General features: G+C 41.8%; 9 protein-coding genes across 9 annotated transcripts; 2 read left to right on the top strand and 7 right to left on the bottom strand.

Moving 5' to 3' along the window:
• The first annotated feature begins 12,934 nt into the window (after positions 1-12,934).
• On the top strand, positions 12,935-178,878 carry FOCAD (focadhesin). Its single transcript, XM_074994977.1, has 44 exons — positions 12,935-13,058; positions 23,619-23,704; positions 26,845-26,919; positions 28,965-29,119; positions 33,817-33,921; positions 48,691-48,792; positions 50,976-51,180; positions 52,882-53,088; positions 54,388-54,475; positions 55,161-55,360; positions 62,156-62,413; positions 75,380-75,484; positions 75,918-76,019; positions 77,415-77,545; positions 80,232-80,358; positions 93,268-93,402; positions 97,436-97,486; positions 98,080-98,163; positions 102,052-102,181; positions 106,781-106,969; positions 111,482-111,603; positions 124,725-124,817; positions 128,715-128,803; positions 130,811-130,852; positions 134,334-134,439; positions 139,820-139,936; positions 141,287-141,525; positions 142,989-143,078; positions 151,508-151,655; positions 154,225-154,344; positions 155,743-155,865; positions 159,722-159,799; positions 160,604-160,675; positions 160,880-160,982; positions 163,973-164,053; positions 165,000-165,128; positions 166,120-166,235; positions 167,682-167,942; positions 168,939-169,028; positions 169,872-170,049; positions 171,194-171,291; positions 175,243-175,494; positions 176,433-176,508; positions 178,412-178,878. The coding sequence occupies exons 2-44, from the start codon at positions 23,648-23,650 to the stop codon at positions 178,483-178,485; spliced, it is 5,403 nt and encodes a 1,800-aa protein (XP_074851078.1). The 5' UTR covers positions 12,935-13,058; positions 23,619-23,647; the 3' UTR covers positions 178,486-178,878.
• Positions 178,879-178,985: 107 nt separating this feature from the next.
• On the bottom strand, positions 178,986-202,575 carry HACD4 (3-hydroxyacyl-CoA dehydratase 4). Its single transcript, XM_074994978.1, has 7 exons — positions 202,488-202,575; positions 197,469-197,572; positions 196,581-196,708; positions 190,827-190,939; positions 187,239-187,345; positions 185,886-186,017; positions 178,986-184,322 (listed from the first exon to the last, which is right to left on the bottom strand). The coding sequence occupies exons 2-7, from the start codon at positions 197,563-197,565 to the stop codon at positions 184,240-184,242; spliced, it is 660 nt and encodes a 219-aa protein (XP_074851079.1). The 5' UTR covers positions 197,566-197,572; positions 202,488-202,575; the 3' UTR covers positions 178,986-184,239.
• A 15,392-nt stretch (positions 202,576-217,967) lies between these two features.
• Positions 217,968-218,531, bottom strand: LOC142013058 (interferon kappa-like). Its single transcript, XM_074994106.1, has one exon. It carries the CDS (start codon positions 218,529-218,531, stop codon positions 217,968-217,970), a length of 564 nt encoding a protein of 187 aa, XP_074850207.1.
• Positions 218,532-231,192: 12,661 nt separating this feature from the next.
• On the bottom strand, positions 231,193-231,762 carry LOC142013059 (interferon epsilon-like). Its single transcript, XM_074994107.1, has one exon. It carries the CDS (start codon positions 231,760-231,762, stop codon positions 231,193-231,195), a length of 570 nt encoding a protein of 189 aa, XP_074850208.1.
• Positions 231,763-248,159: 16,397 nt separating this feature from the next.
• On the top strand, positions 248,160-248,717 carry LOC142013060 (interferon beta-like). The gene has a single exon (XM_074994108.1). It carries the CDS (start codon positions 248,160-248,162, stop codon positions 248,715-248,717), a length of 558 nt encoding a protein of 185 aa, XP_074850209.1.
• Positions 248,718-260,608: 11,891 nt separating this feature from the next.
• Positions 260,609-261,184, bottom strand: LOC142013062 (interferon beta-like). Its single transcript, XM_074994109.1, has one exon. The coding sequence runs from the start codon at positions 261,182-261,184 to the stop codon at positions 260,609-260,611; it is 576 nt and encodes a 191-aa protein (XP_074850210.1).
• Positions 261,185-270,569: 9,385 nt separating this feature from the next.
• On the bottom strand, positions 270,570-271,175 carry LOC142013454 (interferon beta-like). The gene has a single exon (XM_074994835.1). The coding sequence runs from the start codon at positions 271,173-271,175 to the stop codon at positions 270,570-270,572; it is 606 nt and encodes a 201-aa protein (XP_074850936.1).
• A 5,283-nt stretch (positions 271,176-276,458) lies between these two features.
• LOC142013063 (interferon beta-like) lies at positions 276,459-277,034 on the bottom strand. Its single transcript, XM_074994110.1, has one exon. It carries the CDS (start codon positions 277,032-277,034, stop codon positions 276,459-276,461), a length of 576 nt encoding a protein of 191 aa, XP_074850211.1.
• Positions 277,035-286,486: 9,452 nt separating this feature from the next.
• On the bottom strand, positions 286,487-287,092 carry LOC142013455 (interferon beta-like). The gene has a single exon (XM_074994836.1). It carries the CDS (start codon positions 287,090-287,092, stop codon positions 286,487-286,489), a length of 606 nt encoding a protein of 201 aa, XP_074850937.1.
• Positions 287,093-288,358: the final 1,266 nt, after the last annotated feature.

The following is a 288,358-nucleotide window of genomic DNA, read 5'->3' on the forward strand; positions in this document are numbered from 1 at the left end:
GAGTTAAGGCCAGCACGTACCTGAGGAGTCAATAAAATGGACTGCTCTGTACTACCTTAGAACTGAGTTCTTAAGGAGCCCTGAAATGTCATGAGCTAGGGAAGCCCTGCCCCGCACTTCAAAGCTCAGGGCCTATGCCCTTAAAGAAACAGTAGCATTTGTTTTTCCAAGAACTATTTTCCCAGGACATCTTTCTCTCCTCCAGCACCTGTCTCTGCCCTTTCTTTTTGCTTTTGTCTACTGGAGAAGCCCCAGGAAGTTTAAAGGGGCACACCGTGACACAGGGCTGACAGACTCATTAATGGCTATCAGCCCACAAGGTCATGGATGCAATCTCATGCTCTGCATGTTCCTAGCTTTTGAGTCCCTTAAGCTGAGAGTGGACAACAGGAATGGATGTATCACTCATGACTGCCTGTTCTGTTCATCCCCTCCAAAGCACCTGTCATTGGCCATTGTTGGAAGACAGGATACAGGGCTAGATAGACCATTCTGACCCAGTGTGCCTGTTCTTTTGAACTCCAGTGTTTCCTAACTTGCAAGAAATCAGTCAGCCTGTTACAATACTATAGTTAATTCTGGCACTTAGAGAAACATGAAATGCCTTTTAAATATAAAATAACTCTAATTTTTCCCTTAATGTTCGATCTTTAACTCCTTTATACAGACTATATGTAAATTCATATACTAGTCCTATGGCTAGCCAGATTACAGGACTAAGACACTGGTCTGATTTACAAGCCAAAAGAAACTGAGCCTAAAGATCTAAGCATACATACAAAGAATTTGTGTATAATGCTAGGGAATGTCACTCTGCCTGCCAGGAACTAATGGCAAAATATTCTAAGAGTTTTGGTTCTTCCTTGAATTAGCTACATTTACACACACTTAGGTAAAACCAGGTAGCCTGGGCCAGGCTTTGGGCCTCTCTAGAAGTTTTATTGGCTTGTCCACTTATAATCACAAGTAAAATAGAAAATGAGCATGTTAGTCAGTAACATTTAAACCACTTGTCAATGGCAAAGACCTTTACAAGGGCTATCTGGATAATTTAGAAAACAATATAAAATAGTTTATGACTCACCACCAACCACTTCAGAGAAAGGACAACAGTTAAATGCAAAAGGAAGGCATAGCTATGCACAATAACACAGTACAGTTGGTAAAAAATTAAAACCTTTAGAGGACTCAAGGGAGATATAAGGAAACCTGTTCAGAGTAAAAAAGTCTTACTGAGAGACCTACAAGGAAGTATTTTGTTTTTGGTTTCCTCATGATGCTATAGTCTCTAGAGGAAGTATTCTTGTTAAACAAATAAAGAATGTGGGTCAAATTCTGCTCTCCGTTAAGCCAGTGAAATATCTGAATTTAAAGGAGTGAACCTGTGTTCGTAATAGAGTAGGTGGACCTGGTTCTGATCGCAGTTGCACTGAAGTTAATAAAGGCTATCGCCATTGAAGAATCCCTCATTCTTTTTCACATGGGCTATGTCTAGATTACAGTGATTTGTCGACAGAAGTTTTTGTCGGAAGATAACTTCCAACAAAACTTCGGTTGACAGATAGCGGCCAGACAGCAAAGCGGATCACTTTGTTGATCCACTCTGTCAACAGAGTGGCCAGAGTGCTCGATTGCTCTCTCAACAGAACAACCACCCGGAACACTATCAGACAAAGTTGCATGGCTGGCAATCCCTTCCGGGAGCTTCGTCAAGATGCACCCTTCAAGGGCCCCCCTCAGACTCCCGTTCCCTGCCCCTGATGAGGCATGCCTACCTCCACAAGGGACTGCAAAGCTGCCAGAGCAGGGCTTTGAGGCTTTCTGGGAGACACAGCTCTATCCAGCGAGCCATGGTAGCAGAGCAGGCCTCAGGCTTGTCCTGGCAGCATGCAGAGGTGCTTCAGCACTCTGTGCAGCTCCTCAAGGCTCTCCTCCTCTTCCTCAGGGAAGGGCAGCCTGACGCCACTTTTGAGGACCTTGCTATGGCTGCTCAATGTCACAACTGCACCTGCCCCACTGGTTGCACAGGTAGATAGGAGGCACCGCACCATTTCTGACTGGTCAGTTCTGACTCGTCATGGGGCAGTAGGATGACCAACAGTGGCTCCAGAACTTCCAAATGTGGAAGGACACCTTCCTGGAGCTCTGTGCCCCTGGCTTGTCCCTGCCCTCCATAGACAAGATACCTGGGTGTGGCCTGCCATCCCCGTGGAGAAGTGGTTTGCAATCACCCTCTGGAAGCTTGCCACCCCAATAGCTATTGCTCGGAGGGAAACCAGTTTGCTATGGGGAAGTCCACCGTCAGGGCCCTCCTCGTGGAAGTAAGGCACTCTCAGGCTGCAGTCCCTGTATGAGGGGCGGTGCGTGTCCTGCCAAAGGGGGACCCTTGGGAAGCAGGGCTGGGGGTGTTAGAGGTTGAAGGGGAAGGGGTTAGGAGGGGTTGCTGTGGCGTATGAGGCTTTACACCAGGCAGCTGTGTTCAAGCCAGGAACTCTTTCATGCCCACCTCTACTGGGCCTGGATGCAGGTGGAGTGTGCCTTTGGCAGCCTCAAGGCACGATTTCAGTGCCTGCTCACTAGCCTGGATGTGGGAGAGCACAATGGCCTCCCAAACTGTGGTCACGTGTTTTGCCCTCCACAACATAGTGGAGGGGAAAGGGGAGGCCTTCCTCCCATGGTGGGGGGGCAGATGCCAGCCATGGGTACAAGCAGCTGGGTGCAGCTCTGATCCCCCAGGCACACTGGGATGGGGTGCAGATCCAGGAGGCTCTGAGGGAGATCTTCTCCCACGGACTCCAATAACCCTCCCCAGGACCCCCCCAGCAGTGGGCCTCAGGCCCACAGCCCTATCCCAGCCCGACCACTACCCCTCCCTTTGCCCCCTGCCCCCTTTCTGACCCCTGCCCAAAAACCATGGATGTGGGGTTTGTTCTCAAATAACTGATTTACTTAAGCAAAGAAAAACGTGGAAAAGAAAGGGTGTATTAACAAGCTACGTACAATAAAGCAAAGTGCAAAACCAATTAATTATGTACAGTGGGGGTGCTCAAAATGGGGGTAGGGGGAATCAGAACACGGATAGTGTGGCTTGGGACAGGTGGTGTGGGGGCCTCAGTCCACAGAGGGGGCTGGGGGATGCAAACCTGAGGGGGATTTGGGACCCTGACTGGCATCAATCTCTGGATCACCTCTCACCATGGGTGCAGGGTCCCCATTGTGGCTGAGTTGGGGCTAGGAGCAGGGGGAGGTACAGAGGCAGCGGGGCTGGGGCAGGGTCCAGGTTGGCAGGGGAAGTTGGAGTGGGGGCAGTGCTGAGAAGCAGGGAGAGGGGCATGGCCCTCAGCCATTGCAGGACATCTATGATGCCCTGCGGAATGGCTGGCAGGAGCAGGGTGGTGGTGGGAAGGAGCAGAGGCATGTGGGGGTGGCAGCCACAGGGGTCTGGGCCACCACGTCCCACTACATACTAGTGGTAACGTCGAAGCAGGATATTAGTCAGTCCAAGGCCCATGACCATCACTCTTGGTTGTCCCACAGCCACCGCTCCATGAGTACAGTCATCCTCCAGAGAACCCCATAGTGGTTCCTCTGGAGGTCCTTTTGCACCTGGTGACAGCCCCTTTGACTGTGGGCTCACTCCGGTGCTGGGGTGGGGCTGGCCTGGTCCTCGGACGGTGCAGGTACAGCTGTAAGGAACACAAGAAGAAGAGACATCGAGCCATTCGTGCAACACAGCCCTTAAGGCCCCGCCCCGCACTGTGAGCAGCTACCAACACTGCCCTGAACCAAGGGAAGGGAATGACTGGGGAGCAGAGTCATGTGTGGCCTGCGCAATGGGCCTTGTTGCATGGGGGCTCCACAGTGCCTCCAGGACCAGGCTGACTGCAGCAGTGCCCCCAGTCCCATGGGTTAGTGGCCAAGGGGGCTGTCTGGCCACAGGGGGTCCCCACATGGGTGGCAGGTGAGCTAGGAGCAGCCCAGCCCTCCGTGGGGCCACCTTCACAGTTGCAGCTCAAGGCGCTGTCCGAAGGAGCTGCCTTTCACCTGTGTGCATGCCTGTGTGCTGGGAGCCACACTCCTCAGTCTGTCTGGGATCAGACTGGTTCCCTTGTGGCTAGCCTGCTTCCAGCTGTGGCAGGTGCTGGAACCGCCCCCTCCCCCTCCCCCACTCACAGGGCCTGCTGCACATCCAGCCTCCCGTGAGGCTGCCTGGGGGCTGCCTGTTGGGTCTGGGTGGCACACATGACCTTTCATGTGGTTCCACGTGCCAGAACCTCAGTGCAAGGTCCCAGCCGAGCTGCCTGGGTGACACTTGTATTATCTGTGCCCCACACCCTGGGGTGTCTGACCTGTGGGATACTTACCAAAGGGACCTGTGCCAGCACCAACGACACTCAGGAGGTGACCTGGCTGGTGGGGATCAACTCCACGATGATCTCCAAGCTGCTGCTCTCCTCCAAGGCCACATCTGGCTCCATTGGAGGTTGGGTCTCGGAGGCCTGCTTCTCCCTTAAGGGCTCCAGCTTCCAGGGAGGGTGGGCCTTCAGCACAGTGTTGATGGGGCATGTGAGTGGTGATGTTTCCCCTTCTCCAGCATGTCATCAAGCTTCTTGCAGTAGGGGCAGGTGGTGGGTCCTGTCTCGGAATATCAGGCTGCATCCCAGGCTTCAGCGTAGCCCTGGCGAAGTTCTTTAACCTTCATCCAGACCTGTTGCATGTTGGGGGTGGGGTGGCCCTGTTCTGCAAGGATGGTGGCCATGCAGGCATAGGTGGGGACATTGTGGCACTTGGCCTTGGGGTCCAGGAGCATGTGTCCAATAGGGCCTGCAGCTTGGGCCCAGTAGAGGAGACTGGTGCACTAAGGGGTGGTTCCTGGGGCCACTCCAGATGGCCCCTGAAAGGCCCTGGGGGGTCTTGGTGTGCCTGGCTGTTTGCCATCTGAAAAGGCTTGTTGCAAAGGAGTGGCTGTGAGGGTATGGGTGAGCGCTGGTGGTGTCTCTGCCACTTCCATGCTCTCAGCTTCCTGCCAGACGTTTTTCCAGGCTCCCTGCAGCTTTTAGAGGGGCCAGTGGCAGGAACCACTGAGCTGGGATTGATGTGGACAGGGTGTCCCCTGGGGCACCATGCAGCATCTTGGAGGCCTTTCCTCTCAACAGAAGGCTCCGCGCAACATCCAGACTGGCTTTCTGTCAACAGATCTCTGTTGAGAGAGGCGTTATACCTCGTGGGGAGTGGGATAACGCTGTAAACAAATGTGCTGATTTTTGTCAATTTATGTCGACAGAACGCCTTGGGAATCTGGACGCCCCTCTATCATAGACATAACCATGGAAATGTCCTCAATTCTGGAGCAGAGAGCCTGTGAAGAAGCTAGGTACAGCTTGCGGATCGTCATCATCAATCTATGCCAGTTCATGTCCTGGCCTGCCTTAGGTTAGAGCTGTCTTGGAGCTTCTCTAAATTTGTGCCAGCTAACACCATTCCTTTTGGAACTGTATACCAGCTGAAGATAATTGGAGTGAAGTGTGTTCTGGCCACAAGCCTTTACATTCTTCCCTGTGCCAGAGCTTTGCTGGGAGATGTCACAGGGGCTGGGACACTTTCACTGCTCCAGGAAAGAACTCCCCTGTACTGCAGGAATTCTCAGCTGGCCAGTCCCAGGTGCTTTCCAGCACCAATGGAGCAGCACTAAGGGGCTAAAACACAGAAGAATGTGGCTTTATGGAATTATATTGGCCTAAAGCCAATGTGGGAAACCAAAATTAGGCCCACTGAAAGTAGGATTTTGCCCTAAGGAAGAAAAGTCAAAGAAACAGGCAGAAAAATGTAACAAAAAATAAAATGAGAAGGAAACGGAGATTGGAAAATGGACAATTAATAAAAAGATCTGTCAAATATTGGGTTAAAAACCATTGCAAGGATTGGTGACTATGAATAGGTTATGTGTTTGCAGGATCAGGGTCTCAGAGTTTAGAAAGGCACAAATGAGAACTTTAAACATAAATAATCAGAATGGAAAATAGCTGCATTTACATACAAGAAAGCTGTAAAAAAGGTTATTCACTGTATGGATGTTTGGGAGCCAGTTTGGAATCACAGCAGTACAAAAGAACCAGAGGTAATTTAATAAAGGTACAGAGGAGGACAAAGCAGAAAGATATGGGGTGAAAGAGGAATGGTAGCTCTGCAACATACAGATTCTGCCCTGTCCCAGAGATTTCAGCTCTGTGTGGTCCAGGGATTCCAGTACACTTTGGGAGCAGAGCTGCAGAGCAGCTGCACTGAGTTTACACTACTGCTAATGGTATGCACCCTTCAATGCATGCTAAATTTCCTGTCAGCAGACTTCCTGTCACCACATGACTTTAATTCCAAGTACTTTTCCAAATATTAATGTATGGAGTTAACAAGAGACAAATGTAACAAGCATGATCTCATTGCTTTTCCCTATTATAACTCACTCTCCAATACCCCAGTCTCCTTTCCTTTGTCATCCATCACCATCTCACATCAGATTCAGATTTAACATTGCTCAAAGCAGGATCCTATCGATTGTATTTGTCTATTGAGTGCCATAAATGCCCACCTTACAACATAAATAACAATGGTAATGATTAACCATTCATTCCTGCGCAGAACCTGCATCTTTTTTGGGGTATATCTACACTTACCAGGAGAGTGACCCAACCAGGGTCAATTTTCCAGAGTTCAGTTTCATGCACCTAGTGGGGATGTGTGAAATTGAGCTATCAGGGGCTCTGCAGTCGAGCCTGGTATTCCTCCGTATTGTGAAGAGTAAGACTTGCAGCCCTGTTCCTGGCTCCTCATGGCATGGTGGAGTGGGGAGCCACGCCTGAGGGGCTTCAACCCCATTCCTGGTGCCTTGTGGCATGGGGTAGCCAGGGAGCTCCCCTGCAAAGATAGCAGCCCCAGTTGCTGGGAGCAAGTCCCAGTTGCTGGGAGCAAGACAGGGAGCTTCCCCGCAGGAGGGAGGCAGCCGGTTCCAGCACCCTGCAGTATGAAACAGCTGGGGTTCCCTTCAGTGTGGAGCAGCTATGGAGGAACCCTCCCCCACTCCTCCTGTAGGCAGCAACCCCATTGTGTCCCACTGCTTGGGGCAGCCCCTCTGCAGCCAGTCCCCTTCTCTGCCGGGCTGCATTCCTGGTACTCCATGGCTGGGCAGCCAACCCCACAGCCATGGAGGACCCCACCCCCATCCCCACAGGCCTGCAGACTACAGCCTTCATCCCCAGGCTCCCTGCCCTCACTAGAAAACTGCAACCCCTTATGCCCAGGGCCACCACTGCAAGGCAGGAAATCCGCCATCTACTGCCCCACTATAGGGCATCAGCTGGGAGCAGCAGGGCTTAATCCTGCAATCCCCACGTGTTTCCTGCGGAGAAGCCTCTGGAGCCCATGGGGCAGAGACAGGGCCAAATTAACCCCCTTTGGGCCTGGAGCCCAAACATTTATGTGGGCCTGGAGGGTGGCAGTGGAGCATGGTTCAGGCCCTTCTAAAGAGCAGTGACTATTTACTTGTAAATATATATATATATACCTATTATTAGTTATAAAAATGCAGTAAGTCTTTTTAATGAGTGCTCAGTAGACAATACCATTTCAAATGTTTGTATGGCATAGGTCTGATTGATTTCCACTGAACTTGCTGAAGTCCCAGCAATTGTATCAGGCATCCCGTATGTGGCATAGGAAAATATGGTCACCCTACCAAAATAAAAGTCTGTCCTGCCAGTGTACCTCTTTGATGTGGATGAAATTATAATTTTCACTTGTGCTAATGATGGTGGTGGTGGTTCTGATAAAGACACTTGTCCACTCACATTTCAAAGAAGTCACATGTTCTTACTTATGTCTATGCATATGCGGCTTCAATCTATTGGCAAACTCTGCGTAATCTAATTAAGCTACATAGTTGCCAGAAGGAAAAGAATCACAAGACATCATTCGGATTCCTGGCATTTGGAATTTACAAAAGAATACTGTTCTGAGAAGCAATCCTTTGGGGAGAGGGATATCTCAATGGTAGAGCATTGGCCTTGTAAACTCAGTGTTTGGAATTCAGTCCTCGAGGGAGTCTTGTAAGGGTCTGGAGCAGGTCAGACCTTTGAAAAAAACAACTGTCAGGGATGGTGATAGGCACTGCTGACTGCATGGGAATGGACTCAATGACCTCTCAAGATCCCTTCCAGCTCTGTGATACATATAAGTCTGAGTATCAGGACTGAAAAACTCTGAAGTTCTGGCCCATGTAGCCTGAACTGTGAACTAGGTCCCTTTAATGTCAATAGAGGTGAACCTCACAATCATTTATAAAGCACTTGTAAGAATACCCCCCGAGTCAATTTTCCAGAGTTCAGTTTCATGCACCTAGTGGGGATGTGTGAAATTGAGCTATCAGGGCTCTGCAGTCGAGCCTGGTACTCCTCTGTATTGTGAAGAGTAAGACTTACAGCCCTGTTCCTGCCTCCTCATGGCATGGTGGAGTGGGGAAACACACCGGAGGGGCTTCAACCACGTTCCTGGTGCCTTGCGGCATGGGGTAGCCAGGGAGCTCCCCTGCAAAGATAGCAGCCCCAGTTGCTGGGAGCACAGGGCAGACAGGGAGCTTTATGCTTTGAAAGGACTATATCTAGATGACATTTGTGTGTAGCTCCTTTGCTCCAGAGGACTGCACAGCATATCTGAATTTACCCTCCATTTATTATTTTTATTATTATTATAAATTGTTTTGTGGTAGTGCCAAAGAGCCACTGGCATGAACCAGAGCCCCAATATGCTATGTACTCTACATACACAGAACAATAGCTGGGCTTTTCCCTGGAGACCTTTTTAATTTACATAACTTGCATTTACTAAATAAAAATATAGGGCTAGCTTGTGGTGTTGAGCAGAGCCCTCAGCAAGGAGTTGAGTGCAATCTGTAGCAATTAACGGTTCATTCTACTCAGAGAGACAAACTACAGTGCCTCCTATACATCCTCCTTGCTCTTGGAGAGCATAGTAAACATATGTATATGCTTGAAGGAAATACAATGCAGCACCATGAAAAAAGCAGCTTCTGATCAATGATAAATTGGCAGTCACATATGTTGTATTTAATTACTTGGTGCAAGAAGGTTTTAGTTAACCTCCTATCTCAAGCCAACTATCTTAGATAATTATATCCCCCTTACCATAATGACAACATCTGAGCAGCTTACAGTATCTTTAAAGCATTTATCCTCACAACCCCTCTGATGTTATTGTCACCTAAGTGTCACCGGCCCCTGCACCCATATCCACAGTCAGATGTGACTGTCATCTAGCAGGGAAAATGGAGGTTTTATTAGTTGACAGGGATATGGCATAGAACATGCTTGTCAGCACAGTAACCAGAAGCAGTCAATACAGTCTGGAGAGGACCCCAGAGCCAGGGCCCCAGCTCTCCCACTGCCTCCTTAGCCAGCCAAGACTGACTTACTCTCAGCAGCCAGGTACCAGCCCCCTAGCAGGCTTCTCCTCTGGCATTTGTTCTGCTTCCCAGGCAAAAGGTGTCACCTGGTTGCACCCACTCCTGTGCACAGATTATTAAGGATGTCAACCATTGTGTACATGCCATCTCACCAAAATTTCCATCAACGTCTAAATATTAATACATTGCTCAGGATAAATGAGGAACACATACGGGGTTACTATAGGACAGTAGAACTCATATGCACCATGACAAGATGAACGAAATCTTCACTTTGTCACACTTACAGATGGGGAATAGAGTCACAGAGAGAAGAAATGATCTGCCCATGGTCTGTTGCAGAGAATGTGGTCAACAAAGTTCTGTGTGAATACAGGTTGAACCTCTCTTATCCGACACTCTCTCATCTGGCAACACCTGTAATCCAGCATGATTTTAGTTAGCCAGACAATTACTTATCATGAATGTGACCAAGTTTCCCATGGTCCAATAAATTTTGTTTACAGTGACCAGTCCTGACTCAGTGGTCTGTGCTGTGATTTAGATGTAATTTACCCCAAATGTATTCTAAGAGCCCAGTAAGCAGTGGAAGTGTTGGTAATGCTGGTGGACAATATTGACCTCCCATGGGCCAGCAAATTCTCTTGTTCGGCACCAGTCAGGTCCCAGGGGTGCCAGATGAGAGAAGTTCTACATGTGCCCTCATTATTGGACAATTATTTCTCTCTTCCAGAAAATATCACATTTTACTGTATTATAATGAATATTTTTTTTTTGTGCAACACTGGCAATATTGCAATGTTACAGGCAATTTACTTCTCTGCCTACTTGTAATTTACTTTGGGATCAGTGGGCTTAGACTATCATTAATATTTGAAAACTAGCCACTCCATGGCTATGTCTACACTTGCCAAAAACTCTGACATGGCCATGCAAATGGCCATTTCGAAGTTTACTAATGAAGCGGTAAAATACCTATTCAGCGCTTCATTAGCATGCGGGTGGCCGCAGCACTTCGAAATTGACGCGGCTCGCCGCCGCGCAGCTTGTCCAGACGGGGCTCCTTTTCGAAAGGACCCCAGCTACTTCGAAGTCCCCTTATTCCCATCTGCTCATAGGAATAAGGGGACTTTGAAGTTGCCAGGGTCCTTTCGAAAAGGAGCCCCATCTGGACGAGCTGCGTGGCAGCGAACAGCGTCAATTTCGAAGTGCTGCGGCCACCCGCATGCTAATGAGGTGCTGAATATGTATTTCAGCCCTTCATTAGTAAACTTCGAAATGGTCATTTGCATGGCCATTTCGAAGTTTTTGGCTAGCGTAGACACGGCCCATATGTACAGCAGCTACTTTTTGTGCCATTATTACCCATTCTGTGAATTATATCAGTGCCATGTTATAGTGACATTGTATTGATTTAAACTGAAGGATCACAGTGTACAGTTACTAGCAAAATCAAGGAAATTTTTGACAGAGCTAAAAGGAAAACTGTAATGACTCCAGCAGAATTATTTTGGGTCCACTGGTCTTTATGACCTAATACATTTTTAGTATGTATTAGTTCATAAAGAATGATCTGGGAGCACATTTCTCTTAATAATAAAATACTGAATAATAGGACTTTTTTCTACTGTGCCATATTCTTAATAGACAAAATGTGGCAGGAGGGTCAGAGCTATAGTAGTGTTGATAGAACTTTTCTATTCCAGTTTATTCACAGAGGACCAAATATGAGCTCCAAGGCTATGTTTAGACTGTAGCTACATCTCAAAATAATTTATGCAGTCTGCACAATGCAAATTGTGTAAATTATTTTGAGATACCCTGTTTAGAACGCAGTGCCATTTAGACAGCACCAAAATTCAAAATAAGGGCCTATTGTGAAGCTTCCATTGCCCCCCTTGTCTACACTAGAAAAATAACTTTGAAGTAGAGCATCTACACACACCCTACTTCAAAGTTAAACTTTGAACTAGGGCACTACTCCATTCCCAGGAATGGAGTAAGGACTTTGAAATTGGGAAAAAAAGTATCTGTGTAGACTCTCTGCTGGCTACATCGATGTAGTGCCTAACTTGGAAGTTAGTTCCTAGTGTAGATGCACCCGCGGGGTAGCAGAACCAGAATGCTGGGCTCGAAAGAGCGCTGCTATTTCCAGCATGGGGAAAAGCTGTGGACTTGCTATTTTGGGATACTTCTGTATCCCAAAATAGCAGCTGCAGTCTGAACATAACCCAAGTTTTGCTCGTGGGACATGAGCCAAAGCTACATTACTGTTTGTCCATGTTTAATAGGCTACAGTCCCAATTACCATCCTTCTCTGTAGATTCTGTCTGCTAGGTGCAGAAATAATAATGTGTGAGAGGTGGGATAGATATATTAGGCCCAGAATTGCTAAAATATATAGAAAACATCCCACTGAAATGCCTTCTCTGTAATTCTAGGCTCTATATAGATTGGGGTAACATAGGAAAGGCAGAAAAGAGCTATGTGGCTTCCTGATTTTGCATGTATGCATAATCTGTAGGTCCAATTTGACCTATTATTTGATTATTTTTCCCACTAATAGGGCTACTGCCACTCATTGGGGATGGTTTAATTATGGCTGCAGTTCGCACAGCTACACAAGTGACCTTACGAGGGTGCAGCTGCAGTGACACAGCTGTACTGCAGTCAGGTCCCTAGTGTAAACACCGTTAGGCCAGCCAACAGCATGGGGTGGAGAGAGGATGAAGCTGGGGGCAGGGGCAAAGGAAGCACTTTCATAGGAGCTCGGTGTTTCAAAGGGGTCCAGAGCTCTGGCACTGACACTGCTACTTTGGCTGAGGCAAGTGGCTGGAGCTCCAGGCTCTTTGAAGTGCTGCAGCAATGTTGTTCTGTCTTTCTACATGGCTAAGGGGAGGAAGGGAACAGTGCTACAGTCCTGATGGCCCTAGGCCCCTGACTCTTATTGCCATCCAGGGAGTGGCAAAGCAGTGCGTCTATCCCATCAAAGCTCATCACCTAATCAGTCTTTTTGTTAGCCTTTAAAGTGATCACTGTTAGCCTTTACGTGACTGCTGGGTTTTTTTGTTAGAATACAGACGAACAGGGCCACATCTCTGTTACTATTCAATGCAAAACTGTTAATGCAAATGCTTCTACATTTTCTATCTGCACCCAACCTGCACGGCCAGGCAGAGATTTATGTTTAGATTAAGATGGGCTAGAAGTCCCGCATTGATAAGGTGTTAAACCCATCCCAGTCAGTGGCGCTGCAAGAGCGTAACCACAGAAGTTGGCCGTGTAGCTGTGAGACGACAAGACACAGCAATAATACGCTTTGTGATGTGGGCTAGCCCAGCTCCTGGGTTTGTTCCCAGCAGCGGGGCAGACACACTCCGCCCTATGCGCTATTTGATGCGGGTGAGAGGGTGAGGGCAGAGGCTTCACGGCTCCAAGTGCGCATGACGGGATCTATGGCCGGGCTGCCTCGCGCCGAGGGAGCATAATCTCACGCTACCCTCCCTCCTTTGCCTTGCCGCTAGCGGAAGGAATTGACGCTCCTGCGTCACGTAGCTGCAGCTGGCGGGACCGGAGGCTAAGTCAGGTAAGCGGCGCAGTGGGGCTTCCAGAATGCTGGGGCCGCAGAGGCCGCTTCTCTCCCCGTTGGAGAGTCCGTTGGAGTGGCGAGCGCGAGGCTGCGGCATTCCCGGGGCTCGGAGGTTCAGCCGCGCAGGCTCGGGCGCCTGAAAGTGACGAGTCGCTCGCTTTGATGGCTGGAGCGGGGAGCCTGTGAGGCATCCCCCGGGCTGTGCGAACGCCCGCCAAGGACACGCTGGAGATGGGCGCTGCCCTGGGGCGGTGGGGTCTGCTCGGTATGGGGCAGGGAAGAGCGCTCCCCCGCCCTGTGCGTGGGCACTCGTTAGACAAGAGCTCCTTAGCAGGCGGGCTGCGGCGGGGCGATTTCTCTCTTGGGCGGCGTGGGGAGAGCCCCGCATTCCGGGGGAGCGGCCCTGTCCAAACGACTCGCGGGGGGATAGGTCTGGCCGCATGTGGCCTCGGGGCACGTTTGTAACCTTCCGGCAGCGGGTCCAATGAGTATCCCAGCCTGGAAACTTGCCGAGAGGCCTCCACGTGAGTGGGCGCTGAGTGATCGCTCCGTTTCACGGGCCGGGGCTCCCCGTCCTGTTTGTGCAGGTTGTCTGTAACACAAGCAAAGCACATTCCGTCTGAGGAATAGAAAGTCTGACTTCTTCCTGGGAGGCACCTTTCTGTGAGCCCTCTGTGATGCTGTACTCCGTTTCCTGCCTGTCCCGTCCCTTCTTTCAGGGCAGGCTGTCGCAGGCAGGACCACTGTCAATCTAACAGGTGCCTTGAGAGCCACAAAAACTACAGGAAGTCCTGTGGCACCTTGTAGACTAGCAGATATTTTGGATAATAAACTTTCGTGGGCAAAGACCTGCTTCGTCAAATGCATGAGGTCTTTGCCAACAAAACCTTATGCTCCAAAATATGTTAGTCTATAAGGTGCCACAGGACTTCTTGTTGTTTTTGAAGATACAGACTAACACGGCTACCTCTCTGATACTTGAGAACCACAGTGAGCCATTAAGAACAGTCTACAGTACAGACTTAGGAAATGTATCTGAACATTCATAATGTTTTCTGCCTTTCCCCCTCATTTTGTATTGCTGTGGACATGGGATCTCTTTGGTTTTTTGGCAGCGGGGGAGGAAAATATTTGTTCCTGTTGCTTATTCTAATTCTTGTCACGGTATTCTAATTCTTGTTACAACAGATCAGGAAAGGGATCTTGGAATTATAGTGGATAGTTCTCTGAAAACATCCACGCAGTGTGCACCAGCAGTCAGTAAAGCAAATAGGATGTTAGGAATTATTAAAAAAGGGATAGAGAATAAGATGAAAAATATCATACTTCCCCTATGTAAAACTATGGTACGCCCACATCTTGAGTACTGCATGCAGATGTGGTCTCCTCACCTCAAAAAAGATATACTGGCATTAGAAAAAGTTCAGAAAAGGGCAAGTAAAATGATCAAGGGTTTGGAAAGGGTCCCATATGAGGAGAGGCTAGAGAGACTGGGACTTTTCAGTCTAGAAAAGAGGAGATTGAGGGGCGATATGATAGAGGTATATAAAATCATGAATGGTGTGGAGAAAGTGAATATTGAAAAGTTATTTACTTGTTCCCATAATATAAGAAGTAGAGGACACCAAATGAAATTAATGGGTAGTAGGTTCAAAACTAATAAAAGAAAGTTTTTCTTCACACAGCACACAGTCAACCTGTGGAACTCCTTGCCGGAGGAGGCTGTGAAGGCCAGCACTCTAACAGAGTTTAAAATAGAGCTTGATAAATTTTTGGAGGTTAGGTCCATAAATGGCTATTAGCCACGGGTAAAGTATGGTGCCCCTAGCCTTTAGTCAGAGGCTGGAGACAGGTCGCTTGATCATTGTCTTCGGTTCACCTCCTCTGGGGCACCTGGCACTGGCCACTGTCGGCAGACAGGATACTGGGCTGGATGGACCTTTGCTCTGACCCAGTATGGCCGTTCTTATGTTCTTATTTGTGAAATAATCACTTCCACAATAATGTTGACACAAGAAGATGTGAGTTTGAGCAAGGAATGAGTAGGAACAGATAAACTTCAAACTTCTTTATTGTAAGTAGTCAACCTGTTGTGGATAAATGGCTTTAAATGAGGGGTGAGCAGACTTTTTACATGGGGCCCCACTTTTCATCCCTGCAATTAGCAGGGGCTCCCAACCTGTCTAATGTAATCCAAACTGATGGAAATTTTGGTTATGTCCATATGGAAGGGGAAAAAAAAACTTTTGGCATATGTGAGAAAATAAATATGCAGAATGTAAAAATGTGAATATACATACATAAAAACAGTAACATATGTAATCATTTTAAATTAGATGGATGAGCCTGAGACCTAGCAGCCAATTGTGCTGTGCCTCCCTTATGAAATTTCACCCCTTCTATCGGGGTGGCACCCCCAGTTTATGCACCTTTGCTCTAAACAGTGAGTCCCACTGAGCTGGGGCTGAGAAAGGCCTAGCTGAAGCATAGATGGGGGCGGAAAATATGTTCAGGACTGTTTTATGAAACTGTGATTAAGAATTGGAGTTGGATCTTCCACTGTGATCTTGCTGCTTTGTGCAACTCTGTTGATAAACCGGTTTAAGCTAGCTACCTAGGAACTTCTCTAGTACAAGGAGAACTCCCCAGATGGCATAGAACAAGTATAGTGTCTACACTTCTCACACCCATAGCAGACTGTCGCTACATGTCTCTTATACTTCTTAACGTGGGAAATATTTATACCAAAGAGGGATGCGATAGGAACATTCTTTAATTCTTGAGGGAATCCCCATTTGGTAATTTGTTTTCAAAGACAGAAACAGGCACAATTTTGCACATCCCTTAGCTACCCATGGGGCTGGGGATCAGTAAGAACACTCAAACTATCTTTGTGCTCTTCTTCCCCCCACCACTTGCTGAGCTGAGTGCTTCCCCAGCATGTCTAGGGGCTTGATTTTTCTACTGAGATAATGTGAAGGATTCCACTTCCTCTGGGTGGCACGGTCCTTTGCCAGAGTTAATTGATTATTCTTTTTGCCAAGGTCCGGATTTCCCGAAGTCTAAACTCCAGAAAAAATACAAAGATAACAGTAATACATAAATATAAAGATTTTTGTGGTTCATTCACACGTGTCTGGTGATCTAGATTTGGTCACTGATATGCTGATTAGTTACTTACGTTCTGTTGTTAATGGCTAGTGGACTGCTGTTTTAGCTTAACAAAGCATGACTCATTTTTGAACGGTTTAAAATGATTATTCTGTCTCTGTTGGTAATTAAAGGAGTTGTCAATTTATGAATTTTTTTTAAAGTGAATGTTTTCTTATAAGTAGCAACTGAGATCACTGTAACTATAAAGGAATAGAGAAGGGGCCTTTTTCCTAACTCCCCCCGCCTCTCTCTTTTAAACAGTATGTAGTGCGTACAGCATAGGTGGACAATAACTTTTCATGGGGACCACTCCAACTGTTGGAAAATGGTCATGGGCCACCTTTTTTCATGATACTAAAAGAGGAGGTGTGGGGTCTGGGATGGAGGTTGGGTAAAGGAGACTGTTGTGAAGTGGGTCAAGGGACTGGGGTGCAGGAGTTTGGGTTATGCCCTTGGGCAGGAGATTTGGGTGCAGAAGGTTTGGGTTATGTGGGAGGCAGAGGGTTTGGTGTGTGTGGGGGGGCTGGAGGGGGGCAGAGGGTTGGGAAGAAGGATGTCTGGTGTGCTAGAGGCAGGGTTTGGCCAGGAGACTTACCTGTGTGGCTCCTGACCAGCAGCCCAGCACATTTCTTAGGCAGGCTCCCTGCAGGCCCAGCCATGGCAGAGGCCTTGTTGGTCTCTGAATAACTATGAGCTTGAGGGGTTGGGGAGATGTGCTTGGCATGCTGCGTGTACTTCAAAATAGGCAGCTCCCATTGGCCAGAAACCAGCCGATGGGATTGTGGGCAGCATATGAAGCTTCTCCACTTTCCTGAACATTGTGTGGGAGCATGGCAGACAGGGAGCCTGCCTGAGGCTGTGTCTACATTGTGAGATAAAATTAAATGTATTAATATCAGTTTTTCTAACTCTGGAATTTATAAATTTGATTTTGACTGTCCTTATTTCCCCACGTGCTCCTCACAAAGTTGACTTATTGCTGCCAAACTCAATTGGCAAATATTGACTGTTTCAGTAGTGCACTGTGGGAATCTATCCCATGGTTTCCTCATCCCCATACATTGTGGTTATGCTCACTGGTCTTTGACATCATCTTCCCACATTGCATTTTCCTCAGTCTCCTCCTGTTCTAAGCAAACATCCATTTTCCCGTTGGAAAGAAAGAAAAGTAGGGCATCTTCAGAGATGGCAAAAAAGCTAACAGAAATCTCTTTCTCCTGTAACTGAATTCTCAACTGGCCATCCACTGAGTGTCCCCCCTCCTGTGATTGCATTCAGTTCTTGAAAATAATATAGGGACCCTGAAAGGCTTGAAGAAAGATGTGTTATGAAAGTTTTTGAAGCAAGAGAGTATCTGAGAGGAGCATCTTTGGTTTTCTGGTGCACTAAAAGGTTTCTGTGCACAGGTTCTCTGTCTGTCTGTCTCTATTTCCGTGGTTGCATCCAATCCCTGAAAATAACGCAGGGACAGACTGTAGTCTCAGAGTTGGAGGACAGAGGATAGAAGAGTCTAGGAAAAAAGATCTTTGTCTTCCCTCTTCACTACACAGACATTGCCAACATGGGGGGTGGCAGTGAAATGTAATACTCCGAACTTGTAACGAAAACAGGAATCTCAACTGGCCCTCCACCCTGTTTTTTTGGGGGTTCAAATCATGAAGACCAATAGGAAGTGTTAGGAATAAGATTTTATAACAGAAATATAAAAGCAGTAGGTGTCCGCAATGGACAGCAAGTCCCCTGAAAATATTTTTGGCGGGTTGGGGGCTGTGATCTGCAGCTGCAGAGCCAGTTGAAATGTTGAAGTAGTCCCCCTGAATATCTTAACTGCTGGTGGAGCCCCCCCCCCCCAGTGGCAGGAAGCCCCACTGGTCCCTTGCCAGGGGAATGGGGGGTGTTCAGTGGGGGGCCAGTTGAAGTAGCCTCCCCTCTGTATATCTTAGTTGTCAGGGGAGACTTCCCTCCAGCAGCTGCAAGAGCCAAGTATCTTTCCTGCCCTTGGAGCCCTAACCATGCGCAAGCCAGGACATGGTGCTGCCTGGCAGCATGGTGAGCACTGAACGGCAGGCATGCCCTTTTATTGGGTCAGGGGCTACCCATGTTATGTGGCTGAGTGCAGGAAAGACCCCGACTGCGTGGTGCCTGTGGGGGAGGGAGGAGGGTTTGTGCACAAATGGAAACCACTGAGAAGTTCTTCGGCATATTATGCAAGCATGACCCCCACAACAGCTTTGCTGCCGCACGGGGCGACAGGGCAGCAGCTGGCACCAGGTGGCGCAGAAAAAAATACCAGGTATAGAGACAGAACCACAAACTCCATGCAGGAGCTATTGGTCATGGGTAGATGAACTCACGGTGCTAATAGCAAAGAAAGAAAGACATTTCTCATCAGCTTCTCGTACAAATATGATCCCACTTTAACTTCCTGGTCCTGATTTGAAATTCATGGTCTACCTGTTACCTAATTCCTGTGCACCTGGAAAGCAGCGGCCAGAACGAGCAGTGAGGGGCACTGTGGGTCACCTACAGGACAACTCTGGAGGCTAATAAATTCAGTTTTTAAGACGTGGTGCTTCCACACTGGCCTCTAAGCGAACTTTTAAATTCAAGCTTGATACCATATATATCAGGTACCAACGATATTGTAATATCAATACTAATGTTTCCTACATCGGTCTAATGGTATTTAAAGTGAAGACAGAGCTAACCACCTTAAATTCAAATATATCTCATAGTGGGGACATAACCATAGTCTCCCTGCGGCATCTGTGGGCTTGATCCGGCAGCTTGGTAGGCTGTGTTTTGCCCAGTCTTTGAGTACAGTCATTTCCCCTGTTCCTTCAGTGTGTGTGGGGGGCGGGGGTGGGGAGAGGAGGTACAGTCAGATGTTTCCAATTTTGAAATGTTTTTCTTGGATCACAAATAGGCTAGAACTACTGTTAGAAGTGCCCGAGAGGCATCCGCAGCTACCTTTAAAATAATTTATTTTTAAATTGACCACTTTTCAGATTTGTAGAGTAGCACTGTAACTTCCTTGAAAGTGAAATTGGACGTCTTTTTGTTGAAGTAATGCAGGACTGAATCTTTAGCAAAGATGTTTTTTCTGAGTTAATTCAAATTCTCCCAGTATGTAGAAAGCAGAATGAAAAGTAGTAGTGGAACTAATGGTCCAAATAAAAAGTTTTCTCTGAGGTCACTTACTCTTATTTATCTTACATAACGTAGTGTATTTTTTAATTTATTTTGCAAACTATCCCAGTAAAAACCTAGGTCTGGCTGGCAGACTACTTGCACTAGTCTTAGCCATCCCTCACAATTTTACCAATGTATTGACTGTAAAGTATCAGGATACTTCTCATGCAAATTGGCTTAATTAGGAAAAAACAAACAGGAGTCTTTGCTACAGCTTGTGTTCTTTATCCTTTGCTGTTGTAGTGGGTTTTTTCCCCTTCCTCTTATTCTGTAGCTGCTTGATTTGTGTAAAGTGCCTCTTCACTAGTCAGATTAGGAAACAGTCTCATTGTCCAATAGCTGAGGACCAACAAAAACTCAAGGCAATTGAAATTTAATTACTGCTAACAGGGCAGGCCGCAGACCTACTCATAAAAATCCAGGGACGTATGTTGTGCCCTATGTGTCCAAACTCAGACAATTTTGGACACATGGGATGTTAAATTGCTTTCCCTGCTTTTATTTAGTAAAATGTCAATTATGCAAAATTATCACATATTAGAATAGTATTGGAAAGGGGAATAACAGTCTTCCTGTTATATAATGGCATTTTTGTTTCCATTTTCTGGAGGAAGAGTATGGAAGGAAAATAAACTCCAGCTCAGTCTGATGCTTTATTGGGGCTGAGGTGGATTTGTTTTAATGAACTACTCTTCTCTTTAGTATTTTTATGAGATATTACCTGTGCAAGAATTCAGCATCTCATTAAATGGGATCATAAATTATGCATCAGTTTTTGTCTCTCAATGGCCGTGTCTACACTAGCCCCAAACTAGCCCCAATGGCCGTGTCTACACTAGCCCCAAATCTGCTCATGGGAATAAGGGGACTTCGAAGTAGGCGGGGTCCTTTCGAAAAGGAGCCCCTTCGGGGCGAGCCGCGCCCTTTTGGAAGGGGCATGGTAATGAGTGAGGTCGGAAGATGCTAATGAGGCACTGTCATGAACATGTAGTGCCTCATTAGCATAGTGGCGGCCGAGGCCATTCCAAAATGCCGCTTTCAAATTGTGCGCTGCCCGTGGAGATGGGGACCTTTCTGAAGGACCCCTCAGTCTTTGAAAGCCCCTTCTTCCTAACACCAGACAGGAAAAAGAGGCTTTCAAAGACTGGGGAGTCCTTTCGAAAGGCCCACAGCTCCACAGGCGGCGTGGGATTCAAAAGTGGCACTTTTAAATCACCACGGCTGCCATTATGCTAATGAGATGCTGCATGTTCATGACAGCGCCTCATTAGCATAATCCAACCTCGCTCATTACTATGCCTCTTCCAAAAGAAAGAGGCCACTGTAGACACAGCTTATATGTATTGAGCTTCTTGAGTTCCGAAGCTTAGGATGAATGACTGCATTATCTGTAGATGACTTATTTTTATGTAGAACAACAAGAAGTCATGTGGCGCCATGTAGATTAACAGATATTTTGGAGCATAAGCTTTCGTGGGCAAAGACCCACTTCATCAGGTGAAGCGTCTGCATCTGATGAAGAAGGTCTTTGCCCACAAAAGCTTGTGCTCCAAAATATCTGTTAGTCTATAAGGTGCCACAGGACTTCTTGTTGCTCTCAAGGATACAGACTAACACGGCTACCTCTCTGATACTTATTTTGAAGTAGAAAGCACTTAATAATGTTAGTGATCTATACACATAAGAGTTGTGTGTTTGTAGGGGCAGGGGAAGGTACCAACTCAATGCCTGGGCATTTCATGGGGGGATGATTGAGGTCAAGTGGCAGAGAATTTGTTGGATCTACTTTCTGTGGTTTGTTATTTATACATTATGGTAAAGATTTGCTGCAGTATCAGATAAATTACCTTTTAGCAGTTACACTCCTGGAAGCTGTGCTTCTGGTCCTAGACTTTGTTTACTCTCCATCCTTATGTCTCATTGTAGCATAGATCTCAGAGAGGTCCATCAGATGATTGTCACGGAGTTTCCACTGTATGTGGCAGTACTTGAATATGGGAAGGCCAGAATAAGGAATAAAGTAACATAATGAAAGTCAAAATGTGAACACTTTGGCTGCCTAATTAGAGGTTTGTTTGCCTACAGAAGGTTATGCTTAGGCTGTACTTGTATTGAATATTGTCTGAAATCTGTTACACTCAATCTCTCCGTCAGGGTAAAAGCTTAATAGATCTTTAACTGTGCTTCTGTAATATGTTTTTAAAGCAAATTTTGTTGTCTGTCGGGCCTGTAAATCTAAATTAATGCTCCACTCAACTTAGTGTTCTGTAGGATTAATAGTTTTGCTTCTGAGACAATTTGTACAGGTAGGCGACAGTAAAAGCACACTGCTGTGTGCTTGGAGAATATGTAGCTTTCCTCAAAACTGAATAGTATTATGTGCATGGTTACAGGGGAGAGAGGTTCTCATCTCCCATTTGTGCCTTTTGGGTGACTGTCCTTTGTGCCTTTTTGAAAAACCTCTCCTTGAAAAATTTGTGTGGAATATTTTATTTTACCTGTTCTCTTTATAATATACTACATTTAAGCTTTGCCAAAAATGTTCTGTCCTTACTATTAGATATGTCTGTTGGGTTTTTTTTTGTTGTAGTTTGTTTTTTGTTTTTTTGGTGTGGGTTTTTGTGACCAACTCTTTTGCATCTGCTGAAGCGTTTTGCTGATTTGGAAGACACTTGAAGTGAAGCACATGCTTATGTGCCATGCTGAAATGAGCTCTACATAGGTGGCACTCATCTTTTCAAGTTATTACTGAACAGGTGCTCTTAACATGGAATGCAGAGGACATATTTCAAAAGGGATGTAAGTGAGATTAACATGTTTTTTGAAAAACTTTTAAGTTTTAAGAGTGTGTTCCTATCCAAATGCCAGTCGGCGAAGGTGAATACATGGTTAGGAGATGGAAATTTATTTCCTTCAGATATTTTTTTTCCAATTCATCTGCACTATGAGTAGTTTTACTGTGTGATATTACACTGATTACGCATTGTATGGTTGTGTTCATGCTGCATGCTTTTTTGACGATACTGTTTTTTTAACACCCCAGCATTGAAATAAGTTGAAAAATGGGATCCACACATCCATGTCATTGTACAATACAAGGTGTCCTCAAAATGGAAGATGATATACCATAGCCTGGGTGCAGTTGCTGCAAAGTTTCTATGGTTAGGTGGTATTCAGTTCTTTGCATTCTGGTAGTACCCAGATTGTTCAAGGCACTCAGCATAGACACACGTGAATAAGGAGTCTTGGCCTTAATGAGCTTACAGTCAGGTCTAAGGTCTGAAAAGCATTTCACAGTTCACCTTTACTGATGTAAAAATTAATCCATAGCCCATAAGGTGGAAATACTGCTGACCTTATTCCCATGACACCCATTGAAGATGATGGACTGAGTAATTGGACATAAAATTTTTAAATACCTGGCTAGCTCCTGGTTGGTACTTCGAATGTCAGAGATTCATAAAATACTACAGCGGCAGATGTGTCACTCTCAACACATAAGCTGATTTAGAGTGGCACGCAGAGGGTATCTGGCCCCATCCCTGCTCCCCAATGTGGCACGGGATGGCGTGGGAGTGCAGAATTGGAGCTCCTGCTGTGGAGTCTGCAACGTATCACAGGGCCAGGGCTGAAGCCCAGGCCATGGTACAGGGCTATGGTGCATGGCCCAGGAATGGAACCCTGCTGTGGAGCCCCCACTAAAGGGCCAGGGTTGAAACTGGAGCCATCAGGCCACGGCATCCCCACCATATAGCACAGGCAGCATCTGGAGCCCATGGGGCCAGGGCCTTCACCAGGGTACAAGGCCAGTACTGGAGTTCAGGGCACCCACTGGGGCATGGGACTGAAGCGTTGGGCTCGGCTCAGAGCCCGGGAGCCCAAGGCGTGGAGCCTGCATTGCCAGGAGTGCGAGGCCTTAGCCAGAGTTTGGGGGTTGGAGCCTGCAGTGTGGGATCCCCCCCCAGTGGAGCACAGGGTAGTACTCCCAGGAGTGCAGGGCCCCTGCGGGAGCACAGGGAGTAAAGCTTGCAGTGTAGGGTCCCAGTCAGACTTGAAAAAGCTTCAGTGCCACCCAGACCATACGTTGAGGTCAAAAGGTCAAATTTCGGCACTGTGCCTCAGAAAGGTTGCTGACCCCGGTTTAGTCCTTGTGTGTAATAATATGCCATGTTGCCTAGTCCTAACTAGCATATTTTTTAATTTGTATTGCAGAGCCTAATTAGTATGTGAAAGAGCCAAAAATGTCAGATGATATCAAGAAGCGGCTGGAATTTCCTAACACACTTATTCAGTCACAGGTAATTAACTTTTCAATACTAATCTGGTGCATTCTCTCAGTCAAAACTTTTTATTTTATTTACAAACCTTTCCACAAAGTTTTCTGCACCCCTTTGCCAGTATAACCATGAAATCAAAGCCCAGCAGAGCTTTTTGATATAATAAACATTGGCTCATTAGCCTGACTGCAATCCAAACATCAAACCCAGTCACCATCACTGCACAGAACTCTCCTCTTCCTTTGTAGAAAGGATGAACTGAGTATGGCAGGAACTCTACAAATCTGCAAATTCTAAATAAGGCTTGATGGTGTTAGCCACCCTATGGCCTTGTCCCTGATGGATGCCTTGAACCTTTGGAAGTCCTTGGGTATATTTACTGCTGCTGCTAACTACTAAAAAACAGATCTATGCTACACTTGGCAAGTTGGAGCCAGTAGACAACAACTGCCCCCATAAGAAAAAGGCTGAGTTTACTGTCTGTCAAAAAGTTATATTGTGATTGTGTAAGTCTCTTATGGTGTCACAGCCATAAACCAACTGACAGTGATGTAGAGTTGAAACCTGATCATGCAAATAAAAATATCTCCCTATGCCTGTTTATTTTTAATGGGTTGACATAATGCTAAAATAAGGTTAAAATGTCCCTAGAATCATGATTTTTAAATAATTTTTAAAAGAACACATTGTATTTAGCAACACAGACCGTGAAACCTATAATTAGCTTCTGCCGTTCCCTTTATTTTTCTTCCAGCTCCTCTGTCTTCATGAATTTTGCATGATATTTCATTTTTTGTGGCAACCTTCTTTCTAAACAGGACAGTGCCCTGTGAACATGTTCTTCCACACTTAACCTTAGTTACACTAATCTATGGTAACACTGTGTGAAATAAATTTGTGTAGAGCAATATGGCTAGATGCTTGTGTTGAGGGGGGGGATTGCATTTCCTAGCAAGCTGGATGTAGAAGGAAGATTTTCTCATCACTGATCAAACCAGATCACTGACACTTACTGAGTAGTCAAACATGACCTTGACACTTAGAACACCTGATGAACTAGTGGCAGATTTTCTCAGTGGAAAAAGACTGTATCCTGGTTAGTGTTCCCTCTTTTTTTTTTTTTTTTTTTGCTCTCCATGGATGGAATAAATTTTGTTATGTGGGCCTAGGCAAGTGTCAAAGTTTACAACCAGTAGAAACACATCCTGCCCACTGTGGGTGGCTGTCTGCACTCTTCTAATAAGCTGGACCTCACCTGTATCTCCCCTGGGCATCTGCTTAAGTGCTCAGCTTAAAGGGAACACTGATCCCACTTTACTCTGTGTAAGATTTACCCCTTTGACACCACAGTGAAATTTGTCTTTTTTTCTCCTGCCATCCATTGCTCTGGGCAGTTATCTTTTAAAAAAGCTTATTAGTACTGTTTTTGCTGTGCTTTGCTTGTTCCATTAGCTCCCGTTTTGCTTTTGTTGCCATTTCCAGAGCTTTACCCTGATCTTCCAAGCCATCAATTTATTATGAAAAACTTTCAGGACTCACTGGTATAAATGACCACATAGAACCATAGGGTTGGAAGAGACTTCAGGAGGTCGAGTCCAACCCCTGCTGAAAGCAGGACCAATCCCAACTAACTCTTCCACGCCTGCTGACAGGATGAGGGTAGGAAGGTGAGCAAAAAGGGCAGTTGCCTCTGGACCTGGTGTTTCAAGGGGAGGTGGAGCTCCAACATTTGGCAGCAGTGGCTGGAGCTCCAGGCCCCTTTGAAGTGCTGCAGCAGAGCTGCTCCAGGTGTGTGCAGCTTTTCGGAGGTGGTGGTCTAGTGGGCAGTGAGGGCTGAATGCTCTAGGGTTTGCCCCTTCTGTTGTTGATGCCACCCCTTATGAGGCATGGAACTGGGTCCCCCTCCCACCTTGCTCTGGGCCATGGTGGTTGTTGGGCTTGCTGATATCATCTAAGGTAAGGCTTTGTCAAGCTGGAACATAAAGACCAATAGGGAAATAGATTCTACCATCTCCCTAGGTAACCCATGTCTGTCTGTCTGACCTTGAGAGCTGCGATCTGGGACAGTGACTTAAAGAGCCCAGAAAAAAACGATGTGAGGGCCATAGATGTTCTTGGTCAAAGAGGTTTGCCTGTGAAATCATGTCCCACAGGAGGCTAGGTTGATCTCTGGTTATTTCCACCTGTATGGCATACTGCAAAGCCCCAGTTATACATAACATTTTCTATCTTAACCAGAGTATCTGTTAGAATGTATATCAACAGAAGGATAGTTGCCTGTAACTGGGTAAGACATAAAGAACAGAAGGCTCATTGAAGTCCACTAGGATTGTGTCATGAAAATCTCACTAGTGGGTTAATGTGGGCTCTTTACGGCAAGCACAGATATCTGATGTCGTTGCATTTGCTCTTTTGGCCTACACAGCAACAAGATTCAAGGCTATACTGTAAGGTCACAACATTTCAGAGTTTAACATTCACCAGTTCAATTATTTATGAGCGGCCGCTGCTTCCCCAGGGCTCTGGGGCAGGGAGTGCCAACGGCCTCTGCTTCCTTGGGGCTGGAAACGCCAATGGCTGCCACTTCCGTGGGGCTCTGAGAGGCAGCCAGGGGCATGGCATGGCCACTGACCGTCTCCCCACAGCTCCGCCACCGGTCTCCGTGTCCCCCCACTGCTGCCCAAGAGCCCAGCCAGGGTAAAATGATATTTGCAAAATTCAACATTTGTGAGGGTTCTCAACACTGAACCCTTGTGAATGTTGTGACTTTACTGTATTAAAATACTCAAGAGGGGGGTCCTTCTTGTCATCTTCATCAGGGTTAACTGTTTACAGTTTGGAGTTGTTTCCTGAAAATGTGTAGTGTTAGCTAGAAGAATTTTTTCTGGTTTACATTTGTAAAATCATGGCAGCTAGTGTACAAAGTAAGTTTACAATAGTTTATAATGGTGAAGGTTATATGGCTGCAGACTGGAGAGTGGTAGTTCTGTCACATACTTCAACTTTTCTAACAAATTTTTTGGCATTTCTTTCTATTCAGATGTGCCACTAACAACTTCTTTGGCTGTCTTAGAAGTGCTCTTGCAGCTTTGATCTTTGTCTCCTTAATAAGTGATAGTGCAGAGTGAAGCATATTTTAATTATTTCTGTTTCTTTTATAGGCGGTGGGTCATCTTATTGCTGCAGTGCAAAAAGAAAATGTTTTATCAGAAAAGATCAGACAGTCCACTAACCAGGTTTGTGTTATTTTGTTTTCAGCTTCTCTCTCACATCAGATTCCAAGCTTCTTTTGTGGTCTCCCATACACTGCTTTTATGTTCAATAAAGTTACAAATGGGAGGCAAATGCTGTGATATATTTCAGAGCATACAGCTGGAGATTGTTAATCTCTGGTATGAAGGGGAACTTTTTTTCATTTTTGAGACTCGGTGGCTAATAGTAACTGACAATAGAGTGATACTATTTAGTTTTCTGCTAGACTCAGACTGATGACAAGAATTGCTTTGTGGAAACTGAGATTTTTAAGGAACTTTTCAATCACGTTATCATGTACTGGCCCTGTAAACATCCTTGCTATTTGTATATTAAAATCTTGCAAGTTAGACCTCAAAGTTAAAATTGCAGGATATACAGAATTTCAAATACCTGTAGCTGAGTGTTTCTGTTTGCATTAGCAAATTAGGGTTCATGTTACCTTATGAAACAATGTGACCAAAGGTCATAATTTAGCATTCAGTTTGTTCAACTATCATTAGTTAAGTGTGATATAAAATGCCAGTCATGATGAGTGTCATAGAAGACCATAGGAGAGGGCTCTGTGTTAGTGTTTCCTTTTTCTAAAGGTGGCCTGGAAAAGGAAGGAATAAGTCAGTGGCTTTCTAAATTTGTTTTAGGATATATAAACATATAAAAGACATAATTTAAAAAAGTGGGGTTTTATGTGTTTTCCTTTAAGAAACATTACTGTAGACCACCAAATCAGGAGAAGAAATTAGAGACATACTACGTCAAACAAAAATCTGAAACACAAGACCTAATAGTAATGGGGGAATTTAAATTACCCAGGGTTATTAGAAAAGGATGGCAAAATGCAAAATATTCAATATATTTTTGGAATGTATTGGGGTCATCTCACTGCTTCAGAGGCAGGAGGAAGTAACCAGAGGCAGTCATATTAAACCTGATTCTGAGTAAAGGGGAGGAACTGATTGTAAATCTAAAGGTTGAAGGTAGCTTTTACAGTGGTGGGGTACAGCTCTCAAGGCAGAGCACAAACTCTTCAGACACCCGGTTCTGTAGCCAGCACAGAAGTAAGGGTGGCAATACTGTGATTTTCCCCCCACCAATAACCTTGTGACCCTACTGCTACTCCATTTTGGGTCAGGTCCCCCAATATGAGAAACACAGTCTTTTGTGCAATATGGGGCAGGAGCTCACAAAAGACTGGATTTCATGGTGGGAGATGAGTTCACAGTCCGTTATGTGGTTTTTTTTTTGTTGTTTTTTTTTTTCATTGCTCTGAATTTGGTAAGGCCCTAATTATCCTTGCACCTCTGCTCACAGACCAAACAGTAACTAAAGATAACCTAATTAACAGATGTGTAGCATCAACATAAAGAAATATTCACTTCATTTCTACAGAGGGAGTGTTGCCGAAATATAAAAATTCAGACATTTAGAGAGGCAGGAGCTCTGAAAGTGGTGGTCCCCAACCTTTCTCATTTGTGCACCCCCCCATCCATAATGGAACCTGTCCATACCCTTCCTCCACCCCCACTTGGAAACTGAACTGAAACTTTAAATGGGAAGATGTTGGTAGAACAATAAATTTTGAACAGAGATTATTAATTTGAAACTTGTGGGAAAACAGACTATACGGGTAGCAATAAACAATAAGACTTAATCAAAACTTTCCAGATTTGGTAATCTATTATTGTTGTAGTAGAAGAAGGAATGCATGTAAGGAAAACATTTAATACATTAAAATGGCAGTGTTGCTTTGAAGTTGGGTGTTTCCTTGGGTTTATTAACAAAAAGTAACATTTTTATAAATGACCTACTTTGGCAGCTTCTTTGGGTGACAGAGATTGGGTTGGCTTTGTCCTGCTTTCCTAGAGACTAAATACAGTAATGCCCAAAGAAAGAGAACCTACTCTGTCCACATAAAGCTGCAGCTCTGGGAAGGGATGTCAGGTGGGATTTTCACCAATGGAAGCTTAGGTTGAATAGTCTTTAACTTCTGTCAGCTTCCTAAATTTGTTTCATATGCTGTTGATTTCAGACTCCTGCATTGAACTTGCTCTGGGAGAAGTGCTGCAGTGAGAATGTGACTGTGCGGACAGCCTGCTGCGAAGGCCTGGTGACCCTCGTTGCACAAGATTGTGCAGAATTGAATTATGTTCTCAGTACAGCTCTCAACCTGATTCCTTCTTCCAGGTAATATTCATTGACAGTATTGGGGGCCTTCTCTTTGCCTGGTATCAGTAAAAATTTAGCTCCCATTTCTTGTCCTGCACTTAGTGTAAACTCTGTGGGGCAGAGACTATCTTCTGTGTACAAAGACATGGTTTTGTGATGTGGAAACTATGTACTAGGATGAAGTCAGGGCAGGGGAGAAAACAAGGAACCAGTGATTGACAGGTGATATGTCTAATACAGCAGTGCTGCATACACTAAAGATATTATGTAATTTGACCCATGTGATAGTCCCATTCATTTCATGTGCAAGAATAATTTTGCGTATGTGAATAATCCCACTGTAATGTTTAGTATCTTTTATGAAAATGTTGATGAGGACATATGAGAGCTGGTTTCTGGTTCCAGTGCTACTACGTATTCAGTGTATAACAAAGGGCAAATCAGTTTACCTCACTGTTGCTTCTTCTGTAAAATGGGAATAATAAAATACCATGCTTCATGGGTGTTTTCTGATAAATGTTACATGATGAAGAGATATTACATTGCTGAGCATCATAAAAAGATATGATGAAATGATAAATGCAAATGAAAAAAAAGTAATCCAGTACATGAGTATAATAATGTTTGAAAATGTGTTTTGTTAGTCTCCTAGCCTTGAGAAGTTGACTGAGACACTATTCTGATAGGGCAAATGTTGGGTGTTTAGCACTAAGCCTTTGTATATAGAGAACACTAGTATAATTTTCTTGCTTGGGGCTATTAATTGATGCTACACCTGTGCTGTATTATGGGGTCATGGTAGTGACCCCAAAAGTCAAGACTGCAGGAACCATGCCATTCAAAACATATTTCTAAACCCTTCTACCTTTCACAAAATTAGCTTTAGGCTGAAATTTCTTGTGCTTAACTTCAGCCAAAGGTGATTTTTCAGTTTGTGTAAACTCAGCGGAACTATTAAACCAGAAAAATCACTCAAAAAACAGTTGCATTTTTTGTTTTTTAAAATAATTAAAATAATCTTATTTTGAAAATTTGTTTATAAGGATTCCAGCTTTAGATCAGGTTTGCCACATTTTGATAGGATGTCCTGGACACAAAAATTGCACATGTGTATTGCAGTAACCTGGTTAGTGTAGGTACATATTGCTCACAATAAGATAGATACACAACAGCTCAGCTGTGTGTCATAGCTCACACACCGTAAGTACTCTTTTGGAGCATGAGGACTTCAGTCCTATGCTGGCTGCTGCTATAAAGTTTTCATTAGCTGTGGATGGCAGTCTAGTGACAACTGTGAAATTTCTATGTGGCCGAGATGGCTACAGTAGCAATGCTTGAAGGGGAATACTATTTTAATAGATTTTTGTACTTTGGAAAACCATGTAAATCCGGACATGCAAAGTCATGGTTAATGTTAAAAACACATGGAAAAGCTGTAGTAACCCCAATCACTGTGACTTTATGTTAATAGGGCACTGGGAATTTACATATGCACCTCATTAGCATATGTTGGGCTATTTATTAGCACGCCAATTTTGGAGAAAGCGACATGGGTAGAAACAGCCTAACTGCGGTAGGTTGTCACAACTCCATTGACCTTTGTGGAACTAAAATAATTATACCATCTGAGGATCTGCCCAGATAATGTATGAACTTCTATAGCTTGTATAGTCCTGCAGATCAGACTAGATGGTGGTAATGATTCCTTAGGGCCTTAAAGTTTATGAGTAAATTCCATTATTATTACCTATTTAGGAAATTATTAGAAACAAGCACCTGTTTGTATTCTTGGACATTTTTTCCTCACAGTAGGACTAATGTACACTATGAGAACAGAAACATCTTCTTTGATGTTATTTATTGAGATCTTTTGGCTTAGTTCATACACTACACACATCGCTCCCTGAATCCCAAATTGGAATTAGGAGTGCATATTGTTGGAATTTTGTTAAGAAAAGAGGGGCCTGCTGTTTTATTCTGGTTAATCACTTCACAGTTACTCTAGTTAAACTGAATGCCATGTGTAAGTAAGTTAAGGGTGCCTTGAATTTTCCCTAAGCATTGCAAAAGCTTACCCACCTTTTGTTGTTATTCCAACTTCTAGAAGTCTGTGGAAGTCATCTTTTCTATTGCTCGGCAACAGGATTTTGAATAGAACTGTAATCTGACAGGGAGGTTCAGTGTTTTGATTCTGAGGAGTTATGACAACCTGTGATTTTAATGATTTCAGGCATCTTAGAACTGCACCATTGACTTAAAAAATCTCAAAGAATTTAGCAGCAGCATTCTATCAGTGACAAACTGCACCAGCATTAGATCATACCTTTTTGCAAGAGTGCAAAAGATACTTCTCTGGGAAGAGATGCACTACTCATTGTACTTTTGTATCTTGGAAATCAATATTTATTTTTGGATGAGGCTTCCACTTTGGAGCTTGTGAAATCTTGAGACCATCATGCCAATGACTTGCACCGATTGTTGTTGTATAAATTTATGCTGAGCATTCATTTTGAAAAGGCTATCAGTGTTAATGGAAGTAGTAAAGATGTAGCTATGAAATGATTTTGTGGGGTTTTGTTATCTTCAGGGGAATGATACAGATTTATGATTATGGCACTCCAGAAATGATAAAAGGTGTTATATTAAGGACAATTTACTAATGATCTCAAACTGCTTGGTATATATGAAGCCCTCCAAAATTCCCTGTACTATCCCATCAATGGAGGCTGATGGTTTGAGTCCTTGCCAACATGAGAAAGATGTGCCCATTTAGTTAAATAGGTATAACCCTATTTGTTTTTTTGTTATATTAGTTGTGTAGTGTCCACAAAACCCGAACCTAAGCTGTTTTTTAAAATATATTGCTGCATATGCTTAACTTTCATGTGTCGATAAGTCCTGTGGGCATGAGTGAAACTGATGTGAAAGGACCCATTCAGACCTGATCTGCAACAGCAAATGTAGAGCATAATGTGCAAGTCACGTAGTCTGTGTCTACACTAGCCCAAAACTTCGAAATGGCCATTTGCATGGCCATTTCGAAGTTTACTAACGAAGCGCTGAAATACATATTCAGCGCCTCATTAGAATGCTGGTAGCCACGGCACTTCTAAATTGATGTGGCTCGCCGCTGCATGGCTCGTCCAGACGGGGCTCCTTTTTGAAAGGACCCCCACAACTTCAAAATCCCCTTATTCCTAAGAGGGGATTTCGAAGTTGCTGGGGTCCTTCTGAAAAGGAGCCTGGTCTGGATGAGCCATGTGGTGGCGAGCCGCATCAATTTCAAAGTGCCGCGGCTGACGGCATTCTAGTGAGGCGCTGAATATGCATTTCAGCGCTTCGCTAGTAAACTTCGAAATGGCCATTTGCATGGCCATTTTGAAGTTTTGGGCTGGTGTAGACATAGCCTTAATGTTATTGTGTGTGTTTTCACATCTGTAAAATAAGAATAAGAATGTTGAATTGCCTTTTTTTAAAGGCATGTTTGAGAGCTGTGCTTGAGCACTGTGTAAGTGTGATCAGAATCTGATGAGGTAAATTTCCCTTGTGTTCAGTGCTTGTGCTTGTTTCTGTCTCTCAGAGGGTAAACCTGTGATACAGGTTAAGTGACTTGCTTAGATACACTGCTCCCAGTGGTAAAAAGCCACAGCCACACATTTTTATGCCTTTTCTTCTCCTGCCCACTCCTTCTATTGTTTAAAGAAATTTTTCCCTATGTCTTCTTGTCATGTATTCCTTATCTCTTTCTGTTAGGTTTTTAATTCCTGTGAGGTGTTGGTGTCCCTTCTCTTTTTGCGGGTGGATATTTACTCATTTTGTCATAACTGAAATAAGATAGGGGTAAAACCTAGCATGAAACTTTGAAGATGTAATCAGAGCACCTGGAAGCACTGGTTATTCAGCTTAAAAATGGATAATCGTCCCATTTTCCCCCTCCCCCCGATTTATTAAAATCTATTCTGTTTACTTGAGATAGAATCAGGTTGGCCCTAGTCTGTTCTGGTTTTGAAAGCTCTGTTATAATTATTACAACAAAATATAATAAACAGAAACAATGAGAAGTCCTGTGGCACTTGATAGACCCAATAAGCTTATGCTCCAAAATATCTATTGGTCTATCAGGTGTCACAGGACTGCTCGTTGTTGTGGTGGATATAGACTAACACAACTACTCCTCTGATACTTGTCACCATGCAAGACACTATATAATAAACAAAACACTCAAGATTGCCCCTCTATGGAATTCAGCTAATGGACTCTTGAAATCATGGTAATTTAGATGCAGGACAGTTGATAATCAGAGTTGCTTGGTAAAAATCTCTGCATACTGTAATTCTTGTAGTCTATTACCCTTCTCAGTGCCAGTGCAGGGCTGGTGTGCCCCATCACACAGTCTGTCAGTTGGTTTTAACATGATAAAATTACTACAATAGAGTAAATTAAATTGTTGCTTTTAGAAGAGTATTCATCTTCAGAATGCTTCATAGACATGGATTGTCCATTAATTCTCCTTACAGGTTAAAAAAAAGAATCTCTTTTGCATGTAGGTTAAATGACTTGCCTTCAAGCCTGTGTCTGTCAGCTCAGGGAGTAGAACTCAGGAGATCTGCGACTTCAATTTTGTGGTTGAATTACTAGATCATACTTCTCCCAAAAGGTCAGTCAATACTCTGTCCTGTAGATAGTTATGTTCTGTATTCATTTTGTTTCAACAGGAATGTACATGGTTTGGTAAAAATTATTGGGAAGTTACTGCAGATGCAGGCCCTTACAATGGGAAAAAGTGGAGATGAAGCTGTTCGGGATTTGTATTCCATCAGGTGAGATTCATGTGTGTGGCGTGGTTGCGTTTTAATAATCACCATTTCTAAATGACTAAACCTTACACAAACAAGTATCTGCTAACTTATTTTATTGAGGACCTTTTTATGCAAAAACAGCCTGTTCACCACTGAGTTTAAAGGAGACTTCACATTTAGTTAATGACTAGTAATCATACTAGAAGCAAAGGTTTTAACACTTAGTCAGAGTCTTTAAAAAACATGAGCCCCTTCCTCTAAATGGAGGAAGCACAATAGAAACCTTACTTAGCTTAATGTAAGAAGTGCCTAGTAATCACTAAAAGAATAGGATGTGCTTAAAAGAGGAGTTCAATATCTGAGAGAATCATGGAGAAGAACTCATTTGACATCCACTAAGCCATTAAAGATACCAGAGCCAGCATCTGTGTCCTCTTTTACTGACAGAACTGATATCTATAGATCCTCTGGAACATCGTCCCACAATAATAATAGTTGCATGGAGTTACTAGAGTTATCATCAAGACTCTGCTTATCTGATACATACATGAAATACTAATAAGCATTAAAGATTAATAATATGATGGAAGAATACTGAATGTTGTGTTACAGTAACTATAGAATCATAGGAAAAGGACGAAACCTTGTGAGGTGAAGCCCTGTGCACTCATGGCAGGACCAAGCACCATCTGGACTTTCTTAGACAGGGGTTTGTCTAACTTGCTTTTGAAAATCTCCAATGAAGGAAATTCCACAACCTCCTGAGTTAATTTATTCCTGTGCTTAACAGCCCTGACTGTCAGGGTGTTTCTCCTAATGTCCAACCTAAACTTCCCTTGCTGCACTTTAAACCCATTGCTTCTTGTCCTGTCAGAGATTAAGGAGAATAATTTTTCTCCTGCCTCTTTGTAACAACCTTTTAGGTACTTGAAAGCTGTTATCATGCCCCTCTTATTTTTCTCTTTTCCACACAACCCCCCAATTCCTTTTGTCTTTCCTCCTTGGTCACATTTTCTAGACCTTTAGACATTTTTGTTGCTCTACTCTTACTTCTCAAAGGTAATAGCTGATGCCTTTGTTATCTCCTCAGTTAGTTCTTTTAGTAGTCTAGGATGCATTTCATCTAGCTCTGCTGACTTGAAGACATCCTCATTGTTTAAGGAGAGTGGACAATAGCTTACCATGGCCATAATGAAATGTTTTGGATAAATAGTGGTAATTGGTGGCTTGTGCAATGCACTCTTTGAATCCCATCTTTAATAAGCCTTAAGTGGCCTTGCAAAAAGAAACTTTTCTGACAGCAAAGACAGAGACCCGTTCATTCCGTGGGTGAGGGCTTAGTGTGAATTTTATTTCAATTTTAAGCTTTACTTTACAGCTGTTATGCCCGGCATGGGAGACAGGGTGAGGAAGTGCAAAAGGTACAAGCAGGATCTGATTCTGCAGCACATGAGGTGGTCTGAAGCAGGAACCAGTGACATGAAAAGGGAGACAGCACGGTGGCAGCAAGAGTGTGCTTGACTTCCAGAGAGAGCAAGCAGCAAACTAGAGGGAGGACGCAGTAAACCTCACAATGGCAGTGAGCGACCAAACGGAGGTCCTGCACTCCATGCTGGAGCTGCAGAGGGGCTCCCAATGCAGCAGTTGGGCGTCCCTGCTGACAAGTCGCCTACCCCTGTTAGCACAGTCCCCGAACGTGAGGAGGGAGGACAAAGGCAGCCTGCCACTACAGCCCCAAGGGCTCTGACCCAAAGAGCCACTGCAAAATACTATTCTACCACCCTTGGCCGTGCTTCTTTTCACTGCAGCTTTAACCTCTCCTCCCCACAAAATGAACTTATTCTTTTGAGCTTGGTGTGATATATATATTTTTGGCATGCATGATTGGTAGGTGCACAAATCATTGTGGGGAACTGGGTGTGGGGTGGAGAAGTCCAAGAGCACAGCTGGTCGCTGCTACACCAAGATCTGCAGAGGACTGATGGCAGAGGCACCTGGGTGGGGTGAGGAGGGCTGATAGCACAGCTGCCCTTTTTTATGAAAATAATCCTCCCTCCACATCCATTCTTCTGCCTGCAGCTTAACCCCGTCTCACCAAGTAAAAGCATTCATGTAAGACGCAGTCTGATGTATTGGTTCACATTTGGTGGGGAGGACAAATTTGTTTGGTGAGCAGGGGTTTCTTGTTATTACAACAGAGAAGTATGTTGCTGTCATATGCATGGCAGATCGTTCATGAAGCAATTTTTTAAAAGTGTCCCCGATTGCCACTGCCTCCACATGGTTATTGGTGAGTGGCCGTGTAGGCAGCTGCGAGTAAGTCCCGCCTATGGCCTCAGCCTTGATATTGTAGGCATTCAGGAAGTTCTCACACCTGGATTCACAAATGTTATGCAAAATAATGCAAGCTGTAACCACTATGGGGACATCAGTTTCATAAAGGTCCAAAGGGGCCAATAAGCATCTCAGCCTCACTTTTAAACAGTCAAAGGTGCATTCAGCTACCATTCTGTGCTTGCTGAGTCTCTGACTGAAGTTTTCTTTGCTGTGGTCCATGGCTCCTGTGTAGGGTTCCATAAAGCAAGGGAGTAAAGCATAATATTGGGGTCGCCCAATATTATAATAGTCATCTCCACATCGCCATTCTTGATTTTTCTGGTCTGGGAAGATAATCCCATCCATGAGCTTTGAGTACAGCCTAGAATTTTTGAAGATGCGCATATTGTGAACCTTCCTCAACCATGCCAAACTGATGTTGGTGAAGCGACCTTTGTGATCTACCAATGCCTGAAAAGCCACGGAGAAGTACTCCTTTCTGTTCATATACTCAGAGGTTGGGTGGTCGGAGGCCATGTAGCAACCCTAAATGGCTAGGTATATTTTAATATAACTTTATATTCCTATCTATCTTGGTATCACCCTGTATTACTCTGTTATCTTTTTGATAGGCTACAGACTTTTGTATTATTCTTTAGATTTGTTATTTTATACTACTTTTTACCTTCATATTATCCTTTATACTGGTTATTTTATATTCATAAGACACTTTGTACCAGATTCCATATTGTACCAAAACTCCATTTTACTCTTGTATGACCCTGTAAACCTTGTGCTGTCTGTGAGAATGGGTGTGTGTGAGCCACCTGGAAGTGTGAATGTGGATGCTTAAAGAGTTGCCCTCTGGAACCAGCCTGTGTGGACAACAAAGGCTTAGAGGCTGAAGAGCAATAACAACTGGACTCTACAGCAGTGACCCACCCAGAGAGGAAGATTAAGTCCCATCTGTAGGTCATGAGTCACACAGAAATCTGGGCAGTGAGAAAGGATCAAACCCATCTGCCATTGACTGGTGAGTCATTGTGCCTGGGGCAGTGGGGCAGAACCAGAACTATGAACTAAAAGCTATAAAACATATGTGCACCACTACAGAGCTGGGTTCCTCTTCTTGTCTTGTCAATATCGGAGCATTGATCCGGATCAACAGAACCTGGCTCCACACTCACCTCTAATCCATCTGGCCAATGGCTTAGAGTCAGCAACCTTTGGTAACTATAAGCAACCACAAGTTGCGTGTGTGCACGCACGCCTCTGAGTAAACTATATGTATATTATATGCATATAATATAATGGTACAGTATTTTCAACAAATGCGGTGTTCTTGCCTTGTCCCTCTCAAAAGATCCTGTGTGCTGATTATAACCAGAACAGCCATGATGGGGATGTGTGTGCCATCTATTGCCTGTACATCTCACAGGGTCACGGTCTTCCTGAAGAGTTGCCAATAGATTGCACTGGCTACCTGCATCACCACAGCCCCCACCGTAGATCTGCCCACCCTGAATTGATTTGCCACTGATGGGTAGCTGTGGGGCAATGCAAACTTCCATAGAGTGATTGCCACTCATTTCTGAAGTGTTAAAGCTAGCCCCATTTTTGTGTTGCTGTGCTTCAGAGTAGGTGTCAGCATGTGACAAAGTACCATAAAAGTGGACATGTGCATACAAAAGTTCTGCAGCCACTGGTCGTCATCCCAGGACTCCAGAAAGATGTGGTCCCACCAGTGTGTGCTGGTCCCACGAGTCCAAATCCGCTGCTCCACTGTCAGCAATGCATTCAGGACAGTCAGCAGTTGTGAGTTCTTGGACCACCATAGAAACATCTCCTCTACAAAACCTTCACCACCATCATCATACTCAACCATCATCTCATTTCTAATCAACAGAAAAATTGCACGACAGTCTGTGAAGTTGCTGTAACGCTGTGTGCAATGACTTGAAGCCTTTGAGGATCCATGAGTGTCCTAGTGCTCTGACAGAGAAAATGGTGTGATTTCCCATTTGTTTTTGCATGGTTACTAGGTGCTGTGGATTCTGGGACAGTGCTTTGCATTCTGGGCTAGTGAGATCAAACACCCACAAGCAAATGGGGCTAAGGCACTGTGGGATAGGTACCCACAATGCATTGCTCATGCAGTCGAACTTGAATAAGGTAATGGGGATGCAGAAACTCAAAACGGAGGACCAAATTTCCAGAACGTTTGTGGACACTTATATTTAAATTCATAAGATTGAAGTTAAGAAATCGAATTTATTAGAAGTTGAATTTATCTCATAGTGTAGACATAGCTTTAGACTTGTTTCCCATGTGATCTTACCTACCAACTCCCTGAAGTTGCTAATATGCCTTCTTTAAATCCATTGTCTTTAGTTTGCTGTTCTCCCTCCTACTGTTCCTTAGAATCATGAACTCCTCATTTCATGATCACTTTCACCCAAGCAGCCTTGAACTTTTGAAGTTCTCCACTTTCTCAAATAAAAAATTATCTTCAATAAATTCCAGGTATTGTGTCAATAATCTGTACCCTGCTGTGTTACTTTCTGAGCAGCTACCTGGATACCCGAAGTCCCTCATTACCACCAACTTTCCTGTTCTTTGGATGACACTGTTGCTTAAGCAGCAACGAAGGGTCCTGTGGCACCTTATAGACTAACAGAAAAGTTTTGAACATGAGCTTTCGTGAGCACAGACTCACTTCTTCAGATGCATCTGAAGAAGTGAGTCTGTGCTCACGAAAGCTCATGTTCAAAACTTTTCTGTTAGTCTATAAGGTGCCACAGGACCCTTTGTTGCTGTTACAGATCCAGACTAACACAGCTACCCCTCCGATACTGTTGCTTAAGAAGCTTCATGCACCTCTTATTCCTGGTTAAGAAGTAGTAGTAGATCCCCTGTCATGACATCACCCTTATTTCTTTTAACTCCCATTGTCTGCACCCAGAAACTCCCTAACATGTCTGTTTTCCTATTTCCCTCTCAACTTCTAAGTAGGTATACATTTTAAATGTACAAGGCAACTCCTATTCCTTTAACTCTGCCTGTCCTGAGCAAGCTGTACCTTTCTATACCAATATTCCAATTTTGCATGTTATCCCACCAAGTCTCTGATGCCAGGCGTTTAATAGTTGTGCTTATTTACTAGTATTATTATGCATTCTTCCTGCTTAATTCCCATACTTTGTCAATTTAGTATGCAGACATCTGAGCTGCTAATTTGATTCCCCCCATTCCATTTCTGTCTTGTCTGTCCTTTTATCCCTGTTGTTCCAGCCAATGCTTCACTCCATCTCATCCCCAGTTTCTGACTCTTATCCCAGGTATCCATGCTTTTGCCTTAACCTTTGGGCTTTGCTCACCTGTTTCTGTCAAACCTAATTTAAAGCTTTTGCTATTTACTAAAACTCATAGACAATGCTATTTATTAGAGTTATGTTTTGGATCATTTACTAATAAGTGAAAGAATGCTTTCCTCAGTAACATAGCACTCCTAAGGAGTGTTCCAATAGTACTTTTATATGGGTTTCAGACCCCCAGAGCATTTTATAGTTTTATCTTCCTCTTGACTATAGGAAAAGTGCCTTTTTGCCAACATCTGACAGTTGTAGGATGAGAAGTGAAAACTGCTGTGAAATAGCTGAAATTAACAGGTTCTTTAAGTTGGCAGAGTATAACTGAGGTTGTGATGTCTCAGGGCTCTAGTGATAATACCCATGTAACATAGTACAAAAGTGCCTTATGATGTTTTAAATGTTAGTTTTGATATGACACTGATTCATAGAGACTACATAGATTTTCATGTGTGGATTGTAGTTTTCTTGTAAGAGAGAGAAGAATTGAGAGTCCTTCGTACTGCTAGAAAGATGTTTACATAGTCCATTCAGTTGTACCACTGGAAATTCGATAGGAAAAAAATTGACAGTGTAGTTGAGAAGGAAATGATGTAAGGTGAAGTAACCAGAAGTAGTGTTGGCGTTGGTATCTTCCCCTCAAATTCCTCCTTTTGTTACTCATGTTGGCAGTCTGCTTCAGATGGTTTGGATAGATTTTTGTTTGTTGTTTTGCACTTCTCTGGAGCTAGAACAGGGAAATATTATCACAGTCATTCACACAATTGCTGTTTAAAGGTTGGCCTGCTGTAGCATGTTTTGTCTGAGGATGTTGTCAAAGACTAGGAGAAGTTGCAGTTGATACATTACATAGAATCTCATCTCCTCAGTAGGGCATATAAAGGAATACAGCACATCAATCTTCAGTAGCTTCTGATCTACTGCTGGAACTACTTCAAGATCTTGGTGATGATATTTAAAAACTTGAATATACTAGAACTCATACTCTCTCTCTCCATGTCACGTCACTCCTATAATGAATAGAGTTGATGAAATTGTGACTGATTTTCTTTGGGAAAACTCCAACTTGGGACAGATTCATTATTGGTGGAATGTCCTGGGTCATACAATGACTTCCCGCTGAAGATCTGATATCAAGTCTTCCTGTTTTGAGGATACAGTGTCTAGCCTTCTTTGCACAGGACTTGCCCTAGGTGTAGAAATGAATTGCTGCTGGCCTGCCATTAAGCTCGTTGGAGGTCAATCACCAAACTGATCCCACCTAGGACAGCAACTATCAAAAGTGCAGTCTGGGAGGATCTTTTATGCTTTTTTTTGTGTGTGAGTACACTGTGTTCCTATTATGTCCCTGTATGCTTTGATGAGATCTGTGTTAGTGGTGATTAGCTAAACAGAACCTAGATTGTCTTCTTCTCATTTGTGATACTAAATCACTGAACCCAGCTTTTTTTTTTCTATAAAATTCTTTCCTTTCTCTTGCTGAAGTGAGAACCATATAAAAATAGTCCCTGGGTCCTCAAAATTACTACACATATATGGTAGTGTTAGCACAGGGGAATGCTTAAGATTTCAGCTAGCTGTATAGTAACACTGACTAAAAGTGGACTTTCTAGTGGTCACCATTATATTTGATTTCCCAGACATGGATCTTGGTTTTGTTAAAGCCTGTAATTCTGTGCTAACTACTTTTATGACAAAAAAGAAAGCTGTTGACAGTAGTTTCCATCAGGAGAGAGCTGTATAGGGATACACGTGGCAGAACTTGGGAAATTAATTTGAAGCTTTGTGGTAATTAGTATTTTTGAGTGCATGTGGAGAACACTCAGTTCCCAGTTTTTGTCCTTACAGTGATGCTGTCCAACTTTGAAACCTCTTTGGTTAAAAGTATGATGGTTTAAATTAGTGTGAGAAGGGATGGTTAGAGTTGCTACAAGAATGTAGAGCCTCTCTCTCAGGGGAGGGAAGGGCTTCCAAAGAATTATTGCTGCTGACAGACATGTGGCAGGTGGTGTTTTAAAAGTAATTTTAAAGCTGTTGAAAGTAATTAAGAATTGAAACTAGGCATCCTGACAAATCGAGCCTTGTAGCCCCAGCCAGGATCGTGCAATAGCCTGTTGTTGCTGCTAGTTAATTTCTTGGAGAGGCAGACTCAACCAGAAAAATTGGATCTGCCTTTTGAGTGCACACAAGTTGAGGGTGTTCAGAATCTAGGTTTTGGCCTAAAGCACTTCTGTACATTAGGAACAAACCCTTTTTTTAAAATTTAAAGATTTGTCAGGTTGCGTTTTTAGTTGCTCAACTTTGTCAAGTGCTATACTGTATTTCTAGCTTGTACTTACTGTGTTGGATTTGAGGCTAATGTGAAGCAGTTATAAGACTTAATTTCCAAAGAAAACTAAGAGTATACCCAGTAATTCCTGAAAGGTAACCTCCTTTAACAACATTCTTGTAGTGCATTGTCAGTGATGCAGAAATATTAAATATGAAAAATCATTGGAGGGTTGATGAACCAAAATATGAAATAGACCATTGTTATCTTTTCTGGCATCTTTTTGAAATAATGGTATAAAATTTAGGGCTTAGTGATATTTTCTAAAACTACCTTCTTATGGCTGATCATAGTGATGTCACACTATGAAGAATTCTTGTAAAGAAATTGAAGAACCTGGAGGCCCTTTTTTTTTTCTTCTTCCTGTTTTAACATGGTCACCAATTATTTGTGTTTCCATTTTTTCTGTGTTGTGAGGAAAATTATTAGGGAGGTTGTGCCAGTGTGGCGCTCTCAGTTCTCTATTCTGCTGTAAATGAATCAGCCTGTTTTTACTGGGATGGACAAATGAATGAGATTTGCTATTTAAATCACAGATAGGTGGGTTTTGAAGGAATCGGAAGAGGCCATCTAGTCCTCCTTCTTTCCTGCCTTGCCCTGTGCTGAGGCAGAATTAAGTTTGCTGTATCACCCTTAAAATCTGAATTCTGACAGATGTATGAGAGGTGTTCATTTGGTCACCCTGATAATATACAAGTACTCAGCCTACCTCTATGTTACCACAGAAGAACTGCTCATGGTTGATCTTCCAGGGCACCGTTTTGCACATGCACAAAATGGCGCTTTCTGGGGGTCAACATCAATCCTGTAGCTCCTTGTGGGCCACAAGGATTAAGGAAGGTCAATGGGAGGAGCACTTCTGTCTACTTTCTTCTGTGAAGACAGGCATGAAAGATCATGACTGAAGAGATGATTTTAGCTATGCAATTGGCGTAGCTAAAATAATTTATCAACTGACAACTGCTATGTCTTGTGTAGACATAGTCTTAGATTCTTATACCTTACCCTTCCCTCTGGTATCACAAGTGGGAATTGCTTGGTCCTTCTCAGTAAGGTTTTAAACAAAATATGTAGACTTCCCTAGTCTCTTTGGACAAGCATGTCCTTTTGATGAAAGAGAAAAACCAAAACCAAGATTCTTTTTTGACAAAGGTGCCTAAAGTTCATAAACCGTATTTAAGATGACTAAGTACATGTTTTGACTTTAAAACCAGTAGGGTCTTTGGGATTTTAAGCATAGTTGTTCAGCTTTCTGTAAATTGAAATCTGCTTTGGAACCTGAGTTGGATGTCCCTGCACTGGCAGAGTCTCACTGGGATGACTTTCAGCTCATATTGCAGAACTTGTTAATTCAGGCCTGACTGGGTGAGTTTTAGTGGCAGGGGAGGATTTTAACGAACATGGATTCTGTTTACACTTTCACATTTACACTTCGTGAAACATTCATAAATGGACATTCGGTAGATGAGATCTATTTCTCAGATTCAATAAACTCTTCATATCTGACATTCTCAAATAACCAGCATTTTAACCATATGTACATTTTAGCTAAGGTTTTCCATAAGTACAGTATATCGAAAGTAAATACAAGTAAATACAGTATAAGCTGACAGTGTACAACACTACTGTTGCTGGTAAATAAAGTACTCTGCATACATTTTTGCTTGTTTCTTAATATCTAATCTTGTTTTTCTTTAGTGATATAAATTGCTAGGTATACCTCTCTGTTATCCAGAAGATTTGAATATCTGGCAACCTCTCGGTCCCAAGGCTGTTGGATATCAAAGATTTTACTTTTTGAATATCTTAGAACATGGTTTGTTTTTATTTATTTTTTTTTAATATGAACAAATTGACTTTCTGTATTGGTAACCTGCATGATAAAGGTAGGACAGAGAAATGCATGAAGCGTGTATTTTAGAGTAACTTTCTTATCCTTGTGATTGAGAGAGAACTTGTTGTGATACTTCAAAAATTCATTATCTCATGCTGTCGATATTATGCGTCTTATTTTGCAGCCAGGTGACTCGGCGGCCAAGTTTGTCCTATCTTCAATGGATAGATGCAATCTATTATTGTTCTGACTACTACATAAACTTGAAGTACAAATAAAATCATTTTTCGTTATTCTGTTGGATTTATATTTTACATGGTCTCCGTACTGGGAAAAGTGCAGTAATTGTAAAGATGTTTTTTATATATGTATATTTATATATAAAAACATCTTTACAATTACTGCACTTCTTAAAAATATATATATTTACTGCACTTTTTAAAATATATATATATATTTTAAATTTAAGAGGAACAGAATTCCAGCAACTAAGTCAACAGACTAGAGGATGGAAATTGGCTATAAAATTTTGAGATCAAGATCACTTGTACAAGTCTTGTTTAAAAAGTAGGGGGTGGAAATAATAGAAGAACTTATTTGTGGTATCTGCTGGTAGCTTTTAATATGATACAAATATGTAGGCTCCTTAATTTTGTTTCACCGAATGATTAGTCAAATCTGTGTTTTCTGTAACTATGCTTTTTTGTTGCATTAAAATGTTGAAAGCTGTTACCCACCCTTTCCCAAATATCTCTTTTTGGCTTCCAATTATCATTCTGAAATAAAAATTCAGAGCAGGTAGGAAGACTGTGTTGATTCTGAAACAGTCACTGAAGTCATATAAATCAAACTGCATCTCTCCTCTGTTCAGAGATGTAATGAAAAGGTGGAGGTGACCTGAAGGTTACAAATTACTCTTATGGCAGGCAACAATGAAATCAAAAGTTATCTTTTTATTGTATTTTTAAATGGATGTATTTACAATTGGATCTGGTTGCATGTTTTTCCAATAGAATCAAGAAAATTGCATTTCATTTTCTTTTAATTTGAACTGCAGATATTATAGCACTATGCTAACAAAGCTGAATTTAAGAATGAAAAACAATTTCTTCTCACAACTCTTCTTTTCTCCTATTTATGACTTTTTCCAAGTTGAATTCTTTGGGGCTGAATACTTTCATGTTTCATTTTAGTCACTTTGATTAAAGACAGAATAAAATATTGTGGTCCATTTTGATATTTGGTGCAGATGTCTGACCTTTAAGAGCACATAGAATCAGAATCCTATGTTGAAAATGTTTTGTTGTTTGGTCTTGAAAACAGCATAACTTCAGAATCTGATGTTTGGCATGCCACTAGTCATTGAGGTCCCCATTGACTTCAGTGTGGAAAAGAGACTTGGTAGCAAGGTCAGGAACTTATTCAGTAAATTCTTTGTTAAGAAGAAAATATAGTTAAACTATGAATGACTATGCAGTTGCCTTATGTCAGAATATATGCAGACCCACTTCTTCAGAAGCAGTGCATCAGAGGTAAATTATAGACCTAATCTGACATCCTGAGTACTATCTCATATTCCTGGGTCTGTGATCCTGTCTGATTTCAGTGCCAGCATAGCAAACTAATTCCTAACTTGCTGCTCTCACTACCCTTTGGAAACTTGCACTATTTCTGTCCATGTACAGAAGTAACTGGTAACAAAACTTCAGTAAAAGAGGGTGTAGGAAGAAAGAGGATGGATGTATTGTGGGTATGCACAGGGATGTGTGTGCGCGTATGGGAAAAACTCATAGGCAAAAAAGTCCCCTAAAAATCTGGTGCCAAACTTGAGGTAGAACATGGACAGTTCGTCATTTTTCATTATAACCAGATGAGCAGGAATTCTCTGAACATTGTACAAACATCCCATCACATCAGCCATCTTTATATAGGATCAGCTTTCATTTTGGTATACTGCTCTGTATATTAATGCAAATTGCTTTTGATGGCATAGGCAGGAAACATGTTTTGTTCCCATTCAGTTGACTTCAGATTCACGAGAATGGTAGACTTTCCCCCACCTCAACCTGATGCATGGTAGTTAATGTCCTGGATGCTGATTCCTTTACAGCTTCTGTTTTATAGCTGAAGACATTGAGGGCTTGTCTACGCTTGCCCCCAACTTCGAAGCGGGCATGGTCATCAGGGCCATGGCAGATTACTGATGAAGTGCTGTGGTGAATACGCAGCACTTCCTTAGGTTAATTTTCCCCCATGGCAACTTTGAAGTGTTAAACTTTTGACGAGCTGGCATGCATGTAGCTGCAAGCACTTTGAAGTGCCTTTACTCCGCAGAATTTTGAAGTATGACGCTTCGAAGTTTCTGTGGGGGAAAATTAGCACTTCATTAGTAATCTCCCTTGGCCCTGATTAACATGCTGCCTTCCAAGTTGGGAGCAAGTGTAAACCCAGCTTGAGGTACATAGGGTATGTCCACACTAGAAGTATCTGTTGACCAAAGTTACTGTTGACAGAGAAATCTCAACAGAACCTCTGTTGACAGATTGCAGCTACACACAACTTGCTTTGTCGACAGAGAACTACTGGACTGCACTATCCTCTGGTGACAGAAAGCAGAGTGGTAGCTCTGTAAAAGTCTGCCTGGCTACCAGGCTATTATGTGTAAAGGGGATTAGTTAGTTACTGAATTCAAAAGTTGTTATAATGGAACTCCAGCTCAGGCACCCCTGCTGAATGTGCTAATGATATTATTTCTCGGGTAAAGAGATGGCCTCTTAGCTTGACAAGTCCCAGGTTATAGAATGTGTTTATAGTGCACACCTACCTAAGATCCACCAGAAACAATTGACAGGCAGTGCAAATCTTAGAGCCTACACTTGATGTGTTGTGGAAAGAAACGCTGTTTATTAACAAACTGAGGGCAGAATTCTGCACCAGTTGCGACTTTCCAGATTTAAGATGTAGTCCCATCAAGACTGCTAAGTATCATGCATTGAGTGTAAACTTCTGCATTCCCAGCTTCTCGTTTATTCCTGCAGCCTTGCTTAATCTCATGTGTCCTGCAGGACTTTTCCAGCAACTTCCCTGTTTTGATCATGGTGTGGGAGCAGGGGAAATTTATGGTACCAGATGCCAATAATTGGGGCAGGGAGACTGTTCTTTTCTCTAAATATGCTTTATTGGCCACCAGATATCCTACTGAATGAGGCAGCAGTGTTACCAGTCTGGCTTGCCACCAGAATGGGGTTGGTTGAGCCTAGGGAGGGCTGGGTGGAAGGAACAGGGGCAGGCAGAGGGGAAGAGGAGCGGGAAAGAGCTGCTTAAAAGCTGAAGGGATGAGTAGTCATGAGCAGGGACAGGAGTGGGGAGATGCATCCCACTTCCAACACCTGTCATAACAGGCTTCCAGGGGCATTTCAGGTTTATACTCACCTGTTCCTTGTCCCTCTGCTCAAACAAGTTCCCATGCCACATTTTTCCAAACTCTTTCCAACGTTTGTCCCCACTGATTCATCCAGGTTCCCAGCACTCACCCAAGGTGGTTTTGGGTTGGCTTCTGCAGGGTGCAAGAGAGAGGCTTCAGTCTTCAATCCCTCCTCCTAGCTGCAAAAAACATTTCCATTGCTGTGGGGCACCATCAGAAGGAATCTATAACCATTTCTTGCGGGTGAGAGAGATCACGTGGAGTGGCACAGAACTTACCTGATAGATATATCACAGTGTATCCCAGGGTAGTTCATTCTGGAATAGGTAAACGCATGGATGTTGTAAGGTTCTTAGGAGGCTCTAGGGTTTTGTTTCCTTCTTGATAGGAAAAGGGTGGCTGTAAAATCATTTACTCTCTGGCTGTCAAAGACCCTTTGAAGAGTTATAGCTGACATTGTTGTGAGTAGAACAAATAAAAGTGTTAAGTGTCCAGACTGGTAATATACCAAACAACAGAGGCAGCAGCAGACTTTTTAATGACCTAGTTTGAAAACCTGCAGCTTCTGCCCAGCCACCGTGTTGTTGAAAGACTGCTGACAGCTGGCTCATGTGGAGAAGAGAACTTTTGTCTGGCTACTATTTGTACGTTAATAGGTGTAGGATATGTGCTTTTAATATTGTCACCTCTAGGTTTTGTGGGTGGCCTTTTTATTTTTTTGGTCCTTAAATAATTCTTCCAAATATTTACCCCCTATTTTTGCTAATGATTTGTTTTCCTCTTTCTTATTAGCCATGTCATGTGTAGCTTATTGAGGTGCCTGGAGTGTTTCAGATTATTTTGGGTGAATACCTCAAGTTTGGAGAGGGCCCTCCCTAACTGGGAAGAAGTTTAATAGCACCATTCACTGTGAGCACTTTTGTTTCACTTGGCAATAAATATTTTCTAATATCCTGGAGTATGTGTGACATTGATTGTTGAACCTTTTATGGGTTAATCACTTGATACACTTCTGGTAGCCAAGTCTGCTCTGAACAGTCTAAGAATCCCTTACATCTACTCTGTGGTAACATACATGAAGATAAAATATGTACACCTAAAGCTATAACTGCATAGCAAGACTTTCAAAGACACAAGGGGCTGTTAGGCATACAACTCCCACTAAACTCAACGAGTTTTAGGCAGCTGACATACCATACGTTTCTGAAAATCTCCCCATCAATCTGAATTCAAATAAATTAACTGATTTTTAGGCACCTCTTTATGGGCATATTAATTTAACAATAAGCACTTTGTGGAAAAATCTGTTCAATCTATATTAAAAAACAGTTCATCTGAGTTTTGTTGCCAGGGCGGACAAATAGTAGCTTGATCTGTAGTATCTTCTTGAAACTAGTGAAGGAATCTGATAAAGGCTGATACATTTAAATTTTGTACATTTCTAGTTATTTTGAAGATAGTTACCTTGAATGTTTTCCTCTTGACTTACAGGTCCAAATATGATTTCTCTGTTTTTCAGGCATCCTCCTCATCCACTAATTAGCATACTTGAAAACAGACCTGATTGCTGGCCAGTTCTTTTGCAGCAGATAACAGTATTTTTCCAGCAGTGTCCAGAGAGGTAAAAAACAAATATAATTCAGTTTTTTGTGTATATCTGTACAATGTGTACTGATTCTGCCAAGAAGTCTTTGCTGAAGTGACTGGGTAAACTACATGAATGTTGTTCTTTTCAAAGAAATATATAAAAACCTCTTAGGGCATGTTGATACGGTGTAAAAAAACAAAAAACAAAAAACAAAAACCAAAAAACCTTGGCTCCAGCTTGAGCCCTGAAATTCACGCAACAATGAAATCACCGAAGTAAGATGATATTGTCCAGCTGTAGTTTTTTCTGTGCTCTGTAGACATATCCTTAGATGTCTTTGAATAATATATACCGTTAACTAAAGGTGTTGAAAAATGAGTATAGTTTAGCCAAAGATTATATATTTTAAAGTTTTTGTTTCCTGGACCTGGAAATCTTAAACTATCTAAAATTGCTATTTTTATATAGTTTTTGTAAAAGTTATTTAAAATGCTGTGAAAATGGTGTCTGATTTTTGGTTTTTTTTAATAATTTCAAAAGTTTGGATAATGTCTTTGATTTGCACAAGCTACTAACTTTTCATGAAATATATAGTTTCCTAAAAGAGTCATTGTTGGCTGGAAACTCTTGGAATTAAAAAAAAAAAAGTTCACTTTTGTTGTAGACTGTGTAATAACAGAAACAAAATATTAAGGAAAATTGTCATAGAAATGGTTTAGCCCTGACAGAAGCCCTAAGTTAGTAAGGATGTTAATGGAAAAACTAGTAGTTTACGAAACCCTCCAAAAATTATTTTCTTATGTTAATCTGCTCTTTGGCCATTAAAATATGTTTACTTCATAGAACTGGTCAGTTTTTGTTTTTCATGGAAATTTGTCATTTGAAATTTCCTGTACTACTGTAATAATTCTGAGAGCTGGATCTAGAGATTTATAATTAAAATAAATTTTACTTGTTGAGAACTATGGGTGATCTTAAAATATTACAATTTTGGCCCAGTATCCCAATCTTTACTTACGCAAAATTTTCACTGAAGTCAGCGAGTAAAATCTATATCATGAATATGTTCTATCACAAAAATGCATGCTTTGCACAACTGAGAACATAATAGAGTATTTTAAGATATTTTTAAAAGGGAAAAGCCATAAGATAGCTTTTCAAAACATTTTCATGAGTGAAGTTCTGATTCCAAGTCCTTGGAAATCATTGAAGAAAGTCTGATTTATTTTAGTAGGATTTAGATGGAATAGAAAATTATTATAGACCTATTCTTCCTACTGAAGTTGATGACAAAATTAGCAGTGAAATTGGTGGGTGTCTATCACTTTGTTTTATACAGTATTTATTGTATGTTTAGGTGTACAGTATGTATTTTATATGGAAATGGGAATATTTAGTGACAGTTAAACTTTTTCAGTAGCTGAATTCTTCAGAAGAATATACTTGCCCTGCTCTTCTTGCCACTTTTTTCTCCAAGGGCTTTTATAGCATAAAATCTTACCTCTAGATTTTAGTGATCTAGATGTATTACGTACTTTTTGTGAGACAAGAAATGGAGAAAATGGAAGGTTTCTGGAGTTACTTAATTCTTTGACCATATGCAAGCATGGTCACCAACGTTTGGATTGACAGTTTTGAGAGAGAGAGTTATAAATGGATCAACAAATAGATTTTTAAATGGAGAGTTCTAAGCAAATAAAGCCAGTGAAACACTCTTTGCCAGGCAGCAACCCTGGTTGAAGCACTGCTTCCTTCTGAGCATGGTTGGCAGGGTAGCTTTCAGAGGCTGAGATGGGTGTTTTTTGTTTGATTTATAATGATGAAAAGTCAAATTTTATAATAGTATTTCTGAAAAACATTATCCAGATACTGCGTGATCTATCATGACATTTAGCACAGAAAGCAGCTTTCTAAACAAAGGGAAAAAATGAAATATAAAATGCCGTTGCAATAATACGTAAGAATATAAAGTGAGGTGTTGTTCACGTAGAAGTACAGAGCAAGTACTTCATTTGCACTGTTACTATACAAGAACTTACACTGTTCTGTGTCAGTAAATCAAATTGTTATTGCTTATTGTGAGATTTAACAATGACTCCCATGGTGTTGTCTCATAATTACTATATAATGTTGATACCTACAGAGGCTGTGAATGTTATGTTGTTTGAGTTTCACCATTTGCTACTTTTTACTATTAACCTGTTTTTGAATTGCAGGGCACAGAGTTCTTGTGTGTGTATAATGGCCCCATTTCTAAGATACCTATATTGTGAACCATTGCAATTGCGGGAGAATGCTGAATTCCGAATGGGTCTGCTTAAATTCTTACTTCAGCCACATACTCCTGAGAAAAGAGACACACCCTCTACGCTAGAACACCTTATTCTTCAGCTGCTTTGTGACTTCATTCCACATTTTCAGGTAAAAGTTAATTGACTGCTTGGTCCTGCCTTCTGCAAATATACCTTGTTAGAGCAGATTTTGTTATTGTGTTACCTTTATGTGTGTTTGTATGCAATGCTGCATTCCAAGTCCCCCAAACGAGATTTGATCAGCAGTTTGGAAATCCAGAACCAAGTTTGGCTTTCTCAGGGAAGGTTATACAATTTTTTTCAAGTGATCAAATCTGATCTTGCAAGTGCTAACTGGAAACAAGTTTTGTGTTGTGATAGTAATTCATGGTAGTGATGATCTGGTATATAGCTTAGGTGAGAGAGCAGCGTGTAAGAGACAGAATGTTATTGTCCTAAACCAGTCAAAATCTGCTGTTTCAGTCAACATCATGAGGTGTTTTCCAAAAACTTGTAGCACTTGAATTTGGATGAGCGGTTTTAAAATGTGAAATGGGCTACATGAAGTGCTTGTGCAGAAGGTAAACTTCTTGGGAGTAAATTCTGCCCTTAAATGAATAAAAGCGACTCTCTGAAGCCAGAGGGACTGTGTACCGGAAGGCAGTAGTGGACTCTGTTTGGTTATGTTTGGCTCGTCAAAGAGGCCTACCTCTCACTGAAATTCAGGGCTAAGTAGGGTGCCTAAATGTCTAGACCTCTTTAAAAATTTCAGCTTTAACTCATTGATGAGAAGAGGGGAAAAATGGCTCAGTGGTTAGATTACAAGCCTGCAACTCAGGAGGATGTGACTGTAGGACATTAATAGATTTTCAAAGGGGCACAGGAAAACTTCTCAGAAGAACATAAACTCACATGATACTGCAAGGGAACAAGATACTGACCTGCTGCCTCTGGAAACTGAAGTCGGAATTTGATTAGATAATAAGAGGAGTAGATGGGCAGGTGCAGGTGGGCCTCAATAATAACCTGTCAGCATTAGAATACTACACACCTTGTTCTATTTGGCAATCACCAATCCAGAGAAGCTCAGGTATTGAATTACATGCATTATCAAGTCAGGAACAAAGCTTTTAAACCAAGGTTGTCTGTCTTATGGCTCTTAAGGACGTGGGTAGTGCATGTTTGTTGTTGTTGGTTATTTTTCCTGGTTTTGCTGAGTTTCCAACAGCAGACAGATGTCTGTTTCAAAGCTGATCCTGCCATAAGTCACTTAATGTTGCCATAGATTGTTTATCTGTGAATGTGTTTCCTGAAAGCTTGTTGGAAAAGATACACAACTATCAGGGCCAATTATAGAAATGGAAACTCTTCCACACATGTGTAAAAGGAGAAGGAAAATTGTTTGTGTGTGTAAATAGATAGATATACACACATACATGCATACAGGTTGAATTAGTCTAATCCAGAGCTGTTGCATCCAGCAACATCTCTAATCTGGTATGATTTTTTAGTTAGCTGGGTGACCACTTATCATGGTTGTGGCCAAGTTTCCTGCAGTCCCATAAAGTTTGTTTACATGCACAAGTTCTAGCCCTCAGTGTTCTGTGCTGTTAGTTAGCTATAATTTAACCCTAAATGTCTTCAAAGAGCTTAGGTAGAAGGGGAAGTGTTTGGTAATGCTGCTAGACACTACTGATATCCCGTAGTCTGGCAGATTCTCTTATCTGTCATCAGTCCAATCTCAAGGGTGCTGGACTCGAGAGGTTCAACCAGTGTGTGTGTGTGTGTGTGTATATATATGAAATGACAAGCTATATCTTTTATTCTGCAGATAAAGGACTTGCCACAAGTAACAGAAGCATTGTTCTTTTTAGAAGAATTATTCCTGAGTTTGCTTCGCTACCCTGTTTTTTGGAAAGCCAAGTTATCCCAGCTTTGTCTGCAGATTTTGTCCTTCTGTGAGATTTGCCTGAATGTGACAGGGGAATGTTCATCTACAATTATCTTAATAGAGCAAAATATTGAGATCTTGCAAGAGGTAAGAATTTGGGAGAAGATAGAAAAAGCTACTTTTGAATGCAAAGAGAGTTGTCATTTTAAGGGTGGCTTTGGTTTTGTCCTCATAGTTTTTCTTGCAGAGAAACTAAGATTAAAAAGCTTTGTTTTGTATTGAAAAAGTCACTTGCTTATTATCATTTTCACTGTCAGATAAACACACACAGTTAATATAAAATTTGTAAGCAAATTGCATGCATACTATTTGTAATGAGCACCATCTTCCAATATATTGAACTTCTGCAAGTTTAAAAGTGTGAAATGCTTTGTTGAGACTGTAATCCTTTGTAATGGTTTGCGGTTTCAGGTCAGTGGGACTTGTGCCTCTAAATTGCATAGATGCGCTTTAAATCTCAACCTTCACTGTCTAAATTACAGCCTTAGGAGCCCAATGATGTTTTTGAAAATTTGGTCTGTGTATAACACAATTTGTAGTTAACCTTTAATATATTGGAAGTCTAAATAACTTTTCCTTTTTAATGCTGAAATAATTTTATTTTGAAGCAACAAAGATTTTTTGCCATCTAGAGAAAATTGCTCCATCCTTTTAGAAACATACTCTAGGAACATAGTTTGACCATTGTTGAGTTCAGGTTGTCTGTGAATTTCCCTGCTACAAGCACAGTATATTCACCAAGATTTATGAACTATGGCCAAAACTGCTACCACTCCCTACGCATATCTTGGTGCCTAATTTAAGTGCGTATTCAGGGATCTGAATCGGCACCCCCCCACAAATGCAGATTACTCAGCGGTACTTGGTTAGATCTTAGGAGTCTAACTTTAGGCACCTCTTTTTGAAGATCTCTTGGCCTGTGTTGAATATATAGCTAAAATAATTCAGTGCCTGACGAATAAGACTTGTACCACAGTGTTTGCTTACAGTATAAAGCCTGCATTTTTGTTGTTTCTGCATTGCAAAACCTAAAAAGACAGAAATTTTAGAACTACAAAGTCCCCATGTATCAACTACTATTTTTAGTGTTGTCTGGTTGTATTAAACATAGAGAGAGGAATGTATGGAGCTTGGTCAGTATAGCCTAAACCAAATTATGGAGAAACTAATCAGAATCTTGTGGCTGTTAAATAAGAGTTAAATTTATATTGAAGCTCACGCTTTCCTGTTGATTACCTTTATTGAATGATTGCTGCTTTTAAATTAGGAGGTTTGAACAGGCATACTATGTGCATAAAAAGATGTGAAATATAGATGTTTTATTTCCACATGCCATCCATCTCAAACCTGAGGTCTTCAAACAATATTTTTTTTCTGCATTTTCAGGACTTGCCAGTTGAACAAGCCATAATTGGATTAAGTTTACTTCTGCTACAGAGTCCAGCAAGTCAGCAGAAACCCATCTTAAAACTAGGTGAAGTCTTATGTAGAATCTCCAGTTTTTACAACCATGGGTTGCTTTTTGTTTTTTTCCTTAATTTTAAGTCACTGTGTTTTTGCAGTCAAGTTGTCTTTCAAGTTAGATGTGGTGAAGGGAATGCTCATTGTATTAAGCTGTAATTTTTCATTAATAAAAATTATGTGGTGGAGCTGAAATTGAAGACAATTTTCTCCCCTCTTGTTTCTTGTCATGGATGTTAGCATCTGCTGGATTGTTCTTCCTTGGTATCTGGATTTCAATTTTTCCAGCCATCAGCAGTATAGCTTTATTACAGGCTGCAGGCCTCCTGAATCTGTTACTTGTGACAGTTCTTCTGACTGCGCATGTGAAAATCTTGAGGGCACAGCGTACAGCTGATTTTGTTTGGCTTGGCTTATGAATTATTGTGTTAGTAATAGAGAGCATACTTTTCATGGTGATGCATAGAAAGGTTTCTGTTAAATTCCATTTCCATGTTTATTGATGGAAGGTACTCAGATGATTTGGTATAAAAGGCATGAAAACTACCTTTTAGTGTTGAGGTCCTTATCAGAAATTAGCATGAACTGTGGCAGTACAATGTATATTGCAACTGTTATTGCGCTTGCTAGAAAATGTATAGGTCATGCTGAAAAGCATAACTTTTTTCCACTTCATTTTTTTCCTCATTTTCAAATAGCTTGCAAGATGCTTTCCTGTAAAGAAACACAGAAGATTCCAGCAATGGCCATCATCTTGGTGATGCCTGTGTTGCAGATCTTATCTTCCTCTTATGAGGATTGCGTATCAGAGGAAGATTCTGGCCCCACGAGGCAACAGCTAGCTATAAATCTTTTGGAGATGGTGCAGCAGGAAGGCATAAAGGATAAAAAGAAATTGGTAAAGGCGTAATTCAGGGTTTTGCCTTCTTTTGGGGTCAGTTTGGGTCATGGGACTCTACCAGTTTCTCTGCATTGTTATATGCAGTAGTTTACATTAGAGACTGCTAAAGGTGGTTTTTCGTGTGTGTGTGTGTGTGTGTGTGTGTGTGTGTGGCGCGCACACAGCATGCACTGAAAAGAGTAAAATGGAAGTAGTAGGAAGACAGCAAAAACCACCTTCACCTTTTGGCATTGCTTCTACCTGTATGGTGATTTTTTTTAATAGCCTTATATCAGCTCATACACATTTAAGGGCATAAGTACATCTTCATCCTGTGCTGTTATCCAAACAGATTCTCCCAGTATTATGCTAATTTTTTGCCTCAGTTTGACTCCTGTTACATAGTACACTGATTCATCCCCTTCCTTGGAACACTATTATCTCAGTAACCAGTACTTTTTTATTCTTATTCTGCTTTGTCGGACTTAGGAAGGGAGAACAAAGGCAAAAGAGGACATAAAAGTGTTACCTATTATGGTGTCAACTGATTGTCTTAGAATAGTTTTGATAGTTATTGTTGCACCCCTTTTCTTTACTGATATGGGACCTTGAGCCTGAGAACTCCTCACCCATGCACAGAAATGTAGGGCTGAAAGGGACCTTGAGAAGTATCAAGTGCAGCCTCCTTCACTGAGACATGACCAAGGAAACCCAGATAATGCCTAACAAGTATTTGTCCACCCTGTTCTTAAAAGCTTCTAGTGATGAGAATTTCCAACATCTGTCTTGGAAAACCACCCAAGTGCTTAGCTACTCTTACAGTGAGAAAGTTCTTCCTGGTATCTAACCTTTCTGTAGATTAAGCATGTTACTTCCTGTCCTACTTTCAGTGGTCATGGAGGACAGTTGCCCACTGTCCTCTTCATAATAGCTCTTTAACATATTTGAAGACTGTTTTCAGATCCGTCCTCAGTATTCTTTTGTCAAAATTAAACTTGTCTGTTTTTTTTTTTTAAACTTCTCATCAGTAAGGTTTTCAAAATGTTTTATAGCATTGCTGTTGCCCTCCTTTGTATGTCATGCACATCTTCATAGACTTTCAGTGTTAGACAGGACTGCATGGGTCTTCTAGTCTAACCCCTTGCCAGGATACAGGGTACTAGCTTCCTTTTGAAAACTTTCATCCAAATGTTCTAAGGATAGGTGACAGTTGTTTGCCTTCTGATTTAGACAGCTTTAGCACTGCAGAAGTTAGGCTCCATTTGCCTCTTTACAGCTTTTTCCTATTCTTTCTGGAGGTTAGTCAGGTTGGTGGTGCATTTGAGACAGCAAAACATACCATTTCTTCTCCTGCTTTTTGCATCTAATATCCATTTGTCCTAGATGGACGCCTGGTCCCAGTTAGAGATTTTTTCAGAAGGCCATAGATGCCAGCCCAGGTAATGCAATAATATGTCATATCCACAAAACAAAAACCATATTGTGTCACAGATACTGTAAGCGTCATAAAACAAGGCACTGAGATGGAATATCAAAGTATATGACTTCGGACTTAAATGGTAATCACTGTACCTTGCAGCTCCAACTGAATTCCTGAAGTCCTGTCCCAGCAGACTAAGGATGATGCATGGGATGAAACATCTTGTGATGTACTCTTCTTTGGTTCTTCCAGAAAGCTAACTTGGTGTCAGTAGAGATGCCTTCCATTCGTAGGGACGCATGGATCAATATGCTGTAATTTCAGTTCCTGCTAAAGGGAGCTGTACTATCTTGTCATTCAGGTTATCTCCCAGTATCCCAAAGGAAAAAAGGTGAAAGCATTTCCCAAGTTGAGCTAGACATTAGAGTTGGTTGATAGCTTTTAAAATTTTATACCTCTATTTTAAGACTGGCAAAATCACATTTGTAGTGGGTGCCTACCTATATTTTCCTCGGAAAATGTGTTTTAGGGATTTGTATTCCAAGATTTTCACTCTAGGCTTCAGAAATCTGTTTACTGTATTGGCTGATGAGCTATGGAAAAGTGTGATAACCCTGTAGTTCCTAAAAACCATAAGAATCATGATATAAAATCAGACCAGTTGTCCATCTGTCCAGTAGCCTGTCTTTTGACAGTGTCCAGTGACAAGTGCTTCAAAGGAAATAAAGAGAAAAGGGCAGTTATCAAGAGATTGATTCCCTCTAGTACCTTGCTTCTGCCATTCAGAGGTTTAGGAACATCTGAGCATGGGCTTCCTAATGGCTATTGATAGGTCTGTTTTTCCATGGACTTGTCTAGTTCTTTTTAGAGCCCATTTATTGTTTTGGCCGTCACAGGTTCCACAAGTTGACTGTGTTGTGTGCAGAACTTTGTTTTTGTGTTTGTTAAAGCTGCTGCCTTTACATTTCCTTGGTTGACTTCTGCTTTTTGTGTTATGTCAAGGGGTAACTAACAGTTGCTTTTCACTTTCTCTGCACTTTTCATGATTTTATAGTCTTCTATCCTATTTTCCTGTCATAGGCTCTTGTCTGAGATGAACCTTTCATTCCTTTTAATCGCTCTTCATCTGGAAACTGTTTAACACCTAATAATTTTGTTTCCTTTCTCTCTCTAACTGTTCCATTTCCACTGTAACTTTTTTGAGATGGAGTGGCCAGAATTTCCTGCAGTATTCACGGAGAGGGGATAGTGTGGATTTAAATAGTGTCATGATGACATGATGTTTCTTAACTTTAGGACCAGAAATATCTTTTTTTTTTATTCAAACATACTTGGTGAACTTGTGTGCTAGGATCAAATCACTAGCAGAATATAAACTATAATGGGCTTTCCATATGTGTGGACTTCAAAATAGGGTGAACTATTTGGAGTTGAACTTCAAAATAGGGTGTGTGTAGAGGTTCAACTTTGAAATCTGTTACTCCGAAGTTATTTTTGTAGTGTAGACACAGTCAACATGAAATAAGGTCCTCCTAATGTCCACCTAGTATATTGTAACCAGTCTGTGGTCATTTGGAACTGCTTCCACTTTGCTACTTTTAAGTCAGAGCATCATGGGAGTACAACCTGAATCCTCCTTTTCTGACAGCATGAGCCGTACCGCTTAAAGACTGTCCATCAGTTAGTATCAGAGAGGTAGCTGTGTTAGTCTGTATCTTCGAGAACAACAAGAAGTCTTGTGGCATTTTATAGACTAACAGATATTTTGGAACATAAGCTTTCGTGGGCAAAGACCCGCTTCATCAGATGCATGAGTGGGAGGGGGGTGGTTTCAGAGGGGTATTTAAAGAGTGGGGTATTTAAAGAGTAAAAGGAAGGGCCAGAGCTGACAAGGTCTAGTCAGCAAGGTGGAAATGGCCCAGTATCAATAGTACTTATCAAAATCCTCACCAGCCACTACAAACCAGTGACTCTAGGCCTGGAATCAGCCCCTGCAATGGTCCTTGGTGCCAACTCTGCTCACATATCTACACCAGTGATATCATCACAGGACTTGATATCAACCATACCATCAGGGGCTCCTTTACCTGCACTTCTTCTAATATAATATATGCCATCATGTGCCAGCAATGCCCCACTGCAATTTACATTGGCCAAACTGGACAGTCTCTCCGTAAAAGAATAAATGAACATAAATCAGACATCAGGAACGGTAATGTAAAGAAGCCTGTGGGTGAACACTTCAATCTCCCTGGACACTCAGTGGCAGATTTAAGGGTGACAGTCCTGAAACACAGAAATTTCAAAAATCAAATGGAGAGAGAAATCTCTGAGCTGCAATTTATTTGGAAATTTGACTCATTAACTAAGGATTAAACAGAGACTGGGAGTGTCTTGCAGCTTACAAAGGCAGCTTCTCTGCCCTGGGTGTTAATATCTCCCCATTAGACTCTGACAAATGCTCACATCCTCCTGTGTGATCTGACTTATTTTTTCCTCTTTTGATAAGTACTATTGATACTGGGCCATTTCCACCTTGCTGAACAGACCTTGTCAGCTCTGGGCCTCCCTTTTACTGGGACCCCACTCTTTAAATACCCCTCTGAACCCCCTTGCCCCTGTGCATCTGATGAAGCAGGTCTTTGCCCATGAAAGCTGATGCTCTAAAATATCTGTTAATCTATAAGGTGCCACAAGACCTCTTGTTGTTCTCCATTAGTTAGGTCCTTCCCTAATGTGACATACAACTGAGCAGCGACTTCATTCAGGTGAAAGTTCTGGCACACATGTTCTGTCTGTCCTAGCTGTCTAAATAATACTGTAAACCATACTGGTGTCCTGTCATAGTGTTTGTACAGTGTGACATTGAATATATTATTAGATTTCAATACACGTTGTTAGAATGCAATAAAGAAATACTGAGCTGCTGAATTTTAATGCTAATCATGACTAAACTTTACTCTCAGATTTTATATGAATAAATAATAGTACTTCCAGCAATGGGGAAAGGAAAGAGATAAGATTCTCCAGAGAGGAGGAGGAATCATCGTCAAACACATAGCTATAAGGGTTTTGTTTTTTTCTGCCTCCACTGCATGTAGTTACAGTATAAAAATTATTGCCACGGTAGTCATTGCTTATTTCAGTGAAATGCACAAATACAAATGAAATTGTTCTAATTTAAATGCTGAGACTCTCTTCTCTTTGCTCCCATGAGAACAATGTATCAGAAAGGGAATAAGTCATTATGAAAGAATGTTGTACGCCTGTGTAGTTAACTACTGTACTTGCTGTTTAATGATAAGAAAAACAAACATATCCCCCTGGAACAGTCTCTGATTCACAGGATTCAGTCCTCTGACTGGCAGTGGTTATTTATTTATTCCTAACCCTCAAAACACTTAGGCTACATCTACATGTGCTGCCTCTTCCAGAAGCGGCATGATAATGAGCAGACTGGAAGATGCTAATGAGGTCTGGATGTAAATTTCCTGTGCCTTATTAGCATATAACCATGTGATTCGGAGTCAGGAAGAAGCTCTTCCAGACTCCAAAATACATGTGCGGACACACAGCCCAGATGGATCTTCCAGAAAATTATGAGGAAGAGGGGACTTCTGGAAGGAGGGGTTCCTTCCGAAAGATCCACCACGAGCCGTGCATCCACACATGTATTTTAGAGTCTGGAAGAGGTTCTTCTGGACTCGGAATCACGTGGCCATAGGCTAATGAGGCACAGAAAATTTACATCCATGCCTCTAGCATCTTCCAGACTGCTCGTTACCATGCAGCTTCCACAAGAAGCAGCATGCGTAGACGTAGCCTTAGAGTGTTACATCATTGTCTCATAATTAATTTTCCTTTATTCAGCTTGCAATAGTGAGAAATTTGAGGTATCTATATAACCACCTGTGCCCTTCAAATCTAGTACTGATAAAATTAGTGAAATTACATCTCAGGGAATGATCCCAGTTTTCAGATGCCTGAGGGAACTGAAGTAGGGCAATATATATTGGCTTAGGCCCCTAACAATAGAACCTAAAGATCCTGAACATTCAATTTTAGATTACCCTCTATGACAACAGTTGAAGTAAATAGAGATGCTTGTATGCATCAGAGAGCTGTGGAGGAGGGTGGAGAATTTATCTCATCTCTAAGTTATCTCATCTGAAAAACGGACAGTAGGTTTTTGAGTTTTTGACCTGTAACTAGTGTTGGGTAGTCTCAGCGGGGTAACCGGGTTAGTCTGTAGTTTCCCAAAAAAAACTAGTAGTCCTGTAGCACCTTAAAGGCTAAAAAAATTGTTAGGATATGAACTTCTGTGGTTTTTTGAAAATCTATCCATGAATCTCATTACCTAATAAACAAATTTGTTAGTCTTTAAGGTGCTACAGGACTAATTTAACTGTTGGATGTAAGAGCGAATTCTAATTTAAATGCTATTCTAAAAAAGGTCATTTCAAGTCCAGGGATGATATAGTTCATATTGATCAAAAAGTGTTTACATTACATTAAACAATATGATTAACATTAAGGTGTAAAGATTGATATCGTACTGCTATGACTACTCATGCAGAATATCTTTTCCACTTGGAAATTTGAGGGTGAAGGGGTTCTTGCACTAAGTCTGAATTTCTTAACAGGTCAATTTCTAGTTTCCAGCTGTAAGGCTGTATTACAAGGGAATCCAGGTTTAATTTAAAAAAAAAAAAAAGTCACATAGTTTATGTCCTGAATTACTGGTCTCCTTTCATTAACAATAGTATCAACTGAAACTATTGTATGACTTAAAGAAATAACCAACAGATTCGTGTTGGGATTTTAATATTTTTTGTGATTTCCAACCCAAAGATTATAAAACTCTATCTATGCCGGAACATGAGAACTGAAAAATAAAACGGATTGGTATTTATTGTCCTCAGTCAGATGGAATGCAAAAAAGTGAACCAAGAGCATAACAGGTCATAGATAACTTAATTTTTCTCCTTCAGCAGAGATCATTGAGTGTTATTAGGACGAATTAAGGACTTACTTTATATTTTCATTTGGGGGTGTGAGAGAAAGAAAATTAGATCCTTTTTGGAATCCTCCTCCAGTTTAATTGTGTCTACATCACTTGGGAAATAGAGCCATAATCATCAGCAGGAATAGTGATGATTATTGTAAGCTGAGAGGGGAAGTTCAAAACAGTGAGTCTGAGTCATGTTGTTCTTTAGAGACAGAACCAATGGACAAACAAGTTAGAGATTTAGTGATAAATGAATTTAATTTTCTTCAAGTAATAAGCTACTTCATACCAGGTTTAGGCAGGCAAAATTTGCATTTTTTCTATTTTGGTTTATTGGATTTTGGACTGGATCTTTCATGGCACTAATTTGTCTTTGGTTTTCCAGGCATCCCACAAGGTCATCTTTCCAATAACCGGTGCATACAATTTATTATATACAACTTGGAGGATCTTAGAGCACATGAAAGAGGAGTCTTCAGTGTCTATCTGGTTGTCTTCCATTAAATCACTTCTACCTTTCATGACTCAAGTCTCCACTCATGTTTTCCTTCTACTGGCTTACCTCTTGGTTAAAGAAAATGGAGATAGTGTTCGTGAAGTACTGAGTGCTACAGTGGACATAGCCAAGGCAGATTGCTCTCAGGTAAAAATTTTACCATTTCTGGATGTCTCTGTTTTATGTGGTGGCATGCTTAAAGCAGTGTTTTTGTATAAAATCCCTCACTAGCCTTTTTTATTTAATCTTGGTGAAAAGAGACGTTTTTACTGTTGTGCAGTAACTGAAGAGTTTTTAGATGTTCAGGGCATGGAATGCAGTAAAATAAGTGATATTTATTTTAAAAAAATATGAAAAATGAGAAAGAAAAGAAAATGGCAGTCTGTCCAAGAATAAGTATTTGGAGTGGGGATTTCTTTTTCTTTATTCTTGTGGCTGCACGGTGCTGACAGTCTTGAATTTGCTCTTCAGAGGTACTAAATCATTGAAGCCACAAAAAAGCATTTAGTTACGAAAATGTAACTGTGTTGGAAGTTGCTATTATGCCTGCCTAATATTGGTGTGATAGAACGAAGACTTGAGTCCTTTGTTTTCACTGATTTAGTATTTACAGCACGCACGTCATGAGGAAGGGGGAGGTATGTCTTCTGTTCCTGGTTCAGTCATTGACTTACTGACTTCTCTGGTCTGTAAAAGGGAGCTAATGTCTCAATGGGATTAGGAAGGATTAATGAAAGTTTTGACACTTTGTGAGATCTTTATTAGGACCTTTTGTAAGATGTTAATGCTTCAGCCATTACAAGGAAGTAAATACATCTCCCTTTTAAATTGTTTTTTCCTTGTTTTAATAAGATGTGCAAAATTAGAGAAAGAACTGGTATTTGTGGTCTTAACCCAATGGATATGAAGAGTGCAATGCAAGGAAGTTAAGCAAAGTCTACTGTTCCATTTCTTGCTTCTCATAACCAAAAGAAATTTGGTGAGCCCCCTTACAGTTACAAAAAAGATCTCAGTCTCTTCTTGTCTGTAGACTTACTTCAAAAATTACTTGCATAGACTATGAAGTCTGTTTTTTTCTGCTTCCTCTAGATTCAAGCCAGATTTTTCACAATATCCGTATATACTCCCGAATAAATTGAAAAACAAAAATAGGTAATGGGTTTAGCAGTCATAACACCAGATAGTGATATATGTATATTATTTAAGTCAGAGGCACTAAGACAATACAGTGGATTATAAAATATTCCCATTTTATGTTTGGCATCATGGATCATTTCTGAAGGCATACATGAAAATCATGCAGTCTCGGTGCTGACACTTGGGACAGTCCAGTGGAGAGTGGTAATTCATGAGGGGTGACACAATTTGAGAGGTCTTGGTGCAGTGCAGACAAGGAGAAGTGGAGAAGGAGAAAAGAGTGGCAGAAACTGTCCTGTGACTCTCCAACATCTACCACTCCTGCCCCTTCTCCAATAAGACCTGCAGTTCCAGAAGTGGGCTGATCAGGCATCAATAGACTCGCAAATAGGAGGGTGACATGAAGACGTCCAACACATTATTGAGTGACCGCCAAGAAGAGAGAGAATGGTGAAGGTAACCTGGTGATAGATGATGAGGAAACAGCTGAAGTACTCAATGGTGTTTTGTCTCTCCTCACAGGCAAGGTTAGCTCCCAGACTGCTGCTCTACAGCACCATATGGGGAGGAGGGGGCAGACCTGCGTAAAGAAAGAACAGACCAAGAACTATTTAAAAAAGCTGGAATACACAAATCTGTGGGGTTAGATCTAATGCATCTGAGGGTGTTGAGGGTGTTGGCTGATGTGATGGCAGTTATTGACCATTTATTTGAAAACTCATGGCAATCTTGGGAGGTTCCAGATGATTGGAAAAAGGCAAATATAGTGCCAATCTTATTAAAAAAAAAAAAAAAAGGCGGGGGGGGGGAAGGAGGATTTGAAGAGCTATAGATGAGTCAGGCTCACCTCAGTCCCTGGAAAATTCACGTTGCAGACATCCTCAAGACAGCCATTTTCAAACACTTGGAAGAGAGGAATGTGATGAGGAACAGTCAACATGGGTTAACCAAGGGCAAGTCATGCCAACTAAACTGATTGCCTTCTATGACAAGGTAACTGGCTCTGTGGATATGGAGAAGGTGGAAATGTAATATACTTTGACTTTAGCAAAGCTTTTGATACAGTCTCCCATGGTATCCTTGTCAGTGAGTTAAAGAAATATGGATTGGATGAACAGATGGTAAAGTGGTTAGAAAGCTGTCTAAACTGTCAGGCTGAACCAGTAGTGATCAATGGCTGGATGGTCTAGTTGGCACTTGGTATCTAGTAGAGTGCCCCAAGGTTAGTCGCAGGGGCCAGTTTTTGTTCAATATCATTATTGATGACCTGGATGAGGGGATGGATTGCATCCTTAGGAAGTTCAAGTATGACACTAAGCTAGGGGGAGAGGTAGATGTATGGGAGAATATAGATAGGGTGCAGAGTGACTTAGACAAATTGAAGGATTGTGCAAAAAGAAATTTGAAGAGGTTCAACAAGGAGATGTGCAGAGTCCTGCACTTGAGGCAGAAGAATTCCAACTGCTGCCACAGGCTGTGGTCTCACTGGCTAAGCAGCAAAGACCTGGGGATTACAGTTGATGAGAATCTGGTTATGAGTCAACAGTGTGCCATTGTAGCCAAGAAGGCTAATAGCATATTGGGGTGCCATAATAGGATGTGGCCAGCAGCTCTAGGGAAGTGGTTGTTTCCCTTTATTCCCACTGGTGAGGTCACACATGAGGTACCATGTTTTAGTGTCCCACCCTGCCCCCCCATATTACAGAAAGGATGTGGATGCATTGGAGAGAGTTCAGTGGGTGGGCGGGGGGAGGCACAACAAAAAATTTTAGGAGTCCGGAGCACGTGACTTTGGAGGAGAGGCTGAGGGATTTGGTCTTTACTGTGCACAGCAGAAGTGAGGGAGTATTTGATAGCACCCTTCAACTACCTGAAGGCAGGGGGTTCCAAAGAGGATGGAGAGAGGATGTTTTCAGTGGTGAAAGATGACAGAAAAAGGAGCAATGGTTTCAAGTTGCAGTGGGGGAGGTCTAGGTTGGATAGTACAGTGTTTCTCAATCAGGGGTAAGTGTACCCTTGGGGGTACACCAAGGTCTTCCAGGGGCCACGTCAACTCATCTAGATATTTGCCTAATTTTACAACAGGATACATAAAAAACACTAGTAAAGTCAGTACAAGCTAAAAGTTAATTCAGACAATGACTTGTTTTCTACTGTTTCATATGCTTTATGTTGAAATATAAGTACAATATTTCCATTTCAGTTTATTTTTTTGATAATAAGATGGTAGAAAGTTGGCAAGTTTTCAGTAGTAGTCTTCTGTGATATTTTTGCGTGGTTTTGTACATAAGTGTTAAGTGAGGTGTAACTTTTAGTGGTATGCAAAACAAATGTGACCCCTGAAAAGGTACAGTAATCTGGAATGGTCAAATGGCTCTTGTTTCAAGACCTCAGCTTACTTTAGGACCATGTTTCTCAGTTGGTGGCGCTCATAGTCTTGGAGGTGCGTGAGAGAAGTCTGGGGTAATTTGTTTTTAAAAGGCGTACTTTATAAAAAAGGTTGAGGCACTCTGGGATAGTAGGGAAAAATTATTGCGCTAGGAGGCTGGTGAACTACTGGCATGTGTTACCTAGGGAAGTGGTGGAACCTCTCTTGCTGGAGGTTTGTCCTGGCTTGGACCATTTGGGTGGGATTGGCCCTGCTTTTAGCAAGGGATTGGCCTCCTATGACCTCCTGAGATCTTTTCCAAACCTATTATTCTGTGACCTCTTCCATAAGTCTTTCATTTCAATCTTAATTTCCTTTTTGACACATGGCTATAGTATCTATAGTAAATGAATGGAACATTGCAGAAGTTTTCTTCATAATTAGTTGCAATAATCAGTTTTGCTCATAGTACCTACTCTTTTCCCTCTACTCTTTTCAAAAAGTCTGTAGGGGTGGGGAAAGGGGTAGCTCAGTGGCTTGAGCTTTGGCCTAGTAAACCCAGGGTTGTGAGTTGAAACCTTGAGGAGGCCCATTGGGTGTCTAAGGCAAATAGATTAAAAAATAGATGAAATAAAAATCTGTCACTGATGGTGCTTGCTCCTCCCACAAGGCCAGGGGTCTGGGCTTGATGACTTCTCAAGGTCCCTTCCAGTTCTAAGAGATATGTGTATCTCCATACATTAGCACTTTTTGTTTTGTTTTGTTTTTCTCCCCACCCTAATGCAGAAGCCTGACAACCTATCTTCTTGTTGAAGATGAGTGATTATATTTGATGAGGTTTTAGATATCTTACCAGACAAAGAATGTTGAAGTAATGGTCTGAAACATTGGGGAAGAAAGTCCAGAAATCTTTTTATAAGGCCAAAGAATGAATAGTAGTGCATGTATTATCAGGCTGTCTTAAATCAAGTCATTACTGAGTTGCACTGACACATGCTGCTCATGAAAAATTTTGTACAGTTCTTTGGATCGGATTAATTGTCTTATTGTACAAAAACTGTTATTACACTGTGTGAAACTACCCGTGCTGCAATGGGAAAAAATTAAATGGTCTGACTGAGAGGTCATTTGTGAATAGTAATACAAGATCTATTGCCATTATTAGGGGATTATGAGACTCCAGAGGACATTTACTCTTTTATGGTTTTCAACGGCTGGAATGAAATATTTTAGTGGTAAATGACACTTCTGGGAAATTCATCTGAAGATGCATTAGTTTTTGTCTTGAGGGGGGAGATATAGGGGTGGAGGCGGGGAAGATGACAAAGCAAAATATGGGTCTTATTCATCTAAACACTCTGTGTAAAAATCTGTTGAACTTGATTTGGCTGCCTGAAGACTGTTGTAAGTAATACTTTATGCCCTGTTCTAAGTCAGCTTATATCAATACCAGAGAGTGACTTTGCAGAAACGGGCATGTTACAGTGTGTTCTGTAAACAGATTTCTTGGAGCAATGTTTGCTGCAAGTTTATTAGGGTGCTTAAGCACACTGAATTTTACAGACCCTATGGGCCAAATTCTCATTAGTGCTCAGAACCATTCAAAAAACCCTCACTCATGTAGGCACCCAGATGAAGTAACTAGATTTCCAAGAGTGCTCAGCCTTCAGTAGCTCTCGCTGTTCTGACTGGAAACTGGTGGGAGCTGGCCATTTCATGTAGATGCCTAATTGGGAAACGTTGAGGTGTAAACTTCGGAAAATCTAGTCTTATGAATCCAGTGTTGTAAACTTTTGAAGTAAACTTAGAAAAAGACTTTTGTTCGGGCTGATGAGAGGACCTGATTCACTAATACTGTAACACCAGTGAATTGTCCCACACAATATATATTTAGGCCAAGAAAGCAAGGTGTGAATGAAGAGCAATTGATACAACATCAGGTTGTTAAATTGAGAACTGACTTTTTAATTTTGGATTGTAATCTTGGTGAAGTTACTGAGTATACTCAATATACTTACTGAGCTAATCTCCGAATAATTTTATTAGCAACTGTAGAACAGGTGCTGTTTGCAGGGAAAAAAAATCTATTTAAAAATTTCAGAGAATGAGACAGGTAAGGAGGAATGATGGATTCCGTGTTTCCTCCCATATTCCTTTCAGTCAATCAAAACATCTGCGTTTAAAGAGACTAATAGTTTGTAGCTTAAAAATCAATCACTGAATTGTATGGTATATTTGAATATGCGTATAAATCATATTGATTTGGGAAATAGCAACTTTTGTCACACTTATATGTCTGTGTAGCATATTTAAGCTTATTTTTAAGAAGGGGCTTTTAGGATGTTTGAACCTGATTTTCAAATAAAATAATTAAAGCAAACCCAAAATAAACAAAACCTGGACTCACTTGGTGGGTTGCTAATAAGAGGCTTGACCCAACTACTGCCTTCTGAGCATGTTCTTATGTGCTTAGGCTATGTCTAGACTAGAGTGATGTGTTGACAGAAGCTTTTGTTGGAAGATATTTTACGACAAAACTATCAACAGATGACATCCAGGCCACCAAAGCAGACTGAAAGAATGATCTGCTCTGTTGACGGGGGCAGCTGGACTTGCCTGGCTGCTCTATTGGCAAACCAGCCAACCAGAAACAGAGCAGATAGGGTTGCCTGGTGTCCTGGAAGCCCTTTCTGTCGACAGAAGGGCCCCTAGAACGTCCAAACTGGCTTTTTGTCAAAAGATCTCTGTTGACAGAAGCATTCTTCCTCATGGCAAGTGGGGTACAGCTGTCAACAAAAGTGCTGTGTTCTGTCAACTTACTGTTGGTAGAACGTCCTTGGGAATCTGTATGTTCTGCAGGTGTTGTTAATGGCCATTTTGTCAACAAAACCCTCTAGTCTAGACACAGCCTAAGAGTTAATGAATCTTAATCAGTTGTTGAACATGAGGTAACTTTTTTTTTTCCAACAGGTACGCAGGTTAGCTTTGTTTATCCATTAAATTAGGAGGAGAGGTTGTTACACTAAAGCATATTGTTCTTCTAAACTCACAACATAGTGAAGTTGTTTTAAGTGTGTAAAGTTGAAACGGAAGTGGCAGTAAAGAATTGTGTAACTAACAGCCATGTAAGTTTACTAGCGAATGCTAAATGTTTCATATTGAGCTTCAGACAATATTTCAACATTTAGCAGCAAAAAGTAATTTACTGTGGAGATTGTAATTGTCAAAGAACACCATACAGTCTTCCCCAATTCATACCCCCGAGGCAATGATGTGGTAGAGAGCACATCAGATAATGAGGTAATGCAGATCTTTGATCTCAAAGTCAGCTTTTCCTGACCTCTGCAAAGTGAGGATGAGACTGAGGAAACTGACTTTTCAGGACTTGCATGCTGAAACCAAATGTCCTGACTTGTATAAACAACATTCACTGTATTACAACTGAGAACCATCTTCTGAGAGAAAGGATGGGTCCAGTGGTTAAGGTGCTAGTTTTGAACTTGAGAGGTTTGGTTTTAAGTTCTGTCTGCATCAAAAGATTTCTATGTGACTTTGGATAGGTAGCTTCTCTGTGGTGCAATTTCCCAGTTGTAAAACAGGAATAATAACGTTGTCTTTCAGCTTTGCTGAGGGTAAAATGCATGATGAAAGTTTGTAAAGGACTGGGTGTCTTCTGACAGTCTGTTCAAGATGACACTTTTTTTTTTTTGAGTTTTTCACAGCTTTCCCAAACAAGTTCCTCTGATTCTAAAATTGACCAGGCTTGGTGTCGTTCAAAAGATGATTTTCTGTGGCTCTCCTGTGGAGTCAGTGGATGAAATCCTGGCCTTATTAAGGTCAAAAGGTATTTTGCCACTAATGACAACAGAGGTAGGATTGCAGTCTTTATCAAGATCAGGGTGATTTCAGGCTCTGTTGTTACAGCTAGTGGAACTTGTAAGTTGTCAAAGCCTCAGAATTTAGGATCTCTCTCCTTTTTTTCTTAACAAAAGCATGGAAATAAAATGTGCAAAAATCTTGTTTCGATGGAATTTTCCCAGTACAAAATCAAACCTCCAAAAAGTTAATTCTGGGAACATGTATGCAATTCCCCACTTTCCTCATTTTCTTGCTACATGTAATCTTTAGAGTAGTACATATGGGAAAAGAATAGTGTATATGTTCTGACCACATTAATAATGTAGGTACAGTCTGTTTTGCAGTAGGCTGTCTTTTCCATGTTTTCTTTTTTTCTTTTAATTGAGCCTAATACATGTGCATCTTATCTTTTGATCATAAAGTTAAAATATCAAAGGAATATTTGCCCGGTGTATTAAAGTAGCTGTGGTGGTCAGAGCTCACAGCAGCAATGATCTGCAGCCATGTGTGACACTGAAGGAGTGGTGGTGGGAGGAGAGAGCCAGCACCGCAGTCTGGGCAGTGCTGAAGGCTGACTGCCCCTTCCACCCTTGTTCCAGCCCCTTCCATGGCATGGAGCCATGCCTCTCTCCCACCTTGTCCTGTGGTGCCTGTTGGCCACTTCAGCTGTAGCAAGTGATTTTGAGCAGGCAGTGCCCTACTGCTGTTATTAAAATCAATTTCTAATCCTCTCAGCCATTCAGGAGGCTCAAAGAGGGCACAACTGCACTTGTTAGACTGTTAAGGGTTAAGCTTACGGATAAGGAGGCTAGAAGTCAGTCCTTATTTCTGACAATAACATAACAGGGAGCATGGGCCGTGGCTGAAGCTGCTGCTTGGAGAGGCACGCTCCATAGTCTGTGGCACAACCTGTACTCCACCCCTTCTCTGACCAGACCCCTCTCCCTCTCCACTTTTTCCTTCTCTTCCTTCCCCCTCTCTGCTCAGCCTTTCCAGGCAAATCCCCGAACCCAACCGAAGCAAATGACATTTGAAAAAAACGCTGTCTTCTAAATGTTTTCCACTCCATGCCGGATTGTGGAGACTGGACATACAGAAGGTATCTTATTAAAAGCACTGAAGTTGAAAGTAAATAATATCAGTCACAGGTTTTTGATATACCTAAATTGGTCAGATTTATTTGCAAACACATTGTAGTAAGGGCAACTCCGCTGTCCTTCTGACTACAACATTAAATATTATAGACTGTGTGATGCAGCTCTTCTCCATTTTACACTTACTTTCTTAATCAGTAGTTCTAAGCTGTTTTTATATTTTAAATGTGCACTTAAGCCTTCATAAGGTAGTCATTTCAGATTACTCCAAATTGAAAACTCTGATACAGAGACATTTATTTGAAATTAATCATCCAGAGCAGTTTAGTATGTTCATAACCAAGTGTATTACTTTTAGAAAAAGGAAACACTAATAAGCATGTTTATGAAGTTTGACCATAAGTTTATGTTCAAAATCTTAGAAACATTTTTGGCTTAGCAAAAGATTTAATAGCTTACTAAGGTACTGATTTCGGTGGAGGGTTCTCTTAAACAAGTTCATCAAATACTCAGAAGTAAAGAAAAGGAAGCTCATTTGCTACCTGGAAGAAAAGAAATATTGTACCTTAAAGGGCTCTTTTAACTGGGGTGGTGGGGAGGGTGGAGAATGGTGAAGGGTGAGGAGGAATGAAGAGAAAGGACAGGAAGACTTTGCAAGTTTTTGTACTATACTCATTAAAATGAATGTGTATTTTAGTTAATTCATTTGGAGAATTTATTTAAAAATACTATGTTTAGTGATCCAAGCATTTAAGATTAAATCTGAGTACACTCATCCCTCGCTACATGAGCACTATTGGTTCCCAACTTTCTGCTCATAAGCAAAAAACTCATAAGAGGGGCACTAAATTACCATTAAATACATGTTGAAGTCTCTGATGGGTTCTTAGTGCTCCTAACTCAGTGAAGGAGTGGCAGCATGTGGCACTGCTTTTGAAAGGTAAGTGAACCTTGGGTTTGGGTGAGGCGGTTGGAGAGGGTTCAAGGGCAGTTTGGGGCCATGAGTGAGAGGGAGGGTTAAAACCTGGTGACAGCTCCAGTGGAGGAGGTTGCAGCTCTTTCCTCCAGGCTACACCAGTGGCACCTGGTGGGGGGCGGTGCGGCAGCCGGGTGGGGGTTCAGGGACCAGGCTGGGGTGGGTGTTGGGAGTGGGCCAGGCCAGGGGGTGCTCAGGGAGGTGTGGGCTGGGGGAGTGTTGGGAGTGGAGCAGCTGGGCCAGGGCTGCGGACCTCCACGGCCAGGGACTCCACGGCTGGCTCGCATAAGTGGGGGAAGTTCACTTGTTTAGTGAACAAAGGTAGGTGTGTGTGTCCCTCGTTTTAGTGAGTACTCGTTAGTAAAGTACTCATTAAACAAGGGATGAGTGTATTCAGGGAACATACTCACTACAGGGAAGATTAATTCTATTGCAGCTGATCTTCCAGAGTTGGATTCAGTGCATCTAGGGGGGTTGTGCTAAATTGAATTTACAGGGAGCCACCATTGACCATGGGACTCATGCCCCCCATTCCCCGTTAGGAGTAAGGGAAGTTGACAGGAGCACAGGCTCCCACCAACCTCCTTTAGGGTATGTCTACACTTGGGAATAGAGTCGAATTTCTTAAAGTTGAATTTTTAACATGGGATTTTAGAAATTCGAGGATGCGTGTCCTGACCAGCTAAGAAAGTCAATTTAATATGTACCCACATGGGTGCCTGAGTCCAACTGTGGATGCAGTGCATTCTGGACACCTATCCCACAGTTCTCATTCCGCATTGCATTTTGAGATCTTGTGCTGGTGTCTTATGGGGAAAAAAAGTCACCACAAATGTTTCTAGGTTTCTTTTGTCACCATCCCAGAATGCATTCTCCTCACCTCTCCCTTCTGCCTAGAAAAAAATGGCATTTTTGCACATTTTTCACCTTGACGACCAGCTGCCAATACAGAAACTAACATGGATCCTGACACATTTCGAAGTTTGATGCAGTGTTTTGTGTTCAGTTCTCACACTACAATGCAGTATCTTCTAACAATAATGCCCATGCATAATCAGATCATTATTCCTGTGGCCATTGACGGACATGAATCTCCAGAGAGAAGGACCACAGATTTTCTAGCAGCACTGGAGTCGCTGTGCTTCATGGAGTACAGGTTCTGGAGCTGAGAAATCAGCACAGAGTGCAGCGATACCAGAATGAGATCTGGTTTGACAATCGAGAAATGTGTTGCAATTGCTCTTTGGAAGTTTGCAACACCAGACAACTACCGGTCAATGGGCAAGTAATTTGGGGTGGGCAAATCTACGGTGGGGGCTGTCATCATACAGGTAGCCAAGGCGATCAACATCCTTCTCCTGAGGAAGATGACACCTCTGAGGAATGTGCAGGAGGTGGTGGGCGGACTTGCTGCCATGAGGTTCCCTAGCTGCAGTGGAGCCATAGATGGAATGCACATCCTCATCCTGGCACCCGACCACCATGCCTCAGAGTACATAAATGGCAAGGGGTACTTCTCTATGGTGTTGCAGGCATTGGTCGATCACAACAGTCATTTACCAGTATTATTGTGGGATGTTTGGGAAGGGTGCATGATGTGTGAATCTTTAGAAATTCTGGCCTATTTAGAAGGCTCCACAGTGGTACTTTCTTACTAGACCAGAAAATTAGCATTGGAAGTGCCCATAGTGATTTTGGGTGACCCTGCTTACCCCTTTTTCCCTTGGCTCATGAAGCCCTGCACAGGCACCCTGGAGTCTCATAAGGAGCTCTTTAACTACAAGCTGAGCAGGAGCAGAATGGTGGCAGAATGTGCCTTTGGACATTTAAAAGCAAGGTTTAGGTGCTTTCTGACTCGCTTAGATCTCAATGAAGAAAACACTACCATTGTTACTGGGGCCTGTTGTATTCTTCATAACAGCTGTGAGGCAAGGGGAAGAATGTTCATGCCTGAGTGTGTGTTTGTGGGGTGGGAGGGGGCAAGGCAGAGGTCCTGACAAAAAATTATCAGCAGGTGAAAACAGGAAAGCCTGGAAAGAGGCACTGAAAATCAAGGATGCCTTGAAATTCAAGTTTATGAATGGATGGTGAAAGGCATTAACCGAAACCTCCTCCAAACAATCTGTTTCCTTGCCCTTTATGAACTGCCCCCCATAACCACAAGACAACCATCACTACCCATCAAACCCCAAGCATGTTAAACAATAAACAAAACTCCTTTTCCAGCATATTATGTTTTAATTTAGGGGGCACTAAAGGAAAAGTGCGGGGTATAGGAAAAAAAAAAGGATACTGAGGTCATGGTTAGTCAGAGGTTAGCCTTCTGATCAGTTTTGAGCTTTTGGGGCTAGGAGGCTGGTCTCTCAGTGGCCTTTCTCCCCTCGTTCTGGGTCCCCAACAAGAGGAGAGTGCCAAATGTGTGGAAGTGGGAGTGGGGGAATGATTGGATGGATGGTTCTGAGCCAGGTGCAGGGGACTGGACTGACGGGGTTGAGGGAGGTCTGAAATGGTGGTGGCTTGGGGGATGCAGTGCCACGTCGAGGGGAGGAGAATGAATGGGGTAAGGGTGGTATGTGTCAGTGGTGCCAGGCGATGCTGTGCCTCTAAAAGCCGAAGGTAATGTGTACAGATAGGCGAGCGCATAATGGGGCATTTGTGGGCGGCGGGGCATTTTTGGCTTGCTGACTCTAGCAGCAAGGTAATTAATTCCTTCTGCCTGCTCATAATAGAGCTGTCCAGTTGAGATTACTATATTACCGAATTCAGTACCGGTCTGCTTGCCCATAAGGACATGATTGATTCATGCATTCATTTTTGTGACTCCATCATTTGCTTCCCCCAGTCATTAATTTTACTCTTTTCTTTTGAAACTGCTTGCATATGGTTCTCCAGCAAATCATTCTTGGTCACTTTCTTCCTCTACATCATAGGCAGCCTGCTATCTGCTGAACTGTGTGCTTTTGGTCTCTTTCCAGGGTTGTTTGCTGATAAAACAAATTTAGAAAGACTCGTTAGCAATAGCAACATTTTTCTTTACTTGGAATATTGACCAGAGTCACAGAAATAATGGCTGCTTCGCTGTACTGAAGAACACATTGGCAGCAATGTAGTATATCTGAGGAACGTTGTTGTTGACTGACTGTAGCATGAGCCTAGGAATTGGAACATGTTCTTTGCACTTTTATGCTATGTGACCCTGAGCATTTAATTTAACCTCATTTTACAGATGGGGAATTCAGTAAAATGAGCATAATCTATTACATATTAACTTGAAGTCTTTTTAAGATGTTTGGATGAAAATGGCTGTGCTCATTGCTCAGTATGATGATTATTTTATTATTTTGTCTATATTACTCATTTTCTTCTGTTAGCCTAACATTTATTGCAAAGAGTCGGATAGATATTTTTCCACTATGAAGCCAGCAGAAAGTACAAGACTTATAGATTCCAAGACAGTAATTAAAAAAAAAAGTTCTGAATGAATGGCGTGAAAAGTTACTCCCCTTCCCTACCTCTGTTCCTCCCATTAACTTAATTTTAATGCACCAAGAGTGTTGAGGTGGATGTACTTTCATATTTATTGTTGGCCTTTACATAGGCTATTAACCAGGTTATAACAACTGGTTTCTTTCATACCAATAGTGTGCTTGTATTTATTAAATATTTTCCTTTTATTTTAGGTCCCAAATCTAATCCCGGTTCTGATGTTTAAGTTAGGAAGACCACTGGAGCCTTTTTTGTACCGGGATATTTTGTATACTTTGCCCGCTCTGGGTGTACACAAGGTTAGTATGACTAGAAATTGTACTTCCATACGAAAATTATTTTTTAATAAAGTGAATATTGTATTAAATAAGTAGCTACATTGAGTGAACGTAGACATGGATATGCAAAACTTGCTTAAACTGTAAATGATTTATGAGCTTCTACATAACTTGTTATTTAATATTTATGATGGGAATACGCCATTAGTTTTAAGCGATGACTTATGCATTGCACTTTATCTGTAATATTAATATATTTAATGAAAATGTCCTGAAAGTCATTAAGCAACAAAATTTGTTGGAAATGACTCTCACTTTCTTTTTGATGCTGTAGCGACCTTTTTGCAATTTGACACAAATGAAGCAATCTCCTTGTTCAGGGAGGCATTTATTTTTAAGTTTTATTAATTTTGTGTTAAAATAATAAATGCATGGTAAAAAAATCTCTTTTTAGGTCTGCATAGCTCAGATTCTACATGTGATACAGGTGCTGGGGAGCACACCAAAGCTTAGGCCTATTACCTTGCGCCTGATGACATCTTTATGGGAGAAACAGGTTAGAAAAAATCTGTGATGTTTTGGAGATTACCCATACTAATAAAGGGTTCTTTCACTGTTCACCTTATCAGTTTGGGTGCTTAATGCTATGTTGCTGTGGCTCAGAGCCTTCACACTGTTAGCCAGCCTGTAAACTTAAAGGATTCACCCTGCCTTCTGCCAGCCCTGTTACTTCTTCTAAGCTGACCTCAGCTGCTCTTCTGGTCCCAAGTCCCCTTTAGTTTATCTACCTTTAGGTCTAAACCACCATCAATGTGCCAAATGAACTGATAACTCAGGCAGGTTTCACTCTTTGATAACCAGTGCAGAGAATTCCAGTTGTCTGGTGGTTTAGACCTAAACGTAGGTAAATTTAAGGAGACTTGGGACCAGAAGAACAGTTGAGATGTCTCCACCTTTCTGGGTAATCCATTCAAGTGCTTCACTGCCCTCCTAATGAAATAGTTCTTTTCTAATATCCAACTTAGACCTCCTTTACTGTAACCTGAAACCATTGCTTCTTCTGTCATCTCTCACCAATGAGCACAGCTTCTCTCCATCCTCTTTGAGATCGCTCTTCAGGTAGTTGAAGGCTGCTGTCAAATCCCCTGTCACTCTTCTGTTCCATAGACTAAGCTCAAATTACTCAGCCTCTTGTCATAAGTTAGGTGGAGGAATCATAAGGACAAATTCAGAACTTTACATATAACGTTGCTATATATGAATTCTATTATGGTATCACTGACGAGCAAGTTACTAGCTTTCAATTTATACACCCCAAAGGCATATCAGATATATGGATTATTACAGGAGTGGCTAGGGTATGGATACAGAAACACGTAGACCTTTCTTGTCTCAAGCCTCACCAAGATAAAGTGCAGTGGCTATTGTTTTACATGCTTCCCTTGGCTAGGGAAGGTACATCATTTTGTTTGATTAATTATGCTAGTACCTAATTACTAGCAGGGGAAAGCAAATTGTGTCAGTGATGCATTTATTAATTCTGATGTATTGAACAACATGTGCAGTTAATCTTTTGTGGAGCCTGTTCTGCTTCCCTTTGAGTCTTGGAATGAAATTACGAGATTTTATTTCTGAAATATATGTTTATACTAGTTTGCATAATGCATTGAAAATATCAGTAAGATGAATCATTTTCATTTAGTTGCTTTTTCGTTTGCAGGGGGAAAATGTAGATTCTGTGTAAAGAAACCACTTAAAACATAGCACAGTATTTTTTTTCCATTGGTGAACCAATATGCAGTGTGATTTGCAGTGTAAATGTTCCTTTAGAAGCTGTGTAAATACTTTGGCAGCATAAAATCATGTCTTTCACTTTTAGAAACTTAATTATTTTAAAATTGTATTTTTAGTCATTATTTTAAAAATTTTAAAAAACAAATCTTGCTTCTAGGATCGTGTGTACCCAGAACTGCAGAAGTTCATGGCAATGTCCGATGTGCCTTCTTTGTCCATTGGGAAGGATATTCAGTGGGAAAAGGTGATAGCTAAAGCTGCTTCCATCAGAGATATATGCAGGCAGAGGTAAGAAAGTGTGTTGATTATCCAATTTAGAGAAAGTGCAGGGTATTTAAAGGAAAGCTGTGTTGGTCACTTCTCATAAGTCTGTTACTTAATTATGAGACATCTGGTTTTTAGCAAACATTTTCTTATGCAAAACAAAGCAGTCCTGTAGCACCTTAGAGGCTAACAATATTATTTATTAGGTGATGAGTTTTCATCCTCTCAATCATATTCCAGATGTGAAGACATCAGTCTTTCCCATGGAAACTAATTATGTAATAAATAATATTGTTAGTCTTTAAGATGCTACAGGACTGCTTTCTTTGTTTTGTGAAGATACAGACTAACAAGGCTACCTTTCTGAGACTTTTTTCTTAGGCAGTACTTCAGAAGCCAGTAAGTGCCCTCTGTATAGAATAGAATGTGACTTGAAAGACTGATAGGAAGCACATATATATTTAAACAAAATACACTGCTTCAGGACAGAACTTAACAATGAATTGTGCTTACACAGATTTTTCTGTGTGACATGAGGTTTATGAAAAATTTATTTTGAATCCACAATGGAAGTGCCAGACTCAGACTACTAGATTCATCTGTGTGCTTTGTTTAGTATGTAGACACAGAACCACTGCTGAAAAGTGGTCCTAACTATGAAAATGAGCCATGTAGCTAGTTGACACCCCGAGCTGTCCTCTCAGATCTCAGGGGTTATGACTACACTGTATGCTAAGATTAGGCTTAATCTCAAGTTTGACACAGGCTCCCCTTCCATCCACACATACATCAGTTTGACTCACTGAATTTACTCTAAGGACCATCATTCTGCATTTTGTCAATGAGTGGACAAAGTTACAATCCTAACATCCTGTTAATGGGAGGGGTAGCTCTGTTTAGTCTGTATCTGCAAAAACAACCACTAGTGATCTGGGTATGGTGAAGCGGCTTGGCTATCATATAGGAGCTTAATTATCCTTCCCCTGCTTGTTCTAGGTTGCAAAAAGAGAGATTAGTCTGCTTAGAATAAGAAATATTCATAAGGAGTGAATGCTAACTCAATGTGAGCGCAAGACCAGTCGTTACAATGCACTGCTCAGTGGTGCCATGATGCCGAATAACTTCCCAGTGGCTTGGTGTGGATGGATGTTCTATCAAGGAGCTCAGAATAAAGCAGGCCTCCCCAGAAACCTTGTGAGAAGAATTAAAGGAGTATTTGGCCGAGAGCTTTATGGAGGTGTGCAAGGAGGATTGGCACTCTGTCCCCAGATATGTTACGAAGTTGTTGTGGGGGGTCCCTGAACTGTGTAGGTGCAGCACCTGCACAGATCTCGCCCTATTGCCTTAACCCACTTGCAGCATTATTAAAAATGAGAACCCGCCACAAGTGCCCTCCTGGCCATCAGAGTTGGGCTGTGAAACCTCCTGGGAGGAGGGGATGAGATCCAATATTACAATAAGCTGTCATTTAGATCAACAGCTCCATTTGTCTGCTATCCATTGTCTTTGACTTCTTTCTCTTCCACATCCTCTGTGTCCTCCTGGCTGTTGCCAGATTATTCGTGAGGAATCTTGTCGCAGGTATCCACAGACTGTTTTATGGTATGCCTGCCTTTGCTCCTTTATTTTCACACGGCACTGCTAGGCATCCCTGGTGTACCGTTTTTCCTCCAGGCCCTGTGAGATCATGGCATATAAGTTTTTGTGTTTCTTTTGCTGCTTCATAGTTTTCCCAATACAGAGTCATCCCCTACACAGCAATGAGGTCCTGGATCTCCTGTATGCTTCCTGCTGAAGCTCCTCTGTGATCCTGAGAATTCATGGCTAAATGTGCTGCTGAAGTGTGCTGCCTGCTGCATTCGCCATGCTGGACAAACAGAAAATGACATTCATATCTTCCTGGGCTGCTTCCTCCACACTTAGAGAGGTCAAGAATGTCAAATTCACAGGGCTGCATCTGCACTACCCCAAGATCAGCCATGCAAGGTCAAATTTGGCATTACTTGTCATGAAAAGTAGGAGTACAAAAGTCGGCCTTAGGAGCCCCTAAAATTGATGTAATTAATCCTGTAGTTGGGACTGATTGCTTACAATTTCAGCCTAAGTCACCCACATGAGAATTAAGCTCTTAGGCTATGTCTGTTGGCAGATGTGACTGTTGGAAAGGATTTTATGGCAACATTTCTGTCAACAAATTGCATCTGCACTTAAAAGTAGATCAAAAGAGCAATCACTCTGTCAACAGAGAGTAGACTGGCTGCCTGCCCCTCTCTTGACGGAGCGGCTGACCGGAAGCTGTGCAAACCGGGCTGCCCAGTGAACCAGAAGCCTTGTCTGTTGACAAAAGGTGCTGGAGCATCTACCCAGCTGTTTGGTTGACAGGAAGCTGTTGAGAAAGGTGCTATTCCTGAACATGGAGAGGTATAATGCTGCCAGCAGATGTGCCGAGTTTTGTTGACAGACTGTCGACAAAGTACATTTTGTGTGTCGATGCTCCACAGATTTTTCCGACAAAAGCCCAGTCGTGCTCGAAAAATCCCCTTGTGTTTATGTAGCCTGAGTGTAGACCAAGCCTTAGAGTTGAAAAGGAAGTGGTCCTGTGATGAAGAATATGTTGTTGCAAATATTTCTCTACAAGTGAGGAATTTTTGTGAGGTGAAACTGAAATTTAAGAAGTACTCTGCCTTTGTGCAATATTGTTTTCCACTAGGCCATATCAACATGGAGCTGATATGTTGGCTGCAATTTCCCAGATAGTGAATGAATGCACAAAACCTGATCAAGCCACACCAGCTGCTTTAGTGTTACAAGGTCTTCATGCACTTTGCCAAGCTGAGGTAAGGTTGGTTTGGATTGTCCTATTTTGAGTACTGTTAGCATTTCCTGTTTTCATATTTCTCTTTCTAGTATGTATTGCAACCTTTTCTTTCTAGCGAGTGTTGCTATAGAATAATACCATGTTTCCTTCTACTAAATTAAACTTTTGTCTTTACTTATTAATTAATTACTCCCTGGAAAATTTAATCTGTTACCATGATGCTATGATATTCTTCCCATATGAGGCCAGGAATCTTATGTCACTTTGCAGCTCTTCTAACAGGCAGATGTCCCCACAGGTATTTCTCGTTCAGAATTTAGGTATGTCTTGGTGCATAGTCCTGATTGGTTATGAAGTGTACACAATCTACTATTTTTGTTACCCTGTGTCTGACAGTGGTCTGTTTGATTGTCTTATTCACTTGTCTTTTTTATGTTATTCACTTGTTATGAATGTTCTTTTGTGCTGAGGCTGTCGGTTCCTATGTATTTCTGTTAAGTCTAGCACAATGGAACCCTGATCTTTTTGAAGACTCTAAGCACTGCCATAATATGTACATATGAAATAATAATGTCATCAGCATACAATTTAGTTAATAAAGACCTTTTATAAAACAACAGACTCCAGACGGTTGCTAAGTACCAACATCTGAGTCAGGAAAACTATTACTGAGTTTTCTTTTAAAGTGAGATAGCATTCTTTTTCACCCAATGAATACATTTTCAACATTATACACAATTAACAATTTAAAAAGCTTTCCCCTTAGTGAAACCTTTGAATCCTATTTTTTTTTATGGTTTGGAGGTGGGAGCTATTAATACTCCTGGGCCATGCAGGATAGCAACTCTCAAAACAAAGCTGTGACTGTCTTTGAGAAGTAACAGAGAGAGAGCTGTGTTAGTCTGTATTCTAACAAAACAAAAAAAGCTGTCATGTAGCACTGGAAAGACTAACAGAATAATTGTGTTAGTCTTTAAAGTGCTACATGACTGCTTTTTTGTTTAGTCTGTGAGAAGTGAAACATGGAGATATCCTCATCTCATAGAGCTGGAAGGGACCTTGAGAGGTCATAGAGTCCAGTTCCCTGCACTCACAGCACAGCCTATCACCATCCCTGACAGTTTTTTTTAAACTCTTACCTGTCCCAGACCCGTGACAGGCCTCCTCAAGGATGGAACTCACAATCCTGGGTTTACAAGGATAATGCTCTAACCACTGACCTATCCCTGCCCCCCCACCCCCCAAAAAAAACAAAAACAAATATATCAAATCAAAGCTGTTCCAGACCCTGGAAAGGCCCCCCTCAAGGACTGAGCTCTTAACCTTCTGTTTACAAGGTCAGCGCTCTAAAATCACTGAGCTATCCCTCCTCCCACCATCTACTCTATACAGGCTGTCCCAAAGACGCAGCTTTGGGAAGCAGAAAGCACTCTTGATGATATGCCACTGGTGGGAAAGGCCAAGATACCACCAGGTACTTGAAAGTGAATGCATTGTTTTCCTGGAAGTAAGTAAACATTGTATGACAAATTAAAATGTTTCTTTGACTGCTGTTCTAATTTTGCCTCAGTCCTGACGCTTAAGTTACACTACCACTTACGTTGGATGAATTTATATTACTCAGTGGTGTGAAGAGGCCCCCTCCCACAAGCGACAGAAGTTTTATCGACCTGTGCACTGGTATGGACAGTGCTATGTTGTCTGGAGAACTTTAGCTGCTTGCTGAGGTGGATTAAGTTGGGAAACATTTTCCTGTCTTTTGTGTAGCCATGGTGGGCCTTTGTTACATCAGCTTCATACGTTGGGAACCAGGTGTGCTATGACATTATTCTGTGTCTTGGGCTTCTCAGAGAGAATTTTTCTATGGGTAAGTGGTATGGATAACTAATTTTTGGAACAAGGGTAAAACCATTTTTTTGCCAGGTAGTACTTAAATGTAAGTCTCCATGATAAGAACTTGAGGTTCGGTGTATTTTGGTGGCTAGTGGGAGCTACTTGGTTCTTTGCTCATTTTGCCACTGTAACTTTGAGTAAGAGGCTTCATCTGTTTGTGCCCCAACTTCTCCATCTGTTTGTGCCTCAACTTCTCTATCTGTAGTCATGAGATAAATGTTGATTGTGACCTGTCCTCTGCACCCCTGTGGGAGATTTATGACACACTCAGAATCTGCTGACTTAATCTGCACTTGATCACAGTGTATGTAGGCTTTTAGCAAAAGTTATCATTGAGTCCTTAAGAAAGTAGGCTTATGTTTAACAATGTTTACAAAGAATTTTGAGATATTTGAGTGGAAAGTTCCTGTGTAAGTAAAATTTTAATAAAACTTTCTGTAGCACTAATATTTTGGGATAAAAAGTATGGCAAAATAGTTTTCATTTGAGCTTGAGATGATATTTGTTTGGTACACTATGCGTACAGAGACTGTCTCACTGTACTTTTTTTTTTAACATAGCTCTGGAGCATTGAGTTTGCATGTGAGGGATTTAACGAAGATGGTTAAATCTTCCTCTTCGCTCTTGTGTAACAGAGACCTTTAAATGAAAGTGCAGTATGCCTTGACTTGCATGTCAGAACTGTAAAATATACAAAGTAGTACTTGCCAGGCAGCATATATTAATTCTGAGCAAATCTGTTGTGTTTTTTGCTAGCATGATTTCAAGAGAAGCCAACATACCTTCTGTGAGACCATCCTGGTTTCTAATAGATTTCATGTGTAAAAGGGCTTTGTGCAGGCCAAAAAAGATTCAAGGATGAAAATGCTAAACATAGTTTTAAAAAACTAAACTCTTCTGGAAGTGGTTTCTCACTGTTTGTTCCATGATTCCACACTAACCTGTCTTTGACCAAACAAAGGACCTGGCAAACTGCAGCAGCATAGTGAAGTCAAAATTATACAGATGACAAATTATGCTGACCAATGAATTTGATTGTTAGTGGAAATTACGATGGACAGTCTTACAACAATGTGAAGTAGTAACTTGTCTATTAAAACTAAGATTAAGCATTTTTACACTTCTTACATCGAGAAACTAAGCTTGTGGTTGGAATTTTTTTCACTTTGGGTTCACATTTTTCTTGTCCTTTATTGACTCCTGTTGCTTCATCACAACCACTCAGTTTTTCTTCTTAGCTTTATGTTCCCAACTGCATGAGGCTTGTATCACTAACATTTTAGTTATGTTCTGCTGCTTCAGCCAGGAGTACAGATGCCATTCCTTAACTGTCTAGAATGATTGCTTGCTACTGAGAGATACAAAGTGCTTTCTTTTCCTTACCCAATTTCAGTCTTCCAGGGCAGTGTGCTTTCCTCCCCAGAAATCCCCTCACTCTCAGAATGAATGAGCAAGGGTGTGGGAGTGAACATCACAGTAGCATGGAGAACTTTTGTTTAATCCTGTTGGTGGGAATATTCACTATCAGGGACCTTCTTGAAACGTTAAAGTTGTGCTTGACAACCCCCATTCTGTTTGTCTGCTTCTCCTGCTATGTCTCTGCTTTGTGCAAGGTCACTACCTCCTTTTTTCTTTTTTTCCCCCCAACTCACATACCCAAAAGTATGTAAAACTATAATTACTGCAGTCGCAGAGTCAAGCACTTGAACATGAACAATTATCTGAATTAAGTTAGCATGGCCAAACTTAATTCATCTTTGTTTTGTGTGTACAATATGTTAGTTTCAAATTAATGTTCATAGTCCCCCCTCAACCATTCCTGGCTCCCTACAGTTTTCGTTAAGGAGAGTCCCTTTCTTTTTATATATTTCCTGGCTTTTGCTCATATTGTCAAAACTCCTCAGAGTCTATGGTTCTGCCATTATCTTGCAAAAATCCTCAAGTGTTTGCCAGGCTATTATCTTTAGCTATTCTTTTCTTGTTTCTGGGTAACCATGGTTGGTGTACCAGGCCTGGTCTAACAGTGGGGAGAATAGTGGAATTCCATCCCAGAGTGGATAAAGCAATAAGACCAGAGATTGAGGGGTATGTTTGGAGAAACTTGAGGGTGTGAGGACAGAGATACCACTAACTCTCACACTTTTTGTTCTTGTAACCACATTTCTGATAAAAGTGCCAGCAGCCAGTTACGCTTTGTTTACACTATGCACCATTTAGCAACATGACTGTGTCACTAAAAGGCTGTCAGACAGCTGTTTTAGGCTCTCCTGATAACACAACACCTACCTGCATAGAGCTGTGTTGCCTTGTGTTCTCACCAGCATTTGTCATCTGCAAACTTTTGTGTGTGTGTGTGTGTGTGTGTGTGTGTGTGTGTGTGTGTGTTAGTTAAACACCTCTGAAACACAAAAGTTTGGTTGTTCAATTGCCAGTATAGATAAAGCCTAAATCTCCCCATTATTTGTTTTGGGAAGCAAATTTACCATCTTCTCTTCACCCACTTTCTTCCCCCAGTTTAGTACTGGAAATTAATTAAAATATGCACCCACACTAATGTCCCTTTCCTTGATCAGTAGTTGTAAATAACCAAAGGATTCTTTTTTAGCATATGTATTTCAAATGTTCCATCTAGCAGGCATTTTAAAACTAAAAAAGCAAGGACAAAACTGACTTGTCCACAAATCCTTACAGCCTATTAAATTATGAAGGTTGTTAATTTTTCAAGCTGGAAGTGGTCTGTCAGTCTAAACAAAAATAGAACCAATGAATCACAAAAACAAATGTACAAAGAACTTGCACCAAAAGCCTTAGATTAGTGGAGAGTCTGGATTTATGAACATGGTTTCTCTAATCGTCTACAATTCTGTTGTGGCAAAAATAATAGGTGCCTCGGCATCATGAAGAAAGTTCTTTCATCTCATTAAGTTCCTAGAGGGTGTTGTATTTTGAAAGAGAAGCTTTGTACAATTGAGCAATAACTATTCAGACACAGGGCATTTCCTGGGGATTCGTGACCGGCAGAGAGAGTTCACCTCAGGCTGTTTCACAGTCAGCTCTTCCTCCAGAAATGTACCATGCCGAGGTGGTTGTTGCTGTTACAACCATTTTATTTATTTGCTTTATAAAAACGAAGTGTTTGAGGAGCAGAGTACTTCTTCCATCTCTTCCTAACCACCATCATTTCTCACAAAACTACAGGGTAAATGCTTTTCAGTGGGGCAGCTGCTGTGTCAGACAATTGTAGAGAATTACTTCCTTGTGAAACTCAATCAGAATTTTAGATTTTAATTTTTTTTAGGATTATAAAAATAATTTATTATACAATTTGGGTGGCATAGCTGGAAGCCAGCAAATGGCTGACCAGGGTGCACAGCAATGTACCGTAAGGCTTTTTTAGTAGACTGATGTCTCTATTTTTCCAGAGATTTTTGTAATAGTGTGGTTAAACAAGGTTACTTTTTGAGATTCTTAGTTTATTTGGTGGTGTTTCACCTTCTAAAAATTCACTAGATTCTTTTGTTCAAACTGAAGTCTGAAGCAAGGAATATTTGTGCACAGAGAAAACCTATTATAAACTCTAGTTTGACTCAAAACAAAACAGTAATTTGTCTTAGGGATAGCCATGTTAGTTGCTGTGGCACCTTAGAGACTAACAAGTTTATTAGGTCATGAGCTTTTGTGGGCAAAAACCACTTCCTCAGATGAAAAATGGAGAGGAACCCTGGATTCTGTTTTTCCTCTTCATTTTTCATCAGAAGAAGTGGATTTTGCCCAGGAAAGCTCTTGATCTAACAATATTTGTTAGTCTCTAAGGTGCCACAGGATGGCTTCTTATTTGGAAGGCAGTAATTCTGTAAATTGTGATCTCTTCAAAGTTATTCCTCTTTTGTAGAAGCTGTGTGGCTCAATTTTGTAGAAGAACTTGCTTGTCACTGTTCTTTAGTTAAATACGGATACAACTCATACAGCCCTCTCAGTTATCTTTTTTGTTGTGTTTTTGTGCAGTGAAAAGTTTAGAACAGGAAAAAATGACTTCTTGTAAGTCCTAGAACTATGTGACCTATGGAAGCAGGCTATTTGAGGGGACATGCACGCAATACATCATGTGGAAAAGCATGCAATGTCTCGTCTTTTTTATCTTGTTTTATTGTGGGAGGAAGAAAAATCATTATTGTTGCAAGGATTATTTTTCAAGGCATATAAAACAGAATTCATATAAAATACCTACTGAACTAAATGTTGAAAGTCAGTTTTGGTATCCTGTCCATTTAGACTGTGACCTTACATGTTACAGTTTGTGAAATATAACTGTACTACATGAGCTTTGGAAATGGTATGAGTTGCCCGTTTTCCACTTCCCCTTGCCTTTTGAGTGCTAGATTTTCAAATGTGTTTACACAAGTGGCTTCTGTATTTTGGGGTACGTAATGGCAAAGTGGACAATTTTCATAGTTGAGCTGACATGATTAGCACAGTCAGCTCTTATCTTGGGAGCATCTGCCTTAGATTTTAAAACTTTGTTGTGGATGCTCTGTGTCAGAATGTAAAAACTCTTTTGGGCATTTGTGATTTTCTGGATATCTGTGAAGCTCTGAGGGACCTTTTTAGAGATGACATCAGACACTGGAAAGGTTTTAATTTTGTCAGTTAGCAAAGGAAGAGCTTTGCTCAATTGCTGCAAATCTTGGTAATCAGAACATTCTGAGCCGGAAAGAATATCATGACTCAGACTATGATGACAATTTGTGCAACCGTGCTATCTCAGTGACAAAAGAGGATTTATTAGATTTCTTTCTTTCTTTGGGTTGTCATGTTACTTTGAATTAAGAATGGTGTTTCAGTTTAGCACATTGTTCCAAATAGGATGCTCGTCAGAGGTGTGTAATACTTCAAGGTAGCTTTTTATCCTGTATTTGTCTGTCTTTTTGCCACTAAAGTAGTATTGGTCTTCTGATTCTTAAAAATGGGGATATAGGGTTGTCACTTCCACTCTACAGGTAGTGAAATTATGTTTTGGTAGCTGTCAACCTTAGTTAACATAAAAGCATATTCAGGGATATGCCTGCTACTAGAATAGACTAAATACACTTTCCTAAAAGTTCATCTTCACATTTTTTAAATTGTTCACCAAACTGTTCAGACACTGAAATAACTTAATTCAGCAATTACTTTTGATATCCAGCATGATCATTTTTCAGTATCAAATCACTAAATTGCATGTCTCAGTCCTTTTATAGAGTCCATTCATAAGTGTCATTAGTTCACTTTGTAGGATTCATGGATATTTGATTATCTCTGTTGGCTCAGTCTGCTGTTGCTTCGCTTTTAATTTTGTACACAACATTTAGTATGTCTGGTTACAGAAAAATGTAGACTTGCTGCTCTAGCATGTTTTTCCATACTTCTGACTTTGATTTAGCCCCATTCTGTACTGGTGGTGGTTGGTTGGTTGGTTTTCTGTTGTTTTGTTTTAGGCTTTGGTTGTAACTTCTGTCTTTTTAATCATATTTTCTATGTATTTTTCTAATGCCAGTCTATTGTGGTAGAGGATAAATGGCAATAATGAACCCAAGCAGAACAGTGCAGATATGATGACCCATCTTAAAGATGGAATTCCCTGAAGGGAGTTCTGTGAGGTTTTGTCAGATATTGCAGGGAAATAATTGAAGTTTTTATTAGAATACATTGTTCCCTGAGGAGGAAGAGGCTTGGGGAACCTGTAGATTATCACAGGGAAAACAGAAATTTAACATTAGTCATCACAGTAGAATTGACTGCCTGATTCAGTGACTTTGACTTAGTTCTTGTGTCTAGTCTTATGCCACTCACTCGGCATCTTGTTACTTTTTCTGAGGCTCAAGGTGCCATAATGGAACCCAATTGGGTTGACAGTCACACACATCTTTAAAAATGAGAATCATTTACCTGTAGGAAGTACAGATTGAATGGGATCAATCAATTATTCAGGGGTAATTGATCGTTACTATGCTATAATTAGAGTTTGTGTGTCCTTTATTCTCAAGATTTGTGTCTATGGCTCAAGTGCTCTGTTACCTCTTTCCTTGTGTTCTGGCTAAGCCTTGGTTTCATAAAATTGAAGTGGATATTTTAACAAGTCAGTGTCAAGCACGGTGTTTCTGATCTTATTATTTCCAAGTAACCGTTTTGATTATTGAATAAAATAGTATCTTCCCGAGTCTGCAGAGAATCTGAAACAGCAGCTCTTTAAACATATTAAGTCATTTTAGCAGACACATCAAGCTAATGTGTGTACTGTGTGGCACAAGTTTGAGATAGTTGGGAAGAAGGGGCTGAACCTAACTGTGTCTTGCATATATATTTGGAGGAGTAAAGTGCCAGAGTGAGTAGGTTTGGAAAGATCTTTGTTACCTAGTGTGAGCAGACCCGGGGGGCGGCGGCAGTGTATGTTTTCAGCAGCTGTACAGGGAAAGCTTCTGAAAGCTTACTTTTCTGCTAACCCTACAAGGTATATTAAGAATGTCATACTCTGCAGGTTTCCATTCTCCCATCTTCTTGATTTCCAGCAGATGATGAAATGTTGTTTTCAGGCACTGTTGCTTAACAGATTAAAGAGTAATTGTTGATTGAATTCAGACTGAAGTTGTCTGTGACAATTCAGCCTCCAAATCAGCAACAGTATCAAGTATATTAGAGTGAGAGGCACAGTGAGAATAGTAACAGCCTAAACTGTTTGTTTTCCTTTTAAGAGTCTGGCAGTAAAAACAACCACACTCTCAAACATGAATATAACAGAAGAGGGAAAGATATGCAGTATTCAGCACTTGCATTACTTACACTCCACTGGTGGAAAATCCTGCAATAGTTAAAATGATCAATATCTGATGCTTCCCAGGACATACTATAGCATAGAGGTGAGCAAACTTTCTACACTGTGCCTCACGTTTTGTCCCTGCAATAGCAGAGGCCCCGGGCCTCTCTCATGTAATCCAAACTGACAAAAATTTCAGTTGAGTTCATATGAAAAAAACCTTTTCAGCATATGTAAGAAAATAAGCATGTTATAATTAAAAACTTTATTAATCAGAATATAAATGTGAATACACATACATAAAATCAGTCACATTTCAACATTTTTAATTAGATGTGTGAGTCTGAGATCCAACAGCCAATTGTGCTGCACCCTCTTTAGGCAATTGTGTGCCCCTCCACCCCCTCCCAGTTTGCTCACCTCTACTATAGCAGACAGGTCAGGCAAAACCTTTTATAATGATACCATTTGTATTCCAGACATACTCATAATGGTTTCAGCTTTGAATTCTTATCTGTGCTTCTTTGCCCTGCTGATAGTGGGGGTTATGTGAGGTACAGGATATATATGAGGCCTGCTGTTTATATTTATAAAGAGATCTTTGCTATGAAGATTCTGAAAAAATTACTACACAAACCTAACTGATGTGAGCTATGTTTGTGTGTGCATATTGGAGAGAGACATCAAGAGTCTCTTGGGTTCAGTAGAACAGTGCCATCCTTCTCTCTTATGCCATTACTTTCAGTCTTCAAAGCACACTCTCTCTCTCTTTTTCTTATTTGTAAACTGCTATATCCACTGCACAAATGAAAAATTAGTGCATTTAGCTCTGACAAAATTACATAGCAATAGTACTTTCACTTCTAGGATGGCTTGCATCTAAAATTGCTTTATAAACATAGACTGTGAGGCTGGTAAGTATTACTTCATTTTGCAATTGGGAAAAACTGAAGCATGGAAAAATTGATTTGCTCTGCATCTGAAGAGAGAGAACCCATGAGCTTTCTAATTCCCAGACCTGTCCTTTACCCCACAAGATCATCCTTCCTCTTTTAACTGTAAATTTATATGCAAATTAGGTGCAGAACCTCCAGCTCCTGGCAAATCATCAACATAGGCCCTGGGTTTGCAACATGGAGTATAGTCTTTTAATTATGAAAGCAGTTTCCTGGGTCTTATTAGGAGAAGATCAGATAGCTTTGTTTTCATCACCCAAAGCTTTCATAAAATCCTTCCTTTGTTGGAATGAGGATCAGATGAAATTTAAAACAAAAAAACAAACAAACAAAAAAAAACCACAAACCCGAAAACAGCTCTCCTGAATTCCTAGAAGTAGCTTTGAATGTACTACAACAGTCATTGACAATTTTTTTTCAGGAACTGGTTTCCTTTCCCTGTAGGTACAAAATCAAAAAGCTTTTGTGAATCATCCAGGTAGAGATTTGTGACCTTCTTATTTAGAAAGTCTGTATTAATTGTCTTTTATGAAAGCTATGTGCTCGGATTGCTAACCAATTTGAATACTACACCTTTCTCATTCTTTCCTCTGATACATCATATAGTAGTATAAAATAAGTTTTATAAGCATGAGTTTGAGCATCTATTGACTGAACAGAGGTCTCCTTCTTGCAACTTCCTGAACAGACCAGTGGTCTAAAAGATGGGTGCATCATGTACCTTTCCAGACCAGCCTGTGTCAGTGTCTGTGAAATGCTCACAGTGAACCACAAACCTTTTCCGATTTAATGTATTCAGAGGCTAGGTGATCTGGTGCCAGCATTGGAATATGTATGCCATTGATTGCCCTTCGCAGTTAGGGAAGCCTATCTGTGAGAAGCCATCCACAATTTCACTCATATTGCCCAAAGTCTTGGTGGTTCAGAGTAGGATGCAATTGCTGGCCTTGCACACTTCAGTCAGAAGGAGATAATGGTTAACTTACACACTCCAGCTTATGAGTGACCCAACTGGTAACTGTCTGTCTTCTCTACTGTTGAGATAGCTCTCATTTTTGTGTCCTTGCACTGCAGGGTCAGGGTAAGCTCATCACACAGTCCCCATGCAATTGATTTTCCTTATCCAAAAGTTCTGCAGCCAGTGTTCATCATCCCAAACTTGTGTGGTGATGTGATCTCACCACTCAGTGCTTGTCTCTCAAGTCCATAAGTGGTGTTCCACCGTGGACGGTACCTCTGTGAATGCCACAAGACAGCTTGTGTCATAGCTTCTATAAATGGCAAGATCAGCATCTGACTCTGTATTGCCACTGTGTAGCTTAAGGAATAACTCAGCTGCCATCCAGGAAGTGTTAATGAGAGCTGCTAGCATTTTCTTCAACTTTTTGGCATCCATTCCCTAAGGCTGAGGTGGCAGAATGTAGAGTGCAAAAGCTATTGAAAGATGGTGCCAAATGTGTATGGAAGAACAGGGGTTGCTGGGATGCGAAGTGGTGCATCACAGGGCACTAGGACAGGACCCAGGATATGTCACACCTCCCACCCTTCCAACATCTCAGTGGCAAAAGATGAAGATGTGCTTTGTGGGATAGCTGACAAGAGTGCTCTGTTCTGAATGTCATTGCAAGTGCTGCAAGGGTAGTCACCAGTGTTCCCTCTAAACTGAGCTCTTAGGCCAGGAGAGATTCAAATGCTGCTCAGCTGCATAGAAGAGTGCTCACAGCATCCACGGTCAGCAGTATGCATTTCTAATGGCGGTGCACATCTGCACATTCTCGGTGCACGTAACAAAGTTTACTCTGCATGTGGATGGAAAAATTAGAGGGAATGGGCTACTGTAATGACAGCTGATAGTATGGACACACAACAGTGAATTAATTGCTGTGCTCTGTGAGCAGTGCTGTAACTGCCACCGCTTTACATCTATCAATGTATGTATAACCTTAATTCAGAAGTCATACCAACAAATCCCCACTTCATCACAACTTACATTTCTGAATCTAACTCTATTCTCAGAAATTTCTGTTTTTCTTTCTGCAGATATTAGATTGGGTCAGGATCCTTTTTGTTAAAGTGCTACCCACTCATTGTCTGTTGTTTGGCTTTCAGTGATTTCTGATCTTATTGTTGAAAGTGCTGACCCTCAAATCCAGGACTTGATGACTTTGTGAGGTCCCTTCCAGTTCTATGAGAGATGTATACGTGTAAGGTGCCCTATACTGCAAGCTGATGAAAGCTTTCAACTTGTATTCGCATTCAAATGGGTTGTGGGTACTTGTCATCTTGAGCATTGTCTGACCCCCAAGTTATGAACATGGTTTTCCATTTTTTTCCCCTATTCCTTACATTGTACAAAAGCCTGCAGTTTATCCTATTCATTTAACTGGGTTGGCAAATCACAAGATTTGGTGTTTCTGTGAAAGCCTCAGTAAACAGAATCAAGAGATTTCATAAGATCCTTTTTTTAACTGAAAGTTTCCAGTCCTGTTGGTTGTGGAGCAAAGTTTTTGAAAAAACTGAAGCAAGGGCATCTGAAGGACTCAAAGCCCAAACAGTGTATAACCTTCTTTTTCACCCCCAAGATTTATTTGGATTGCCTGACTCATGATTTTTGAAAGTTTGAAGATGGAAGTATTGTTGGTAGTGTTTCATAAAGCAGACTCAGTATTGCTTTTTAGGGTTCTGGTTACACTCTATTGCCCTGAAGTAAGTTGGTTTTGAGAAGTTTGTCTGTTTGGAAGTGGCATGTGACTCACAGAACCTTTTTTAACCCTCATTTTGCCTTGATACTTTAGGGTTTTAGCAGTATTTGTGTTTTCTTTCTGTCTCTTCAGCAAACTTCTCAAGGTCCAATTGTCTTTAGTTAGTGATTTAAAAGCATTCTGCACTGCAGAATTCCCATGTGCTTATTTTAAGCTACTTAAAACAAATGAAGCAGGGTGATAGTGACACATCTTACAGTTAGCTGATTCGTGGGCATAAGGATGGTGATCTCTTCCTGCTGATCCAGTGGGCTGTAGAAACCATAAGTGTTTTTAATTTTGCTCCATTGAAGTACCACATTTCAAACAGCTGTATCATCTGGAGAGATGTTCTTCACTGTGGTTACGTGATGTTGCTTAAGGCACTATAAGACTGTTAATAGATGAAGTCTTAACATGTTTGCCATATTTATGTGTCCTGCATTAATTCCTGCTCCAGAATACATCAGCAGAAGAGTGCTCAAATGAATATTCTGAAATTCAAGTTGTGACCTCCATTGTTAATGGTGTATTCATTTCCCTTGCAGGTGGTTTGTATTCGCTCAACGTGGAATGCACTCTCACCAAAATTGAGCTGTGATACACGTCCACTCATTTTAAAAACACTGAATGAATTTTTAGCCCTGGTTCCCTCATTAACAGTGAATACAAATGAATATGAGGTATGTGTCCTAAGCCTAAAGTCTGTGAGCCTCACATATGTCTATGCATTTAGAGGTGCTCCAAGTCAATATCCTGACTGATAATTAACTGTAGGTTTACATTTAAATAGCATTTCACATTTTCGAGGGACTTCACAAGCATTATCTACTTAATTCTGTGACGTGAGTAAGTAGATACCTCTTATCCTCTTAGCACTGCAGTGCTGGACAGAGTCTCTCTTCCTTCAGAAGCTTGGGCACCTCTCAGAAGCCTGGGCACATAGCGAAAGATGTTCTCTTCGTGGTTTTTTGCAGTGATATTTTCAGTTGCACCCCCGCCCCCACACACACACATGCTTTTTCCCCCAAGGTGACAAATTATTTTGGGGATAGTAGTCATTTCCTTTGGTAACCGAGTAACACAAGGAACATCTTTTGTCTCATGGCTGCTACCAACCAAGGAATGAATGAAGGGGTTGGGCCTTTTTCCAGATGCAAGTGTGCCTCTCAGCTCATCCTGATGTTTGTAGCAGGGCATGGGAAAGAACAGGATAGGCAAAGAGATCTACTGAGGTTTGATGGGGTGTGATATCAACAGGTTTTAGGCACAAATGCGGTAGCTGCACTAGAAATACCTCAGATCACTATGTTAATGTTGTTCTTTGAGTGATAGCTCGTGGGTATTCAAGTATGTGTGTGCATGGCCGTCAGAAGATTTTTCCTAACAGTACCCATTGGGTTGATTGTGGAGACCCCTGGAGTTGCATCTCTGTAACTGCGTTTATATACTCCCAGTCAGTTCCTTCTTTCCACAAGTGACAGTCATTGGAGCTTTTGACCTCTTGCTTTGCAAGTTGTTAATCTCCAGCATTGATAGTTCTTCATTGTTCTTTGGAGTATAGATTAGTTATTGTTCCTTCTCTTAGGGGAGGATTTCTCTCTTCATTTGTTTGTGCTCTTGGGATGTGCAATAGTCCTAAGGCTTCAAACAAGGTACCAAGTGAGGTAAACACATCTTTAGAGGAGATGCACATGCTGTCTGCAGTGCATGGGGAAAGGTCATGGGCAGGAGAAGTGCAGCATTTGTAGCCAAAGAACTAAAAGAGAGAAAAAACATGGCTTAAACGTTTCCTCAAGAAGTTGTCATTTAGGCCACAGCCCCAGGATCTTGGCCTGACCCCAGTGATACACACTGTACCATCCTTGGCACAGGAGGCTTCAGCACCCCACTCAGATGAGCGGAGGTGGGACCACTGGCACTACACACCAATATAGAAGACAGGCTTGTCCGGCTGGCATGGGTTTCATTCCCTGGTACCACGGCAGAAGAAGAGAGTTTACTTCGGTCATTCTCTCTCCAGGATGTGTAGGAAGGTCCTGGAGTCTGCCCAGAACAGGCCAGGCCCATCAGCCCCAGAACCACTGACTCTGGCACCCTGGGTGGGGCTGCTGAGTGTGGTATCAGTGGTAGTGGAAGAAGACTTGGGTCTTCCCTCCTGATACTGTCGAGGCCACTAAGGGACAAATTTACCCCACTGCGGTCCCTGTTGAAAGCCAGGTTGATTGTGCTCCCTCTGCTCCCAGACCTCCTAAGCAGGACTATGGCCAGCTGTGAGACCCGAACCTGGAATCACTCATTGTACAGCATGGAAGCTCCATGATTAAATCACCTTGAGCTGCAGTGTTTGGAATCAGCCAGGGAGATTTTACTGAGCAGTCATAAACCCTCTCCTTGGGCTACTTCCCTTGCAAAATGGAAGTCGTTCTCCCTTTGATGCCCCCCTAAGGGCATACAATCCACAGTAAACCACTGGCCCCTGCTCTTGGACTACCTCCTTCACCTGAAACACCAGGATCTGGCTGTGTCATCCATTAAGATCTACCTGGCTGCGATTTCAGTTTTCAACGAAAGTGTGGGGGCAAAATCCACCTGTGGGAATCCTTCGGTGAGTCATTTCCTCAAGGGATTGGACAGGCTTTACCCACACGTGCAGCACCTTATACTGATATGGGACTTGAATTTTGTCCTCTCTCAGCTCATGGTACCCCCATGTGGTCTTTGACTCTCTGTCCTGTCTCTGCTATCAAATGGCCTTCTTGGTTGCTATTATCTCCACCGGGCAGGTGTCAGTGTAGTGGGCCCTTACTTCGGAACCACCACATATGGTCTTTTATAAAGTTAAGGTGCAGCTGTGCCCGCTTCCCACATTCCTGTCAAAGGTGGTGTCATCATTCCATGTCATGCAGGACATTTTTCTCCCTGTCTTCTTCCCAAAGCTCTGTGACACTGACAGGGAAAGAGCATTGTACTCTTTGGGCATAGAGCATTCCTTGGCCTGTTATACCAAGCATACAAACCCATTCTGCAAATCTTTGCAGCTTTTCATCACTGTTGTGGAGTGCTTGAAGGGACCACCAGCGATGTGGTCCTCTGTGCCCACCTTTATGTTGCATTATGTCATTAACCCATAGGCATGGGGTGGTGATCTTTTTGGGAGAGCCAACCTACAGTCCGTTGTGCTGAGTTCCAGCACTTCCTGCACATGAATTCCTGGTAAGTCGCATGTTAGAATGCACATGAGCAATCACTCGAAGTAAAAATGGTTACTTGCCTTTTGTAACTGTTGTTTTTCAAGAAGTGTTGCTCATGTCCATTCCAGCCCCTCCTGCCTCCCCTTTGTCAGACTGTCTGGCAAGAAGGAACTGAGCGGGCATCAGGGGTATGTGTGGACATGGGTGGGTGGGTACAGTGGCAGATGCGTAGGATTCACAGCCAACCCCACAGGTATTGCTAGGGAAAATCTTGATGGCCATGCCTGTGACATGTGTGCGCGCACACTCGAACGAACACGAGCAACATGTCTTGAAGAACAACAATTACAAAAGGTAAGTAACCATTTTGTATACAGTTGTGTACCTCTGGCCATTCAAAACTTGCTAGTTCAGTCTACCTCGGAATAACGATGGGATTTCACCCTGGAGCTGTACTCCTGCTACAGCCCTGGGAAAATGGATGTTGGTAGTGGATATTTCTTGTCTCTAAGAGATGGCTCTCATCTCCTTTGCAGGAATATAATTCCAAGGCCGAGTGCCAGATTAAGTGTTTTGCCATTTTAATTTTCAACCATTCGACAGTATATGGAAAGCTACCTTTACTTTTGTAACTACTTAGCCTTCTTAACACAGCTTTTATCAGATCATTTCCTTTGCTTTTATCTTTCTCTGAATGCAGACTTAACTGTTATTATTTGGCAGTTTGCTGTACTGTTACTGTCATGTCTACACAATTAAATTTTCATCCCTTTGATAGCTGTTTAATTCTTTCTCTCCTACGTTTATTTTTCTTAGGTGGTGTTTTATTTTAACCACAGTTGGCAAGTGCTTAGAAAACTTTTCATCGTTTCTCCTACTTGGGCATATCTACTGTATTTGTCTTTGAGTTTGAGGTTGGAGTGGGTTTTATTTTTAATCATACTATTACTTTCATTTTTGATCACTTTTTTTCTTGCATTAACTAACTTTTCCATACCAGCAAACAAGGTTTCGCTCTACTCTGGTTCATTTAATCGGCTAAGAAATCCAAGAATAGGTGTGAAAATCCACCTGGAGTCTCCTGCAGTGCCATTGTTTGTTTGCTGAACTGTTTTTTCTTGTGCTCTCTTTCCCTTTCTGTGCTCTTCCACATTGACTTAAACAATCAGCACCCCAATCCTGCGAGCCCAGGTGCTAACTTAATTTGGGACTATGTATATTCTTAAAGTTCAGTGCACAGATAATTGTTTCTAGGACTGCTGCCTTTTTTTTTTTTTTTAAATAGGTTAGTTTTTACCACCTAACATACAGTATCTTGGTATTTTTACTGCATCCATCTTCATAGACCTAAATACCTCACTGTGAGAAATCTGTAATGCTGAATATACAGTAAATTTTCAATTGCTGATCATTCATTCCTTGTTTCACTTATTATTTATTGCATAATACTTATTGAAATAAAACCTGAATAACCTCCTTCTGCCTATCTGTAACTAAATGTTATTTTTTGTTAATCGTATAGAAGTTTAAAGCTCAAGTTGTCAGCTTGCTTTGGAGCCACACTCAGAGCAAGGTAAGAGAGGTGCCAGAAAATGTTATTGAAGCTGGGCATTGGGCACATGTTCAGGGTTCTCCTGGTCGCTCTTTAAAGATAGTGGCATCAGTGTTGTTTATTTTATGCAGTATTTTCTTGCCCATTAGTGCTGAGTTCTCTTTCTGAGCTTGGTGCTTATGAAGACAGACTGACAACTTTTGGGAATAATATTTTTTCTGTTTTTCTACCAGTACAGTGCAATCCAAACCAGTTGGAGAGTGGTCATATTGCCTGTGCTTCCACTATATGTCTAAGAGTTGGTTTGGTTGGGATCCTCTTTTATGGTGAAAGGACTTCCCCTTAAAAATAGACCCCTTTTCTGAGGCTGTCAAGAAGAGTACCAGTTTTAATAGTTGATATCTCCCAATTGTGCATTAGTGTATAAAGAAAATAACCAAATATATGAGTCTCAGGAGACTTTATCACATATAACACATTAAAAAAAGAGTTCAGAAATCAGCTGATAGTGGATAAACTCCCTTATTTCAGTGGATAGCAAAAGATTTGTCTCCACTATGCAGCAATTTATGTCTTCTCTGCTGTGAGATTTTATTTATTTATTTATTTTTTAGGATCCTACTGTAGCAATTTCAGCATATAAATCTCTGTCAAAATTTGGTCGTGAAGAACACACCATCCTTCATCTTCCTGAGCAGGTAGTCCTTTTGTATTTTAAAAAGTGTGTATGTGCCACTTCCTTAAAAATGAAGTGGGGAAGGAAAGAGCAAAATACTTGCTCACCCACGTGGAGTACCCAACAGCAGAATCATAAGCAAAATGACTCACCTTACAGTTGTACTTGGTTGCTTCTCTTCAGTAAAAATGACAGCTACCAGGAGAGTTCTGGAATAAGCCCCTGCCTGAGAGGGAGAATCTCAAGTGAACAGTTCAGCAATGCCTATGTGATCAGAGAGCAGGCAACTTTTATTACTTTGATGCATGAGTGGGGGAGGTTCCAGAGGAGGGTTTAAGTGTATGGGCTAATGAAATGGAGGGAGTCTCAGTCAAGGGGAGGGCCAGAGTTAACAAGGTCTGTTCAGTCAGGGAGGAAGTGGCCCATTATCAGCAGTTAATGTGGAGTTGTGAATATCAAGAGAGGAGAAATCAGGTCAATTCAGTCAGGGACGATGTGGCCCATTATCAGTAGCTAATGTGGAGGTGAGAACATGAAGAGCAGAGAAACTGTTTTTGTAATTGGGCAGCCACGTTCTCCGTGACTGAACAGACCTTGTCAATTCTGGCCTTCCCCGTGATGGAGACTCCCTTCTTTTTCATAAGCCCATATATTTAAACCCTCCTCTGGAACCCCCACTCATGCATCTGATGAAGTGGGTCTTTGGCCCCTTCCTGGAAGTACTGCAATACCAAGTCGATGTGTGGAGTGGATGGAGCAAGCTCCTATTCCAGCTCCCACGATAGCTTATGCTCCAAAATATCTGTTAGTCTATAAGGTGCCACAGAACTATTTCTTTTTTTTTTTTTTTTGAAGATACAGACTAACTCGGCTGCTACTCTGATGCTTTTATTACTTTATCAATTAGTCAGTGGGGCTACTCAGTTGAGAGAGGGTCCTGGAGTTGTATCTTTCGTTATTCGGAGAGTGTTTGGGATCAGGCTTTGAGTTTTAGGTAAGTAGTTAAAGACAAACTCTGTTGGATGTTGTATCTCAAAGTAATAATCCCCTGAGGTTATGCTTAATGCCTCAGTTTTTGAGACAAACTTGCTTCTTGTTAAGAAAATCATGTCTTCCTCATACACTTACACATAAGAGGAGTACATAGAGAGTCTCCATGTAAGGTAATTTCTTTTTGAGTGTAGGTGGTAATGGGCAATCACTGCTGCTGTATGGTTCATATAACTGCTTCTGTGGGCTTTGATTTCCTACAGTATTACATAATTGGCTCCATATGGCTCTATGGCTGTATAGTGTAAAAAGAGCTCATAGTTGATGGAAACTTTGTGAAGAAATGTACAGTGAACACTTGAAGAGTTCTTTGTAAGCTCAAATGTTGCCTCTCTTGCAGAAGTTGGTCCAATGAAAGAGATTGCCACATCCATTTTATCTCAGGGCTATTCTGCACTACCTCTCACCATTGTACACTGTCCAGTGAAGGTGTGATATATCAATTGCAGAACACTTTACTGTTGGTATAAATAGTTGATCTCACTGAGATTCAGAAGCTGTGTTGGTAGGAGAGCATCTCCTTCTGAGAAGGCATGGTCTGGACATTGGTTTAAGTTGATGTAATCACAGTAAGCTCTATTTTAACTGTGTAGGAAGTCCTAGACCACCCGGCCCTTGGCCTAGGGCGGTGGGCAACCAAAGAGGGGTTGCAACACCGGCCCGCGCTCAGTTGGGGCGGTCAGCAGTTCCCAGTGCAATACAATACAGGCCCCAGCCCCTCAGTCCAGGGCGGGGCAGCAGTTCAAAGTAGCAATACGAGCTCAGCCCAGCCCTCAGTCCAGGGCGGGGCAGCAGTTCAAAGTAGCAGTACAAGCCCAGCCCTCAGTTTGGGGCGGGGCACCAGCACAAGGGCTTAAGCACAGGCCCAGTGCGGGCTGGCTCTGTCAAGGAGGGGGTAGGGGGTCGCAGGCCCTCCCACTCCACTGCGACCCGGCCCGGGGCCCTGGGGTCACTCACACACGACCACGGCAGTGGGGATCCAGGCCGCAACACACTGCCATGGGTTCAGGAGTGTCGTTCCCCGGGCCACTTCCTACCTCTACCTCTGCTGGCGGAAGGTCCCAGTCCATCTGGTCGGGGTCCCTCCAGGTCATCCACCTTCGGGGGCTCCGGCCAGTCGTCCATCTCAATGTCATTGGGGTAGTCGGGCGGCGGTAGCACGGGGGACCCGCGGCGATCCTGGGCCTGAGGGCTGCAGCGGTCCGCTGGGGCTTCTTCCCAGGCGGGGGGTCTCCGCTGGCGTGAGGGCCCTGGCAGGTCTGGGAAGTCCGGGTAGTCCTCCTTGGGCATCTGGATTTGGGGTTGTTGGGAGCCGCTGGGGGCTTGCTCCTCTGGCCTGGCCGGGCGGCGACAGGCCCTCTGCCCTGGGCGTCGGGGAGCTCGGGCAGGCGCGTCCTCCCTGCCCAGAGGCCCAGCCTTTAAGGAGCCCTGAGCCCCGCCCTGGGCTCTTCTAGCCCTGGGCTCCGCCCTCTGAGGGGCGGGGCTCTGGCCTTCTGGCTCCGGACCCGCCCACCAGGGCCTCTGCGCATCCTCCTCCGCCTCTGAGTTGGCAGAGGGCCATACCAACTCACTACAAACTGGCATTCTATTATCTGGAGTTCTCAAATAACCAGTTATTTGAGAATAACCAGTTCTCAAATAACTTTTATTTTAAGTTAAAGTAAATTTTAGTTAACGCTTTTCATATGTATTGTTAAAGTAAGTACAAATACAGCAAATACAGTATAAGTTTGCAGTTTACAATACTACAGTTGTTGGTAAATAAAGCACTCTGCCTACATTTTTGATGGTTTATTAATATCTAATCTTGGTTTTTCTTTAGTGTTATGCATTGCTAGATATGCCTCTCTATCATACAGAATATTTGAGCATCTGTCAACCTTCCTGTCCTGGGGCTGCTGGATATGAAAGGGTTTCCTGTATGTCACAAATGAAAAGAGAATGCATTTTATCACAAGAGAAGCAGAATAAAAATTAGGAACAAATCTCTAAATGTTAGTGCAATAATAAATCTCAGTGTGCTGGTACATAACATAAATTGGTCCTGATGTAGTTGCTGTAAAAATGTAGATGATTAGTAGGTTTATTTATTTAAAGGCTTAAGCAGTTAGAAACATGTTGGTAAATTTAGTGTATTGAAAAGAAGAAAAATACTTTTCTTGTTAGAAATGTACTTTTCAGGTTGAGTATCGATACAAAACTAAAATATTTTCTTTTACTGAACTTTTAGAGAAGGATTTGATTGAGTGTCAAATCCAAGTCTCAGTAGTTCTCCAAGTACTGCTATTCAGTCCACATGTCTTGATTATTTTTACTACTAATTATATTTTGTGATTATGTGTTTCACTGCTTTTGTAACCTTTTTGTTATCTACATACATTCTTCACCCTGGCAGAAGAAAGCTGTTCAGGTCATCAGTTTCAAGACTTAATTGGATTAAACTGGAAGATGTTCCACTAAAATAGTGAACCTTATTTTTGTCACATTAGCCCTTGAAACTAAATATGCACTAAGGCCAGATCTACACTTAGTACAGTCGATATCATATACCCAGTTCAGGCTAGGGCAATTATATATCTCAACTGACGTAACTGAAATCAGCTTACCTGGCTGTCTTCACTGAGGGAGGTTGACTGGAGCATTTCTCCTCACAATAGCAAGGTGTACAGGGGTTGACTGCCAACCCCAGACAGATGAATGTTGTGCGTCTCTGCCAGACATGCAAACTCGAACTGAAGAAGGTAGACCATAACCTGGTTGGTCTTCCTGGACGCATATATGTGCCCTAAGAGGCAGTGGGTTTTTTTTCTATTCGTATTTCTTTTTGGTTTGTTTTATTGCTGTCTTTTCCATCTTTCAGGCAAGACCAGAACTTGGTCCATCAGAAGACATGGACACAGATGAAGAGAAGGAGAAGGAGGTGGACCTTTCTGTTCCTGGCTCTTCATATATCAAACTCTTATCTTTAACCCTTCCTTCTGTTTTGCCAGGTAGAGCACTTTAATAAGCAGAAGCTATTATATACAGCTTTCAAAGATATAAATAATTTGTATAAATGTTGTTCATTTGTTCTATTTTTCTGTAGCTACATAACTAAATGCAAGTTACTAAATTTCAAATACTAGTTTGTTAGTCATAACATACGCCTAAAATTATAGAACTGAAGGAGAGCATTTTAAGTCAGTTCTCTCTTTTGAGCAAGAGACAGATGGAAGGAAGTGCAGAGTTAGAGGATTTATAAATGTATTTTCTTTTTGTAAGTAATTATACTCTTTGATATTTTTCCAGATAATGTATTTGTGAAGAGGGTGCATAGTGAACAATTTAAAATCAGGTCTTTAAGTGAGCAATATTAAGACATTAATTATGTTTTATATTGCATGAATATGAAAAAATAGTAATTATAAGTGTTAGTGAGTCTTAAATAATATAAAGGGATATTCCCATGGCTAACAGGTTAATTTTGATACCTCTACAACTGATTAATCTATTTTATCTATTTTATCTAATCTGTCTAATCTATTTTACCTACCTACATTTAATTTTAAAATGTTCATGTGATAATTTTAATGCTAGCTAGCCAGTAAAGTCAATAGTTTAACAGTTATGGAATTGTGAGTTCCTTAGGACATAGTCTTGTTTTATCTGTTTATACACTTTCTAGCACAGTGAACACCTTATATATATGGTATATATACTATGTATATATGTGATCCCTAGATGCTGTCATAGTATAAATAATAATAAATCTCTATGTAATACTACTTTTGTGGGAACGTCTCCCCATGCGTCTGGGAAAGGACACCATCATCTGGTGCTTAGGTCTTTCACTAGGAAACCTGGATTGCCAGGGACCTGTGTGGACTCCCTAAGAGGTATCAAACTGGAGAATGCATGCTGCTTCCTGGAGGGAAGGATTTTCCATACTCTGAATGGAAGTTTTAGTTCTCTTAAGAAACTTCACTGGGAAACCTCAAATAATCTGTATAAACTATTGAGAACAGTTGTCAGAGATGTAAAATTTAACAAGTTTACTCTGAGTCACATTGTTTAGCTTAACAGGAAGTTAGGAAAACTGGGCTACGTCTACACGTGCAGCCAACATCGAAATAGTCTATTTCGATGAATAACGTCTACACGTCCTCCAGGGCCAGCAACGTCGATGTTCAACTTCGACGTTGCTCAGCCCAACATCGAAATAGGCGCAGCGAGGGAACGTCTACACGTCAAAGTAGCACACATCGAAATAGGGATGCCAGGCACAGCTGCAGACAGGGTCACAGGGCGGACTCAACAGCAAGCCGCTCCCTTAAAGGGCCCCTCCCAGACACAGTTGCACTAAACAACACAAGATACACAGAGCTGACAACTGGTTGCAGACCCTGTGCCTGCAGCATAGATCCCCAGCTGCCGCAGAAGCAGCCAGAAGCCCTGGGCTAAGGGCTGCTGCCCACGGTGACCATAGAGCCCCGCAGGGGCTGGAGAGAGAGCATCTCTCAACCCCCCAGCTGATGGCCGCCATGGAGGACCCAGCAATTTCGACGTTGCGGGACGCGGATCGTCTACACTGTCCCTACTTCGACGTTGAACGTCGAAGTAGGGCGCTATTCCTATCCCCTCATGAGGTTAGCAACTTCAACGTCTCGCCGCCTAATGTCGAAGTTAACTTCGAAATAGCGCCCGACGCGTGTAGACGCGACGGGCGCTATTTCGAAGTTGGTGCCGCTACTTCGAAGTAGCGTGCACGTGTAGACGCAGCCCTGATGATTAGAATTTGTAGAAAAGGGCTGTTGTTAGAATAGTGAGGGTGGTTGACATGCATTAACAACTTTGGTGATGGATTATGAATTTAGGTGCCCAGATCAATGGCAGGATGTCTCAAGGACCACTGAATCTTGTATAGAGGTTAGGCTGTGGAACCTGATGTAGTTGAACAGCTGTTGAATGTTACCAAGAAAATTCACTGTTTCTTTTGGCTGGCTTAAGGTTACAACCCAAGGGAAGGTCTAGGTCAGCAGTTCTTATTTTCCTGGATGTCTTTGCTAATGGTACCTTGTTGACTGGAGCTTCCAGGGGATGATTTTTAGGAACTCTGTCTGAGACCTTTGTTCTCTTTGGGTTTCTCTGGTTGATTGTCTTAACTCAACGCTTTCTTCTCCTCTTTGAATTGTGTTCCTGTGGGTGCTCCATGCAATTGCACACAGTCCTGAAAAACATCCCCAAAGAAGATAAGATCATTCTCATAAGGTATTTCAATGCCAGGGTTAGAAGAAGTGTGGACCTCTAGCAGACTACCATTGGGAAAGAAGGAGTTGGCAGTAGCAACTGCAATGAAGTGCTCCTCCTTATGAAATGTACAGAACACAAGCTTATCATCACAAGCACTCTGTTCCACCAGAAAAACAAATTTAAGATCTCATGGCAACCTCCTCGATCGAAGCTCTGGCATCTTATAGACTATGTCATTGTCAATGCTCGGGATCGGCGTAATGTCCCTCTCACACATGCTTTGACTAGTGCTGATGACTGCTGGACTGATCACTGCTTTATTCAATCCACAATGGTGATTAGGTCTGTCAGCAAACGGAGGAGTCAGAGGAAACAGATCCAGTGAAAGATCAACGTACAAGGCTTGAAGGACCCCGTCAGACAAAGTGACTTCCAGATAGCTCTCCAAAGGAAGCTGCCGACAGTACACTCTGAAGATATGGAAGAACACTGGTATCAATTAAAACATGCCATCAGTGGGGCTTCTGGAGAAACCATTGGCTACTAGTCCAGGAAGCATCAGGCCTGGTTTAATGATAAAACAATGTGGAAATTGAATACCTGAGGCAAAAAGGAAAGGCTTTAGGGCCTGGAAAAGCGACATCAACTGCACAACAAAGAGAGAAGCATATGCTAAGGCAGAAGTGCAACACAAACAAGGATTCTGAAAAATCAGGAGTGGACTGAGAAGGCGCAAGAGCCCCAGCATCTTGCGGACATCATCGATACAAGAAGTTTCTTCAGTGCTACTAAAGTTGTTTGTGGACTGAGAAACCATGGAGTCAGTTACCTGAGATCAAAGGATGATACCCAGAAAGATAATGAAGTCATTGCTTCTCATTGGAAGGAGCACTGTAAGGAGCTCTTGACCTGTCCCTCCACAGTGGTCCTACAATTCTTTGTCCAAATCCCTCAACAACCACATAGGGACCATCTTGCAACACTTCCTACCCTGCTATTACGCGCCAACAATGCCCTGACACTATGTACGTTGGACATACTGGGCAAAACTTTTGCCAAAGAATAAATGGACACAGAGCAGACATCAAGAAACACACACAAGCCGGTCAGCAAACACTTCAATGGAGGGGGCCATTCTGTTGAAGACCTGAGAATTTGTGTCCTGGAACACAGAGAATTTAACAACAGATTAGAGCAAGAGATGTGTGAGTTAGAGTACATATTCAAATTTGACACATTAACAGGTGGTATGAACAGAGACATCAACTACCTCATACATTACAAGGACTCCGTCCTTTCTTTTGATGCTCATAATTATCTCAGACAGGACAATAAACATCCCCCCACCTGTCACCCCCTTCCTTCAATCCTATTTGTCAGTTTGTTTGTTTTTTTGCAATTTTTTTTCTTTTTGGTACTTTCTACTTATAAATATCAGTCTGTATTGGAAATTAAATTGATCTGAAGAAGTGGGTCTGTCCCACGAAAGCTTATCACCGAATAAATAGTTTTGTTTTTTCAGGATAAAATGTTTCTCTAGTAACTTGTTCCAAGGTACCTCAGCTATTGCAAAAATTGTCTTTCAACCCTATGTGCTCCAATTCTTATGAAAATAGGGTTGCATTTAGTTTGGGAACTTGTATGCCCAAATTTTATGAGTAATGTAAAACGGTTATAAATCCTTTAAAACTTGTTTAAATAATGAAAGCACTAATAGACTCTTAAATTTGCTAGCATTGCCAATATTGGCTTCATGTTGAGAGGCAGCATCACTGTACACATCAACCATAATAGCCACTTTAATCTAACATCCCAGCTAAACAGTAGCATTACATCGGTACTTGACATCATTGAACTTAGATACAAATCACAAGCCCAAGTTTTGAAAGTGTACTGTCATATTCACAGAAATTATAGTACTAGTTGTGTGTGTGTTTTATGGTGGAAAAAATCTATAGGACAAAAAACCCTCATTTTTGAGAAATGTTTTATTTACATTGACAAATCTAAATGTCAGTTTAGCTTCTGACTGTCCCTGTTTCAGTTTGTGACTGTGTCAGTGGTGAAACAAAGAGCACATTGAACACTGAGAACAGTTCAGGCTTTTTTCGTCTGACTTGAGCATCTGACAACACTTATTCAGAGCTTCCTGAGCTGAAGTTTGAGTAGAAGCAAACACTGAATCAAGAAGACTTGCCAGGAGTTCTAAATCCGTGACCTTGGAGCTTTGATCTGAACATGTAGTTAGTAGTTTAGTTAAGCATAACTTCCCTGAAGGTTTGGTTTGGGGTTTGTTGCGATTTTTTTGGCCTCGCTCTTCTGTCGCTGACCTATTTCTTGCCCCCTTCCCTTTCCTCCAGCATTTGAAGAGTTTGTGGCATCACTTGTGAAACAGGAGATGGCCAATATGCCCCGAGGTGTGTATCATTCTGCATTGAGAGGAGGGACCATGCGCTCGGATCAAGGAAAGACTGTAGCAGGAATTCCAAATTTCATGCTAAAAATGTATGAGAGGAACAGGCAGCCTGGCCTGAAGCCTGGCCTCGCAGGTAAACTTCTCATGTGGATAACATTGGTAGTGTGTCAAAATGTCTTGATGCGGTATGGTGGTTTTCTCTGAATGTAATGTAGGCCCTGATTAAGAAAAGCTTGTTAGGACATGCCAAAGTTAAGTTTTTCATGACAGCATTTTAGCAGATGGATTAAAGTTGAGCATGCACTTACATCTTGTCCTGAATAGCGGTATTTTCCTGAATGAAGTTCCTAGAGTGGATCAATTTAAGCAACAATCATCTGCTGTATGTTTGAGAGAGTTTGAGAGTGTGTTTCTTCAAGAACTGCTCCTAAATGGTAAGAGCCAGAACCACCAAATTTGGTATACAGCTGCTTGTTATCATAACTTAAAGCAGGGTAAGGGTTTGATCATGCCAGGAAAATGATATGTGCCTGAAATGGGAAGGGAAGACTCTGCTATATAATGATCACAGGGGGACAGCAGGGGATAAAGGATGAAAAACAGGGACACTTAGACTGTATAATGAACATGGTGGTGGTCAGCAAGGGGCAAGAGATAGGAATGGTACTGCTATAACCCCATAGGGACAGCAGGCGTCAGGGTGGAGACAAGGACAGCTATCTACAGTAAACTCTCATTTCAGGCAGCCCTGGGACTGGGATGTTGCTGGATGGTCCAATATGCCCGATAACAAAGTTCAGCTCCCCACCCAGCACTGGCTCCTGCTCAGCCGCTGCCCCATTACCTTGTTGGTGGGAACAGTGGGGAGCCACTCTGGGCGGCAGGCACTTAGGTGGGAGAGCAGAGGAGCCACTGGCCATGCACACATGGGGCGAAATGCCAATTAACTGAGAAGTCTGGTTGTTAGAATACTGGTTAAAACAGAGTTTACTGTACTGTGTATTTGAGCTGCTCATCAAGCCATATAGAAAAGAGACAGAATCACCAGGCAGGTGAAAGGGGCTGGCTGGGGGGGTGCCCTCCTACCCCCATCCCCTGTCCAGGAGCCTCATCCTGAGCCTCCTACTGCCTAGGTGCCCTCTAGAGAGGGTGGGGAGAGCTGACGCTTTGCTCACCCTCCCGCCCCAATTCATAAGGGAACATGGCTAGCTGTTCCTTTTCATCAAGAGGAAAGGGAAAGTGTGCAGTTTGCTGCATTCCTCACTCTAGGTGCAGGGCTCCGAAGGGCAGATAGACCCAGACCTGCCCCAGCTGGGGGCATGCACCCCCTCCCTCAGCTGTGCCTGCTGCAGCTGTAGTGGCCATGGACAGGCACTGCTCATCTGACTCCAAGCTGCTGTGTTGAGAGGGGGCTGTGTCCTGTCTCCCCTGGGCAGCCTGAAAGCTGACCCCTCATCCCGAACCCCACCCAAGAGTAGTGATTTAAATTAAGCAGGTACATTTTCATTTTATTTGAAAAAAAATATTAAGGACCCAAGCAACTCAGGTAAATCTTTTTACATACTGTATAACTTTAACAGGGCCCTTCTGCCTGCCTCTTCATAGAATCATAGAACACTAGAACTGGAAGGGGCCCTTAAGAGGTCTTTGAGTCCAGTCCTCTGCTTTCATGGCAGGACCAGGAACCATCTAGACCATCCTTGGTAGCTATCTATCTAACCTGCTCTTAAATATCTCCGGTGATGGAGATTCCACAGCCTCCCGAGGCAGTTTATTCCAGTGTTTAACCACCCTGACAGGACGTTTTTCCTGATGTCCAACCTAAACCTCCCTTGCTGCAGTTTAAGCCCATTGCTCTTTGTCATATCTTCAGAGGCCAAGGAGAACAATTTTTCTCCTTCCTCCTTGTAACCCTCTTTTAGGTACTTGAAAACCACTATCATGTCCCCTCTGTCTTCTCTCTTCTAAACTAAACAAGCCCAGTTCTTTCAGTCTTCCCTTATAGCTCAAGTTCTCTGGATCTTTAATCATTCGTGGACCAGAGAAGGGCAACTTCTCCAGTTTCTCCACCTCTTTCTTGAAATGTGGTGCCCAGAACAGTATAGAGTACTCCAATTGAGGCCTAAGGAGTGCTGAGTAGAGCAGAAGAATGACTTCTCTGTTAATTCATCCCAGACTCATGTTTGCTTTTTTTACAACAGCGTCACACTCTTAAATCATCTTTAACTTGTGGTCCACTATGACCCCTAGATCCCTTTCTTCAGTACTCCTGCTTAGACAATCGCTTCCCATTCTGTATGTGAGAAACTGATTATTCCTTCCAAAGTGGAGTGCTTTGCATTTGTCTTTATTAAACTTCATCCTGTTTACCATTTCTGCAGTTTGTCTAGATCATTTTGAATTCTGACCCTTTACTCCAAAGCAGTTGGAACCCCTTCCACCTTGGTATCACATGCAAACTTAATAAGCGTATTCTCTATGCCAATATATAAATGGTTGATGAAGATATTGAATAGAACAGGTCCCAAAACAGACCCCTATGGAATCCCACTTGTTATGCCCTTCTAGCATGACTGTGAGCCATTAATAACTACTCCCTGAGAATGGTTATCCAGCCAATTATGCACCTACCTTATAATAGCCCCATCTAAGTTGTGTTTGTCAAGTTTATTGATCAAATGCCTTACTAAAGTCTAGGTATACCACATCCACCATTTTTCCCATATCCACAAGACTTATTATCCTATTAAGGAAAGCTTTCAGATTGGTCTGGCATGATGTGTGCTTTACAAATCCATTCTGGCTGTTACCTATCACCTTATTTTCTTCCAGATATTTGCAGGTGAATTCCTTAATTACTTGCTCCATTATGTTTCCTGGCACAGAAGTTAAATTGACAGGTCTGTAGTTGGTGGGGTTGTTCTTTTTTCCCCTTTCTATACATGGGCACTGTATTTCCCCTTTTCTACTCTTCTGGAATCTCTCCCGACTTCCAGGACTTTTTAAAGATGACAGTTAAAGGCTTCTCTATCAGCTCCTTAAGTATTCTAGGATGTATTTCATCAGGCCCTGGTGACTTGTAGATATCTAACTTTTCTAAGTTATTTCTAACTTGTTCTTTTTTTATTTTATCTTCTAAACCTACCCCCTTCCCACTAGCATTCACTATGTTAGGCGTTTCCTCATCTGGCTTCTTGGTAAAGACCAAAACAAAGAAGTCATTAAGCACCTCTGCCATTTCCAAAATTCCTAATATTGTTTCTTGCTCCTCACTGAGCAATGGGCCTACCTGTCCTTGGTGTTCCTCTTGCTTGTGATATATTTATAGAATGTCTTCTTGTTAGCCTTTATGTCTCTAGTTAGGTTGAGCTTGTTTTCTGCCTTTGCCTTTCTAATCTTGCCCCTGCATACACATATTGTTTTCTTATATTCATCCTTTGAAAAAAGCTCCTCATTTCCACTTTTTATATGACTCCTTTTTGATTTTGAGCTTGTGCACGATCTCCTGGCTGAGCCAAAGTGGTCTTTTGCCAAACTTTCTACCTTACCTACACAGTGGTATAGCTTGCTTTTGGGCTGTTAAAGTGTCTCTTTAAAAAACTGCCAACTCACTTTAGCTGTTTTTGATCTTAATCTTGCTTCCCGTGGGACCTTACTTACTAGTTCTGAGTTTATCAAAATCTGCCTTCCTGAAATCTATGGTCTCTATTTTGCTCTTCTGCCTTTCACAATTCTTTAAAATCATCAACTCTGATTTCATGGTCACTTTTTCCCAAGCTGCCTTGCCCTTTCAAATTCTCAACCAGTTCCTGGTCTTTCTGTATAGTCTGTGCCTCACTGTGTTAGTTTCCCAGTGTATGTCTGGATAGTTTAAGTCCCCAGTCACCACCAAATCCTGCATTTTGGATGATTTTGTTAGTTGCTTAGAAAAAGCCTCATCCACCTCTTCTAACTAGGTAGGTGGTCTTTAGTAGACCCCTGGCATGACCTCACCCTTGATTTTTACCCCTTTAACCTAACCCAGAGACTCTCATGGCATCTGTCTGCTGCATCTATTTCTACTTCAGTCCAGGTGTGCACATTTTTCATATATAAGGTAACACCTTCTCCCTGTTTACCCTGCGTATCTTTCCTGAGTAAGCTGTACCCTTCTATACCAATATTGCAATCATGCGTATTAGCTTATCAAGCCTCCATGATACCATAGTTGTGTTTATTTATTAGGACTTCAAGTTCTTCTTGCTTATTACCCGTATATCTTGCAGTTATATATAGCATATAAGATATTGATTTGATTTTGCCTGCCAGTTCTGCCTAGTCCCTCTTTTCTCTGCTGTTATAGCCCAAGATCCCTCCTATTTCCAAACCAACTCCCAGATCTCCAGGTTTTTTACTTACTTCAGTGTCTGAACTCATCCTCTAAGTGATGAGCCTAAATATTCAGCAGACTAAGAAGCATGAATCATTAAGTGACTCCAAAATACTTCTCTCCACTCATCAGTGTCACTCTCATTTTAAAATGTAACTTTGGAAACATTGTATGTGCTTTCTTAATAATGGTATTGAGCTGTTGTGCATGAACCTCTTTTGTTCTATTTAGCAGTAATTTATGTTGATGCAATTTGTATGTTTGGTTTTTTTTAAGCTGGCATGTTGCTATGTTACGACCTTCCAATCCACATGGGCAAGGATGGCAAACCTATCAGTCGTTTTCTGGCTAGTAGAGGGCGCAATTTCCAGCAGATGTTAATAGCTCTTATTCATGAGGTAAGCATTCTCGGCTCTTCTCCTTTTCAGAAATTGTTTGCTGCTTTCTTTTTCCTATTCCCCATAAAGTCACATTCGTTTACTTTAATTTGGACATACTATCTACAAGTTATGGGTTTTGCTTTTCCTCCTCTCAGTAGTTGTCCCTATTCAGGGTACAGCACTGTAGTGCCTCTGAACAACAATTATGGGATTCCAGCATAGGGAGTGACCTCCACCTCCTTGTTAGAGTAGTAATAACACAGCATCTCTCTTTAATGTTTCCAACTCTTAGAAATAGGCTGATGTTGCTGATTCTATGCATTGAACTTCAGTAACCTGGAGTTGTAACAGCTAAATTTGTGTGGTTTTGGAAAAGGTACAAGAAATGATCATCTAGTTAATCATTACAGAAAATAAGAAGGCTTGTTACCAAATCTTACAGGGAGTATAGAATTATGGTATTACAGTAGATATGAAAACTGATCTTTGGAAACTGTACGGGGAAAACAAATGAGTAGCTAGATAGGCGCTTGGGAAACGAATATTCCTGTTCCATTTTTCATGTCAGATTGAGCATTTGCAAGGACAAGTACACATGTTAGTTTAAGAGTTCGTAAAAGAAAAGAGTTGGTTTGGTATGTACATCTTAGTAAAAAGGTTCTGTTCACAGGACATAAATTAAATCTGGGCCAAAAATAGCTCCTCCAGGAATGATCACAACATAGTGTTAGATAAAAATTTTAAAACAGGTTTCAGAAGAGTGCCAACAACTATTTCTTTATTCATGCAACAACAAAATAAAGGTTCAGAAGACACAGCTGCCATGATTGTTCCCTCTGTCCTTTATTCTAGCAGGAGCCATCTTCCCACATACAAATATCTGGAAGTTAAAATTAGAGGTGAAATTAGCAGAGCCATCTATAGTTCAAGTTGATAAACACTGTTATAAGAACATGCTTTCATTTGTTTGTAACTGCTAAATGTCAATACTTTGGGCTGAAATTTGCAATGTCAGGTGCTGTCAGGCTGGTTTTTTTTTCCCCTTCCAAGTTTCACCTGAAATTGCTCATAAGGAATAAGGTTGGGGGGAAACACTATTTTTTGTTCATATTTTAGAGATTGCTGAAAGCTGTTTGCACAGCTCTGGCTCCTCCAGGTTTGAAGCCAAGACTAGTAATTTGGCCAACGATGGTACCAAGATGTTCTATCTGTCAGAAAAAACTGATGAAGTCTTAAGTGTTTTGAAGAATCTCTGTGCCCACATGTTTCATACAACCCTGCTAGTTTGGCAGCTACATTCTCCAAAGGATTGGCTTGAATTGAGCATGGCCCAGCCTGAATTTCAGGAGCAGAATGAGATTTTGCCTGCAGTTACTCTTCCTGGCATTCAGAGCTGTCTGTGTCATCAGTCAATGGACCTGAGAGCAAGAAGCCTGCCCCTTGAGTGCTCTCAGAGGTCCCTCGTTTGGGCACAGGCTGAGTAGAGGATGCAGCAGCTTGACTGAAATGTAGAGGGCTGGGAAGTGTGGTAGAAGGATAGAGAATGGGTCAAACAATGTGCTCTGGAGGGTGAGGGAGGAATAGTAGGACTAGGAGCCAGAGGATGTCATTGAAATTGGATCACTGTAGGCGCTGGCATTAGAAGCGAGTGACAATGGTGAGTGAAGTCAGATTGGACAAAGAACTGTTTATGTAGACGTGGGAAGATTAGGAGTGGTTGGACAATCTGACGAGGCTGAGAATAGAGAGGATGGTTCAAGAGAGAGAGATTTAGAATTGGTATGGGAGCCATGTTGATAGAATGCAAGGATTTTGAGAAGGAGCCCAGAGGGAAGAGACTGTAATGAGGAACCCTCAGGCTTGGAGGTTGGTACTGAGATGATAAACTGGGAGTTGGTGCAAGAATGGGATAAGGAACATAAAGAGGTAAGTACCTAATTTCAGTTTCTCTGTGCAATACTAAGGTGGAGAATGATTTGGAAGAGTTATCTGAAGAAAGGGCTCAGAAGATGAGCCCATCAAACAGAAAGCATTGTCCTAAGGGAGGACGTTCCATGACCACCATTCCCAAGAGGAAGAGATGAGTGATGGGGATCAGGGACTCCTTTCTCAGGGGAAGAGTCATCTGTCTGCCATCCAGAGCAGGAAACTTGAGACATGCTGCTGCCTGGAGCTAGAGTTCAGGATGTTAGAGTGTCTGCCAAAACTGATCAAGCCATCAGACTGTTACCCATTCATACTTCTGTACATGGGCACCGATGGGACTGCCAAGAAAGACCTTGAGTGGGTCACTACAGACTCACAAGCAAGGCAGAATTGGTAGGGGAAATAGAACTAGGTAGCAACTTGGGCAGGAGTGATCATGAGATGATTGAGTTCAGAATCCTAGTTAAAGGAAGAAAGAGCAGCACAATATAGGCTCTGGACTTCAAATAAGCAGACTTTGTCTCCCTCAGGGAACTGATGGATAGGATCCCCTGGGAGGCTAATATGTGGCAAAAAGAAGTCCAATGGAGCTGGCTGTATTTTAAAGAAGTCTAATTAAGGCTGCAAGAACAAACTATCTAAAAGTAGAGAAAAAAGGTTAAAGGAAAAAAAGCAAATATGTCAGGAGACATACTTAGTTTAACAGAGATTTTCAGTGAGCTTATACACAAAAGCAAGTCTTAGAGAGTAGCCATGTTAGTCTGTACATGCAAAAACAGTGAGGCATCGTGTAGCACATTTAAAGACTAATGAATTTATTTGGGCTTAAGCTTTTGGTGGTAAAACCCACTTTGTCTGAAGCATACAAAAATGAAGCTCACCAGAAATGGAAGCTAGAACAGATAACTAGAAAGAGGGAAAAAATTTGCTCAAGCATGCAGACAATCAGGAAAGCCAAAGTGCAGCTGGAGTTGTATTTACCAAGGGATGTGAAGGTTAACCAGAAGGATTTCTATAGGTATGTCAGCAACAAGATGATGATCAGGGAAAGTGAGACTGTTCCTAAATGTGGAAGGCACTCAAGGGACAGAAGTGGAAAAAACTGAAGTATTCACAGCTTTTTTCCTCAGTCTTCACAGACAAGGTCAGCTCCCAGACAGCTGCACGGGGCAGCACATTGTGGGAAGAAGGTGAGCAGCTCTTAATGGTGAAAGAGCAGGTTAAGGACTGTTTAGAAAAATTGGACATCCATAAGACTTGATCTAATGTATCCGTCCGAAGGTGCTGAAAGAGTTTGCTGATGTGATTGCAGAGCCATTGGTTATTATCTCTGAAAACTGGTGTGTTGATTGGGGGAGGTCCAGGATGATTTAAAAAAAGGCAAATGTAGTGCCCATCTTTTAAAAAAAAGGAAGAAGGATCAGAGGAGCTACAGACCAATCAGGCTCACCTCAGGAGTAGGGTGTGGGTGAGGAGTCTGGATGGGACAGATGGTGCAGGAAGCATGTGGGGAATAAGAGTCTGGATGGGAGAAGGATGGTTGAGGGCTGCAGGGTCTGGGCACCAGGGGACCACTTATCTGCTAATCCTTGGGCACACACATCTCTGCATTCCCCTCCCGATGCTAATCTAATTCGACAGAATTCTGGCCAGTCAGAGTAGCAGGGTGAAGATTGTGGGCAGGGCTGCCTTGGCCACTGCGGCTTCCCTTCCCCTGACCGGGGGAACAGCAGAGAGCAGTAACGGATCTATACCAAGCCGCTGCCTGCTCTCCCTGCCCCCAGCAAAGCCTGTGGTCTGGGTTCGGCCCTGGCTTGCCTGATCTGTCCCACAGAGCTCAGGGCTCTGCACCCCTAACTTCATCACAGGCCAGATGCTCTGGAGGAGAACTCCGAGCTTCAGGGTCTGGATCCAGACAAGCCCCAGTCTGGGTCTGGACTGTAGGCTGGGGTTTCCCCACCTCTGATGTATAGATTAACCAGGTTCTGCTCTGTATGTGTGTTTATATATGAGGAAATGGTATGTGTTATGTATCTGAGGAGGAGAAGTTATGTAAATTGTTCTATATGCTTATATATTTTTAACCAAATCAAGTCCAGTTCCTGTGAGTGCAAGACACTGGACTTGATGACCTCCCAAGGTCCCTTCCAGCTCTAGTAGTCTATAGTTCCATGGGGAAAAAATGTTCTTAGCTGCTATTCAAACATAACATAACATTAGTGCAAAGGTAATTGGCTATTACGTCTTAAGGGAACTAGGTTGTTAATTTTCGTCTCCCACATGATATCAAAAAGAGTAGATTAAGTTGCAGGGATTTTTCGCTCCATGTTGTTTGAGTTCATTTCTTGTGGGAAGCAGAACATGCACTCAATAAACAGTTGTGTATTTAAAGTATCATATTGCTCTTTACTGGTCACTAGTTACTTAAAGAAGCAGCTTGTCTCTCCCCACAAATGTTCCAGTACTGTTGTATTGTTTGGTAAATGAAGCTTGGCAATGTGCCTTCAAAAGAACATTCGAGTTACTGTAGTTACTTTGGTCAAAGTTCACTTAAATCATGTGTATCTACTTTATTATTTTCTAAAGGGCCCACCTTGCCATGTATCTGGACTGCTGTTTTGCAAGAAATCTCTAAGATTCGTTATTGTTGGGGCTAGACTGGCCAATAATTATCTGCTACTGGTTCAGTAGTTTGAAATCATTTATATGATGATCTTACAGGGTATAATCATTTTTTAGGCTTCACTTGTTTTTATTATGAAAATGGACCTGTACGAATAGACACATATGTTCTCATCATGGGCCATATGTTTTGATGGTTCTATAAATGTATGCTTTGAGTTAGATGCATTAAAGCATTTATTCAGCTACTGCTCTTTTATTTCTTTAATGGAGAGAAAGTGAACTGTATTTGAGTCATTCTTCTGGAACAAAAGTATGTGAACAGTGACATCTTAATTCCTCCTCTTAGATGCGTCTCTAAAACAAGGAAGGCTTATTAGAACTAAATTCTATACCATTATTATCAATTATTGTGATTATTTGTATTGAAATTTTGCCATAGGTCACAACCAGGAGTGGGACCCCACTTCAGTTGTAAGCAGTTTGAGGAAGGGACCACCTTCTTGTTCCTTGTACATCACCTAGTAAAATGGGATCCTCATCTGTGACTGGAGATCCTAGAGTGTGTCCTGCCTAGGACTAGCAGCAGAACTAAGATCCTATGGGTCCTGCAGGATGCACTGCCATTATAGAGGAAGTGGGTAGGAATGAGTGAGAACTCTCACTCAGATTTCTGTTCCTAGGCCCCCCTCATACTAAATTCTGATGATGATTAGGTACCAGGCACATACACATAATGATAGAGAGTGTCTGCTATATTCTAAGTAAGCTTTCCAGTTGTACCATGATGAAGTATATCTTTGTGAAGTACAGGGCAAATCATGTTATTCTCATTTTGTGGTGTGTTTTTTTTTGTTTTGTTTTGTATTTTTTAAGGATAATCACTTAATTTAAAGGTATAATGCAACCTAATGTTTTAGGAGCTGTATTTGGAAAATATAAAGGTGAGAATATTCAGAATAGCCCACACTAGTTCTACTTTCCCCTTTTGTGCTCAGGTGTTGTGGTGTTTGTGCTTTTTAGTCCTGTTCCTACTATTGGACTATGCTGCATGGGATCCATTACTGCAGCAAAATTAATTGAGGGTGCACTATGGTTGGAGTTTTAGCCTTAGTATTGAATGTTTTTTTCCCCTAATTATAGTATGACCAAAAAGCGGGGGTGGGGGGGAGAGAGAGAGAGAGAGAGAGAGAGAGAGAGAGAGTGTGTGTGTGTGTGTGTGTGTGTGTGTTCTACCTAGGAATGATAGTCCCTATTATTTGTGTCAGCTGGGCCACCAAACAGTTAAGGCCTTAGTTCAGTGAAGTATTTAAATATTTGTGAAGGTCCCCATGATTGCAATTGGACTTAAAAACATTTGCAGTCTGTCCCTACTCAGAGCAGCAGTTAGTCTCCAATTCAGGCACGTATCCACATTCAGGAAGGACTTTTTATCATGAGTTTTAAAGCTAGCCATGGGCTCAAGTGCCCTGCTAACTAAAGGCTGGAATGATTTACTCAAGGTCATACACAAAACCTATGGCGCCCATGCTTCCTGACTCACAAATTTCTAACAATCTTAGTTCTTATTGACATAAACAGAATCCCTAAAATTTTCTTTAAAATGACATCCCAGATTAGGTATGGTAACAGTATTATCCTAAATGGGCTGCAGCTGAGATTTATTTTGATAGTCTTATAAAATATCACACATGCCCTCTGCTGGCTATGCATCCACACTGTATGAATTAAAACTGTACACAAAGGATTGTCCATAGCGGGGCAAGAGCAAATGCTGAAACAGAAAATGTATCCAAAGTCCCCTCTCTAGTTTGGGTTTTATTGCATGGCTTCTGGTTTTACCCAGTTGGACAAGAGTTGTACTTACATCGGTAGCTGCATTCTTTCCTGTGTTTTACCAACAGTTAACTTAAAAAAAAGAAAACTTGAAAATCGAGAAAAGTACAAAACCCAGAGCTTCCTGCACAACTTCTTTGCTTGTGTCTTATTTAATAGAGGAAACATCATCATTTAAGATGTTAAGCCTAAATAGACTGAGCTGCTGCGTGTAAGCTAGGATTTCCCCAAAATTTCAGACTGCCTGGCGTGGCAGGACCTTCTAAAAACAGCACTGAAGCAGGGTGTGGCAGAACTCTATGATTCCTTGCAGGGGGCTTGAAAAGATCTGCCCCATGGCAGATGTCAGGATATTTAACATCCCTGGACATAAGCGTCCCCGTGGGCCAGGGAATACATGCCTTTGGCTGTGTAAAATCAGTGCAGACACATGAAATTCTAAAGTGTCACAGGCTTCCATTTAGCAGCATTACCAACGGTCACTTTTGTCAGTTAGCTCCCCTGGTAACCTGAACTCATGAATTATTCATGATTAGGTGTTTGAATTCTAGGCCTCTGATTGGGCAGAGGTAAGAACTTCTAGCACCTTCCAAGCCCCAGAGGACCTGATTGAAAACTGCAGGTAAAATCATGAATATGCATTTAGAATTATGAATCATGCATGAACTCCCTGCATATAAGCAGGTGCCTCAAGCCATTCTGTGGCCCTGGAGGACACAGGCTAGACCCTGCTACTCCACATAGGGAGGCGTGGCTGCATCCACGGTGTCCGCCAAGCCCTTAGGCCAGCCCAGAGCGGCGAAGATTAGCTGAAATCGCTATCCTTGAGCTAAATCACTTCAGCGCCGCCACTACACCTGCGGTGCTGACCGGACTCAAGTGGCACCTACGCTCTCAAGCAGCAGCTCCTCTCCCAAGCGGCAGCAAGTGGTCTCTGTGGGGTGGCAGCTAGGTGTCGAACTGGCCCGCCGTCAGGCGGGTACTGCTCTCCTGGCTGCCAAACCCAGAGGCTGCCATCTTTAACACCTCCACGCCCACCTCACCAGCACTGCCGTTTTGACCACCGGCCTTTTCACTCTACCTGGACACGACTCATTCTACCAGATTGGACCACAAATGTCAAGACACGTAAACTTACCTGGACTGACACTCCACACACACACACCTGGGACATCGGGGCCCCCAAAGGGGGAGTAGGGGTCGCGCCCCTACGGTGTGCCAGCCTGACGGGGTCGGCGCAGTACCCGAGGGCCTGACTGTCAGGGCCGGGCCTGAGAGCCCAGGGTATTCAAATACAGCACATTTAATTATTAATTGTTAATTATTTATATTATTAGTGTTGTCGTTATAGTACATATTGAAGTATTAATATTTAGGAAGGTATTAGCCCTCACCCTGTTTTACCTATATATTCCTCCGTTTATATATAATTCTGAGTGAAGGCTCAGCGTCCTCACCTCCCACAGGCTGCCAACACAGTGCTTCCTGGAGGAGAGCTAAGGCCTCCCAGGAGCAACTTATAAATAAAACCCACAGAGGGAAACGGAAGGCCTCCCACAAATAGGGGAGACAACCTTGACTGCTCCCAGGTTTATGTTTCGGGGCAGGTGTAGCGCCCTGCCCCCGGTCAGGCGCTGGGGTTAGCACCCTTCACTCCGCCTGTATAAGTTTGCAGCAGGGATCTTAAACTTCTAACCCTTTATACCTTTCCCTCCTCAATAACAAATTAATTTTTGCCTTCCGGTTCAATAAAAATCTTATAATTGCATTCAGGAATCATCACTTCAGCAATGTATCTAGCAGTAGTAGTAGAGTTTATAGTTATTATTAAGGGTTTTAAGTAAGGTTAGCTTGTTGTTTTGATAGTTAGTTTAATAAAATAATTACTTTGTTTCACTCACTTGTACCTTGTCCTTGGTCTCGCCCTTCCTTGCCAGCCACTCCACGCTAGGAGGCTTAGGTGGGGTCTAGTGCACACTGGGGTGGGGCTCACCTGCCTGGGTTTGTAGCAGGGAACTGATCAGATCCTGGGATCTGTGCTAAGGAGGCTTTGATCTCCTTGTAAGGGCTTCTTTAATTTACCATCATTTAATCTGACCAAGAAAAAAGCCCAGCAGCAGAAAATTACATATTCACAAAGATTTTGCTAGTATTAGAGTTCTCGTTTGATCCAGCATCATTCAAACCTACAAAGTTAAAGGCTGGTCAGGATGTTTCATCCAATGTTGAGAGTTTTAAATACACCAGTGTTCTTTATAAAAAGCTCCGTTATAAAATGAGGCAACAAACAACATAATTAAGTGATTCTGAGTTCTTTGGCAAGAATTTTTCTTTTCTATGTTTTACCTATGGGTGGTGCTTACAAGTCTGTAAATCTAGGCCCCGATGTGTCAAAAGATTTAAGCATATACTGATTTCTAAAAATCTGAGCAGTCCCATTACAGTGTAGCTGGTTGGTTTGGGTGCAGTAGAGCACTTTTAGTAAGCAAACTGTTAAGTTGTATGAATGGTTAATAGAAGTAGACGCTGTGAATATGACCAGCCAAATAACAATTGACCAGTGGGTAGAAAATCAAACAGTCGTTATTAAGACAACTTACTCTGTCTTGATTTCAAATTTGCAATTTCTAGTCTGAGTTTTAAGCTAGAATTATTTTGTTTTTTTCTGCGTTCTCTGAAATAAGGCCTATGTAAGCTATGGTTAGATACTTAACTGCAGGGAAGGATTGAGTCTGCAGTCTGAGTCACCCATATGGATTGGATTGTAGGATTGGGGCCTGAGTTCTTCCTTCAGAGTTAACAGGATGGTGGTGGTTGTTTTCATGTTCTATGGCTACGTCTGTATTACAGCGATCCTTCCAAAGAAGTTCTTCTGGAAAATCTCTTCTGAGAAAAATTTCTTTTGAAAGAACGTGTCCACATACAAAAAGCAGATGGAAAAAATCAATCTGCTCTTTCAGTAGAGGGCATCCACACAGCTCCTGCTGTTTTGAAAGAACAGGCCAGGGGTCAAAAAATATGGTGCCATGAGAACTTCTCTTTCAAAAGAAGGGCCCACAGAGTATCTACACATGGTTTTTTTCAAAAGAAGGTGCTCTTTCTGATCTGGGAGCAGAAGAGGGCTTCTAGAAGAAGAACCACAGCCCGTGTGTGATTGAAATAGGTTGTAGAACGACTAGCAGATGGCCAGTTTTCTGGGAAGCGATTTTTTTTTCAGATCAATGTATTTCCTAATTGTCACTAATTATCAAGAACATGGATGTGCTGTAGGCAAAATTGTCTGGCTTATTTTATCCTGGCATTGTCTCCCACAAAGCTCTTTTTTTATTTCTTTTAATAAATTCCTTTGTTTTAAAAATGCTGTCTTGACTAATAACCCCATCTTCCATGTCTCCTTAAAACTCCTTATTTAGATTAACTTGCCATAGCTAATCTCCTTTCTTGTCATTTATTTCTTTTATGTGTCATGTAGCTCTTCTAAAATATCTTGTATTTAAGAAAAAAATACTTTGAACTATCAAGTAAAACTAGAATTACAAATAAAAAACAAAGAAAATAAATCTCTTTCCTATTGCATCTCTTGTTCCTTGTGTGTTTAGTTCGGGCTGAGACCTACCAACACTACTATGCCTATGTGTACACTACAGCATAAAGTTGATTCTAAGGCAGTTAGCTCAGTTGTACAATGTCACTGTCTTGACTGCAAATACCATTGGGCTGATTTTAGGGAGCACTAAGTTCGATTTTTCTTATGCCACCACACAACTTAGCAAAACACCAAGTTTGAATTTAAAAGGTCGGATTAATGCCAGTGTGGTAACATGCATCTGATGAAGTGGGTCTTTGTCCATGAAAGCTTTTGCTCCAAAATATCTGTTAGTCTATAAGGTACCGCAGGACTTCTTGTTGTTTTTGTGGAAACAGAGTTACTTTAAATCAATTTTTATTGGCCTCCAGATGTGTCCCATGGGTATCCCACAATGCCCCATAGGTGTACGTTCTGTCTGCTTTCACTTCCCATGCTCTCCAGGAGTGCAGGAAGTAGGAAAGAGGAAGCCCGGCACTTTGAATTCCTTTCTTTCTGATCAGTGTGGCAACAGCATCTAGCCACAAAAAAGAGCCCCATCATGTAGCCATCATGAGAGACAAGGTCTCAGTTTGACTGGCAGGCTAGTCCCTGCCCCACCACACCAAGTGGTGGGTTGGCTGTTGGGATGAGACAGCGGCACATCAGACAGTGGGGCACCATGTCCGCCCTGTGTGGGGTGAAGGTTTCTTCCCTGCACAGCATATAGCAGGAGAGGCCAAGATATTTTTTTCAGCGCTTCACATTTGTACATGGAGGCCCTGCTCACCATAGTCACCATGCAGTTAGGGGTCTAGCCCCCACCTCACCATGTGGGGCTAGACCACCCTGGCACCATGAAGTGGGCCAGCGCCCACCTCACCACACCACGTGGCTGGCTAGGCTGTCATGCTTGTATGAGAGGCTGAGAAACTTCTTTTTTGCCGTTCATGTTTGTACGGTGGGGGTGGTCCCTTCTCCCCCGCAGGTGCCATGCAGTCAGGGGTCTGTCTCAGACCAAACCATACCATGTGGCTAGCCTCAACCCAATAAAAAGATGTGCCAGCAACACATTGTGAACCATGCTTCTAGACAGCACCATGTGCTGGCTTGCACCCAGTGAGGGCTCCAAAGGTGGGAAAGATTTTCAGGGGCTGGCTGTTGCCGGGGGCAAGGAAGTCTTCCCCCGCTCAGCAAAGGTTTTTGGGGGCTGTCACCTTGATTATCAACGGAAGTCCCTGGCTGTTCCCCATGTGGAGCCTTACTTCTGTCCTGGTGCCTGCACCATGCTAACAGGAACCTCGGAAGAGCCCCTGGTTCCCAAGGTTTGGGGGGCTGGCCCTGGCCATAGCCATATTGTGGGTTTGCCCCCCTTCATCCTGGCACCTGTACAATGCTAACAGGAGCCTCTTCAGGGGCCAGCCCTGCAAATGCCATATTGTGGGCTCCACCCGCCAACCCACCTCCCCCCTCACACACTTCCCAAAGCACGTGGCTCGGGGGAGCTGCATAGGCTGTACAGTGTCCTGTTAGCTGCATGTTCACAGGGGGACAACAGCTCACTGACTTGCTGCCCTGCCCCCCAGCAAAATGTGTTGTTTCCCCAGGGGAGAACTGAGGTGGCTGTTAGCATGGCCAGTCAGAACACAGAAAGGCATCCTTGCTGCTCACAGGTAGAATAATTCTTGAATGGGGACAAGAAGTGCCCAGCCATGCTGAATGCAAGTAAATTTACAGGTTTCATGAAATGCTCATAGATTATTGCAGCCTGAGCACCTTTACCAATCCGATTGGGTACTGTACCGTTTTCTCAGGAGGCTCAAGGTGTTCCTTCCCCAGGGGACCACTGAGGTTCCTGTTAGCATAGCACAGACCTTGGAGAAGAGACAGCTGAACACATGGGACTGCCAGCTCACTGACTTGCTGCCCTGTGAATGGAGCTTGTGTGCTCTCTCTCTTCCTTCCCTCTCGCACACAGTTACTTTACTACACACCTAAGCCCTCTGGCATTCCGACCCTACCTGGCTGCGTGTGATCTGGTTTTAATCCACTATGGAATTGAAGGTATTCTTTCCCTGGGTGCCTGTTCACATGGTTTTGAACTGGGGAAGAGAGCCTAACTGTGAGAAAGTGAGTCACTCTGTCTTTCCTTCTCTTCTTCTTCTGAGGGATGCTAACCACTGGACACCACTGGCCTCTGGGATTCCCCTCTTTTACTAGTTTCCTTCTGAAAACTGGCTCTTTGGCTTCAAAGGGAGGGGAATGAGAGCAATGCAGTCTGGGAAGATGACAGTAGGTGCTATAAGGGCACAAGCAGACAACTCAATATCTCATTGAGGAAGGAGATTTCTGAAAAATGGCCTTTTGTCTTGAGGGCAATGCAGGGTGGGAAGATGACATCACGGTCTCACAACCGCTTTCAGGGAATTTTTTCTTACAATGCAGCAGCAAGAAAACCCAAAATGTAATGGGGCTCAGGGAACTGTGGGATAGGTCCCCGCAATGCACTGCTGAAACAGTTGAACTTTGGTGGTTACTGGGGACATGCTGTGGACTTTGTGGGCAGGTGTGGACACTACCTTCAACTTCATAATATCAAGTGTTACAAATTCAACTTGGATAAATTCAACTTTATTTCATATTGAAGATGTATCCTAAGTGTAGTGCTTTCTTTTGTGAATAATACACTAATCTGCTTATGATCCATTTACCAATTCAGAAGCATTTCAATATTGGTACTGGATCTGTCAGAATAGTATTTAAGTGCTGCCGTAAGCTAGTCATAACAGTGAACAATGTGCTTGGGTGTTTTAGAATCAGCCCATTAACTTGCAAACTCTTCTGAGTGCGTTTGTTGCCTTATGCTTGTAAAGCACTATATCCGACATGACATTGCAGAAATTGTAGTTAACGTCAGTGGCATTTCAATTGTAGGGCTGAAAGCAGAGTTTGACCCATTAAACTTAATGTCATTCTATTGAAAAACTTTCAAGTACACTTTCAGTTAGCCAGATTTTATTTAGGGTTTTGTTTCCTGGTTTTTTGTTTGTTTGTTTTTATTTTGTATTGTTAGGTACAATATAAACAGATGAAATGTTTTTATTCTGAAAATTCTAGTGATGTATGTAAATCATAATTGTTGTTAAATTAATACTAATGTAATTTATGTCCTGTTTGCCATGTCATGCAGGTTAGTATTCAGCCTTCTGAATGGCACCGCTCTCTCCTGCTTCCTCAGTGCTGGCTTGGATTTATGAGTAGAACATACCATGCAGTTTTACAGGTAGTTGAATCATGTGGTGCTTTGTGTGTTTTCACTTCTACTGTTAAGGCCTTCTCTGTAAATATCAACATTCTTTACAAGACTTTACATTTTAACTTGAATGCAAGAAAATTAAATAAACGTAAGCCAAGTCTTCAAGTTAAAGGTTGATAAGAGTTCAGCCACAACCAGCCTCAGTGGATGGTAAATTTCACACAGGTGTGGTGCCTGCTCAGGAACTGATACAGCTAGTGTTACTCCTGTTCAGAGTCCCACTGGTATCAGCTGTGTGTGACTGTGTGTCACTTTTACAATTTGAGCTCTTACCTTGAATTTTAATCCACTGTTCATTACTGAAGGGAACTATATGAGAGTATCAGAGTGGGACAATGTTGATAGACAAGAAACGGACTTCTCCACATACATACACTTTTCTCTTTGTACTACCCTGTTTCAGTCAGGACTAGAACGAGAAATGGTATCATATTTCAAAAGAGATTATGTTGTTAGTATTCTGACCCACCCCAAAGCAGGACTGGAAATTTGACCAGAAAAATCTGTTCCCGTGAGATTTCCCAGCCAGATTTCCAGACCACAGAGGTTCCAATCTACATAACTGTAGTAGTAAATGCCTTTCCTGTCAGAAGTAACTCACAGCTGGCTCTGTCCTGCTAACAGGAATGATTCATGTTCTCTCCCCATATATGTGAAGTGATTGTAGATGCCTTCACAGTGGGAACAGCTCAGACTGCTGAGCAAATTTCCAGTTTTATAGAAGTAACTTTATGGTGAGGTAATGTTACAAAACGGGCACTGCTGCACGGTTGATCAGGCTGGCAGCAGGTCCCAGATTAGAACTCAGAGAACGATTGATTTCCACAGCAAAAATGATTTTTTTCATGCACCTATGGTGACAGTTGAAAAACCATGTTTAAACTGAATAGTTAGCGATTAGAAAGGAAATCAGAAGTAATGGGTAGCTTAAATTGTTAATGGTCTAATTTTTATCCCAATTTAATAGCCTAATTCTTAACCCAATTAAGTACATACATGCTCACGCTCACCCTCTGGAGCTGGCCACACCCCAGGTAATGTTTGTTAGTTGATTGAGGTGAGAGTCCAACATGCACGTCACCCCAATATGCTGAATTGATGGACTCCTACTAGTGTGGAAAATTGATGTACTATTTATCTTCTTGGTAGGAGGCAGTCTAGATGCAGTGATGTTCAGTTCATTGATAGTACCTCTCAACCCGGGTGGGGTGCCACTCCTTTCATTGATTGTGCCCTCAGCCCAGGTGGGATGCTACTCAGTCTGTTGGTCATACCCTCAGGCTGGGTGGGGTGCCACTAAGTTCGTTGGTCATGCCCTCAGTCCAGGTGGGGTGCTTGTCCATGACCCATTTTGGAACATCCTGCTTATATCACACCAATTTGCTTGCCTCAGCCATGAGTGATGATGAGCAGCAGAGTGTCCTTGGGATTTGTTTCTTCCTTGTTAACATTTTATCCAGGAAAAGGTCTTCTTTTGTACAAATTTTACTTTTCTCAGCATGCAGTTCTGTTCATAGTAAATGAGTCCATAATCTGCTGGGGCACTCGCTCAGAATGGCCTCTCTTCAGCTCACTTACTGTTAGCTCATTCATGCTACCCATTTACACTACTCACTTATGTTAACTGTAATAGAATTTATGCATGAATGAGGGACAACTAGCGATAACATTTTCAAGGCAAATCACTTTTTAATTAGTTGCAGTGTGTCAGATTTAAACACAGCTTTGCTACAACATGGACATAGTAATTTTAGGTCATAACTCTAGTGTGGGGCACTTGTTGCCTGTATTTTGTTTTTCTTCCATTTCTCCTGTTTACCTGGAACATGGAAGATTTCATAAGAAACACAGTTTTACCGGCTTAGCTTCTGAAATCCTCTCTAGGATTTTCTGTCATTTACTGAAGCATTGAAGCATAGCTTTACCTTGTGAAGTGTGCGCCCTTATATTTAGTTGCTCATATTTTCAGAGAACAAGAATAATAATTAAATCTTATTCTTCTATAGCACTCATCTGATGCTGTCAAAGCCATTTACAAATATAAGTTAGATAGTTCACACCAATAAGTAAGTCACTATCCCTAGGAGGAAGTGAGGGACTTATACCGTTTGTGCAGATTGAAAACTGAAGCATAGAAAGTGTAATACCTTAGTCCTGCAAGGTACTGAGTGCTCAGTACCCAGTCTAGCAAAACACTTAAGTACATGTTTTTGCTTTAAGCACTTGAGAAGTCCCACTGATTTCACTGAGTATGTACATGCTCAAGTGCCTTGCAGGAATGAGCTGCAAAGGTATGTCTACACTGTAGTTAGGAGCAAGCCTTCTAGCCCAGGCAGACAGTCTTGCACTGGTGGACTAATGTGCTAAAAAATAGCAGTGTGGATTTTGCTCTACTGGTGGTGATTCGGCGTAGCCACACAAGCTTTGGCCCAGGGGGTCAGCACTTGGGTGGCTAGCCTGAGCCTTCATTTGTGCAGAATTGTGTCAGGATTTTTAGTATGGTGGCTCAATCCTCATTGGTTCAGTTCTGTTTATTGGGTCAGGGGAGGCATTCTCCCAGCTGCAATGTAGCCGCGTCCTGTGCGACTATGGTCATACAGATCTGGACTTAGCAATATGTCCAGATACAGTCTTAGGTACCTTGTGGATTTGGAATGGACTTAAGCATATGTTTGAAGTTAAGGGTGTCTTTAAATGCTCGATTTAATATGAGTGATACAGAATCAGTGACAGAGCTGGGAATGGAACACAGGAGTCTGACTCCTGGTCCTGTCCCTCCTACTGTGATCAGCTTACTTTATTTAGTTGTAGTGCTTGTCTACAATGAGTTTTAGTGCAAACCAGCTGGCCATGTAGTCTTGTTGCCACACACTAACTGTACCATAGTTTGCTGGAAATTTGTTCAGAGCACACTATGGTCTCTGTGCAGTCTAAGTTGCATGGTATGCTGTGAGGTAGTCCCCTTTTAATGCATAGTTGAATTTCTAATACACAGCAGCAGCAGGATCCACATGATCAGCTAGTGCACGGCAAGCTAGCATGCTGAAAATTCACACTGTGGCTTGCCATACACTAACTCTTTGGGTAGACAAGTCCTGATTCATTTTTTTAATAACAGCTGTATTTTGCCAAGATAACATCCTCGTATTCTCAAGTTTTCATGATTATCCCACATAAAGATGTTGAATGTTCGAAAAACCAAGCTTGTGCTCATATATTTTTACATCAAGGCTTAATAAAATCAGTGGCGGTTTTGGGGATGGAAGCTACACCTACCTTCGCATTCTCATTCACCCACTGAAGAGATTTTCTTAATGCTTTCCAAACAGTCCTCCTTAGATCACAGAAGCATCCCACAAATTAGTATGGTGAATCAGACATAACTTCTTTTGAGTTACAGCTATAAGTGATGCAAGGGAGTGCAAAGAAGACAGTCACCGTGGGTAAAAGATTGAGAAATTCTTGTTCAAATGCTGCATTAAATAAACAGCACGTTTTGATGTCATTGCACTATTTGAGGTAGCTGGTTTCCAATTCTAAGATTCCCATGGGATTTCAGTTTGATGATCCCCTTTTTGTGACCATGGAATAAGTTTTCTTTCCATCAGTGGGAAGGGCCTTATAAGTAGTTGGAACCATTATTTCTGTCTGTGACAACCACCTCATACTTCCCTGAATCAAAAATTACAATTCTTTCACTTAATACATTGTATATTACAATGGGATATCGTATCAAGAACAATTAGGTCCAATCATGATATGAACCTCAAGGGAAAGGTTACATCTGTTACACAAGTGTTTCCCACAGAAATCTCAGGATTATTACCCATGAAAGATCTCCTGATTTATGTTTTGATTTTGCAGGGGAGACAGGCAGAGCTGGAGATGCAGTTAAAACATGGAAAAGAGGATCCTGAAGAGGTTCAGTACAAACAATTTACAGCCTGGCTCTGGTAAGGGAATGACTGTCTGCTCCTCATCACTTGTGACTGCAAGTGAGAGGGCAAAAGGGTGAGGATACTTCAAAGGCTTTAATGTTGCAAGTTTAATCATCAGTCTGAGTGCTAATGAGAAAAAACAGACATGATCTCTAATTTTAAAGAAGATGGAGGGAAGAGAGTATAGGTAAGGATGCTTATATTCACAGGTAGCTATCCAAAGGTAGCTAACCCAGTTTATGGAACTTACTAGTGACTGTACAGGAAGCAATTGACAAGTGCTGCTATTTTATATCCTGTTGTATGAAAACCTTTTGCTCAGTGCATAATTGAGAAACAGAAAAAAATTATATTGTCTTTATTGAGTATGACTTGACATGCTATAAATTGTTACCTTTCTAAAGACAGTCTTGGAGGAGGGATGTTGTAGTATATTCTGAGATACCAGGTGTGTGGTTGGATCTTGCTTTATGCCTTGATTGAGAGAGACCAGAGCTTCTGGCCCAACAGGACAGGGTGGTGGGTGCCTTGATTTCATTTTAAGTCATGTAAAGGAAAAGTAGCTTCTCATTTATTGTATTCAACTAAGCGCTGAGTGAATGGTAAATAAAATAGGCCTGAGTCTCTCTTCTCTTGAAACAGATTTTTTGCCAATGGCACTGTATATAGTCCTTCTTAGGAGAGAGTGGGGTGTACAAGACTTTCTTACAAAATGCTTTTAGGTCAGGATAGCAAATACATTTTGCCTTAGTCACCTCTCCTCAGTGTTTATAAATGCTTAACCTATGCTTTTAAATTAGACAATGTTTGAAAAACTGATTTAGCTTTGTGTAGGTACAGATGTAACTGCTAAGCCAGCAAGGAACTGAGAGCCAAGTTTGTAAGGTTAAGATTCTCTCCAGGTCCTTCCTCCTGGGCTCAGTCCTGTAATGCATTGAGTACCATCAATTCCCATTGCCTTAAAAGGGATTTGAAGGTGCTGTGCACATTGCAGGTGAAGGTGAAAGGAGAGGCTAACAGTCAGAGGATCTATTAAGTATTTACCAGTGTTACCCAGCCTTAAATGTAAGCTTGACTTTTACTACAGTGGAGAAGACAATACGAAAAAATTACTGTTCTATGCAGTTTTCACATTGTACTAGAATTTTTCATTAATGGTTATGCCATTCAGTGTAAATGCTTTTAATGCAGATATTTTTAGTGAGTGCAAAATAAATATTGTGCTTAAAATGAAACATTGATTTTATCCTTTAAAGAATGAGTGACCCATACGTTTTGTTTTATGCCTCGAATTTGAAACATTTTATTATATGTTGTAGAAAGTTGAAGGATGGATATCTTTCCAAGTTAGATTAGTCCCAGTTAAGATTTGCTACTTCATACTGCAAATAGTGGGTTGTGGCATCTAGATATTTAAGGAAAAAAAAAACACTTGGCAGTATAAAAGATTTACAGCAGCTTATCCTCTGGATATGAATGCTAAACTAAACAAATGCAGTTAATGTGTTTGTAAATTGATCACAGTAACAAAGGAAATATTCTAAGTCACTTTATAGCTTTCATTTCAATACATTTAGACTATTGAACCACCTTTTAGCTTAACTGAACAGGGCTGTGTTCTGGAATATAGTAAATGTTGGCTACACTGTTACAATTACCCATTGTACAATATTTTCATTTTGCTAAACTGAGACATAGAAAATAGACCTGAAAAATCATCTGCACTAGTTAGATCAGATTCATGGCTGCTGTATGAACTTTTATTTTTCACAGTGTAGTATAAAATTGGATACGAGCCTTTTTAGAGGATGGCTTTAATGGATGTGAAAAATGTAAGATAGCAGGTGACAGTGTGCAAAACTTATTTTATAAAACTTAAGACTTATAAAATAAGTATTGGATGCCATGTTTGCTAACATGGAATGGTCACTTGGAGGACTGGAAGGAAAATAAATCATGGCTAAGTCCATGCTGCACTATAAAGCTTAATATGCTAACTTTGTTTTTTTGTCTCTCTTGCAGGGTCAGAGACATGCTGACAGATGTTATCAAGGGTGCTTCAAAGTAAGAATTGTTCCTTTAGTAGAAGGAAGAGAGTTATTTCTGTAGCACTTCTTTCAATGATATTTTGTGATTTCGGCTCATAGCCAGCACAAGTATAAGGATGGCAGCTTTCCCCTCCATGTACGACATTATACTGTTGGCTAGGTGAATTATTGTAAGCATTAGGCGTAGGCTGCTCAAAAGGCAGAATACCATGCTGTGAGTTCTTTTCACTCTATTGGTCCAGTCTTTCATGGCAAATGATTAGCCTTAAGTCATTCTTTTTAACCTTTTATTCCTCTCAGCTATGTTAGAGGTGGAACATCACTTCTCCAAAGTTACACCGTGGTCTCCCCTTCTTGCTTCCATACCCCTCTCACACCTGAAAGTAGATGTTGATATGCTTTCAGGCCATTGCTGGCTTGTTAGCATACGACAATGCATTAGCTGTGAATGCTCTGGTCCCACCCTTAAACAGTACTGAAGGCTTTAGGGATGGTTGTTAGTGGCTTGACTTCTTCCTTGTGTGTTCATACTTCATTGACTTCATTATGCTCTGTGGTTGCTTAACGTGGATAATAGCTCCTTGTACTCAACCAGACAGAGATGCCAAAAGCTATGAATCAGAATAAAAATAACTCTTGAACTCATGGTCTGCCATGGATATTTGCAGGAGTGCTATTTATTATAGGACAATTTAGTAGGTGGTACCTAGTGGATTTTCAGAGAAGACAAGTTTTAAATATATTGGAAAGATCAGCATTCTGGCAGTTCTAGATATTCAAATTTTCTATAAAGATTTTGAAGATTTTTGTCTGTTTAACCATGCAGCTGTCTTGGGTGAATGCTGCTATTGAAAATGTTCACATCCACATGCTTCCTTGCCAATCCACCTTCAGGTAGTTTGCTCTATGTGGAAGAGGGGAAGGTGAAAGAGGAACTGATCAAAATTAAACTCCAAATGTTAGCTATTCATTAAATGTCTATGAAAACTTATAGAAGTAAATGTTGAAAACTGCTTTGTTAGAACTTGGAAGAGTAAGATACAAAACGGGGACGTGATAAGCTCTTAGAATCACAGGGCTGGAAGAGAGCTTAGGAGCTGATGTCCAACCCTCTGCTGAAAGCAGGCCCAACGCCAACTGAGGCTATGTCTACACTAGTGAAAGTAAATTGATTGCAGTTACACGATTTTATCTACGGTAATCAATGTACCTGCAATTGACTTTTCTGGCTGTCCTCACTGAAGGAGATCAATAGGAGAGATTTGCCTGTCAACCTCCCTTATCCCTTGCGAGTTTTGAGAAGTACAGGGATCAACTGCCAACCCCTGATAGGGACGTGTGAAATCAACCTACGAGATGCACGAAATAGAACCCCAGAAGATCAACCCTGAGCAGGTTGATCTTCCAGGGTAGCGTAGACATAGCCTGAATCACAAGGCCCTTTGTCCTCCATTTCTTCTATGCCCTTCCCCATCAGTGACCCTAGATCATTTTGGGGTCTGGTTGTTGGTTTTTATGTTGACAGGATGATATTTTGTTCCATGAGAATCAATTGTGTTATATGAATTTAATGCACCAGTTGGGTTGAAGCCAGTTTAAAAGTTTCTAATGGCTTGAGCCATTTTTGAGTGCAACTGCTGTAACTAGCATTAAACATCAACGTAAATGACTACATCAATTCTGAAGTGATTGTTTAAGGTAACATAAGAATACTCTGAGAAATGAGCTAACCACCTAATCAAAATTATGTTAGCTACCTCTGATAGAGTGGTCTGGATTTAGTGTCCCAGAGCTGAAAGGTCAGTGACGATCCATTAAGAAACTCGTCTGCCTAATCAAAAATCTATTTTCAGATGGAAAAAGAAATCTCTAAAGATAGGAAAATGGGCTTGAGGTTCCAGAGTAATACATAGGTATGGTAATAGTTGAGCAGTGTTTTTGGGTATGCAATACAGTGATGTAGTGTTAAAACACAAAATGAAATGCAGAACATTTCACCTAACCAATACTATACATGATGCAGAATTGATGGCATGTTACATATTCTGTTATATGTAATATCTCAAAAGTTAGCTGCAGGATGAAAGACAAGTACTTGGCATCTCTCTTTGCAGTCCTTTTTCTGAACCTCATCTGAATGTCAGTGTCTTGGTTTTAGGAAATTCTGTAGAGAAAAAAGATGTCTGAATGAATTTTGTGGGAAAGGCTCCCAAGAATGTCTGTTCCCTACCAATTTTCAAAATCAAGATGATATTAATCTTAATTGTAATGGATGGGAAAACTTGCATAGGAAAACCTAATTATCTGAAGAAGTGGGTCTTACCCACAAAAGCCGATGACCTAATAAGTTTATTAGTCTCTAAGGAGCCACATGACTGTTAGGGGAAAAATGTATTTTTATATATTTCTTATTTCTCTCACATAAACACAGAGCGTAGATCAAAAAGTGCCTGAATGTGACTTTATTTTAGTGTAATGTAATTCCTGTTCAAAAGTGTTGGTGCTGGCCGTAGCTCCTAGTTGTGCATCAGGTCTCTCATATTAAAAATCTGGTGCTGGTTTCTTCCCTGTAATTTCATTGATGCTTAGGATTTTAATACATTTTAACCTTACAGACATGATTACGTTATTCAAGGCCTGATCCTTATGTGGTGAAAGAGAGTATGGCTAAGCCATTTATGCCACTAACCTCAACAGTGGTTACTGGAAACTGATCATGTTATAACATGAAACTTACACTCCTTTAGTACTTTGGTATTTCATGTTTGCTCAGCTGTCTGAATGTTCCAGTCTCTGTACCAGAGAAGAGTTGTATTTCTGTATTGTACATATTGGAACTTTTTCTTTTACATTTGCCTGACACCTTAATGCTCTGTGGAAAGAATGTCACACAACTCTTAGCTGCATAAAGCTTTACAGACAGGTGAGACAGTGGCTTGTTTTCTGGCTGTGTGGATATGTGCATGCTATTGCTGCTGTCTCTATAATAACCACTTGCCTCTCCAAGCATTTCATGCTTTTAGAAGTGTGCAGCTGCTAAACTTAGCTGTGTTCAGATTTTTGCAAGATTAGCATCACCACAGGGCAAGTTATATAGAAAGAATTTTGTCTTTTGAGCTAGAGAAAAATACACAAATGGTGTTAGGCAGACTATTTATCTTCAACAGAGTTTCTTTAGCAACTTGAACACTGCAATATTCTCTCTCTCTCACATACATACACACATGCTTTATTAGGCTTTATTATTACAAAGAGAAAAAATGTAACTTGAGACAGTAGGCTTAATTTCCTCCCATCTCATTGATATGTAGGTGAGATGTGGGGCACTTCCATAGTGCCATTGAGATGGTTGTTAGCTTTGAGGAGGTCATTGAAAGATTGGTATTTGCTGTACAGAACTCTGGTGGCATGTGCTTCCACAATTATTAGTGTGTTTCATTATCTGGATCTCTTATGTGCTAAGTTAGTTGTTAGTTACTGTTTGTTCTTTTCAATAGGGAGAGTCCAGTAGTAAAAGGAAACTCTCTCCTAGCTTTAACTGGCCTGGCAGTTGCTGTAGCAAACTATGAAAATAGCCTTTCTTCGGACACTGAAGGACCAGAGGTGAGTTAAACCTTAGAAAAACTGGGACTTAAAATCAGAACAAAAGTGCTGGGAGATTGCATGGAGAACTCCTTACCCTATCAACTGTTCATATCCAGTCTTACTCAGTAGCTCTACACAAAATGATCTAGGTTCTCAGTCTGTGGGTCTGCTCATCGCTCAAAACACCACAGTTGACACGTTTGTTGTCGGTCTTGTCAGAGAAGAGAAAGATCTAGTGGATGTTGAGCCTCCCCACCTGCTTTTTCTCCTTCCACATCAGATTTAATAACATATTTTCAGAGAATAGTAACAGAGAGATAGCCGTGCTAGTCTATATACTATCACAACAAAAAAGCAGTCCAGTAGCACTTTACTGGACTGCTTTTTTGTTTTGATAGTATATTTTCAGAGAGGTTGCAGTGCCACTTCGTGTGCTCTACCTGTGTGCATCTTAGTAGAGCACTTCACTTTCTGGGGCTGGCAGTCTGTCACTTGAAAGGAGCTCTAAATTCACAAATGGAAAAGTGAATTTGTTGTAAAAGTAGATATATTCACTGTCATAAATTAATGCTTGTAAAGGGTTAAACCCAGAGAGATTGGGTTCTGTGTTGGCAGTTGGGTTCTGTGTTGGCAATCAGCCAGGTGAGCCAATGGGAAAAGAGAGGGGGATTTTTTTGAACTGAAGCTGCTACCTGCTGTTGAGGAGTTTTTGTTTTGTGTGGCTGGAGGAGAAGGAGGGAGATTGAGATGTTTAATCCTGAGCAGGCTTAAGGAATTCACTAAATATCCAGGCCACTAAGAGATCTGGGTATCCTGATGTGTAAGTAGAAGGGAAATGTTAAGTCAGATGAAATCAGATTATTTTTTTATTTTGGGTTTGGTGCAGGACTTCTCAGACTGGTTGATGCACCCCCACAACACACACACACTGTAACTTTTAAACTAGATAAACGGGAAGTAGTTTTCTGTGCTTTAACCTACTTTGTTATTTTTATTTGCTCTGTACCACCTAGCAATCAAGGTTTTATCACATAAATCTTTTGTTAATAAATCACCATTTTTAAAGGCAATGATTTGATTCCTGTGTCCGAGAGGAGGGTCTGTGTATATGCATGACTAAGACTGAAAGATGAGCTATCAGATTGCAGTTTAATTTCTTACTTTTTGTTTTCAAGATCTCTCCTAAGTGAGGGTTCAGATCTGGGGGTTACCCCACAGGGAGACATCCCGAGTGTGTCTTCCTGGGTTTTAAGAGGGGTTTTCTCATTTGGGTGGTGACAGCTACCTCCCAGGGTCAGAAAATCTGTGACCTTGTGAAGCTGTCAAGCAAAAGCCAATAGAGGTGAGGTATTTTTAAGGTCTCTTGCAGGTCCCCACCTTTTGCACTCAGTGTCAGAGGGGGAAAAAGCCTGCACATTAACAGTGTGTGTGGGTGAGTGATTTTAAGTGTATAAATAATTACGTACCCAACTTTTTCATGTCCTGTACTTCAGCGTATGGACACTGGCTTCCTTGACCTCAAATCCTTGCCCTTGGATACTTGAGTTTGCTCAGGAAAAAAGATCCATTCTGCTTGAAGGCCATTATTAAAATGGATTTATTTTTCAGCTGCTAAATTGATGATGAGTTGCTGTTATCTCTCAGTGTGGCTCAAGAAGCTGCTTGAAGCACTTTATATAACAGAAACTATAAGCATGAAGAGAGGGAAATATGAATTGTAGGTAAATGAGAAAAGCAGAATTAATATGTCCAACTTCTCAGTGTAATAAAAATGCCACATACTAGAAGTCCATCTGTCTTACGTTAATTCCCTTCCCACTGGGTCTGCATGGATTGGAAGCACTGTAAAGGGACCCAGCAACTCGGAATGCCACACACCGCACTGACTTCTATGACTATGTCAGTAACAGTTTAGGCAGGATCTGGAAGGAGAATAATTCAGCTTTTTTGCTGATGCAAAACATGGGCATGATGCAAAGCCTCAAGAAAACTATGTCTCTTTAAGACTCAAACTTCAGAGTGAAAGGAATGAAGTACGTTTGTACATTGTGGTCTCCTAATATTCTTCCCCATTGCCAGAAAAGTGCTTGTTGTCTCCATCAGGTAGCTGTTTTTCAACTTGTTGACTTCCTGAAGATTCTTCTGAAATCCAGTCTCCACGTGGTACTGTGGTATCCTGCAACTAGGTCAATTTTTCTCAGTTATTTGAACTTTGTTAATATTTATTTCTTTCATTTTAGTTTTTTTCTTTACTTTGGTTAATAGCAGCTTTCCAAAAAGGATGGGGCATTTTACAGTAGTATGTGTTTGAGATTTTCCCTGTGTGGTCAGAATGTTGAAGACCCTAAATATGTAAGCTTCAAAGAAGGCTAGAATTGGAGTTTGATTTATTTAACTTATGTTTCCAGAAATGAAGCCTTATTCTCAGAGGTGTGACATTAACACTTACAAGGGAACAGAGGGCACACCTAAAGATCTTCAGAGTCTTGTGGGTTACTAGTTTGACTCTACCCACTCAGTGACAATTAAAAGTTGTTTTCTTTTCTGTAGGTGGGGTAGCTCTGTTTCCTGTTCAAGGTTCCCTTTTGCAGAATCATTCCCATCTTTTTTGAGAGAAAGAAAAATTGCTAATAGACTGAAGGTTCTTTGGAGTAGGGGCAATCTCTCTAAGGCTACGTCTACACGTGAAGCCTACATCAAAGTAGCCTATTTCGATGTGGCGACATCGAAATAGGCTAGTTCGATGAATAACGTCTACACGTCCTCCAGGGCTGGCAACGTCGATGTTCAACATCAACGTTGCGCAGCACCACATCGAAATAGGCGCAGCGAGGGAACGTCTACACGCCACAGTAGCACACATCGAAATAAGGGTGCCAGGCACAGCTGCAGACAGGGTCACAGGGCGGACTCAACAGCCAGCCGCTCCCTTAAAGGGCCCCTCCCAGACACACTTGCACTAAACAGCACAAGATCCACAGAGCCGACAACGAGTTGCAGACCCTGTGCATGCAGCATGAATCCCCCGCTGCAGCAGCAGCAGCCAGAAGCCCTGGGCTAAAGGCTGCTGCACACGGTGACCATAGAGCCCCGCACGGGCTGGAGAGACAGCGTCTCTCAACCCCCCAGCTGATGGCTGCCATGGAGGACCCCACAATTTCGACGTTGCGGGACGCTGATCGTCTACACGGTCCCTACTTCGACGTTGAACGTCGAAGTAGGGCACTATTCCGATCCCCTCATGAGGTTAATGACTTCGACGTCTCGCCGCCTAACGTCGAAGTTAACTTCGAAATAGCGCCCGACGCGTGTAGCCGCGATAGGTGCTATTTCGAAGTTAGTGCCGCTACTTCGAAGTAGCGTGCACGTGTAGACACAGCCTAAGTGAACAACAAGAAGTCCTGTGGCACCTTATAGACTAACAGATATTTTGGAGCATAAACTTTTGTGGGCAAAGACCCACTTTGTCTTCGTGGACCTGGTGAAGTGGGTCTTTGCCCATGAAAGCTTATGCTCCAAAATATCTGTTGGTCTGTAAGGTGCCACAGGACTTCTTGTTGTTCTCAAAGATGCAGACTAACACGACTACCTCTGTGATACTCTAAGTGTTTGTACAGTACCTAACATGATGGCTGATGAATATTCTAGCAGGAGCTCCTGAAACAGAGGCGAAAAGTGTGTCATGTGAGAAATGTGTAAGAATTGGCAACGCTGTCATTGCCACAGAGAATTACAGGTAGGAACAGATTTGAACAAACCATAAAATAGACCCCCAAAACCACGATTTTATTTTGTCACAATCTTTGCACATGTGTTATTGGCAGTATTGTGTTTTTGATGAGTGACCTTCAGGAGCCTTTCTAGTCTGTTCTACCAAAAAAACAGGTAGGGGCTTCTGAACTGTGTTTGGTGAAAAAGTACACATGTATTTCAGTATTTCAGTACATTGTTTCATCTGTGGTTTTAAAGAAATCCTATCAAGCTAAAAAGCAAAAAATACATTGACTTACAGTCCATCTGTAAGTCCTGAGTCGTGTGATAGTGGAGATAGTGATTTTGAGAAACGGAACGAAGCTCTTCTCTGTAAGGGGAGCCAGAAAACACATTCAGTCAAGCAAATTCATAAAATACTTTTATCCTGAGCAACCACAACTATCATTCACTTAGACCTCCCGTATTAACTTGCTATAACATGAAGTAATGAAATAGGTCCATGTGATTTCCCACTTTAAAATGTAGCTTTTTTCCATCTTTTCTGAAGTAAAATAATATCCTTGTTTTGTTCTAGGTTCTCTTTCTAGCTCTATCATGGTCTTTAGGGGACTGGAAGAGTCTCAATCTACATAAGCCCATTTCTTGAGTGGTAGAGTGAGGGTAATACACTCAGATGCATTTTAAGGCTGGATTTGTTCATTTTGTAAAACATTTTGAGGCACTCAGTTGGAGAGCACTATATAAACATTCGGTATTTGTTGTTGTTTTGCTAACAATGTTATGACTGCTTTTCATACTGCTTCCTGTTTTTTCTGAGAAATATGTTGCCATTTCATTTCAATCTAGGGAGAAAAAGGGTTTTTAAGACCTTTTTTCCAGAAGGCAAATTACACTGTTACTGAGGGTAAGGGTCAGATACTGCATTGTTTAGAGACATTCGTGGTGCACTTTAATCCATGCATCATTTATTGTGTTGGTAAATTGACTTTCTTGTGTCATAGTGACACCACAGTTTATTTATTTTGAGTATGCATGCTCTGTTTATGCGTCTGTTGTTTTGCTACATTCTGTTCTTGTGACAGCACAGGCCGTTAAACAGAATATGAAAGACGCCTTTTGACTGAAACACTTAAGCTGAGCTTTTGTCTGCCCGTATATAGTGGCTACCCATGTAAAATTAGAGATTCTAGGTCTCTTTTTTTTTTTTTCCAGGAGAGGAGATTTAACTTTAGAGTTCTTGAAGAAGACTGTATTGTCCAGTCAAAGTGAAGTTTTTGAAGTTTTCCTACATGTTTTTTATATCCACATTTAATGTATGCCTGTCTCTTGGATAATTGGTACAGCCAGCTATTTGCTCATATTGAGCCATAATGTTGTAGGGCTGTGGCTTTTTTCCCCCTGGTGCTGCTGGTTTGAGGCCTGATTCAGTCATCTTTGCTGTCACCAAATAATGCCTTATTCTGCTAACCTCATAGAACAATTCATGGGAATTAAATGTGACACTTGTGAGTAAGAATAGTAGAATTAGGCCCTGATTGAGTAGTTAAATAGTTCTTAATTGGCATATCTGCTGCTGAATCTGTTTGCTGTTCTTGAATGTGTCCTGGTTTAATAATAGAAATGGATGGATATTTGCAAGTTGTTGTTTAAGGTTTATTGGTTTGTCACTTTTCACCACCTGTAGACTGAACTGGATTTTCTTCCCACAAAACACTGGACTTCCATGGTGATAGAAACACTGCTTAGTATTGTGAACAGCCGCTATCATGCCAAAGGTCAAGTTTTCCCATGGTTTTACCAGGTATGGTCCGAGTTTCAATCATCTTGACATGAGCTATGTTTCTGTGTTGGCCAGTCTGCAGGGAAAGCAAAGAAACCACACAGCTTGGATTAGAAGAGAGGAACACAGAGCAAGGTGTAAGTCTTGGGATAAAACTGCAGCTCCAGTTCTCTCACCATCTCCCCTAGTGCTTTGATATAGATTTCACAGAAGTGGGTTGGGGGTTGTGGTGGCAATAGAATAATTCTGTCAAGAGGTCTGTCTGGGTGAATAAGCATTTATACAAGACCTCTGTCTGAAAGGAACTGGTCCATCCAGCCATATCAACAGTATGTACAGGTAAATGAAACAAGACTGATAAATCTAGAAGAATTAATATCAACCCTAGACATCACTGGGCAAGGTCCCAGACCACCAAAACCAAAGCAGTTTTAACACAATTTGCAAATACCATGCCAGACTGCCTGGAGCTGAGGAAATCCAGTGACTCAGTACTAGTTACTATTTTACAATCTTTCAAAACACCTGCATCCAAAAGTGGTATACTTTCAAAATACATTTGATGTTGAGACAGAGGCTAGGGCCTTGAGTCATTTCAGTCCTCTCTTTCAAAAATGCAGTATATTGAATTTTTTTTTCCTTCGTGTGTATATTTCAAAGCCTCCCGTAGAAAAAATTGCTCTAGAGGATAACTGGCATTTTGATTTCAATATTTTTCTGCCTATAATTATACAAAAGCTAATACACATACAATAGACTATTGCATATAATCAGCTTTTTATTTATAGCTTTGTATTTCAGCTTTTTTAAATGGAAAGGAATTTAAAGACTTTGTGGTGAATAATCTGTCTCCTTGGAAGATTTTCTGTCTGAAATTTTGCATGATTTGCTGATGTTTCTCTACTCTGGACTTGATGCTTTCCCACCATTACAGCAGCTTTTTTTGTTCTTGATAAATTCCTGGCTTTCTATAATGACAGAATCATATGCCGATATTTATTTACACGTAGATGAGGTGGATCACTGTGCTGAATATTTTAGTATGAAAGCTGAATAGGAAAATACATCAATATATTTATGCCCAGATGATCTGTTGAATTCCTGTTTTCTTCACCTGCCTTGTTCTTATTTCCATATTTACTCATCCTGTTTTCATTCTAGAGGTGCACTTTCAATAACATTAGTTTTAAACTGGTTGGGTGGGGGAGGGAGGGAGGGAAATACTGTTTGCTCCTAGATAAAAATGCAGTTACAATATTGTATGTGATACATTTTTATATTCCTAAAATACTGAGTGTTCTCTGTAAGAAAATTGTTTTTTCTCTCACACATTGGCAAAAACCAACAAAAATCTTTTTGAATGTGTCCTAGAAATCCTATTCTGGAGAAAACACAGCCAGTGCTATTGCTCGCTCCTGTGCAGCCACTGCTTTGTCTCTGTTAGTGCCAGTTTTCATTGTATCCTACAAGGAGAGGGTTGAGGAAGTCCTGAGTGTACTGACTGCCAGGTTACCTGGGAAACCAAATGCTGATGAGTCTCAAGCTGTTCAAATCCACATAGGCCTTGCTTTGGGAATGTTTATCTCACGTTTGTGTGAAGAAAAAATCAGGTATGGATTACAGTGTACAGCAGGCATGTAAATAATTAACTTCCTCCCCTTTCTGGAATGTGACATTTAAGTTTGTACAATCAGGTATTTACATTTTATAGTCAAAAAATTCCCATGGTGAGTTGCAAGATTACTTAAGACATCTTTTTATTTCTTTATTAATCTTTTTCTTCCTCTCCTCACTTATTGTTGCCATACTGCACGAGGTGTGTTTGTTTAAACATAGTATCACACCTTCAAGATTAATAATGCATTTTAACGTTCATCATTGTATAACTATTAAGGTGCTGGTATGAGTCACTTATGTTATAAAGCCACAAAAATGTTAAGGGCATTAGCTACCCCTATTTATATTGTTATAGGATAGTATTGACAAATGTGAGAACAGGATTGACGCTGCTTGTGTTAGGCTGCATGCAACAGAAGTCTGACATACAACAAGAATGTATGGTTACTTGTGCTTAAAGCTGTGTGTATCCAGTGTATCCGAACTTCTTGATGGTGTATTGTTACTTTCTGAGGAGAATGTTTGGTAAAATGTCCCTACAACAGATCTGTGCAAGGTTGAAAGGAGAATCTCTAAGATGATTGCTGCAAATTCCTGAACCTTGACAAGAAATTAAGGTACTCACCTTACGCTATGGACATCCTTGCCTTCATGGCATTTAAGGTTTGCTTGCTTACACCCATAGTAAAATACAAGTACTTCATTTAGGCCTCAATAGCATAGTTGTTATTTTATCCCTTTGACATGATGATTTCTGAAGCACCTCCTTTGGCTAAAATGCATGTTGCATTAATATGCTGTCCTGCTACTCAGTGCTAAGTGGGTAGGTGGAAAACAAGACTGCCCTGCTTTTTAAAAACCTACAGCACAGTTTGTGTGTACTTTACCTCTTGATAATTAGTCAGTAATGAAAACTGAGCTATAGATAAACCAAGAAAGCCTTTGGAGAAAACGGGATTACGTCATCACACTAGGGGAACTGAACGAGAGTATACTATTTTTTGTTAAGGAGGGAAGCAAGTGGTGACATTTTTAAAAACATCAATTTTTGCTTTTTTGCCCCATATTTTCTCCTGTCATTTAATTACTGAAATTTAGCTAGCTAATTCTGACTTTGGAAAATATTCATGTTGAACCTAGAAATAATGTATACGAAAGCCTGACTACTCTTAAAGAGGATTTCAGGCATTTTCTGGAAGCAAGAAGTCCCTCAGGAGTTATTTCAGGATGTTCAGGCCTCTTTCTCCAAATAAGATCCAAGATCCTGAAACAGATTCATGGACTTCAGTTGTACATGTTTGTGCGAAAGCACAACAGTTGAAGACTCATGCACTTAGGTAGTATGAAAATCTACTTTATTTTAGCAAATAATCATTTTCAATGGCTGATTCAGTCTTACCAATATCACAAGCACCTTGAAAAGCTGAACAGTATCTTTTCTATTTTTTTTTCGTAGTGATGTGTCTGGCCAACAGATGAATCTAATTCTAATGAAGTCCCTCGATGCGTTGGAAGATTGCTGCTTTGACACCAGTCTTGAGTACAAGTAGGTTTATTCCATTACTGATGTGAATATGTACAGTAAACTCTTTTATATCCAGCAGCCCCAGGACCAGATGTTGCAAGATATTCAAATATTCTGGATAATAGAGAGGTATACCTAGCAATGCCTAACACTGAACATAAACAAGATTAGATATTAAGAAACAAACAAAAATGTATGCAGAGTACTTTATTTATCAACAACAATAGTAGTGTACACTGTAAACTTATACTGTATTTGCTGTGCTTATTTGTATTTACATTCACGATATTGTACTTATGGAAAATGTGACTAAAATTTACTACTGGATAAAATGCTGGTTATTTGAGACTTCCGGATGATAGAATGCCAGATATGAAAGAGTTTACGGTACTAGATTGCTGCCATTCATATCGACCATGAGGCCTTCAACCCACAAGTTCTGAACTGGGGACTTTTGCTATGAGGAACTGATCCTGTCCTTGGACACTTCCACCTGTCTTATATCTTTGAAATCCATTACTTGGTTATTTAACATATGTACAATAAGGGCTGTGATCAGTCTCTGAACATATCTCCCCTCCCAATATAAACCATAGGCACATGGTAGAGAACAGCATTAAAAATGCAGTTGTCTTGTTCATTAGAGATAAGGGCAGTAGGCAGTGCAAGCGATTTGTGGAGTATTGTTGTTCATGTTATCTCTATGTGTTCACAAATCAAAGGTGTTTTTAAATTACCCCTCAGTGCTCTTCTGTAGTGACCAAGATGTTCAGTGGTTGCATGTTGCTGCTGTTTTGGAGCCTATTACTGGAATGCGCATATGTGGACGTTACAGTGTGAGTCAGAGGAGCATGGCTCCTTTATCTGGGAGAGTCTGTCTGTTAAATTGACTGCTGTGGACAGAATGAAGAATATGAATGGAGGCAAGTGTATGTCATATGCGATGGTTGCTTTGAGAGAAGCAACATAGGCAAGCCTCAGAGTACCAGCACCACACTTCCATAAAGAGAGGGATAAATCTGGGGACAAGCAAAGATCCATCTCAGTCCCCAGCTCAAGTACAACAAAGTAACCCACCCAGCCTAGGCAGCCCCAGATATTAGCAGGACCCTTAGCCAAATCAACATACCCTCCTCCACAGAGTCCCTGCAAGTGGTGCAGAACACAATGGCTTTGTCAGTGTTGACTGCCCAGACTACTGCAGCTCCAGCTCATGAAGGAAGACTATACCCAGGCTTTCGAGGTCTCCAACTCCCCGCAGCACTGGACTCCACTAGAGGGTGGGTCCAGGCAGCACTCCCTGGAATGCAGCTGTCATGATTCAGGCCGCAAGATGCAAAACCCTCCATCTGTTGGGTTGGCAGCCCAGACGGAGACATTTACAGCACAGCTCTCTGGCACAGGAGCACAAACCTTCAGTGGCATGCATGCCCTAGCAGAAGCCCTGCTACCTAAGTTTTCCATGTCCATGGAGCAGCCCTTGCCTGTGCAACCCCTCATAAGAATGGCTTGTCTCCCTGTATGTATGCTGGTCTCCACCTCAGGCATCATACTGGACAGGCATGTAGAGACATCTCATGGTTCCGATCACCGTTGTGGCACCATTCAGGCAGGCCATGGCATAGATTGACTGCACTGGCTGTCACAGATCCACCTGTTGCTGCTGCTCTAGCAGCAACTGTTCCAGGTGGCCATAAGGAGCCTCAACACGAGATTCAGAATCAATCACGTTCCCCTGCCACAATACATGGCTCACAGGAGCCGATGAACCAGCCCTTCACAGCAAAGCTTGCGACAGTGGGTACAGTGGCACCAGAGCCATGGTTGGTGCCCTGGTATCAGTGGAACCATAGATGTTCATTCCGCCAGCCCTGACTTCTTTTTTGGTGGCTGAGGTTGTGGAGAGATCATCTGTTTCCCTCTCACATCCCCCCAAGAAAACATCAGTAGAGGAAGTAAAATAAAACTCCTCAAGTTGTGCAAGTCAAGGAAGAGCAAGCCTCAGACCCTCCAGTACTGCTGGAAGCACCACTTACAATGCCCTCATTGTCCATGTCACCAGACAAGGCCATCACAGCACCCTCTCTGACCATTCCTCCCAAAGACACAAGCTCATCAAGAGCTGTTGAAGAAGGTGACTTCCAGCCTCAAACTGCAGGCAGAAGAGCAGGAGGAACCCTCAGGCTCCCTCTTCGATGTGCTCTGTGCTGCAGCACCAGCTAAGGTAGCCCTTCCACTCCAGGAAGGGGCAGCGAAGATTACCAATGCCTTGTGGTAAATGCCATCCTCCCTGACTCCTGTCTCCAAGAGGGTAGAAAGAAAATACTTTGTACCCTCCAAATGCCACAGATTCTTACACCTATCCCTTAACTATCTGTTCATCGAGTTGATGAACCACAAAGCATGCCCAAAGCCAGTCTGCAGCAACCCCCACCAACAGACTGTAAGAGGCTGGATTTGTTTATTGTACGGCTTTTAACTGAGACTGGCAAACCACCATTACCTCCTGGGGTGTTATGATTTTAACTTCAGGCAGAACACATCCAAATTCAAGGATGCCATTCCTAAAGCCACCAAGAAGGAGTACCAAGACCTCCTTGAGGAGGGCATTGCATCTGCCAGGGCAATTCTGCAGGTAGCTTTGGATACTGCAGACATGGCAGCCTGGGCCTGGGCTTCAGTGGCATCGAAGCACAGGGTGTGATGGCTCCTCCTTTCCAGCCTTTCTCTGGAAGCACAGAATTTTCTGCAGGATCTCCCATTGATGATCAGGCTTTGTTTGTGCAACCAACAGACATTAAATTCCATGGTCTTAAAGCCTTGCACACTTCAGAGGTGTTCTTGGCTTACATCCCAATCCAGAATCCCTGTCAGGTGGCTACATGGTTGTTGGTGTGTACAGTCATTACATACTACACCACATCCTAACCCAGACTGGGTGGTGATGCTGGCAGAGCTGTGCTGCAAACTACTTATTCATTAATTGGTTTCCATCTCCCTGCTTGAGCATCACCTACTATGGAATGCACATGAGCAAAAACTCCAAGAAGATGTTTCCATGACGGGTATTCTTCAGATGCGTTGTTCATGTCCATTCCTCATCCTATTGTCCTTTCTCCACTGTCAGAACAAAAAAACAGTCAAGTAGCCCTTTCAAGGCTAGCAAAATAATTTATTAGGTGATGAGCTTTCGTGGGACAGACCCACTTCAGAGCAGAAGAAGTAGATCTGTCCCATGAAAGCTCATCACCTAATAAATTATTTTGTTAGCCTTTAAAGGGCTACTTGACTGCTTTTTTGTTTTGATAGAATACCAGCTAACACGGCTATCTCTCTGTCACTGTTCCACTGTCAGAGTATCTGTCAAGAAGGAGCTGAGAATGATGGGACTGTGTAGCACCCTTTATGTTGAGCAAGGAAGGCACCATTCCAGGGTTAACTAGAGGCAGTCCCTTATGGGTCCTGCTAAAGGAAAATACTTAGGGCAGTGGTGTGCATGGCAAGCATGCACTCCTACTGTGGAATGACATGAGCAACACATCTTGACGAACAACAGTTGTGAAAAGAGTCCACGTATATCTATTTGGACTGTCAAATGGCATGTCAGATGAATGACATGTCAGTTATGATCAATATTTCTCTGTTCATAAAATGGAAAGATTGTGAGCAAATGTTAACTTAGTAATGATGATCACTTATGTTGATTCTTTTGTTACCAGTCATCAGAACAAGAGTTTCTGTTTTTCCTCTCCTCTTTTGTACCTGAAAAACCCACCAAGGGGTCACAGCTGCACTTCATTAAGCTGTGAACTTGGAAAGCTTAGTTTGGATTCTGATTTAAGTTTCTCTAGCCTGGCATAGAATGCACAGGGAGTTGTCAGCTGCATCGCTTTGTACCCACTGCTGCTTGAGATGAAAGCTTCCCTCTAACAGCCAAAATAGAACCCCCCCACCCCCCAAACCTGCCAGCAAGAGTCAGAGAGAAAAACACAAAACAGTGAAGGAAAGATTAAAGTCTTTTTTTGTATTTGATGGAAGTGTAAAAGCTAGTGTGTGGGGGCAGATGGCGGGGGGGGGGGGGCGGTTAAAGCTACTTTAAGTTATCAGAGTGCAATGTGAATCTTTAAAATGAAATTGAACAATGAAGTAATTTTAGACTTTAGTTGATTCTAGTACTACTTAAACAATAGCTATTTTTAAAGTGGAGTCCCTCTAGCCTTTGTCATACACCGTAGATATTTGTGGATATGTGGTGCAAGTAGTTCACTTCATTCGGAGTTCATCTGTTGGAGATGGTCTGAAATTTCTCTGATGTTCTGTTCCTTCAAAAACATGCTACAAATTGTCTACAATTTAATGTGTTACATATTTTTTTAAAAAAAGGTTCGTTGTACACCCAAAATATGTTTCTTCTAATGTGGTGATGCAAGTCACCAAGAGCAAATTCATCATAATGGCCTGATTTAGAATGTAGCTTTTATTAAGAGATCTCCACTGTGAGAGATGCAAGCTGGTTGGAGGGCATGTCTTGTGTCTTGCTGCCATCTAGTGGGGAAGACATCTTACTACTATTTTTTCCACTGTTACACAGTAGCTGTTTTGAAACAAAAAGCAGTCAAGTAGCACTTTAAAGACTAGCAAAATGGTTTATTAGGTGAGCTTTCGTGGGACAGACCCACTTCTGGGTCTGTCCCACGAAAGCTCACCTAATAAACCATTTTGCTAGTCTTTAAAGTGCTACTTGACTGCTTTTTGTTTTGATAGTGTATAAATTAGCATGGCTTCCTCTTTGTTACTAGTAGGTGTTTTGATTTGTATAAATTTTTTTTGCAAACCAGTGGTTTAGTACTGCTTTCTGATGCTGGACATTCAGTGAGACATCCTACGTGCCAGGTATTACAGAATTTTGCCTTATCTGTTTCATAGAAAGTACAGTGTCTACTGCACACACTGGAGTTCATGTAACACTCTTCTAACTTATGTGTTGATTGTCTATATTAATAATTATCAAAGAGGTAGCCGAGTTAGTCTGTAACTTCAAAAACAACAAGAAGTCCTGTGGCACCTTACAGACTAACAGATATTTTGGAGAATAAGCTTTTGCGGGCAAAGACCCGCTTCATCTGATGAAGTGGGTCTTTGCCACCAAAAGCTTATGCTCCTAAGTATCTGTTAGTCTGTAAGGTGCCACAGGACTTCTTGTTGTTTATATTGATAATAGTATTATTTACACTGGAACCGTTGACTTTCCATTGTTTAATTAGGATAATTTTCTTGCATTTTTATTAACATATTATTTAGTATTTTAAGGGGGAAAACAAAAATAGGAAGCTATTTCAAATAATAAATACAATAAGCCACAAGATTACATGACTATTATAAAATATCTGTTCCACTACACCAATAAATGATTTTACAGCAAAAACCTGAACTACTACATATCTGCGAGTCTGTGTAAATTAGAAAAAAATACTTGAGATATTGCAAAACCCTTGCCTTCAAATAGGCCATCATAAAAATGAAACAGTAGTGACACTCCCTCTTACCCACAAACCCTAAAACAACCAATCAAATATACCAAAACATCCCAGTCCTGAAAAAAAATCGATTTAAACGGGATGGAACCCCAATAATACTTTAGAAAATCAAAATCTTTACCCACCCACTCCCAAACATGCGTCCCGCTGTCCCAATAGGAGACACATCAAACTAATCAATCAGCTAAGGATTTCATTGATTTTACATGGAAAATGATCAGATGCTGCAATGAGAGTTGGTGGGTTAAAACCCAAAGACTGAGAAGTGGATAACATCACTGTTGTATGTATATGTAAGTAAATATATATCAAATTAGGGATTTTTGACAACTAATTAAGTCACCAGTAGAGTCTTTAGGCCCCTTTCTTGTGAAAATTATATAATCTACATATTGCATAAAATATTCACAAATTTACTGACAGAAGGTTCACAGTATATTTGCATTCATTATTATGTAATGTCTTTTTTTGTTATTCATGTAGTTTATGTTAAATATGTTATCTCACTAAACAAAACCAGTTCTAAAAGGATCACAGAGAAAGCAAGATGAAAGGAGCCAAACTAAAGAGAACATCCAGTTTCATGCAGTATATTATAATATATTATATAATATTATTATATTGTAATATTATAATATGCAGATATTGAATATGTTATACTACATCTCATTACCCATGAAAGCTCATGACTTAATTTGTTAGTCTCTAAGGTATCACAGAACTGCTTGTTGTTTTTGTTCTAATTCTGATTCTTTTTGAAGATGATGTTGACTCTGACCTGTCTATGGTTTATGTACCCTCCAAATGTTGAAGAATGCCAAGATAAATCACAAATATGTTGTGGTATTCATAGCTTAGCAACTATATATTTTACTTCCCTAGGGCATGTTTTTAAAGAGCTTTTCACACGTGGTTACCATATTGATATATGATATGGGTGGACTACTTGACGAGCAAACATAATAGAAGAAAAAAGGGTGATTGTTGGCCAAAAAAGAATGTGGTTGCTTGTGTGTTCATTACATGTGCAATAATGAGCCTGATATATATAAAACTTACAAAGTGTTAAATGGTCTCAATTCAAGTAATGATCTAACATCTGTGGACAGTAAATTCATTTGCCTCTGCAAAATGCTTTATATGATCACACAACTGCTTGAAAGCAGTACAAGGTAAGTTTGAAGTTTTTTCAACATGGAGTTCTGTCATTAAGCCTTCTTACAGATTACTGGTCCTATTATAATGAATGGCAGAAATCTCCATCAACATCAGTGATATCAGGATTTAGTCCCTATGTATAACTGCATTAAAATAAAACTTCTATTTTTATATTAATTATTTGTGAAGCACTTTGTAGTGCAGTATATTCTACAATACCATACATAGTTAAATGATTTCACTGAGAAAACATCATTATTGCCATTGGCCATGTCTACACTACAAAAATAACTTCGCAGTTGTTTTCTTGAAAGTACAACTTCAAAGTAACTTTGAAGTAGGGCACTACTCCATCGCCAGGAATGGAGGGAGGACTTCAAAGTTGGGCTCCCTACTTTTGAGGTTAACTTTGAAGTAAGGGAAAACATTTGTAGACTCTCTGCAGGCTACTTCGAAGTAGTTCCTAACTTCAAAGTTAGTTCCTAGTGTAGACACACCCATTATGTTAGAAATATAATATCCCATCGCATATGCTGCGGTGCTCACGCTGGTATTTTTAATAGCTGCGAAGACACAATGGTAGAAGTAAGAACGATGACTAATAAATTTGTTGTTTTCCTCACAAAATTTTATTCCTCCTACACACTATTATGAAATATAAATCATTTTTAAAGCATTAAAAATTGTTGATTGAAATCTAATTATATCAAACTGTTTTTTCTCTTAGCCCAAACTTAGTGTGTAATTTTGCATATTTTATGAACAAATATGAAATTTTATACAGGATAACTCACAATCTTTCTGTTTAATTTTTGCCAAGTGTTCATTAGTTCATATATCTCAATGATCTTTAGACGTACAGGTTGAGCCTCTCTAGTCTGGTACTCTCTGGTCTGGCAGCCTCTGTGATCTGGCATGATTTTAGTTAGTCAGCTGTCTACTTTTCATGGGTGTGGCCCAGTTTCCTGCAGTCCCATAAAGTTTGTTTACAGCCACTACTGCTGGCTCTGAATTATATGCTGCTGTTTACTCTAGTTTACTCCTAACTGTGTTCTAAGATACCAATAGCAGTGGAAATGTTGATAATGCTTCTAGACAATATTGACCCCCATGATTTTACAAATTCTCTGGTTCGGCATTGGTCAGGTCCCCAGGGTGCCAAACTAGAGAGGTTCAACCTGTATCTGTTACTGAAGGTTATCTTCATTGTCCTCTGAGGCGTTGATTAAAGACTGGGAAAAAATGTCTCCAATCCTTGTAACTACTGCTTATTGCTCTTGGAAAGGCTTTAATATTTAAAGGAAAGACAAGTATTTTTAACTTATTTTTAATTTAGTTTGAGTACAGTAGCTAATCCCCACTCAATTAATTTTAACAGAATATCCCAAGTTTTAACAAGATTCTCCTGCCCTCCTTGTTTCACACCACATTGACTTTTCACTGTAATAGTTGATACTGCTAGTGACCCCAGTATAGTACGTTATGAAGCATACGGGTGCTTGATAATGCATCATCTCTAATGGCAATGAACTCTTCTTTGTGTGTTTGTGAGGAAGAGAGAAGGAAAGAGAGCTGTCCTTTCAAGAGATTAGGAATTAGGCACCTTAGTAGTGTCTATGCAGTTGAAATGCCATACAGGTTCAGACTTGAGTTTCTACAGCTTAGTAGCCTGAATAGTATTGAAAAATAGATCCAAAAGGAACCTGGGCGTCATTAACTAGTCCTTGCTATTTTATGTTTTCTCTTCCTTTTAAGCACTGGATGCATCTTGGGCATAGGACTTGCTCTTTCATATATGAGTCACAGTAGCCAAACAGAATCATGTGTTCATGTCTCTGCCTCTCTGAGAAAACTCTGTAACTACCTGGATGACAGTGAAGAGCAAAGCAGAACGTTCCAGGAGGTGGGACTCCTTTTTTTAATCATAATTTTCTCCGCTTGCTCCATCTTTTTCATGCTCACCCATAAGAGATTTTTAGTGAAGACATACTGTAACTATTGGATAAATTATATATAATTCCAAGGCATGTTCCTTTTATGCATGAAGCTTCATCTTCTAGTTTTGTCATAACATTCTAGCTTTATATTTATAAAACAAAGCTTATTTGATATTCTAATTTTGTATTTACTATGGCACAGGCAATAAGAAATAGCTCATCAAACTCTTCTTAGATAGAAAATTTGTGTCTTTTTAGGCTCTGGCTATACTTGCTTTTGATCGACTAAACTTTTGTCATTCACCAGTACCTAATACCCCTCCCCTATTACCTCTCGTAAACAACAGAGTTTTTCTGTGGCAAGTGCATGTGTGAACACTGTTTTTGTTGGTGGGAATGCCCTCCTGCCAACAAAGCAAAACCCACGTGTTGAGGCTTAAATTATTTTCTAAGTAAAAGTGCTGACAAACAGCATTCACACGCTGAGTTTTAGAAACAGGGCTGTGTCAATACAGACGTGTCGCTACAAGCTGCATAGAGTAGACACCCTTGCTGCAGAGGGTAGTCTCCCAGAAAGCACAAAGCAAGTTACTGATAAGTAATGATAACATTCCTTTAAAGTGGGCTCTGCTCCTTCTCTTGAAAGATCCTTTCACTGGCTTCTGTGATAGTAGTACTAAGGAATGTTACTGTGCCTGTGTTGTCAGTGTTTCCCAATGTAACAGTTTCCAAGTGTTTTATAACTCAGTGGGGCTTAAGCATGACATTATTTATATAGTGCCAAAATGTGTATGAGCTTTAACAGACAAATGAAACATCAGCCCTTCCCCAAAGAGTTTACAATTGAAGTTATAACTCGACAAGCGAGGCTGACAAAACGGTAATGGACACTGAGAGCAAGTGTTTATACTAAAAAGCCTGTTCCTGACACATTTAAGCCCATTGCAGGCTGTATAGTTGGGGATTATGTAATCTGCAGTTTTTCCAAGGGATTTATGAGATATTGCAGATTTCTACTCAACTAAGTAGCACTAAAACTTGTTACCTTTATTTAAAAAAGAAAAGAATGGTTTTGTAATAGTTTTATATAAATTGCTCAGGCTTGGGCTTCAGAACTGGGTAGGTGGTAGGGCTCAGGGCCCCAGGCTTCTGCCCCACACGTGGGATTTCAACTGTCTGCCCTGAGAACCAGCAAAATACAATGCTGACAACCCTGCTTGGCAGGCCCTCTGGAACCTGTTCGAGGACCCCTTATGGGCTCTTGTCTGGGAGATGCTTGAAAAACTATAGTGTGAGTTGTGTTGTACAGTATTTATAGCATCCCTGGTACATATAATAATCCCTCATTTGGATGAGACTCTAAACCAAAGTGTTTTAACCTGTCTTATGGCTATCAAGAGAAAAGAAAAGACCTCATAGTGCAGGTTGGGGGCTACTGACCCAAAGAGAAATAATTTTGGGGCCACACAACAAGAAACAAAAATAACTCCAAAACCAAAAACCAATCATCACTGGTGTGGCTCCCTTCCCCCCAAAATAAAAACAAACTAACAAAATCCCCCAGACAAAAGCCAAAGCTCACTGGTCTGGCCCTAACCAACCAAGACACAAACACATAGGCAGGGTGCCAAGGCCACTGGCTTGCCTTGATCCAGGCCATAGCAAGGCTCTAGGCTTCCCAATGCTCTGGGCTTCCCTTCCACCCACAGCATGGTAAGCTGATGCTTCCTAGCACTCCAGCTCCGTGGCTGACTCAGGGAGTCTTGCAGTGGAGCTGGAGTATAGGCTGGATCAGAGGAAGCTGGGGGCCGAATCCAACCCACAAGCTGGAAGTTCCCCACCCCTGTTATAATACCTTGCAGGAAAAGTGAGAGACACTCTTATGTAAAGTTTCTGTTCATTGCATGGAAGAAAATTATTACCTGTCACAGTATTCTTTCCAAATAGACAATAGATACAAGCATTCTGTTAAGAGTGGATTGAATAAAACGTGCAAAAGCAAGGGAATCCAAATTTAAGATAGTAGTTACAATTTACTATTTTGGTTTAGCTATGGGAATTCACAAACATATCAAAACACTAGGAATATTTCTTAATAGTGTTAGTACCTGGATTGAGGACATATGTCTAGCTCTCAACATTGGATTGTCTTAGGTTTGAAGCATGAGTTAGTCAGTAGTTCAATTATATCATCTGTTTTGTTTTGTTCAATGACCTGATATTGTAAATTCGAGTGTTACCGCAATTGTGACATGCAGCAGCATTGAAGACCACATGAAAATCTTTTATTGGTCTTGTTATTTTATAGTGAATTTGGTGCATGATTATATCCACATTTTATTTCGCTTATTTCCTAGAATTAGGTATCAGAATACGTTTGGGATAGGTTGCTCATCTGATGTGAGGTGGGGGAATGAGTTGGGTTGGTGTAGATAGGTAGTAGTCAATAAAGGCTGTTTCCATGTCTTCCCATTCTGAGAAATGTTAACCTGTCTTTTTTTAAAACCTGTATTTTCCCTCTTTCCTTTCTTTCAGATCCTTTCCTACTCTATTGCCTGTTCCTGCATCTCTGCCTTCAGCATGAAAATTATAGAGGCAGTGGAGGCTGAAGAAATAATGAACAAGTTGCGGACATTAGCGGAAAATAATCAGCAGGTTACACTCACAGTTTGGACCCCTTTCTTTTATAATATGTTTATCTTATCGTGTGTATCTTTAGCACTTCACACACGTCAGCATTAGATACAAATTCCTTGATCCTTCTTGCATATTTGTTTGAAAGAATGTGATTTGAGGATGCTACAGTGGAGTAATGTTGATTTACATGGAATCTGCATGTGCTTCAAGTTTAGCAGGTGCTTGAGCTTTTGGTCGTGGTGGCTTAAATCTCTCTTGGAACTACAACAGTAGTTTTTCAACTCTCAAAAAAACAGCCTCTGTCACTGCACCTGAAGGAGTCCATTGACTGATCCCAGGAGCAGCCTTTTTCCTTTTTGCAAGCCAGTCATTAGAAGGCAACATCAGTCCGTAATATGTATGTATAGTGCCTTTTATGTGAGGGGGGGAAAAAAGAGGCACTGGTACTCAGCTGGCTCCCCACCTCCCACTCCCAGCCAATCACATGGCTGGAGATGCTGTGGTGTTGGTACTGTGCCAGCAAGTACTGGCACAAAAAAAGCACTGTGCATGCGTAAGACACACCCCACACCAGTGCATTACAGTACGCCAGGGTTCAACATCTTAAAACTGGATGCTTTGTACAATTGAATTTCCTGAAATTGATTCCTTAGTTTTCTCTCTTTGAATCAGTCATCCGTTCATTTTAAAAGCACCTACTGTTGAAAATTATATTGCGATGCCCCTAAGCCATGTGTATTGGCCAAACCAGACAGTCCCTGCGCCAAATGATAAATGGGCGCAGATCAGACATCATGAAAATTAACATTCATAAACCAGTAGGAGAATATTTTAACCTCTCTGGACACTCAGTAATGGATTAAAAAGTAACCGTTCTTCTACAAAATGACTTCAAAAACAAACCACAGAGAGAAACAGTTGTGCTACAATTCATTTTCAAGTTCAACATAATTGCATTAGGCATAAATAAAGATTCAGAGTGATTATCTCACTACAAAGCCCATTTCCACTCTTGGTATTCATAGTTCCCCATCAGCCGCTGGAAATAATCCACATCCACCTTGACTGAAGTGGGCTCATCGCCATTGGTCCTACATTTGATCAGTATCTCCCTTATTTTGGTGGATGTGTGTGTAAAATATAAAATCTCCCTGTCTCTGTATTTCCATTCCAATGCGTCTCATGAAGTGGATTTTGCCCACGAAAGCTTATCCCCTAATAAATCTTAGTCTTTAAGGTGACACGAGACTCCTTGTTCTTGATGTATCTTGTGTTACTGAAAATAACAATGGGAAGTACTGCACCTGCAAATGCGGTATGTTTCTTTTTGGAGTAAGGAATATACATGCTTATGTGAAAGCTTCTTTTTTTTTTTTTTTAAATCTACCTATTTGACATTCTTGTGTTTTCTTGCAGACATCTGGTTTTGCTTTAGCATTGGGTAGCATAGTTCATGGTTTGTCAGTCTGTGGACATGGGAAAGCAGAAGACTTGAGTAATAGACTTCTTCCTGCCTGGATGAAAATTGTGCTTGCAGAGGTAGAGGAGCTGTCTGTCATTTTAAAAATTAAATCACTAATGAGTTTCTCATTCAGGAGAAGAGTTTAAAGTATCTGAGCAGGTGATACGGTTCCCATTTAGCAGCAAGTATCTCTCTGAAGTCTGTTTTAAAAGAAATATCCATATTTTCTACTTTGCATGCTTGCTCATGTCTCTTCCAGAGTAGGAGTGTGTGCACAGTCACTGGGGGTTTTTCTTTCAGTGCTCTCCATCAGGCCGGTTTTAGTGCCCTATGCTGCTGTGCACTAATGCACCGGTATGAGGGGCTGCCTGTCTGGCTGCTCCTTACTGCCTGTGGCAGTCTCTAGAACAACTCTTCTAGTTTCAACCAACTCTTCCTCAGTGTTCTCTTTTGCTCCACAGCAATGATGCTATTGACAGTGGGATGTAGGAACCTAATAGAGGGCACACTCACCCAGCTTCTGGGTGAGTGGATTTCTGTTCCCTGCATAAAAAACACTTGATCCTCAGTAAGAGCTGGCTTGCAGCAGCAGGCTAATTAGATACACCTGCCTGTAGCCAGTTAAGGTGGGCAGAATCTCACCTTTAAAAGCATTCCTTCAGTTAAAGTTGGGAGATGGAGAAGAGGAACAGGACAGGAAGTGATGCTAGAGAACTGAGGTGTGGAGAACTGGGAGACCCAGCGCAGTGTCAGGGAGAAGGTGCTCGAGGGAAGCGGTGGCCCAGAGAAAGACTGCTGTGATTGGGGCAGAGGAAGTGTTTCCTCCCCCATCAACTGTTGCTATTTAAGTTTCTGGGCTAGAGCTCAAAGTAGTGGGTAGACCTAGGCTCCTACTACCCTTACCCTGGAGAGCTGTCCCAGCAGGAGGACAGGGTGCCAGGATCATTATAAGTGTCTTGCCCCATATTAGTGACTTGCCGATGGTTAGAATGGCTTGCTAAGTGGAGACCCCTGCCTCTGGAAAGACTTGAAGCAGTGGAAGGGTCTCTGTGAACTTCTGAGGCATGAGGGAAAAGCCACCAGGAAGTGCAGGACCCAGAGGGCACAACAGGAGCCATGCCACGCTATATATCATTATAACACCTTTTAGCTGTCATTTCACTCTTCATGGAGTTTTGTCTGGTGCTGGGGCATGCCTTGAAACTTAAATTTCAAACCCAGTGCCTTCTACAGAAAGCCCATGCCTGTGGGTGAGCTGCTGTCAAGTTGTCTAGAACAGACTCATCATGGACCACTGCCAGATGTGACAGGACTTGAAGGCCCATACAAAGAAGAACAGGGAGGTCAGGTTGAAGTCCTTCCTGATGGGAGCATCATTGAAGCCAAGAAGGTCCAACTCAGCAACTCAAGTGTCAGTCTGGAGTGCTCCTTCCACCATGTGAGTCTCTTGGCGCTGCTCGCCTTCACATGGGTCAAGGAAAAAACGTCAGATTCAGAAGAGGAGGAGGAAACTCACGAGAGAACAAAGCAGGGGGGAGCACAGTGGAGTATGATCTTAGTCTAGCCACTCTTTTGCCCTTGCTCTGAGGACAGTACTGTTGATTCTGCTTCTTACGCAGACTCCATTTAATCCTGTCCTGGACAATCCCTTTAAATTGAACAGTCTGGCACCACTGGGAACACTGTGCTGTGTACACCAGAGCCATTCTTTGAGGCCAGGACCTGTGAGCGATACTTGTACTATTTTCGCCAGCAGTACGAGAGTCGGTAGCATCATTGTTACAGAGCAGAAGGGAGCATATGGCCCCCCACTAAACTGACTTACCCAGGCAAGAGTAAGCATTCCTCCATGTGTCATTCCAGTGAGACATCTCACTCACTAGGTGACTTCTCCAGACTGTGCTAGAGAATATGCTTCATCTGAAGCAGCAGAGCCTACCCGTTTGACCTATTTCAAGTAAGCCTAGCAGCTCCGGTGAATGGTTGGTTGGTTGGTTTTTCCTCAGAGGTTATGCATTTGCTTCTTCAAGGCTGTGTCTACACTAGCCAAAAACTTCGAAATAGCCATGCAAATGGCCATTTCGAAGTTTACTAATGAAGCGCTGAAATACATATTCAGCGCCTCATTAGCATGCGGGTGGCCGCGGCACTTTGAAATTGACGTGGCTCGCCGCCACGAGGCTCGTCCAGACAGGGCTCCTTTTCGAAAGGACCCCGCCTACTTCGAAGTCCCCTTGTTCCCATCTGCTCTTAGGAATAAGGGGACTTCAAAGTAGGCGTAGTCCTTTCGAAAAGGAGCCCCGTTTGGACGAGCCGCGCGGCAGCGAGCCACATCAATTTCAAAGTGCCGCAGCCACCCGCATGCTAACGAAGTGCTGAATATGTATTTCAGCGCTTCATTAGTAAACTTTGAAATGGGCATTTGCATGGCCATTTCAAAGTTTTTGGCTAGTGTAGACATAGCCCAAGGGCTTAAAGAGACTATACCTGAAAATTTGTGAACCCGGAACTAAATCTAGTCCTATCAAGATTCAGAAGCCCACCATTCAGTCACTGGCATCATGCCCTTTTGTCATACCTGTCCTGGAAGGTCGCAGCACTGTTGGTGCACTTTTTCATCCCATGCGATTACCCAGCAGACTAGAGATGATGCTGGGTTTAGTAGAGCATTGTTGAACTCTAAGTCCATCTCCTAAGCTATCACTTGGGAGTCACCTAAGGTGGCATGGATGGACATGAGCAAACGTTTGAATAAGAAAAATGGTTATTAGCGTATATATTACTGTCTTTGAAATATGTTTCTCATGTCCATTCCATAAGAAGTCCCTTTCTGGACAAGAATTAACGGAGAGGGTAAAGAGCTGGCTGGGTTTCTTGTACCAGTGCATGAGCATGGGAGCACCTGGGCATGGTAAAACTGGTCCAAGAGATAATATGAAGGGAAAAATCTCTGGCAACTGTGTATACAACACGTGCATGCCTAATGTGAAATGGGTATGAGTAATGCATTTCAAAAAGCAACAGTTACAGAAAGGGTGGTTTTTTTTGTCTTTTTTTTAAATAACGAACCAAGGTAATGTAATAAAGCAAAAAATATTCTGGATGGTCTTCGAAAGCCTAATTATGCCTTTTGTATTCACATTGAGGAGTATATTAGTCCATGAGTAGTCACACTGACATTGAGATTACTTATGAAGTAATGTGTACTTAAGAAAAATTAAACTGGGAGAATAAGATTGTTGTGGTTTTTGGCATTTGCTGTAATTTTACCCTAAGTGCATATTTCATTAAGTAACAAAAGGCTCTAGCTTTGCTTTTATCACCCTGTAATTGCCATCTGCATGCTTGATGAATACAGAAGATACACTGTGATACTTAGATTGTGTTGAGTGTAGTAGATGGAACTGAACAATTGTAGGCCAACTAAAGGCAACATTAATCATTTTCTTTGTAAGTGAATAGAGAGTTGAGTGACGTGTATTTATTTATTATGGTTATAATTTCATAGTATTGTACCAAAACTTACATGAAATTTAATTTTAAAGGCAGATCCTATATTAATCCTTCAAGGTGGGATTTCAAGATAAATATTGACAGCAACACAAAATTTTGACAGTCTGTATATAGACTGTCATCTGAGCATGTTCTAATGGATGATGCACTTAAAAAATGTTATTGGAACATACTGTAGTGAAGTGCTACATCAGTATGAGCAAAGGGCAGCTCCCCAAAATGCTATTTATTTCAGAGACATGGTATCATATTTGGGTCCAGCACTCAGAGGCCAGCATGTGACTTTATAGGAGGAGGGACACGTCTGTACAATTTCCAATTAAAGTGAAAGTTTTTTTCTTGGAGGATAATGCCTTTGCTTTTCAATGTCCTGCCACCTTCCACCCCTTTTTTATATCACAATTTTGTTTGGATCTATAGGGTTCTCCCACAATGCAGCGTCTAGCTGCTGTCAATGGACTGGTTGCGCTGGTGGGTTCTGAAGCATCTGTGATACAGGTAAAAAGAAACAAGCATTTGATACATTTTTCCTTTAAAAATACAGTTTAAGATTCAGGCTGGAAAATTAAATGGGATCACATCTCTGCAAGAACCTACAATGCCAGAATAGGTTGATCGGCAGGGAGGTGGTGGCTAAGACTTTGAATAATTAAATAACTAGGCTTATTTGCTGTGTTTTGAATTAATTGTGCAAAAATACATTACCTCTACAAAATAATGGCCGTGTCTACACTAGCCCCAAACTTCGAAATGGCCATGCAAATGGCCATTTTGAAGTTTACTAATGAAGCGCTGAAATACATATTCAGCGCTTCATTAGCATGAGGGCGGCCATGGCACTTTGAAATTGACGCGCCTCACCGCCGCACGGCTCGTCCCAACGGGGCTCCTTTTCTAAAGGACCCTGCCTACTTCGAAGTCCCCTTATTCGCCACTGCTTATAGGAATAAGGGGACTTCGAAGTAGGTGGGGTCCTTTCGAAAAGGAGCCCCGTCGGGACGAGCTGCGCGGCGGCAAGGCGCGTCAATTTCGAGTGCCGCGGCCGCCCGCATGCTAATGAAGCACTGAATATGTATTTCAGCACTTCATTAGTAAACTTTAAATGCAAATGGCCATTTCGAAGTTTGGGGCTAGTGTAGAGACGGCCAATATCTTCCAAAAGAAGATAAGCTTCTGAGGTTGCTTTCTACAATAAGTTTTGTGGTATAAGAGCTAAACCTGTTCTTCTACCACCAATTATGCATTTCGTTGTTTTGCTTTTCCTTCAAATGTTCATGTAGGTTTTTTCCCCCCTCATGGCAGGTGAAATCTGAAGTTATCCAGTCCTCCCAGTTTCAAAATAAACTAAATGAAATCATCAGAACCCTGACTCAGGTGAGAGGATCAAGTGTCTTCTATAATGTGTGATGCACACTGTACTAAATACAACGCCTCATGTGCAGATCCAGATTTATTGTTTTTAAAAACTATTGTATTTGTGTCCAGCTTGTTATGGCAGCTCAGAATGAAGTGACTATCATTAGTGAGACCAGCGTACAAGTTTATGTAGGCTGATCTGCCTAATTATTGCCTTCACAGATAATCAGTTTTTCTGGGGCGATTGGTCTTCAGACAAATGCAGCCTGGCTTTTAGGACACCTTCATCAGTCCAGTTTGTCCTCAACCCAGAATAGATTGTCTGGTAAGATGGTTTTGTTGTTGTTTAAGAATACATGACAACCTTTTGGGTGGTCCTCTTATGCTACAACACAGTACCCACATAAAAGGAAAAGACAGGCTTTGGCTTAAGGAGCTTGCAGTCTAAGGCATCAAATCTGAAAGCTGGAATGTGCAGTTGGGTCCCTGTGCTGATGGAGAGCACTGCTGAAGTCAGTGGTTGTGAATGTAATGGTCTATTCACATATTTGTGCTTGCAGAATCAGAGTCTACAAGATCACAAGCTAAGTTGTTCTAGTCCAATCTGTATTTTAAAATACACTTCAAAAATATTCTGTAGTAAATTAAAAACTAGAAAATAATTCATAATTATTTTAAAATAATTAGATTTATTCAGAGGGCTTTGATCTGTATTTTGTAACTGAAATATTTATACCATTCTTTGAGAGCTAATTAGATTTCCAGATTTGCTGACTTCTTATTTCAGCATCTTTTCCCCTTAAATAGATAAACCATCTAAAAACCTACCAATACAAAGCAAGTAAAATAAATAAGATTAAATTTTAATAACTATACTACTACTGGTGAGACGTTCTTTGATTACTAATCTGTTTTCTACAGCAGCCCAGCACAGGTGTTCACAAACGATGAAATATAGAGACTCAGAGGGTCGGAAGAGACCGCATTGAGTCCAAACCCCTACTGAAAGCAGGGCCAATCCCTTCTAAATCATCCCAGCAATAGCTTCATCAAGATGGGATTTAAAGACCTTTAGGGAATGAGATTCTACCACCTCCTTAGGTAAACCATCCCAGAGCTTCACCACTCTTAGGGTGGGTCTACACTAGGAACTAACCTCGAAGCTAGGCAGTACTTCAGAGTAGCCAGCTGAGAATCAACACACGTTTTTTTTCCCCCTTACCTCTAAATTAACTTCGAAGTAAGGGAGACCAACTTTGAAGTCCTTACTCCATTCCTGGGAATGGAGTAGTGCCCTACTTCAATGTTCAAGTAAGCAACTTCGAAGTTATTTTTGTAGTGTAGACATAGCCTTAGTGATATGTTTTTTCCAAATAGACCTCTCCCACTGCAACTTGAGACCATTGCTTCTTGTACTGTCATCTGTCACCACTGAGAACAGCCTCTCTCCATCCTCTTTGGAACCCCCTGCGCAGGTAGTTGAAGGTTGCTTTCAAATCAGCCCTTGCTTGTCTTTTCTGCAGATGAAATAAGCCCAAATCCCTCAGCCTCTCTTCATAAATTACGTGCTCCCAGCCGCTAATCATTTTTGTCACCTTCTGCTGGACTTCTCCAGTGTGTCCACATCCGTTCTGTAATGGGTAGCCCACAACTGGATGCAGTACTCCAGATGTGGCATCACCAGTCCCAAATAAAGGAAGATAATCACTTCTGTAGCTCTGCTGGCAATGCTCCTGCTAATGCACCCCAATATTTGATTAGCCTTCTTAGCTACAAGGGCACACTGTTGGCTCATATCCAGTTTCTCATCCACTGTAATCCCCAGATCCTTTTCTGCAGAACTGCTGCTTAGCTAGTCAGTTTCCAGCCTGTAGCAGTGCTTAGGATTCCTCCATCTGAAGTGTCCTTGGTAAACTTCATGTGATTTCTTTTTGCCTAATTCCCCAATTTGTCTAGGTCTCCCAGGACACACACTCTACCCTCCAGCATATAAAGCTCTCTCCCCCTAGTTCAGTTTGCGGAGGGTGTAATCCATTCCCTCATCCAGTTATTAATAAAGATATTGAAAAAATCTGCACCCAGAACTGACCCTTGGGGTACTCTGCTTGATACTGGTTGCCAAGCAGACATAGAACCATTGATCACTACCCATCAAGCCCAATGATCTAGCCAGCTTTCTGTGTACCTTACAATCCATTTGTCCATTCAATACTTGATTAACTTGCTGGCAAGAATACAGTGGGTGACCATATCAAGAGCTTTGCTAAAGTCAAGGTATATTACATCTACCACCTTCCCCAATCCACGGAGCTAGTTAGCTTATCGTAGATGGCAATCAGATTATTCAGGCATGACTTGCACTTGGTGAATCCATGTTAACTATTCTGCTCTGTGCAGAGGGCTATGTACCACTTAATTCCCACTTAAGTCTGCAAAAGAGAGCTCAACCGGAATTTAAATGGTACATAGACCCTTCACTGACATGTCATACATGTGTAAATTTCACGTCATATACAGAATGACCAATTAAAACTGCAACAGGAATCCACCAAATAAATGATTAAGAAGCAAGATGACTAACAAATACAATTCAGTAGAGGGCCATTTGTTTCACTCTGACTCAAGCTGTGAATGAGTCTCTAACATCAAGAAAGGAAACATGTCCACAGCACAAAAACTATCCTCAGTACTCTCAGCAGCAATATTGTCAAAGTCCAAGGATTTAATGGGTGCATCTACAGTAGAGTTTTGTAGACAAAAATGGGGTTTTGTAGAGAAAACATGCAGATCATCTACACACAGAATGCATTTTATCAACAGAGCGGATCAAAAGATGGATACGCTTTTATGTGTAGACCGGATCTGTTGACAGAAGTTTTGTCATAACATCTCTTCTGACAGTAGACAGATGCTTCTGGTGTAGATGTAACCAATGGGTATGGAGCATAACCTGTGCTATTATCCTTAGCAGTTTTCCCTGTAACTTAGGGTTGAGCCATATAAACTTGGGTGTGCAGAGGAGTTTTCACACAGTAAATTCTTAGTGGACAAAAGAATGAATCTGCTGTTCATTTCTTGTAGTCCAGCACCTTTCACCAACACCAAATTTACCTGGTGAGAAATCTGGGTGAGGAGGAGTCAGTGATAACATCTGCATCAGTCTTTTAGATCTAATTCAAATAAATGTTGTCTGTGTATTGACCAAGGATCAGTTCATAAATACCTCATTTTTGCATTTGAATGTATAGGTTAATAAGAAATTATTATTTTTTCTTCCAAAGTGTTTGCTTATTTCATATTTTTCTGTCTTTGCAGTGCCTCCAGACTTCAGCTACTTGCCTGAAAACAGCTTTATCAGGGCAGCTATTGACTTGGTGATTGAAGGAGGAAAGAGAGGTGAGATGGAGATTTTTCCATAGTGATGTGAAAAAGTGCTGTTGTACAATGTGACTTGACATGTTTTTACCTAACAAGAACGATAAAAATCACTAGAAAATTATACTAAAAATAGAAATTTCCGTGAAGAATGTTTTAATATAAGCCATGTTTGAACTTTGTTACTTTTGGATAGAAAATCAGAGTAGAGAAGAGGCACAGGTAGTTATTGCCATTGCGCAGACCGTTGAGGTATCCCTGTAGTTCTAACCTTGGCCTACCCAGCTACCTGTTCATTTACTCCAGTTGGACTTAATATTAACTGTCTTGATGTATGCAATAGCTTGTGTCTTTGCAGTGAAGACAAAATCTTAGATGTGGGCTTGACTAGAAGTTAAATGGGGGCTAGAATTTGGGTTGTAGATGTTAGGTGGGCAGAAATAGAAGAACTGTTGGCAGAAAGCTTTGCTCTTTTCCCAGTTCTAGTGCTGATTACCTGCGTGAATATGAATGTCATACAACCTCTTTATGTCAGTTTTTCTGCCTATAAAATGAAAACAATAATATTTGCCTGCCCCAGACAAGCAGTATAAGACTTAATTCAGTAATATGTAGAAAGTGCTTCAGCAGACTCCAATGAAAGTTGCTATAGCAGTACAAAGTATTTTAATTCATTTTAATTTAGAGTAGCTCCCCCGAGCAGTAGCAGAACACTGCTTTAGCAAGCCATTTTTTGCTTAATCCAACAACAGTATTCCAAAAAGCTTGCAGCGTTTTCAGTCAGTTGCATGCAATACAAGTAGCAGAATATTTTCGGTGCTTATTATAAAATTTCTTAAAATTTTTTTCAACCCAATATTTAATACAGTAAGTTCATATGTCTTATGCTTTTATATTTCTTGTTTTGGCTATTTTACCGAATTTCCTTATTATGAAATGCAAATAATGGTTGCTTTTCCTGCTGCAGGTCCTGAATCTGTTCCCCCTCACTTGGTGAAAGTAGCTTTGGCACCTATAGCTTTAGTTGGAGAAAGCTACCAGTATCCACCTGTGAACTGGGCTTCAGTTCTTTCTCCTTTGATGAGGCTAAACTTTGGTAAGTTTAATAATTTTAAATCTTTTGGATTATTGTCATCTGACTTGTGTTCAAAAGATCATGCAGCATACCCTCGATTCAATGGACTAATTAGGGGAGAGGAGAGTCTGTTAAAACAAAGTTCATTATATCCAAGGATTTACAGGGCAGAGTGTGGAAGCTGCTCTGGCTGACAGCCACCCATGCTCAGAGCAGAGCATGGAGACTGCTCAAGCTGACAGCCATGGCCAGGGACCCTGTGGCTGTGGGGATGCCAGCCGCGGGGTGGGTAGGGTAGGGGAACCCAGCAGTAGTAGCAGTGGCAGGCCAGCCAGGGACCCTGTGGCTGCAGCAGTCCCAGCCTGGTCAGGGACCCCATGGCTGTTGAGGTTCCAGCCGCGACCAGGGACCCCACAGCTGCAGAGATCCCAGCCATGGGGATGAGTGGAGTGGAGGAACCCAGCAGCAGTGGCTCTTCCAGTCACACCAGGGATCCCTTTACCATACTGTACGATACTCTATTTTCTCTGGGGGGAGGATAGCAGTCCGTTATTACTGATGTCCGGTAAAATGGGGTCTGCTATAACGAGGGTATACGCTACTGTAAAACTCCATTGTTCTTTGAAGAGTCTAGAGCATTTAATATACAAGTGTGCTTTGTCTGTTTCTGAGCTTTTTTGAAAACATACTCATGGGAAGATTGGGAAGCAAATTAGAGAAGGATCACAGCTACAAAGTTCAGATCTGGAGCTAAAATTCCCCAGAATTCAGGTTGTTGGGATCAGATTTGTGATTTTAGCCCATTTTAGCAAGAGGAGCCTAATACACGATTGAGACTTGAGATCCATAATTTCAGTATCTGTGGTCATTCGTTATTCCTCTGCACACACACCAGGCTGCTGTTGGGCATTAGGGGCACCAATTGAATAATACTGTGTAGGTCCCCATACATCCTAAGGACATGCCTACTAAAAGAATTGCATTGTAAATGGTTCACTTTGTTCCCCTTTAGGTGAAGAGATTCAGCAACTATGTATTGAACTTGCAGTGACCCAGGCTCAGTCATCTCAGAATGCTGCAATGCTCTTAGGGATGTGGATAGTACCACCCTTAGTCTACAGTCTTAGCGTATGTATGATACCAACATTGAGCTCCACGAGGCTTGTGACTTCTCTGTGTCCTCTATTCTGCAGACAACCTTCTTTACACAGGACAGCACATCTTAAGCCTGTTCACTTACATTCTTACTATCCAGCTCTTTATCTCCACTAAACACTAAGTGGCATATGTGCAGGATTTTCTAAAAGTTTTGCTCTATCTGCAAATGGCTTTTAGTGGTTCTCTGAAATTACCTATTCCAGAGATATCAAACTCAAGGCGGACTCGTGGCATTCCATCGTCAATATATTTACTTATGTGTTATTCATCTTGCTTTCCTCGCTTCTTTTTCTCTAAATTAATCCCTATACAATTGAAAGGATTAGCATCAAAATTGGTGTTAATCTAGATGAAAAGTGGGAAGCACGTTATGGAAATTCAGTATGGGCCCTACAAGACCCTCAGCAAGAGATGAAATCAGTCCTTTAAAAATCCTGCAGAATTCCACATCAGACTTACATGGGTGAATAATGTAGCTCTGACTTTCAGTGGGGCTGTGCCGATCTGCATCAGCTGAGAAGCTGGCCCAGAATTATGAGAAGTAAATCTTGCTTGCTTTAGTGTCCTCTCTTCCATTTCTCCATGGTTTATTGAACCAGTAATCCTTTAGAAATGGTAAAGATATTAAAACTTCTGGTATTTGGTCAAGGTGTTCGAGCCTCTCATTTCTCAGCACAGCAAAGTCTGTAAGTCACAATGGCAGTGAATTCAACCCAAGGAAGTGAGGAGTTTATCATCATCCTGTAAATCTGAGAAGCAATCAGGAAGAGATTTGGATACAGTGCTTTGACCCTTCTCTGCCAATGAATTGCACTAGGTTGTGTTCTGCTGGAAGACAACAGTTGTTCTCTGTCTGGTAGGACACAATCCTAAGTATGAGAGTGAACCTGAGGAAAATTTAGCAGATCATACGAGCTTAGACTACTGCTTCAACTAGTGTTCTTAGGAATTTTGTTAATATAAATAAGAATAATGAAGAAGTGGCAGAAACATCTATCAGATTCTTTAATAAAAAAATGTTTTACTCATTACTCTTTGGAAATTTTGCTCTTTGTCTATAGCTGAAAGACAATATAGATTTAGGTCTAAAACTAAAAGAGTGGTGTCCAAAATTTTTAGCATAGCAGAAGAGAGAAACTATTTGAATCACTGGTAAATTTCCTCTACTTTCTGCTATGAATCATATGTGAAGATTAAGTTGTATGCCATTCTGTGTACTATATTCTAGAGCCATTTAAAGCTTTCCAATTTTGTCTCTAATAACTAGTTAATATTAGCTCAGTAATAGTAGTATTCTCTGTTCTTCTAAAAGGAAGCACCTTGGGACTAAGTGAGAAAATGGTATTTCATTATTAGGCAGTAGGAAAGACTTCAGTTATTCTCAATGTCCAGTAATGCCCTATATTTGTCCTTTAGATGAAAACCAGGAAATATCTTCTTTCTTCTTTGTCACTGTGGATGAAACATGTTGCAGAAGACAAGCTACAGACTTTTACTGAAGTGTTTTTAGTACAGCATTTTGAAACTAAAAAGCACCCAAAAAATCTTGAGCTTTGCCAGAGTATCTTGCAAGGACTCAGCCAGGCTATGAAACTTCCAAATCCTGCCCAATACTGCTGGACCCTTCTGTGCCAGACTGCAGAGAGGATATTTGCACTTTTGCCAGAAAAGATTCAGGTAAGAGAAGTAAATATTCACATTCTAATACAGATTGTTAAGAGTTTGGGTTTTAGGGATAGGGAATCTTCAGATAGGGATTAAAAAGCCACTGTAAGACGTTTGCCTGAGCTTTCTGCTGTTGGCAAAGCATTCCTTTTTTTTTCTGTCCCAAAGTCTATACTGAGCAATCATGATATATATTATTTTTGCTCTGTCTGTCTGGGCAAGATCGTACCATGTGTCGTTCCCCCACCCCTGTCCCAATCCCCACACTGTGCCATCACCAGCTTGGGGCCTGGCCCAACCCCCAAAAGAACCCCCAACCCCTTCCCTGGTCAGTGCAGGCCCATGCCCAGCCTCTGCTCCAGCCAGCATGGGACCCAGCCTAGCCACCAACAGATCTCCTACCCTGGCCAGCACAGGGCCAAACCCATACGCTTTGGATATGTATTACAACAGGCTTTTATCCAGAACTTTCTTTCAGCCCAACTTCTGGTTGCAAGCAAAGCTGCAATAGGACCTCTAGTTGTGTGTAAAATTTGAAGCAGGAGTTTGAGTAAATAATCTAGTACCAGTCCAGTGAGCAGTTCTTCAGATATTGCTTAGAATATGGTAAATTGTAAAACCAAATTTGCGGTAAAATTTGCCTTCCAAGTAATTAGTCGGTTTAAAAATAAAGAGTTTGTACTGAGGTAATTGTGAAATGGAAGCAGAGAATAATGCGTGGAAAAAAACATTTTTATACAGAAGACTTCCTCATTGATTTAGGACAGCAAGCAGCAAATACACCAAAGGGAAAAGACTTTTCTTTAGAAGTTTCCAATGTATTGTATTGTATTAGGAAAATTTAATACATTCAAGTGCAGCATAAATGCAAAAAGATGAGATTTTTTTGGTTTCATTTTACTTAGAAACTTTGTTAAATGATCCCATGAATAAAGGCTCCTAGGTTCTTTTATGATGTTAAAATGCAGTTACCCAGGTACAAACATATATGCTTTTTTCTTTTTCCAGCGAAATAAAGTGGAGATGTATATTGAGATAGCAAAATGCCTCTCAGAAATGACGGATGCAGAGATTGACAGAATTGTCCAGTTCTCTAAGGTAGCTGTGTTTGATTTTAGGCTTCTAGGACTCTCCTCAGCGCATGTTTATCTATGGGATGAGGAGACTCTTTACATTTTCACACATCATCCAGAATGTTTTAACATTGCACAAGTATTGAATAATGTGTCCTCACAACTGCCTTGTGTGGTAATGTCATGATCCTCAATTTACAAATGAAAAACTGAGGAAATTGAATTTGGTGGACTTGGAATCAGGTCCTAATGACACCCCCAAAGTCAGTAACAGAAACTAAGTCTCCTGAATCCCAGTCTAGTGGTTTAATCACAAGATCATTCCCCTCTACATTAACCATCTGTTTCTGACAGACTAACGGTAATGTAACCCATTGTGTCTGAGTTAACGGATCCTGTACACTAGCTGCAAAATTTTAAAAGTGTATTGCAATATTTGTTCTTACACTTGTCACTATTATAGATTCACTGCACTATATTTCAAATGCATTCACAATATTTTATGGGGAACAGGATGTCTAAGGAGACTAGTGAAACATAAAACTTTCAAACTCCAGGTTATTCCTTTGAATAAGATGTGATTGATGGTGATCAAAAATTATGATCTGGTGGTGATGACCTCTGTGGAAAGAGTTGGTGATCTCAGATTAAGCCCCCTCATGTGCAAGCGTCCATATCACATAACCAACATGGTACCCTTGCTGACAGATTCTGTTGATAGCTGTCCAAGAATATAAACAGGCCTTTGAAACTGAACTATGATTGAAGGATTCCTCCCATATTTATACAGATACATATATAGTATCTTTTATTGTTGCCACCCCAGAAAGACTGTTTTACTTCAATCAAGTTTTTGTTGATTTTGCAGAACAACATAGAAAAAGCCACTTTCATCAAAATTCATTTAGTTTCTCAAGGCCGATTGTCTTTGTTGAGCTTGAATGATGTGATTGGTATTGCAGTAAGATGTCAGCAGAAAGAAACTATAGCATGGATGTTGCTGCATGGTTTCTACCATGCCCGAATTGTAAGCCATGAAAACACAGGTAAGGCCACACTGAAGGAAGAAGTAAAAAAAGGTTTATGAATCTGCACAGATTACTTCAAATAAAAGTTTTGGTCCAATCAAATCTTTGTAGGGGTGGTATGCATTCGTTTGGAGTATTAAAAGTGGGTGGGATGATTTATAGACAAATTGGGAGGTCACTGCTCTCCAGAAGTTAAAATCTAACTTACACAAATATGAAAGGATAGATGTTTAAATGGAAAGGACTTCAGGCCATCAAATCTGTTTGAAGGATTTGCCAAGTGGTGGGGTTGGTTGAAATAAGGGATGTTACTTATCACTTAAGAATTTAGATGCATAAAAGAAGACACAAAAGTAAGAGTAGTATAAAATGATAAAAAGGAGCACCTGAAAGGTAGGCTAGGAAGGAACAGAGTACACATCCAATATTGATGCTGAAAGTAGCTGATGTTTTGTTTGGCTAAAGAAGGCACAGCTGGGTTTGAGCCCAAGTCTGATTGATCGATTTTTGATTGAAGAGAATGTAATTGATCTTAGCAGCACTGACAAAAATTCATCAAGACAGTTACAGAGAAGCAATGTCAGGGTTAGGTTTACATGGCAGTATGCCATTGTGTACTAGGAGCCTCCTTAAGTTGAAACATCAAGACTAAATAATTAAGCATATAGCGATTGTATTAATTTTACTGATCAAAGGAGGAGGTTTTACATACTCCTTTCTACAGTCCCCAGATTTTCTCACCATGCATTGGACTCAACATAAAGCCTAGATAAATTTAACTGGAGGGAAGGAGAGAGGGAGGGAATCACTTCTGTGTTGGCGTTAGAATGTCATGATGAGGAATCTATATGGGATGTCCACAGAGCACATCCTCAAGATGGAATTATTTTAAAGGATATTTTTATTAGTTTTTTCAATGTATTATTTTTAGTTTGCTAGCTTTAGAGATTGTGGCAGCCACACTGCCTGTGTTGTAATGTGAATTTCAGGTATTATTTTTAAGTTGTCCATGTGCCTTTCGGCATGGGCACACAAATGTTATGATTGTTGCTTTTCGTCCACGGCCTGCTGTTGCATTGCTGTGGTGATTTCTGGTACTTTCTTTTTAAAAGAAAAAGGGTTATTTGCTAGAATTTTTAAGTACACAATATTGTTCTTTCAGGAGTGTTGAAGAGAATGGACTGGCTGTTAGAATTGATGGGCTATATCAGAAATGTTGCTTACAAGTCAATATCTATACAAAACGTGGATCTTAAAGAGGTATATGCTGTGAAGATAATATGTTGTTTTCAGTGGGAAAATTGGATTCTAGTGTAAATTGTCTTTTCCAGGGAACAGGTAGTATTCTCTCACTTTTTCTTTTTGAATAATGTCCTCTTATCTCTGCAAGGAAAATAACTTTTTGAGGACAATCAGTGCTTAAAATTTACATATATTTAAAGTCTTTTACCAAAAACTAGCACCTAACCTGTGAGAACACTGACGTAATATGAAAGTAAACTATGTCATGTATAACTCTACATGCTTAGAATGATTAAAAGGAAAAGCTCCTTTATATTATGTTTATTCATCTGTGATATTGATGATCCCAGTTGGTCAGAGTACTGTAACAACATTTTATATGAGGGTTGGATATTTTCAGGGCTACCAATATTATTTGTAGTTCTTCTTCGAGTGATTATGTTCATTCAGTGTAGGTGTGTATGCTCGCTACGTGCGCCAATACCAGAAAATTTTGCCTTAGCAGTATGCATGGGGATGGGAGGTGCTCAGTCACACCATAAAGAACCCCTCTGGCCTCTTACAAGCTCATTTCCCTTTTGATGCTAGTGATGGTGTTTGGTGTTCATCTCAGCATTAACTGTTGTTCATGTCTCATCTGGACTTTGTTTTCCCTTTAAATAGTTTCTATTGTTAGTTTACTCTTCTGAGTAGCTAATGTAGGTCTTGTAAAGACTTAGCCTCAAGTTGGGGCATGGCCCATTCTTTGGGTTTCAAGTTGTGTTGCTGTGGCAGTTGGCCCATGCTAGTGAGCAGCCCCCACTGGAACTGTTTGAGGTGCTTAGGAGAGGCTCAGATAAATGATAAGTGCCACATGCGCAAATGTTTCAAGCCTTATACTGAAAAAGAGAGGGACGTTCATCTCAAGGCTCTCCTGATGGAATCCTCTCTAGCTCTGTGTGAGAACACTCAGAGCCAAGAACCAGCATGTTGGTATACAGCACCCTTCCAGTACTGTTGGCTTCCCAACAACATTCATAGACTTGTAGAGTTGGATGAGGAAGTAATTGAGTCCATACCCTGCTGAAAGCAGGACCAATTCCAGCTAAAGCATCTCAGCCAAGCCTTGTCAAGCTTGAGACTTAAAGACCTCTAGGGAAGAAGATTGCACAGCCTCAACAGGTAACCTGTTCCAGAGCTTCACCCCTCTCCTAGTGAAATAGTTTGTCCTAATATCCAATGTAGACCACCTCCACTGCAACTTGAGACCATTGCTTCTTGTACAGTCATCTGTCACCACTGAGAACAACCTCTCTCCATCCTCTTTGGAACCCCCATTCAGGTAGTTGAAGGCTGCTATCAAATCCCCCCCTCACTCTTTTCTAAACTAAATAAGCCCAAATCAATCAACCTATTCTCTTAAATCATGTTCTCCTTCCCCCTTATCATTTTAGTCACCCTCTTCTGAACTCTTTCCTGTGCATACCCATCCTATCTATAATGGGGTATCTGGAATTGGAAGCAGTATTCCAGATATGGCCTCACCAGTGTCATTTAAAGGGGAATAATGACTTCTCTAGATCCGCTGGCAGGGTTTTGACTAGTGCACCCCAGTATGCCGTTAGCCTTCTTGGCTACAAAGGCTCACTATTGGCTCATATACGCTTCTCATCTACTGTAATCCCCAGGTCCTTTTCTGCAGAACTGCTGCTTAGCCAGTCGGTTCCCAGCCTGTAGCAGTGCTTGGGATTCCTCCATGCTAAGTGCAGGAATCTGCACTTGGCCTTGCTGAACCTCTTTCTTCCTCCTTTTAAAGATAGGCACTATGTATGCCTTTTCCTAATTGCCTGGGACCTCTCCTGGTTGCCACAAGATTTCCAAGCTAATGGCCAATGGCTCTGCAATCACATCAGCCAACTCCTTCATACTTTCAGATGTATTTGATCCAGCCTCATGAATTTGTATATGCCCAGTTTTTCTAAATAGTTCTTAACCTGTTCAAAGGGTCCCTTACTCTGCACAAGCCTAGCCTAGGCAAGGCAGAGGCAAATCTCAGGGGTCTAAGAAGTCTAGACCCAGGATACCAACTCTGGTCAGTTCTCTTGCTGTGGCATAGCAGACATGTTGGGTCCTTTTGATGCGTGTTTCAGTGGTGTCAAACATCTCCAGGTGTTGTCGATGCCGGAGGCCTTCCAAGCGGTCCAGGAGGTTCTGTCCATGCCAGTGCCACCTACCCCTGCAATCGCCCTGGCACCATCCCAGTCTCCCACCAAGGTGTCTTTCCCCTTAAGTGGAACATCTAAGTCCTGTCCTCACAGTGAGAGCCACATAGCCCCCACTCTGGCCTAGTCCCCCCACATGACGTAAGGCTGCAGAAGCTATTAGGCTGGGCTCCCTTGTACTTTGGCACAGATCTCCTGAGACAAGCGCCTGCAGGTACAAGGGGTGCACTTAAGACTGGTACTCCCTGTGGTCTGAGCATTGTTTCATGGATAGGTCCTTAACACAGCATCATTCGCTGTGTTGGTACAGTTCTCTGGGTAGCAACTCCCTGCAGTGCATCTGTGAGAAGTTGGTAGTCCCACTATGCTTCAGAGAACCACTCTTCAGCTGATCCCACAGCCACTCTTGAGCCACTACAGGCTGGCTGGCCACCAATGCCCACATCACAGGTCCCCTAACAGCACGTTTTCCAGAGGACCATTCTTGACATTTTTTCGTGTCCTATCATCAGCCTCAGTGACGAGTGCACAGTTCCACATTGGTGTCAGCTCCCATTACCACATGGCCTTGGGCCAAGTCTCAGTGCCACTGACTAAAAGACCTCATCTGATCCTTCTAGTCCTGCAGACAAGCTCTTAGACTGCTCAGTGGCCACAGACTTGGCCATCCCAGTGGTACCCCTGGAGCCTGTGGGGGCTTCCTGTGCCATCCCAGGTACCATACTTGGTAGCTGGTACATCACTGGTACCATTGGCTACCACCATCTCCACTAAATCTCCTGTGACACCTGGGGCCTCAAAGGCTCCCCCCCCACAGGTAGAACAGGAGTTACAGACACAGCCTTCAGCCCTCCCTGGTCCCAAGGAGGTCACCCCAGTGCAGGCCTCTTCCTTCCTTCTCTCTGGATGACACCATTGTGGGGCCCCCTTCGGTGGTCTCCCAGACAATGCTGGGGCCCACCAGGAATTCCTAAGAGGGTGACCATCAATGTAAACCTCCAGGCGGAGGAGCTGAGGAGCCTGAGGATCTGCTCTTTGGGGTGCTGGGACAGGCAGCCCTTGCCAGGGTGGCCTTTTACACCTCCATGATGGGGTAGCCAAAATCACTGTGGACCTATATCAAACATCCTCTTTTATTCTTCCCACCTGCCATTTCAAAGCGAGCAAAGCATAAATACTTTGTACTACAAAGAGGCACAAGTACCTTTATTCCTACCCACCCCTCCAACTCCCTCATGGTGGGGGCTGTCAATCACCATGAGAGTCAAGGCAGCCCAGGACAGTTGTGGAAACTAAAGATTAAGTTAGAGTCTTATCTTCTGGAGGGCTTGAAGACAGAGGAAGACCCTGGTTGAGGAGGGGGCTATGGCTACTGGAGTAGTGCTCCAGGCCACCATCGAAGGAAGGATGGTAATTAGGGTGTTGGGATCAGTGGTTGGCTGCTGCATGGAACAGGATACTAGGCTTGCTGAAATGCCTGTCCACAAGCTTTTATTTTCCATTACAGATTAAAATGACTAAGTTCATTGTGAAGTAAATTTGGTTCAGAAATGTTTCCATTTGTTTCCCTTGCTTTAAGGAAGGCGGTGTTTAGTTCTTAAATACTGTTGTATGTCTTTAAAGTACAAAAGCCAGTCCGTTAAACTACCTTCAGTCTTTCTCTTTTAAAGTTTGAGTATTCAGTTGCATAGGATTTATCCTGGAGAATAAGATGTCATAACTTCTTTGTCTGTAACTAATGAACCAAACTTGTCTGTTTCCTGTTTAGGCTGTAGACTTCTTGTTGTGGATATTTGCAGCTTCTGTGGTTGCCTGGGCTGACCATGCTACACCACTCCTGATTGGGCTCAGTGCCAGCTGGTCACCATGGAAACACAAAAAAATCCTGCCAGAATTGTTTGCAGATGATTTTGGCAAGCATCCAATTGAAAAGCTGTCTGTCCAGGAGACGCTGACTCTCCTTCCAAACAGTGTGCAGCTTTTGCTGGCTAAAGAGCCTTGGAAAGAACAAACACAAAAGGTAAAGCTGCATGTAATTTGCTTTCTAAAGCACTGATCTTGCAAGATACTAAGCACTTCCGGAGGGTGTATTGAATTGCCGTCGATTCTCAGCAGCTATTATTTCCTCTGTATCTACTGCATCTAACTTGAGAGTTGATTTTGCTTTATCACAATCAGATACAACTAACTTAAAACATGCAGTTAAATCTACTAAGTTACAAGGAAATAAAGAACACTTAGGGATTGGGTGTTTGACATTAGGTAGTTTGTCTTGGAGGGGAGAGGTGCTTGCATGTGCAGACTTGCTCCTGTGTCTGACTAGTTCAGCATGCAAACTTTTAGGGCCAGGTTCTCAATTTACACCAGATGCCACAATTTAAATGAGTGGATGATCTCATTTTTTGTTTGATTTTTTTTTTTCCTCTGCACCAATAATGAATTACTACTTTATAGATTTAATACTGTTATTCGTACTGAATATTATATGTCCATGCTACGAAAAAACTAAGATTCACCAGCAGCCAAATAAATGGCCAAAGACAAATAGCATAATAGAAATAGGCAACAGTGAAGGCTTACTATATTTTCATAGTCCAAAAAGCAGTAACTTTGGTAATCATTAAGCTAATTCCTGTTCTGTTTATGGGTTTTTTGATGAAATACTCATGGACTTGTAATATTGTGATAAGCAAATTCTAACTTCCGTGGATATGCCATTGTATGACTAGACTGTTGCGAAACTTGAGTAGAGTGTATGTCTTAAGCCAGTCAGGTTGGAGAGAAATTGTGATGAGTATCAGAGAGTTAGCTGAGTTAGTCTGTAACATCAAAAACAGCAAGTCCTGTGACACCTTATAGACTAACAGATAATTAGTCTACAAGGTGCCACAGGGAAATTGTGATGTTCTGATATGGACATTTTCTTAAATGTATAACTGTTACTCATTTTAATCTTAGTTTATTGACTGGCTGTTCAATATAATGGAGAGCCCTCGAGAAGTGCTATCCGAATCCTCCAGAGACTTGTTGAAAGGTAGTATATTTCTGATATCGTTTCTTACTTCAGCACAGGAAAACAGCATTAGTCTGTTCAAGAACCAATATATTTGTAAGTTAACAACATGTGTCTGTGCTGAAATATCTATTAGTTTTAAGATAACCTCCACAGGCAAACAAATAGTCTTCTCATTTAAAATCAAAACAAAAAGCAGTCAAGTAGCACTTTAAAGACTAGCAAAATAGTTTATTAGGTGAGCTTTCGTGGGACAGACCCACTTCTTCAGACCATAGCCAGACCAGAACAAGTGGGTCCATCCCACGAAAGCTCACCTAATAAACTATTTTGCTAGTCTTTAAAGTGATACTGGACTGCTTTTTGTTTTGATAGTGTATAGACTAGCACGGCTTCCTCTCTGTTATCATTTAAAATCCTTTTTCAGATTGTTTGGTTCCTTGTTTTATTTTGCTACCATGCCACGGAAAATCCACATAGAATTACGTTTTGTTCTCAGTATCAGAGGGGTAGCTGTGTTTGCAAAACCAACAAGAAGTCTGGCACCTTGCAGATGAAAAGATTTTTTTGGAGCATAAACTTTTGTGGGCAAAGACCCACTTCATTTGCATGCATCTGACAAAGTGGGTCTGCCCACGAAAGCTTATGCTCCAAAAATTCTGTTAGTCTATAAGATGCCACAGGATTTCTCATTAGTTTTGCTTTCAGATTTAACATAAAATGGAGTAAGATACCAAAACTTTATTCGTATCCAGTTAAGGTTACTTAAGTGTTAAGCAAGCCTTGCTCTGCATTTCCTACTGTGGTGGTGTTCTGAGAAGACGAGTATTCCAATCACTGTTGACAGCCAGTTCAAAATTATTTAACACGTGGTAACCTGGCTAATCCTGATGTGGGTAAAACAGCTTCAAGAGTAATCATCTTCCTACAATTTTTTTTTCGGTAAGCGCTCAGGGATGCTTTTGCAGGGACAAGGAAGTGTTAGTAGTGGACATGAACAGAATTTGGTCCCATGGGGGGCAGAGCAAATTGTGATATAATCAATCTGTCCATGCTAGAAATTATGCACGCTTCTTTAACTGATCCCTTCATGGTGTCCTGCCGTTCATATGGCAGCAACCACAGCTGGGCTGGCTGGGCCCAAGGCAGCTCACTGAAGGGGGTCTGGCTTGTGAGCAGTGGATGCTATAATCAATTGGAACGTGGGGTCCTAAGCAACCGCCTTGCTTGCCTTGTCCTAAGGCCAGGCCCAAAGCATGCTATAGTCAGCAGAAATTTTGTTTGTCTCACACAGCCCTGTCACTAAAAGTCAGCAGGGTGGATGCTGTTTGTTGGCATTTTTGGCAATAGAGTATTTCCATATCCTATGAGCAGTTTCACATTGTCGAGAGAAGGGTGCTCTGGCCAACAATGAGACATTCACACTGCCACTTTCCATGGTAAAGCTTTTGTCTTTTGGTGGGTTGGGGGGCTTTTTCAATCACCTGCGAATGACAGGTGGTTTTGTTATTCAACCAGCAGTGTAGACAAAGCCATGATGAGGTTGGGCTGAAATGGGCAGAACTGGAAACTCCATAAGGCCATGGACTGAACATAAGTGCAGATGGTGAATGAAGCTGAGCCATCAGTGAGCAATTCTTGCTCCAGCTAGAGGCTGGGGAGGGCAGATTGTGGAAGGTGAAACAGGGAAGATCAGGAAATGATGGTGAGACTATTAATGAGAGGAAGAGGTAGAAAGTTTATTATTAGTACTATTTTTATTATGGCTGTGCCTATAGAACCTGGCTCAAATACCACCCCATTTTTACTAACTCCTGTAAAGCCCTAAAAACAGCCAATGAAAATAATACAGAAATAATTGTGGTACAGGGTATTTATTGTATTTTACTGTACATAATCATGTGACTTGTCCTTGTTTTCTCAGCTATGCTTCTGGCCTTGAGATTTCTCCCAGAGTTCAAGAAGAAGGCCATATGGACTAAGGCTTATGGTTGGTAGCCACAAGACAGTAGTAGCATCATATCTGATAAACAGATGTCCTTTAATACTGAGGGACAAGTGCAAAGCAGGAATCTTCAGTCATCAAAAAGTGTCATTCCAAAAAACATCTTTATAGTATGAAATATTATGGGATTTTCTTCCCAGGGATTGAGAGAGTAGAAAAGTCATTGGGTTTGACTGGTCAGTAGGTCAGTTTCTGTTCTGTACTATCTTGGCGTGGTATGAAGACATGCTTTGGGCTGCTTTTTGGGTGTGAGTGCAATATCTGGATTTCAGAGGTATTTAAATTGTGTATTGAAAGCTACAGAGAGCAGAAAAAGACTTCATTCTGTAGTAGGTAGAAGCTTTATATGAGTATGTGGAAAAATTAAAAAAAAATCTTTCAAAGTAGTTTGATATGGTGTATTTATTAGAAGGCACAGTATTTCTTTATTTTAACTTTTATTTCAATAGACATTTTCTGTTAGCATTATGATCGCTCCACATTATAGAATTCATCATTCAATGTTATACCAACAGTATTATTTTTGTGATAGTTGCATTGCTGCCAACCTTATAATATTTTACCAAGGACATATCTTCAGGTAAGTGTGGGATCTGCACATTGCTAAGTATATTTGATATATTTCAGCATAATTTAAACAACAATATTCCAACCGAGGGCCTCAGAAAATTGATCTTGATAAACTTCCAGAAACTTGGGTGATTTTCAATACCAGTGGAGACCCCATGTCCTTTACATTCCACAATATTCCATCTCTTCAAATTTCCCATTCCCATAACACCTTTCCCTTGCCTACGTAGACATCTTCACCTTTGAGCAGAGAGACAGAACAACAGGTCTTTTCCACTTTTGCCAGGTGAAAGGGAAGATGGCAGATCTGTTCACTCCTTCAGCATTTTAGTATCTCTGAGAGGACAAAGGACTTGTCCCATCTTTCTCTGCTTTCCAGCAAAAGTATGGAATTATTGGGGAGCCCGTTTTCTGACCTGCCTCCAAGCTCTTTTATTTCTCCTCCTCCTATTGAAATCTTATTTCCCTCTCTCTTATTTCATGTTGCCCTCCTGTCTCTGGGCCCTCCTGTTTGTAAGTCCCCTTTCAGAATCTTACCTTTAACCCATATGTAGTTGCACAATTTGATTCCCTCTGTCTCCAATGTACATAGGGAGCAATATACCCTGACATAAGGGTCTACGCAAGATGGAGCTGAAAGAGAAACTTAATTGGTACTTAGGTTCTTGAACAGACCCCCTGTGCACTGGGGTAAATGTCACTAGTAATTGAGTGAGTAATCCCATTCAGATCCATAGTGACCTCAGTCTGAGCAGTGTGTAATTTAGCTGTTCTATATATGGTAGGTTTCTCAGTTAGGTATTCACCTTCATTGTATGCCACAGTGTCAAATTTATTCTCTCATTACTGTCCCCATGCATTCTCAAGACGTGGTTGCCCGCTTAAGTACCCATACTCACATTAGGTCTCAGTGAGCTAGATTGAGGGGGAAAAAATAATATAGCTTGAGTAGCACAGGCAATGGTGACATGGCATCGCTTTGCTCTATACATATACCCTGGGTTTTAGATGGGTTTGTACTTAGTATGGTTAAGCCATGATTCCATTTTCATTCTCATTGATGGGTACTACCACAAGTACATTTACATGAGCTGAGAATCACATCCGGAGGTCACAGCATAGATGTAGCCTTTGTATTATCATTAATATACCAGTAGTGATTCTTAAGAACCATCTAGATCCACGAGTCTCAACCTATTTACCATTTTGGGCCACACATACAACTCTTTGGCAACATCTACACAACAGAGTTAGTTGGAAATAACAGCTGTTATTTTTCAATAACTTTGCTAGTGTCTACACTATGCACATACTATTTTGAAATAAAATTTAAGTAGCGGATGCATTATTTCTAAATCGGTAAACCTCACTGCAGGAGGAGTAACACCTATGTCCAGAAAGCTCTTTTGAAATTGGTGCTATTAAGACATGGAATAGCGCTACTTCTAAATAAGCCGTAATGCTGTCCAATGTCAGTGTTTCGAAATGTGACTGGAAATGCTATTTCAAAATAGCTGGTCTGAAGAGGTTGGAGTGGAGGTTGGAGCAGGATCCGCAGGGGTGGTGGGTGGGGGCTGAAGCCCAAGCCTTGTGTGATGTGCCAGGGGCTGGTGCCTGAGCCCCCTGTGGGGCTGTAGTGTGCCAGAGGTTGGGAGCCCTGTGTGCAGGTTGGGGTGGAGGGGGTTTTCTGATCCTGGGGGGCAAAGGAGTTTTAGCCCCCCCTCCCCCAGCTGCCTGAAGGAGCAGGCAGCTATGGGGGCTAAAACCCTTCTCCCTACTTTCCCAGTGTGAGGCTGCTGTCAGCTTGACAACAGCCCTGCTCTGGGAAGGGGCTTTTAGCCCCCCTGGCTGCTCACAGCAGCAGGCAGCTAGACAAGCTAAAAGCCTTACCCCTATGTTCCCAGGGGGTGCCTAGCACTGCTCTGGGAAGGGGCTCTTAGACTGCCTAGCTGCCTGCTGTTGTGGGAAGCTAGCCAGGCTGACAGCCCAGCAGCTTCACGTTGCGTGAAACTCAGGTAAAAGCAAGTTTTGTGCAACCTGAATACGTGTAAAGTGAGGGTTTACTGTTCTGGCACTGACCTGGGTGGCCCTGTAAGTTCTTACCAGACACAGTAAATCGAACTCTAGAAGATCGACCGTGGCAGCATCAATCTTCCTCAAAGTGTAAATGTGGCCATAGTCTAACACACAGGTTGTCCCTGCACATGTAGTGTTAGTGAAGTGAGAAAAATTACCCCGTGAGACTTAAGCTGCGTCTACACGTGCACGCTACTTCGAAGTAGCGGCACCAACTTCGACATTAGGCGGCGAGACGTCGAAGTCGCTAACCTCATGAGGAGATAGGAATAGCGCCCTACTTCGACGTTCAACGTCGAAGTAGGGACCGTGTAGACGATCCGCGTCCCGCAACGTCGAAATTGCTGGGTCCTCCATGGCGGCCATCAGCTGGGGGGTTGAGAGATGCTCTCTCTCCAGCCCCTGCGGGGCTCTATGGTCACCGTGGGCAGCAGCCCTTAGCCCAGGGCTTCTGGCTGCTTCTGCCGCAGCTGGGGATCTATGCTGCAGGCACAGGGTCTGCAACCAGTTGTCAGCTCTGTGTATCTTGTGTTGTTTAGTGCAACTGTGTCTGGGAGGGGCCCTTTAAGGGAGCGGCTTGCTGTTGAGTCCGCCCTGTGACCCTGTCTGCAGCTGTGCCTGGCATCCCTATTTCGATGTGTGCTACTTTGACGTGTAGACGTTCCCTCGCTGCACCTATTTCGATGTTGGGCTGAGCAACGTCGAAGTTGAACATCGACGTTGCCGGCCCTGGAGGACGTGTAGACGTTATTCATCGAAATAGACTATTTCGATGTTGGCTGCACGTGTAGACGTAGCCTTAGAGATGTTAATTACAAAGCTGAAAATATAAAATTAAGGGACTATGCTCTGCTTTAATTTCAATGAAATACCCTATTGCTTTGTTAGTATTTAGTTCCCAAGGATTTGGTTGGCAATGTAACTATCACAAAATGTGAAATATTCCATAGCATAGAAAGGAAGTCAGCATTGAGATAACCAATAAGGTAGGCTGAGGAAACTTCACTTGACTATACCATACAGCTCTGCTTGGCAAACAGCATAGCACTGACCATAGCAGAAAACGATAATTGATGAACTATATACTCCATCAGAAAGAAAATTCCTCTTCTGCACAATATACCAATGTATATAATGATACATGTGTTGTGTAAAAATATATTAACGTAAGTTTTTCAGAAATCTTTTACTCAATAGATTGTTAATTGGGATACGTAATCACTTGTAACTATATTTCACTTTCTTTTGGTCTTACAACTTCTCCCTTCCTGCCACACATGCTTATGCCACATTCCTTTCTTGCAGATGGGATCAAATGTTCCTTCACTTTACCAAGTAGGAAAACTCAAACCATAAGTTCTTGGACCAGGCATGTGGGTGCATGCGGAGAGAGAGAGACCACTTGTAGCAACTTAAATCCATATTTAGGCATATTGAGTGTTTGGAACTTTTGACGGACTACCTATTTAGATACCTATATATATCCCTCTACTAGAGCTTGTGAGACGAGACCCCAGTAGATAGATTTATGGATGTTTTCTTCAGAGCCTATACTGGGAGAATTCTCCCTTGGCTGAATAAAGGAATTTTAAAACCTGTTTGTGCCATTTGAGCCCTTCTGTAGTGTTCAAAGGTCAGAATGGGGGTCAGGCAGTTGGTTGGTTGGTTACATGGCTCTTATACTCACAAATGCCCAATAGTAAGGATAACCTAATGTAACAGTCATCAGTTCTCTATCCAGGTCACCTTAAATCTAGTCATCTTTATTACAGACACATTGGACTGAATCACCAAAATAGAAAGTAAAAATATGGCTCAGATTAATATTGCTGAACATACGAGTATAGAAACTAGAACTTGGGGCACATGTTCTCTCTTCTTGGCTAGGGAATAAGTCCCAAATATACAAAATACCATTCTGTTACTGACTCAAATCCTCTGAGTCCCTTCTAATTTCTTGAGTACATTACCAATCCAACATTGTCATTGTACAGCTGTGTGTAATGACATTGAATACTTCACCTGAGCCAGCAGTGTGACAAATGATCAACCATGTGCATTAAATGGATAATATACAAATATCTGACAGTACAGTTGTCCTAGAGCCACTAAATTATCAATCTGAGATGCCCATCACACACTGGCTATTCAACTGTTGTCTTCAGACTAGTGTATACTTAGGTTTCATTTTTCAGGGGGTTAAACAGGTAAGAGAGTTTTCATGACCAGAATTTTCATATTCATTTTGCTTTTCAATCCCTTCATGTTTTCTGTCTTTTATTCAAGTCCGAAGCGTAATGGGGAATGGGGCTGATTGGGAGCAAATTTGGTGAGTTAAGTAAGAATGTGTCTACCTGGGTCTTATTTATTTTAATTGTGAGAAAATCTGGATGTCAAAGTTAAGAAAAACAGATCTTTCGGTAGGATCTACTGGAAATACCTTAGAGTCTTAACTCGTGTTTCATTACATTAAATGTCATCTGGGTCTTGTAGTGGATAGACACTAACTGAATTTTTCACTTACATTTACATTACAAATGAGGATGGGGGATGCTAAGTGGAGAAGGATTAGTTTTCTGTGAACAGAATTTGTGTTTGTGGCAAAATGCAGAACTTCCAGCGTCTGCTTCACAATCTATTCTAATTCCAGCACATTTGATATTCAGACATCTGATTTACATATACTAAGAGGTGACATGATAAAAACAGAATACCACTGACATTTTGTTCCAATGCAAAACACAGAATCCATGCTACTGTAGCAATAGGCACCCATCATTAAAATATAGGCAATGCTAGTGTGATTGGCATTAACATGCCATTTTTTGTTCGAGTAACCTTTAAGACCAATACTTTAAAAAGTGGCTAGAGGTTCAGGTCCTTGTGTTTTTGAATGCCGAGTGGGAGATGTTTTAAAGGACCTCATTATCAGAAAGCATGGAACACTTGCCCTCCGTAAATTGAGATCCTCTAAGATATTGCAAACTGGACACACAACATCACTAATCGCTTTTGAAAATCTTGGTCTACGTTATTTCCATATAATGTGTTAGCATAGCATGTTCTAGAGCACTGTCCTCATTATGAGACAAGATATCAACTTAACTCCTTTTCTCTTTCATGTAGCTGGCTCCTAGGTGAGCTTTTCTTTCTGAGCGGAGGTACCTGATGATGAAGTACATACCTAAATTGAAACATGAAATATAAGTGCAAGAACCAAAACTCTAAAAGAGTCAGCATGCACCTAGAAATAACAGTTGGAGTAGCAACTGAAAATCCTGATGGGGAGAGTCCAACTGACCCAAGTGGTTCTGTGGATGAGTCCATTAAACCCACAGGAGTAAGATTTCCTGTAGCTGACCATACTATATCTTTAGATATCTGCTTATAAGTGACCTCAGTAAATAAATCTAGCTAATGCAGGACGTAAGACATTTTCCTGGAATCCATAAAACACACCTATATATACACACTGGCTACAACTACACTAGAAGCATCTGTCGACAGCAACATCTGTCAACAGAGTTGTGTAGAGAGAACCTCTGTCGACAGAGCATCTACACACAAAAGCAGATGGACAGAGCAATTCGCTCTGTTAACAAAGAGCAGCCAGACTGCCCTGCCATCTGTCAACGGAACTGCTGACCAGATGCTCTGCAAACAGGACTGCCTGGTGAACCTGAAGACCTCTCTGTTGAAAGAAGTGTCTACACTGCATAATCATTATTCTTCAAATATTTGAGGGATAACACTGTCAAGACAAATGCAGAGTTCTGTCAAGACCCTGTCAACAGAACACTTTATACATGTAGATGCTCCCTGAGGTATGTCAACAGAAGACTCCTTTCTAGCAACAAAATTCTCTACTGTAGACACAGCCACAGAGTAATTATAATATTGCAGTTATTGCCATCACATTGGTATGTAGGTATTTAGAATTTTTTCCAAATTAACAGGTCTTCCCTTTAGCCATCATCATGACTCATGATCTCATTTTGTTGGTTGGGAATTGAATAAGAATCTTTTATGAACCACACAACACTGTGCTTGATCTAAAAGGATCATTTTTTTTAAAAAAAACCAGGGCTGGGCTGATGCCACGAATATTATCACCACTTTACCGAATAGGTTGAACAGGTTCGGATGGGGTCAACCAAAAAAGTTAGAAGACGACCCAAATTTCTCCAACCTGCCAGCCCTGTTTGGATCCAGGATTTTGCTATAGCCCACAGAAACCATAGGTGACTACAAGCTATGAAGTTTGGATTTGGGTCCAAATCTCTTCAAGCCTGGAGGAGTTCTGATACAGGATGCCAGATCTACTTTAAAAGAACAAACACACTGCAGGTCTGATCTAATGTCCACTGGCAATCAGTAAAAGGGTTTCCATTGGCTACAAACAGCAGCGGAATCAAGGCCTTACTCAGGACTTCCTGTTGAATTAACATAATGATGAAGGGGCTCAACCACAATATATTCATTTTCCATCTACTTTGTCCTTACTAGTTCTTTTCCCTGTTTGTCTCTTTGGAAATGGGTAATTCACTTCAAAATGGGTACTGGAATTCCAACCAGCCAGTTTCTGAGCAAAACAAACTCCCCCTTAACATACAGTTCTCACTGCAGGTCTAAGTAAGAGAAAGCATCTCATAAAGAATTTTCATTGATTTGATTTTTTACTTCCTCAGGCTTGTGAATTCTTGTTTAGTGGCATGAAGATTCTGTTCACAAGAGATGAAAATCTTACCTACAAACAGTATTGCCAGGTACATTTTCAGTATGTACGGGAAGTAGATCGATAAGGCGAACGGAAATGGCAGCTTGATGGAGTACGTGCCAAAGGATTCAAAATAAGGCAGTGATTCGTAGATGGCAAATGCTGCAAAATAATGTTTTGATGTTTTTAAAGTTATAGTAAAACACTTCTATGTCGAAGATCATCTCTAAGAAAACTATAGTTAAAGCATGAATGTGGATCTTGCCTACTGCAGTGAGGGGTGCCCAGGGCTATCCTGTAAGTGGCATCCTTCATCTCAATGGGCTGCACAATTGCTGTAACCACGACAGTCTCTGGAGATGGGCTAGTTTTACTAACTTGCGCTTGATATGTAGAATTTGCAGGATCTGCCAATTTAACTGTAGCAGCTCTTTGACTGGATGTAGAGAGAGCGCATAGCTCTCGCAGTCAGTGTTGTGTGCAGTGAGCATGCACCTCACTTCATGTATCCTTGCTTCACAGGAGTGTCACTTCAGTGATACTGGTAGGGAAAAAGCTGTACAGAGAGAAACCAGTGAAATTTGGGAGCCCCGTCCCTGGGCAACGGTAAACAAAATATCTCTTGGGCCATTCATAGAATCCTAATGGGCTGCATGCAAACCATGGGCCACAGGTTGCCCACCACTGGTCTACTGCCTTGTTTTGTGAAATGTAACCTGTATAAAACAGTGTACTTGTAATGCATGCAAGGCATTACTTTGAATTCGTTTTCTTGGGACTGACATTGTTAGTTCTCGTTTCCTCGAGATTTCAGTTACACATACTAGTTTACGTACCATAAATTGTAATAAGCCACAGTGGTATTGTGCATAAATTGGTTTCAAGTAGGAGTTACGTATAGTAGTGCATATACCAGCTTTATCTGATTTTTGCATTGGGTGCCTATCTCTAAGCTACACTAAGAACAGTGACAGCAGCTTAGGTTGATGTTCAGTGCCTTGCATTGTGTTAACAAGTTGTTAATCTTCCATGAGAAGGAAAGGTGAGTAGAAACTGAGAAACAAAGAGCCCCCAGAAAAGAAGGAAAGAGAGAAAAGGGAAAGATAGATGGGAGAAGCATGTAGATAACAATAAAGGGGTTAAGCATGTCTTAGCTTCTGAAAAACACTGGTCATCAAAATAATCAAACTCGATCGAGTGAGATTCAGAAAACAAGTAATTTAGAATCAAAGAATACTAGAACTGGAAGCGACCTCAAGAGGTCATCAAGTCCAGTCCCCCACCCTCCCAGCAAGACCAAGCACCATGTATAATATCATCTCTGTTCGGTATTTAATGAACCTCTTCTTAAATTTGCTTCATGCCTACTCCCACCCTTTTTACCTTTAGCCATAACTGACAGGGGATATAGTGGAATCCATAGGGTGTAGTTCAGCCATGTCAGAGCTTCATAGTATGTTCCTGTCACTGATAACATGCAGTAAGTGTATCTGGAAATTTAAAAAAAAAAAAAAAAGTGAAGGGAACTTGGATTTATTTTTCAAGTTTAGATGAAAGAGAAGTGAATAAACATCTTACTCCTTAAGGAAGTCATCTGTACTGAGAAATCTGTGGATTTCAGAGTATTGGACTCAAATAGTTTCACCAACTTGGAATGCTGGACATAAATGAGAGAAAATATGCATTCATTTTATTTAGTGTCAGACTCCCACCAGAAACCAGAAGCAGACAACTTATTTGCGACCCCATCATATGGTGAGGAGATGAAAATATCCCCGTCTTCTCGAAAATTTCTGAGGATTTCCTTCCGGGAGATCCCTGGGGGCCGCGCTTTGACACAGCTGTTTTGGAGTCTGGAAGAGCTTCTTCCAGACTCCAAATCATATGACCAAATGCTAATGAGGTGCCAGAAATCTGACTGCTTTTTGTTTTGATAGTGTATAGACTAGCACGGCTTCCTCTCTGTGAATTTAGTAGTTTCTATTCTAGCATTAGACTGGGATTCATTTCCTGGATTTGCCCAGTGTGCTTGAATCTTCCATTCCACATGTACACAATTTACAGTATATCCTATATTTGTTTCCTACTTTGCAATAGAGGCGCCTTTTTGTTTTTGGCTGAAACCTGCCCGGTTGCTTTGCAGTAGGCAAAGGAGGATGCGCAGGAAGCTGTGCCCAGCCTTATCCCCCATTCTCAGATACATCAGCTGAGTACTATGATGTTCTGTCAGAACTTGACAGCTACCTCTACGCACACAGAAACATTGCTGAGGATGTTGTGACCCTGCACCCTTTACATATCAGCCAAGAGAGCTGGTTGAGTGAAGAGAAGAGAGCCAGCAGCATCTCTCTCACTCACAACTAGAAATTGAGCCTAAAAGGCATGATTGAATGGTGAATGAGTCCAGCACAGTGTAACAGTAATGTATCCATTACTGATGAGGATTGTATGGCTACGTCTACACGTGCACGCTACATCGAAATAGCTTATTTCAATGTAGCGACATCGAAATAGTCTATTTCGATGAAAAACGTCTACACATCCTCCAGGGCTGGCAACGTTGACGTTCAACTTCGATGTTGGGCAGCACCACATCGAAATAGGCGCTGCGAAGGAATGTCTACACGCCAAAGTAGCACACATCGAAATAAGGGTGCCAGGAACAGCTGCAGACAGGGTCACAGGGCGGACTCAACAGCAAGCCACTCCCTTTAAAGAGCCCCTCCCAGACACAGTTGCACTAAACAACACAAGATCCACAGAGCCGACAACTGGTTGCAGACCCTGTGCCTGCAGCATGGATCCCCAGCTGCAGCAGCAGCAGCCAGAAGCCCTGGGCTAAGGGCTGCTGCACACGGTGACCATAGAGCCCCGCAGGGGCTGGAGAGAGAGTGTCTCTCAACCCCTCAGCTGATGGCCGCCATGGCAGACCCCGCTATTTCGATGTTGCTTGACGCGGATCGTCTACACTTGCCCTACTTCGACGTTCAACTTCGAAGTAGGGCGCTATTCCCATCCCCTCATGGGGTTAGCGGCTTCGACGTCTCGCCGCCTAACATTGATTTCAACTTCGAAATAGCGCCCAACACGTGTAGCCGTGACGGGTGCTATTTCGAAGTTGGCGCCGCTACTTCGAAGTAGCGTGCACGTGTAGACACGGCTTATGTGATGCAAATAGGATTAAGTCATACGTATACACATGAGAAACAAATGAAGGAAAGGGAACTAGTCAAAGATGTTCTCCATAGACATGGAGGGAGACGCCATTGAACTATAAAGTAAACAAGATTCAAAATATGTGTAAATCAATATTTTATTATATTATTTGAACCATACATTTCCTGCTGGAGACAATGGTATTGCATTTACACTTACATCAAGGAAAACTTAGGTTTCAGTGACACTTAACCAGCACATATTCCTTGCATTGGCCTTCTGCGCAGGGTGAGTTTTACGTCAAATCCAAAAACTAATAGTGTGAGATTGTAAGTCACTCAAACACAAATTCCATTGAAAGTCACCTGTAACTTCATATGGTGTTAATATTTCTTCTATGTTCATGCTCTTTTGCCTGTTGTGATTTATCCCTATATCATTTATATGACCTATCTAGCCTAAACTTTAAGGTCACAGGGAAAAGAACTGTGTTTTTGCTGTCTGAAATACTGTTCACTTGCTACATAATAATCAAAGTCATAATGAATAGCCTGCGCTTGTTGAGTTATTGCACTATAAATCTTGTCTTTAAAGCTATGTCTGCACTACAAGCTAGGGTGTAATTTATTTTTTCCCTCTGCTCATTTACACATTTTCACTAGCTCTCATTGAGCTGGCTCGAGTGCAAATAGCAGTGCGTTGGCAGCAGCTACAGTGGTGTGGCAGACCAGTCACTGGTATGTACTGGTGCATATGAGCTCAGTCATATCTTCCTGCTGCTAGCTTAGCCTACGTCTACACGTGCAGCCAACATCGAAATAGCTTATTTCGATGTTGCGACATCGAAATAGTCTATTTCGATGAATAACGTCTACACGTCCTCCAGGGCTGGCAACGTCGATGTTCAACTTCGACGTTGCTCAGCCCAACATCGAAATAGGCGCAGCGAGGGAACGTCTACACGTCAAAGTAGCACACATCGAAATAGGGATGCCAGGCACAGCTGCAGACAGGGTCACAGGGCGGACTCAACAGCCAGCCGCTCCCTTAAAGGGCCCCTCCCAGACACAGTTGCACTAAACAACACAAGATACACAGAGCTGACAACTGGTTGCAGACCCTGTGCCTGCAGCATAGATCCCCAGCTGCGGCAGAAGCAGCCAGAAGCCCTGGGCTAAGGGCTGCTGCCCACGGTGACCATAGAGCCCCGCAGGGGCTGGAGAGAGAGCATCTCTCAACCCCCCCAGCTGATGGCCGCCATGGAGGACCCAGCAATTTCGACATTGTGGGACGCGGATCGTCTACACGGTCCCTACTTCGACGTTTAACGTCGAAGTAGGGCGCTATTCCTATCTCCTCATGAGGTTAGCGACTTCGATGTCTCGCCGCCTAACGTCGAAGTTGGTGCCGCTACTTCGAAGTAGCGTGCACGTGTAGACGCAGCTTTAGAGATAGCAACAGCAAATATATGAGGAAGGGACCTAAACCCAAATTTGTAGGGTATATATAGCCTAAATGAGTTGTAACAAGGTGATGCTGCTTTTACATGTAAAAGCAAAGATACTACTTTTGGAGAATGCCCTTCCTTAGAAAATAGCCATGCTGTTGTCCTCAGTTTGTGCGAGGTCAAATCTTTGACACTGAAAACTTTAAGGTAGTTATAAAAATTATTCTAGAAACTACAATGTGCCTGATCAGATATTTGCTTAAAATATAAATATAAACAAATAACAAAAATCAGATGGCATGAACTGTATTGACAGTTACATTTGATAGGTTTTGCTTTATTTTTAAAAGGTTACTTTGATTTCTTACCTGACCACATCCAGTGAATTCCAAAGGAAAAATAAAATACACACAATGTATTTCCCTTGAACTTCTTCTTGACTGCTGATGACAACAAATAAAATTATTATTCTCTCCATTATCTGAAAAGAAAAAAATTACAGTAAAAATTATCTACTCATATGTATGGTTTATGTATTTCTGATTTCTACCTTATGTCAGCAACAAAGATGTTATGACAGTCTGTTTATTACACTAAATCTAGCATCCCTTTTCTTTTGTTCACTTGTTCTTCCTTCCTCCTTTGGTTCTGGGCTGCAGTCATGCATCAGTACCAAAAATTCTGAAGACCTGTGTAATCCTCCGCAGAGCCTGACACTAGTCCATTCTGGATTATATTTGTATTAAAAGTGTTTAAAATGCAGGGAAATTTTTCAACTGATGTAAACCATAATAGCTATGCAGATTTCATACCAGCTGAGGGACAGTCTCACACAATCTGTTTTGTTAATTCTTATAGATTTGAAGTCATCTACCCACTAAGAAGTCATGAAGTGAATACTGCATAACTAGAATATAATGTAGATATCTGTATAGCACTTTTTCTATATCGTGTTTACAACTTCCTTCATGGAACTCTTTGGACAGAGACTATAATTTTAACAAACAACAAAGCTCTTCCACATCTGTCACATAAAGGAAAATCACTACAAATCGACTTATTTTTCATCCTGTTGGTGCCAGGGCAGATTTCTTGTTCCCAGCCTTAGTCACCAGCAGCTGAAAAAGGACTCCCCCTGTGGATCCAGTTCCTCATCTTGAAAAACTTTAAATAATGCCACGAATTTTAATCTTTGCTCTCTGACCATATCTTCCCTTTTAGATGTTAATGGATGTGGCTCCTACTTGCAGCGTCAGCTAGTGAGTGAAGGTAAAAGGAAATACAGAACAGCCTTCAGAAATTATTAAACTAAAATGTCTCCAGCAACAACCCTGCTTAAGCGCATGGGGTCTTTCAACACAGAACAGCTGGCAGTGTTAGTAGCATTATAAATTGGGAAGGAAGCGTTTTGCTTAAAGGAAAAGAAAAAAAACTACTGGTTTTTTGCGTAAATGAGGGTTTGCATGTGGCTTCCTCTTTCTTTCTGCCTGCTTTTACAATCCCTAATTGACTATAGTACAGTATGTGCCCTGACACTCAAAAAAAAAAAAACAATAGAAAACATGTCCTTAGTAAGGAAAAAGGAAGTATGTGCAGTTATTTCATGAAACATAAATAGCACGGCTTAATTTTTCACTCTCACTCACTGAGAAAATGAAGATCAAAGTGGAATTTCCTTTCTCTCCCACAGCCACCTCCTTACTGCATCCACTCAGATCTGTACATGAGCTCAAATTTCCACAGTACAATTTCACCATTTTGAGAGTGAGCAAGACAGCATTCAATCCAATTCCTTCCTGACAAATGGACTGTGCAATCACTCCCTGTTAATATTACGGGGTCAGAATATTTTTCTCCTTTAAATCTCCCTGTTAAATTTCCCTCAGCTGCGCTGTCTACAAAACAGTGCACCCTGGGCATGCACCCAGTGTGCTGTCATCTCTTCCCATAATCATTGTAATCCCACAATTGCATAAAAACTGCTACCCTGTGCTCCCCCCATCCATTTGTTCTATCCATTTGTTTTTCACCACATACTGTAAGCTCTTTGGCACAGGGACCATGTCCGTGTACCTGAGCAGTACCCTGAGGGAGGCTTCTTGCAAGTACGTCGTCAATTGTAGTAGCCTAGGTAGTCAGTGCAGGGGGTTAGTCTTGCTCAGGTGTGAGTGATCACATGACAAAGCCACACTTGAATTACTGCATCCTCACCAGTGCTGCATGCACCCATGAGTGTTGCTAGGATCTGTGGTGATATATCCCATGGTTCTCTGTGATCTACTTTGATTCTTTCAGAAAGAATTGTCGAGTAATTTGCTCTTCTGGGCACATGGGAGCAATTATAGGAAGGCCCTGGTGGATTATCCCAACATGTGAGTGATTTAGCCTCCTTTAAATCAGCTTCGGTACCCAGTGACTGGAAGACAGATAATATAACGCCAATATTTAAAAAGGGCTCGAGAGGAGACCCTGGAAATTACAGACCGGTAAGTCTAATGTCAGTACCGGGCAAATTAGTAGAAACAATAGTAAGGAATAAAATTGTCAGACACGTAGAAGAACATGATTTGTTGGGCAAAAGTCAGCATGGTTTCTGTAGAGGGAAGTTGTGCCTTACTAATCTATTAGAGTTCTTTGAAGGGGTTAACAAACATGCAGACGGGGGGATCCAGTGGACATAATATACTTAGATTTCCAGAAAGCCTTTGACAAGGTCCCTCACCAAAGGCTCTTACGTAAATTAGGTGGTCATGGGATAGGAGGAAAGATCCTTTCATGGATTGGAAACTGGTTAAAAGACAGGAAACAGAGGGTTGGAATAAATGGTAAATTTTCACAATGGAGGGGGATAACTAGTGGTGTTCACCAAGGGTCAGTCCTGGGACCAATCCTGTTCAACTTGTTCATCAATGATCTAGAGAAAGGGGTAAGAAGTGAGGTGGCAAAGTTTGCAAATGATACCAAGCTCTTCAGGATAGTCAAAACCAAAGTAGATTGTGAAGAACTTCAAAAAGATCTCAGCAAACTGAGTGATTGGGCAGCAAAATGGCAAATGAAATTTAATGTGTGTAAGTGTAAGGTAATGCACATTGGGAAAAATAACCCCAATTATACATACAATGTAATGGGGGCAAATTTAGATACAACAGATCAGGAAAGGGATCTTGGAATTATAGGGGATAGCTCTCTGAAAACATCCACGGAGTGTGCAGCGGCAGTCAGTAAAGCAAATAGGATGTTAGGAATTATTAAAAAGGGGATAGAGAATAAGATGAAGAATTTCATACTTCCCCTATGTAAAACTATGGTACGCCCACATCTTGAGTACTGCGTGCAGATGTGGTCTCCTCACCTCAAAAAAGATATACTGGCATTAGAAAAAGTTCAGAAAAGGGCAAGTAAAATGATCAAGGGTTTGGAAAGGGTCCCATATGAGGAGAGGCTAGAGAGACTGGGACTTTTCAGTCTAGAAAAGAGGAGATTGAGGGGCGATATGATAGAGGTATATAAAATCATGAATGGTGTGGAGAAAGTGAATATTGGAAAGTTATTTACTTGTTCCCATAATATAAGAACTAGAGGACACCAAATGAAATTAATGGGTAGTAGGTTCAAAACTAATAAAAGAAAATTTTTCTTCACACAGCACACAGTCAACCCGTGGAACTCCTTGCCGGAGGAGGCTGTGAAGGCCAGCACTCTAATAGAGTTTAAAAAAGAGCTTGATGAATTTTTGGAGGTTAGGTCCATAAATGGCTATTAGCCAGGGGTAAAGTATGGTGCCCCTAGCCTTTAGTCAAAGGCTGGAGACAGATGGCAGAAGACAAATTGCTTGATCATTGTCTTCGGTTCACCTCCTCTGGGGCACCTGGCACTGGCCACTGTCAGCAGACAGGATACCGGGCTGGATGGACCTTTGCTCTGACCCAGTATGGCCGTTCTTATGTTCTTATTTTCACTCCAAAGTGGGCAAATTTCCAGCTAGAACCAGGGTTCTAACTCATACACCAACTTGCTTTGAGCAAGTGAGTCCTTGTTTGGTTGGTTGGTTGTTTTTTTTGGTGGGGAAAGGAGGAAGGTGTTGGGGCAACACACAGGTAGGAGCCTGGGTCGACATAGGAGCCAGGTAGTACCTGAACACTGCAGTGAAAATGTAACTTAAAACCAACCGTAATACCAGTGATAGTTCTTGTATCTTTTCCTGACCCTTTCCTAGTCAGTTCCCAAACCTCACCTGCCCTGATGAATACTGCAGTGCTTCGTAGATGTCGGACATTCAGAACTTTTTTGCACAACCTCTCCACAGCCTGCCTAATTTGCACAGTGGAAACAATTGTTCTGCTGTAAGTAGTCTTCTCTATGACTAGTGGAGGAATGCTGGAAAAGGCAGCATTTGGCCCTTTGTCTTCCAGCAGCCCTCCCAGTTGTCAGTTGCATCTTCCTAACCTGTTAGTCCAGAGCAATTATATTGTCATAGAATCATGTCTTCAGATGGGCTTTCCTGGCCTAGACTTCAGTAGATTTACTATGAATAGATTTTACTGTCAATTCAAGAGAAATTGTGAGCTCTGTGTAATGGCCTTAGGCTTAGCGGTTAACTGTTCTCTCTAAGAGATGAGGCACCCGTGCAATCACCAAAGGATACATTGAACAGTACAGTTTTATTTATTTTTTGCATAGGATCATGTGGGTTTTGTAGAAATTTGTACTTTCAGTTAAAAAGTTAGATGCATTTTGATGACTTTCTGTATTGGAAACCATGCCTAGGAAGCAGTTCTTAGAATACAAATCTGCATTAATCAATTTCTCATGCAGATTTTAAAAGTTATAATCTCTCCCATTTTTCACTACTAAAAGCAACTACATATGCTTTAGTTTTTTGTCTTTGCACCACTGCCAGTAGCCCCCATTTCATCAATATTCACCTGTGTGGAATTCTTGGTCTTAAGGTTCCCGGAGATGAAAACCTAAAACTCCCAAGTTTATACGAATTCCAAAGCAGAGAACAAGAGAGTTCTTGTACTCTGCCAGAGTGCATAGTTTGCATCTCTTATCTCTTTCTTTGCTCCCACAACAAAAGGTATGCACTCAAATCCCTATAAAATGTCGCAATCCCAGGAGCCTTTTGTAAATTGATACCATGTCTGGCCATGTGATCGGGCTCACTCTTTTTGACCTTTAATCCACTGAACTTCCAGTATGAGAATAGAACCTCTCGTCTTTTCTTCCTTCCGAGCCCAGCATTTGATCTGACTTACTGTAGTTCTTTGGAAGATCAGAGTGATAGTTGTCCCTCCACTGTTCCTTTCCCCTGTCCATCTTTAAAAGAGATCTTCCCCCTCAAGGAATGCCAGCAGACACTGCCTCCCTTTCCAGCATTTCAAAAGGCTCAAACTTCCTGAAGATTTCTCAACTACCACTTTGCAGTCCCGTTGCTTTTCCTCCTTACATGTGTTTGGACATGTGCTACTTCCCCATTGCTCATTCCTGCTTTACGAAACTGGTTAAGAACTGGCAGTTGGCAGGCTGAGCCCAACAGGTGGAAAGCAGAGCCAGCTGGAAGTCACTAAACATGAAGCTTGTGCCCTGCCTCCTAAGGGCCTGGCTCCTTTGTTTCCTGAGGACAGGATCTCCTTCTGGTCCCCCAAAGCCTTAGATAGGGGCCAGTGTCCAAGCTGTTGATAACTTGAATAAAAAGTTCTCTCACTGAAACCAATGGAACATATGCATGTCTTCCAGGAAGGAAGTGGAGAGCATTCTTCCCCTCCGGTTTAGCCAGTCTCCTAATGACTATGAACAGCGCTCCAGAAAGCACACTCAGTTATCCATGGAGGGAATCTTCCCCTCCTTCTCCTCTACTGCTTACCCTTTTATGAGGATTACATGATATTTTTCTCTTTTTCTATTATACATTTGGGGATTTGATATCCAGCATGCTGGTCTGCTGGTGAACAGACCCTGAACTAGACCCTTAACTAGTGGGTGGGGGCAAGGAAGAGAGTTAGAATTGCTGAAAGTTACATTAGGGAGCATGTTGGGCCATTCTGTTATTTATCTCATGGTTACTGCCTGCAGCTCATGTTAAGAGCTATGGATTTTCTGTACAGTATAAATTCACTTACCTGTAAAAGCCTTGGGAGAAAACGGTTGTCTTCAATGCCAAGTAGAATGTGCAGGAGCTCTAATACGGACAATGACTGGCAAAGGCGCATTATGAGCCCTATAGAATAGAAGGTATCGGCCAAAGAATCTACAACCACAGGGGACAAGAAAAGATAATCCCATTACTTACATCTCTTAACTCTTTCCTTGCCAAGCCTTGGACGTGACCACTGAGATGTCAAAAAGTAAAGTTCATATGCCACCAGCGTTTTGAAGCCAAGAAGGATGTCTGGGGAACAATATGCATAGTGGGGATCTCACAAGGGATCGAGTCTACCTCTGGCATGCTTTTCTTAGTGAAGTAGCTGCAATGAGCTCTGAATAAATCTGTGCAGGCTCCCGGTATTTGGTTTCAGAAACGTTTCTTGCCAAAAGAGAAAAAGTTTTCAGTTTTGGTTTATATCTGAGGGATTTCATAAAATATCTGCTAGCTGTAGTTTATAGTTTGTGCAAGGCATTGCCCTTTGTATTCCCACCATCCATCATTTCTTTTTAACTCTGAAGTCAGTCATTTTCTATTGTGTACCCAAACTTTACTCAAAATGGGGATGGATATAGTCTTACCTTCCAAAACATTAAAGTAATTCAGATCAAATTCTGTTTAATATGAATGGTCCTTAACAAAAAAGACAGCATAGCAAAAACTATAAAAATAGTGCAGCTGTATTGATATTGTTTTGTTCAGTCTCTCCAATGCTCATCTGTATTGAAGATGCAGCGTTCCATCAATCTAATTGAAATTATAATATAACACAAAGGGAGTCCTAAATTAGTTCAGTCCTAAATATGTCCAGTTAGGGATTTTAAAGAAAAAGAATGAAGCTATGTAAAATGAATGAGAGTCTTACCTTTCCCAAATGACAAGAACCTGATGATCATATTGGTACATATCCAGGAATGGCCACAGAATTGGATTAAATAATAGACGAAGAGGTAAGTGTTCATGGTACAACTGTAAAGGCAGGAGCAGTAAAGTAAATAAGCAAACCCAAAATGCATTACTTCGCATGATGCTATTTTTTCCAGTATCCCCAAGCAAATTGCATGCCAACTTGGAATATATCTACAAGTGCCATGAAAGGGAGCTGAAATTTAATAATTTAAAAAAAAAAGTGTGTGTCAGTCAGCAGAATATGATGTTCCTTACGGATGGTTCATGGATTTGACACAAATCAGTGTCAGGTTTTTTTATGGCCGCCATCACTTTTGTTTAGGGGTGCTCACAATTTTTCGTGTATGTATATGCACAGCACCCTAATGATGTAAGAAAATTTAGTTGTTCCCATTTTTGCATGTGGGGAATTGAGGCACAGAAACTAAGGCTATAGCTATCCTACAGACCTTACAGTGGCACAGCAGCACTGTTGCAAAGTCTCCCTTGTAGATGCTCTAGTGTGATGGAAGAGAGCTCTACCATGGGCATAATTAAACCACCTCAATGAGTGGCTGTAATTAGGACAGCAGCAGAGACTCACGCACACATTGTGCTATCCACACCAGCGCTTTTGTTGGTGAAACATTTTTTTGTCAGGGATGTGAAAAAACAGTCCCCTGACTAACATGTTTCATGAACAAACATGCGAGTGTAGACATGGCCTTGATATTTGCCTAAGATCACACGAAGTCCCAGGCAGAGCAGGGTCTAAACTAGATCTCTCCCATCCTAAGTTAATGCATGAACTACTGGACTAAGTACGGATGAGGGAGATCTACTTCTACTATCTGGCCAAGGTGGCTACAGAGCCTAGCTCACACTCTCCTTCCTGATATTACGGGATTGGCTCTAGTTCCCTAAAAGGTTTCCCCTCCAATCACCACCAGGACCTTCTACAACAGTTATATTTTACTGGAAGCATGTAAATATCAACTAACAGCTTCATGAGTATTGGAACTGAACTCCCATAGGAGCTGGACCTAATGTGGAATTTGTTTCTGCAAGGTCTAAGGATGACCCAGACACCAATGACCTAATTCAGAATTAAATGCAAACTCAGCTCTTTGACATGTCTTTCCGTTGTTAATGTCTTTCTTCCTCTCTTACAGAATAACCACTCAAGTGAGAAAGGAAGAAAGATGAATCAATAGTGTTATTTCTAGTTTCCAGTACACTCTGATGCTCTAGTGTTATGACAATGGGGGCTGTATAAGATACATTTGTACAAATGCATTATGGATTTGTCCGATACAGTTTAAGAACAATGAAAGCAATAAGGATGTATAGATTCCACTATTGAAACCTACAAGATTGAATAGTGACTAATAACTTTCTCCGGTGTGCATCTTACTGCACTAAAAATAACTTAAAGCCAGGAAAGGACCATTGCTCTGACAAATACCATTAATAATCAGATATTGTATCTATATACTACAACAAAAGGAAAAATGTTAACGTTAATATTTTGAGAGATTCTGGCAAGATCCTCCATTGCTTACTCACAATCAGCTTTATGATAATTCCTGAGCTTTGCATTGTGTTGTATATCCTTTGTACATATTCTCCTATGTACGATTTGTAGCATTTGTCTCTGTCCTCAATACATTTAGAACCATTCCAAGAATTTTAGGATATTCCTCTGAACTTTTCATCAGCCAAATGGCTGGATCATAATGGCTACAAATCCTGTGAATTCCTAAACCATTTATGTGAGAACAAATGGTAACCAAGAGGTTGTCTATAAGTACTAACAATGCATTAGTGTTCTCCAATGTTTGACCAGTATTGTTTTGTTTTGAAAACTCATCCCAATGATTCATGTAAGGGCACTAGGGACTATGTTGTACCTGGAATAAATACATAATATTAATCATTAATTGCAGTACCTGATAGTAAAAGAGCTTGAAACTATTTAAGTGAAGGATTGACCTGGAGGATAGCATTCCATATTGTCTTATGAGGGACCACACTGCAGTCTGTGACTTTCAGGCACCAGGCCAGCACTGGCTAAATAAACGCATCTAGACCACATCTACACTACGGCGATCTTTCAAAAGAAGTCCTTTCAGAAGATCTCCTTCAAAGGATCTTGTTTCAAAAGAGTGCATCCACACACAAAAAAGCAGATCAAAAGGGCAACCCGTTTTTTCAAAAGAACGGGCCGGGGATCAAAAAATCAGGCACCATGAGGCTGCTCTTTCAAAAAAAAAAAAAAAAAAAGGGGGGGGGGGGGCCACAGAGCATCTACACACGTTTTCTTTCTGAAGAAACTTTTGAAAGAATGTGCTGTTCTTGAAACGGGGGTGAAAGAGTGCTTTTCAAAAGGAGTGCTGCATTCTTTCGATTTAATTTTGAAAATGCTTTTTGTGCATAGATCCTCCACTGGATGTTTTTAAGAGCCCCTTCTTTCAAAAAATATTTCACAAGGACTTGCTAGTGTAGAAGCGGCCATACAGTATGTCTTCACCGCAAAATTATTTCAGAATAAGGGTTGCTATTCCAAAATAACTTTGTGAGCATGCACACAGTAAAACCACTATTTCAAAATAATTTCAGAATAGGGGATGGCTCATTTTAAATTCTGTAAACCTCATTCTACAAGGAATAGCGCCTATTTTGAAATAGATATTTTGAAATCAGGGCTGTATAGACAGGAAATAGGTGCCATTTCAAAATAAGCTATTCTGGAATAGCTTATTCTGAAATAATGCTGCTGTGTAGACACAGTATTTCAGGTTAGAGCTTTGGAAACAGTACTTCCAAGGGATCTAATAAGTTCTATTGTATGTGGACACACTATTTTGGAATAAGTTTTGCTTATTTTGGGGCTTCCTTGTAGTCTGGACTCATTATCCAGAACATTTTATTTTGGAATAATATCTCTGGAATACCTTATTCCAGAATAATTCTGTAGTGTAGACATACCCTTAGGCTGGTGGTTGAGAGCCCTATTCATCATTCCACATGGACTTCTGGGACTAAACAAGAACTATCTTTGAGGAGCTCCAAAAGGAATCTTATCTAGCCCTCTTCACCCATGGAGGAAGAAAGGTTACTAAAATGTAATGAAAAATAAATTAGAAAGTCCAGTTGCTTAGCTAAGACATTTCCTATCTGTGAATTGCAGCACCTTTTATTTCTGTGGACCAAAAGAAATGTTCTGAGAGGTAACCTGTTAGAGTAAACTCTTTCATATCCCGCATTCTGTCACCTGGAACTTTCAAATAAGTAAGTAAATTTGTTATGTTTTCTGTAAGTATAGTATAGTCAAAGTAAATACAAATAAATACAGTAAATACAGTATAAGGTTACAGTGTACAATACTATTGTTGTTGGTAAATAAAGTACTCTGCATACATTTTTGTTTGTTATTTAATATCTAATCTTGTTTTTCTTTAGCGTTCTGTATCGCTAGGTACACCTCTCTATTATCCAGAATATTTGACTATCTGACAACCTCCCAGTCCCAGGGCTGCTGGATAAGAAAGAGTTTACTGTGCATGGTTCTGATACAAAACTCCACTGTCATCATTTTCCACGTAAAGGGTCAAGGTAAAGGTGATTGGCTTAGATTGTTTTTCAACCTTTTGTTGGTTTTTTTTTTGCGGGGGGGAGGTGTAGGGTTTTTTTGGGGCAGTGGTTAGGATTTTTGGGGAAGGTTTTGTTTTTTGTTGGTAGTGTTTTGTTTTGCTCAAAGCAGGAATACATCCCTATTTACATTGCTTGATCCTGCATCATTGAGCTAGGCTAGAGCCTGGCTTACTGGATATAGTACAGGAAAGGAAATCTGGAGATAGCTGTTCTATTCCTGCCTCTGTCTTAGAAACTCACTGTGCCTTTGCTTTGCCATCTGTAAAATGGAAATGGCATGCTTCTCTACTTCACAGGAGTGAACTACGAAAAAATCCCCTAATATTGTTAAGTGCTTTAAGGTCCTCATGTGGAATGGGAAACAGAGAGATTGCATTAAATATCAGATCTCTGTTTTCCCTCAGCATGAATAACTTGCAAAACGGGTGTCCTATGAACTCCAAAATGTAGAGACCAACAGCATATGCTCTAGTTGTCCAGAAAGGGAATTGGAGATTGTAATATCATTACAGCTTTAGTTTGGAAAGTCAGTCATTTTTCAGAAAAAGGATGCTTACATAACTACTCCTTATAACTTTTAATCTTTTTGGCTGTGTCTGTGCTGCAAAAATAACTTCAAAGTTGCTAACTTCAAAGTAACAGACTTCGAAGTAGAGTGTCTACACATACCCTACTTCAAAGTTGAACTTTGAAGTAGGGCACTACTCCATTCCTAGGAATGGAGTAAGGACTTCGAAGCTGAGCTCCTTTATTTTGAAGTTAGTTCCTCGTGTAGATGCACCCTTTGTGTTTCTGGGTGAGCACCACCATTACTACTGGGTGTCTGCATTTGACACTGAGCTTGGAACCCTCTCTAGGCTTCTCTCTGTTATGCTATTAAAAAGCTCATCCAAAGGACAGAGCACCTGGCAAGCTCTGGACCTGAGTAGGTGAGACTGAGGCAGAGGCTGAGCCCATGATCACTTCCTCCTCCACGGGTGCTTCCCATAACAGCTTAACGCTCCTGTAAACACCACCTCCTGTTAGTACCTCTGCAATTCCGCATGGCCCCCAAGGGAACACTTGCCACTTAATATAATAGACACGTGGTGAAGCAACGTTGCACTGAAACCAGAATGAGGCTATTTTTTGTAATGAGAAATGAGGAGAAAACCCCCCTCTGCTGTCCCTGTTTCCTTTAAGTCATAGCGTTCTGTGCTCCTAGTTCAGCACCCTCCCCCACCCCATGCCACAAGCTATACAGCTCAGGAGGGATACACCAGCAAATGTTCCCCTGTACAATAGCCCTTCCCCCTCCCCTTCCCCTTCCCTGCAGGTGAATGCTTCAAACCGCTTGTTTTACCTTGGTTTGCGTTACTAGCTGTTGCGGAGATGGGTCCCTGCTGCCTCTATCTCCCTCTCTCTTCACAGCTGCAACAGCTGTTGACTAGGAAGTAACCCCTCCTCTACCGCCCACACTGAAAGCAACGCTACAGAGCGGCAGAAACTTTCCTAGTAGGAGGAAGGAACCACTAACTCAAGGGATCCTCAGACATTTTATCATATTTCTGCAGGCACTAGGCACTGTTTCTTGTTTTATTACGGATAGTTGCGCTTGTTGTTGTGGTTAGTCAGGAGGAGTGTTTTCAAAGGCCAGTAGAAAGTAAGCATGCAACATTAAATGCTGCTTATTCTAGAAAAGACTGGGGGAGGTTCCAGTAAAGAAGCCAGTTAAATAAATATCCATGAATACAAAAGATATAGTGATGGTATTTAATTTTTATCAGACTCAGGTGACTAGCGTTTCTTAAAAGTTTTTGAGACCATGGAACACCAAACAATATTTTTAGTGCAGAACACCTATGAAAGTTTTCTTCAAAAAATTGAATAGTAACAGAAGGGTAACCATCTTAGTCTGTAGTCTAACAAACCGGCAGTCATGTAGTATTTTAAAGACTAAAAAATGATTTATTAGGTGTTGTCAGAACAAAAAAGGATGAACAGCAAGAACAAAATGAAGTAATTTAATCAGGTATCATAGCATGGAGGAAGTAGCATTGTATCTGGTGTTGAAAATAGAAAATATGTATCATCGGTGTATGATATCAGAAAAGTATCCTGCTTGCGGCATAGTTGTGAGTTGTTCAAAGAACATCAGTGTTCTACAGGTCATAGTTTAAGAAACACTGTGCTAAAGCAAATTAATATCCTGCATAATGCTGTTTCTGTCACTGCTGGAAATGGCGATGGCAGCTTTTATGCCTGCAGTTTGTAAACGTACAAATGTTTGCGTCAATGCAGTCCTGTATATATACAGGATTTGCTGGGTGTATTTTATTGTTTTTATCTGCGGGTTATGTTTTAAGTAATTTAGAAGATAATATATTAAATAGTAATGGCAGTAGTAGGCATCCTTCGATCCCGAGGGATCGTGGCTTTGTGCCCCAGTTGGACTGATTCTAGCAGCGTCTTTTGTGGCTGTGCAATCCAATCCGGGAGTGGCAGTCCTTTCCGCACTGTGAGCAGCAGTAGGCAGATGTCGCTCTGGTATCACGGGCACGGATCTTCCTGAGGGCTCTCCTGTCTTCCGCTTCCTTCACCAAGGTAGTTGCATACATAGCAAGAGCTTCCTTCACTCCCTGTTTCCAGGCATGCCTGTCTGAGGCGAGCGAATGCCCGGTGTTCACTCTGATAGAGAGAGTGCTGAGGTCACGCTTGCACGTGTCCTTGTAGCACAATTTAGGTCGCCCTTTCGGCCTCTTTCCAGACGCCCGTTTGCCGAAGAGGAGGTCCTTCAGTATTCGGCCATCCATCATACGTGAGACATGGCCCAGCTAGCACATACTCCTCTGTTTGAGAAGGGTGAACATGGAGGCGGTGCCTGCCCTCAAGCACTGCGCTACTGGGGACCTTGTGCTGCCATGAGATACCGAGTATGCGCCTAAGGCAGCGCATGTGGAATGTGTTGAGCCGCTGCTCTTGTTTTGAGCGCAAAGTCCGTGTTTCACTGGCGTACAGCAGTGTGCTCAAAACACAGGCTGTGCAGACCTGCACCTTGGTGTGTACAGTGAGCTTACTGTTAGCCCATACTCTCTTCGTCAGCCTGGAGAATGTTGTGGCGGCTTTTCCAATGTGCTTGTTGATCTCGCTATCAAGTGACAAGTTGTCAGAGATCGTCGAGCCAAGATACACAAACTCATGGGCGACTTCCAGTTTGTAGTCTAGCACACTGATAGATGGCTCATTACCCACATTTTGGCCCATCACCTGGGTTGTCTTTAAGCTGATCGTGAGGCCAAATTCCATGTATGCATCTGCAAAGCGAGTTAAGAATCACTGCAGTTCCTGCTGAGTGTGAGCAGCAATAGCTGCATATATTAAATAGACATGCTAATAATGATACTTCTGTGTATGTTATCAAGAAGAATGCATATAGTGAAACACAGGGCAAAGCAGTCCGCACTGTCACAGATGGACTAGATCAAGGGAATGAATGTGTGTCCCATTCAACAATATTACTTATCACTTTAGGGGCCATCCAGATGATTTGCAGCAGGTATGATACCCTTATTTCATCTTATTTGAAATACTTAAATTTGTAGCTTATTACAATATTTTACCCTGTATTTTTGTATGGTTTTAGCTGATGTATCCACTTACAAATATTGCAAAATTTGAGCTGGATAACAGAGATTACAGGTGTGATTGAAGTCATGCAAAAATTCACGGATGTAGAGAGACTGGAAAGGCTGAAGCTTAGGAGACAGATCAGAAGGAAGAGGTGACAAAACTATACAAACTAATGAATGGCCTAGAGAAGGTCAGAAGGAATGTCTTGCAGTACAAGAGCAAGAGGCTGTTCAGTGAAATTGTAATTCATAATGTGAGGGGAAGAAAACACAGCTACTGCGATTGCCCACTCAGGGAAGGTAGATAATAAGGAAGTGAAGGGCAGAGAGTGGGAGGAGCTCTGGCTTATTTCTCCCGCCACCAGTGAGAGGATGAAAAGGGGTGAAGTAATTTATCTGCTCCCCAGCGCAAGAGAGAAATTATGACTCATTCTCTTGGCTGCTCCTGGAGCTCTGCAGCTGTATGCTCTCTGTCACTCAGGAAAGGTTATCCTGTTACAGTCTAGCTGTAAAGGAAGAGATTGGAATCTCTGCAGTGGTTTCTAATGAACGGTACAAACAATACCCACACCCCAGAAGCCTAAGAGCTGTGAGCAAAGTAGTTGTTTAAACCCTTTCCAAACTTTTATTTAACAAGTACTTTTGAATCTTAAATACCTTCTCTTTGGGGCCTTATTCCTGGAATTTTTGTGAGTCATGATTTCAATCAACTAAAAAAAAATACTGATTTAGAGGAATGGGTGATTGAGAAGGTTAACTGGAATATTTAAAAGAGTTCTCTTGCTTTGGTCTCCTCTGCTTCTGCAGAGAGGTTATCTGAGTTTTATGGCTGGGTGTCTGGAGTGTTGTCAAAAGTCAGAGCAAAACAAATCACTCTGAGCCAGATTGTGAGCCTTGTACTTATAGTAATGAGCAGTTTCTTGAGTAATCGCACATGATTTTCACAGAACTACTTGAGTGCGTAGCTGCTTACTGCTGCAGGCAAGAGGCTCACAGTCTAACCCTAAATATTAAAGCTACATCTACATTAGAGAGTTTTGTCAACAAAACTCGCAGAGTGTCCACACTAAAAATGCATCTGTTGACAGGAAACCAACAGAACTTGGCATTCTTGTTATCAGCCTTCTGCCTCTCCCCCATAAGGCAGAATGTCTTTCTTGACAGAATCCGTCAACAAAAAAGCTGGGTGCTCTGAGGCACCCTTTGTCAACAGACAGGGCTTTTGGGTCCTTGGGCAGCCCTGTCTGTTGTGTTTCGGGTTGGCAGTTCTGCCAAGAGAGTGGCCGGGCAGACTAGCTGTTCTCTGTCAACAGAGTGGATTGCTTTTTTGATCTACTTGGCTGTCTGGCTGCAATCTGTCGAAACAAGTTTTGTCAGAGTAACTTCTGTCAACAGATCTTTGGAACCTCTGAAGCCTTAGAGTCCAGTCTGGCAAAGTATTGTGTGCCACTTGTTATGCACCTCCAACTCTTGTTGACTTCTAGCTATGTCAAGAGACTCTCAGTATTTTCCAGAATCTAGCCCTAAATTAAAATGTTCATCTTAGAACAAATGTTTTGACTCTTTATGCTGAGCTGAAGGATGCTAATGGGTGCTGTGAAGCAAATGTTGGAGCCAAAGAAGTCATAGATCTCATAAAGAAAATGGATGTGCCAGCTGCTCTCTTACAGACTCAGTAGAAGATGCAAAAAATAAAATAAAATGAGGGCTAGTGCCAAAGCAAATACTCTATATTTCAGGCCAGAACTAACCCGTGTGGACTGAGCTGTCTCCCAGGTTGCAAAGGCAGGGGCTAGGATATTGGTTTGTGCTCGTGGCAGAGGAAAGGTAGGAGAAGTTGTAAGCAGACAGCTTCTAAAGCAGTGGCGGACGGCTTGTGGGCTGCATGAGACCCATCATGCTTCTGTGTGTGGTCTTTGAGACATTTTCTACCATTGCCCATGTGCAAGGAGCCAGGTTTGGCTAGTTTTCATCGGCATAGGGTTTTTTTTCTTCCATATCTCTATTACTGCAATGGCAGACATAAGAGAAGGTCATGTGAAGTGAGGTGCATGCTGACTGCACACAATATTGATTGTGAGAGCTCCCTCTGCATCCATTCAAAGCACTGGTACTGTGCAGTTGGCACACCCTGCTAATTCTAGGTATGCAAACAAACAAAATTACCCTGTCCTGGGAAAGGGTCTTAGTTACAACAATTTTGTGGACCACTGAGACGGGGAACCATTCATGTGGCTCCCTCAGGCCTAATTTGCCCATCACTGTTCTAAAGCAAAAGGAAAAGAGCTCATTAAAGCAGCAAATTTGAGGATTTCTGAGCAAGGAAAATGTCTGCTGTTGTTAACTTCTGCTGTGTTCAGGAAAACAAGATCATGTTGATTTTTTTGTAAATAAAAACACATTACTCTGAGAACATCACTAACTCTCATAATCAGTTTCTTGTGGTAATGAAGACAACCTAGACACACAGGTGAAAGGGCAACATTTATACGTTGTTGTTTATGTTGCTGCTTAAGAAAGTGAATCAAATATACACGTCTACAGTTCATTTGAAAATCAGTTTTAATGGAAAATGTCAATTTTAATTTTTATAAGCTGGAGCCATTTTAAAAAAATGCAATTCCTGACAAAGGACCCTTTAAATAGCATCCACTAATTACTTTTAATTCCTTAACTTGTACCAAGACTTTCCAACAAATAGCAAATCCTCTTTGAACATGCAAGGCACCTCTTTGAATGTATGTATGAAGCTCTAGTAGGAGTCATTGTCATCACCAAAGCAATGGTGTGCATTCTGTTATGGAACAGCAAAACTTTATCTATGATATCAAAAATAATTAAAAAACTCTCCAAAAGAGTCAGTGGAAATTTTGTCCAAATATGGAGTTCAGAGCTGTACCCAATGGTGAAGTGGGTTGCATGGAAGGCATTGTATATTAGGAAATGTATAAGGTGTTTTGGGGTGGTTTTTTTTTTTTAAACAGAGAACCACTAGAATTTATTCTTAGCAATTGAAAAAACAGTTTTTTGTTTAAGACAAAATTTTCCAGATATTTTCCTATCAAGGAAGGCAAACCATAAACAGTCAGTATTCAAGCTATGGTACAAAGGAAGCTATGTAGCCTCTGACCTGATAAGATAAGAAATATTAGGAATACAGCCAGCAGAAGAATGCTAAAGAGAATGACTCAGAAGCAAGGGCGGATTTTCTCAAGCAACTGGCAGTGAGGAAAAACCCCAAATAAAACACATTTAACAAGCGATAAGAAGGCGAATTAAATGACACAGAAAATGAAAATGTATTACATTATTTTTCAGACGTGCTCTGTGGTCTCTGTGTGGACCTTTTAATACGAGAGGGTGAACTGTTCCAAAGATTGGACTTTGATTCTCACTATCTGACACATTGCTTAGGTACGTGCGTTCCATAAATTAGTCCTGAAACATTATCCTCTCTCATTAAAAGAGCCCCATTATCCTCTCCCATCATAGGATGATAATCAATCAACCACCTCATTGACTTCACTGGTAGCTGCAAGTGCTTAGCCTTTCTGGAACTCAGATCTTTATTTTATCAGATGGTAGAGGATGCTAGTTATTTGGCCAATTACACTGTTAAATCTAGTGGGAATTTTTTTAAATGGTCCCATCTCCCACTCCAAACTTACGTATAAATATCCCATAATAAAAGAGGCCTAATAAAAAGAGAGACATAAAAATAAACTTTCTACAGCTTACCAAATAAACCACCAAGATTTTTTTTATTGCACCTATTCAAGTAACCGCTAATATCTTCCAATCAGAAAAGGAGGCAGTAGGGCAGGGCACGGGGTTGGGGCAGGGAGAGAACATCGTTCAAACTTGAAGTTAGGATTCAGAATCCCTATTTAGGCAGCTAATAAAAGGAGCCTGATTTTTCTGAACTGTTGAACAAACACAAATTATGCCAATCGGAGTTGAGGATATTCAGCTGTAATATCACAGAGAGCTGGGCACAGTTGAGAGAACCAACGCAGAGTAACAGAGAGGAAGTATTTTGCTTAAAACTGGGCTACTTACAGCCCAGGTTGCAATTTCCTTCTTACTAAGGCAAATCAAACCAGCCACCTCTGCCAGCCAGCTGACCAACCAGAAGCCTCACAAGCAAACCCACAGATTCTCCAGCTGCTTCAGAATGCCAGGTTCAACATTCCCCTTTACTCAGGTGAGAGGTTACTGAACCTATTTCACCAACTCCTCACAAATACTTCCAGGCCCTAAAGGGTTCAGCCACATTCCCAGGTCAATATATACTTGGATCTTACCCAAAACATCATGCCATACCAATCCCTTAGACCTACAATTTAAAGGTTTATTAATAAAGAGAGAATAGGATGAGAGAAAAAAATTGTTAAAGTGATCCATTACATATGTCAGTTACAGCTGTTGATGCAGGCCATCGATGTTATATGCTGATTTCTTGAAAGTCTCTGAAAGCACACCCCCTGAGGGTTGGGATACCAGTTCACATAGCTTAGTTCCTGGAGACTGGAGAACTGAAGACTGGAACCAAGTTGGCTACTCCCAGGGCCATCTTATAGTTTTTCATGTGGAGGGAGAAAAGTCCTTTCTTCTGGATAAATTGGAGAAATGGTCTGAGGTAAACAGGATGAAACTTAATAAGGACAAATGTAATGTGCTCAACTTGGGAAGGAACAATCAGTTTCACACATACAGAATGGGGAGAGACTGTCTAGGAACGACTACAGCAGAAAGGGATCTAGGGGTTATAGTGGACCACAAGCTAAATATGAGTCAACAGTGTGATGCTGTTGCAAAAAAAGCAAATATGATTCTGGGATGCATTAAGAGGTGTGTTGTGAACAAGACACGAGAAGTCATTCTTCCCCTCTACTCTGCGCTGGTTAGGCCTCAGCTTGAGTATTGTGTCCAGTTCTGGGCCCCGCAGTTCAAAAAAGATGTGGAGAAACTAGAGAGGGTCCAGAAAAGAGCAACAAGAATGATTAAAGGTCTAGAGAATGTGACCTATGAAAAGAGGTTGAAAGAATTGGGCTTGTTTAATTTGGAAAAGAGAAGACTGAGGGGAGACATGATAGCAGTTTTCAGGTATCTAAAAGGGAGTCATAGGGAGGAAGGAGAAAACTTGTTCTTCTTGGCCTCTGAGGATAGAACAAGAGGCAACAGGCTTAAACTGAAGCAAGGGAGGTTTAGGTTGGACATTAGGAAAAAGTTCCTAATTGTCAGGGCGGTCAAACAGTGGAATAAATTGCCAAGGGAGGTTGTGGAATCTACATCACTGGAGATATTTAAGAACAGGTTAGATAGATGTCTATCAGGGATGGTTTAGACAGTACTTGGTCCTGCCATTAGGTCAGAGGGCTGGACTCGATGGCCTCTCAAGGTCCCTTCCAGTCCTAGTGTTCTATGATTCCCATAAGCCATGGAGCCACCTGACCAGGTGGGCGTTATGGCAAACTGCCACTGGTTGCTGAGTTCACCAGCATGTCCCAGTCCATTTACATAATATGTAGAATGGACATCTGGGCATCTGATCTCAATCCCATTGCTCATCCCAGATCAACTGACCAGATGGGCTGCTGTGGCACTTTGCCATTGGCTGTGTTCCAGATGAAAAGTCCCAAATTCCTGAGATGTGTATTCAATGTCTGAGTCTTTGCCCATCATCCTGGCTGCGGTGGTGACCACATCTTCCATTGTGTACCCTTAGGAATGACACAATCTCCTGACTTCCCCCTTTATTCCTTTTTTTGCCGTTATTCCTCCATGTAGCCTTCTGCTTTGTTTACCAAGCTAGACTCAGGTGCATTTCCTGAAATTACACCTTTCGGCCTCCAGGGTCTGATGTGCTGCTCGTGAGCCCTCCACCAGAGGGCAGGGGTAAAGGCTGCTATCGTCTCAGTACACTGCTGTGGGAGCCAGGGGATGGAAGATGGTCACAGAAGCTGGAGTTCAGTAGGTCTGTTGGTGGAAGACTGGGAAGGGGCACAGGAGCTAACAGAGGTGCTGGAACACTGTAGAATGGGGGCACTGAGAACCAGTGAGCCAGCCTGTAAACCCTGGATATAATGGAAACTGTGCCAAGTTGTGGGGGATGGGAGCTAGTTGAGGGTGTCAACATTGAGGCAGGGGCTAAAAAGGAATATGGGTGCAGGGTCCCTTGCCGCAACTGCACCCGAGCTCATCGGGTGGCTGCAAGGTCCCCCCAGGGCCGTGGGGCTTCCCCCCTGGGCCACTGCTGGGCACCCCCCCCAGGTGCCCCAAAGCCTCTGGACCCACCCCAGCAGCACCAGCTGGTGGGAGCGTGTGGTGCTAGGGGAGTGGGGCGAGGAAAGGTGGCTGCAGAACTTCTGCATGTCGAGGCAGACCTTCGAGGAGATCTGCTACTGGCTCGCCCCTACACTTCAACACCAGGACACCTGCATGCGGCCAGCCCTCACCCTGTAGAAAAGGGTTGCTATTGCCATCTGGAAGCTGGCCACCCCGGACTCCTACCTCTCTGTGGGACAGCAGTTCGGGGTGGGCAAGGCCACTGTCAGGGCAGTCCTTATGGAGGTAAGGGGGGACTGGGTGTGGGGGGATCTGGGGCAAGTGGAACCCTCCCCTGCAAGGGGCCGGGTGGGAGGGGGCCAGGGGCTCCATGGGCCAGGGTCTGGATGGGAGGGGGGCAGAATTGGTCCGAGGTGAGGGGCGACGGCTGCACTGGAGCATATGTCCCCCTTCCCCCTCTGCAGGTCGTCAGGGCCATCAATGTGATGCTGCTCCATAGGGTTGTCCACCTGGGGGATGTGGACAATACCGTCACTGGCTTCCAGGACCTGGGATTCCCGAACTGAATCGGTGCTTTGGATGGCATGCACATCCCCATCCACGCTGGCCAGTACATCAACCAGAAGGGCTACCATTTGGTGGTGCTCCAGGCTCTGGTGGACACGAGGGGATGGTTCACCGACCTCTACGTGAGCTGGGCCAGCCACACCCATGAAACCTGGGTCTTCCGGAACTCTGGTCTCTGCTGCTGCATGGGGGCTGGCACATTTGTGCCCCAGAGGGAGATCCCAGTGGCTGAGGACATCACCATGCCACTCTGCATGGTGGCAGATGCGGCGTACCCCCTGCAGCTGTGGCTCATGAGGCCCAACACGGAACACCTTGACCCCACCCGGGAGGCATTCAATGAGCACCTCAACCATGCCTATAACATGGTGGAGTGGGCCTTCAGGCACCTAAAGGGGTGGTAGAGGTGCCTCCTCACACGCCTGGAGCTCAGGGTCCCCAATGTGCCCCAGGTGGTGGGCGCCTGTTGCATACTCCACAACATTGTGGAGGGAAAGGGGGATGCCTATGTCCCTGAGGGGGGGTCCTCCAGATGGCGCTGTCTATGAGGAGCCGAGCACCTCCCCCATCCGCCAGGCCCACCAGGACAGCCACAACAACCGGGAGGCCCTCAGGCAGGCTTTTGCCAACGGCCACCTCTGACCCGCATGCACACCCACATCCCACGCACATCCATTACCCACCATCCCTGCCACCTCCATCCCCCCCTGCACCAGCACCGCACCTACACACCCACTATCCACCAAGGAGCACAGCATGGGGTGGTGAACAATAAAAAAACTTTGTCAAACTGGGTGTTGGTAAATATGTACAGGGGGAACCTAACTTGGAGGGGGGCATCTAACCTGGAGGGGGGAGGGGAGCATGTAACCTAGAGAGGGGCACTCATTCTGGGGCAGGGGTGGTGGGCCATGAGCCCTGTCAGCCCCCAGAGCCCCTGCTTCCCCAGGTGCGGGGTCTCTGGTCAGGGGGGAAGGTGCTGGTAGCACTGGCAAGTAGCAGCGGCGTGTGAGCCTGGTGGTGGTGGCGGGGGCAGGCCCAGCAGGGGGAGTTGCCTGGGGGGGGCCAGAAGGCGGACCATAGTGGCTGTGTGCTCCCGGACGGCCTGGCCAATGCCCTGGAGAATGTCCAGCATCCTGTCCCAGGCTGCCCTCTGCCACTCCATGTCAGCCCGGGCCAGCTGGAGGGGCTCCTCAGCCACCTCGGCCTGATGCTGGGTGGCTGTGTCTTCCCCAGCCCTCCAGCAGCGCCCTGCCTGGGGTGGCATCTGGACAGCTGCCACTCGTGGGCTCCCCGTTACGAGGGACAGTGCAGGGCTCTCCCGGCCCCGGTGTGGCTGTGTGGAGAGGAGGAGAGCATGTCAGTAGTGTGCCCCGAATAGAGGGGACCTGGCTGTGGTGTACCTGCCTAAGCCCACCCCCTGGGGCCCCCGCCCCCACAAGGAACACCGACTCCCCAGGGAGCACTGACCCGCCCCGCACCCTCCCCCGAGACTGGGCCTCCCAGCCTGGATGTGATTCCAGGGGTCTCTCCTGCAGGTGGCCCTTCCCAGGCTGTGGTATGTGGGCCCCGGGTGCTGTTGGGCGCCGACCAGCTGCCACCCCTGCACGGCTTACGGCGCTGTCCACTGAGGGCGGGTGCTGGGTGTGGCTGATGTGCCACCTCAGGGTGCCGCATCCCCTGTGGGGGGCTGGCCTATGTACAGCCTGGCACCACCGGTCTCATGTGCAGGTGCCTAGTCATTGCATCACCCCCACCCTTGCAGTAGGTGTGCGCCCCTCCCTGTACGTACCAGAGGGTCCCCCAGTGATGTCCAGAGATGTCTGGCCCTCGATCGCCCAGCTGGAGGAGCGGGAGGGGATGAGGATGGTCAGCTTTCCCTCCTAACTTGCCCACTCAGTGGTCCCCTTGCCCTCCGGGGTCCCCAATCCAGGCTGCTCCTCCGCCTCTGCCAGTTGCAGCTCCTCCTTGGAGGTGTCCAGGAAGGCTGTGGTGGGGGGGAACTCTCCTGGGCCCCAGGATGCTCCAGAGCTCCCGGTAGAAGGGGCAGGTCACTGGACCTGCCCCAGAGCATCCGGCCTGGTCCCTGGCCCGGGCATATCCCTGCAGGAGCTCTTTTACTTTGGAGCGTACCTGGTCTGGGGTATGCTCTGGGCGGCCCCTGGGGTGGAGGCATGTTGCCAAGCAGCCAAAGGCTGAGGCATTGCGCCGCTTGACGCCCCTGTGGCACAGGACCCCCTCGTCCTGCCAGAGGCTGAGGAGGTCCGGGAGCTCCCTCTCTGTCCAGGACCAGGCTCGTTTTTTTTTCTCCCCTTAGGAGCCCTGGGAGGCTGGAGAGGGCTCGGAGGAGGGGCTGTGGGGCTCGTGGGGGGTGTGGCTGCTGGCCATGGCTGGAGCATACGGCTGGAGCTCGTGCGCACACTGCTCCTAGAGCGCTCTCAGCTTCCTGCCACGGGGTTTCTGTGTGCATGCAGCTTTAAAGCAGCCAAATGCAGGGACCATGGAGTCCCACTGCTGCTGGCTGGAGCGGCCCCGCGGCTGACCTGTATTTCGAAAGAGTGGGCTGTGGAGCATCTACACATGTACTCTTTCAGTTTATTATTTCGAAAGGGAGAGATCTTCCTGATACGGGATTGGGGTTCGGATTTCGATTTCCGAGCCCCGTACTTTTGATTTTCTTTCGAAAGACGGGTTTATGTGTGTAGATGCTCCTCCCGCTCTTTCGAAAAAGGGCATCTTTTTTCGGAGGTTTTTTGCACGTGTAGATGCACCTTGTATGTTTACATTTTTCCCATCTCCCATGGAAATCTGTGAGGAACTCACTGACTCCTTGTTATTGGGGTGAAAGCTAATCTAAGGAGAAAAACAAAATCTAGGAGCTAACTTTGACTACTCTCCTGGACTGGATGGACTGCGTGCTATTGCCACAAGTGGTGTCTGGTAACCCAAAGCTGAAGAGTTTCCTCACTGAAGTCTTACTGCACCCATTTCTGCTGTTCCCAGGTTGTGAGTGCTTTATGACTGTGAATAGCTCAGTTAGAATCAGTGGGACACCCCAGGAGTACAAGGTTAGTTACAAGCATGAGGGTTTGTAACATTGGACCAAATATTTAAAGATTTTAGAAAACATAACTACCTAGCAGCTGAATTCTGAAACTCTTGGCCCTGTCTGCACAGGGAAATTGACTAGAATAGGTAAAGCAGGATAAACTTCCTCGTTATTTTCCTGAAAGTCTTATTACTTTGAAGGCACTGAATGAATTTAGCATTTCAGCTATAAGCTCACTTTGCCCTCTAGTGCCCAAGGTAGAAGTATTTTATGCCTTCGATTGAAACACATGAATATATATTTGTAGTCAGTGGTACAGCAGGGATTACGTTACATGGTGCAATAAATAGAGTAGTTGAGTATGAACTGAAAAGAGAGGCTTATTGAGCAGAGAGTTTATGGAATGATCAGAGGACCCTGTCTTGTCTCACGACCAAGGAAGTGTTGGATTAGATTTTGATTCTTGAAGGGTAACTCCTTGGAACAATGCCAGGGCTTTATAACATCGTATGCATGGTGCCATAGATAACGAACATCTGAGGGCTCATTCCTGCAGTCCTTATGAATTTCCATTGACTTCAAAAGCAATTTTCCCTGTTCAAGAACTACAAAATCCAGCCACTATACTGAGAACATGCCCAACACGATGCTGGAAAATATTGTGGTGCAGTCTCGACCAACATGTATCACTGAATATCCTATGAGACTTTTCTCTTGGCTAAGTATGCAAATGGACAAATTATTTTTGAAGTCATTCTGTTCATATTTCCTAAATACCCGCTATTCTCAATTGGATATTTCCTATATTCTCACTTCCTTTCCTAAGCCATTGTGTAATTTTTACCATATGCTCTTTAATAATTACCTTGAGTTCCAACATTTAGAACATTTATAACTAAAATTTCAATAATATTTGCCATGTTAGATTTCAATACATAAAAGCAAGCTAGCGTATCAGAAACAGAAAATTGACTAACTGCATTTTCAGAAGTATAGACTTCATAAAGTGCACAGAGTGAACAAACAGGAGAAATAACCATACATTTGTGTTTAAACATTCTTGAATACTTAAGTATGGTATTAGTAAAACGAGCAAAGAAAGTTAGTTTTATAAATCATATTAATTTTTATGAGTGTCTCATTAAAACGAGCGTCAGTTTCAGTGTTCACTTTATTCCTTCAGTCTTTGGTTTTTGTTGTCCCAGATCCTGATTCCTTCAGTACTCAGCTGCATCTGTGGTGTTTCTGTTTCAGCTATGCTTTTCTTGGACCTTAGTCTTTTTAGCTGAGTCTTGTTTTTTTCCCCTCTTGTCCGCAATGGGATGTGAAGGAGAAAAGTTAGCAGGCACATCCTGCAAAGAGACCTGTGACACATCTACTGTCTTAGGGATTGTGGGGATATCATTGTCCTCCTTGTTATCCTTGATCTTTTATCAGATTGAATTTTACCATTACAGCTTTGCCTCTTGGTTTCTTGAACTGCTGAAGATGTGATGTCTCCTGAAGAACACACATCCGGTTACAGAAGGAAAACTATAATCTGAAGCTGATTGTATTACCACAAGTTAAGTTGAATAACATAAATTCTGGCCCCAGATATGATAATGGCAGATTTGTTCAACAGAGACTAGGATTTCCCACATAATAAGGAACTCCTTTACATTGTAATTATTGCTTTCAGAACCATGTGTCTTTTGTGTAAAAATATATTGGAATACCACACCCTAACTCTTTCCACTGGTTGCACTTTCAAACAAAGCAAAACTGCAAAATTGTAGTAGTAATAATACAGTGTGAGTGGTGGTATATGTGATTTCACAGTCAGCTTGAATGCTCTCAAGGTGCACACAGAGCACCAAGAAGTATATTTGGCTAACATGGCCTTAAGGTATGTCTACACAGGGAAAATAAGGACTAATGAATTTTAGACATCATGGCTGTGTCTACACTAGCCCCCCCTTTTGAAAGGAGGATGCTAATGAGACACTTTGGGATATGCTAATGAGGTGCTGCAATGAATATTTGGTTATAGGAATAAGGGGATTTCAAAGTGTGCGGGGTCCTTTCAAAAAGGACCCCATGTAGACTAGCCGGGCGTGATCAAAAGCGGCACTTTCAAAGTGCCGCGGCAGCCATTATGCTAATGAGGTGCTTCATATTCATTGCAATGCCTCCTTAGCATATCCCAAAGTGACTCATTTGCATCCCCCTTTTGAAAGTGGGGGGCTAGTGTAGATATAGCTGATATGTTTTCTGGAATACATTCCCTCATAGCCACTAATATGCTGGAAGAAGAGTGTCTGCTTCGGGGAGCTATTGCAGAATACAGGTTGACCTCTCTAATCTGGCACCCTTGCGACCAGACTGGTGCCATATGAGAGAATTTGCTGGACCATGGGAAGTCAATATTACCTAGCACATTATCAACACTTCCACTACTTGCTGGGCTCTTAAAAGACATTTAGGGGTAAATTACAGCTAATAACAGCACAAACCACTGAGAGACAGGACTGGCGGCTGTAAATAATTTTTATGGGCCCATGGGAAACTTGGCCACACCCATGATAAGTGGTCATCCAGCTAACTAAATTCATGCTTGATTACAGATGTTGCCAGATAAGAGAGATCTGGATTAGAGAGGTGCAGCCTGTAGTATATTCTAGGATAGCCCTACTGGTAAATTTCCCTTGATAGACAAGCCTTTTGAGAATAGCATGAACTGCTTAAACAAAGCAAGTGTTGAAATTAACCAGACACAATATCAGCTACATTATTGGAAATAGCATATCCTGAAAGAGTGATAAATTATTTTAAACAAAAACATAATTTAAAAAAAATGAAGAAAAACACCATTTAATCCTAATATTTGATTTACATGATTCCTGGAAAATATCTATCCCAACGGTTCCTTCAGAATTAAAATCTCATCTGTACAAGTGAAATGGGAACCAAAACTAATGACACATTTTCTCAAAAGGAAACACTATTGGAATAATGTTAACTGCAACAAAATTACAAATTACCTTTGCAATATACTTATTGAAAATTAAGTGAGTTATTTTGTGTTCACTTTGCAATTTATTATTTAATAAATAATATTATTGTTGTTGAAGATTTATTACTGTTGAATATTGTTTATTGTTCATAAATAAAATATTTCTTAGCAATAATTTAAATGCAACAATACATTACTGGGAACATAAATAATAATAGAAAATCAGTGAGATCTAACTAGAAGTATTTTCATGGGGTAGATAGATAATTCAAAATTATTTTCTGATTCCAATTCTCAGATCAAAATGCTTATACCTTAGTTTCTAAGCCTGCTGGTAACTTTGACAATGAACTGAAGACATCTCCTTATTTCCAGGCGAATGATCTCCCAGGAACACAGGCTGTATTTTTTGTCTTTTAGAAAATTATATATGTTTAGGAAGTGCTTTTTCAGTTTCAGTCTCATGATTTCCTCTCTCCTTGAGTAGAGTTGTTTCTTCTGTATCTTCTCTGTCAAACATGCCTCCAGATGCTCAATCTTCTGATTCAGTCCATTCTGGAATTTTTCAAGAGCTCTTCCATCCCAAGCAGCTAATGTTAGATTTTTGGTAAAGATATAGAAAATCTGTACCAGGATCTCCTGAACTGACGCTTTGACATCCTCTTTCTCTCTGAGCTTTAGAAACTGCTCAGGGAACTTGAAATGTATTTTCTCATTTTGACATTGCTCAGGAAATTGTTGACCCATTTGGTCCAGAACTTGTAAATTTTCCTGGATCGCTTTGTTGTGCAGGAAGTGAAGAGTATTACAATCCAGAGTCGAAATTCTGGTGATGCACAGCAGCACAAAGCTAATTTGCAGAAAATAAAAAGTGGTCATGATAATGATGTCTCTCACGTCTTGACTGAATAGAAGACCAGACAGACACACTTGAATGTCTTGAAGGTCTTTTGTAGATTGCTGAATGTTTCTTCCATACCTATAAACTTAATTATTCTGTTGAAGTTTCCTTTCATCATTTTTGGTTTCAAAGGATTTTCCCCTATGTTTTGGAAACTTACCACTTTCACTTTCTGCTTCATGACTTCATTGTCTTGTACCACTTTCCTTTTTCTTTTGATGAGAAAATTAAAATATGGTATCCTCCCTTAGAGCCTTTAGTCTACTGTTTCTTAAACTTTTTGAGACCACAGAAAACCAAAAACTAATATTTTTAGGTGAAACTCCTACGAAAATGTTCTTAAAAAAACATAGCATATCATAGCAATGAAGAAATAACATTGTATCTGATTTTAATAACAGAAAATGTATGCCGTCAGTGTGTGATATCAAAAAAGCATCAGACACTCTCAGCACACCTGTGAGTTGTTCATAGAACACCAGTATTCTGCAGAACATAGTTTAAGAAACACTGATCTAGTCCGTATTCTTGCCAATCTTAACATGGTGGCAAATGTATGATTGAAATGTCATTATTTCTTTATATTTTAGCACCAGAAGAGCTTGTTTAAATACATGTATAATGTTAAAATTTCCCTTTTGGGATATGAGGATGTTTAATATTATGTAGCAGGGACTTAGTGTTCCTGAAATTCAGTTAAGTGGTCTCTCTGCCTCAGTTCCCCATCTGTAATATTGGTATATTTCCTTTTCCCTTTGCTTTGTTTAAGCTGATGTGAGAAAGTGGGAATAGAAAACCAGATAGGACTGCCGTTCAAAAATTTGTACACTAAGCTTGTGGCAATGTTGCGAATATTAGGATCTTGATAGGTCAAGATCTTATAGGATCTCACTTTTAGATTTCTTCTGGGCTGCGTCTACACATGCCCCTTTCTTTCGAAAGGGGCATGTTAATGATCGGGTTCGAAATATGCTAATGAGGTGATGCAATAAATATGCAGCGCCTCATTAGCATAATGGCAGCCACAGCGATTTGAAAGTGCGGCTTTTCGAATTGTGCACCGCCCGTGGAGATGGGACCTTCCGAAAGGACCACCCCCCAGTTTTCAAAAGCCCTTCTTCTGATCACCAGATAGGAAAAAGGGCTTTCGAAAACTCGGGGCGGGGGGTCCTTTCGGTAGGTCCCATCTCCACGGGCGGTGCGCGATTCGAAAAGCTGCACTTTCAAATCGCCGCGGCCGTCATTATGCTAATGAGGTGCTGCATATTCATTGCAGCACCTCATTAGCATAATTCAAACCTGCTCATTAACATGCCCCTTTCGAAAGGAAGGGGCACATGTCGACCCAGCCCTGCTGTTTTCCTTCCTCTCTTCTTTTCGTCTTCTAGCTTCAGGTCACCTCTCACTAGATAAACAGAGTTGGACTGGATTGAATCTTGAATGGGAGAGAATGTTCATCTTTACCCGACTTTTCCTCAAACTTCCAAAGAATAATTCATAGTTTCAAGAGTGGCACTAATACAACAATGGAGGCCTATTTTCGCAGGTAAAACCCTGTTGATTTGAGTGGAAGGTCTGCATACATAGGCCTCTTTGGAGTAGGCCCTCAGTGGGTTTGGGGGCAGTTTCTTACACAAGATGCATTCATAACACAGGTCTTTAGCCTCACAATCCACAAACCAGACTGAAGCACTATGCCTACAGGTCTTCCACTTTTCATCGCAGCAAACAGCAAGGTCTCCCAACCTGTCTAACATAAGCCTAACTGGTGGAAATTTTGGTTATGTTCATCTGAAAAATTCCCTTTTGGCATGTGTAAGAAAATAAGTATGACAAATGTAAGAACTTTATTAATCAGTATATAAATGTAAATACACGGACATAAAAAAGTAACATATTTCAACATTTTTAATGAGCAGTATGAGCCTGAGCAGCCAGTTGTGCTGTGTCCCCCTTACGAAATGTCATGCACCCCTACTTTGCTCACCCCTGCTCTAGCTCAGGTCCTACGTCCTCATGAACCACTAACATCATGTAAAAATGTAGCTTCTTTAGACACCTTGTTTAGTCTTTCTGAACCAACAGCATTGTAATCCATTTAGAGAGACAAGGTGGTGGGACGGGGCAAGGTAATGTTTATTGGACCAACTTTTCTGGATGAGGGAGACGCCTTTGAGCTTACACAAAGCTCTTCTTTGGTTCTGTGGAACTCCAAGTGCCGCTGTTAAGTACCGAGTTTACAGATTGCTTAGCATAGATAATTAACACATTTCAAGGAATCACTCAATAGGAAGTGGCATGTTGCATTTGCCATGCACCAGTCCTGAACTGGAACTCTTTTTAAAGACAGTTTCCATATCCCAAGGGACTGTAGGAGCCAGGCATTTGCTGGATGAATGGTGAACACCTGAGATGAGTTGTGCAACGGAGATTTTCAAAGCCAAAGTTTGAGTCCCAGTTTTCTGGGGGAAGCTTAGTGGGTCAGCTTTAAGAAATGCTATATCTTGAGAGCTCCCCTCACTGACCCCAAATCCATCTCTATAAACCTACCCCATGAGGTATGCCAAATATCAAAGCAATCCACATAAGCACACGGAAGGGTTTCTCAACCTTAATTAACAGAGCGGTAGCTAGAGTGGCACAGAGGTACATCCAGGGCAGCGTGGCAGGGCGTGGGTCAGTATAGAGTTGCTATGTTCTTTATCATAGTAGAGTTTTCTAGAGCCTAGCCATGGTTTCCTAGTTGGCAAGGGCCTTATCCTAGTTATTTTGTTTACCAGAGTAGTCTCATTAAAAACCCACATTATTTAATGAGCTAACTATCAGAATATGTGTGAAGAAAAACTTCCTTTTGTTAGTTTTAAACCTTCTATCCATTAATTTCCTTTGGTGAACCCTAGTTCTCGTATTATGGAAAAAATAAATAGCTTTTCTTAATTCACTTTCTCCATACCTGTCATGATTTTATAGCTCCCCCTTAGTCTCCTTTCTTCTAAGCTGAAAAGTCCCAGTCTTTTTAATCTTTCTTCAGATGGCACCCATTCCAAACCTCTAATCATTTTTGTTTTCCTTTTCTGAACCTTTTCCAATGCCAATATATAGGGGTTTGGAACAGGTGTCATATGAAGAAAGATTTTATATATATTATTTATTTATTTATTTATATTTGAGATAAGGTGCCTACATCTGTATGCAGTATTCAAGATGTGGGCGTACCAAAGATTTATATCGAGGCAATAAGATATTATCTGTCTTATTCTCTATCAGTTCCGTAATGCTTCCTAACATTGTTTGTTTTTTTAAACTGCTGCTGTACAATGAATGAATGTTTTCTGAGAACTATCCACAGTGACTCTAAGATTTCTCTCTTGAGTGGATATAGTTAAATTAGTCCCCATAATTTTGCATGTATAGTGGTGATTATTTTTTCCAATGTGCATTACCTTACATTTATCAGAATTACATTTCATTTGCCATTTTGTTTTTTGAGATCTTTTTGAAGTTCCTCACAGTCTGCTTTCTTCTTCACTATCTTGAGCAGTTTAGTATCATCTGCAAATTTTGCTGATATGGTGCTTAGCATTTATTTTGATGGAACAGTTGCAAGAGATGAATCCTTGTAGTCACAGTGTCTCCAAAATCCCTAACAGGTAGTAAATCATGTTGGAATAAATCAAAGGGAATAACTGTAAGTGAGTATTTTCTGCACACTCTTGTGTTTAATTTACTGGGTGTTCTAGGAACCCTGTCCTCTGTCTTCCTCTTGCTTTTAATGTACGTGTAGAATGTTTTCTTAGTTCCTTTTATATTTTGAGCTAGACAGAGCTTATTTTATGCTTTCATATTTCTAATTTTGCCCCTACCTTCCTGTGTTATTTGTTTACATTCCCTCTTTGTACTTTGACCTAGTTTCCACCTTTCACAGAAGGAAAGGGTTCAAATATATTGTCCTCTTCTAAACAGATCTCTAAAAAATGTTTTCAGAAATGAGCATCAATTTTAAGATTAATGCAGGAAAGTTGAGAATTTAAGGATTTTTTTTTTTAGTATCTAAACATAAGATTGTAATGATTCTGGACAGCCACATAGAACAGGAGCAGAAAAATTGGGCTTATCCCTTTCAGCTTCCTCTCTCTCTCCCCCCCACACCCAACAGGAGTCACTCACGTAACTATAATGCACTGTGGGGATAGAATATTCACTCAAGAAGACACATTCCTTTAGGGCAACAAAATTGCAGAAGACTGTTAGAGGGGACTTGTTCTCCTTTCTGTTCCTTCAACCTATAGGAAATAATTGTATTCCTGGATATTTATATGTATAACACACACATATTACATAGCAAATATATGTATATAAGTGAAAAGGGATCTGTGCCTGAGCACACAGATAAATATAGCTTATGAATGCTAAAGCCCGTAAGGAAAGTTCATATTTTGTAATGTAAAAAGACACTTTTTTAGTTTCTTTTATTCTAGTCCCACCAGTGTTAGAGGCAAATGGTTGGTGCTCCCATTTGAAAAGTTAAAATTTCCCTTTCCTGACCTAAGTGTTCTGGGCAGAAAGTGCCAAGCCTACAGGCCTCGGAAGTTGGGTCCTTTTAATGTCAAGCTAGGCCTCCAGAAACCAAGGGCCTCAAAATCACTAGGTACTTTTAAAAACCCCCAAAGCTAACACCACTACTTCTCTTGGCCAAGGTTCTGGACCTGATCGGTTACATAAAATGGGACTTTCAAACGGACACCTGTCCAGGACTGAAGGTTATTCCCTTGGGCGTTGATGGGGTGGGGGGTTATGCGTTGATCTATTTTGAGGATGGAGGCAAAGGCAACATTTTTGGCAATGTTTTTAAAAAATGCTTGAAGCTGTTTAGGGGTTTCTAATACCTGAAATATTACCAGAAGAGAATGATTAGTGGCCAGAGCTCAGGGCTACATGCAGATAAAAGAAAATCCCTTGAAATAAATTAAAGAATGTAACGTCAGTAAAAAAGACCAATATGGCAACTGAAGCAAAGACCTTTTTTGGTTTTGGTAAATGTCTATAAAGCAGACCTGCCTAACTGGGGCCTCACCAATACATGCACCAAACTCTGTCCCAGCCCTGGTCTCCTGTACTCTGAATCTTTTAGACTCAGCCTGATGCACCCTCCTACACCCCAAACCGCTCATTTTCAGCCCCACACGACAGCCTGCACCCTCAGCCAGAGCCCTTTCAACCCCTTGGTGCCCCAAACTCCTGTCCCAACCCAGAGCACACACCTGCACACTGAACTCCTCAGGCCCAGTCTGGTAGCCCGTTCTGCACCCCAAATCCCTCATCCCTGGCTCCAGTCAGAGCCTCTATACCAATCCAAAGTCCTCACACCCTCCTCTTCCCCAAACTTCTGCTTCAGCTCAGAGCACCTTCCTGCACTTTGAATCCCTCAACCCCAACACGGTGTATGCTCTTGAGCCCCAAATTTCCAGCCCTATACCGGTGCCCTCACACAAAAAAGTTGAGCAACTCTGTGATTACAGCCTAGTGAATTATGAAATAACTTGGCTGTTCTTTAGGGCACACAGTGGAAATTGTCAGGAGGCACTGGAGGGCTAGCAACATGTTAGTGACTTAGCCTTCATCCTCTCTAAAGTGGATAGGTTATAAGCCTGACTAAAGGTGGAACCTGTAATCTATGCCACACCCCAGTTAAATCAGCTAGTTTAGGCTGATCTGGGTTATGGCTCTAATATTTTCTTTTTGGGACTATTCAAGCTTTAGAACCTCATGAGGGAACATGGAATTTGTCATTCTCTTTCACTAATGCTGAGAAAACAGCACCCATTTTAAAATATTTAGAACTTGTGAGGAGCATATTCATTTCACATCATTTTGCTGGAAACAAAACCTTTCAGTCTGGAGGGGAGATTTCAGTGTGGAAAAGCCGTATGTTTTTCAGCAAATGGTTACCACAGTGATCAAGATGTCTTTGTGGATAATGTAAAGATTTGGAGCCTGTTAAATTTTTCATATGATCCATTGTTTTCTTTGATACTTTTAACTGATTTAGGTTTCTGAGGCTTATTACTTTGTCCTTATGTTTAGTAACCTGTTTTCTAGCAAACATTCACCAATATCCTTCTTATTCAATTTTACCAAACTAAGCCAAGCAATGCAGTGGTGGAACTTGCAGATAGTATTGTCATAGCAGGGTGACACTGTTGTGTAATTTAAGATATAACATTTTAATTTGATGCAAATGATTATGGGAAGAAGCAACTAAAAAACAAGGGCTTCCAGTGGCCATGTCAGTTTTATCCCTCTGTTTGTGCTGAATCAAAAGATTCACAAGCTGGAACTCAAAAAGGAAATATGTTAAAGCTCAGATAGTTAATTTCTCAATAAACATGCAGTCCTGTATTACCTTAAAGACTAACAAATTTACTAAGTAATGAGCTTTCATGGGTAAGACTTACTTCTTCAGATTTGAAGCAGAGAATAAAAATCCAGAGTTTATATAGTGGGTGGGGGAAGGGGGGGTTTAAAAAAAAAGAGAGGGAGGGGAATCACACCTGTCCTTAATAGGACCAGTGGAAGAAGTAAAGTGGGATGGGTACCATTCCTGCAAGTATCAAAGGTGAGGAAATTCTTTGCAATGCATAAGATAATTGAAATCTCTGTTAAGCCCCAGTTTACATGTGTCAAACTTGCAAATGAATCCCAATTCCTATGTCTCCCTTTGTAAATTTGTGGTAAAATCCTTTGGTAGAAGAATGGGTACTTTCAAATCCTTTATGGAATGTCCAGGGAGGTTACCGTGTTCCACTCTAGGTTTATGTGTGGTCCAGTCCCTGATGTCTGATTTGTGTCCATTCATCATTTCATGCAGGGACTGTCCAGTTTCTCCAATGTACATGGCAGAGGGGATTGCTGGCGCATGATGGCATATATCACAGTGAATGTGCAGGTATGAGCCCCTGATGTTGTGGCTGATGTGGTTAGGTCCTGTGATTGGTGTCTCTACTATAGATATCTGGAGAGAGCTGGCAAATGGCGTTGTTGCAGGGCTAGTAGCCTGGGTTACAGTTCCTGTGGTCTGGGATCAAGACAAAAAAGCAGTTCAGTCGCACTTTAAAAACTAACAAAATAATTTATTGTGTGGTGAGCTTTCGTGGGTTAGACCCACTTCTTCAGAAGAAAGTTCACCACCCAATAAATTTCTTTTGTTAGTCTTTAAAGTGCTACTGGACTGCTTTTTTATTTTGATAGACTATAGACTAATGGCTATCTCTCTGTTACCATCCTGTGATGTGGTGTAGGGCTGCCAGTGAGTGTTTTCTTGAGGTTGTGGGGCAGTCTGTAGGAAAGAACAGACCAGTCACCCAGGGCCTGTGAAAGTGAGGGATCATGTTCCAGTATAGGTTGTGGAGTGTCAATAATATGCTGGAGGGTTTAGCTGAGGGCTACCTAGAAATACTGTACTCTCTGGGTACTCATCTGGCCCCACCAAACTGTTTCTTTCTTTCCTCGTGGTGAGTAATTCAATTTTATGACTGCTTGGTAAATATCTTGTAGTTTTTTGTCTGTCAGGTGGGACTGGAGCAGATACTGTGTTATCTTAGGGCGTGGCTCTAAACAATGAATGGTGTGATGTGTGTTAGATGGAAGCTGGAGGCATGTAGGTAAGAATAATGGTTGGTGGGTTTCCGGTGTGTATTTGACCATTATTGATTTGTACTGTAGTGTCCAGGAAATGGATCTCTTGTGTGAAATGATAAAGGCTGAGATAGATGGATAGATGGTGGGGTGAAAATTGTTGAAAATCTTTGTGGAATTCTTCAAGGGTCTCTTTACAGTGAGTCCATATGATGAAGACCTGTATGCCTCCAGCTTCCATCCAAGACACATCATATGATCCATTGTCTAAAATTCAGTATGCTTATTTCTGTACTGGTTAGAAATAAGTGCTGGGTGTGACTTTGTAGAGCTGTGAATATGTGTTTTCTGGTAAAATGCGTCATTTTTTTCTTGAGCTGAACAAATTCTCACTAACTTTGAAATATTCCTATATATGTTAGTTCTGAGTGAACTGAAGAAAGTATCTATTTCCAGATGACTGCTACCACAACTGAAACTTCCTTCTGGGAAAGTTATAACGTTTTGTGAGGGAAATGGTTGGAATACTAGATAAAATGACCTGACAGCATCAAAATGATGAAATTGTCTCTCTCACCTGTGTGATCATGACATTGTCAGTATTATTTGAGGAAGTATATAGATAGCAGGAAAATGCTTTTGATAGAAGAATCAAGCAAGTGTTACAGATGACGCTGGAAAACTTGCTCATGTATCCAAGACTAATGCCCTCCTTCCCCCCGCAAATAAAAATCTATACCTGAATAACAGCTACATTTGGAGTATGTGGAGTTCTTAAGCTGCTGTCAATTCTGTGTAATTCTTCTTGATGAAAAATGGTAAATGGATTGGCCATTACCAATAAATGTTGAAGGGAAAGAGAGCCTTGTCCTTTAAGACATGACTTCATTAGTAGAATCTCCCACCAGATTTTTTTTCAACCCAAACAGCTAAAAACAGTATTGAATGTTAGCCTGGGTCTTACCTGTGTTCTAAAATTGCGTAGCTAAAATCAATTTATTCATGGTCAACTTCCATGTCTGTCCACACGGTGAAAGGAATATGGGAGCTTTTCTCCCGTTAACCTTCCTTATTCCTCTCCTCTCGTGAGAAGTATAGGGGTCGATGTCAACCCCTGCAAGCATAATTTCACACATGCACAAAATGAAAGCCCAGGAGATAAACCCTCAGCGGGTCAATCTTCCACTGTAGTGTGGCTCTAGCCTGAAAAGCACACTTTTTGCTTGACTAGACACAGGGCCTTCTACAGTATGTTTAAAAGGAAATTATTGTAACACCATAATGTGTGTATATATAAAACCTTACATATATTACCACTATTATCCTAGATTCTTAGAATGTAGAGATTTTAATAAATTACTTTGATTTTTTTATCATTTATGCGAGCTGAGTGGTATTAATGTTGCTGTCTTTGTTTTAACACTTTGAATATTACTTGGTTTGGACAGGAAAACTGAACTGGTCTGTTTTAAACTGCTTCCTATTGTCAAACTTCACTCTCTGATTTTCAAGCTTTAACACCAGTCTGGTATTTTGGAGTTTACAACATTGCAGGGGAACAAAGGGACCTTTAACTGGAGGGGAAAACCATTTTTTTCCACAATATTAAGAAAGCCAAAGGGCATGAGCAAACTATAACAACCTTTCCATTCATGTTAGTTTGGGTATATCACCCAGGTTCCCATTGCACTTTCCTTTATTAGAAACTAAAGTTGGCCTTATATTAGTATTTCTTTTTTAAAAATCTGTTTATACTCATGAAAAAGATGAGTCATGGCATTAGCTCTGTAGTGAAATCTTCCGTTAGTAGGTATTCTGGTTGTTTATCCCATGGTTGGGTCAAGTTGCAAAAGAGGATGATTAAGACAAACAAATTAAAAAATTTAAATACTAACATGAAAGGCTAAAGTATCAAATATAAAAATGGTTTGAAGAAGTAAAGGCAATCTCTGTTTACTAAATCAGAATATTAACAACAAGCAGACATGCAAGTAACCTGTTCACTGGCAAATGCACATACACAAAATGGGAAAGGAGTGTCCAAGAAAGAATACTACAGAAAAGGATCTGCACGTTTATAGTGGATCACAAACTAAGTATGAGTTGTCAATAGCAAAAGAAAGTGAGCATAATTCTCTGATGTGTTATCAGAGCTTTTCTATGCAAGACATGAGAGTAACTGTTCCACTGATAATGGCTTAGCCGAGTAGTGTTTTCCGTTCTGGGCACCTTGCTTCAGGAAAGATATGGACAACTAGGAGAGAGCCCTGAGGAGAGCTACAAGAATGATTAAAGGCCAAGAAACCATGGCCTATGAGGGAAGGTTGGAAAAAAACTGGGCTTGTTTAGTCTGGAGAAAAGAGAGACAGGGCTGGGGGGACACACGATAACAGTCTTTAATTACATAAAACATTGTGATAAAGAGTTGTTGTCCTGCCTTCTGTGGGTAAGGAGAAGTTATAGGCTTGAGGTGCAGCATGGGAGATGTAGGTTGGATGTTAGGAAAGTCTTCCTAACTTTAACGGTTGTTAAGCCCTGGAACAAATCTCTTCGGCTATTCCTGCACTGCTGCGCGTACAGTGGCGCAGCCATGTTGTGTTTGCACAGCTAGTGCAGATTCTCTAAGCCACCACGAGAGAGCTCTCCCCTCAGTTTAATTACTCCAGCCGCTGTTAGTGGCAGTAGCTATGCCAGTGCTTAGCTTGGTATCACTTACATTCACATCTGAGAAACATAACTTACACCATCTTAAGCTATTATGTGTACGTAGCCCTAGAGAAGTTGTAAAATGTCTGTCATATGTTGTTTTTAAGAACAGGTTAGACAAACACTGGCAAAAAAGGATATAATATATAGTTTTGTCTCAGTGCATGGGGCTGAACTACATGATTGACCAAGGTCCCCTCCACTCCTAAATTACTGTACTGTGATTTCTATGAATATGATCAGTAATGGCAGGAAAGATGGTCCATAAAACAATCATTTTTATAATATATAAAAATCTCAGTAGTTTGAGGAAACCCCTTTTCTACATGAAAATGATTAAGAATGCCTGGGATGAACAGGAGAAGCAAGTGTGTCCTCAATAAAGCCTTCTGGTGACCGGTTCCAACTCTAGCTGGATTCACTTTGGTTGGGTCTACACAGTGCTCCCTCCAGAGCCGCTGCTGGCCGAGCTATGCAAAATGAGCTTCTCAGGATCGCAAATGGCGTGCCATTTGCATACTCCCGAAGCTCATTGCCTCAAGGCATAAGGGACTGGCGAAGTGGGGAGTGGTTTAGCTGGTAGAGGCATGTCCACACAGCCTCTGCAGTGCTGGCACCCCCTTCTGCCAATGCCAAACTCTCGCGGGGCTATGGTCATGAGCTTCAGGAGTATGCAAATGGCACGCCATTTGCAATCCCAAGAAACTCATTTTGTATAGCTCTGCCATCAGCAGTACTGCGGGAGCACTGTGTAGACATAGCCTTTGTATTTTGTTCTTATGGACATACTTTCATGAATAAGGATTGGTTATAAAATAGTTTGACATCTATTACACATAATTTCAAGATATTAATAGCAATAATTCATATTAATATTCTTATTACTTTGTTTTCATTTAAAAATATTTTATATGAAACCTAGGCTTACTTCTGAAAGGAGTTCAGGGAAAAAAAACCCTAGTTTTGTTAGGCTCTTCAGAATCGTAGTGTCAGAGATATGCAGGTAGAAGGGCAATAAATTCAATAAATATCAGGAGATGACAATGAGGGCCTGGTCATGCGCTCCTGGTCATGAACATCTAAGATGTCAATTACTGGCGATAGCAGTTTGGATGTACAAGGGATACAAATTCATGCCATATGATGGAAAGGTTGATTGCCACACAACTGGTATGGAATTGTTGTGAACGTAAAGCAAACCAGTTCTGAGGCAACCATTATGTTAATATGGTAAGTATTGTAAGATACCATCATTTTTATGTAATTAACTCAAACCATTTCTGTAGCAGATTTATAGTTTGAATAAAGTAATTTTATTTATAAATACAAACAAGGCAATAAGTAAAAGTATAAGTAATTGTTGACCTGTGGATAAATTATGAAAATATATGTTTAGATAATAAAATATTTTATTTTAAATCTAAATATATTATAACACTAGAAAAGAATAATTCAAAGGCGATTGAAGCATCCTCCTGTTTTCATCTAAAAGTGAGTAAAACGTTAATATATAAAATATATATCTATGTGAGTATGTTGTTTAATTCCAGATACAAGCTTTTAACTTCTTAAAAGTAACTCTTAGAGGAAGCAATTGAGACAGAAAGGATTCCAACAATAAGGTGCAGTTTTATTCAGCTGATTGCCTTGCTTCTGTAGTAAAAGTGCCCACCATCACAAGCTGCAATGAAAGAAGAAAATGGTTCAAACGCAAACAATGCTTCAGTAGTGAAATATTTAGAAAATGAGAACTCTGTATCATAAGTGCTAAGTTGTCTTCTAGTAAGCTTAACAAAGGAGCTATTTTTTCAGGTTTTACCAAAATTGTTAAACTTACTCCCCTGCAGAAGACCTGCATCTAAATCCATTGTCTCTTTTCTACTAAAGAGGAGCTGGTATTCACCCGGCTCACAGTCCTCTCTCTCCACACCATCCAGCCAATCTTGTGGCTGGGGCTGCTGAGGTACCAGTATAAACAAAGTACCATCTAAATCTATCATGGGATAAAAAGGGGTGGAATTTCTGGTGTTCTGAGTGCAGCATTATCTGTTATTGGTGTTCGTTTAGAGCAGGCTAGTTGTTATTCCACTGTCTAATTCATCAACCTATAGAATAAAGTCATATCCCTGGATGCATGTATCATGCTTGTATCTCAGTAGTATAACTAGAATAGTCTCTAATAAAGAATACAACAGAACCGCTAGAGTAGCTTTTAAATGAAAGCACAGTATGTTTTGCCTGTTTTCCCCTGAAACTATTATCTCAGTTACTCTAGAATAGAGTGTGTTCTGTTGTACCTTAGTTTTTAAGCCTTTTTGTGAGTTGGTCAATAAACATAAAACATCTCCTCGTTTCCTCACGGATGATCTCCCATGCACAGAGGCTGTATTGTTTTTCCTTCAAGAAATTGTATATCACATGGAAATATTTCTTCACTTTCAGCCTTGTGATTTCCTCTTTTTGTAGGCAGGTTGTCTCCATCTTTTTTTCTCCATCAAAGCATGTCTTCAGCAGCTCAATTTGCTGATGAAGTCCATTTTGGAACGCAGCTATGGAACTCCTATCCCAGACAGCAGGAATGTGAATTTTGCTGAAGATATTAAAGGTCTGTTGGAGGATCTCCTGGATTGCCACTATGATACTCTCCTTCTGGATTTCTCTGAAGTTGAAAGCATTTTGGAGGGCTATGAAGTTTGACCTTGCATTTATACATTGCACAGGAAATTGTCCTCCCATTTTTTCCAGAAGCTGTAAGCTATCTTGGTTCACTTTGTTTTGCTGGTAGTGAAGCATATTACAGTCCACAGATGAAACTTTGGTGGAGATGTGAAGGGCAAGGCAAATGTTCAGGAAACTCAGGGTGGTCATGCTGATGATGTCTTAGATTCCCTGATTGAGTGTGCAGTCTCGACGATGAGGTTGTGCTATGTCTCTCATACTCTGATGTGGTGTTGTTTTGATTCATCTGTGTATCTGAATTTAAGTGTTCTGTAATTTTCTTTCATCATTCTCTGTATCTTATTAAGTAATTAGGAATTTTATTTGAACTTTTTTGTTTTAGTACTTTGCTGAACTTTTCAGCATTCCTTTCCATTTTGAAAGAAAGGGAGCAAATTATTAGAAGCATGACAAATTGATTACTGTGGTTTTATTTGTTAATTGCCATATCAAATTTCCATTTGATATGAAACATTTCCCATACTGAACATAGCTCAATTTAGCTGTACTAACACAAGAAAGCTCCGTATAAAAGGGCCATCTGTGTCCTTACATCCCACCCCAACTTTAATTCAAAACTCCTTTTAATGTTTACTAATCAAAGTATTTTAATGAGTACATAAACAGATAGTGGAAGAGTAAACATTCTTGGAGAGGTTTTGGGCCAAATCCTGAAGATTAGTCCTTTTCTGGCCAGAATGACTCAAGAGGCTTATGTATAAAATGTGACATAACAATTTGTTCTCAATATTGTTCCTTTTTTCTATCCATTCCCATTGACTCTTCCTTTGCATATGACACCTACATGTTATGTCTTGTCTTTTAGCTTTTTGGGGGGCAGTAACTGTTTTCTGCTTAGGGCTGCTGAGCAGTACTGCAATACAAATACATTATAATAAACAGAATACTCAGGTATGCCTTGTCCTGTCAACAAAGAGCACATATAGACATGTACCAATCTTTCTCCTGTAGCATAACAAGTCCAAGAGAAATAAAATCTTCCCTCTCCAGACAATGTGCATGATACTTTCCATGGAATATCTAATCTCAGCCTGCTCCTGTGTACTGCTCTTTGAATCTTTGCCAATCTTTACATTTGTTGGTGGTAATTTCTCTTTTTCTTCGCTGTGATTTAACTAATTGTGTTTCTAAATTACTTAAGAACCTCTTTTAATTGTAAAACTTTTTTTTATTTGGGAATAACTATGGCTAGGTCTACAGGAGAGAGTTTTGTAGACAAAATTCAGAAAGCGTTTACACACAATGCATTTTGTTGACAAAAACTGTTAACAAAAAATCTGGGTAGACACTCCAGGGGGGTCTTTTGTCAACAGAGCATATCAAAAGATGGATTTGCTTTTATGTGTGGACATGACGGAAGTTTTGGTGGAACATCTCTTCGAACAGTAACTCCTGTAGATAGATGCTTCTAGAGCAGACATACCCTTTGATTTTACAGCGCTCTAGACTTAGAAGCTTTCCAGTGCTGTAATTATGATGCTACAGATAATTATAATTGTCAAAGTTATATAAACTCTAGTGACCAAAATTAGAGTTTTATTCCTAATAGTCTTTCAGAGATTCACCTTCTACAGGAGGAAGTGGTGGAGAAGCTGGCTACTGTTGTGTGTTACTGGATGTTAAAACATTTTTTCCCTGCTGGAAAATTTGTGTGTGTTGCAGTTGGAGTCAGAAAAAAATAGAACCCATAGTGCTGCTTTTTCAAAAAAAGATGTTTAAAATATTTGTAATTTTCAGAGTAAACCCTCATTTAAAACTGTAAGTTAATTTTTAAAATGAAGAAAGACCCATATGGATGGATGAATATTCTATTTAATGAAAATCCTGGAAGTTGGGGGTTATACCCTCACAGAACCCTAGTAGTGTGGCTGTCATGGAGATGAGGTATAGTGACCAGAAAGTGATCTCATGTGTCTTGAAAGGTGCAAAAGCAAAGCATGTCTGATCCTGAAAAATTCCCTGCATGCTACATAGAAACCAGACAATTTACTGTATTTGGAGAAAGAAACTGGTTTGAATGGAACTGTGTGAGTTGTAATGGAGTATTCATCTCTTTTTTTATCCCCTATGATGTATTTTCTGACAGGAGGGACCAATCAAACCAAGAGATGAGTGATCTTACTAAGAAGGAAGATGCTAATGTAGCATCTTGCACTCTGAGGTATGCACTCTTCACTGAGCAATTGAATGGGTGCCAGTAGGGTTCTCTTGTACAGAGGTTCATAATGAAACAGTTAGACATTCATGAGTTCCTAATTAAGAGCCAAGCTTTTACTATAAAATGTAAGAAGTGGTATGGTATGTATGATAACGGAAGGAACAAGAAATTCTCCATTCAGAGCAATCCTTCCAGGTTGTAGAATCATAGGGTTGGAAGAGACATCAGGTCATTGTGGTCAACCCCTACTGAAAACAGGACCGATCACAACTAAATCATCCCAGCCATGGCTTTGTCAATCTGGGTTTTAAAGACCTCTAGGTAACCCAATCCAGAGCTTCACCACTCTCTTAGTGAAATAATTTTTCCAACTATCCAACTAGACCTCTCCCACTGCAGCTTGAGACATTTACTTCTTGTTTTGTCATTTATCACCATTGAGAATGGCCGCTCTCCATCCTCTTTGAAACCTCCTGTCAGGTGGTTGAAAGCTGCTATCAAATCCCACCTAACTCTTCTCCTCTAGACTAAATAAGCCCAAATCCCTCAGCCTTTCCTCATAAATCATGTGCTCTAGGCTCCTAATCATTTGGTTGCCCTCTGCTGGACTTTATCCAATGAATCCACATCCTTTCTGTAATGGGGTGGGGATAGGGGGATAGAATTGGATGCAATACTCCAGATGTGGCCTCACCAGCGCTGAATAAAGAGGAATAATCACTACTCTGGGTCTGCTGGCCCTGCTGCTACTAATGCAGTCTAATATGCCATAAGCCTTCTTGGCCACAAGGGCACACTGTTGACTCATATCCAGCTTTTCGTCTGCTGTATTATTTAGCAGTTGTAGGTCTTCCCTTTTGAAGGTAAAATACATGGTCTGTGATTTCTGGTTGTTTTCAGGGCTATTGCAACCTTCTGTCAGTATATTTGCCCTTTCCTATTTCACTTTCAGGGTTTTTTTTTCTGTTGAGTAAGACATTAGTATCATATGTAGCAGATCCCCAGTATAAAATATTCACTAAAGAGCTTCCATGTGTTTTATTTCAGTTGGCAGGCTAGTCTCATGGATCCCGAGTCTTAATTTGGGTTGTCACTATATGATATTGAACAAGTCAGTTAAACTTTCAGAGCCACCATTTGTCTTACTTGACAAATAATAAATATTTAAAGTTTAACAAAATGCTTTGAGATTCACATATATAAGGTTTTATCTAAGTTGGAGGTTCTCAGCCTGGGGGGAGCCCCACCCCACTGGAGGCATGGAATATACTATGGGGAAATATGATCTTGGGGGAGGGATATCTTAGAGGTTTGCACATTGGCCTGCTAAACTCAGGGTTGGGAGTTCAATCCCAGAGGGTCTATTTAAGGATCTGGGGCATATAGATTATAAAAAACGTGGTGTTTGGTCTTGCCAAGAAAGCAGGGGACTAGACTCAATGACCTCTTGAGGTCCCTTCCAGCTCTATGAGTTGTGTATTTGTGTATGAGTGCTTAACAGGAAAAAAATTACCACTCATATTTTACCCACAGCAATGAATAATTAGCAAAATTGATTCTTCCTGGCATGTCAGGTCTTCAGGTGATGCTGTGCGTTTTGATGGATCTATGTTGAGCTTGCATAGCATTAGAGAAGGTCATTGGCATCTGTTTGTTAATCCATTTGCTACAACATTGTGCTCACGTTTAATTGTAAGCCAGGGCCACAATCATAGTTTTGCTTTTGCTCTTATTACAGTTAATCAGGGCTATGTGTGAGGGAACACAATGGGTCACAGGTCCCCTCACTCAACACTGTGTGGGGAGGAGCAGGGAGCCAGCAGCCAATTTTCACCATCCTCTCCAGGATGGCTCAGGGCAACCATTTCAGGCCTTGTACTTTGGGAGGCCCCATGGGACTTGGGGGGACTGCTATCTATGTGTAGTAGCGTGTGTTGAAAGACATATCAGTAATTAATGTTGATTGTGCTCAGATTAGTAGTGTAAAGAATTGTGATACTGAATTTTAATTAAATCTGAGTATTTATATTTAGCCTCATGTAAGAAGTCCAGTTATTCTTTCTCTCCGCCCTTGCATTGATAACTATTCTTGGGTAACTGGCTTTATACTGACTAAAGTCTGATTTCTCCCTTTGAAGATACCTACAGAAATTACTGAGGAGAGACGATGACCTAGAGAATCAATATTACTGGTGATGCGCAAATCGAAGAAAACTAGGTTGACTCTCAGATTGTGTCTAGATTGCTGAGAACGGTCTGCAAAAGATACACAAATGGCGCACCGCATCTGTGTATCTCTTGCTGATGGTTCTGTCAGGAGAGGCTTTCCTAACATTTGGCCCAGCCACACAGAGCCAAATGTTGGGAAAAACCCCTCTGCTGAGATATCTCTTTCTCCTCATGGAATGAGGAAGGCAGGGATGTCAGCAGAACACTCCCAACGTGGCAGACTTCTGATGAGAGACCGTTGGTCTCCTGGTAGAAACTTTCAGTCTAGACGTAGCTTCAATTGCTAGACCGAATTTGTAGGACCAACAATTGAGGAATAACAGTGTCTCTGTTGCAACATGAGAAAGTTTGTTATCAAAATAGTCAATAAACAGAGAATCCTGTTGGGTCAGTTTTATACTGTTCTCCATGTCAGAGCAGAACAACATTTTAAACTGGATTTGTTCAACTGTAATTCCTCATCTTTGCTGGAAAAAGGAAACCTTTCACAATCTTCTGTAGCATGGAAACTTGGTGAGGCCTGCTAAGCCTGGTGCATCTCATTCATCTCCTCTTCCATACAAAAGAGAGAATTAGTGTAGACACGTTTTAAAGTTTGTTGCTCTTTTAGGGTGACTGTGGGATTAAGGGGGAAGTGTCTTAGAAAATATTTGTTAATTTCTAATTGTGAAATTTCTTGCAATCTAGAAAGCACATTTAAATAAAGCCTTCACAAAGTGTTGATCTGTTCCTTTGGTGAAATTGTACAGAACAGCCAGAGGTGCTGAAAATAACATAAGATATTATCAGTACAGACTGTCTTAGAGGGTCTGAACATATTGTCCTACTGCTTTTTTTTCCCCAGTAGTTTGAAGTTATGAAATCTGGTGTGATTGAAGGCAATTTCTAAAACAGCCTATATAATTAGTAATATACATGCTAAAGAAGTACCTCTGAGGTGAATGCAGTCTATCATGTGGTTAAAAGGAAGTTATCAAGATGAGTTCATGAGGTATTTTTTTAGAAGTCTATTCCAGTTTTCCTAGTACCTTTTGATAAAACTAAAATAATATTTAAATCAAATGTAGTTTTCCTTATTTATGCTGATGTGTTGCTTTTTGGTTTGTCTTTTAATTTTGGTCTTTCATTTGTCTTCCACAGGGTGGTTTGCTTCACTGGTGATTTGCTTTTGCTTTCTGGGTCTCAGGCAGCATGGGAGTTTTCATCACTTCAGGAAAGTTTAATCCAAAAAATGGAACAACTTTCATTGCTGTTTGAAAAAAAAAAAAGACAAGAACACATGAACAAAACATGAAAAGTTTAATATTAGTTTGGCTCAATCCCCCCGAATCTCTGTACTTTCTTTTTACGAAATATAAATTTGGGCCCTATCCTATTTTTGGATATTTTTAGGGCAAAAAATCTTTAAAGAAGAAAAGATAGCTTATTAAACATTTAAAATAACAAAGCCCCCTCCCTCCAGTGTGAGGCTACAGCTTGGGCAGGCCTGTTTTGAGTGGTAGTATGCCCATGGCAGGATTAGTGGGCCACATTGCCATTCCACATAAAGATTGCACTGTGTTTGGTCCCTTTGGCAACTGGAAGGGTGCACACTGTTAGGCGTGGTATCAGAAACTGAATGGAATAAAATACGAGGGGTGCCAGCAGGTAGTGCTTTCAAGAGGTAAGGTGAGGATATGATGGACCCAGAACTGTGAAAGAGTCACAGGGACTCTGAAGAGAGTGTCGATATCTTTGTGATCTGTGTAAAAATCAGAAGATCTGATGCCTTAGGAGATGGAACTACAATGGGATTTAAAGGGAGTGAAAGGTACAAAGACTCAGGGAGGGACTGACAACAGCTTTCCTGTCCTATATCCCCTGTGGTTGGTTTTTCTTACCTTTGAGGCAGGTAGTGTGGATATGAAGGCAATATAGTCAATGAACAAAATGGATTAAAACGCTGCAGTACTTTAAAGAAAAGGGTGGGGAGGGAGAAGATTGTGAAGCAACTGATAGACTGGAAAAGGTGGTCCTGGGGGAAAATGGAAATAGTATTTATAGTTTGTGCTACTGTACTGAAAGGATAAGAAGCCTTAGACATTAATGAAAACACGCTCCAGATTAATTGCATCCCAAATATGACAGAAGCAACCAAGTACATGGGAATCTAGTCAGCACAGTTACTTTGTATTTGCAAGCAATATTTACCATAAAATTGGGAGAAAACAGATGGTTTCTATGATTTAAAGAAAAACAAGAAATACTCCAACATACTGCAGATCCATAAATATGTAGCTGGTTGACTCTTCTTTGGCTGCCTTTTTTTAGGGAATATTAGGTGTTTCCCCATCTTTGAGCATTTCTGGTAGCTCTGAAGATAATTACTTCTTTGTCAGTGTATCCAGTTTGTTTTACCAGGATGAACTGACCCCTGTAAGGGATAAGGTATATGGGACCAGCCAACTGTCTTCCATGGTGTTCTCTTTAGAGAATAGGTTTTTAACGGGACAACAGACAAGATGGCAAATGGGAGCCAGGCCATGCTTAATGTGTCTGTTTGAGGAGGATCTGTAACTTGCACAATCTTGGGTACCCTGTCAAGGACTCAAAATGTGACCTGGTCAATTTAGAGCGCCCCATCTGAACCCTACCAAAGGCTCAAGGTGTGACGCAATCGATTTAGACACCAACACCCTTTCCCTTCCAAGGGTACAGAGTGTAAGGCACCTGTCCTTACCCATGGGGCTCAGGAAACAACCTGGTCAATTTAAGTACCTATCCTTTCTAAGCATGCTCAGGACTTCGCAAGTCTGCATAAATCTTTTTTCAGTGAAAACCCTTTCACAGTTATGCTCCAAATTATTAGCAATGCACACGCAATACATACATCAAACAAATGGCTTATGCTCACCACTCTCAATATACAAATTGCACCTAATGGCGAGTCGGGATATGCTTGTCTGGTGTGGAGGAGGGGTTTCCAGCATGCCTCTGTATGTCGTGGTCATGCAGAGAGGGTCAGAGTTCCAGCAGATTGATGTTGCACTGCAGTCTGGAAATGGCTTTCAAAGAGCGTTATTTTTCATTTACATTACATAGGTAAAACTAGCTCCCACCTTCAAATTCACTGAATTTATCACATTGTGCCACACTGCAAAAGAACAAAAATTTTAGCCAATTACATAATAATGCCTGCATCCTTCTTCCTACATTTTATCGTTCATGTCCAAAAGTAATTTAGTTATGACCATCTGTGTATGCAGAAGATCAACATAAATACACTGGTTACAGCTTATCTTACCATTTATTGAGTTTCTGCATCCTCCCAGCTCCTGAGTGCTTCCACTTTTCATCCTTGGTGGTTACAGCATTCATTAGGGGCATTCCTCGGGGTGGGGGTTTTTGGTTTTTTTTCAGTTTTAATGGTGAGTCACTCCCTGAGGGCTAGTTTAAAATGGTGGGCGGGTTCATCAAGTCTCGGCCCTGCAAGTTGGGGAGGGTACATAGGGGTGCGTAGACTTGTCCAAACAAACATCTCATCAGGCTCACTCGGCAGGCACAGACAAAGCACTGTTGTACCGGAGCTGATGCTCCCTGATTATCATAGCCCACACACTTTTAAAGCAAAAAGCAGTCAAGTAGCACTTTAAAGACTAGCAAAATAATTTATTAGGTGAGCTTTCGTGGGACAGACCCACTGTGGGTCTGTCCCATGAAAGCTCACCTAATAAATTATTTTGCTAGTCTTTAAAGTGCTACTCGACTGCTTTTTGTTTTGACTAGCACGGCTTCCTCTCTGTTACACTTTTAAAGATGATCTTCAGCATTGGGACCAGGTGGTCTTTGGGAAGCTGTCTCCAAAACAAGAGGAAAAAGCCCTCACCACAGGATTGTCTGGATATGTGGACTCTCCACTTAGATCCTATGCTACCAGTACCCGCCAGCTTTCTTCGAGAGGATACCACTGACTTCCTCAGGAAACTACAATCCATTGGTGACCTTCCTGAAAACACCATCCTGGCCACCCTGGATGTAGAGGCCCTTTATATCAATATCCCACATGAAGATGGACTCCAAGCTGTTAGGAACATTATCCCTGATGAGACCGTGGCACAAATGGTGGTGGAGCTTTGTGACTTTGTTCTCACCCACAACTATTTCAGATTTGAGGACAAATTATACCTTCAAATCAGTAGCACTACTATGGGCACCCACATGGCTCTACAGTATGCCAACATTTTTATGGCTGACCTGGAACAATGCTTTCTCAGATCTTGTCCCCTAGTGCCCCTCCTCTACCTGCGCTACACTGATGACATCTTCATCATCTGGACGCATGGGAAGGAGGCTCTTGAAGAGTTCCACCGTGATTTCAACAGTTTCCATCCCACCATCAACCTTAGCCTGAACTAATCCACACAAGAGATTAACTTCCTGGATGCTACTGTGCAGATAAACGATGGTTGCATAAATACCACCCTATACCGAAAACCCATGGACCTCTATGCTTATCTACTCACATCCAGCTTCCAGCCAGGGCATACTACACAATCCATTGTATACAACCAGGCACTAAGGTACAACTGTGTTTGCTCTGATCCATCAGACAAAGACAAATGTCTCTCTCAGTTTCATCTTGCATCTTTAAAAACTAGCACTGCAAGACCTTTACCAAGCTTTCGTCAAACTACAATACCCACCTAAGGAGTGACGAAACAGATTGACAGAGCCAGATGGGTACCCAGAAGCCACCTGCTACAAGACAGGCCTCGCAAGGAAAACGAGAACACCACTGACCATCACATACAGCCCTCACCTAAGGCCTCTCCAGCGCATCATCAGCGATCTGCAAACCATCCTGAACGATGATCTTTCACGGTCCCAGACCTTGGGAGGCAGGCCTGTCCTCACATATAGGCAGCCTGCCGACCTTAAACAAACCCTCACCAGCCACTATAGATCACAAAAGATAACTCTAAACCTGGAACCAATCCCTGCAATAAACCCCGCTGCCAACTCTGCTCACGTATCTACACCAGTGATATCATCACAGGACCAAACATCAACCATACCATCAGGGGCTCCTTTACCTGCACATCTTCAAATATAATATATGTCATCATATGCCAGCAATGCCCCACTGCAATTTACATTGGCCAAACTGGACAGTCGCTACCTAAAAGAATAAATGGACATAAATCAGACATCAGGAACAGTATTGTACAGAAGTCTGTGGGAGAGCACTTCAACCTCCCTGGACACTCAGTAGCAGGTTTAAGGGTGGCACTCCTGAAACAAAGAAATTTCAAAAATCAAATGGAGAGAGAAATCTCTGAACTGCAATTTATTTGAAAATTTGACTCCATTAACCAAGGATTAAACAGAGACTGGGAGTGGCTCGCACCTAACAAAAGGAGCTTCTCTGCCCTAGGTGTTAACATCTCCACATTAGACTGACAATGGGCCATATCCCCCCTGTCTTATCTGACCTGTTTTTTCCTCTCTTCATACATACTACTGATAATGAGCCTTTTCCACCCTGACTGAATAGACCTTGAAACCACCACCCCCCTCACTGTACTCATGCATCTGGTGAAGCGGGTCTTTGCCCACGAAAGCCTATGCTCCAAAATATCTGTTAGTCTATAAGGTACCACAGGACTTCTTGTTGTTCTCAAAGATACAGACTAACACGGCTACCTCTCTGATACCTGGCTGTTAAGTGTCAGACAGCTTGAACATGAGAGTGCAGAGACTCCCAGCAGAGCCCAGGAAGGAAGCCTGTGGAATCCTTTAACCTGAGGGAAGCCAGAATTGTGAGGAGGACAACTGGTAGGGGGAGGGGGTAGGAAGGAAGGTTCTCCTGAGAGTCCATGGACTGCAAAGAGAAGGATGTGGACCCCTACCTCAGTAGTAACTGAAGAGCAACCAGAAATTTGAATTCCTGGGGTGAGGGTGAAATCAGAAATCCCAAGAGGGATGGTCTTGTCAGAAGGGCCAATGTAGTCTATAGGTCTAAAAAGTTAATAAAATAGACTGAAGGAAGGGGAACTCTAAGTACTCTGGACAGCAAGCATGTTATTGGGAGAGCTAGGGTGGGAACTGAGGGCAGCCTGCCTGCAAGGACACGCTGTACCAAAAGCTCATCTGCTCTTCTTGTAACTGTTTTATGGCAGAGATTAGACACATTTGTGAGGGGCAAGTTTATAAAACAGTTTCAATCATACAGCTTGCACATTGAGGATAGATTATTGAAGTTGGCAACTTTCTGGTGTGAGCAAAAACTTGTGTATTTGATGAAGGATCAGGAACACTGTGCTCTAACCCTGCTTTGACACGTTGTGAGACATTGGGTTGCCCGTAAACCTCAGTTTAGTCCATTTGTGCATATGTATTATAAACAGGCAAAGGTATGAAGTGCAAAATGTGCATTGACTTAAAGATACAGTGCATGGAGTCACTGAACTTGGGTCCTGATTCAGCTGTGGAACAGTTCATGTGCTTAAACTTAGTCAAGCGCTTGAATACTTTAGCTGAATGGGTACCTCAGGACAAAACCATCATATTTTCATTGGTTCATTTTTGTAAAAACAAAATTAGCAAAAAAGCACCCTCATAATGAGCTGCGATTTTAAAAGTAAAATGTTTTATTATATAAATTTAATATAAAGTATTTGTGATAAAACACAAATAACTGAAAACTGACCAATGGATATGTACTGTTACAAAACTAGTAAGCTCATCTGAAAACAAGAGTAAGAGCATAAATATTAACAATAATTAAAAATTCAAGTGCATGCAATTTTAAATAACATATAAACGAATTATATGTACTGTTGTTGTACCTATGTCAATCCAAAGATATTAGAGACACAATGTGAGTGAAATAACATCTATTACTGGACCACTTACTCATTTCAATTAGCTTTTCAAAAACAGGTTAACTCGTTGGTTTCTAAAGTTTATTGTGAGTTTGTTCCTACTCTGAAAGCATCTTAATTCCACTTGGACTCTGTTACAAGGTTCAAGAGTGAAATGCTTATCTATTCCAAAACTGATATTACTACAAAACAAAAAAGCAGTCCAGTAACACTTTGAAGACTAACAAAATAATTTATTAGGTGAGCTTTCGTGGGACAGACCCACTTCTTCAGATCATAGCCTTACCAGAACAGACTCAATATTTCAGGCACAGAGAACCAAAAATAGTAATCAAGGTTGACAAATCAAATCTGTTGATATTACGACAGTTTTAGCCTGGGTAGCTGTAGGCTGCACTTCCTGGGAATGGTACCCTGCTTTCCACCATTGCAGCCAAACATGTCTCCTGCAGCTGAGCTTCCAGGTGAGTCCATGTTGGAGCCTCATGATGGAGTTTCTATCACAGGCAACACAGGATATATTTTTCAAAAGATGTAGGAAATCAGTTGGAAGAATTCCTGGATTGCCACCTGGATGTTCTTCCTCAGAGACTATGGGCTTTGAGACCACTTGGGTGCACAAATCTCTCTTTTCATTCTGATACTTTAGGAAAATTATTTAGGCATTAGTATGCAAGTTGTCCTGGTTCGCATTTGTTACACTGAAATGACATGGGTTACAATTCAGAGATGTAGTTTTGGTGATGATTCTATAATGCAAATATATAGCTTACACCTGATGTCACCAATGCTTAAGAAATTTTGTACTGGCCATTCTTTTTATAAAAACACTTCTTTGTCCTCTGACTTTTTTTCACACTACTACACCTCATTCTGCATTTTAAAAGAGGAGTAAATCAGTACAGTATTGTCACATAAACTGAAATGTGCAGGAGGAATTTCATAATAGAGTGAGTCAATTGCACAATACAAGATCAAAATTTATGCAGTCTCACAAATCACTGTTGGAAGAAGCAGTTGAGGAGGGTTTCCACTGCATGGTGCAGTTTGGTTTAGCTGCTTTAACAATGTCTAGTGTAGTCCCTCAACTCCCATATGCAGTGCTCATAGGAAGTACCTTCCCAGGATTTGGAACCTTACTCCCAGCAGGGGGAGTGGGAAAAGGGAGAGACCTGGAGTCAGTAAAGTGTCCACAGTAGACTGTTTACCCCTGATTTTTTTCTGAGATACCCCCAGATTTGTTCCTCACCCCCAGCTGGTCCAAACAAACAGGAGGTGGCGGGGGGGGGAAAAAGGAAGGCAGGGCAGCCTAAGGTCTTGGGAACCTGAATTTTGACCCCAATCCAAAAGGCTGCTCCCATGGGGAGGGCAGACCCTGGTAGCAGCAAAAGAGACTGCCTTGGAGGGGGAGGGACCCAGGCCTGATTCCTGTCTAATGCCTCCAAGCAGGCATAGGCAATGGAGACAAGTCCCCCAGAATGTGGACCGATTAGCCCAGCAGGGAAAATTTCAGATTGGATCTAGCTGAAGATTCCAGGTATGACAATGTAAGAAAGGAAGTGACAGAAACAGATGGAATTCTGGTAGAAGGGCAAATGCAGAGATCCAGACCTCCTCCCTCAGAGTGAAGAAAGATCTACTGTAGAGGGTGGCATCAGTACAGGGACAGGAGGTACCTCAAAAACCCCAGAAAGTTGTATTGAGCCTTGTCCATAGTGATCTTTGGGGTCGGGGTCGGGGAAACTATGGATAAAAAGACCCTAGCCTAAGTCCTATGAAGAGATGTTTCTGCATGGTTTGAGTGACTCAGGCTATGCATTCCCACATTTGCAGAACATTCTCAATTACATTTTTGCCATCATTCAGGTACTTCTCTGGTGATATCTAATATGCTGCAAGGGTGGCACTGTATAACAGTTCAAAGCGGGGAAAACTGAGTCAAGGCCTAAGGCAACTCCCTGATGGCAAGCATAAATAAGGTAGTAGGGTGTACCAATCCTTCCTGTTCTGACTTATCTTCCCAATTATCACCTTCAGGGTTTGGTTGAATCTTTCAACCAATCAATCTGTTTGTGGGTAATGGACAGCTAACCCATCCAAATGTGCTGTAGGGCTAGCTGAGGTTAAATATCTTGGCTATGTCATAGGGCTATTCATTTAGGGTTTACCCATGCTCTAACTGGAGGCCATCCGAAACTGGCCCCAGCCAAACTGAAAAAGCAAGCCCTAGCATTCCTTTGTGTGGTAGTGTACCACAGACCATTCATCCTCCGCTTGGCTACCAGATCAAGTTCCTTGATGGACTTAATGAAAGCCCAGGTGCTTAACGTGGTGAAGTGGACCAACCCAGCAGCAAAAGCATTCACAGATCTCTGTATAGCCCTCTGCGGTATTCCAGTGCTTTCGGCTCCAGAGTGTAGCAAATTGTTGATTCAGCAAACCAATGTGTCTAAGGTAGGCTTGGGAGCTGTCCTGTCACAGAAGAACACCTAGTCCTCTACCTCAGCAGAAAACTCTTACGGAGAGAGTTGGAATATGCAGTGGGTGAAAAGGAATGCCTCGCGATTAAGTGGGCTATTGACACTCCATTACTACCTACTTGGCTGATGATCTACCCTTGTGACAGACCACACACCACTTCAGCAGATACAGCATGACCTGGAAAAGAACTTCAGAATAATTAGATGGTTTCTGTGCCTGTTACCTTTTCAATTCGCCATACGTCACCAGGCCAGAAGCCACCATGGCCGTGTTGATGGTCTGTTGCAAGTTCATTGCCCAATGTCCCAATCTGCCCAACCCCATGGTGTTGACTTGGGGAGTGGTATGTGACAGAGTCAGGTGAGAGAGCTACAGAAGACTGGCAGAAGGGTTATATATTAGCCCCAGATTAAATAGGTCCCTGTTCTCAGAGTAAAATAATGGAGGCTAATCCAGAAATAGTATGAATTTACCAGATTCAATCAAACCAATCAAGCCAATTAAAGCACCTGGTGGCAATTAGGAGGTTTGCAGAGTCAAGTGAGTCAGGCTAATCAGAACACCGTGGGCCAGTTAAGAACCAGCTGAGTGGTTAAAAGGGATCCTCTTCTGTTTGCTTAGTAAGCATAAGGAGGATCTGTGAGGAACAAGCACACAAAAGTACCGGAAAGAAGAACCTGCAGGTAAGGAAGGTGCTGTGGAGGGTCACAGGGAAGAGGCCCAGGGAATCATAGCTGTCACTCAACTGTTGGAGACATTTGCAAGCAGCTGTTTTCATAGCGTCCCAGGGCTGGAACCAGGAGAAGAGGGTGGGCCTGGGTTCTCCCCTCCTCCCATCTTCCCATCTCATCACAGGAAAAGAAATGGTTTTAGTAAAAGGGTTTGTCCTGCCCTGTACCACTTGGAGGGACTGCAGAAACTAAGGAATTTGGTTTCTCCTCTTTTCTCCATGTTGGTCAATGAGAAAGTGAGGGCTGCTGTGAGCTTCTGAGGCCAGCAATCTATCTGAAAGCACAGGACCCAATAAAGTTGATGAGGAGCTTTGTCACAATAACTTTCCTATGCAGAATATCACCAGTGTTCTGGCAGATTGTTCATATGTTTACATCTCTCTGAAGGGACTCACGGCAGGGAATATGAGAAATTATTGTCGTGATGTATTGAATGAATGCCTGTAAAGGGTTAACTCCAGAAAGAGGGGGTTCTCTGTTGGCAGGGAGCCAGCTGAGCCAATGGCAAGAGAGGGATCATTTGAATGGGAACAGTAACTTTCTGTGGGTGTCTTTTGTTCTGTGGCTGAGCAGAGAAAGACCAAGATGCTTAATCTAAACAGGCTTAATAAAAGGGTACTGGGCTAGATAGACCTTTGGTTTGACTCATTCTGGCCTCCTTATGTTCTTATGTAAGATTTCAAGTAACTGATGGAAAAACCTTAAATTTCTTGTAAGAGTGCAAAAAATGTTGATAGCTGCTAAACAAGTTAATATGCAGAGAAATCATTTCATGGTTTCTCATCATTATTTTTCCTTTCTAATTTCAGAGAAAATTAGAATTTCTTTTTAGATGAAATCACATTTTCCTGCTGGGATGGAAAAAATCCAGCACAGCTATCTGTGCTAGCAAAAGAGAACCAGAAAATGACGTGACCACAAGAAGCAAAAACATATACAAAGCGGAAGAGTTTCCCTGCTCAAGCAAAGGGGAAAGTAAAAGTTACAAGACAAGGAAGCAGTGAGCAAAGACTTGGAATTTTTTTTAAAAAACTTATCTGAATTTCTGTTAAAATAGGTATAGTATGGCTTCTCTTCACACCCTCCTTCTGGCCATGCAGTAATCATCACCATCCCTGTGGGTACCTCTCTACCATTTGTAACTATTTGCTCATCCTGTTTTACAAGATACACTCCATTTTTACACCACTGTCAGTTACTCAAAGGGGCATGATGTTCAAAACCTGTCACTACCTCTACACTGAACTACACTATGTATATTCAAATGTGGAAATGAACAGAAAACACAAAGAGGTTCCATTCTCTCAGAGCACATGTCCTATCTGCTATGGTTTCTCAAAAGGAACATAATTATATTTTATGGTGCTTGTATATTAAGTGGGCTTTCCAGAGGGCATGGTTAAATATGGAATTTACCAATAGTGTTGGGATCGCTAATATAGGTGCTGAAACACCCCCAGGCTTGAAGTGGTTTTCATCATGTACAGGATTTACTGTTTGGTTCAACTGCTGTCCACACTCAAACTATACAAATTGTTCCAGAGCCCCACAGGTCGGATTCTTTACTCCAACTTCCTCCGTGCCTCACACGTTAACTATACCTGAGCTATTAAAAACTTCAATATGTTGGTTTGTCAAATGCAAGAGATTATGAATCATAAGTGCAGAGTTTGATGAACAGGGAGAGTTCTACTACTTCTGAATTGTAGATGATCTTATTAAATTATACCTTTAAATAAATGTACCATGAAAAGCGTTTATGTAAAGTACATCCACCAGGTGTTTGCAGGGCTGTGTATTGTCATTTGTGGTCACTTTCAGAGAAGTGCAAAAGGGAGGCAATGTGGTAAAAGAACCAGAAAAGGGTAAATTCAATAAAAAAGGAAAAATCTGATGCTACCAGGAGGGAAATTCTTGAAAATCAGAAAATGATGAAAGAAAAATTCTTCAGCACAATATTTAAATTCAGAGACATGAAGGAACTCCACTGCAGTCTACATAGCACCTTCAACAAACTCCAGTCTCAAGGCTCCAGACAAGGCAAAGGACCGTACAAGTATCATCATGACCAGCAAGTGTTTACTCCACATTTGCCTCCTACTGCTCTTCTCCACAGAAATCTCAGCTCAGCTCTGTACCATGCTTCATTTCCAGCAAAACAAGGTGAACAAAGAAAGCTTAGAGCTTCTGGAGAAAATGAGCAGAAATTCCATTGCACAATGCTTACATGAAAGAGCAGCATTTGTTCAACTTCCCATGCCCCAAAAGGAGAATGCCAATGTGGCTATCCAAGAGATCCTCCAAGAGATCCTCAACATCTTTAGCAAAAACCTCACCCAAAGTGCCTGGGATGGGGCTTCCATAGACAGGTTCCAAAATGGACTTTACCAACAAGTTCAGAGGCTGGAGACATGTTTGACAGTACACATGGAGAAGGAAATGACCAACCCAGAAAATGAGGACCTCCAGTTCACCATCTGGAGCGTGAAACAATACTTTCAGAGGATAGACTCTTTCCTTAAAGAGAAGCAATACAGCCTGTGTGCCTGGGAGATCATTCGCAAGGAAATATTCAGATGTTTCGTCCTCATTGACAAACTCACCAGAAGACTCCAGAATTAAGGTAAGTTTCAAAACTTTTTCCTGGAGTAAATGAGTTTAAATTAAAATCATGTTTACAGCTGAGCAGAGAGAGAGTAGGTATTTTATAATTCTGATTACGTAGGGCCTGTTTCATCTTCTACAGAATCAGTGGCCAAATAACTGAGTTTCACTGCAGCAACATCAAGGTCTTCTTGCCCTGTGCTGGAAATGGATTTGCAATGTCAGGGATATACTTTTCTGTATTTCTACTATTATTTCTGTTTGCACCTCTTATCTACATATCAGTTCTGTTATGTAGTAGGTAATTGGCAGACAATACAACAAAGTACACATTTGTAGTACGTCATCAGCACTTTGGTTGTCACATAATGATATTTTCTTACCCCACAAATACCCACCCTCTCTGTAAACTACTCTGACTTTGATATAGGTAGTGTATTTCTGTGATTATCATTACTGATAATTTTTCTGTTGTGCTGAGATCTTCTATTCTAAGGCTCGAGAAACTTCCTAGGAACTTTTATAAAAATGCGCACAAATTTGAAGACTTGTGAGATTACGTGAATAAAAGATATTTTCATTTAGTTTATTGAGCCCAATACAATAAAAATATTTTTTTCCACTTTGCATTTCAACCAACTCTCATTTCGTTGCAGCTCTGGATATGGCAATTACTGAGGGTAAAATCCTGGATTCTTCCTCTCTGCTGATTCTTCCATAAATACTTCTAACGCTCCATGACATGGACCATATTCTGCAATACGTTTCCTCTACTATGAAATTCCAACTGCACAAATTACATTTTATGTGATTAATATTCTGTTGATGTACTCAGTGATTAAAATGCAAAGTGAAGGATATCAATGCAAGAAAAGTTACAAGACAATTAAGGATTTTAAAAAACAGGTTTGGACTTAAGCCATTGTTGACATTGTCTTTGCTATGTATTTCTGTCGTTCAACTCTTCTTAGATCAAATCTCATCTCTGAACGGTAACATATAGTATAGCCACTGGAACAGCGTCCAAACACAAAGGTGTGGATAATTTTCCTACTACATGAGAAGAGAGATTTCAAATGGCACTAAGAGGTTCTGAAATTCTGAGTATCCCTGGAGGTGAATGTCCATGTTACAATCCACGAAATCCTCCAGTGCATTTCCTGCTGATTTTGGAAAAATCTCTCCCAACTATCAGAGAGAAGTGTTCCATTCAGAGAGTCCAACACAGATCCAGCCACCAGCTGGGTGTACAGAGACAGATGTGGTTGCAGTGATGGAAAGAGGGACACCAGGAATGAAGAAAAGACTTTCAGCTCACCAGGATGAAAGTGAGGACATGGCAATTTCTAATCAGAGACGCAGTGCCCTCAGCGTTGGCAAGAGAATTCTGGTAGAACTAAGGACAGTTCAAATATAGGATGAATTCACAAACTGAAGTTTGAAAACCAACACTTTTAGAAGTAGAATGTGACACCTATTAATATTCTATACATCATATGATATGAGATGCAGTGGAATTTTAAAAAGCTCTTCTTCCTATGTATTCTATTTGTATTCTGTGGAAACACTTTCCGATCATGTTATGATATTTATAAGAGGATATTTTTGTTAGTTTACTATTTATTGCTCTTATTTATATTTCATCATAAATAAAATTGATAAATAAATTATTTTATACTGAATGGCAACATGCAATAATAGTGGTTTGTAGTATGTACCCATTTTTTAAAAAGTCAAAAACCGAACAAAAATTATTTTATTGTGAAGAATTAAGACCCACGTTCCAGAAAGTATTTACGTACATAACTTGTAGCATGTGATCCATCCCAATGATATTTATGCTTGCAATTGGAAACATTTAGATACAATGATGAATCAATATCCAAAAATCATTGTACTTCCACATTTAAAATGTAGCTATGGAGTGGTAATTAATCTTTGCCCTGAAACAATCCATAAAGCATTCCTGACCTCTGCTTCTTTTTTCCTCTGCTACATTTCCCTCGGCTATATCCCTCCACCAAATAATTTCTAGTTGTGGATGCTTGGTATATTAGATGGTTGTGTTCAAATGGAGCAAATTATTAGGAGGGAGCATCAGTCAAGGTTCTAAGTGCCCTCAAAAATACACCAGTTAAGACTGCATTAATTAATTTGCACATAACTCCATCAATCAGGTTTGCACACATTCACATACCACCTCCCCACAATACAATAAATTGTGAGTTTAGCTTGGTACGAGAGACAAAGTAGTTTCTATATAATGTGCCACCAACATCACCAACTGTACTGGTCAACATCATAAGGATTACAAAATATATCCAATAAAAAATGGCAACCTCCAACACTAGTGATTTGTAGCTTGTATAACCGAAAGAACAACATATCTCAAACCTCAAGCTGTAAACACATTGAAATGCTGATGAATTTCAAATTCCCAGTTCTTCCACATGGAAAAAAATCCCACTAACTTTGTAATAATTTGTTTTCCACCGTAATCAACCGTGCATAGATCTCTACCCCTTTTATCGTCTTTTACTCCACCCGTCAAACCAGCAGGCCACATCAAAAATACATCAGTTAAACTCATTGGTAACCAACCTGTCTGTGCCCCTCAGACATAGGTTAGCCTCATTCACACATCCCAAACTAAAATCAATCACAACTCCATATCTCCAGTACTTCCTCACAATATAGTTACAAGCAATCATTAGGTGTGTGTGAGCACACACATTCCCTGCCTGTTTGCATGTCCCCTTCCTCCCTATAGATCATGGGTGTCCAAACTTTTGGCTTGCCTAGGCCGCATTGAGTGAAGAGGAATTGTCTTGGGCTGCATATAAAATATATAATATAGTTAATGTATATAAATCACATAATAATGTTAAAAGTTTACAATCTTGTGGGGCCGCATTACTAGCTGTCCAGGGCCGCATGTGGCCCGTGGGCCGCGGGTTGGACACGCCTGCTATAGATGAAGCCTTTGTTTTTGCTCAGTCTAGACTAAATTCATACTTAGGGGGTAAAATGGACCAGACAGCATGAGTCCCAATAAACAGTTCAAATGCACTCTTCCTCACTTTACCCATTCAGGCTTGCCTGTGCCTGGCTACTCTTATCTCCCCAAGTTGAGATCAAACGCATCCATGCGGCATGCAGGCTTGTGTTTACCCACAACAATCAGCACTCATATTTTCATACAGCCCTGCCACTTCTCCCAAATTAGATTTGCATATGTTCAACTGTGCCAGCTAGGTATGTTCGCCCCCTTGTTCTCCTACCAATCAGATTTACATAACAGCCATCTCACATCCCCATCAATCAGGTTGGCCTGCAACCATTTCATATAATGTATACAGTACTGCATATTAACATTCATGAACTCCCTGATTGCTATCACTCCAGGTAGCACTCCAGCCACATGCACAGAAACTGGCTTCCCAGTCTCACTCTCCCATCCTTGCCTGAGCCTACTCTTCCCCCTCCATCAGTCAGGCTTGCACGCACCTCTCCTTTAGCCCTGTCAATCAAGCTTGTGTACGCTTAGCTCACAGTTTCCATCCAGGGTCCTTATTACTCTGTTACTCCTTCATGAAAATGGAGTCAGATAGTCTACCATCCTTATGACCTCAGGACTAGCACTGACCCCCAAAATACCATCATTTTTTTAACATTTTCTTTGGAAAATCATGGGAGACAGGAGAGATTTCAGAAGACTGGGAAAAAAGGCAAATATAGTGCCCAGCTACAAAAAGGAGACTAAGAACAATGCAGGAAACTACAGATGAGTCAGTTTAACTTCTGTGTCAGGAAACATAATGGAACAAGTAATTAAGGAAATCATCTGCAAACACTTGGAAGGTGGAAGCTGATAGGGAACAGCCAACATGGATTTGCAAAGAACAAATCATGTCAAACCAATCTGATATCTTTCTTTGACAGGATAACGAGCCTTGTGGATAAGGGAGATGCAGTGGATGTGGTATATCTAGATTTTAGTAAGGCATTTGATATGGTCTTGCATGATATGCTTATCAATAAAAGGCAAATACAACTTAGATGAGTTATAGTGGACCACAAGTTAAATATGAGTCAACTGTGTGATGCCATTGCAAAAAAAGCAAACATGATTCTGGGATGCATTAACAGATGTGTTGTGAGCAAGACACGAAAAGTCCTTCTTCCTCTCTACTCTGCGCTGGTTAGGCTTCAGTTGGAGTATTGTGTCCCGTTCCGGGTGCCACATTTCAAGAAAGATATGGAGAAATTGGAAAGGGTCCAGGAAAGAGCAAAAAGACTGATCAAAGGTCTGGAGAACATGACCTATGAAGAAAGGCTGAAATAATTGGGTTTGTTTAGTTTGGAAAAAAGAAGATTAAGTGGGGACATGATAGCAGTTTTCAGGTATCTAAAAGGGTGTCATAAGGAGGAGGGAGAAAATTTGTTCTTCTTGGCCTCTGAGGCTTGAACAAGAAGCAATGGGCTTAAACTGCAGAAAGGGAGGTTTAAGTTGGACATTAGGAAAAAGTTCCTAACTGTCAGGGTGGTCAAACACTGGAATAAATTGCCTAGGGAGGTTGAGGAATCTCCATCTCTGGAGATATTTAAGAACGGGTTAGATAAATCCTGTCAGGAATGGTCTGGACAGCACTTGATCTTGCCATGAGGGCAGGGGGCTGGACTCAATGACCTCTCAGGGTGTCTTCCCGGCCTAGCATTCCATGATTCTATGTCTTCTCCCAGAAGTACACCTAAAGATGTCAGCCTTCTTATTTAGCTCATCATAAGGCCATGTGATAGGAAAAGCTTACAACACCAAGCACTTTGCACAGGATTTAGCACCCTGTTACTCTTCTCTTAATTACACAAGAAATACACAAAAAATAGTAAAACTCATGCATCTCCCTGCCTCAGTTTCCTCCATACTGCAGGCGACTTTATGGGCCTGGGTCAGGGTCACTTAGGTTCATACTGTAGTCTTTTGTTGCAGTGCATCACTTGGATTGACTAAACATAAATCTGACTAAACAGCACCCTCCTAAAACATTTAAAAATATGGTAATAAAATGCCTTTTGGAGCAGATCTTTTTAGCTTTTGAGTAGGTAGGTAGTGTTTCTTGAGACCCCCTCAGTTTCACTGCAAACAACAGATTTTAGTTATAGCATAAACATTTAATAAAAGTTATTAAAAAATATCTGGCCCTTTTTAAACATTTTCAGAAAGTTTTAGCCTGTGAGTGTCTGTTAGAAAGAAATAGTTACACGAAGAGAAAGTTTAACATGCAGTTCTATAAATACACAGTTTCAAGCGAACAACACGAAGTCCCGTAGACTAACAGATATTTTGGAGCATGAGCTTTTGTGGGTGAAGACCCACTTCATCAGATGCAACAGTTTCAAGGGGACTCTCCAGAAAAGTTTATGCAACCGTCTTAAAAAAAATACTGAATTTGAAGGCCAACAGTCAGAGAAGGAACATAATTTCATAGATGCAGGTGAACTATCATACAGAACAAGTAGTAAATTATGAATACATAGGAGTCAAAGCTAAAAATATGCTGGGAAGGTTAACATTTGTTAAATCCTATTAATAGATACATTAACAAAATGAGAATTTATTTGCAGATTATTTACAAATAGGAAAAAGACGTACATCTATGTGTAATTATCCATTCAAGTAAAGATGGCTGATATGTAGAGGTGAAAAAATTCCCAGAAACTTTTCTGGTATTTTCACAGAAATGTAATTATCTCATCAAATTCTAGCATATATTTCAGCCAGTTGAGTCTGCACCTAATCTTTCCCAGAAAACAAATGAATCGCTGATGCAAGTATACTGAAAGACTGTGTCGTTACGTCCACTATTTTCTTACTTTAGATTTTCTTATTAGGGTTAAATTTCTTTTTCTCTCATAAATATTCCCTCCGAAGCTTCAACTTCCCATGAAAAGCACACTCACAACTCCCATAGGAGACGGGTGTATTGGCTTAGCTCCCAATATGACATGTTTATATGCACTAAACTGCATTCATTAAAAAGACACTTTCAAACAGTTTAGGCACAAGTCCTACAAGATGATTAAAGAAAGCACTAGAAGTGATAGGACAGGGAGATGTAAAGGAAATAACACAAATAGAAAATATTTTTATTTTCCTTTTTGAAAAAAATAGTGTGCAAAATTCCTTTTCCATTTTTGAATGGAAAAACCCAGATTTTTGGATTCAGTGGTAGAAAACTCCAACATGGTATCCTAGTGCTGTGGTATGAAAAACAGAAAGTGAATATGCTGCAGGACGTGCAGCTTATTCAACAGAACACTTAGGCTTCAGTGTTTTAAGCCCAGAGAAACATACAATGAAAAAAGAAAACTTGACTGGTGAAAAGTTAATCACATTTGATACTGTAAAACTTCCTTCATTGAGAACAGTGTCTCTAGCATATTGATTATCCACAACAATGTCTTTTTGGACAACTCCCTTCATACTACATTGCTGGTAACTACTCAGAAGTGCCTGACAAAAAACAGGCTCACAGCCCTCGGCTGTACCCGCTCCTTTGGTTTTTCACAGCTGCTATCAGGTTCTAAGTAAAGCTCCCAATTTGTTAGTCCCCTCTGTCCATCCTCTAGTAATTTCAACACACTTGAATTTTCCTCTGTCATTGGAACTTGCATGAGATTCGTGGTTGTCTGGCTCCAGTCTCCCTAAGGAAGTCTTGACAGGAATTCTCGATAATGCCTTAACAAATTTTCAGTTGTCTCTACAGCATCCTCTCCAAGCTTGGAAGGAAGGTATGAGAGGTGGTAAAGGACAGGTGCATGCAAGCCTGGCTGACGGAGGGGGAAGAGTAGGCCCATGCAAGGATGGGAGAGTGAGACTGGGCACACTGAAACCTGCTGATGGTGGAGATTTAAAGGGCTGGTGGCTGCATCAACCTGCCTGGAACAGGAGCACAGGTTGGGAGTTGGAGGTGGCAAGTATTTGGAATTTGTGCTGGGAAGCTAATCTGTGTGTAGTTGGCTGGAATGCTACCTGTAGTTACAGTGCCTTTTTTCCTAAAAAAAGAGGAGCCTGTACTCAGCCCGCTCCCCACTGCCCACCCCCAGTCAGTTCTATGGCTGGGGCAGCTTAGGTGCTGGTACTCAGTAACCGCAAGGACTGGCACAAAAAATAACCCAGGGATTACAGCAATCAGGGAGTTCTCACATAATAATACCCAGTGTACATTATATGAAATGGTTGCAGGCCAACCTGACTGATGGAGAGTGGCGATGGCTATTGTTATGTAAGTCTCATTGGTCTGAGAAGAAGAAGGGCAAACAAGCCTAGCTGGTGCAGATGAGCATGTGCCAATGTAATTTGGGGGAAGTGGGTTGGTAGTATGAAAATGTAAGTGATTATTATTGTGGATAAAAGCAAGCCTGATTGCTGCATGGATCCATGCAGCTTCAACTGCGGGGGAGATAAGAGTAGCCAGGAACAGACAAGCCTGGTTGCAGAAAATGTGGAAAAGGTTGCTTGAACCAAACTAATTATTACGTAGTTAAGAGGTATTTTTTTTCATATGGAAGCCCTGTGTAACTGAAAGTCATCAGTATGTTTAAGTGTATTTCCAGCTTGAAGCACAAATGTCAGTGGGGTGGGTAACACGTTCTTAAGTACTTTCTGGAACTGAAATTTTACAGATGAACAATTATAGCTTTGTTGTTTCAGAGAGGTAGCCAGATGGGTCTATAACATGGCTGCCCCTCTGAAGCTTTTTACTATTCAAGACGGTGCATTTTTTCCATTTAAAGTGAAACACAGGACTGTTTGTTATTTTTAGAGTGATTGTTTTGATTATACTGGCTCAAATCGTTACTGTTGGTGGTTGCCATTTTTTTATGAAATAATATTTTACAATAACTCCCTGTGATGATGACCAATATAGTTGGTGATGTTGGTGACAACTTAAAGAGAATCAACTTTGTCTCTCATATACCAGGCTAAACCTACAGAAAAAAAAATGCCTTTTTACCTAAAAACTGAGCCACCGTCATAAGAATGCTATTAGCACTAAACATGGTTCTCCCACAGTGTTATTTATTTCCATTTAAGAGTACAGCCACATTTTAACTACACTTTAATTTGTAAATCTATGTTTCACCCATTTAACCAGCTAGATGGTCACTACAAAATATTAAAGGCTAGTGTAAACCTATAATTCTCCTGCTTCATATGAGAGAGGGAAATAGTTTAAGTATATCAAAAGTTGCTTAATGCAGAGCTAACTACAGCACTCAGAAAATAGTAGTTAAACTGAAGTTCTCAGATTTCATGCAATCTAAGAACACCACAAAATATTGATGCCACAAAAACTGAAAAGGAAGGTACAGTTAGTAATCCATGTTCAAGAAAGATAGCCACATGGATGGATGTGTTTTATAGCGTGGTTAAAAACTGGCTCGGAAGAGAAATTATAGTATGTATTCTTAACACATACGCCAAATAATTCAAACGGTGAAATAATTCAAAGGGTGGGTTTATTATTTTGCTGTTGTTTCAAATCCAATGCAGTGTTCACCATTACTTGTAATTTGTCTTTTAATTTTTGCTTTTTTCTCATCTTGAACAGGAGAATTCCTCTGGTTTGTTTAATCGCCTTAGTGTCCTGTGGTCACATTACACTTTTTGGTTCTCTTGCTCTTCTGCAGACTGTTGTGCTAGAGGTTACATCACGGCTGGGAAGTGTGTTCTAATGCAAAAACTATTTTCATAGAAATCAGAGAATAAGATTTATTTAAAGATAATATGAAAAATGTTTCTGCTCCTATTGATTTGGGTAGAGCCCCCAGGCTTTCAGTGCATTTTCTTGTATCAAATTTAACTATTTTCTACAACTATTTGATGGAGACTCTTTATTGAATCATAGAAACGTAGGATTAGAAGGGACAAGGGAGAAGCTTCCTGTGTTGACAGGACCAAGTTTACCTAGATCATTGCTGACAGCTGTTTGGTCTAATCTGCTCACCAAAATCCCCAGTGACAGAGTCCACAACCTCCCTAGACAAATTATTCCATTGCTTAACTACCCTGACAGTCAGGAAGTTTTCCTAATGCACAACCTAAACTGCCCTTCTGAATATTAATAAGATTGGCAGGAAAGACCAGGGCAAAAAAATTAGATACAAGGTCATGAAAGACAGAATCTGTTTCAGTAAAGTTCTATATCAACAGGACGTAGTCACAGAGGTAGTACACAGATAGGTGATCCACAGAATCCAGAGGCTTCATGGAGGCATGGAGTCCTCTGTGTGAGCACATCACCTGTCTCACATGAAAGTGTGTGTGAGGTGGGCTTTTTCAGAAGAATTCAGTATTTTTCCTGCATAGTAACTGACTGACATATTCCCCCAGTCTGGGGCAGCATTCTAGGGGTGACAAAGACTAACTTTGATAACCCTAATACCAAAAAGCCTCTTCCTGTGCTCATTATTCACATAATTTTTTTGTGGTGTATGTCCATCAATGACCTTAGTCTATAACAGCCCTGGAAAGGAATGAATGAAATTGAGTTTGTGGGGAGGTGATTACGCAAATGATGAGATTTCCTGGAAGTCTATACTTAATGGGCAGCGGTGATGCTAATAAACATGTTTTATGGGAGGTGGTATGTGAATGTGCACAAAGGAGATTGATGGAGTTATATGCAAACTAAATAAATCCAAACTTGTGATGTATTTTTGAGGGTGCCTAGAATCTTGATGGGTGCATCTACCCTGGTAATTTGCCCTCTGCTATTACAGCCATCTAATAGACCCAACGTCCTCAACTGGAAGTTAGTTGGTGGTGAAAAATAACCAAGGAAAATGTAGCAGAGTCAAAAAGAGGCAAAGGTCAGGGATGGCGTATGAATTAATTATCACTCCATAGCTACTTTTTTAATATGGAAGTACAATGAATTTGGGACATTGATTCATCATTGTATCCAAATATGTTCAAAACTAGAAGCATAAATGCCACTGGAATAGGTCACACATTCTATAAGCACGTGCATAAATATTTTCTGGAACTGGGGTTTCAAGTCTGAACAGTAAAAGGATTTTTTTAGTTCTTTGCGTTTTTTTTTTTTTTGTTAAATGGGTATTTAATACTAACCACAATCACTGTAGGATGCCATTTAGTATAAAATAATAATTTATTTATCAATTTTATCTATGATGAAACATAAATAAGAGCAATAAATATTAAACTGACATAAATATCCTGTAGTAAATATAAAAAATCTTCTGAAAATGTTTCCAGGGCTCACGAATAGAATAAATAGGAGCAAAAGCTTTTAAAATTCCACTGCACCTCATTTCATATGATGTATAGAATATTAGTAGGCTTTTGAGAGTACTTCTAAAAAAGATGATTTCCAAACTTCAATTTGTGAATTCATACCATAATTGAAATATCTTATATTCTACTTCGGTTCTTTTGCCAGCACTGAGGGTAAACTGCTTCTCTGATAAGAAGCAATTGGTATCTCTTCACTTTCATCATGGTGAACTGAAGGTCTTTTCTTCATTCTTTGCTAAAGTGTCCAACGTTCCATCACTGTAACCATATCTATCACTATACGCCCAGCTGGTCGCTGTATCTGTGATGAACTCTCTGAAAGGAATGCCTCCATCAGGTAGATGAGAGAGATTTTTGCAAAATCAGCAGGAAATGTGTTGGAGGGATTCCTGGATTGTCACCTGGGCATTCACCTCCAGGAACACTCAGAATTTGAGAACCTCTTGGCACCACTTGAAATCTCTCTCATCTTTCTTATAGGTGAATTATCCACACTTTTGTGTTTGGAAGCTGTTCTAGTGGTTGCACTGTATGTTACAGGTCAGAGATGAGATTTGATCAAAGAAGAGTTGAACCACAGAAATACACAGCAAACACATAAGGTCAACAATGGTTTAAGTCCAATCCTGTCTTTTAAAATTCTTAATTGTCTTGTAACTTTTTTGCATCGATATCCTTCACTTTGCATTTTAAATACTGAGCACATTAGCAGAATATTATCTCATAAAATGTAATTTATGCAGTTGGAATTTCATAGTAGAGGAACTGTATTGCAGAATATGTCAAATGTTATGGAGCGTTAGAAGTATTTGTGGAAGAATCAGCAGAGAGGAAGAATGCCACTGGATCCGGTTCGTTTACCCTCAGTAGTTGCTGCATCCAGAGCTGCAATGAAATGAGATTTGGTTGAAACACAAAGAGAAAAAATATAATTGTCATTGTATTGGTCTCAATAAACTAAATGCATATATCTTTTCTCCACATAATCTCACATTTTTAATTTGTTCATATTTTTATAATACTCCCTAGGAAGCTTCTCAAGCCTTGGAATACAAAAAATAGTTATCGTAATGACAAATAAATTATCAATATCAGTAATGACAATTGTAGAAATACACTACCTATGTCAAAGCTGAGTAATTTGCAGTGAGGATGTGTGTTTGTGGGGGAAAATAGTGTCATTATCTGATGACCATTCTGCTGGTGAAATGGCTAAGGACTCCACCAATATGTACTTTGTTGCATTGTCTCCTAATTGCCTACTGGATAACAGAACTGATATGTATATAAAGATGTGTAAAAAGAAATAATAGTAGAAACACAGAAAAATAAATCTCTGACATTGCAAATCCATTTCCAGCACAGGACAAGAAGACCTGGAAGCTCTTGCAATGAAAATCAGTTGTTACTTGGCCACTGATTCTATAGAAGATGGAACAGGCCCTATATAATCAGAATTATAAAATATCTACCCGCTTGCGCGCGCGCTCTCTCTCTCTGTCTCTCCCTCTCTCTTGCTCTCTGTTCATCAGTATTAATTAGAGTAATAATTCATTTACTCAAGGGAGAAGTTTTGGAATGTACCTTAATTATGGAGTCTTCTAGTGAGTTTGTCAATCAGGACAAAACATCTGAGTATTTCCTTGTGAATGATCTCCCAGGCACACAAGCTGTATTGCTTTTCTATAAGGAAAGAGTCTATCTTCTGAAAGTATTGTTTCACGCTCCGAATGGTGAGTTGCAGCTCCTCACTTTCTGGGCTGGTCATTTCCTTCTCCATCTGTACTGTCAAACATGCCTCCAGCCTCTGAACTTGGTGGTAAAGTCCATTTTGGAACCTTTCTATGGAAGCCCCATCCCAGGCACTTTGGGTGAGGTTTTTGCTAAAGATATTGAAGATCTCTTGGAGAATCTCTTGGATTGCCACTTTGGCATCCTCCGTTTGGGGCACTGAGAGTTGAATAACGTCCATGGTGGGCTTGAAAGCTTCTCTTTCATGTAAGCATTGTGCGATGGAATTTCTGCTCATTTTCTCCAGAAGCTCTAAGCTTTCTTTGTTCATCTTGTTCTGCTGGAATTGAAGCATGGTACAGAGCCGCGAGGAGATTTCCGTGGAGAAGAGCAGGAGGAGGCAAACGTGCAGCAAACATCTGCTGGTCATGATGACGTCTGTATATTCCTTTGACTTCTCTGGCACCTTGAGACTGGAGTTTGTTGAGGGTTCTACACAAGCTGCTGTGTTTTTCCTTCATGTCTCTGAATTTAAATATTGTGCTGCAGAATTTTTCTTTCATCATTTTCTGATTTTCAAGAGTTTCCCTCCTGGAGGCATCAGATTTTTCCTTTTTATTTAATTTACCCTTTTCTGGTTCTTTTTCCACATTTCCCCATTTTCGAACTTTTCTGAAAGTTACCACAAATGCCAATACACAACCCTGAAAGCACATGGTGGATGTACAGTACATAAAGGCTTTTCATGGTACATTAATGTACAGATATAATTTAATAAGATCATCCACAATTCAGAAGTCGTAGAACTTTCCCTGTTCATCACACCCTGCACTTATGATTTATAACCTCTTGCATTGACAGACAGACTTATTTAAAGTTTTCGATAGCTCAGGTATGTTTAATGTATGTGAGGCATGGAGGAAGTTGGAGTAAAGCATCTGACCTGTGGAGAGCTGGAACAATTTGTATAATTAGAGTGTGGACAGCTGTTGAACCAAACAGTAAATCCTTCAACCGGGGGGCTGTTTCAGCACCTATGTAAGCAATCTCAAAAATATTAGTAAATTTCAACTTTAACGGTGTATTCTATAAAGCCCACTCCATATACAGTGTCCGAAAACATCATCTTCCTTTTGAGAAACCATAGCAGATAGAGCATGTACACTGAGAGAATGGAACCGCGCGTGTGTGTGTGTGTTTTCACATTTGGATATACATAATTTAGCTCAGGCACAGATGCAGTGGTGTGGGTTGAACGTCATGTCCTTCATGTCCTATTGGTGACTTCAAGTAGCTTACAGAGGTGAAAAATGGAGTATATCTTGTAAAACAGAATGAGCAGCTAGTTACATATTGATACCTGGTTACAGTATGGCCACAAGAAGGTTCTGAAGAGAAGCCATACTATATATTTTTAACAGGCATGGCCCTGGGTTGTAATAATTTAGGAATTTAAAAAAAAAAACACAAAGTCCATGTTCACTGTTTCCTTGTTTTTTAATTTTTGCTTGGGCAGGAAAACTCTTCTACTTTGTTTCAGCCCTTTAGATTTTTGTGGTCACTTGTCATTGTCTGGTTTTCTTTTGCTAACACAGACAAGTGTGGTGGATTTTTCCATCCCATCAGGAAAATGTGTTTTCATTCAAAAAGAAAAGTCTAATTTTCTCTGAAATTAAAAAGGAAAAATCATGTTAGGGCACCATGAAATGATTTCTGTGCATGTTAACTTGTTTAGCAACTCTCAATGCTTATAAGAAATTTAAACTTAAAGTCATTATAAGAAATTTCAGATTTTATTTTCCATCAGTTACATGACAGTTTACATAAGAATGTCAGAAGCCCAGAATGAGTCAGACTAAAGGTCTGTCTAGACCAGTATCCTCTCTTCCAACAGGGGCCACTGCCAGGTGCAAATGAACAGAAAAGGTAATGGTCAAGTGAGTTGAAGGTAAACCGGTGCATCCCATGTGCTGCTCCAGCAAAGGCCAGCTGCACTTCTGCAATGCCAGCTGGAGCCTACTATTTATAGAGTTGGCTGGGCATGCTGCACAGACCCTGCTGGGATGCAACCTGCAATACTCTCTCTCCCAGCCAGGCTCCTGCTTCTGCAGACAGGTTCGCCACCGGAAGCGGGGGAGCCAAGGGCAGTCAGGCCTTTGCACCCTCTGAACTGCAGCACCATCCCTCCCGCTCCCCTGCCTCCCTGTTACAGCAGCACAGCACTTCTGTGGCACTTTAAAGGTATTTTTCAGTCAAGCAGCAAGCACGCAGCAAGCAAAGCACAGCAAGGGGCCCATAATTGCGTATCCTTTACTTGGGGCACTCCATAGCAAAACTGCCTTGTTAGCTGCCCCTGGTTCTGTAATGTGGAACAAGCACACTTAGGCTATGTCTGCGCAACAGCCTAAACTAGAAATAATCTATGAAGCTGCAAGGTGCAAATTGCATAGCTTATTGCAAAACAGGCTATTTTAGCATGTGGTTCTGTCTAAACAGCACCACATGTTGAAACAAAGTGCTCTTTCGAGGTATCCCTTACTCCTCCTGCAATGAGGTGTACAGGGATGGCACAAGAACATGCTCGTTATTTCGAAAAATATTTTGAGATGACAGGCGCGTTGCAGTGACATAGGGCAGCTATTTAGGGATACCACAGTACCCTGAAATACCTCCCATCCCAAAGGCATGGGTGTATTGGAGCTGCCAGATTGCCATGAGCTTTGCTCCTCATTCTCCAGTTATTTGCAGTGGGGCTGGGGATGTTTATTCCATACCTGGGTGAAATCGAGGGGCAGCTGTTGAGTAGAGAGGGAAATAAACAATATTCTGGTGTGAATGCTAGGTGAGGATAAGGGAAAAAGAAAATACACAGTGATTGGGGGTGGGGGAGCCAAATCATGCTGTTCAGTAAAGCTGTGTGGTAACAGCACTTGACGCATGATGGAAAAATTGGAAAAGTATGGGTGCTGAAACCCACTGAACAAACCTATATATGCTGACCATGCAGTCACTGGCTAGTATGACTCTAACCCATGCACACGTACGTCCATTATCCCTGAAGCAACTGGACAAACTAAAGGTTGCACTTCCCTGGCCCGGCACCCTCAAATTTGCTGGATCAGGGGAGATTAATTCCTCCCTAGCCCCTGGTAGCTTCCACTGGCCCTCTGGATGTGGACCTCCAGCCCTCTGGCTATATCTCGCCTCCGCAGCTGGCTCCCCAGCCCTGTGCAGCTGTCAGGAGTGGCCGGACACCATGTTGCACTGACCCTGCGTGGTTGCTGGGGGAGGGGCCAGTGCTCCAGCCGTAGCCCCTCATGACTGCCTGAGGATTCTGGATGCTAGCACTCCAATCCCACACAGATGCCCGGGGGATAATAGTGCTCACACTCTGGCCCTCTGAAGGGGTGCTGGGAAACAATGCCTCCTGCCTTGACCCCAGTGCCTTCCCCTCCAGTAGGGCTGCCGGGAGGCCAGCTCAGCTTGCCCTACAGCCCTGGCTTCCTGGTTCAGGAGCAACCCTGGTCCAGCCAGATGAGGGATGTTGGCAGACCAGAGAGTGCTGGCTTTAGGCAGTGCATCCTGTAGTCCATTGTTAGAGAAAAGTTGGCTGCAAAAGCCTCAGAACCACGTGCAAAAGACCCATGTAGAGAGAGAACTCTCTGCATGTGAATCTGACTTGCGCCACACTGTGCGTGTTAGGTGAAATAAGGTGTCATGGAGTCAGATGCATGTGTACCTAGTTCCCTCTTGGGTTGTTCTTCAGTCTGTTATTACCTGTGGCTGCGTCTACACGTGCACGCTACTTCGAAGTAGCGGCAGTAACTTCGAAATAGCGCCCGTCACGCCTACACGTGTTGGGCTCTATTTCGAAGTTGAAATCGACGTTAGGCGGCGAGACGTCGAAGTCGCTAACCCCATGAGCGGATGGGAATAGCGCCCTACTTCGACGTTCAACATCGAAGTAGGGACGTGTAGACGATCCGCGTCCCGCAACATCGAAATAGCGGGGTCCTCCATGGCGGCCATCAGCTGGGGGGTTGAGAGATACTCTCTCTCCAGCCCTTGCGGGGCTCTGTGGTCACCGTGGGCAGCAGCCCTTAGCCCAGGGCTTCTGGCTGCTGCTGCTGCAGCTGGGGGTCCGTGCTGCATATACAGGGTCTGCAACTAGTTGTTGGCTCTGTGTATCTTGCACTGTTTAATGAAAGTGTGTCTGGGAGGGGCCCTTTAAGGGAGCGACTTGCTGTTGAGTCCGCCCCGTGACCCTGTCTGCAGCTGTGCCTGGCTCCCTTATTTCGATGTGTGCTACTTTGGCGTGTAGACGTTCCCTCGCTGTGCCTATTTCGATGTTGGGCTGAGCAACGTCGAAGTTGAACATCGACGTTGCCAGCCCTGGAGGACGTGTAGACGTTATTCATCGAAATAGTCTATTTCGATATCGCAACATCGAAATAAACTATTTCGAAGTTGGGTGCACGTGTAGACGTAGCCTGTGTGTTGGGCTTGGAATGAGCAGATGCCCATTTTGCTGGGGCAGAGTTCGTACAGGTGTAGTGGGTGCTTCTGGCAATGTCAGGTGCATGAAAATCAGACTTAAACTCCCTGAGGCAAATACAGCGTGAAGGGGGTCCTGGTTGTGTGGGTGTAATAGAACACACTGACAGGGAGTGGAACAATGGTCTGACTGGTTCCAATAACTGATACAGGCACAGTAACTCTGAGTGAAAAGGCCTTATGTTCTATATAAAAGCAACAGGCTCAGATGTTTCTGTGGTGGTGGCTGTGAGTATCGGCTCCTGCCTGCCACTGGAAAGAATAAGGTGAGCCTAAATAGGGATGTACTGGTATCATTTGCCTTCCTTTTTGTCCCTCTGTAGTTGGCTTTGTCACATGAAATTTTGAAATCTTAGCTGATATGTATCATCAACTGACTTCTTCAACAAATGAATGAATTCCTCCATGTAGCATAGCTTAAAACCAATGTGCGGAACTGAATGTCAGGAGATTTCCCTCTCCGCTATGGGTAACGAAGTAATTAGAGTTTGAAGAATGTGTATGGAATCCAGGACTGCCATGTTCCACCGGAGAGGGGAATACATTTTGGAGGTGGTGATTTAATGGTCCTTGATTTTTGCACAGTCTATTTTTGCTCTCATTATTTTCATGTAATTATGTTTTTTAATGTAACCTGCATGGAGGAATGAATGAAGGGAGATAGTTTAGGGCAGGAAAGACCTTTGACAGCTGATGGGTACAGCTGTTAGAGACACCCTGCACTATAAGAAGGGATGTGCATTTGTTTTAATAGTTAATGCCTTGTCCAGGTCTCTAAGCCATCAGGTCCTAAACTGAGGTACAAGAATCAGTGACTATATGGAGTAGCGGATTATGATCTTCAGAGAACTGGCAGGGTCTGCATTTCTTTAAAGACAGCTAAAATTATATATGTGCATTCCTAACATCAGCTTTCTTTGTTAGAATTTGGTGTACCCACCAGAAAAATGTTGCCTGATCGCCAATGGAAGGGGAAATGATCATTGCAATGGTCTTTACAAGATTAAGCTCACAATGAAAAGTTCGAGAACCCCTGGGCTAAAGGGAAGAAGGAGAACAAAACTTCTGCAGTGCTGCCATCTGTTGACTGTCAAGAATTCACACTCTCCTACTAGAGACTCCATAGCTCGGGTTACAAAAAGGGATTTATGTGCAATATACATTCCTGTTTTCTCCCCAGAAGCAGGCTGCCAATCACTGTAAAAATTCACACACCCTTTGTTTTTATACTATCTGAATGTTGTTTGACAACTTCTAAAAACTGTTAAATAAGAAATCTCCATTTAGCGTCTGTCTTAAGTTAATCCTACAAAGGGCTCTGACTGACTAATAGCTCTTGAAAAATACCTTCTATATACCTCAACTGGGCAGAGAGAGAGACCCTTACAAAATTTGGTCCAATGCCTGGGTTAGGTGCTGGTTTTTTGGTTTGCTTTCAGGTAATTCTTAATTATTTGCTTTAGGGTAATTTTGAAAATTCATGGAGGTCGGGAGAGGTCCTGAATGACTGGACAAGGGCAAGTATAGTGTCCATCTTTCAAAAAGGAAAGACAATCCAGAAGACCTAGAGATCAGTCAGCCTTGCCTCAGTCCCTGGAAAAATCATGGAGGGGATACTCAAGGAATCCATTTTGAAGCACTTGGTAGATGGGAAAGTGATCACCAATAGTCAATATGAATTCCCTAAGGGCAAGTCATGCCTCACCCATCTGATTAGTTTCTATGTTGAGGTAACTAGCTCCGTGGACATGGGGAAGTCAATGGATGTGATAAACCTTGACTTTAGCAAAGCTTTTGATAGAGTTTCCCACAAAATACTTGCCCATACGTAAAGGGAATATGGACTGGATAAATGGACTGTAAGGTGGATAGAAAGCTGGCTAGAAGGTCGAGCCCAATGGGTAATGATCAATGGGTCAATGTCTGGTTGGCAGTTGGTCTGAAGAGGAGTGCTCCAGGAATCAGTTCTGGGGCTGGTATTGTTCAACATCTTTATTAGTGACCTAGATGAGGGGATGGATTGCATCCTCAGCAAATTTACAGATGACACTAAGCTAGGGGGACAGGTAAATAGATTGAAGAGGAGGGATAGGGTCCAGAGTGACCCAGATAATTTGGAGGATTGGGCCAAAAGTAATCTGATGAAGTTCAGCAAGGACAAGTGCAGAGTCCTGCACTTGGGACGGAAAAGTACCACACATTGTAAAAGGTTAAGGGCCAATTAGTTAAGTAGCAGTACAGCAGGAAAGGGCCTGGAGATTACAGTGGATGAGAGGCTGGATATGATTCAGTAGCGTGCCCTTGTAGCCAAGAAGGTGAATAGCATATTGAGGTGCATAAAGAGGAGCATTTCCAGCAGATCTAGAGGCATAATTAATTCCCTCTATTTGGTATATGTAAGGACACCTCTGGAGGATTGCATCTAGTCCTGGGGCCCCCTGTTTGGAAAGGATGTGGATGCCTTGGAACAAGTCCAGTGGAGGGCAAAGAAAATGATTAGAAGGCTGGAGTACATGACCAAGGAGGAGAGGCTGAGGGATCTGTGTTTATTTAGTTTGCAGAAGAGAAGACTGAGGGATGATTTGATAGCAGCCTTCAACTTCCAAAGGGGGGCTCTAAAGAGGATAGAGAGAGGCTGTTCTCCGTAGTGACAGATGGGAGAAAAAGGAGCAAAGGCCTGAAGTTTCAGTGGAGGAGGTCGAAGCTGGATATTAGGGAAAAACTCTTTCACCAGCAGGGGAGTGAAGCACTGGAATGCATTAACTAGAGATGTGGAGGAATCTCCATCCTGAAAGGTTTTTAAGTCCTGACTTTACAAAGTCATGGCTGGGACAAGGATGATTTGGTTAGGGTTGATTCTAGCTAGTTAGAGTTGATCCAGCAGGGGACTGGACTCAATGACCTCCTGAGGTCCCTTCCAGCCCTAATAGTCTATAATGCTATAATTCTAAGAGCAAGGCATTATTAAAGTACAACTGAAATTTTGAGGCGTGTTGCTTATACAGCTAGTAGTTGTTAGTGCCACATGAGGCCATATGAACACAAGCTACTTTTGGGAGCAGCATTAACTGCTTACAAGTCTGAGTGACAGGCTGGTTTTGAAGTATAAGGTTAATGCTGTTTGGGAGATAAATTTACCTAAACCTGACGGATGGAGAGGAAAAGTTATGCCCACATTTGCCTGCTTGGGGTCGGGGATACTGAGTCTGTGCACATGGCAACCTGGCTGATTGGGAGCTAGTTCACACATATCTCATTAGCTGGAGGAAGGGTTTAGCAACTTTGTACCATGACAGCCTGACATAGTCCCCTTGGTATGCCACTGTTTCCCTCACCCTTTCGGTGGCCCTTACCAACCTCAGTTCATCACCAATACTGCACCAAACACCTGCAACTTCAAATACTGGGGGGAAAAATAACTGAGGGACAGGCAGAAACGCAGAAAGTACAGAGCTGAGGTTCTGGTTTATAGTATGTTGGAGTGCTCACATAAATTAACATGGCTATTTTTCTTATGGAGTCCCTGCTGAATCCGTGTTTAGCTTCACATTATACTTTTGTATGTCCCCAAGTCCACTCTCTCATGTCAATGGGAAGCTCAGGTACTCTAAGAAAGGCAAATACTTTCAAGAGCTTTGCTGAACAAGAGAGTTGAGGAAGAACATGAGATTCTTATTTTAATTTATCTAATTCACCCAAATCACTCATGCTGTAGGTTGCTATTTTGTAGAAATAAATATTTATTGATAAATATTTCAAAAAACTCTGAAAAATAAATAAAAGCAATAAATTATACTGTGAATAAATATGGGCAGATGAAAATAAACACACTTCTAAAAATCCAATAAAACATTATCACAGTGGAAGAAGAGAATAAATTGTTTCACTAGGCTAAAATTCAAGCACAACTATTTATAGATTACCTAGAAATTGGGATTTTCTTGTTCCTTTCCATTTAATCTTTATGGGGAAAAAAACACTTCCAGATATTTCACTTGCTTATGAGTCCATTTTTCCATGGGATTGCCATTCCATACAGCATGTGGGGGAATTTAGCAAGTGATGTAGAAAATCAGTCAGAGAATCTCCTGGGCATCCATGGATGTGAGAATTCTGTTGGAGGATTGCTTGGACAGCTATTTACCAATCTCTTTCTGGGCTTGAGGCCTTCTAAGGGCCACAGGGAGTTTCCTCCTTCAGTCTGCCTTTGCAGGAATATTATGCTTCCATTGTGTTTGAAAGTTGTCCAGTTCACATAGGTGATGCTGAAGTGAAGTTTGTGACAGTTTGCGTGTAAGAGCACGTTTAAGAGCAGACCAAGACATATTCTGAGCAAATGTGCAATATCAATGATTATGAAATCCTGAGGTTTTTCTGCTTCTGTTCAAGTACCATGTGGACTTCTGTAATATTTTCAGCAATATCTTCACTTTTCAATTTTTTCAGAACGAATAAATGGCAATGGCAAGTAGTAACAGTGCCGTTGGAGTGTAACAGTAGAATGAGTCATTTGTATAATTCTGGATTGATGACAAAGGTCTCAAAAGTTACCGTCTGCAGAATCAACATACAGACGAAGGTCTCCAGGCGAGAATCAGTGTCACTCAGCTGTTTTCATACATCATGGTTTGACTCTGATGGAATGGAAAAAACGTACTGGTTGAATGTAAAGAGTTTAGATGTAGTTCAAAGACTATATGTAAGAGTTAAAATATGTTCTGTGTTTTTCTTAGCTGATATCATATGATAAATCCTGAGGCTTACTGCACTTTAAATATTTTCACAATTTGTAATTTATAAAGCTGTTGAATTTAGGAATAAACAGAACAAAGAAAAGCAGGAGTACCACCTTTGGTCATCTGTATGTGCACATTAGATGGTGGGATAGAAAAGTGTGGCCACAGACTCTACAGTTTTCGGTGCCCTGACTGGAATGTTGTATAATGAGTCAACTCTTGGAATTCTTTTTACCTACATAGGCACTTACTGGGAAAATTTAGATTTGGTATGGTTAGTCGTCACTCAAGATATTTTGTAATTAGTAATCAGTGATGTTACCTTTGTATAATTTTTCATATCGAACATTATGTATGTGATAGAGAAAAGCTAAGTCATATGTTCCTCCAGAAAGAGTATAACCTGACTATGCAATAGCTCTGTGGGCAACATTACTGTGGGAGAAAGATTAAGCTGTGTACATAACCGGAGTAAAAAAACTTCTGTCCATCTCATCACAGTTGTTGTGTTTAAATAATAACATTTTAGTTTTTTAGGAAAAAGAAATGTGTGGTACCTTCATTTTCAAGTCTCTTTGTGAGTATGTTGAGGAAGACAAAACATCTAGAGATTTCCCTGCGGACGATCTCCCAGGCACATCGGCTGTATTGTTTTTCATTCAGGAACTGGTGTATTGTCTGGAAGTATCTCTTCAGCTTCAGGCTGGTGCGCAGGAGGTTCTCATTTCCTGGGTAGTTTCTCTCCGTTTCTAGCTCAGCACTCAAACATGTCTCCAGCTTCTCAGTCTGCAAGTGAAGTCCATTTTGGAATTGCTCTATGACAGTCCCATTCCATGCAGCTTGCGTGAGATTATTGTTGAAGATCTGCAAGAGTTCTTGGAGGATCTGCTGGATGGCTGCCTTGGCGTTCTCTTGCCGGGACAGTCGGATCTTGAGAACGTCTCCAGGTTTGAAAGCCGTCCTTTCATGTACACATTGGAAAGGAAAGTTTCCCCCCATTTCCTCCAGATGCTCTAAGCTCTTTCTGTTCATTTTGGTTTGTAGAACATGAAGCCTCCTGCAATCCAGACAAGAGATTTCACTGGAGAAGAGCAGCATGAGGCAAAAGTGCAGGAAACTCCTGTGGATCATGTTGATGCCTTAGATTCCTTGCCTTTAGGTACCGCTTGAGCAACTGGTGCCTGTTCAAGGTCTTCTTTAAGAGTCTGTGTTTTCAACCCCTGTTTTGGAATTTAAATATTCTGGAGTGAAAGGCTTTTCTGTCATCACTTTCTAGTTCCAAGGGTTTTCCAGCTTGAGGCTGTGACTTTTAATTTCCCTCTTTTCATTCTAGGAAGTGGACAATCAGAAGGACAACACCCAAGCACATAACTTTTGATATAGCAATAATACCTAACGGTTCTTGCTGTCGGTTCCACATGCGACCTGCCTCCCAATACCTCCTCCCAAACACTTTCTTTTAGAAAAAGAAAATGTAAAGGGTAAGAAGAGTATGATGAGAAACGGTTGACATACAACAGCAGGAAATTAGATGAGAAAGTTTTCTGTCTACTCCCAAGTGTCTGTGTTAGCGCTGTTATGTGTGAATATCTGTTGTCTTAGTAAATAATATTTGGGGACATTGGGCCGGGGACAAAGTATTGAAGCTCTTTTTTTTGCAAAAATCTTCAGTTAGCAGTAATGTGTAAAACTGCTGTTCCGTCAGTTTGTCAGCAGATGGAACACGCTCCCTCTCTGGTGTGACACTCAAAATCAGGAAACCCTACTATGCCCCAGCTGTCTCATTCCTGTCTCAAAGGGCATGAAGAAACTTGGAGCTTTACTTAGGAACCTGACTGCAGCTGTGCCACACCTGAGGAGAAGGTACAAATGACGGCTGTGAACCTGTTTTTTGTCAGGCATTACTAAGTAGTTTCCAGAGATGTAGTCCAAAGAGAGTTGTCCAAAAAGATATTGTTGTGGATAATCAATATGCTAGAGAGACTCTTACAAATGAATTAGGCTTACAGTTACAAATGTGATTTACTTTTCACCCTACAAGCTTTCTTCTTTTTTCATTGCATGTTTCTCTGGGCTTAAAAGAGTGAAGCCGAAGTGTTCTGTTAAATAAGCTGCACATCCTGCAGCAAGTTTCACTTTCTGTTTTCCATACCATAGCACTATCATGTCACAATGGATTCTCCATCACTGAATCCAAAAACTGAAAAGGAATTTTTTATATTAATCCTTTAAAAAGGAAAAATAAAACATTTTCTTTTCATGATATTTCCTTTACATCTCCCTGTCCTTAACTCCTAGTGCTCTTTATTAACCCACATATAGGGCTTGTGCCTAAACTATTTATTAGTGGAAACGTTTCTGGAGATTTTTTTCCCTCGACATATCAGCCATCTTTATCTAAATTTGTAATGAATGATAGATTGATGGCCTTTTCCAACTTGCAAATATTTTGCAAATAAATTCAGATTTTGTCAATGTATGTTTTTAATATGGTTTAATAAATGATGTACATTCTACTTAAAAATTGCTCATGATCTTCTGAATACATTGTTTGCTTTGACTATTCTGTATTCATAATTTATGACTTGTTCTGTATCATGGTTCGCCTGCGTCAATGTCTCTACCCTGACTGGTTGCCTTCAAATACAAAACTGTTTTGAAGATAGCTGCATGAACTTTTCTGGAGAGAGGCCTCTTTAAACTGTGTGTTTATAGAATTGCACGTTAAACTTTCTCCTTTTGCAAATATTCTTTTCCAAAAAAACCTGACACATACAAAATTTCTGACAATCTTTACAAAGGGACAGAGGCTTTTCATATATTTTAATCAGTCTCAAATGTTTGTGTTGTAGCTGAAATGTGTTCTTTGCAGTGTTATTGTTGACTGAGCGGTCTCTGGAAACATGAACCACACAAAACTTGGAAGAGATCTGATCCATCAGGCAGTTTTATTAACATCTTTTAAAATGTTTGATGTCTGGTAATGTTTAGTCTTATTTGTGTCTAGTGAATACAAGTGATGCACTGCAAGAGAAGGCTACAGTGACCCTGACCCAGGCCTATAAAATGGCCTGCAGAGTGGAATCGTCTGAGGCAAGGAGTTTCATGAAGTTTCTTCTTTCTCATCATTTCTTGTATAATTAAGAGAAGGGCAATGAGGTGTTAGAATCCTGTGCAAAGGGTTTGGGTGTTGTAAGCTACACCCTCCACATGGCCTTCTGAAAAGCTAATCAAAAAGGCTCATGTCTCCACGTGGACGTCGGGGGGAAGACATGTTAAACTCTGATGGTATTTGGGGGGTGAGAGCTAATCCTGAGGGCCTAATGCTGGTAGGCTGCGGGGCTCCATTTCCATGAAGGGGTAACAGAGTGAAAATCGGAGCCCAGGAAATGTGGTAGAAAGGCCAAGGGAAGAAACCTACGATGGAATGGGACCTAGGGGTTATGGTGGATGGAAGGCTGGATATGAGTAAACAGTGTGCCGTTGTAGCCAAGAAGGCTAACGGCATACTGGGGTGCATTAGGAGAAGCATTTAGAGCAGATCTAGAGAAGTAGTTATTCCTCTTTATTCGGCACTGGTGAGGCCACATCTGGAATATTCTGTCCGGTTTTGGGCCCCCCAGTATAAGAAGGATTTGGATTTGCTGGAGCAGGTTCAGCGAAGGGCAACAAAAATCATTAAGGGTCTGGAGCGCAAGACCTGTGAGGATAGGCTGAGGTATCTGGGCTTGTTTAGTTTACAGAAGAGAAGACTTAGAGGTGATTGAATAGCAGCCTTCAACTTCCTGAAGGGGAGCTCTAAAAAGGAGGGTGAGAAACTGTTCTCAGTAGTGTCAGATGGCCTAACAAGGAGTAATGGTCAGAAGTTGAAGAGGGAAAGGTGTAGGTTGGATATTAGGAAAAACTACTTCACCTGGGTGGTAAAGCATTGCAATGCGTTGCCTAGACAGGTGTTGGATTCTTCATCCCTTGAGGTTTTTAGGTCCTGGCTGGACAAGGTCCTGGCTGGATGACTTAGTAGGGGTTGATCCTGCTTGAAGCAGGGGGCTTGATTAGATGACCTCCTGAGGCCCCTTTCAGCCCTGTGAATCTGTGATTCTGTGAAACGCCTGTGGGGCAGGGGACACATACTTAACTACTTTTTGGAACTGAAGTTTTCAGGATGAACAACGATCGATTTATTGCTTTGGAGGTGTAGCTGTATAACATGGCTGCCCCCCTGAGACTCCTTACCATGCAAGGCACTGCATTTATTGATATGAAGTGGAAAAAAGGACTGCTCGCAACTTTTAGAAATGTTGTTGTTTTGGATACACAAGCTACAAATCACTGGGGTTGGAGGTTGCCATTTTTTATTAAATAATATTTTGGAATCCCTTTGATGTTGACCAGTAGAGTTGGTGATGCTGGTGACAGGTTACAAAGAAATTACTTTTTGTCTCATAAGCTGGGCTAAACTAACAGCTACAAAAAATGCTCTTTTACCCAAAAAACAGCTAGTATCATAAGAATGCAATTAGGGACACTCAACATGGTTCTGCCACATTATTATTTACTTATTCTTTTCCCTTTAAGAGTACAGCCACATTTTAACTACACTTTAATTTGTAAATCTACATTTCACCCATTTCAAGTCTGCACACAAGAGAATTGGTTTTAGTTCTTTGCCTCTTTTCAAATGGTTGTTTAACACAAACCACAATGATTACAGGTTGCCATTTACTATAAAATAATAATTTATTCTTCAGTTTTGTCTCTGATGAAATATAAATAAGATAATAAATACCAAACTTACATAAATATCCTGCTACAAATATAAAACCATCTGAAAATGTTTCCAGAGTATACAATAGAAGAAACAGGAGGAAAATCTTTTAAAATTCCACGGCATCTCATTTCCTGTGATGTATAGAATATTAATAGGTTTCAGAGAGTACTTCTGAAAAAGTTGGTTTCCAAACTCCAGTTTGTGAATTCATCCTATAATTGAAATGTTCTTAATTCTTGGACGATCTTGCTAGCATTGAGGGTAAACTGCTTCTCTGATAAGAAACAATTGGCATCTCTTCACTTTCATCCAAGTGACCTGGAACTCTTTTCTCCATTCTTTCTTAAAGTGTCCAACGTTCCATCATTGCAACCATATTGTCCAGCTGGCTTCTGGATGCATGTTCGACTCTCTGAATGGAACGCCTTCCTCAGACAGTTTGGAAGAGATTTTTGCAAAATCAGCATGACATGTGTTGGAGCATTTCCTGGATTGTCACGCGGGCATTCACTTCCAGGAACACTCAGAATTTGAGAACCTCTGGATGTCATTTGAAATTTCTCTCTTTGTTCTCATATAGTAGGTAAATTGTCCACACCTTTTTGTTTTGAAACTGTTCCAGTGGCCACACTACCTGTTACACTTCAGAGATGAGATTTGATCCATGAAGAATTGAACCACAGATACACATAGCACACACATAAAGTCAACAATGGTTTAAGTCCAACCCTGTCTTTTAAAATTCCTAATTGTCCTGTAACATTGCACTGATATTGTTGACTTTGCATTTTAAAGACTGAATACATCAACAGAATATTATCACATAGAATGTAATGTATGCAGCTGGAATTTCATTGTAGAGCAAATGCATTGCAGAATATATTCAATGTTATGGAGCGTGAGAAGTATTTGTGGGAGAATCAGCACAAAAGAAGAATTCCACTTGATCCAGCTGTTTTATCCTCAGGAGTTGCCACATCTAGAACTGAAAAGAAATGAGAATTGGATAAAATACAAAGGGAAAAAAATTGATTTGTTGTATTGGGCTCAGTAAACTGAATGAAACTATCTTTTCTTCACATAATCTCGTAAGAACTATAATTTTTCATATTTTTATTAAAATCTCAAAGAAGCTTCTCAAGGCTTACAACAGAACATCTCAGCACAAAAAAAATGATTAGTAATGATAATCATAGAATTCTTAACACCTATATCAAAGTCAGAGGAGTTTGCTGTGAAGATGTGTGTTTGTGGTGGGGAAAAAACTACGACTGTCTGATGGCCAAAGTGCTAGTGAGGTGCCTACAGACTCTACAAATGTTTACATTGTTGCCTTGCCTGCCAATGACCTACTGAGTAAAAGAACTGATACGTCGATAAAGAAGATGTGCAAAGAGAAAAAATAGTAGAAACATAGAAGAATGAAACCCTGTCATTGCAAATCCATTTTCAGCACAGGACAAGAAGACCCTGACTCTGCTGCAAAGAATATCAGTTGTTCTTTGTCCAGTGACTATTTTAGAAGGTGTAGCAGGCCCGATATAATCAGAATTCTAAAATATCTACCCTCTCTCTTTTTCTGCTTAGCCGTATAAATTAAAGTAATGTTAACTCATTTACTCCAGGGAAAACTTTTGGAACGTACCTTAATTCTGGAGTCTTCTGGTGAGTTTGTCAATGAGGACGAAACATCTGAGGATTTCCTTGCGAATGATCTCCCAGGCACACAGGCTGTATCGCTTTTCTTTAAGGAAAGAGTCCATCATCTGAAAGTATTGTTTGACCCTCCAGCTGGTGAGCTGCAGGTCCTCACTTTCTGGCTTGGTCATTTCCTTCTCCATGTGTACTGTCAAACACGCCTCCAGCCTCTGAACTTGGTAGTAAAGTCCATTTTGGAACCTGTCTATGGAAGCCCCATCCCAGGCACTTTGGGTGAGGTTTTTGCTAAAGATGTTGAAGATCTCTTGGAGAATCTCTTGGATTATCATTTTGGCATTCTCCGTTTGGGGCACTGAGAGCTGAATAAAGTGCATGGTGGGCTTGAAAGCTTCTCTTTCATGTAAGCATTGTGCAATGGAATTTCTGCTCATTTTCTCCAGAAGCTCTAAGCTTTCTTTGTTCATCTTGTTCTGCTGGAATTGAAGCATGGTACAGAGCCGCGAGGAGATTTCCCTGGAGAAGAGCAGGAGGAGGCAAACGTGCAGCAAACATCTGCCGGTCATGATGACGTCTGTATATTCCTTTGCCTTCTCTGACACCTTGAGACTGGAGTTTGTTGAGGGTTCTACAAGGACTGCTGTGTCTTTCCTTCATGTTTCTGAATTTAAATATTTTCTTGCAGAATTTTTCTTTCATCATTTTCTGATTTTCCTTCCTGGAAGCATCAGTTTCTCCTTTCTGTTGAATTCTGCCTCTTCTGGTTCTTTTACCTCATTTCCCTACTTTCCTACCTCTCTGAAAGTGACTGCAAATGGGTATCCACAGCCCTGCAAAGACATGGTGAATGTTCACTATTTAAAAGTATTTTTGGTGCATGAATTTAAAGATATGATTTAAGAAGATCATCCACAATTCAGAAGAAAGAGAATACTCCGATTCCGTCTACACTACAGTGATCTTTAGAAAGAAGCTTTGTGTCTTCTCAAAGGTTGTGTCTACACGGGCACAAATCTTTGAAATAGCCATATTTCGAAGATTGCTAATAAGGCGCTGAATTGAATATTCAGTGCCTTATTCGAATTAGGCCGCTTCCGGCAGCGGTGCTTTGAAAGCACCACTTTCAAAAGCACGCTGTTCAGTGTGGCTACACGGGGGTCCTTTTTAAAAGGACCCCGCACCTTTTGAAATCCCCTTATTTCGATCAGTGATCGGGATAAGGGTATTTTGAAAGGTGCGGGATCCTTTCGAAAAAGATGCCCGTGACAGCCCCGTGGAGCTGTGCGCTTTCCGAAGCGTCCTCATGCTGATGAGGAGCTGAATTGAATATTTAGTGCCTCATTGGTAATCTTCAAAATGGCCATTAGCATGGCTATTTCGAAGATTTGTGACCATGTGGACACAGCCAAAGAGTGCGCACAGAAAAAAAAGGCATCAGAAGGGTAATCTGCTCTTTCGAAAGAGAGTGTCTACACGACCCCTCTCTTTCTAAGAACAGGCCAGGGATCAAAAAATCAAGCCCCATGGGGACTGCTCTTTTGGAAAAAAGGGCCTGCGGAGCGTCTATGTGGCTTTTGTTTTGAAAGAAGCTTTCAAATGGGACCACTCTTCCTGAAATGGGAAAGGAAGCGTGATTTCTCAAGGAGTGACGCATTCTCTTGATTTACTTTCAGAAGAATGCTCTGTGCGATATTTTGAAACAGCCCCCTTCTTTTGAAAAACTTTCAAAAGAACTTGCTAGTGTAGACGCAGCTCCCTGTTCACCAAACCCTGCACATCTGATTCATAAACTCTCCTGTTTTATAGATTGAAATGTTTTGAATTATTTAACAGCTCAGGTATCCTTATGGTAAGGGAGGAATTGGAGAAAGTTGAGTATAGGGTCAGCCCTGTGGAACACTGGAACAATTGGTAGAATGGGAGTATTGAGCGCCACTGAACCATACAGCAAACCCTGTACTTTATCAAAAGCACTTTAAGCCACGTTTAGTATTGGTTAATTTCAATTTTAACCATGCATTCTGGAAAGCCCATTTTAAACACAAGTGCCCGGAAAATATCATCTTCCTTTTGAGAAGCCAGAGTAGACAGAGCACTTGCTCTGAGTGAATGGAAGCTCTTTTTATTTTTTATTTATTTCCACATTTGGATGTACGTAATGTAGGTCAGGCATTGATGCACTGTTAGGGTTTGAGCGTCATGTCCTGAAGGTCTATTGGTAACTTTGAGTAGCTGACTGTGGTGAAAAATGGAGTATACCTTGTAAAACAGGACACTCAAGTCTTCACACTTGGTAGAGAGAGACCTACACGGATGACTGTGATTACAGCACGGACAGAAGGAGGTTCTGAAGAGAAGACACATGAGATCTTTGTAACAGGCAAAGGCCTGGTTTGCAATTAATCCAAGAAGATTTTTTTAAACACACCAAAGTCAGTGTTCACTGGTTCCTTGTCTTTTAACGTTTACTTTCCCTTTTGCTTGGGCAGAAAAACTCTTCTGCTTTGTTTCAGCCCCTTGGATACTTGTGGTCCATTGTCATTTTCTGGTTTTCTTTTGCTAGCACAGGCAGGTGTGCTGAATTTTTCCATTCCAGCAGGAAAATGTTTTTTTCACCCAAAAAGAAAATTCTTATTTTCTCTGAAATTAGAAAGGAAAAATGATATTCAGAAATCATGAAATGACTTCTGTGCATCTTAATTTCTTTGGTGAGTCTCAACACTTTTTGCTCTCAGAAGACAGTTCAGATTTTTTCCATCAGTTACATGAAAGTTTAAATGAGAACATAAGAAGGCTAGCTGAGTCAGACCAAAGGTCTATCTCAGTCACTATCCTCTCTTCCAACAGTGGCCACTGTTAGGTGGGAATGAACAGAACATGTAATCATCAATAAGGGTGAAGTAAGTGTGTGCACCCTCATGTGCTGCTCCAGCAATAGGCAGCTGCGCTTCTACAAAAGCCAGTTGGAGCAGTCTATTCACACTGTGAGCCGGGCACACTGCTCAGTAAACTGCTGGGATGCAGCTTGCAGTGCGCTTTCCCAGGCTACCTCTCCACTATATGAGAAAATCTCTTTTAAGACAGTTAGCTTGATTGTAGAATGTCACTGTTCTGATGAACACCATTCGGGTGATTTCAGGGATAACGATGGTCTTTATTAGGACGCCGACCACGCGAGTCAGGGCATTGCCAAGTTCGAATTTAAAAGGTCGAATCAATGGTGATGTGGAAATGACAAGGTGCATGAAGGGCCTGGGTGCACACCACTGGAAGGGGCAGAACAAAGAAGAAAAGGGGTGGGGCCGAGGGCAGACAGCCCACAGCACCACCTGGACCGCAGCGCTGGCTCCACTTACACAAGCAGAGAGCTTCTGCAGCACTTCAAAGGGGCCTTGGGCTCCAGCCATCGCTGCTGCCGCTGGCATTTAAAAGTTCCCATGCTGCCTGCAGGATTTCACTTTGGCACTTTGCCTTTTCATTTCTGTGTGACTCACTTTGCCTTTTTTTGCAGACCCCCGTCTGAACTTAAATGCTGTAGTTGGGCTGCTGTAGTGTTTTCTCCAGTCATAGGGCTATAAGTGTGGAACTAGAAGTGTTTCAGAGAACACTACCATGGAGATCCCGGAGTTCAATCTCTTATGGAGCAGGCTAAATTTGGTCTTACGGACCTATCTCCTGTCCTTCCCTATGCTGTTCTTACCTACGTAGTACTATGACCACCGGCTCCTCCGTAGTACAACACATAAGTCTTTCTTCAATCTTTGCAGCAGGCAGCAATTCACCACAAGGTCCTCTGTCATTGCAAACCCAGCTAGCTATATTTCTAATGATCTAACCTCCTGTTACTGATACCTGTCAGAGGGATAGCCGTGTTAGTCTGTGTCCGCAAAAATGACAAGATGGCCTTAGCTCATAAAAGTTTTCCTCCAAAATATCTGTTTGTCTACAAGGGGCCAGAGGACTTCTCATTGTCATCACTGATATATGTCCCTTCCTAGTAACTGGAATTGTCTCTGTGGGAGAGGTGTCCTCATTGTGAAAGGATAACATGACATCCTTTGGAAGGAGGGTACCAATTATGGGATTGTTTCCCTCCACTCCAGCTGGAAATTCTCCTTGCCTGAGACTTTCACCCACCTGAGCAGTACAGACGCTGCCTGCGCAGAGGTGGAACTGATCCACATCCCAGAAACTCTCCTCTCCGTACCTCTCTGTCTCTCTTAACTCAACTCCCCCAGGTATGGTGGGTGCTTCTTTCTCTATTAGGTGCATGAAAATCAGACTTCAGAACCTCCCTGAGAGAAATACAGCATAAAGGGTGTTGGCAATCAGTTGAAGTGGCGTGCCCCAGGGATCAGTTCTGGGGCCGGTAAGTCACAGTAGAGCAGAAAAGGACCTGGTGAGATTACAGTGGATGGGAGGCTGAATATGATTCAGCAATGTGCCCTTGTAGCCAGGAAGGCAAATAACATATTGAGGTGCACTAAGAGGAGCATTTCCAGGTGGTAGTTGTTGGTGCCACATGAGGCCATATGCACACAAACTAGTTTTGGGAGCAGCACAAACTGCTCACACCCCCACAGCTTGCCCTATCACAGGGAGTTCAGGGCCATCCTGGGGCCCCAGGACACCTCCTCCCCACCAGCCACACTGGACACCACAGCAGAGGAGTCCCAGCAGGCCTTGGAGCCGGAGTCCGGTCCAGAGGCCAGCCCCGCACTCCAGGGCCCACCCGAGGAGTCCACTTTCGGGATGGCGGAGAAGGGACCCAGCAGCAAGGGCGGGGCTCCGCATAGACCTCCCATCCCGGAGCTCCAGCTGGGCATGCGTCCACCGGGTTTCCCCCAGCTGCACCAGTGGATGGTCAGGTACATACCACACAGGGCACGCTCCCCTGGGCCAAGGGGCGGGGGCACCAGATATGACCAGGGGCCACACACACACCCAGTGGACCCCGACCCACAACTGCCAAGACACAGCACAGTCCCAGGATGGCGGCATGGCAATCAGTGGCTGTCACCACCCACACCCATGGACAGTGCCATGCCCAAACCCTTGTGGGGCAGGACCATGCAATGGAGCCACCAAGAGGGACACAACACCCACAGACAGAGGATGGAGACCCAGAACCCAAAGGAGGAAGGGGGCATGGGGCACGGTCCAGGGCACAGTACTAACAGCGTTCCCTACGTCTCTCCCACTTTCCACGGTCGCACCATCCAAGGCCCCAGGCAGCCAGGCACGGTCCATAGTCTCTGAGAGCCCCCCAGAGGTCAGGCACCAGCATCGCCTGGGGACACTGCCAATGCCAGGACCAGCATGCCACCACCGGACCCAGGGGTCAGCTCCCATGGACCTACAGCTCCTGGTGGTTCTCTGGCGGCAGACAGAGGTGGCCAAGGAGAGGCTGTGGTTCAATAACAAGGAGTTCATCTGGCACCGGGCAGAGTGGCAGGATTTCCTGGGGGATCTTCCAGGACATAGCTGGGTGGTTCTGGGAGGCAGCGGCCCAGCTCTCGTCCCTTGCTGCCCTCCCTGCTGCTTCACCTGATGCTTCTCCTGCGGCCCCACCTACCACCCCACCTGCCAGCCTCCGAAGACTGGAGCCCACTGGGGCTGAAGACCGGCTGGTGGAGGCATAATGGCCACACCTGTCGTCCTTCCAGCTCCCAGCCTGCCACGCCAAGGACCACAGGCAAGGGGCGGGCGTGCGACCGAAAGCCACCAGGGATCGCGCGCCTCTACCTCCACCCCAGATGGATGGGCAAACGACCAAGCCATCTGCTGGCCCCTGTTTGTACATAGTTGTTCCCCCATTTGTACGTACTTGTCCCTCCATTTGTCAATTAGGTCCAGTTTTTGTTGTGCACATACCACCAGTTTTATCGGTGTTCATTAATCCACAGTTTTATTTTTCAAGGAACCTGAGACGTGTGCTTGTTGGGGGATAGTGTGTAGGTGGTGGGGGCAGTGTGCGGTGGGCACGCCGGGGATAGCCAGGTAGGTGTTCAGGGCCCCCCTGATCAAAATGGGCCTGCAGGGTCTCACGGACACATACCCCCTCTGGTGGGGCTGGGAACCTGGTGCGGCAGCCGGCTGGGGGAAGCCTGTGCCGGCGTTGACTGCCCACTCCTGGACGAAGGCCTCCTCCTTGCTCTTGACGATATTGTAAAGCGTGCAGCACACACCCACAACCTGGGGGATGTTCTGAAGACCGACGTCCAGGCAGGCCAGGAGGCACCGCCACTGGCCTTCAGGCAGCCAAAGGTCCTCTCCACCACCTGGCGGGCATGGTTCAGGTGACGGTTGAACTGCTCCTGGCTGGCAGTTGGGTGACCGGTATATGGGTGCACGAGCCACGGCTGGAGGGGGAAGGCCACATCTGTCATAAGGCAGAGCGGCACGGTGGTGTCACCCAGAGGGATCTCCTTCTGGGGGATGTAGGTCCCCGCCTCCGGGTGGCAGCACAGGCCCGAGTTCCGGGAGACATGCGCGTAGTGTGTTAGACATGCCAGCCGAAGTACACATCCTGGAAGAGGCCCCAGCTGTCCACCATGGCCTGGAGAACCACATAGTGGTATCCACTCTGGTTTATGTATCGTCTCCCGCTATGTTCCGGAGCACGGATGGGGATATGGGTCTCATCTAGGGCCCCGAAGCAGTTTGAGAACCCCATGGCAGCAAATCTGATGATGGCCACGTCCAGGTCCCCAACTCGAAAGACCCTCTGGAGCAGCAAGGCATTGAGTGCACAGCCACCTGTGGGGAGGGAACACGAGCGCCCTTGAGGGTGTGCAGGGTGCCCCAGGCCCCTTCCCCCAGTCACCCCTCCCAGGCAGCCCCCCCCACACAGCCCCTCCCTCCAAGGGACCCCTCCCTACCAAAACCAACACCCTGGCCCTTCCCTCCCACGGCACACCTTCCTTCCCAGGACTCCACGCGGGCCTGTCCCTCCCAGGGGACCCCTCCCTCCCCAGGCCTCCACAAGGGGCCCCTTCCATGGCATGGCACAGCCGAGTGGGTCCAGGCCTTCTTATCTCCATGACGAAGGGCCCAACTAAGGCCTTTCCCACTCCAAACTGGTGTCCCATGTAGCGGTAGCTGTCTGGAGTGGCCAGCTTTCAGACAGCTATTGCGACCCTGTTCTCCCCAGGGCAGGCGCATCGCATGCAGGTATCCTGGTGCCTCAGTACTAGGGTGAGCCACAGGTAGAGCTCCAGGAAGGTCTGCCAGAGAGTATGGAAGTTCCAGAGCCACATGTCACCATCCCACTCCCTCATGACCAGCTGCTCCCACCACTCGGAGCTCATAGGATAGCTCCAGAGGCGCCGGAGCACCTGGCAGGGGAGGAACAGGGGACCCTGGTGGTCAGGGGCATCACCGTCTGTCCCTGGGGTGGGCGGTTCTCCTGCCAGGAGCTGCTGGGCGGCCTTCCATGCAGAAACTAGCAGGGCACTTGCTCCCTGACTGGGGCTGCTGCTGAGGGTCCACGCCTGCTGTGACTCGGTCTGCGAGAGTGTGGCTAGCACTCTGCAGACCTTGTGCTATACAGGCCGCATGCGTCTGGGAGGGGATCTTTAAAGGAGCACTTGCTGTTACCCCGGAAGGGCTAGTTCAGCCTGTGACCCCGTCTGCAGGCTCTCCTGGCCCCTTATTTGGAAGGAGAGAGCTTGTGTGTGTGGACGCTCTACTTTTCCTTCGGGGGCGGCCCCTTTCCACATTCCCCATCGCTGCTTCAACGTTGAACATCAACAGCACAAGGCCTGGAGGGTGTGTGGATGATACACATTGAAAAAGCCTATTTCGATGTTGTTACTCAGCAACAGACTACTTTGATATAGTGTCAAAGTGAAGACATAGCCTTTGTGAGATAAGTTTACCTGAACCTGACTGACGGAGAGGAAAAGTTATGTCCACATTTGCCTCCCTGGGGTGGGGAATATGGGGTCTGTGCACATAGCAATCTGACTGATGGGGAGCCAGTTCACATATAACTCATTAAGTGGAGGAAGGAATTTGCAACTTTGAACCTGAAAGCCTGACGTACTCCCCTTGGAATGCCACTGTTTCCATCACCCTTTAGCTGCCCCTTACAAACCTCATTTCATCACCAATGCTGCACCAAACACTTGCAACTTCAACTACTGGGGGGAAAAATAACCTGAGGACAGGCAGAAGTGCAGAAAGTACAGAGCTGAGGTTCTGGTTTGTCATGTGTTGGCGTGCTCCCATTAATTAACATGGCTATTTTTCTTATGGAGTCCCTGCTGAATCTGTGTTTAGGTTCACATTGGACTTTAGTAAGTCCCCAAATCCACTCTCTCATGTCAATGGGAAGCTCAGGTACTCTAATTAAGGCAAAAACTTTCAAGAGCTTTGCTGAACTAGAGATTGGAAGTAGAACATGAGAAGATTTTTATCTTAATATATCAAATTCACACAAATCACTCATGCTGCAGGTTGCTATTTTGTAGAAATAAATATTTATTTATAAATATGATAAAAACCTCTGAAAAATAAATAAAAGCAATAAAGTAATACTGTGCATAAATATACACACATAAAAATAAACACCCTTCTAAAAATCCAGTAAAACACTGTCACAGTGGAAGAAGAGAATAAATTGTTGAACGAGGTGAAAATTCAAGCACAACTATTTTCAGGTGACTTCGAAATTGGGATTTTCTTGTTTCTTTCCTTTTAATCTTTATAGGAGAAAAAAACCACTCCCAGATACTGCACTTGCTTATGAGTCCATGTCAGGGTCTTTCAATGGGATTGCCATTCCACACAGCATGTGAGGGAATTTAGCAAGAGATGTAGAAAATCGGTCAGAGAATCTCCTGGGCATCCATGGATGTGAGAAATTCTGTTGGACGATTGCTTCGACAGCTACTTTACCAATCTCTTTCTGGGCTTCAGGCCTTCTCTGGGCCACAGGGAGTTTCTTCCTTCATTCTGCCTTTGCAGGAGTATTATGCTTCCATCGTGTTTGAAAGTTTTCCATTTCACATAGGTGATGCTGAAGTGAACTTTGGGACAGTGTGCGTGTAAGAGCACGTTTAAGAGCAGACCAAGACATATTCTGAGCAAATGTGCAATATCAATGATTATGAAATCCTGAGGTTTTTCTACTTCTGTTCAAATAACATGTGGAGTTCTGTAATACTGTCAGCAATATCTGCACTTTCCAATTTTTTCAGAAAGAATAAATGGCAATGGCAAGTAGTAACAGTGCAGTTGGAGTTTACCAGTAGAATGAATCATTTGTATAATTCTGGATAGATGACAAAGGTCTCAAAAGTTACCGTCTGCAGACTCAATGTAAAGACGAAGGTTTCCAGGTAAGATTCGATGTCACTCCGCTGTTTTCAAACGTCATTCTTTGACTATGCTGGAATGAAAAAAGGTACTGGTTGAATGTAAAGAGTTTAGATGTAGTTCAAAGACTATATATAAGAGTTAAAATATAGTCTGTGTTTTTCTTAGCTGATGTCAAATGATAAATCCTGAGGCTAACTGTACTTTCTGTATTTTCATAATTTGTTATTTATAAAGTTGTTGAATTTAGGAGAAAACACAACAAAAAAAAAGCAGAAGTACCACCTTTGATCATACGTATGTGCACATTAGATGGTGGGATAGAAAAGTGTGGCCACAGACTCTACAGTTTTCGGTGCCCTGACTAGAATGTTGTATAACAAGGCAATTCTTGGAATTCTTTTCCCCTATGTAGACAGTTACTGGGAAAAGTTAGATTTGTTATGGTTAGTTGTCACGCAAGATATTTTGTAATTAGTAATCAGTTATGATATCTTTGTATAATTTTTCATCTAGAACATTATGTATGTGATAGAGAAAAACTCAGTCATATGTTCCTCCAGAAAGAATATAACCTGAGTTTGCAAGAGCTCTGTGGACAAAATTATTGAGGGAGAAAGATTAAGCTGTGTACGTAATCGGAGTAAAAAAACCTCTGTCCATCTCATCTTAGTTGTTGTGTTTAAATAATAGCATTTTAGTTTTTTAGGAAAAAGAAATCTGTGGTACCTTCATTTTCAAGTCTCTTTGTGAGTATGTTGAGGAAGACAAAACATCTGGAGATTTCCCTACGGACTATCTCCCAGGCACACCGGCCGTATTGCTTCTCATTCAGGAACTGGTGTATTGTCTGGAAGTATCTCTTCAGCTTCAGGCTGGTGTGCAGGAAGCTCTCATTTCCTGGGTAGGTTCTCTCCATTTCTAGCTCAGCACTCAAACATGTCTCCAGCTTCTCAGTCTGCAAGTGAAGTCCATTTTGGAATTGCTCTATGACAGTCCCATTCCATGCAGCTTGGGTGAGATTGTTGTTGAAGAGCCGCAAGAGCTCTTGGAGCATCTGCTGGATGGCTGCCTTGGCGTTCTCTTGCCGGGACAGTCGGATCTTGAGAACATCTCCAGGTTTGAAAGCCGTCCTTTCATGTACACATTGGAAAGGAAAGTTTCCCCCCATTTCCTCCAGATGCTCTAAGCTCTTTCTGTTCATTTTGGTTTGTAGAACATGAAGCCTCCTGCAATCCAGACAAGAGATTTCACTGGAGAAGAGCAGCATGAGGCAAAAGTGCAGGAAACTCCTGTGGATCATGTTGATGCCTTAGATTCCTTGTCCTTAGGTACCGCTTGAGCAACTGGTGCCTGTTCAAGGTCTTCTTTAAGAGTCTGTGTTTTCAACCCCTGTTTTGGAATTTAAATATTCTGGAGTGAAAGGCTTTTCTGTCATCACTTTCTAGTTCCAAGGGTTTTCCAGCTTGAGGTTGTGACTTTTAATTTCCTTCTTTTCATTCGAGGAAGTGGATAATCAGAAGGAGAAAACCAATGTACGTACCTTTTTATATGACAGTGATACCCAACGGTTCTTACCATCGATTCCACGTATGACCTGCCTCCCAGCACCACCCCCCAATCACTTTCCATTAGAAAAAGAAAATGTAATGGGTAAGAAGAGTATGGTAAGAAAGAGTTGACATACAGCAGCTGGAAATTAGAGCAGGAAGTTTTCTGTCGCTTCCCAAGTGTCTGTACTAGCGCTGTTTGGAATGAATATCTGTTATATTAGCGAACTGAGCAGGGCGCTCATGCACCAACGATAACATTTGGGGAGATTGGGTTAGGGGGCAAACTATCGCAGCTCTTCTTTTTGCAAGAATCTTCACTTAGCAGTGATGTGTAAAGCTGCTGTTCCCTCACTTTGTCAGCAGATGGAACATGCTCCCTCTCTGGTGTGACACTCAAAATCAGGAAACCCTACTTTGCCCCAGCTGTCTCATTGCTGTCTCAGAGGGCATTAAGAAACTTGGAGCTTTACTTAGGAACCTGACTGCAGTTGTGACAAACCTGAGGAGCACGTTCAGCTGACGGCTGGGAACCTGTTTTTTGTCAGGCATTTCTAAGTAGTTTCCAGAGATGTAGTCCAAAGGGAGTTGTCCAAAAAGACATTGTTGTGGATAATCAATATGCTAGAGAGACTGTTACAAATGAATTAGCCTTACAGTTACAAATGTGATTTACTTTTAACAACACAAGCTTTCTTCCTTTTTCATTCGACGTTTCTCTGGGCTTAAAACACAGAAGCCCAAGTGTGCTGCTGAAGAAGCTGCACATCCTGCTGCAAGTTTCACTTTCTGTTTTTTATACCACAGCACTGGTATGTGACAATGGAGTTTCCATCACTGAATCCAAAAACTGAAAAGGAATTTTTATATTAATCCAATAAAGGGAAAAATAAAATATTTTCTTTTCATGATATTTCCTTTCCATCTCCCAGTCCTTTTAAATACTAGTGCTTTCTATTAATCGTCATCTCAGCCTTATGCCTAAACTATATATTCGTGGAAACTTTTCTGGAGATTTT

Source organism: Carettochelys insculpta, chromosome 5 (genome assembly GCF_033958435.1).
Source record: "Carettochelys insculpta isolate YL-2023 chromosome 5, ASM3395843v1, whole genome shotgun sequence".
Taxonomy (NCBI): domain Eukaryota; kingdom Metazoa; phylum Chordata; order Testudines; family Carettochelyidae; genus Carettochelys; species Carettochelys insculpta.

Coding starts and splice junctions, on each gene's coding strand:
- LOC142013059 (XM_074994107.1), bottom strand. CDS start 231,762: ATGACCACCCTGAGTTTCCTGAACATTTGCCTTGCCCTTCACATCTCC.
- LOC142013058 (XM_074994106.1), bottom strand. CDS start 218,531: ATGACCACTTTTTATTTTCTGCAAATTAGCTTTGTGCTGCTGTGCATC.
- HACD4 (XM_074994978.1), bottom strand. CDS start 197,565: ATGAACACTTACCTCTTCGTCTATTATTTAATCCAATTCTGTGGCCAT. Junction 190,940..196,580: donor TTCTCCCAAGGCTTTTACAG/GTAAGTGAATTT, acceptor TTTTCTTTTCAG/ATAATGGAGAGAATAATAAT. Junction 186,018..187,238: donor CCTGTCAGTTATGGCTAAAG/GTAAAAAGGGTG, acceptor ATTATTTTGCAG/CATTTGCCATCTACGAATCA.
- LOC142013060 (XM_074994108.1), top strand. CDS start 248,160: ATGACCAGCAAGTGTTTACTCCACATTTGCCTCCTACTGCTCTTCTCC.
- LOC142013455 (XM_074994836.1), bottom strand. CDS start 287,092: ATGATCCACAGGAGTTTCCTGCACTTTTGCCTCATGCTGCTCTTCTCC.
- LOC142013063 (XM_074994110.1), bottom strand. CDS start 277,034: ATGACCGGCAGATGTTTGCTGCACGTTTGCCTCCTCCTGCTCTTCTCC.
- LOC142013454 (XM_074994835.1), bottom strand. CDS start 271,175: ATGATCCACAGGAGTTTCCTGCACTTTTGCCTCATGCTGCTCTTCTCC.
- FOCAD (XM_074994977.1), top strand. CDS start 23,648: ATGTCAGATGATATCAAGAAGCGGCTGGAATTTCCTAACACACTTATT. Junction 141,526..142,988: donor TTGTGTGAAGAAAAAATCAG/GTATGGATTACA, acceptor TTTTTTTCGTAG/TGATGTGTCTGGCCAACAGA. Junction 164,054..164,999: donor GATTGAAGGAGGAAAGAGAG/GTGAGATGGAGA, acceptor TTCCTGCTGCAG/GTCCTGAATCTGTTCCCCCT.
- LOC142013062 (XM_074994109.1), bottom strand. CDS start 261,184: ATGACCAGCAGATGTTTGCTGCACGTTTGCCTCCTCCTGCTCTTCTCC.